At 45.8% G+C, this 288,358-nt stretch overlaps 1 protein-coding gene and 2 long non-coding RNA genes across 16 annotated transcripts; all 3 read right to left on the bottom strand.

Moving 5' to 3' along the window:
• Window positions 1–73,472: 73,472 nt before the first annotated feature.
• On the bottom strand, window positions 73,473–76,731 carry LOC125751165 (uncharacterized). 5 transcript variants are annotated; one of them, XR_007400534.1, is made up of 4 exons: window positions 76,619–76,731; window positions 74,410–75,958; window positions 74,111–74,217; window positions 73,473–73,805 (listed from the first exon to the last, which is right to left on the bottom strand). It is a non-coding gene; the product is annotated as an uncharacterized LOC125751165 (long non-coding RNA). The 5 variants fall into 5 exon arrangements; XR_007400532.1 differs by having other exon boundaries at window positions 74,111–75,958; XR_007400533.1 differs by having other exon boundaries at window positions 73,473–74,217.
• Window positions 76,732–86,703: 9,972 nt separating this feature from the next.
• pcdh1b (protocadherin 1b) lies at window positions 86,704–227,226 on the bottom strand. Of its 7 annotated transcripts, none has more exons than XM_049029704.1 (5): window positions 227,037–227,226; window positions 217,936–218,758; window positions 213,633–215,819; window positions 143,782–144,001; window positions 86,704–93,247 (listed from the first exon to the last, which is right to left on the bottom strand). In XM_049029704.1, exons 2-5 carry the CDS (start codon window positions 218,728–218,730, stop codon window positions 92,871–92,873), a joined length of 3,579 nt encoding a protein of 1,192 aa, XP_048885661.1. In that variant the 5' UTR covers window positions 218,731–218,758; window positions 227,037–227,226; the 3' UTR covers window positions 86,704–92,870. The 7 variants fall into 7 exon arrangements, with proteins under 7 accessions (XP_048885661.1, XP_048885662.1, XP_048885663.1 ...); XM_049029705.1 differs by lacking the exon at window positions 227,037–227,226 and adding an exon at window positions 226,528–226,633; XM_049029706.1 differs by lacking the exon at window positions 227,037–227,226 and adding an exon at window positions 224,326–226,494.
• Window positions 227,227–241,371: 14,145 nt separating this feature from the next.
• Window positions 241,372–243,955, bottom strand: LOC125751166 (uncharacterized). 4 transcript variants are annotated; one of them, XR_007400537.1, is made up of 4 exons: window positions 243,862–243,955; window positions 242,761–242,847; window positions 242,128–242,602; window positions 241,372–241,958 (listed from the first exon to the last, which is right to left on the bottom strand). It is a non-coding gene; the product is annotated as an uncharacterized LOC125751166 (long non-coding RNA). The 4 variants fall into 4 exon arrangements; XR_007400536.1 differs by having other exon boundaries at window positions 242,472–242,602; XR_007400538.1 differs by lacking the exon at window positions 241,372–241,958 and having other exon boundaries at window positions 241,975–242,602; window positions 242,750–242,847.
• Between the last annotated feature and the right edge of the window lie 44,403 nt (window positions 243,956–288,358).

Genomic DNA, 288,358 nt, shown 5'->3' with positions numbered 1-288,358 from the left:
GAAAAACTGGCAATATCGGAATGCCTCTACTGCTCCATCATATTCACACAAAACACAAAGTTTAAAGCATGATCAACAACTATTGCATGAATCTGTTAACATTTGCTAAAGTCTGTTCCTCATTTGCCCTGTGGCTCTGCACCATATTACCCATTGCTCTCCAAAACAAGAGTTCTGATATAAGGCACTTTTCCACTGCCACCAAGAACCAAGCTGTGCCCGAGCCGTATCACTAAGAGATGGTTTTCCATTTTAAATTGTGTGAGCTGTACCCGACCTGTATCCACACTGACTTGGCTTATTAAGCAAACTGGGCTGGTTGCATCATCAGCATTCGAATGGTCGAGAAAAGAAAGAATGGGTGATCTGCTTCGATATGCATGGATTATCTGAAGGAAAAAGGGAATATTCTGTATATCATTTATTATCAGTAGTATCACACATCATGATGTGTTGATGCATTCCCGAAAAGTCTGAACTTGAAAATTTTCCAACCTCCTACTTGAGATAGTACTATAGAATGGCTGAATGGAATGGATTCATAATGCAAATTTATGCAAGCTAATGCTAATTTCACTAGCGTTTGATGCTAACCATGACATGGAAATTCTCAGAGGGTGAATCCCAATATGTGTACTTGACCGTAATTATGTTCTCATGTACCTGTTTTACGTCATCTTCCATTGTCAAAGACCAGTTCCAATACTAAGAACACAAGTACACGAGGACAGTAAAAATCCTCCGATGTTGATCTTGCTCTACCCCAAATATCAAGGATACATCAGTTGCATCCTTGCTGAATGAGACCAAACCCATGATTCATTGCACCCTAAGTTCATTCTTGGAAGGCAAGTTAGCATGACTGGTCTTGCCAAGACCACAACTACGATATTTGCGTTTATGGTATTGAGATTCATCCAGAGACTTGCTAGTGGAAATTAGCACCAAGTAAATCATGATGTGGACAGTAAATAAGTGTCTCTTCAGTTTTACGTCACTGTTGCTCGCCAAACCTGACAACACCTTAACTGAGCCAAGCTTTCTGTAGTGGAAAATAAAAGTATGGTGGAACCGTGCTGTAACTAGTGTCTCTTTGCAGTAAAGCTCAGGTACAACCTGGCTCCTGTATGCCAGCAGAAAAGTGCCAATACTTACAGGAGAGTAAAGCCAATAGAAATTCCGTAAGTGAGGTTATTCTGAGTCTGTGGTTTGGTTTGAGTCAAATTATTACAGTATTTGGCCCAGTATATTCAATCTTTTATTATACACAAGATGAGTCTCAAAATAGTGGTGTAGTGTTTTGCATGATATGAAACTTGAGCATAAACAAAGCATTCTTACACTTTATCTGAAATAGTTTCAATCGGTTCATATGTAAGCTTCAGCTTCAGATCATCGTGTTCATAGAAAAAGCTCACACATGTAAACAATGAAGAAAAAATAAATAGACTAGGATGCAAACCACTCACTGAATTGTAATAACGTAAAACAACAATACTGAATCTTAGGCAATATGGTCAATCTACCCAGAATGCCTTGCACTGATTGCTTTGCCTCTGCCCACATTAAATTTTAATAGCTTGTTGCCTTGTAAACAGTGTACAATTCTGAATCCAATATTACAATAATAACCTGCTTTTGTAAACATCCAAAAAAGGTTGGATCTTGCTTTCCACACCAGGCCATGTAATTTCTTATTTATCAGTTTGAATAAGAATAAAACAATATGCCAAACTTGTAGGTGTGTTTTTTGTCAGAGTTTTAATCATTCATGATAGGAAAATTGCTCCTTTATGTGCAATAAATATTGATTTAGGGTTCATACATAAAGGAATGTGTTGAGAATCTCTGCGTGTTGCTCATATTTTACCTTACTGTTACCTCTGCTAGACACCCTGTGGCTATATTTGAAGAGTATCTCACTGCTTCTCATTCAGTGGAATCACCTAATCAAGTAATCTGTCGCCATGTTCTCTGTTTTATTATTTTAACTAATTACAGGGTTCGGGTGGTGGATGGGAACTGGGGGGTACAGTTTCTCTCCTTAACAACAGGGGGTTAAGTAAAATATGTGCTGCATGCCACATCGAGTTCTGTTGGTGTTAATTCATGAATGAATGCTTCATACCCTCAGTGGCCTTACAGAGTTTTTGGTGTACCGCTTTCGCCACAAGCTTCCTGCCATAATATGAGGTGATAAAATAATAAACAAAAGAGAAGAGCAGGACACTTGATTCAAGTTCAGATGTTTTATTGATCATAGGAAACATCCATCCATTGTATATAACTGCTTGTCTCATGCAGGGTTGGGGGGTCCAGAGCCTATCCCAGATACTACAGGCACAAGGCAGGAATTAACCCTGGATCGGGTGGCAACATGACAAGTATTTTATTTTACTGTATGGGGCAGAGATTGGAACCATGGCTCTAGAAGTGTGAGGCAACAGTGCTAACCACGGTGTTACCAAGTCACCCCACAAAACATTCACATTTTCTATCATGCTCACTGAAGTGAATGCTGTCTCTCTTACAGTAATCCTGAGTCTAGATAAGCACACTGGGACTAAGTGTGTACTGATGGCAAAGAGGACCAATAATGCATCTAATAAATAATGAGCCAACAGATGCTAGTTCAGCAGAATCGCAGGGTACATACATTTTCCTAAAACCTTGGATCATACTCTTAAAGGCATTATTTGAAAAAGTCACTTCACCAAGCAACAGTCATTCAGGGCCAATTTACCATGTATTTTAAAATCTGAGGGGCTGCGATATCCCACTCAGTGTCACTCAGATGGTCAGAGCTCATGACCGTGGTGCCAAGCAATGCTGTGGAGCTAGCATCCAACTGCTTATCCAGGACTAAGGGGAACTAGAGACTCTTAGATGACAAGGTACAAGGCAGGGGGACATCCGGGACCAGATCCAAGGCCATTGCAACACATGCGTGCATGCAATTTAGATATGCCATCTGCAGAGTGATAAGTCATCTACAGAGAGGTACCCAGAGAGATTCCCCCACCATACAAGAAGAACATGCAAACTTCTAAGAACAGCAGATTCAAAACCACTGTCAGAGATTAATTATGAATGCAAGGTGGGTTTTGTAAAACTATTGATGAAATGCTACAATCCACTTTCATTATTTTCATTTTAATGGCACGGCCCGATTTTACAGTTTACCGATTACAGATCTGGATGTTTTTCCTGAAGCAATGTGAGCTATGCACCTTGTTCAAACAGAAGTCCTTGTCTGGGATTTAAATATGCAAAATGACATGTCCAGTTCGCTTACTTGGATAGAGTTACACTTCTACTGTAATTCTATATAGCAGGGGGAACATTTTCATAAGTAAAACATTCCATATGACTTTAATCAAAGAATACCATTGACAAATGTAGCTGTAATTAAAGTCATTTTATTTATACTGATAATAAGGGTTAATCCAATCATTAGAACAGCCCTGTGTGGATTTGCATAAAATCAGAGGAGTTATCACAGCTGCAGGCATTTACATGTTTCCGTGGCGACTGCTGATGACCACCAATGCCCAGATGTCTCATGTTCCTCTGGACATGTGTGTGGACCACCACCAGATCAGTGAGCTTTGGTTGTGGTTCTACACTGCTTGTTTAGATAAGCGATCACAAGCATGGTACACAACAGATCGACTTAATGGTTTTTCTTGGCAATAATACACATTGACGCAGTTCGGCCAGACTTGTTTCACACCATGGCTGAGAGACGGGGAACAGCGTGTGATGCTCAGCGCAGCTAGAAGGCACATGGCAACACAGGCACATAAGAAAAAAAAATCAAATGAACAAACAAATGAATGCATAGAAAATACATTCCGGCTTCTCTCAAAAAGGTTCAGGTCATTGTGCGACTGTTTCTCCTGCTTGAGTAAAGTCACAGTAACTATAGCAGGACATTACTATACTAACACTATACTCGCACACCACACAGTAATTATACTGGGATATTCCAAAACGAGTACCCCAGGACATGTACCATAGCTACACTGGCTTACGGCATAAGAAATACTCTGGGATGACTACAGTTATATACTGCATAATATTTGTACTGGAATACTACTCCCCATCTCTGCTGGGATTCTCCACAGTAAGTACATTACACTAAGATACATAATAACCATAGTGCTTCATGGTAAATCCAAGCACACACTTTGACATCCAGCAGAAAAAATAGCATTTAAGTACATTCTCATTAAAAAGCCCTTGTATTGCAAATATATGTTCACACACTTCGGTGTAATGGCTAATCAAAACAATGGCAACATACCGTAAAATAAAAACCATAATTGGTATGAGCTACCCTACAGTAATTATGTTTTGTATAATTAGAATCAGAGATGCGACGATGTGATATTATACAGTGACACATATTCTTATCTGCAATGTGATGGTCCTCTGAGTTCAGTCAAGGCTGAACTTACCAGACCCTTAATGGAAAATGTTGGTTTTGGGGAAACTAAAAAAAATAAGTTTATTAACGTTTCACTGTCATCAATTAATGATGTGCCATTAGTGTAGGCCGGTGTTATTTTTTATTTTTTTGTTAGGGATGCAGTACTGGAGGCCTAGCAGGAAAAACAGGAAATGGTCCCCATTTCTGTTGCAAAGTGGGCATGTAAAGCCCATTTCCCTGTTTGCATGTGGAACGTGACACACTGTAATGTCATAAAGCATTATGTGAGACACACGCACACACGTGGATCATCGGAAAGAGTATAAATCATAGGGGAACAAGAGCGAGTAAATAAGGAAATAAAGCAGGCTTTCACTGGATCAGTGTCCCTCCCCCCCGGCTTTCTTGCAGAAGAACAATGCAGTGCTGTCTCCAACCACAGGCCTCCACGATCTTGGCTGCTCAAAGGCGAAACAAAGTGAAAGATCACGTCGGTCTCATCTGTTATTATCAAGGAATCTCCCCCGGTGCCGGGAGCCTCCTGAACTCTGTATAATTTCCACTTGCTCCCACCGTGCCACCAGGGAAAAGGAGCAATGGGGTACATCCCGAATGATGGATTCCTGCCCTAAGCTGGGCAGGGACGCTGCTAAAGACTCGCGCCCTTCCCCAACACTGAACCTTGGATGCTCGGAAATAGCTGCTTTCCCGACCGACTGGGGTGGGGCGAAGGGCAAGTCGACATTGCAGTGGGGGTACACTGACCCTACAAGGCACCTGGAAACATCGGGGTTAACACTCCCTAACAAGGTCGTATTTCTCATCCCGGCAACAGTATGCACATACTGAAGTGGAGTGTACAGCCGTGATGCAAAAATGCAAAATGGGAAGCTGCCCCCAGGGGGCAAGTCTGAAGAAGAGTGTTTTATGCTGCCCAACTCATAGAGCTGGCAACAATCTCAGTCAAAGAAAACACCTGCCCAGGATTAGAAAACAGGGCACAAGCAGACGGTAAACAAGGCAGGCGGAGCACTCTTCTGTTGCCGTAAGGCTTGGCTGATTCTCCTGGAAAACTTTCGTCTGTCTTGCCTCCCCTGGTGGCCAACCCCAGGGGGGGGCCCGCATTGTCCCGGTATAACTGTCCAGGTGCAGAATAGGCTGATTGGTCAACCGGAACTGAGATGGCAATCACCTGTGTTCCAGCCACCCAATTACCCAGCAGTCCTCAGGGCTACTGAATAGTCTCTTCCCAACTTTTAATAGGCTGGCGGAACGCTCTCTCCTCACGTATGCCACCCAAACAACAACAGCCCTTCATGAAGACAATTGCAACACTGACTACCGGAATAAGCAAAATGCATTTTCACAAACATTTCATTTTACTCTACAGGTAACATGGTTTATTAATATAATGCAAAGAAAAGTCTGCTCGAAATCCGAGAATCCAGGAAAATGTGGTGTTTAAGATAATGTGCCTATTTTGCAGTTTGAAATATATAATTAAATAAACAATCATGAGGATTAACTTAAATCTCAACTGACAGTGGAGTGACAATTTCATGGATTACTGAAGTCTTGTCTAATATTGTCCATGCTTAGCTCAAACCTGGGACACCAAACACCTGCGTTGGGCATACAAAACATGCTGAGGGACTCATTTAGCATAAACACTTCCAGACTAGAATCAAATATTCCACTACATATTATACTTTTACTTTTAGTGAAGCTATTACCATTTTATAATGCTTTAAGAGTTGTAAAACATTTTTACATTTACTATTTCCTTCTAGATAAATATGAATGGAAAGTATTTAATGTATGGATTTCTGTATTATTTATGGATTACATTTTATAAATATGTGTCATAATGTGTTTTTTTATAGATATAAATTTGTATTTAGAGGGAAGTCACTCATGTGGCTCATCCAGTCATACTTGAGATGAGTCAGTAGCCGCAGGAAGTCACCAGATGTGGAGAGAGAGGACCAGAACACTCACCAGGGAAGGGGAGACACAGGAACTGTCCCCACACTGTCCCCAGCACTACTCGGGGGAGTAGCTAGGAATAGTGGGCCCCCTTGGAACGTTTTTAAACAGAGCATTGGGCGGGTCTTCATTGCCAACTGGGCCCCCAACTCTAAATTCTGGGCTCCCTGTAAAGTGCTGAGTCCCCTAAATCTGCCAGGGTATCCATGCCCCTGTGACACCCCTGATGCTACTACACCATCCATGCATTATTCATGGTTACAACAACGTCAGCCTTTCATTGGAGATCCCCACCCCGCAGGGTCTGCTTCACCACAGACCATGACCAGCAAGACCCATCGTAACACACCGGCGTGACCACGGCCCGGTCATGGTCGCGGTCATGCCTGCCAAGCGGCCAAAATGTTTACCGCACCAAAGGGACCACGCGGATCAATCACAATTAAATTGCGGCGGTGTGACGGCTTCATTTATTACCGCACCGCAAACGAGTCTCAGTTATGGTCCTGGCGTTATTATGGATGACTGATGACAGATCTTGATGGTGCTGTCACAGCTACTCTGCTCATTATACTGGCAACATTCCACTCATGGATGCATCCTTATCCTTCTGCTAATATGTCTGAGGGTCAATTGTGTCTCATGTTCTAAACATGTTGCACCACAGCGATATCCTTCACATATGCCAACCATTTTTATAATGTTTATTCATTTATCCATCATTCACAGGCACTTGGGAGATAGCAGCATTTGCCCTAAGCCTAATCCTGGGCTTTATACTCAACAGAACACTGTGGGAAATCCTCAAGCAGCCGACTATATAGATTGTCAGTCAAAAGTTTGGACACGCCAAACCATCTACAAAGCCTGATCGTGTCGAATCACATGACCTCGACACCTGACCTAAACACAGCAGAGATGGTTCTGGAGGACTTTGACGAGAGAATGAATGAAAAGTGGCCAATGAGAGCTCAGCATATGTGGGACCTCCATCAGCACAGCTGGAAAGGCATCCCAGGAGGCCACCTCATGGAACTGGTATAGGAGAGAATGTAGGGTCAGCCAGTTCATGGAGCAATTGGGGTTAAGGGCCTTGCACAAGAGCCAAGTGGTGGGATCATGCTACCGACCACGGGATTTAAACCAGCAACCTGTCACGGGACATGAGCTGCCCGTGACCCCAACAAATTTTTTTGGTCAGTGCATAATGCCGTGTGCTATTTTATAGTGTTGATGACCTCTCTATGGGTAGATGTGTCCAAATTTTTGAGTGGTACTGTAAAACTACAGATACACTGGAAGAACATGCAAAGTCCGCACATACATAGTGCTGAGGTCAGGAACTGGAAGCCCAGCCCTGGTGCTATGAACTGTCATCCACTGTCTCACTCATATATTATTTGTTAGTGGGGGTGTGTGCATCTGGGGGTTAGGCCTCCATGCTTGTGATCAAGTCCCATGCTCAGCAGAATAGCCACAACTCCACTGGACCCTGGAGCAAGGTCCTTAACCCCCTGACAAAAGCTCCCGGGGTGGCTGATGGACAGCTGATCCCATACTTGTCTTATAAAAAGAGAGCAAGATGGTACATGTGGAAAAAAAACACATTCCAATGTACGTATGCTACAAATGGCATCTTCACCACATTTTATACAACTAAAATGTTTTCAATTTATCTTTAGTTTTGAACAATCTTTATTGTTTAATCTTGATCTAGATGCAAGTAGCATGCTGCAGTCGTAGCTCCGCAGTTTAAAGGTAAAAATCACGCTTCAATCCGGAATACTTACATCATCCAGACCCCTTCAAAACCAAGGATATCAAATACTGACGTGTAATTACAATAAGTTCCTGCGAAGCGTTTCCGCTCAACAGGGCTCTTTGTTAATAACTCATAATAATGAATGATTGACTGTTTTGTTTCAGCATGTAAGCGGGAGCTTGGGGGGGTGGGGGGAGGGGCGGAGATGAGCAATGGGAGCCAGTATGAAGAGCGCAGCAGAGAGGAAAAAAAAAGAAATACGGCTATTCAGAAAGGCGCTCCCTGGATATCCCGCATTATGACTGGGAGTGAAAAGTCCACATCTATTCCCTGTCTTTGCTGCCATAAAGCTGATTAGCACAAGGTAACCCATTGTGAAGAAAATCATTTCACGGCTGTAAAGCAAGTGATTTCATATCCTTTATTTAAGATTACACGGTAAGTGCCTAATCAGCTGATCGTTAATCACCGCTATTGTGCGTGTACATGCCTGTGCTCGCGCCCCTCGTTCCCGGCTGGCCAAGGTTAGCCGCACGCATTAAAGCCACATAATCACCTGGAAATGTTGCTCGATAGCTAAATCGACACATGTGACGTTGACGATTTGGGACGATTGTTATCTCTCGTTTTTTTTTTATGAAAAACAAAGAAAGAATGAACGAGTTCAACCCATTTTCATCTGAAAATATTTACGATGAATTGACTGGGGCAACACTTGGAGCTCCAGCGTTGCCAAGTAGGTTATGAATGCGAAATTAAATTCATGAACGTGACGTTTTCCTTCGGTTCATGGAGTTTCCACGTTAGCCTGAGAACTATTTACAGAATCTCACCATCCAACAAAAGTGATGATGTTCTGCAGTTCCACGTTAGCCACAGACCAAGTCATAGAAACGCAGGAACATGTGTGCATAACACAAACACATACACACACACTCAGGCCTATATTCATATATTTGTGGGAACCATCCATTCATTTCTATGAGTAAAACCCCCTCAATGACGACCTTAACCCCCACCCTGCCCTAACCATAACCATAAGTAACCAAACGAAATACAAGAGTTTTTGCATTTTTAATTTTTTCATAGCAGTCACTGATTTTTATAAAATCTTCCCTTATGGAGACCAGGAAACATTATGGGGACATTGTGTCCCCATAAGGATAGGTATACCTGCTCACACACAGACACACAAATAAAAAACCATAACACTTGGCGAATATCAGAAGGACGGGGTGAAGACTTTATCTGGCGGACTGAAACCACTTGCATAATTCCAGCCTATTTATTTGTTTATTTGTTTAATTCACTGGCCGGCCTGCTCTCAGTTTATTGTTCTCCCGGCCCTGCTACAGAGCTGCATCGCCGCTTAGGCCAGGCGGCAGATAATGGAGAATTTATGTTCTTCTTGGGGCGGCTGCTGCTTAGCGGGAGTTAATTCTCCTAATAGCCGCGGCCTCCGTGGGCAACACTCAACCTAGAACCTACTCGGGATATAAAAGCAAGTGAGGTAAGTGCACGGCACAACAGATGTATAATGGATGAACACTGGCTACATGTTACAGCCGGTCATAATCGCTCTTAGCGTGGTTAATGTTTTACGATTTATTGGCCATGTGCCCTCCCCCCCACATGCCTCTCTAAGATATAGCTGAATGCAGAGCCGCTACTATATAAAAAATGTGAAAAATATATTGCTTTTGTGGCCTAATGGGTATTAGGTTCCGGAATCAAGGGCAGAATGAAAGATCATGTGTTCTGAGAGTGGCACCAGGTTGCACCGGAAGGACCGGACCAAGCACCAGAACTCACGATCACCGTCGTCGTCGCCGATGCTAAAGATGCATGCTACACCGAGTCGTCGCTTTCGAAACGACAGGCCGGGGGACAGTGTCGCCACTTACCTTGCCACTAGGGGTCAGTGCTACACAGAGAGGTAAGTCAGTGGCAAACGTGATTCTTGCAGAAATCAGGTGCGTACACTTACCAGCGACCTGACACCTAACAGTATGCAAAAGTGGAACCAATGCATACATTACCTACCGAATAAAGGGATAAAAAGTTTTGTTTATTTATTAGAATTTTTTAATAACCAGATGGGTCATTAAAACGTGCTTGAATAAGGAATCAGTGGACCATGCAACCTGTATAATTATGGGCCAGTAGCTAAAGCATATTGATGAACAAACCAGACCGTTATTTTTTTCCCACAGTCATGTTGTCATGGCTTTGCTTCTTCACAAAGTAACAATCTAATTACACGTTAATTCCGCGCTGGTTCTCCATTGCCACTGGCGCTGTTGCCCGGTGAGGCCAACGGTTTATAAAGCGCACAGTGGGCTCAGGGGCGGTGGAACGGGGAGAAAGGACGATTTGGCTTTTGTTCAGTACTTAAAAGAGCAGGGCTACCTGTCGAGCCACAGTTTCCCGCTACGCGAAATTAAACAAGTTAAACAAACAAGACATTCAATTTAGCACTCTCAAAGTTGATTGGGCCAGGCAGATGTCAGTGTTGTGTCCGCATGGGAATGGCGGGACAAGGCAGTGGACACACCAAATGGTTTTGAAGGAGGGGTGTGCTTAGGGTTTAATTTCAAACAAAATATTTGTCAAGTCACGCCAATCCCTCGCTGGCTGTGGCTTCCGATGGAGTGTGTATGGAGATAATTATGTTATTACTTTGTCTTGATGAACATGATTGATTAAAAAAAAAATATATATATATATATATGTATATATATTCACGCAATAAAGATGATAAAAGAGCTTTGTCAAAATGTCACAGGAGTCCCATATGGCAAAGAGACTGAATTAAGCTCAGCCACAAATAAGATGATGTTGGGGGAGGGGGCTTTCTAGGAGGGCGGAGCTAAGATCATAGGAAGGCACGCCTGGAAAGTGGCATTCAGGAGGATGGGACTGCGATAATGGGGTACGGTGGGGCTTTACAGAAAATAAAGGGGGGGGGGGGGGGGGTTTCACATGAGGGCAAGATAATGAGAGCAAGCACTCGCACTGAAATGTTATTTCTATGCAAATGAAACGCTGGGTATTTAAAGTGTTCTGGGAGACAGGCTGTACATGCACGTTGCTATGGTGACAGAAATGGGAGAGCATCGGAGTCAAGCGACTGGGAAGAGACATTCGGGAGTCCAAAAGAGAGGAAGAAAAAGGGAAAAAAACTCAGAATAATTGGAAAACGACTCCTCAGAAAGGCTTGAGGGCTGTGGCAGTTTCTAAGTCCTCTGCTGTTTGTTTACATGCCGCGACACTGTCACAGAGCAATGTCACTGTCACAGAGTAATGTCACCAGCACTTCGCCGTTCACATTTAAAAAATAGTCATTGGCACAAAATGGCAGAGCACGATTGTAAGGGCTCTCGTAACATGTCAATTCCCATAGTGGTCACTTAGGAGAGTATACCAGTGCACGGTACTGGTATTTCATTATATTTTTCTACTGCTGTTATCATTTAAGCTGGGACTCATGAGCTTAGGTCAGAACTTGCATTATTGCCAAAGCAGTGGAACACAAGGGCTGTTTTGCTAGGCACAGAGAAATCCGTTCATTCATACTCCCAGAATCCAGTGTGAGGCTGGAGTCTGTCCCAGGAAGCAGAGGGCGCAGGCCAGGGAGCCGCCAAGGACGGGATGCCAGTCCATCTAATCGCAGGGCGCCGAGACACACATTGAGAAATCTGGAGACCAGGCTGTGAGAGGATTCTGCAGCATCCATACAAACTCCACAAGTGTGTAAACTCCACACACACACACACACACACACAGAGCCAGGGCAGCAACTACAGCCAGAACTCTGTCCACTGTAGCTGCCAAATGCTGAAAAGTATAAAAATGCAAAAAGCCTCAAACCATCTGATCTTACAGGAAGTCTGGCTTGTAAATGCCAAGCAGTGGAACGTTACATTAGTCTAAAAGCTTTTTTACATTTTAATGTGCTCCACTTCTCGTCTAAGGGCCACACCTATGTGTCAAAAGCTTTTGCACTAACAGGCCCATCACCTTTGCACCAACTCCCACTTACCGCTAAAGGAATTAAGGGTCACATACTTCTGGACTTCCTGCTACACATTTCTGGAGCATTATAGTAGAATGAAATCTCCACCAGTATTTTATAGAATGGATTATGCAAGAATAATTCAGCTGTTTATGGTGTCAAGATTGTAGTTATTAAATGTTGAGACAGACATTGAGAAGGGCATGCTGGGAAATTGTCAGAATTTTTGTGGCACTGTGCAGAGTTCACTGCTATGCTGTGTGCACAGGTGCCCAAGCAGAATCTTCTCCTCCATTTATATCCAGCTTCATGAACTCCCCTGTGCATCTCATTGTAAACTGCATCTGGATGGAAGTACCTCTCCATTACTCCAGCTTCTGTTCACTGAAACATCCATCCATCTGTCTTCCATAACCTCTTAGGGTTGTGGCAAGCCCAGAGCCTATTCCAAGAAACACTGTGGACAAGATAAGAGTCTAACTGCTTATCCTGGTCAGGTTCGCAGGGCTACAGCCTGGATGAGATGCCAGCCACATATGGCCAATGATGATGCATCTGAGCAAGGTTGTACAGTATCTTATTACTGTAACTGATCTCATCACAAAGGTGGGACGTTACGCAGACCGGGATCTTCATCCTGAAAAAGTCACATTCAAAGAGCAAATTTCCAAAACTCATATGATTTTGCAAAAATCTCTATGGACACGGTGAGCCTTGCAAAATTAATGAAGATTCTTTGTTAGATTACATGAGGACTGAGTGAGTTTTGGTTCCCAATGTTGCAACATCTGATGAAGAAAGCCTGACTTCATCTAAAAAATAACAGAAAAGGACGGTGTTTATTTTTTTTATTTGCTCTTCAATTTGGGGACTTTTTTTTCTCCTTTTAAATGAGAAATATAAATATATATAACATAAAAATAAATATAAATCTCCTTATAAGTGCCTTACAGCTCATATAAATGATGCTCAGTACAGAGTAAAGATTACGTTGCATGCCATTTCGGTTCGGCCTGAGTGGCAGTATTAACTGGGATCAACAGGGAGTCCCCAACCAATGATGTCCACAGACTGGTCTACACTGTACAAAAATTTACAGAACGAGGGTGGTTGCCAGGAGACCGATTGCTGATTTCATCAATCTAATGAATGGGGGGGGGGGGGGGGGGGGGTGTCGTAAAAAATGGAAAACATAGAATTTATTTTGGGAAATTAACCAAACCCTGGCAAACCCAACTCTAGAATGAGACATAACTTACAGGAGAAACTTTTGACAGTCCCTCCATTGAAATCAATCATGGATGGTTAAGTCCACCACATCGCTCCCACGTTCATCTATCTCGCACTCCATGATCCACCAGCCATGTGACCATCCCACGGAACTCCAAAGTCATGTGCAAAGGCCAAGGTGCTATGTTTAAAATCACCCATGCTCATTAATGAAGTCCAAAAAAAGCAGATCATTTATAGGGAGTTTAAGGCACCTGCAGACCGCTAATGCACATCCCCTGTAGCTGTGGGAGGAGCCTTCACCTTAGTTACCCCGTCCTCTGGATGCCCCCTTCCCTGGAGAGGGTGTTACCAGCCAGCCGGTGGAGGCACAGCATGGTGACCAAGGCTCATGGCTCTACACACACACACACACACACACATATATGTTGGGTATACCTATCCTTATGGGGACCGTTCATTCATTTCTATGGGAAAAATGCTAACGCTAACTATGACAACTTTTACCCCCACCCAGCCCTAATCATAACCATAAGTAATCAAACAAAATACAAGAGTTTTTTTTTGGTTTTAGTTTTTTCATTGCAATCACGGATTTTTATTAAATACAGTTTTCCCTTATATGGACCAGGAAATTGGTGCCCATAAGGGAAAAAAACGGATACTTATCACATTGTGGGGACATTGTGTCCCCATAAGGATAGGTATCTCTACACCCCCCACACACACGCACAGGTTTGTAATTATCGTTGTGGGGATCCTCCATTCCTCACATAACCATACTGTAAGTAACCATTTTTTTGTCTTTTGATTACATTCACAGATCAAAATCACAGGTTTTTATCACATTTTGAGGTACATTTGGTCCACCAGACATGCTGGGTGACACCATGAAATCGTTTTTTGGATATACAATTTTGTTCTTTTATAATTGTTCCACTTGGACAGTCCCGCATGCAAATAGCAGCTAAAACCTCAGGGAAGATGCCGTGCCCTGTGCCAGCTGGTGGAAACATCCGCCGCGTTCCCCTTTTTTTTTTACACGGGGTTTATTTATTTTCAGTGCCAGGTAGACAGCAGCGGCTCCACTTTCCCGGTGAATGTCAAGAAATTACAAATGTGAGCCGCTGAAAGAACAGTGCGGCACTTGGAGGCTTTTGAAGTGCGCGGAGGAGCAGGGAAACCTCGAGCGCCATTTCATTCCGAAACTCGTGTCAAGGTTAAAGTGATTTGTTTATGCGAGTCAGCCGCTGACAGCGCTGAAGGTGGCGCCGTCACACGCCGTCGCCCTCTTCCGCGGGCCGCTTTGATGTCGCGGTGACGGCGGCGGCAGGGAAGGGAGTTCCACCGGCTCACACACACTTCTCGTCTCCCATGGAATGGTCCCCCCCACCAAGTTAGCTCCTTAAAACAGGGGGATTTCACACACTCCGTGTGGGGGTAATATTGGGGCTCGCAAGCATGTTCACAGATTCATGGCCACCACAGGTGTGCTAATAGGAGGGGGGGTCAGGGAGTTATGATGTCATGACTTTGATCAGAAGTTTGCTGATCACAGAGGCAAGGCCCTTAAACCCTGATTGCTCCTGCCTGTCTGACCCTGCCTTCCCCAGAAAGAAAAAAAAAAAAATATATATATATATATATATATATATATATGGGCGGCATGGTGGTGCAGTGGTTAGCACTGTTGCCTCAGACCTCTGGGACCCAGGTTTGAGTCTCCGCCTGGGTCACATGTGTGTGGAGTTTGCATGTTCTCCCCATGTCGTCGTGGGGTTTCCTCCGGGTACTCCGGTTTCCCCCCACAGTCCAAAAACATGCTGAGGCTAATTGGACTTGCTAAATTGCCCGTAGGTGTGCATGTGTGAGTGGATGGTGTGTGAGTGTGCCCTGCGAGGGGCTGGCCCCCCATATATATATATATTAGTGTGTCACTTTGGGTAAAAGCATCTACTAAACAAATATAAATGTGGTTTAGATGATAGGACCTGCTAAAATTTAAACCAGCTGTAGAGGGATCGATAAAGTACATAACCTCTGAATCCACATATAAAACAAACAGGCTGCTTTCTGATTCAATTTCAGATTGCTGGAAATATGAAGAATATTACACCTGAGGCAAACAAACACGTCTCCAAGAAGATGGCTAGTCGGTCTCTTCTCTGAGAGGCTGAGTGATGGTTTAACTTCCCTCACCCCCCATACCATCAATTCCATGGCACCTTTTTGGGTGTTCATCTTCAAACCAGCCCAGGAATTCCTTGCTCCTCATGCTGCTGCCAGCACAGCCACAGACTTGTGCCCCCTATGTCCTGTGAAGCACATTACTTCACTACAATTCATTGACTCCTCCGGTTCCTCTTCCAGTTAATTATACAAATATTTAGCTTGAACACACAAGCCTACTATGCTTCATTTAAGTCCAAGGAGACCAGGGCCCCTGTGACCCTCCATGACAGAAGCAAATGAAGGCTGATGACAGGAGTAGCCATAGAAAAGCTGTTGCCCCAGTGAGGTCAGCGCCACCCAGTGTCCAGGGTGCATCTGTAAAGGGGACAGGCTGGTGCAGGCAGAGTGCATTGTCAACTCCAGTTACACGTCATGAAAAGCCGGTGGAGGCACAGCATGGTGGCTGATGGACCCATTCATTAGCCTCTCACGCCTGGTAAACGCTCCTTTCATCTTGGCTGTGACAAGGCTCTGGGCGGCTCCGCCTGCCTCTGTGCAACGCATGTGCATGCTGTTTCCAGTCACGTCTTCTCTGTGCCCGTGGAGCCGGCAGGATTATCAAAGGGCCAGAACCTGAACGAGGTGGAGCGGTGAGATCCTGTGCTCGGGCCGCTGCCATCCTTTAATGTCAATTAGGGGGCGTGTTTTCCACTTAACAAAGGACGGCGGCAGCCCCGTGCACGATGGAGTCTCTGCTTAACATCAATGCCTCCGTGCGCAATGGAAAACCCACGCAGATGCGGCCGATTTGGATCGATTTTATGCATCAGACATGTACAGCTTCAAGTGTCGTACTGAACTGGTGGAGGCAGAGTCCACCTGCATTGAAAAGTGGCATGAAATGAATGCCATTTCAGCAATAAATTTACGGATATGTGGTGCTGCTGACAGGACAGTGTGGAGCAACCGCCACTCCTGACCCAGCAGCTAAAGGTCCAGATCCTGGAAGGAAGCTGCTGTGGTACTAATGAGCACAGTGATTAAACCCTTAGAAGTGTGACAAATTGGCCAAGCCTTTTAGAGAGAATCCAGCACAATTTCTCTCGTTTCCGTTTGAGTTCTACTGCTCCACTTTCACATACACTATATGGACAAAGTATTGGGACACCTGGCCATTACTGCTACAGGGAATTTTATGACATCCCATTCTAAATCCATAGGCATCAACATGGAGTCGCTATAACAGCTATAAGAGCTACAACACCTCTGGGGATACTTTGGAGTGTGGGAATTTTTGCTCATCCATCCAGAAGAGCATTTGGGAGGTCAGTCGTTGATCTTGGCCGTGAAGGCCTGGCTTGCAATCACCATTCTAGTACATCCCAAAAATATTTGATGGGGTTGAGGTCAGTCCTCTGTGCAGGCCAGTCAAGTTCTTCCACACCAAACTCACCCAACCATGCCTTTATGGTCCATGCGTATTGGAGCACAGTCATGCTGGAACAGTCATGGGCCTTCCCCAAACTGTTCCCACAATGGTGGAAACAGAGAATTGTCCAAAATGTCTTGGTATCCTGAAACATTAAGTGTTCCCTTCACTGGAACAAAGGGGCCTAGCCCAAACCCAGAAAAAGAACCCCATACCATAATCCCCCCTCCACCAAGCTTTACATTTGGCACAATGCAATCAGGAAGGTAATGTTCTCCTGGTATCTATCAAACCCAGACATCAGACTGCCAGACATAGAAAAGTGATTCGTCACTCCACAGAACACGTTTCCCCTGCTCCAGAGTTCAGTGGGAATGTGCTTTACACCACTCCATCCGACGTAAAGCAATGCACTTGGTGATATAAGGCTTGCATGCAGCTGCTTGGCCATGGATGCCCATTCCATGAAGCTCCCACTGCAGTTTTTATGCTGGGGTTAATGCCAGAAGAACTTTGGTACTCCACAGTTATTGAGTCAACAGAACGTTGGCGACTTTTATGCACCTCAGTACTCAGTGACCCCAATCTGTAATTTTATGTGGTCTATGACTTTGTGGCTGAGTTTCTGTTGTTCCTAAACGCTTCCACTTTACAATGATATCACTTACAGCTAATCGTGGAAAACCTAGCAGGGAAAAAATTTCAAGGACTGACTTATTACAAAGGTACTGTCCTATGACAGTACAATGGTTGAATTCACTGAGCTCTTCAGAATGACCCATTCTTTCACAAATATTTGTAAACCTGCAAGGTGCTTGATTTTATACACCTGTGGCAATGAAACACCCGAAATCAATTATTAAGAAGAGTGACCCAATACTTTCTTTTCCATATAGAGTAGCTGGCAGCTTTCTTAGTGTCATGACTTTGCTGCCTCATAATGATTCAGTAAAGCACCCTCACACTCTCCTCACAGCAATCCGTGTGCCTCAGTATAGCACTGTGACAGTACCATCTTCCCCCTGCTTCAGTGCAGCTCCCTCACCTGTATCCTCCCCCATGCTTCAGGAGTGCCTCCTCATCTGTATCCTTTCCATTGCTTCAGTAGAGCTCCCTTACCTGTATCCTCCCCCATGCTTCAGAAATTCCCACACCTGTATCCTCAACCCAATTCAGTAGAACCCCCTCACCTGTAGCCTTCCCATGGCTTCAGTAGAGCTCCCTCACCTGTATCCTTCCCCCTGCTTCAGTAGAACCCCCCTCACCTGTAGCCTTCCCATGGCTTCAGTAGAGCTCCCTCACCTGTATCCTCCCCATGCTTCAGAAATTCCCTCACCTGTATCCTCCCCGATTCAGTAGAGCCCCCTCACCTGCATTCTTCCCCCTGCTTCAGAACCCCCTCACCTGTAGCCCTTCCATGGCTTCAGTAGAGCTCCCTCACCTGTATCCTTCCCCCTGCTTCAGTAGAACCCCCTCACCTGTAGCCTTCCCATGGCTTCAGTAGAGCTCCCTCACCTGTATCCTCCCAATGCTTCAGAAATTCCCTCACCTGTATCCTCCCTGATTCAGTAGAGCCCCCTCACCTGTATCCTTCCCCCTGCTTCAGTAGAACCCCCTCACCTGTAGCCTTCCCATGGCTTCAGTAGAGCTCCCTCACCTGTACCCTCCCAATGCTTCAGAAATTCCCTCACCTGTATCCTCCCCGATTCAGTAGAGCCCCCTCACCTGTATTCTTCCCCGCTTCAGTAGTTCCCTCACATGTATCCCCCCCCGCTTCAATAGAGCTCCCTCAACTGTATCCTCCCCCCGCTTCAATAGAGCAAACTCAACTGTATCCTCCCCCCACTTCAATAGAGCTCCCTCAACTGTATCCTCCCCCCTGCTTCAATAGAGCAAACTCAACTGTATCCTCCCCCCTGCTTCAAGAGCTCCCTTACCTGTATCCTCCCCCCTGCCGCAGTTGAGCCCCCACACCTGTATCCTCCCCCCTGCCGCAGTTGAGCCCCCTCACATGTATCCTCCCCCCTGCTGCAGTTGAGCCCCCTCACCTGTATCCTCCCCCTTGCTGCAGTTGAGCCCCCTCACCTGTATCCTCCCCCCTGCTGCAGTTGAGCCCCCTCACCTGTATCCTCCCCCTTGCTGCAGTTGAGCCCCCTCACATGTATCCTCCCCCCTGCTGCAGTTGAGCCCCCACACCTGTATCCTCCCCCCTGCCGCAGTTGAGCCCCCTCACATGTATTCTCCCCCGCTGCAGTAGAGTCCCCTCACCTGTATCCTTCCCATTGCTTTAGTAGAGCTCACTCACCTGTATTCTGTCCCCTGCTTCAGTAGATATCCCTCACTTGCATCCTCTACCCTGCTTCAATAAATCTCCCTCATCTGTACCCCCCTCCCAATTCTTAGTGCAGGCACATGACCGTCTCAGCCTTACTGCTTCTGACACCGTTTGATGGCACGCCACAAGACCAGCATAATCATCAGTGCTACTCTTGTCATGCAAATCCGCATCTTCAACATGGCATCAGTGAGGCAGACAGAATGCTCCATTTCTTGAACGTCCCCAAGAAGGCTCGTTAAGGGAAGTGCATCAAACATGTTTGGAGGCCTGGTCTGTACCTCTGGCAGCCCAATTACTTTCACAAACTGCTGACCAAAGCGGTTGGCGCTTCTCAGCTGCCATTTCAAACACTTAGCGCCTTTTACCGGCTTGGCTTGCTGAAATGCCACATCTGCAGAAACGGCATCGTGGGAAGGCAAGCCTCCACTCATTAAGCCGGGCACAACTCAGACCAGAGAGGAACTAAAGAGGTGGAAAGAGGCTGGGGGGGCACTTCTGGCATTAAAGTAATGAACCCTTCATTGTTTTGTTTTTTTTTCTTTTTGAATATGTGATGACAAATCATACGATAAAACCATTGCGGCAATTATGTGTAAACTAATCTAATCTTTACCCTTATTGAGCTCCTAATACTTAAATGTGGGACCTCTGATTCAGTTATACTGAAAAAAGTGATGTCAAAATACACCTGATTAATCGCCTGGGGGAAAGTCATTTTCACTCATTTAGTTACTTGTATCCATGTAGCCTTTGACAGAGGAAAATACAAAGGTCAAGCCCCTCCCCTTACTTTACCTGTACTGTAATACCAGTAATATAACAGCCTTTTTTTGCCCTGCCTCTAGAACATGTGCCCAAACCACTGCCTACTGTTCACCCCCCCCCCAAGACCCATCTCCCCCTTTCTAATGCCAAACTGGCTCTCTGTAAACCCATTTCCAGTCCTGTACCCAAATAAAGTCCCTATTCGTTCCTTCAATCCCCATCACATGGTTCTTTTCTGGAATAATATATGTTTTTTTTGTATATATAAAAGGTAATAGGTGAACCACCGTCCCACAGCAGACTGAGCCTGTCTGTTTTTCTCTCTTCTCCAGCGCTGCTTTTCTTAATTTCACAGCACAAACAAGTGGATAAAATACCAGCTGTCTGTATTGTCTTTATCACAGGGTGTCATTTAAAAAGACGCTGCTTTAGAGGCAACCCAACACTACATTATGGTGACTGCAAATGCGAATAAATCAAGACCAGCTGGAACGCAATGAGTAAATTGAAGTCAGACGGTCTAATTTAAAAAATACAGTTTGGAAAATTGCATTTTTTTATGTACCACATTATAGTGCATTTTACTGGAAAGTAAAACAAACCAGTGGCAAATTCATAATTTGATCCATCAAAATTACAATGTATCAAAGACCACAAAGGATAGCATAAATGCAACTAGGAAATGAAAGCACATAAATGTTGAATGCACCTTTCCATGTAGTAAATGTTTATCACTCCCATTTAGAATTCTACACTCATAGACGTAATAGTTAAGTTTCCTTTACCTACTTGCCATCTCATATTTCTAGCAACTAACCCAAAACTACAGAGGTTCAGGTCACTGGTTCCGATTCCTACAGTATGTAACTCTGAGGTAGTCACCATTCCTGGTTCTTAAGTAGCTGTCTGGCCTCTGGCCTGTAGAACGTGCACAAACCTTCCTCCCAGTTTATACTTCTATTCTACCTCCCAGTTGACCCAGTGTGGCTCCCTGCCTCTAAAGTAGGGAATCCCAACCATTTTGATGGCAAAGGATATTCATCACAATATATGCAAAGCTTGTGGCTGGTAAAATTTGCCAACTGGGGGGGAAGTGCTGGCGGTAAGACTTGTTGACTGGGGGTGGGGGGCATCAGACTGTGCAAAGGCTGGGGACAATACATAAATAAAAGGGCATGGCTCGAAAATATATCATTAATTTTTTGGAATTAAAAAATCCCTCCCGCAAACACTCAGCATTATACAGCCCAGCGGAACTAAGAAACCCAGCATCACTCGACTCCTTTTGGACCCAAACTCTTTCACGAAAAGGGGCTGGACATGTGTGCCATCCCATCAGGCTCAGGGCAGAGAGACCCCCTGGAGTATTAAACAAACATTAGCAGAGAATAGACTTGGTGTTGAGGGGTTGATGGAGAGGGCGATGGAGGGAAGCAGCCAGGGGTCACAACTCAGATGAAGGCAAAAGTAATTTGGTGTCAATTTTCCTGAAGAGACTTTTTCATTCTCTTCCTTTCGCCTTCAAAGCACTCACTGTGACGGACTCTGACAAAGAGCGGGGGCGGGATTCATTCCAATAGAAGAATCTAGAAAATATACTTGTGCACCTGTAGGTTGTATTGTACAGGTTTGAGAGCTGCTTATCAGCAAGGGACAGCAGAGGTATATAGATCTATGCTGCGGCTCATACCAATGATTTCCATATCGAAATCAAAAAGTGTTAAAATCGGAGAAAAGAAGACCAAAGCCAAGGCGTGTCTAAAATGTCTATGCTGAGAATTTCAGACTGAAACAAAAAAAGAAAACAAGCATAAAAAAAACAGAAAACAAAAAACAACATGAAATCAGGTGTCCAAGTTTATCGCAGATGCATATTTATGTTCACCTTGGTCAGGAGCCACAAACGAAGCTCCTGTTTGTGTCAGAGGTAGGACGGCAAACGCTTCTTAAAGGGACAGCCACTGGCATTTATGTCACATCTGCACAGCTCCAAGTGCGAGCTAACGTCAAGGTGTGTGGTGGTGCGCTCGCGCCATGTCAGGATCGTGGAAGTTCCTCGCAGCCATGCACCGCGAAACCAAGTTCTCCATGGATCGGTGGCGTCACCTCAGCGCTTGCCGATGAGTCAGTTCCTACTGCCAAGATGTGTCGCTGTGCAAGGAACTGGATGATGAAGGGAGAAGGTTGGGGGAGGGGCTGTCTGTCACCCCCCCCAGCTGCGGCGTGTGAGGACTCAGCGTGATTTGCATGTGCCTCGCGTTCCTTTTTTTAGATTTCTCAACCCCAGCCTGCCTTTAATGTTTCATGACTGAAATGCTTCGGTTCTGCTGGCACAGTCAAACGGAGAGCACTCTGGGAGACCTGCTGAGGAGCCGCCATTAATTTTGTCACAAAGAAGAGAAGCAAACTGAAAGTAATACAATAAAGGAAGACTTTATCACCAGTCTGCCCAAAAAAATGATACTCAAGGGAAAAAAGGATCATTTATATTCGTATTTGAAGTTAAAGAAAAACAAGGTAAATGGACAATACATGGTTTTAAATTGTGCTTGTTCATCCATATATCTTCCAAACTCTTACCCTGGTCAGGGGCACATGGGGCCTGAAGTCCATCCCAGGTGACAAAGGTGGTAAGGCCAGGGTATGCATAATCACACAGTACACTTTGGGTAATGTCTTTGGACAGAACACCATAGAGGTGACACTCAAACGCCCAACCGAAGAGCTGCAAGGCCTCAGTGTCACCCACTGAACCACCCTTGTTTGCAATCAGCTTACGCAAATGCCACGGTGAAATGCTATAGTGTTTGTAACTGATGCAGGGGTCACTGGGATTCGGAAAAGCTAGTCATCTTCAAGATGATAGACATGACAGTATGGAGGGTTGGGGGGAGGTGGGTACAGTAGACACGGGGGATGCAATTGCCCATTACCTCCATGATGGCTTATGAACCACGAATGGCAGCAGACTTTATAAACCTTCACCTGGGGGGTTAGGAGAACAGATGCATAAGTGTCTCAATCCAGTCACCGCAGGTCAGCGATTACAAGTGATTGTGTAAATGAGGCAACTATGCAGAGGCCTTTGCAAGACCTTTGGCCTGACTTTTAGATGTTCTTTAACTCTCAATTAATATTAATTAAAAAAAATAAAACATACAGTATGTCTGATGCTCATCTCAAAGTTCCCTGTATTGTTACCAGTGTTTTGTTATCTTCCTCACTCTCTTCAATACTGCTTCCCTAACAAATGAATATATATCCAAAATATTCATTGAACCCCTTCAAGTTGTCCTCATTTTATTTTGTCCAAGGCTCATCTTAAAATTGATTAAATTCCTATTTTTTTTTTTATAAATCGGTCTACACACAATATTCCACAATGACAAAGCAAAACCAGGCGTTGAGTGTTTTGTTAATTTATTCCGTTTTCAGATGAGTATTAGACATCATAAGATGAGGACAACTTGAAGGAGTCTGAAAACTTTCTGTATGCACTGTAAGCTATCAAATTCATTCAGGGACATCATCTATCAGGGTTACCAGTGCAGAAGCAGCCTTCTTGTCAAGTAATCATTATCCCACTACTCTTCTTTAGTTCTTTGTTCCTTGTTGGTTTGTGACCATGCTTCTCTCTCTCTTTGTAGTATAGCATATTCACTGCTAGTATTAATTCTTTAACTGTTAATCAATCCCCAATCAACACCACTGCCATTACACAATCACTAGAACCTGAAAGAAGAAAGATAATTCTCGAAGCAACCACACACAAGGTGAATGGTAATCGATTCTGAGCGGGATTAAGTTTGCCTTCTTTGTTGCTTCCAACGTGATTTTTAACACAGAAACAGTATTTCTAGCAGCCCAAGGAGAGGAATGGCAGAGAGATAATAGACAATGGGAAAAAATCCATGCAAAACATCCCAAGATTAATTGGAACTAATATAAAAGTCCAGATAATAATTAATGGAGCTTCAATAATCTGACTGTTGGAGCTCAAGGACTTAATGTGAATTATAAAGAAAGTGAAAGTAAAACATGCTACTTGGCTCACGAGATGCTTCTTTCCAAGGCGACTTATCCAACAGTCCATTTTTACCATATTCACCAGTTTGCATAGCAGCATGTGTTTTGCTAAGGTTTCTGGCTATTTCACTCTCCATTTCTCTTGATTCAAAATTTTTGCCACGCCAACACTGAGTTACACGGTTTCCAGGCCAGATTTTCCTGACAACAGAGAATCTGCAAATTGAGTGGAATTTCCCCTAAGCACCATCAAAGGATGTGCCTGGGTAGAAGTGCGCCTGGTTACAAGTTGCTGTGGGTTTCACATTAAAGCATTAATAATAATAGAATTAAACATTAATGATTTATTTAAGTGAATAATTTAGGGCTCTCATCACACCGTTCACACTGTAACAAACAGAAACCCATACTAACTACCCATCAGCATATTTACAACTATATTACTGACCCATTAACCCATAATGCTAAACTAACTACTCATTAACATTTATGCAATGCAGCACCTACCCAACCATGTCCACATCATTTACAGCCCAGCAGCATTTCAGGTACACATCTCCAAACCACAGCAAATATCATTCAGCACTGCAGCACTAAATTAATTATCAGTTCGCATTTGTAGTGTCGGCTCATTTCAGGATCATAATAATGTCCAAATCATTGCTCAAGAGCGTATAAATTATACAGTGATGCCCGATTGTTGTGTCCTGAGATTACGGGAAAATCGACTGGAACAAAACAGCAAAATTCTGTGAATCACAGAGAAAGTTAAAAGGTAAATCGCTGTTTGAAATCCATGGCGTGCACGATGCCCTCAGGGTAGACCATGAGAGATGCACGAAGTCTGACGGCTAGATCCCATCTTCATCTCTCTCCTCCTCCTTTAACCTTTCCTAATGGCAGGAAGACGACCACTGAACAAGTAATCAATGTGGAGAAGCCACTGCAAGGGCTCATCTCGCTGCTCCAGTAAATCTAATTAATCACGGCCCACAAGGCCCTTTCACTGCCTCCAATCGTAACCCGGCGCCAGCGTTAACCAGGAAGCTCTGGAGAAGTGGAGGTGAAGAGCGAAGAAACTTAGGGTTTCACAGTCTGCAGTGCGGAGGCTGTTTATTGTCCATTTATACTTCAGAGTAACATCGCAATGCTGAAAGGTGCATCTAAACCAGCATATAGTGCTCACAGAAAGTCGAGACGTTTGCTTAATTCCGAAAAAATATTGCACATTTCTTGGTTTTAGAAGAAAAATTACTGCTTTATTCATTTGTTTACAAGAATCATGTATATCATATCAGAAGTAGTAATAAATTGAAACCCAAATTATAATTCTAAAAGCTGTTCAGAGTTAAAAGATTCAAGCTGTATAATTGGATGTTTTTAAATTAGTAACACGTTTGCAATAACATAAAACACCAAACATTTGTGTTTAGTATCCTTACAACTGCAATTAATATCAAAATGGCAAGTACCGAACTGAATGAGTCAGTCAAAAAAATTATGACAATAAATTGTCTGCACGGAAGATATGTTAAACATTGCTTGTCAATGGACTTTTACGAAAGCAATAAATTTGCAACATTTCTACAGCGTCCCAAGACTTCCAGTGAGCACTGTAGCTCTAGAGCTCTAAAGATTCAGAGCTATCAACCACTGGCATACTGCATACCGACAAGGGCCATTGAAAGTAAGCTGATTGGAGGGCCAGTGTAGTCTCCATTGTGGCAAACTAGCCATGTATTAAATGTAGTGTACACTTATACTCCCTAATGGGAACATTAGACGAAGGCCTTGTTGAATGTATAGTACCGCTCAGTGCTAATGGGGGGGGGTTCACATGCCAGTCTTTGTAATGCAAGACTTTGCTCTGGTGTTTCCTGCTCATGCAAAACTAAGGTGTGTGACGTGGAGAGAAAACAGTACCCCTTGCTAGGCTGGATTCCCTGACATCTTGCTTAGGATGAGTAATTACATAAAGAAGAACCAAGGAGAGCAGCACAGGACATAGACAGCCAGAAAGTGGATGTGAGAGAGACTCAAAACTATTTTGTTATGCATATGCTGTGCAGAGAAACCTGACAGAGGGGTTTTCCTGCCCAGTCCTGCTGCCGGGCCCTAGACCCATGTGCTGCTCTATGAAATAATACTTTCCCAGACACTCAAAGTGACTCCCGCGGCTTACAGCTTTACAGGTCACCCACGTATGCAGCTGATTATTATTACTAGTAGAATTTATTTTAAGAATTTTCTGGTAAGCACTCGGATAAACGAGAATTTTGGAGCCATCACCTAACCACCATAATTTTCTTGACGGTAGGCATTTAAGTCCAAGTTGAACTTCTTGGAAGTGTTTGACCTTTGCGATATCAGTGGCACTGACAACACATATTACAGAACAGTGGAACATACATAACACTGTACTTGGTTCTTGTTCCACTGTTCTCTGATAAAAGTGGAACAGAAACCAAACTACAGTGTTCAGTAATCACATTGTTTAACCTAGCATGCAGCATGCAAACATGATTAAATTAAAATGTCAATGAAATAATGGCGATGCTGATCCAATGAGTCTGAGCTCCTTCAGACAGGTACCAGACTCCCTGTGACTCGATATCTGGCTAGAAAAAGGATTGATGAGTGGCTGATCATTGTGGAAATAAAAGTGTTGCTTTAATGATAATATAAAGAGAATGATAATAATGCTGATAATTAATGTATCCTCATGAGTAGAGGGGGTCAGACTGTTAACAGAATGCAATACTGAAATGTGCCACTCGGCAAGAGTGTGCTCCGCTGCAGTCTTCGAGCTTTAGGGCCTCGTGAAACCAAGTGGCCCGTGTCAGTCAAGCATCCACAGTGACTTCCTTTCATCTTTTATTTGCATGCACTCTTCATGTTCAGGTAAAATAACTATTTTGCATCTCACATTAATTGGAGCATACACTACATAGCTGTGTAAATTAATGTGCCAATTAGATTTCACAAGCAAAACATGACTTTGATCAACTTGGAATTGTAAAGTAAAATTTAGTGCAAATCATACATAAATTACACCATCTGTATCTTCTACTTGCATTTCATTTGAATACTGAATGTGCATTAAAGCAGCACACGAATGCCAAACAAAGATGACTCATGGCGGCCACGATCTTCTTTATTAGTCACTTCAGGGTGATTTCCAGTCTTTTCCTGCCCTACATTTCTATTCTGCTTTAAAATATTCAATGTAATAATTAAGAAACCTATGCCATGTATCATAATGTAAATAGGTAATATGAAGAGTAATAGGATCAGCGGCTTACTGTATATCTGCTGAATCCTTAACTCCACAAACGGTCACAGTTCCATTCTTTGACTAGCCATTTCTACGACTTCAATATCACAAAGAGTTTAGCCCTCACCTGCTCAATTCACTGTTACAGAAGCCAATCCCCAGAGTACCATTTTTGTCTGGAACAGATAGCCTTACGGCCAGAAGTTCACTTCAAACATTATCTGTTATCTAACCCGGAGCTGGGAAATCCCATCTACAACACTAAGGGCGCCCATGAACCACTATCAACAATGCTGTTGGCTTCCTGTTAGTAATGCGGCTCTTTGGCCCCACATCTGATGCTCACTTTGACACAATATCCCTCATCAATGGCAGGGATGTAAAGGCTCGACACTAACCATGCTGCAGTCAGTAAAGAGAATTGCAGGAGATGACTTCACGTAGATACATACAGACTACTCTGCTGCCTAGCATGCAAAACAGTCACGAAGACAGCATTTAATATATGCTAGATGGCTACATGGGAAATACAGATCATTGTAGCTGCAGTACGTATATGCATGGGTCCAGAAGTTCCGGACATCCTGGCAAAATGTTACCTTGCCCGCCATATCTCCCACCCCCAAATTTATGTCTGAGATATATTGCCTATTACACACACACACACACACAGACACACACACACACACACACACACACACAAATGACAGACTTAATGGAAAACATTAGCAATTATAAACACAGAATACAAATCTGAATTTCTTGCATCTGCCAGTCGATTCAAACACAATATACATGCATTTAAAGGTACTAAATTAAATCTGATGTAAAATCCATGTGCATGAGGATGTAAAGTTAATATGATGCAGTGTTTTCTCTCTCCCGCTCCCCACATGCTAATGATGTGCCCTCAGTCTCTGCATGTGGTCCACAGTCCTATGAAAAGCTGAGCAAAGCTGTGATGCCAGTGTTGGCTAAACGCAGATATTTGACAGCAGGGGGTATCGCATTTATATCTTGCCATGACTCTGCCCTGACCGCGAATGTGGGACTGCCCCCACCCCAGGCACAAAAACACAATGTCAGGATTGCAGGTGCGTGGGGGGTGGTGGTGGAGATCTAAGAATTCACCAGAAGTATCTGACACCTATGAGGAAGTTCAGCGCCACCATCTATGAACAGCTCCAGTATCAAAGAGATCATGCATAAACTTTGCCATTTTCTTGCTTACCTAAACAGTTTCATTGTCCGTTTCATGTGTAGCTACATCAGAATCAGAAATTATAATGATGTAAATCCTCAGCATTCCTGGCACTTCATAGCACCCACCAGGTAACCCTGATTTCAGTTTCTCACAGGATACATATCTGTCTGTTTTTGTACGTGTGCCTGACACAGTATGGATTTTATTTATGTCCCAACTTATGCGTTTAATTACTTTGTATGTGTCTATAAGAGCATGTTCTGTTTTTGTGTTTCGGTCTTTGCGTGTGTGGGTTCATGTGTGTGTAAAAAGACAATGCATGAGAGAATGACCTGACAGCACCGTTCTATCAATGGACAGGGTGGGCTAAGCTGTACCTGAACCTGTGTGTTCCTTAAAGCAGTCTAGAAGATCAGACTTTCCAACTTCCGATGTTTCATCGCAAACAACTAATTAGGAATGCTAGCCACTCCAACATCTTTACATATACTTGTCAGGGTTGGAATTTCATGTAGAAATTTTTGTTCCAGTAGTCAAATACAGAAAAACGTACACCCTCCTTCGTTACTATGATATTATCTATCAGAATATAAGAAGACAATTAATCACCATGTTCTAAAATTAGGTAACTTTGACTTCAAGGGAAAAACATCCTGTAAGATTTTATTATTATAATAAATGACATAAGTCAGAAGCAATTTGTGAAAAGTATACCTCATATTTGGCTGATGGAACTGCATTTAGCAGCAAACGAAATGTTCTGCATGAGTTCATCAATCTCACACACCAGTTTGGGGGGAATTTGGCTCATTCTTCCTTCAACATTGCTTCGGTTCTTTAATGCTTGAGGGCATGTATTTATGCACAGCGCTCATAATGTCCCAACACAACATCTCAGTGGGATTGAGGTCTAGACTGACTCCTAAAACCATGGTTATTTTTCAGTCATTCAATCGTCGATATGTTGGAGTGTTTGGGATCATTATCCTGTTGCATGACCTAGTTTCGACCAAACTTTCTTTTGGACAGATGGCCTTAAATTTGCCTCTAGAATACTCTAGTATAAAGAGGAATTCATGGTTGACTCAATGACTGGAAGGTGCCCAGGTATTTTGGCTGCAAAACAAGTTAAAATCATCACCCCCCACCACCATGCTTGATGGTTGGTATGAAACATGGCATTGTGAATTATGACCAAACACCTACACTTTTGTTTCACCTGTTCAAAAGACATTGTTCCAGAAATCTCATGGTTTGTTCCGATACAGCTTTGCAAACACAAGGCATACTGGCATGTTTCTTTAGGAAAGAAGGGGTTTTCCCCAGGTTATCCTTCCAAGAAAGCTAGTTTCTTTTTATGATTGTATTGTCATGAAGTTTAACATTTAATACAGTGTTTCCCAGGCCAGTCCTCAGGAACCCACAGCCGGTCCACAATTTTGCTCCCTCCAAGCTTCCTGCCAGACAGTCCACATGTTTGCTCTCTCCAAGCTCCTGGTAGAGAGCAAAAATATGGATTGCCTGTGGATCCTCAAGGACCAGATTGAGAAACACGGATTTAATATGTTAACCAAAACCTGTAAATCCTTCAAGTAGGACTTTTGTTTTTCTCCCACTTTCTCTGAGCATTATGCAGTGTGAATTTTGCCAGGATGCTCTCACCTGGGAAGACTGACAACTGCCTTGGAAGTTATCATTTAGTAAATAACCCTTGCAACTGCAGAATGACAGATATAAAATTGTTTGGAAAAGGCCTTATAACCTCTCCCAGGCTGATGAGCAGCAACAATCACTAACCTGACATCCATGTTGATATCTTTTCTTCTTGGGATTGCCAACACAAACTTACATGCTCCCGAGCACCAAACTGTCAAAGGTTCTGCTTTTATAAAACTGATCCCATTTCCTGATGATATCCTAATCAGGTGCATTTCAAAAGCTGCACCTGGCTGCTAATTATCTTAATTCATATGGTAGGAATAAGCATAAACTTTTGCATTTCAGCTTACTTTATGTTGAATAAATAATTCAAGAGAAATCAGTTATGTGTTGTCTATTACTTGAAGCTAGATTTGTATAATTTAAAAGTTTGGCAGGACCATACAGCTGTTATCTAGGGTCCAATATTTACATTTATTTATAAAGCAGATTCTTTTGTCCAAAGTGGTATAGGTAGCTATGCATTGGGGTGAGAAAGAAGAATCAGCTAGAATCCCACACGCAGGGAGTAGCTTATGGGCATAGGTTAAGAGCCAAATGGGGTTATAATTATTCTGCTGACCGTGGGATTCGAACCCACAACTTTCAGCACTTGGGCACAAACACCAAACGCAGTGAGGTACACATCATGCCTTAACATCGAAAGCCAAAAATGTGTACTTGTTTAACATCACTGTGTTTTGTTAACATTTCCGGTTTATTACTGGCATTATAATATGCTACAGTATATTCTTAATGATATAGCTCAGCGGTACGGCATTTGATTAAGTTCAGTGCCCACTAAGTACTGTATGGGGAACTTTGTTTTCCTGATTGAGTCCTACGAGGGGCCCTACAATAGTGCCCTTAAGAAAATTACTGAACCTAAATCACTTCCATAAATATCCAGCAGTATAACGTTGTTGAAGCTGTAAACCACATCAAAAAAGGGCATGTGAGTACAAAAATAAAGAGAGTTTTGAATTTTACCAGGGGAATTATTTAGCAGAAGGAGCTTCGGTAAGCCATCACGCCATCGACATGCTCAGCACCGCCTCCTACCAGCTGGGGGGGGGGCACTGTCACTCTAACTAGAATTAATGATGCCAGTCTGAAACACAAATTGCAAAGTAAACAGATTAGCAGACACCTACACCTCCCCGCTTGTTCCTCTTACTCTGAAAATATCCTGTCCCTCCCCAGCATCTCACGTCAGTCACCACCCCCCCACCTCTGCATAACCATCTCTCTCTAAGCGCCTGCCCCCCACAATCAATATGCAATCTCCCATCCGTATAAAGAATTGCCTTGCTTTGAACTTCGGAGCCGTCCGATTGATATGAGTGATGGAGCGTATACATGAAACGGCACTATAATGCCGATGAGTGCGGCAACAGATCCTAAATTGTGATAAAAGGTTTTCATTTCATGGGCAGGCGAGGGAGGGGCTCGCCCTGATTCATTTCCTTCCTTATTGTTTTATCTATCGCCGCACAGCCCTCGAAAGCATCTTCCGATAACAATAAAAGGGAGACGAGAGTCGTTGTGCTCCTTCTCGCCCCTAAAGCATAACGTTAAGGTAATTGGAAAGTGGTACATTTCTTCCTAATGAAAACTGAAGAGGAGGTTGGAAACTGCATGACTCGCAAAGACCAACGCTTTCATAGGGACGCACCTGAACGGCTTCCATCCCACCCCTACTACATTCATCATGCACATAAATGAGCGTCAGATTATCGGGGCAAATGCACGTTCGTCTTGTCGAGCCATTCTTTGGCAATTATTCAATTTAATTATTCCATTACTTAAGGTCCCACTCTGTTCAATTGTAAAATGTATTTTTCAAATAGTGAATAGACTTCTGAAAAAGCCAAGTCGCTGGATAATAAACGGGAAAGCATACTTTCAAAATACAAGTCACCAAGGTCCATATTTAACATGGAACGTACTTAACATTAAGCAGGACTCATCTAAACATTCACATAACTGTGTCACTTTAAAGCATTAATCGCAGGGCAGTTCTGCCCCAGACAGATTCATTTATGCTCATTTTGTCCCTATCTGAAGGATTTCCAGATGAATTATATTATATGCACTTTAAATACATAAATGTCCCTCTAGCTTTGAAAAGATAAAACCTGGACATCGTTTGCTACCGTTTCTGCCTGTGCAGTGTGGGGTTTATGCTCTGACAGCCTGATCCCAACCTGAATATTAAAACCCACCATGTTATCTTCTTGTGATGTCCATCTTTTTTTAACAGTATTTTGATACCATGGTATTTACATCATAAACATGCTTCCTACTTCTATCGGTCAGTTCTATGGTAATTTAAAGTACCATTAAAATTGTAAAATGTATCTATGTGATGACTTTTACTAATGGTAGTGATTCTCAGAGCAGGAGTCAAACACTGGAACACTGGCCATTAGGGCAACAAGACTCAATGCACATTACTGATGTCCTCTTGGAGGGCAATGATGTTATTTATAAAACACATTGTCTGGTGCACATGCGCTTGGGGAATATATGCATACAAAAATTTTGAAATTGTGGTGGAATTCCTTTACAGTACTAGGCAAACGCAGACGGGATTAAATCAAATCCCTGCTTTCCATTGCTCTCGTTTCGAATCACCCGAATCGGAGCCTCTCTGCCTTTGGCGCCCACATTTGCAGAGAAAGGAAGGCATCCGAAATGGAGAGGCTTGGGTCGGCGGTCATGATGAATTCTAAACCTTGAACGGGTAATTATGTTGGGGAGGAGGTGGTGCTCTTGGTGCTTGGCAGATGTAGGTGCATTAAGAGAGCCCTGTGTCTCCTAGCTGGTTGTTCCTCGCACTTCAAAGTACCCGTTTGCTCATCGAACTACATCCAGGGCCATACAAAAGCGCCACTGCTTTCATAAAGGGGCCTCAAGGAGTGGAAAATAGCTTGGACCTAGGAGTTTATTTTAATCCAAGGCTTTGCTGCATTAAATTCACCTTAGTCTAGTGCTCTGCCCAACAGCATAGGAGGGATCATTCCATACCAACACACAGCCCTGGGGTCCACAGGGCAATGTTATACCCATCGTCCTATACAGACCCACAGCACATAATTCTTACTACAGACTATTTGTGTAACAACTACAGCAGAAGTGATCTTCCAGCTCTACCTGGAACTGCTGTAGCTTATAGGTCATTAGGTACTTATATTTTCATTCCAACAATGCTATTTTCAGAGGTTTTCACCTACGTATTGTCCCAATGGTCTGCCAGCCATTATAATTACACTTATTCTGATGGAAGATGTTTCGACATTGCTCCTTCCTCCAAGAATCACGGAATAAGCAGAAAAAGCGTGACAGTATTGCAAAGCTGACAAAAATATCACACTGGAGGGAGACACAGGCCTGAGGTGAGCAGGTAAGCTGGCAGCTCTGTGGCCAGGAGGAAGACAGCAGTCCGGCAGAGCAAGGTCCAGCTCCCAGTAACCCGCTATGGCCAGGAGGAAATACAGCAAAGAGGCAGAGCGAGGTCCAGCTCCCAGTAACCCGCTACGGCCAGGAGGAAATACAGCAGAGAGGCAGAGCGAGGCCCGGCTCCCAGTAACCCGCTATGGCCAGGAGGAAATACAGCAAAGAGGCAGAGCGAGGTCCAGCTCCCAGTAACCCGCTACGGCCAGGAGGAAATACAGCAAAGAGGCAGAGCAAGGTCCAGCTCCCAGTAACCCGCTACGGCCAGGAGGAAATACAGCAGAGAGGCAGAGCGAGGCCCGGCTCCCAGTAACCCGCTATGGCCAGGAGGAAATACAGCAGAGAGGCAGAGCGAGGCCTGGCTCCCAATAACCCGCTATGGCCAGGAGGAAATACAGCAGAGAGGCAGAGCGAAGCCCGGCTCCCAGTAACCCGCTATGGCCAGGAGGAAATACAGCAGAGAGGCAGAGCGAGGCCCGGCTCCCAGTAACCCGCTACGGCCAGCAGGAAGACAGCGGAGGGGGAGAGTGAGGCCCGGCTCCCAGTAACCCGCTACAGCCAGGAGGAAGACAGGGCCACACATGCACATATTCATCATTTTGGCAAATGAACTAGCTGCTCCATAAAAGCATAAAAAAATACCATAATCTCACATTGCTTTGCATATATTTTACGCACAAGTTTAACTTCATCTATACTGATACATTGTATCCTGAAAGTACTTGGACAAAACATAACTTTGTACGTTCATATACAAGCCACACAGGCATATATACATTCTAGAACAAGCTATACACACGCACACACATATTATAGATATAAATATATATTATAGATCAAGCCACACACACACACACACACACACCCATCAATGCAATAGCACCGCAATCCTTGGCTGTGTGAGCCTATGAGTGTGATATTATGATGTCATATATGTGCTCTGGTTTCAGCCGCATGTGTGTGTGGCTGTCAGAACTCACTGTGTGTCAAGAATGCCGGGAGCATTTTACTCTTTGAAATGAATCTGCTGGTATTTGGAAGGATTTGTCTATCAGCCATTGTGAGTGATGGGTAAGGCCTTTAACAAGTTCATTTTCTAGTCCAGTTTCCCTATGATTGCTGGCAGACAGCACGATCTCCAAAGCATTAAAGCTTGCTATCTCAAACAGCGCATTGTATTGGAAATCCCACCAAAAAAGATTCAGATTTTGTGTGTCTCTCAGTGATGAAACACAGCACCCATACCGATTTCAGGGAGATAGATGCTTCTTTCATCGCTAGACTCCATCCCGTAAAACAAGACAACAGATTGCATACATGTATACTTCACTCATGTATTCTCTGCCACACATATGCTCACACATGCGTGCTGTCTAACATGCCCTGTCATACACATGGACGCTTTTCCACTACACACATTCTTCACATTCATTTTTAATTGCACACACATATGCATGCAAATAACCAAATGCACACCCAGTAGCTATTTCAGGCTGTCCATCCCAGTGCTTCCTTCAGGGGGAGCTGTTGAGCCTCCCAGACATCTCCCCCAGACTCCACGTGCCAGGTAACGTAGCTGTCGCCTTTGGCAGGCGGCCGGGGCAAAACTCACGGGGATACGCTTGTACCCGTTCCAGCGGCCCCAGAGGAGGCCCCGGCAGACCTGGCAGTGAGCCACGGGCTTCAAGCTCAGCCACGCCGCCGATCAATTTCAAATCTCCACATTTGGACCTGGATCGATCTGCTTCTTCGACCCCGATTATCGCTAATCGCGCAGAGGCTAGCGCAAGGATGCGCAAGCTAGCGCATGCAGCGAATCCTGATGGTAGAATCGGAGTGGGGTCTCGGGTGTGGGGAGGGGTGTGTTGTGTATGTGTGTGGGGTGGGGGGCCTCTCAATGGCATGGGGTTAGAGGTGATTTCCTCCTCCACTCAAACCAACTTTCCCAGCAGCAACCCAGGACAGAACTTCTTCAGGATTTACAGTTGAATTAATCCATGGCAGATGTGTTCTGCTTCTGCTTAGAAGAAAACGCTGAAAGAGTATAGGGACGGGCCAGCTAACTGTGCAATACATCTCCCTAATTCTCATTCTAATGCAGTCCTTATTATTATTCCAAAAATAATCATCTGAGGCCTATGCATTTCTGTCCGGTTAAATGAAGCTCTCAAAATTCCGCACGCTCAATGGATCCCCTTGTTAAATTAGACATGCGAGGCAAGGCGGGGGCTGTTATGATCTATGCACATACCTTTAAAAATTTTATCTGCTAAGCCCAGTGATCCTGAACAGACCGGGGGGGATGGGTGGCCAGAGCAGTGAGAGCTCTTGGGGGGGGCAGGGGCTGTCACCCTGCCAGGTGTCACGGCATCACGACTGCGGCTAACTCGAGCCCCTGTCACCACACTTCAGCGCCGTGACACCTGCTCACTCCGGCGTGGCGGAGCAGAGATTCAGGGGGAGGGGGGGTTTGTGACACCTGGTAGGGTTCCGTCACCTCCAGGGGACATGTCTCCTGTCGCTCCTGGTTGCCCCCGGTGTCACCTGGCAGGTGCCAGGGCGACGATGTCACATGACGTCTCCATCCTAATTGTCAGATCAAAATGGAATAGCAGACTAATTTCTACTGTACCATAGTCCTGCCTGCTGGGCAGATTTGGAATTTTATGGAAGAGGAGTTAAACATCTTACTCCGATGAGTTAAACATACCCACTTTAGTGACCAGCGATCCTACGGAAACCTCACATGCAGACAAAACAGAACAAAACAGAACGTTCAGGCTGATGAGACCCAGGCCATGAGTGCACAGACAAATGGAAGATGACTAACTTCTCCTGCTCCTTACCCCTAACAATCTACTTCATCTTTGTTAAATAAGACTTGAACCCAATTAGAAATCTGCCAAGCGGGACAGATTTATGTACATGAGACCCACACAATGCCACCAGCACCATCTCCACAAGGCTGGAGTGAACATCTTCAACACACATCTGAGAAATACCATATAAGAAATAATGAATATCTAAATAAATGGTACCTCTATTAAAATAGTGTGTAATTATTTCTTTTCCAGACACAATCACTTTTCTTTAAGCCTATTTCCATAATTTACAAGGTTGTGTCTAAATGTTCCCGGTTTGTTATGCTGACAGAGACCATCCATCCATCCATCCATCCATCCATCCATCCATCACTGTTAACCTCTTACAGGGTGATGGGGAGCCTGGAGTCTACCCCAGGACCCTGAAAGCATTATGCAGGGGACATCTTTGATGAGAGGGCACACAAATGCATAAACCCTTCATACTCTGGAGACACCAAACCACCTAAATGGCATATTTATGGACTGACCTACCGCACCAATACAAAACAATGTAATTACAGCAACACTGAAACTGAGAAAAAGGGCTTGAGTGTGTTTTGACCGTCCACCCACATGTAGTAGTAGGTAGATAAATGTGCGTTTCCTTCAAAAACGAGTGTAGCTGAACTAAGATTCTTTGTGACAAGATAAAACAGAGTCCAAGAGAGCCGATTTTTGTCATAGCTCTGTTTCGATAAAATACGCAGTTACGGTGTTTTTCCTTCAAAGCAGCTGTGATGAAGGAACATGATGGTACCCAAAGCTTGACATCATAGCTAAATACATCCGCCAGAACCGGGGAAGTGGGTAGGATCTACGGGGACTGCAACAAGCACGAGCAAGTCCCAGCAGAGGTCCCCAAAAGGCTTATTACACCAGCCCAGCTCCCAGAGTGCCGGCGAATCCCTCAGCGCAGAAACCAGACACTGCACGGAAAGCTCCAGCGGTCTTCCGCCTCAGCCGCCGAGCTCCGGGATCGTATATCGCACCATCTCGGGGATTGGAGGCGTTACTCTGCTGTGCAGTAAGGGAGTGCTAGCTGGCCACAAAAACCATTAAACACTCAGCTGGCTAAAACCAGACACGACGCGGCAGCAGCACTGTGCCCCTTCTGTGTGCGTATAAATCATGCAAAGGGCCCCCAGAAGTTCTCAAGGGAGACTGAGAGCGAAGCACTTAGCAGCAGGGAGAGCGGCAGTGCCGTGGCTGGGGATGGTGCAGGAGTCAGTCCCGGAGATGGAGAGCAGCCCAGGGCCAGGCTCACACAGGAGCCCAGATGAAGCACATGATCATACCCATGAAGAATTTAAAGGTCACCTTTGATACAGTACCAGCCTAATGTCTGGCCACACCTGCTTTTAACGTACTTCTCTCTATTTTAGCTGTTATTCACCTCATACTAAAAGGCCTCAAGGCAATGAAGTAATACATATCAAATACTGCAACCACCAAGAAAAAAAAAGTGTTCAGCATCTCCAAATTTTCATAAATTTTAGACTCTTCAATATAGCCCCCCTTTGGCTTTGAGGACAACGTTGCAGACTCTTGGCATTCTTTCAACCAGCTTCCAGATGTAGTCACCTGGAATGCTTCTCAAAAAGTCCTGAAGGAGTTTCCAAAAGTACTGGGTACAAGTTCTATAGGGTTTACATGGGGATTGTGGGGGCCAGGTCATCTGTCACAGCACTCCATCTCTTTCCTTATTCACAAGATAATACTTACTGCACGACCTGAAGGAGTGCTTAGGGCAGTTATCTTGTTGAAAAACAAACGTTTTTCAGTAGGCATATCTAGACTTTTGAATGGTACTGCAAAAGCATCTCTACTACAGCCATACGTTTCAGTTTCCTTTTCCGTACAGCATGAAGGGTTGGAGTGCAGCCACACATATTCTGAAGTCAATAACAGTCAGAACCATGTTGGACCAAGAAACATATGCAAATTCTGCCAGATTAATATATCCGAGTGCCAAATTTGGGACCTTGCTCTGCCCGTGTGGAGTTTGTATGTTCACCTCATGTTTGACCAAGGATTCCTCCCACAGTCCAAAAACATGAGCTTCAGATGTCGCCAAATTTCTCATAGCATGCAATCATGTGAGTCTGTGCCCCGCAATGGACTAGCATCTCATTTAGCATACAAAATTGATGGATCAATGATTATCACGGTGTTCCTGGAGCCTAACCAGAGGAAAAAGAACAAGGGAGATGCCCAGGTGGGGATGGTTTACACCTGCGCATTATTCTCATTACGTGACACGGCACTCTCATCCCCAGTGCCCCAAGCTAAAATGCATGTCAATCCACTGGCTTAGTCTTGCTAATTACCTTATCTCTGAAAGAGTGACTCAGGACAAAACAAAACCAGCGAATGGGTGCCGGCCAGGGGGTCCTGATACTAATCGCTTACAAGTATAGCAGGAAAATGTCAGCCATTATACAGGTGAGCAGGAAGACCACTCTGTGTGGGACAAGGCGGTATGTCCCTGTGCTTAGCTAGTAAGCTGCTGTTGGAAGATGCAGGTACCCAGCATATGGGAGAAGAGACGAAGTACCAGTCAAAAGTCTGGACACACCTGCTATTAATGCACTTGTGTCTTTTTTTAATTATCTTGTTCACAAAATAATACTTATTATATAACCTCAAGGTGTGCTTAGGGCCATTATGTTGAAAAACAAAATGTTCAGTAGGTGTGTCCATTGTTCGTAGAAGCTGCATGGGAGAGTGTGTGGCACACAAGGCGTGGGAAGTGTGTAGTGAAAGCTGATTTATAGGCATTATGTGAGTAGACGGTAACAGTGTGGCCTGGGAAGGCACAGCACAGGCAGACAGGTGCACAACAGGCAGACAGAAGCAACAGAGGCAGGCCTGTGCAGAGCAGCCAGATATATCTCAGCGGGACTGTGCCACGGACCCTAAACGGTAATTTGGTGTATTTAAGTCTGACTGGAGAACAATGTCGCTTAAAGTTCAGGATGTTATTTAGATCCACGCCCGCAATTTGCATCTGTAGCTGTGGGGGGACGTGTGTCCCAGCCCCCCCATCACCCTAATCCCCGCCATCTCCACTGACAAGCTGCAGGAGAATTAGCATTCTGCCTGCTTCTTTAAGCACACCCTTTTTTCCTGTGCGTGTGTGAGTGCACCAGGATCCTGCACTCATTAGTTGTGACATGGTGGGAGATAAAATTACTGGGGCAGAAGACAGTGGCGGGGGGCGCGGGTCTGCAGCAATGGGATTAAAAACAGGAGAAGAGGTTCACGAGAGCCATGGGCTCGTTCCCCCCGACAGCCTCCGAACTCGCATGGTTAGTGGAAGAAGGTGGGGCCGAAATGTAGCCATTAGACACCCAAAAACTGGGACGAGCATCGCTTGCAGGTTACACAAGAGACACGCAAAACTACCAGACAGTTCCTCGGGAATAAAATCCAGTAGGGGGCGGCGGAGGAGGGGGTGGGAACAACGGGGCTGCCACGGGATATAAAGTGTTTCACTGAAATGAGAGCCCCACCTTCACATTCAGGTGTCTGCCTGAATCGTCCCTCCATACCAGTGTTTCCCCTACCATTATATTAGGGGGGGCACATTGTCCTTTCATTAAACAAACTAAATAGCCTCATGTTATTTATCTTATTTACACAACAGCCTGTCATTTTTGTCTCTACACAGTCACGTGTTTACAATTCTCCTCTGCTCTCTGTATCATGCGTGGCAGAGTTCCGCCCCAATACGCATGCAGATTCACGTGCGCGCACACAGGTGAGCACACTCCCACCAGCGGGCAAAGAGCGTGTGTCGGAAAATATGTCGCATCAACCACCTGAAAAATGTTTCTTTAAAGCCCAGAAAGATACACTGCAGTAACAGAAGCTGTACACTTTGTGGATAACTGTCATAAAAAGAAATATTCTGTTTAGTTCAGTGGTTATATTGACTGCTGTCATTAAAAGAGACACAGGAACACCATGAATCCTGTCGGTGTCCTTCTGCCCCCCCCAAAAGCTGTAAATGTAGGGGAATTGCAGCGCACTACAATAAAACTCCGTATAAATAAATATTTTATATATTCAAAGCCGTGTGGCTGTTCTCCCCTTAATTCACTTCTGTGCCCATCCCAGTGTTGAAAAATAAGTGGTGTCATTAAGGGTGTGGCTGTGAGAGGCCAGAGTGAGCGAGACTGACACCCTCCTGATCAACAGTCGCCACAGTCCAGGCGCCCTGGACACACACGTCAGGCAGCCCACCTTCAGACAGACACCTGGCGTGCATCTCGTGGAGATGAGGGCTTTATAAGACCAGCAACACTGAAGGATGCGCTCATTGCATGGAAACGGAGATGTTAGCGTTGGCTAACAGTGTGCTCCATCCACTCATGCTCCGTAAGGTTCCACTCACCCAGCGCTGAGTCACAGTAACCCTATAGCCTAACCCAGGAAGCACAGAGCACAAGGCAGCAATGCGCGACATTTAGATTAATTTGGTACCCTTTTTATTTTTTTTTAACACAACTCAAGAGCAGAAGAGCGACAAGCTCAGAGGGGTGTCCTCAGTGGTGGCGAGAAGCCGGAGGCGTTAATGACACACCGCGTAGCTGTGAAGCGCTCCACGTCCCGGCAACGGCACAGGCAGGGGTGTAAATGACTGCAGCTTGGCTGCACAACCAGCAATTTGCACTGACCTTTCTCTGGAGGGCTGTGAGTTTGTGAATTCGGGGTACCGCCCCACCCCTGACCCCTGATCTGAATGCCTGGGGGGGAGCCAACCGCCCACACGCCATACACGTGCAGGAAGGAGGGGGCAGGGAATTGGCTCCAGAGGAAGTAGATAACCAGGCTGACGGGTGTAAAAGCGGAAGAGTTATGCCTCTCTCTGAGAATCTTATTTTAAGGGACCCACAGCTCTGTCTGCTGAAACTCTGCCCCCCCTTAGAATGCACACAGAACAGCTCATCTTCAAAGAGGATAAGTAGTGTAAAGAGACCATAAACACACAAACAAAAGTACCGGAACATTGGAATGCTTCTTTCCACATATCCCATCCTGGTCTCCTGTGAGACACACACACACACACACACACACACACACACACACACACACACACACACACACACACACACACACACACACACACACACACACAGCCAAGAGCAAAGGGTCCAAGCACAGGCTCAGGCCATTTGTCTGCCACCTCTAGAACATTTCAGGGGATACAATACAATCCAGTGATTAATTCAGCTCTGATTACTGTACAACTGCAATTATACCTACTACTCATTCTACTGTCATGGAAATAACAGCTACTACCTCCCTCCGAAGGGACATCATCAGACAAACCCCCAAGGCCAGACCCTTGCCAGTAGAAAGGCTCCTCCACCCCACATCATCAAGCACTGCCCCTCCTTCACAGCAGACGGCCCGTGAGCCTGACTGTACGCGCTGACGTCATTTCAGTATATAAACAGCAGCGCAGTCGCCATCATGTTAGAAAGCTGTGCACAGCAGGAGAGCGGGAGAGCGGGAGAGCAGGAGAGCGGCCAGCCAGCCATGGCTACGCTGGCATCATAGGGGCGCTCACACTGACACCCACCGTGCTGTCCCCCCGCGCCCCCCCGATCCACAGAGGCCCTGAGGTGCTCCGCTTACTGGAGTGGGGCTTGTTGCCTCAGTAGTGATGTGTAACCTTCAGATGCACTTCCTGTTATGTCAGGCATTAAAAGCGGAAATCCACCATCTCCTCTTCCACTCCGATGCAAAAAAGGCTCAACCTCTGAACACTTTTCCACCCTCCCTTTTCCATTTATCTGCCAGCACACACTACTGAGCTCAATGCTAGGTTGCCTACCTAAAAAGAAAGGGGGGGGGGGCATCTGCATCTGGAACATCTGCCTGCACCACATCTCGATTACTGTTTTCCTTGCTTTGCATTAGCCCCTCCTCATAGCCCCCCCCACCGTCTCGCCATCAGAGAATGTAAGCAGGCAATAGAAAGGAGCCCCCACCCCACCTGTGTCTGAATGGGCCCCCGGATCAAACAAAGGGGCCCCACTAGAGAACAAAGCACTCGCTGTTCCTGTCCATGGACCGCGGCCGCAGATAAGCGCGTGCTCTCTCCAGGATCACTTACTGCCTAAAGTGGGGGTCTTGTTCCCCCTGAATGTGCAAGATGTAATTAGGCCCATTGCACAAAGGCTACTTCTCCCCCCCAAGGGCCGATAGCAGGCTCATTAGGAGATTGCAGATTAGATGGGGCTGGTGTCCTGTGTCCCACGACCTGGTGGAGCACCTGGTGGTGACCGCGGTGACCATGGGATAGGTGAGCCATTTCTTGCCTCACCTGGCATAGCATGAGGAGGTCACCACCCAGGGAGAGATGGGGGGGCGACAGAAGGACAGCACTGGGACCACACTGCTGGACACACAGAGGAACATGAAGTTTCCCAGACTTTACATGCTAATAGTTACTTGAGTCCACCGTAGTGGAAGATATACAGAGGATTAAGATTACAAAGGATTGATCCAAGACCTCCTAAACCTATCCTCTTACGGCCACAAGCCTATCCATCTCCTGCGATCACGTATTCACGTCCGGTACGCCCAAACCCCCCCCCCCCCCCCCCCCACCCATGGTGCACCTGCCCGCAGCGGCCACAGACCAACTGTCACGTCCCGAAAAGCAGCAGCGAACATTCAAGCGTAGGTGAAACATGTCAGCAGAAATCACTGACGCTGCGAAATGTGTGGGACCGTGGAAAAAAAAAAAAAAAAAGCAGTGGCTTCCACCCCCGGAATGTTCCGTAGGACGTCGCAGGCCTCTCTCTCATACCCAGCCAACGTGCTCCTCACGGTCACACAGCCGCTGATCACCACGGCCATGTGGCCAGGCAGGAAACGGCGACACCAGAGTTACATAAACCCGAGAAGATCCTGGGCCTGCTGGAGGATGATCTCTATACAGCACAAGGTCCCAGCACCCATGGCAAATTTAAACAGTAGCGATAGCGTCACGAAATCAGACAGCGGGCTCCCGGTGACTGTCAGACACACAGAAACCAAACAACACAACCCCCTTCGGCATTGTAAATGCTGTAGTCCAGGTATGATGCTTTGAGCAGAAATTATCATTTGTGACACATGGAAGGTACCACAAGGGGTGGGTAGGAGGGTTAACTTTCAAAGCGCTGGACAGCTTTTCTCAAATGCCGACCAGTGTACCAGGACTGGACCGACGCTGGGCGCACTCCTCCCACGGGTGCGGCTGGTTTTGGCCAAACCCGGGCTGACAGCAGCAAATTTGAAATACACTAAACATAGTGAATGTCACAACAAGATCAGGTGTAACCGTCAGCTGAGAGAGAGAGACAGACAGAGAGAGACAGAGAGAGTGCCCCCAGGAAGGGCCGAGATGGATAGGAAGCCTAGCCAAGACACGGGTTGCCTGCTGTGGTTATTTACCCAAAGCCTATATGTGGCCTGCTTCCCACCAGCCTGCAAGGGACAAGTGTAACACACTGCATGTTGTTCTGACATGTCTGCTCCACATGCCTCAATCCGGAGGTTCTGTTTGGCCTTGTGCTCGGGAGGTCTGAAGGCGGGGGGAGCGACTCACAAGCCTGTAGCTTACAGGCGCCACATCATGGAGCTTCCAACCCTCCTCTCCTGCGTTTACGCGCAAGGCCAACCAGGGCGACGCACACCGGCATTGCCATCTCCACCTGGGACTCAATAAGCCACCGGACCGGTCGCCAGGTCAGTCGCACAGGGTGCACACTGCTCACAGCTGCAGTAAAGGGATTCGTGACTGACAATGGCCTGATTTGAGAAACGAATACAGTATGTAGGCAACCATTATGGCCCCGTACCGAAAAGCCAGTGCCAATGATGTCAGCGCCCCTCCACAGCAGGCGTCACCGTAATGCAGCCTTTCCGCACCACTCATGGCGATAAGACACGTCGCGAACGTGACTCGCAATCACCGCGGCTCCCTTTTTGAGTAATTAAGTCCGTCTTGCTGGTTTCGTTGGAAACAGAGAAAAAAAGCCTGGTGATCAATAACAGAGGAGAGTAAAGACAAGCTAATTTCTCAGTGTTTGGCTTGCAGAGACATGTCATTTTTAAGCCACTGTAGGGTTTTGCCTATAGGGCCTTTACATTATTAATACTCACAGACACACACACACACACACACAAAATCAGTCCTTCTGGCAGGTAAGAAAAATATGCCCATCTATAAATATAGCTAACTACCAGAAATGCCCGCAACATTTTCTTCTCTTTCAGGTGAAAATGTAAACATGTCATCGGAAGCATCATTGGGGATTTTACTACCTTTAATTACTTGTAAAACAGTTTTTCTGTTCCATCTCTTCCCATGAAAGGACAATAGCTGTATCAGGCTGAAACCTCAGGATGCCAGATTGGGAAAGATTTTCTGTCCTGCTTATTGCCCGCATCTGTCATTTCAAACTTAAGAATTGCTTTTCCACCTCTTTAAGAATCTCTGAATCATCTTCCTGCAAACATGTCACAACTGTGGATTTCGTCTGCCTTCTTAAAAATTTGGCACCATTATTTAACTGAGACAGAACTGCAGCCAAATGCTGGACTCCAGACACAGAAAGGGTCCACATGCTTCGAAACAGGCATGACCCATAAGAGAAAGAATTGTGAAAATTGTTAACAAGAAATAGTCCAGCAATAACAATAGCAACTATTTAGCACAATTTTATTAGATTTCAGTATAAAAAGATTAAGACTTAAATGATAAATAGTTTAGAGTTATACAGCTTTTACCTTTAATCATTCGAGACATTTGTCAATGACCATTTATAGCAAACATATTTTAGATTTTTTTATTTAAGAAAAATGGGAGATGGGTTTGTTAGAGAAACCCCTGTGACAGTTTAGTTTATATCTATTGTAAGAGGTTTTGAAGTTATCTTTCAGTTTAATTTCTGATCCTGCCAATATACATCATTTCAGATACTTAACAATGAGAGATTCCTCTGCCAGTAATACTAACAAAAGGGGAAAAATCCCAAGGTTATGATTTATGCTGGAAATTGCCAGCAATGAGCAGCTGATTGATGAGGACACAGAGTGTCCGGAGGGAAAATCCAGGCCAGTAAAAAAGGAAGGAATGGGACCAGGAGAAGAGACTGGGGAAAATAAACAATGCCTATGCTTCTTTAAATGAAAATCCATTTTCAAAAGGCTTTTGGGGTTTATGAGAAAAAAAGCAACAGAAAAAAATGGGGTGCAGAATTGGCTAGATAGCTGAAAAACATTGGCACAGATGAGCGCTCGTAAAGAAATTGCCAATCCTCAGGACTGGGGCAGAGACAATGATCTTCAATTACCAGCTGCTCCGCTCGCAATTTTAGACAAGAGTGAGATGGGGAGGGGGGCGGGGGGTGAGAGGGGACGCAGTGGATCCCACCTGCACCCGCCCTCCAGGAAGGGAGATGCCAGCGGGGGGCCAGGGCTAGACTGGCCACCGCTATCCCCTCCCATTGCGGAGCCCCCTGCTGCCAAACACGCAGGTGGCAGGCAGGACGACACTCCGGTGCCCTGATACACAAAATCCCAGAGTTACACCAAGGTGGGAGCCACGTGTGCACTCAGGTTATAAAGACGCCACTCTCTGCTCTGTTAATATCTGCATAAGATAATATTACGCTGTGCCTTTAACCGCATATTCACTGGTATAGCAGCATAAACGTATCATATGTGCCTCCAACTCATCAACCGCCTGTTAATAAAACACCGCATCAGAAACATTTTGTTAAAACCTCCAAGTATTAAATGCCAGGCTACAGTCAGGCAGTAACTCTGATTTACCTTTTCCATGTTATATATCAGCAATAGCATGTTGAGGGCACGACGGCTCGGTATATATCTCTGCATCCTCACACCTCCAGCATCACCCGTTTGAATCCTGGACCCAACTCTGGGTTGCTTCCACAGCTTTCTGCCGAAAGGCCAGAAACAAACGGCTAGGTGAACAGATGACCAGCCTACCTATAGTGTGCTCCCCCCACCCCGATGGACTGGCACGCCATCCCGCTTCATGCCCTGTGCTTCCTGGGATAAGCTCCAGACACACCATGACCCCACGCTGGACAAATGTTTATGCAAAAAAATCATACATCTAGATGAGGAACGCTGATCCCGATTAAGCCGGCAGGCAATCAGCTTCACTCCACCACACTGAAGATAAAATACAGGAAACATAGGCGGTAAGCAGAAGTTAAGGCTGGCGAAGGGCAGGCACAGCAGTCCAAATGGACAGGCAAACGGATCATGGCACACTGGATTATTAGCACATACTTTTTTAATACAGAATAGCACCGCGACGAATGAATTGTGTCTCCATCTCACAGGTCGGCCGTTCGCTTCCAGTAAGAAAGCCTAATTGTCAGCAGAAATAAACAGGGCAAGTTTTTGCTGCCAGGGAGGACAGGTGAGCAGGCAGGTGGATGGTGTTCCTGATGCGTTTTTAGGGGGGTAATGGCGCTGGGAGATCTACGTGGGTAGGCTGGAGTGCATAGCTGATAAAACCCGCAGAATGCATCTGAGCTTCAGAGTGCCCTGGTGCTTGTACTTCCTGTACTTGGTGTTGAGCAATTATTAATGATTTGAAAAGAGTGTTTCTGCAAAGGGGGAGAAAAAAAAAAGAGGGAAGGGAACTGGAAGCATCAGAGTGCCAGCCATGCCAGCACACAGTGACAGCAAAGCAAAATGAGCTGGAACAGACACACCGATGGATTTATAGTGAAGATTTATGGCGCGGCTTAAATTGCCGAAGCCGGGCTGATGCGCAACCGTGTCCCAACGAAAGGCTGCTCCTTTTGCCATCGCTCACATGAGGCTGAGCCTCTCTCTCTCTCTCACACACACACACACACACACACACACACACACACACATAGGGGGGACCCCTTTCATAAACATCCCCGGTGACATTCAAAATACCATGACATCATTCTAAAAGAACTCTGCTGTAATACCTTCCTTGGTAATATGCTTCAAAAATCACTATTTTATGATTTGTAAAATATGGGATTGACTAGACCCCCCCCCCCAAAAAAAAAAAAAAAAAAAAAAAAAAAAAAGTGGGTGGGACTTACATACCACAATTTAAGATGCCGGCTGTAGTTAATAAGAAGGGACTAGCCTCTGAACACCGAGGCAGGGTAAGAGCTGAATAAGTCACACACTTGATACACTTCGATTACACAGGACATTGATTTGCCCCCTGTGGCTGACAGAATGAATCCGAGGTGTCCTACACATAGCAGGACATTCTAGAAAGGTTTCTACCCCCGTGCAATGCAAGAGCACTTGACTCAAAACAAGGCCGGGCAGATATGCTGGGGAACAGCAGCAGAGACAGCAGGAGGGGCTAATCACAGCAGCAATAAGAGGAGTCGTAACAGCAGAGGCATTACCAGCAAATTAGTGGTAGTCACAGTAAAAGTGGGAGCAGATTAACTGTCCACAATAGCAGCAGTATAAAACAAAGACATCAGTGTTAGCAGCAGAGGCGGGAGAAAAGGCAGCAGCCAGAAGAGTACTAGCAGTTAGTAAGAGCAGTAGGAACTGGAGGTATAACTTTAACAGCAAATTAATAGTCACGGTAGTAGTAATGAAAGGATGAATTAGTAAGGTAGGCAGTAGTATTCACTGTAGGGGCCCGGACAAAAAAGACAGCTCGAAACACCTTGTTGACTGGGGGGTTTCCCCCTAGGTAGATTCTGCCCCCTGTAGTTGAGGGCTCAGGAAAACATACCCGTCTCCCCAGCAATGGCCCTGGATCACATCAATAGTAGCAGACGTAGCACTTGGACAGCCTAATTATTTTTGTTATATTTGTTTACAGTATTGGCAGCCCAGTGGGTAGCATGCTAGCCTCATATCTAGTGAGATTTAGATTTAGGGTCCAAGCACCAACACAAGTGAATACAATATGGCAGAAAAAATAATAAAAAAAAAAAAAAGATCTTTTCTTTGAAGAAATAAAACCAGGAGTGTCAATTGAGATTTATGCAGGGGGGAGTCTAAGCCTTTATTAGGGAGGTGTGATGGAAATGGGCCACATTATTTAAACAAATTACTGTACATTTACTTAGGGGGGCTAAATAACATTTTAGGGGGCAAAAGCCAAAATACCGCTGAATAAAACAATTTTCTTTTTATTCTGCAGTTGCAAAGGAAGGTAATTATTCTACCATGCAGGGGCAGAAGGATGGGAAACACGATTAAGTAGATTAGCAGACCTCCCAAAGACAGCACACACAGAGTACCAGCACATATCAAAATTTGGCCCAGATCTGGGTTGGGTTTAACCCCAAATGAGCCTGAGGTCATCACTGCTCTAATTAAAACTGAAATATTTTTAGACACGATCTCCCTTTCAGATATGAAGCTCTGTTTATTTCTTTGTTTCTTCCACAGGGGAGCAAAACAGTATTTAAGATTCCTTGCCAACTGTCATGTTCCTGCATCTCCTGATCGCCGTTTGAAAGAACAGCCCGGGGCTGCTTCAGCACTAAAGGCCCGTTAGTAAACCGCTTTAATTAGCCGCCGAGTGAGTCCCTTTCCGTGCACCAGCTCAAGCAGGTGGTCAGGGGAGCGCAGGTATTTGAGACGGACTGCAAATAAATCAAATGAGCTTCGTTTTTTATTTTATTTACAAGTACTAAACGTTTAAATCGTACCGGCAGAGCAGACGGGGTTCCCATTTGACAAGCCGACCTGTTTTGCTTGCGGATGGTGGTGTATAACTATCCCTCTACCCACCCCAACTCGTTAAACGGAGATTTTCAATCGATTTCGAATTAACGTAGAAAGAGCAGCTCTGCAGATGCCTGTTTTGCATTAAGCTTAAAGCTCCTCTACTTATGCATCAGACATGTTCGAGGATTGGACCAATCGCAAGTACTTTTAATTTACCAATAATTTTCCATTTCAATTATAGTAACTAGTTTTAAAGCGGCATTTGCATTTTAATTTTTGATGACACGGGCAAAAAAATGAAGGCAATAAAATCGCATTTTTGTCTACAAACTGGATTACAGTTAATTGGCGTGACGACGACCATACCTCGAACTGCGGAACCACGATTCCTGCCGTGTTATATAAAGTTCACTGCACTTGCATCGGCCAGCCTAAGCGCTCATCTCCGGGAGCGGCTGTAATTAAAACAGCTAGGAGTGGCCGCATAAGAGCTCATCTCACAACAACAATTAAAAACCACAGATAAAACAGATTTTTATAAATGCTCGACTGCGACAGGACGACTTACCCACGGGGGTCAGCTTGATGCGAAGGGCTCGGATCAAGAGCCACTTTAATGAGCTCAACTTTTACAGAGTGACGGAACTTTAGATTGGAGGACAGACTTAAGCAGCTCCGACACCGGATCGCCTATAATTACTCCGATATCACCTTTATGCTTTGACGCAAAACTTATATTTTCGTACTTTGTCAGACAGTTACTGACCCTGCGCCTCTTTGCCACAAAAACCCCACCGCTTTCTTTGAATAGTTCGTTAAGAACTTGTATTCTGAATAGGCGTGCCTGCCATTCAGAATACAAACAATCGAGCGAAACCGCTTTGACACTTCCCCAAAATATTTCCTTTTGTTGTAAACACCTAAACCAGCGTGCCCATTCACATGAATGAGTTAACTTTTTGCCCTTGTTTTTGTATTCTTGCCAGTGCCTCTAATGATTTTCCAATTTGCCTGAAGTTCTCAAATGGAGCTTAATATCATGTCTAACCATATAAATTCAAATCATTCTACCCCATACAGGATAATGCCTATACCAGGAAGCACAGAGCACAAGGCAAGGGGCACACGTGTCACCAAAAATCATTTTAAACAAAGCCATAAAACAAGAGGTGGACATTTCAGATCCAGACAGTAAAAATCCAGACCAAGACTTAAAGAGTCGTAGTCACAGAGTATGCAACTAGTTGGTTGAAGCAAAATCTTCTGGATTTTTACTTTTTTACCTGAAATGTCTATCTTTGCATAAAACTGGGGCAAATAACCACACAATAATTAAGACAGTAAGACCTTGCATGTTGAGATACCTTTGCATAGTTAATGCTAAAGTGGTAATGTCACCCTCTCCCCAAAGCACGATGTCATCTTTTATACCATTTTTCAATAAAGCTGACCGCGAGTGTGATGACTTGTTGTTGATAGCGAGACCCTTCGCGACAATCCTGTGCCTTGACATCCCACTTAATGAAATACCCAGAATCCATCAATCTGTACCCCTCCAGCCCTGCCTTTCTCCCTCCCCTGTGATGTTCTAAGCACAGTATCGCAGCTTGCAGGAGATTGGCCACAACATTTACTGGACCTTTAGCCACGAAGTGTCCTTTTGTCCCCTTGAAAGAGCTACCAAGTCCAGGAGCTCCAAACTGAGAGGGGTAACCCAAGTGAAATGAAGTGATTACATGCATGGGCACACAGAGGGGTCTGAGGCTGGCTTGCCGACCCACATCACTGCTGCACAAGGGGTGGAGGGGGCGGGGTTTGCACAAAGGAGCAAAGGGCAGATCAGCACATATGAATGATAATAATCATTCATATTTATTTCATTTCTTTTCACCCGTTGAGAGATTGTACAATGGCTGGGAAAGCAGTAGGACTCTATAAAAAGTGCAAGCAGATTTTCAAGAGTTGAAAAGTGCAGGATTTTTACCTGGAACTCTGGTCATGTTTCCCCGGCAGTACAGCCAACAGAGGAACCTCGCACAACATGCGCAGGGCACTAAACGCCACACATACACAGGGAGGCTGGGACTCAAGACCTCAGAGTTGTGGGAGTGACGCAACAACACCATCCACAGAGCCACCGTACCACCCATTGGTAATTAAATTACGATTTCAATTAAGCAATTAACAGATCAGCATGTCAGCAAAACCCGTCTCTTTCAAGGACTTGATTTCACCGGTTTAATCAAGCTTGGAGAACGGTGCAGTTGTGAGACAGCGAGTGAATGCTGCGACATTTATCTAATTTCAGCTGGAGCTCCTTCCACATGGAGCCTAATGCACTGCAATTCTGCATCTATTCAAACCCCTGATTGCGAAAAAAAGAGGAGATAATCTGATTTATAAAAACCAGCTTTGGCTACAATTTAGCAATAAAAGAAACCATCCATGCATCTTCTAAATGATTATTTGGCTCAGGGTCACCTGAGGCCTATCCCAGGCAGCACAACACACACACACACACACACACACACACACACACACGCACACATAGGATTCATACCAGTAACCCTGACGATAAGGGAATAGAGCTCCTCATAGAGCCATCATGCTGGTCCCAATTATTAATAATAATAATAATAACAACATGCATGTTCAGAATTTTAAGTGTACTAGCTTATTACATCTAGCATTGTATACATGTAATGACACTTTTTAATTTAAAGAAAAGCCTCATTGTAGGACACTTCGTGTATGAATGGCATTTTAATCAAAAATTCTTGTTTGGGCTCAAAAAAACATTTTCTCTGAAATTCCAAATAACAGTTTTTCAGTAACTTACACTACATAGTACATTTCTGGGGGGTAAAAAGACAACGAATCACTGTGAGGTACAGGAAACAATCTGTGTAGGTGCAAGGAAGTTCATGCTCCATTAGGAAACCTCATCAGACAAGCAAACTCTACTGAAGGCCGACTCCGCATGTACAGCAGGGGGAACTCATAAAGGATCACACTTTAAAAAGTCATTCTAGGTTTCAAGCCGCAAATTTGATGAGGTTACAAAAAAAGTAGAAAATCAAAAAAGTCGGGGCTGCATTTGAAAACTCGGAGCGAGAAACAGAGAGCAGGAGGTGCACACTGATCCGGAAGCGGAGTTCGAGTTTATACCAGTAATAATCAAAGTAACAAGGGACTCATCAAACATCAGCGACATCATTAGTTCCATCTCGTGCCAGGTCTCATCTTGTTGATGGTATTAGAGGATCCACAGGGAAATACTGAACTCGAGCGCGATACGATACTAAAAACGAAATAAATTTCCCCACAGACCTTATCATTGAAATAAATAGATATTACAGCATGACGGGGAAAAGCAGCACCCTCTTAAGTACCGTTAGGATATGCTTATATGAGTGAAGGTGCGGTTTCCAGCCCATCGCTCAGGAGAACAAACTCATTCATGTATGCAAACAAACAAAACTGAACAAACCGAACAGAAAACAGGTTATCTAACAAATTAAATCTGTATAAAATGTTATTAATAGCAGAAAAGTAGATCAAAGGCGAATTTGGAGGAAATACTGCTTGTTCTTTTAAACTTACAGAACTTGGTGTACCCCTGCCTGACTGGAAGTCTTAAGCGAAAGACAACCAATCCTGAAGCTAGATAATGTGTTAATAGACTCATCCCTCTTCTGTATATCCTCGGGTAGTTGAAGAAGAGTTGCGGGAGGGGGGTGGGGGTGGGAGGGGTTAGGGGCGGAGATGGATCAGCTGTCTACAACGTGGAACTCCTGACAACATCGTGCGCAATATATCACTCTCAAAGTCCCATACTAGAAACCCCAGCAATGCCTGGAGACTGGGATATACTGTACATTCATCAGACAACTTTATAGCTGTTACATTCATTTAATGTAAAGTTTTCTCCATTTTGACCCCCCCCCCTCCACCAACAAATGGAAAAACAATTTGAAGTTTAGTGTTATTTTCTTAATACTATTGCCATTGTCCGGAAATTGACAGAAGTCCAGACTGGGGTGTGAGCTGAGAGGGCAGTTTGGGATCTCTCTCCCAGCGTCAGCAAGATCCTACACAGCAGCCGTCATCGTGCCAAATTGATCTGTCAGTACAGTGGCTTTTTATGCATATGACGTATATACGAAAGCGGTTCAGGAACCTCATTGCCTTCACAGATTGTGTATAATTCCAGGGTGTTTCCTGTCCACACCACCCAAAGGCTTCACAACCATTCTAATCAACAGAACGCAGTTTGCTGCGAAGAGAGGCTACAGCCAAAGCTTAATCATGTCAACATGTATAAAGACAGAGGGACAAGATGTTTGAAGACAGATGGTGGGGCAACTGTGCCATCTTAAGGTTCTTTATAATGAGAAGCAGGCTTGTGACGGCAAAAACCCAGGTTCCAGTAACAAATTGCTGTTGGTATGTCACACATGGGAGGAGGACTTTGAGGGTGTATGCTCTGAGATTTGCTTTATGTGTACAAACACACAGCTGGGTCCAATGGCTGCAAAACTGCAACAAAAGTCATAATGGTGACAGGACACCTGCTCAAGGAAATGCGGACTATATAGCAACTGCAAACACGTGCAATAATAAGGCAGAAAAAGGGCAACATGGGGCAGTATGTTTATGGACAGCACAGGAGGAATGTGGCTAATCTGCTATGTATACCAGAGATAAGGGTACATGGGAAGGCTGCGACATATCGTTAATCAGTGTTACATTGCTTGCAAAGGGATTTTCTTAGTTTCATCACATACATGGCACACGATTTATGCGGTTTCTGTGGTGCAGAACAGCAGATTTATCTATTTAAAAGTACTAGAACCCAAATATCGAGTGCCTTAATTATAAAACTTCATAAATTGCAATCTTGATAATATGTACTTTATTGCAAGATCATTATTACAGATCTGTGTGTGTGTTACAATATGGGATTAATTATAACAACGCCAGAAGAAAATTCGAAAAAGCAGCAGTTAATTTTGTTAAGTAAATGCTCGTGAATGCTGCTGTTGGTGAGGTGCACGAACCATCACCACCTGACATTTTCTGTGCTGATGTCGCTGCGGGAACACTCGAGTCCTGTGTTACATATACACTCAAGCAGATAAGTGTGATAACAGATAAAATCAGAAAAATGTACTCAACTCGGCACACACACACACACACACACACACACACACCCTGTCCAGGTTGCCGTTTGCACGGCCGTCCTCTGCTTTGGAGGCGACTTCTGCTCAGAGTCGTCACGGGTTCCGCGGCCACAATGTATCAACCGTGAACGGATCGAAGTGCCAGGAATTGCTGACATTATGAAGCATAGTGTCCTGCTAGCGAGTAAATCTCGTACTGCACAGAAATAAATGACCAACTACGGACGGAGGTAAAAGGGAAAAAATAGTGGGAGGGAAAAAAGCTCCGGGGCTATTTCTGTCTGAAGCCATGCATGTACTTCACATCCATCCCATTTGGCCGCTTGGCTGAATTTTATGTAGCAGTGCAGGAGGGTCATTTACCATCCACTGTTTACATGCTCCGGAGGAAGCTTTCAGCCTAATGTAACCACGAGACCCGCTGTGTGTTAAAAATAATAAATTAATAAATACTGTCGTACACAGCATTACGATGATACATTACTGCGGACGACTCTCGCCGCTCCAGCTGACTCTAGAGCTTTTCTCCGCGTAGGAAAATGTCGTGTCAGTGCCAGCGCAGAGTCGCAGCGACAGCCCGGCTCATGCAGAAGACACCGACCCCCAAGCCGGTGCACGTCGCGCTACCTGGCGCACGCCAGCCGGAAGAGAGGGATAGTGCCGGCGAGCTACTTACAGCGCGCGAGCCGGAAGAGGGGGATAATGCCGGCGCGCAACGTGTAGCGCGCGAGACAGAAGAGGGGCATAGTGCCGGCGCCCTACCTACAGCGCGAGAACCAAAAGAAGCGATAAGGCTGCTTCAACAGGGGCGGTTCGGAGGGGTGTATTGTCCCCGTGATAACATGCCTATCCTCCGTGGACTTCCTAAATACGTATGCTACTTGGGTCTGAAATAAATATTTTATAATTAATGTTATTATTAATTACATTTATATATGTGGGCTAAAATGTTGTGGGCTGGGAACAGGGCAAACACAAACGTAAGCACATTTTCGTTACTCACTCTCAACGCCCATGCGCCGGGTGGTCGAGTCGCATCAGTTGACGAAAAGCGAAGTTAACAGAAAAAAACAATGAAGCTTGTGGAAGCAAGACAATCTAAAGAAGAAATCAGAGTTAGTTACATATTTGTAAAAACTGTAAAATGTGATTCAAAGCATTCCATAAATAACTCATCGGTTTTTTAAAATTGTCTCTAGCTTCTTAATACTGGCAACCTAGTGTAAGTAATACTTTGGAGGACGTGAAGGTCAAATACATCTGCCCCCCAAAGAAATCAACTGGCCTCATTTTGGCCCCTAATTGAAACGGCATAGGACCGCCATTGTGCTTTAATTTGATTAGCCACTATGCACACGCTTTTGGGTGCGATCTGGCTGCGTGGGCACGACCCCAGTTCGGACTGCCGCTCACCTGCGCCCTAATACAGGGAGGCAGTTCGATTCATCGCGCTCTATTACGGGATTGATTTGCTGTTAGGAGACACCGGCTTAGTTTCTCCTGCGCATTAGGGATGTCACGCACGTTTTTAAAAGACCGTATTACAATACGTCTTGGTAGTAATACTCAATTTACGCTCTCTTTTCTTCATAGGCATGTTATCATTTGTTATATATCAGCCGCTCGTTTACGTGTATTACATCTCAAAACAAGCTTTGGCGTTTTAAGCTATAAATGAACTAACTGTCCCCGTTAGGTTCTCATAGATCAACAAATGCCTTTAAGTACACGCGGTTTTTATTAGGATGTTATATATCAACGGACGCCCGAAGTGCTCCTGCGTCGTATTACCGTAGGTGGCTGTATATCAACAAAACCGTCAGTATTGAATTTGACATTTGATTTACACAAAGACAGCTTTCGGGTTTGGCATTTTACTACTAAAGGAATGAAAATTTTATTTTAAAATAAGTTTTGAAGTACATTTTTTGGAAAAGAAACTAGAAGTTTTTCTCACTGAGAGAAAAAAAACATGACGGTGTTTATGGTGTTACTTTGTTATGCCGCAGGTTTTGTAATACCTATTTATGTGCATGGTAGTTAACTACACTATAATGTCAGTCTCTACTGTACAAGAAAAGCATGTGCATGCTCCTGGAAACCTCTGAGGGAAATTATGTTTGACTACTTTTCAGGACAAGGGGTGCATCCTTGTTACAATCCAGCTGAGAAAGAGCGGCCACAGTTCTGCATGTCCACCTGCAATGTGTCCCACTGGCTCTCTGAGGAGGGAGCTCCAGTGCAAGGGAGCTAAATATCATTATAATAATTATTATCCCAAAGAGGTAGCTTAATAATATAAACTGCATAAAATGTGAACATAATAATAATAATAGAACACCTTGACAAAGGACAGCAACTGGGTGAAGTTCATTTCTTTAATCGCAGCTACTCCTTGCAGCCTATCACTGAGATCACCCCATGCAGGAAACACCTACTCTATCTGGGGTGCAGGTATTGCATATGAATGAAGCACAACTACCCACTGTTGGCCACTCAAAACAAGAACACCTGAGGAATAAATAACGATCCGGATTTCGGCCAAAGTGGCCACAGCTGGATCCTGGTGCGTTGGGATTGAGTCCTCTGGTTTTCCACTGTTTTAGCAGAGATTCGCCATCCTGCTAAAGGACCCGACTCCCTTGGTGGAAGCCAGAGGGATCTGAGACATCATGGACCTGTTTGGCATCGAGATTAGGGTTGCAAAATTCTGGGAATTTTCCCATTATTTCCCATGTATTCCCGCTAATTCCCATCCCTTGATATATTTCCAAAATTCCCTAGCTTAACTTCCATGGAATGGAAAGTTTCCAGAAATTTTCCATCCTTTTGCAACCCTAATCAGAATACAGACTGTTTCCATTTTCAATTTCAGTAAATGCCTCTTTGTCTTGAAAAGATAACCAGCATGTTTTTTCAGAGTTGGAATGCCATCAAAGTGGTACCTTTTGCTTATATAATGTACTTACATCTCACACTGCAGGTATACCCCTGAAATCAACACTTTGACAACAGATTCTAGGAAGCCTGGGTCTAGTCACACTGCAAATAACGAGTAAACAATATGTGGAATACAGATATAAGAATAAAAACAAGTATAGGGTTTTTACGCATAAATTAAGAGAGATATGTCCATGAAAACTGCCCATTTGATTAGTGATTTGGCCTAAAACTGATGTGAAAAAAAATTTACATATTTAAATACTAAACCCATATTTCAATATACATTAATGTGTGTTGTCAGTGGGGAATGCTTCAAACATCTGTGACAGTCTTCAACATACAATGAACATACTTTAAAATTGTCTACAATATTGTCAATTTGAGAAGCTTCTTAAGCTTCTTTAAATCAGATCACACTGTATTGTATCACACCAAACCTTGTTACATTTCAGGGTACATCCAGTGCATCAAATCATTGCCTTCCTATTGATCCTGTGGGGTGTTAATTTTTACAGTCTGCGCTCCAGCCCAAGAATTTTTTTCCCCAAAAGCCACAGTCGAGAGGTAAAAACCTCCGACTGCCACACAACAGTGCAGCGGTTCAGTGGGTCAGAATCAGAGGTGGATAGTTCAGGTCCAAAAAGTATAAATCCAGACCAGGATTTGGTTTCAACCAACCACTTGAGTACAAACCTGACTGTGTGTCTTTATGTTCAACTGGTTGGTTGAAACAAAATCTTGGTCTGCATTTTTACTTTCTGGACCTGAACTATCCACCTCTGATTCAGAATACCTCCATTCCAAACAGGCTTGTGTTCAAGGAATTGTCGGAAATCTGCATATATTTATCATAACGTTTCGTTAAACTAAAATGTTTTGTTGTATCATTACCTAGGAAAAGGTGGTAATGGGAAAGAATGAGAGAGCAGCAATACTGTCGGGTGTTCAAGCACGAGGTAGAAAAGTACATCATAAAGACAAGAATGCGGATGCGCATATCCATACCCTGCTGCTTACAGTAAGACTCCCTAAAAACATTGACAAATGAACATTATAGTTGGACAATCCGAATAAAAAACAAGAGGTTTCCTCTCTCTTCATTATAATAAGATACCGTTCTTCTGCATATGCTCACCATTAACACTCTGAACGTAAAAAAGAAATCCAGTCATAAGCGATGCACAAACACCTTTACTGGCAGGGTGTATTTTAGTACTTTCTTTGCCTCATAACTTTTCAGTTATTCCTCTGCATCTGAAATGACTGGGAGAAAATAAAAAAAAGAAAAACCCAATAAATTGGCTGAATCTCAGGCCAGTCCAGCAGGGTGCATTTTACCTTTTCAAGGACAAAAACGAACATTAAAAGAAAACTTTTTTTGTACGCTGAATCCAGTTGAAACATTTTTGAAAGTTATTCGGACAGACCACGGGCCGACCAGCCGACTCGGGCCAGCAGGCGCTCTGATCTTTATCGTTCTTTTATCTCATCATGAGTTTACATAGGACCTTTCCTGACACTTCAGACAGGTGCGAAACAAATTGAAATGATGGCGCTGCTCCCCCACTCCAGGTTTTTTTGCTCCCTTCTCTCATTCCTTGCCTTTTTTCCTCTTCTTCCCATCATTTTCCTTCCTGGCATTATGCTCCCTCACTGTCATACTCAGTTTTTTTTTTCTCCTACGCTCTCTCCTTTGCTTATTACTCTGTTTAAAAAGTGTTTACCAGAACGGAAGATATTACGCAAATATCATCAGATACGCTGCCTGTCAACAAATTATTATGAAAACTCATAGCTGAGGCACAGGGCAGTAGAGGAACAAATAACACACAGAACTTATGAAACAAGCACCCTGTCCATTTTCAATGGCATCTTGTTTGATTAGAGACACGGTGATCAGGAGCACGTCATGGCAAATGGTGCCAGCCCATTGCAGGCCACAGACAGTCATGGTTCCAAGGGCAATTGAGGGTCACCATTTAGCCTGAACTGTGAGAGGGAGGCAGAGCTCCTGGAATAAGCTCACACATAGGGACGAACATGCAAACAGTACACAAGTACGGCTAGAGCCAGAATCGAACACAATCCCGGAGCCATCAGGCAATGTCTGTGTATTTATTTATTCAGGGGAAACTAGCCTGGCTGTTTACTTGCTGACCCCATGGGTGTGACTGGCTCCCTCCCTCCATCTGTATCTTTCTCGTTCTCTGCCCCTCTCTCTTCCTAAGCCCGCAAAGTGCCGCCATCTCAATTGTACCAGCATCGGCACTCTAATGTTTGATTAAGTAAGACCCACTCGATGAGACCTGTGGCAGTCTCTCAGTTATTAACTTTGCTGCCAGACGATAGGCCTGCTTCAAGATAGGCCCAATGAGAGATTCACGTGGATTGGGGGGGGGGGGGATGGGTTTCAGATTCAAACCAACTACGAGGGTCAGACCATTCTGAGTCCCTGGCATCAACTTCAGTGTCCCTTCCATTCCCTACAAGTGTGTCTTGTTTTGTTTGTATAGGGGTCATGGATGCTGCTAGAGATTTGGGCTCCATGTAAGCATGTCAATCCAACCCAATCCAATCATGTTCAAAAGTTTTAGGGCCCTTGGAATTGTCCTAACCTTCCCCCTTTTCGTAGTGCCCAAGATAGGGATCTACACTGCCCCCCCCTACCCCCACCCCGCCAGTCAACAAAGAACACGAAGCTCAGTCAACCAGTCAACAATCCACAGAAGGGCTTTCTTTACAGATCTGTAGGAGAGACTTGAAGAAGGTCAGGGAGCAAAGCCGTATGTCTCTAATCCAGTGCTACCCTGCTCATAAAAGATCTTCACTTTACTTAAATATTATTTTTTAAATGACATCTCGACAAAAAAAAAAAGTAGTTCAGACTGCAATTCATTGCTTTTTAATTAGGCTATTAATATGCAGTCTGTCTTTAAAGGCAGAGGCGAAGGTGTATGTTAGATAATTGAAAGAATTGACTTCCATAATCAAACTCCCACACTTACCCGTTATGAGATTAATAAATGCCCACTGAAAACGAACGGAATTGAGAAAAAAGAGAAGCCGCTTGCCGTTATTTCTGGATGAACGGACCCATAGAACGATCTCGCTTTTCAAAAAGTGACAGAGGTCAGCCAGCTGATCCACAAAGATATTTGCTTTGTTTTAATTTGTCAGAAGGGCGGCGGCACCTTAAATCCCAAACAATAAAGCAGGTGTCACCACAACGGCCGCATTTTCAAGTGCTCCGAGGGCGATAGCAGGTGTATATCAACTCCATCTCAGATTTCAACAGGGGTAGATATGATCATTCTATCGATTGGCTTTATCTCCCTGTGTACAAAGGAATAAGCTTTTCAAAAAAAACCTATCCAGAGGTATTGTTGTAAACACAGCTGAACAACACAGTGCGAGTTGGAAATGCATGAAGCTCTTTTTTTCCTTCTATTTCAGGAGGTCAACAGAGTTTAAAAGTTATGAACTTTGGGTTGAGTTTTAGAAGAATCAGAAGACCTGAATAGGGTGCAGGTGAAACTTGGGTATGATGTCGGTGTGGTTTGTTTTGTGGGTGAAGCTGACACTACCCAGTGGGAATTCCATATATGGCTGTGTGGGCGTGACTCTTGGTACATTAGACTCAGGTGCACAGTGGGGGAGGAAGGATGCGTCTATGATCATCATCACACTCAGTGGAACAGCTAACTGGCTGTTAATCGGAGAGACCAGCATGGCTCTGCCACAGCTGCGGCTCAGATATGAGTGGTGCATCATGACCATTAAAACCATTAAGATAACACAGGCAACAGATGAGATATGATGTATATTAAAACCGCTGCATAAAACAACTCTTGGTGGCATTTTAGATTCTTCTATCCTAGCCTTGGGGCTATAACGAGTCTTTTTCTCCTGTCTCCAACAGCTTATGAGAGGCCGGAATAGGTGATGGACTTGCATGTTTATGCATATTGGGGGGCAGGGTTAGATATGGAGGTGGGGGGGGGGGGGCAGGTCTAACGAGAGACAGGTGCACATGGGGGAAATAACAAGGGCCCTGTTTGATGCTTAATGAGGTAAGGGAGAACCAGTGGGCTGTTCGGGAGCCAGCTGCCCCCCCCCCCCCCAAACCTGTGAGTTTCAGTGACTGTCATGCAGCCTCCCCCCAGGGCGTCCCAGGAACCCTGGCTTTGTTTCTCTCCAGCATCCCACCCCAGGGAGCCCGCAGGCAGGAGACTACACCCACAAGTCTGATGTCCATCTGGACAGTGTGGATAGAGCAGAAGGCCTCATCTGGCTCCAGCAGTGAGAGGGCAGGGGGGGGCTCGTCAGGTCCATCTCCACAGTTCGCCACAGGTGGGCAACAGCAGCTACACCATGACAGACAGGCAGACAACATCACTCCCAGAAGGAGCAGACATGTACCAATAAATCAGTGTCACGTTTTACCCCACAAACATCCTAGCAATCAGCAATCCATCCTTCAAATTCATCCTTGCCGATCCGTTCATCTAAAATATTAACGGAAATAAGATCAATAAATTAATATAACTGCATGATAAAGTAATAAAAAGGTGGAATTTGGTAGAAAAATAAAAAAAGAAAGCATAATCTCAGCACATAAAGTGTTTAAAACGTGCATAGCCTATACACCTGCAGGTTTACAGTCTTCTACTGTGCTGGAGATTGATAGACAAACAAATCTGTGTAACATGAAAAAAACAACCCAATCAGCCCTGAAATCTATAAATCTGTCAAGACACCAAATTCAATAACACATTCTTTTTTCTAAATATCTGTTAACCATGCATCTGCATATTTTTGTGTTTTATGCTGTACGATGATCTTCACCCGGCAAAAACTAAACGTACAGGCACACGCACACAGCATCATACAAGAATGTGCAAAAATTAAACTACTAAAAACATTATGGCATTCACACATTTCTTTGCCTCGTCCCTCCACAGCAGCAGGATAGTCTGCTATCTGCTATATTGCTTTTATCACTTTATTGCACCTCTTGCTATGTCTAACTGCTACCAGGAACCTTTAATCAGTTCAACCGCAAGTTCCCCAGTGCCCGTCCCTCCCCATCCTTTCAGGGACAGCTTTCGACACAAATGTTCTCCGTCCTCATGGGGGTCCCAGGTCACATCTTAGCACCCACTGATTTTGGGTGGCAACTCATATCAGCTATTGGTCAGAGAGTAACACGGATTATGGTAGGAATGCATCTACTTCCAGAGGCCAGACCATGGTGCTAATAACATACTAGCCAATATTGCTAACCACCACCCCCACCTCACACCCCCCCCCCCCCCACAAAATAACTAGCCTGCCACATCACATAAGGGCAAAGCAACAGGAACACGACAGACCTGATTACCCTGCATGCCTTGGGAACCAAGACAGTGTAGGCTGAGCTAACTAAAGCTGATGTTTCCAGCACATAGAGGACCTTTACTGGAAGAGATGAGATTTTCGGATGTTTACCAGTAAGATGTCACACAGAGCAGTGGCCCCGTTGCGTCTTCCACCAAAGAGGTGATGCCGTTTGCGTTTCGCCTCCCTGATAACAAGGCTTACAGTGGAAGCGCGGACATAATGATGTAAGGCGATCCGGCAGCACAGATCGGGTGGTTGGGTGGCAAAGGTGGCTAATTATTCTCGCAAGCCGAAATCCATTTCCAACATCTCTCGACCCTAATCACCATCACTGCAGAAAGAAAAGTGAAGAAAAAAAACACCTGCTTCCTGCTACAAAGTGGTTTGAAAAAAAATTGGGAGTGTGGGATCTTCTCTGCCAGTCTGGTGCACTTTGGTAATTCTCCGATGGTGCAAACGCAGGTGTGTGTGTAGATATACTGTATGCCAAGGGGGGGGGGGGGTAGGCCGGTGAGGTAATACCTCCCAGGCGGGGGGTGACGGTGCGGTAAATGATGTTAGTTTAAGCCACAGGCGCGGCAGAAGATCATCTTGAACGCTGTTGGGGACTTTCCACACAAACGCCTTTAATGATAATGCTGTTTAAATGGCTCTATTGATTTTAATGTAGCGCTCACACATATTTGATTAAATTCAATATGCAAGTCAGTCTCCTCCAACATAAATAGCTTGGTAGAAGTCTACCAGAATCATTATCTGTGCCATTTCAGTAATAACGTTCTGTGACAGACTGCCTCCCGTTTGCCGGAATATATTTCTGTCAGTATGGGCGGGGCATTAAATGAACTTTGGTTAATAACACAAGTAGGGCTGTTTACCCATCATGCATCACACGGAAAATACAGAGCAGTCTTCACAGGTGCCTGCTTCTGCTGTGCAGGAGGGTATGGTGGGCGCGTCCAGTTCCTGTAGAAGATCCTTCTGCCATGGCCCCTTTGACCCCCCCCCAGCTCCCCCCAGCCCATTTGCTCCACTCTTTACCTCACCACACACAGCTCAGCATTTTTTAACAACATGACTGTTTGACATGACTTAATTGGGGACTAGATTAAAACCTGGCCTTCTCTGAACTCCACACTTCGGGTCTAATTGCCAACAGCGGCACGCTTAATTGAAGCATGGGGGCTTGCGGATGAGAGAGCGTGAGTGGCTGTCTCCGGCGGCAACCGAGGTGTTTCCCTGGCAACTCGGCATGGACAGCCATCAGGGCCGTCTGCCGTGCCCTGGGAAAGGGCTATCGAGCCACGGCCAGCTGCTGAAACACGAACGGGCAACAGCATTTCAACAACACGATAACAGCGCTTCAACACGCCACGCCCCCCCTACATGATAAAGATACTCCTTCATTGCGACCCCCCTCACAACAGATTAACGAGTCCTCCCACAATGCATTACTGTCGCTTTATGGCAAGTGTTCCCGCTTCGAGGCTTACTGCATTATATAATGCTTTTTACAGATGCCCCGTGACCCACAGAAAACACCCCCCCTCCCCCCATCAAATCCGCTGTGGTGATGCCACTCGGCACATGTTGCACCCATCTGGAGGGGCCTGTCCTTTCTCGTGCTCGCTAACCTTCTCTTAGCACACAGGATGGAATGTTGGACTGTGCTCAACTGCTCCGCCTTTGGGGGACATGGCCAACTACGGCAACCCAATTGAGCTACAGTGGTGTAAGCCCCCCCCCCCCCCCCCCCCCCGTCCCCACCATGATGTGCAAGACCCTTCTGTAAGGAAATCTCTTAGCTTGGTTGCTAATTTTGTTTCCCAGCAAAAAATTCCCTCCCTGCTCCCTGCTTTTTCCTAAGGCCGTGCATATCTGTTTAATATAGCGCACTGACTTTGATGAAGCACTGTGGCGGAGCCCCGTGCCTCACAAAAGCTTCCCCAGTTAAATTCATGATATGCCTATTCAGCAAAAAAATTACATGGGGCCTTCTTCCAAAGGGGGCCGGCCTGGCTTTCACTGCATACCAGCTTAACAATACACTGGACGCCATGATTTAATACCCAGCATCCCCTGCTCTCTCTCTCTCGCCACAACCACGAAAAGGGCCAGGTAGTCCAGTAAAGGCCTGCTGACCATGGACTTGAGGAAGATAATCAGAAGTGCTTTTATTGATCAGGTACACCTACATGTACTAGGAATTTATGTACATACGTACATTCACAAACAACAAATTAGGAAAGATTAAAAAAAATATTTGAGGATGAGCAATATGAGAAATCAGTACAGACCAGTCAGTTAACTGGAATTTTCAAAAGGTCCAACTAGATGTGCAAGTTCCTCTTCAGGTCAGGTTCCTAAATAAATACAATGTTACACATTAAGTATATACGTACACATTTATGGCAAAAGGATGTTGCTATTTGTTCAGAATTCACTTATTGATTTGGACCACTAATGCCCGTCCTCCCCCCGCCGCCCCCCATCGCCATTCCTGCTTATTCTTCATGCCGAGCACATTTGTGCCGCTGGAGTCTAATTACGGCATCGCACTCTCGCGTCCGCAGCTTTGGGCGGCCTTCATAGACTCCATGGAGTTTCCACAATACAGTGTGGATATTGCTCTTTACACAGCTCTGATCTGCACATCCGCTCCGAGCGAGCACACGCACACTCCATTATCCCGGCAACAGCACGCCAAGGTGAAGGTCTTTAATTTGATTTTCCCGTCTCCTTGCGATACGGCTGTCGGCGAGGGTTCTCTCTCTCTCTTCATGCTGGCGTTCAATTAGAAGCGGCGAGATAAAGCTCTTTCCGAGAGGCTCTGCGTTCACGTGTCCCGGACAAAATCCGGGTGGGACGACTCACCGGCAGTGGGAAGCACGTGGGCAACGCTGCCGCATTTAAAGCACGAGCCGGTGGAAGCGGCCCAACCAGCGGGGTCAAAGGTCAAGGTAAAAGTGGAAAGAGAATAGATGCAGCAGACAGATGGAGGCACCCGGTGGCGGACAAACACGGATTAGTCGCTTCCCGCCAATGCTTGTCCCATACACACTGCTTCCGTCTCGCGCTTTATCTCAGCACTCTGCATGAGTCTGATATAGGCCAATAACCTAGCTTGGTTTGGACAACTTTCGACAAATGGCAGAGCAGCTGGGAGGATGAGGTAAACCCAGCAAGGTAAACCCCGCCCCCAGGATCCAAACACCACCTCCCAGGAAATGCGAACAGTCTTATCAGGATGCTGCTTGGGAAATTGGCAGAGTGGCGCTGAAGGAGCGCCACCATCTTGTAGGCAAATGTGCTTGGGGGGGTATCTATCTATTCAGTGGTGGTGCAGTGGTTAGCGCTGCTTCCTTCCACCTTGGGGACCCAGATTTGAACTGTTGCCAAATTCTGCAAATGTACCCTTTGATAGGTTGGTGCCCCATCCTGGGTTATTTTTCCTCTGCCTTGCTTCTAGGATAAACTCCACATCTCTGCATAGGACAAGCAGGTATAAAAAATGGATAGATAGAGACAACCAACCAAAAACTAAAATACCGCTAATAAAATCTGATGGCACTACTTTAAAAAGTTAAGTTTCCCACTAGTGTTTCCTAAACTCCTTTTTATCAAACCAGGAGGGGATGGGGGACCAGCAATACCAGGTGTGCCTTTGAGGCAAGCAGGCCGGACTCAATCGGTGCGTAAGGGGGCCCGTCTGCGGACGGCGGCCTCCGATGGAGCCCGGTCATGTTGAAAATATCATGCTGCTCAGTGAAATTGCTTCTGAGCGCGTGATTAAATGGTACGACACTGCAACCGAACCATGACCTAATTATCCCGTCTGCTGTAGCAACACCAGGCTAATACTCGCAGCTTTTCCTACTTTGAGTATGACATCAATCAGGTCATGGAGAAGATCAGGCATTACCTTCTGCTACATTTATATGCTGCAAAATATGTTTCGGAGTGGACATCAACGAAGAGGCTGAGTAAAAAATGTGAAAAAAATTGAAAATAGAGAGCGCTCCACATTAAAACTAAATTCCTCCCCTTAATTGTCTGTTAATTAATCTTCAGAATGGCTTTTGCTATACTGCAACTGACTGTAGTTCTTTTATTTTCCCTAGAAGCAAAATGCCAAAGTTTTATTTCCTGTTGTTTTAGCGGTGAGAACATTCATTGCAGAACGTCACAAAATGTCCCAGGAACACTGTTCCTCAGATATAAATGTCACAGGTAAAAGACGCCCATCTGTCTTGGTTATCGACTGATAAGTTCAGTGGACGAGACTCCTCAGAGTCCCAGGAAAAGAGCAGGATGTCCCAGCAGGTTTGAAGCCATAACAGAGCTGGCGGCAGGGGCAGCGGGACGGGGGAGGGGGGGGGGGGGGGGGGGGGTTTCCTTCATTTTGCAGCCGACGGTGCTCAACGCCTATTCAGTCACGACAGAGTTTTTTATCAGAATAATTACTGCCCCCCCTCCCTCTGTGTGTGTACTGAGGCCAGGGGAGGGGCTCCGGAACCTACAAAGGGTAAAGAGGGATAATTTGGCACACTGTTGTACAAAATTATCCACAAGGCAGAACTAATTCAATATGCCCACAATTATAGACATGGATGAAAAGACATTGTTAAAAAGGAAAATCTAAATAAAATTTCAGTGAACTACCGGGGGGGGGACACAGAGAGAATCATGTTAAACAGAATACAAAAGGTTCGGTAAACATGCCAGGGTTGGATAAACATACCAGAGTCCGAAAAGAAATTACGGCATGTGTCCAGCCCCAGATAAAGTAAAACAACCATCTGTTTCCATTGTAAGCCAGCATGAGCTATGAGAGACAGCTGAAAATCAGATCAGGTGTTGTTAGGGCGTTTTCTTGGGCGCTTTTAACAGAAAGATTAATGCTTTGCCTTGTTAGTCTTATGGTCTCGTACTTTTCTCGTACTTTATCCTCTGTCAGCATAGTTAGGCCCTCTGTCCACTGTGGTCAGTTCTCTGGTAAATGAGGTGTTCGACCTATGTTACTGACCCCTACTGGCCACCTCCAGTAAGTCAATTCAGAAGTTAATGGCTAATGGAGCATGAATACCAACAGCATGTTCAGACAATTAATAAGTAATTAATCTTAGAGAAAATAAATAAATAAATAAATAACAACAAATGTATTTTGCTGGCGCCATTCAATTTGTAAAACTGACACAATTTTAGGCTATAATCATTATTCAGTTGCAGAATGGCTTATTCTGTTTTCTTTTCCAGCAGGCAGAATGTTACATTGGATCTTCCACCACCCTGAATGCTTGCTCCTCATCCAACCAGTTTGACTAAGATATAAACTCATATCTAAGTCTTAATTTGCATCACTCCATAACCCAAGGCATTGGTAATGATTTTTTTTCATGCAACCTACATTAGAAAATTAAAGCCCTATAATTATCTTCAATTAATAGAAAAGGAACGTTCAGTGATTAAGGGAATTCAGTTGAGGGACCATTTTCATTATAATTTCCTTCTGCTTTTCTTAACTTTCACCTTTTAACTTGCATGGCGTCAATATGGTACACCAATTTTAATTAACCTTTTAAAATTGCTGCTCTATTCCATTTCCTCTGTTGGGTATAAGCTGTCAGTTAATGTCTGCGGTGTTTGCAGCAAAAGCGAGTGACAGCCGCAGCCGGAAAGGAGAACCGTGCCCTGGGACAGTAAACGGAGAGGTGAAGAGGCGCACACAGCCAGCGTGTCGGTCCGAGCAATGGGAGGGGGTGGGAAAAGACGTGCAAAGGTGTGCATTTCACTGGTTCCCTCCCACTTATGGCCGCAATCAGATACCCAGGCATCAAACTAACAGTGGCAGGAATTATTGGTCCAGACAGTTAGCGGGAATAACTCCCATACTGCCACAGATTCTGCGGAGAAGAGGCGTAAAGGCACTCACCAGTAATCAGCGGCAAAACTAAGCTGATTGGCAAGATTTAAGGTAAGCATTCCCAGTGAATAACATGGTGAAATGATGCTTTATTTGGTCAAGTACAGGTACACTAGAATGCTTCTTTTTGCATATCCCATCTTGCTCTCCTTTGAGACACACACACACACACACACTGAGAGTAAAGCTTAGGGTCCAAACACAGGGTCAGGCCATTTGTCTGGCATCCCAGGAGCATTTCAGGAGCTTAAGGGCCGCATTCGGGGGCCCAACAGAAATTTGACTATTCTATCGAGGACGAGACCCAAACTGGCAACCGTCCGATGACAAACACAGAAGTACAATCCACGATGCCACACACCACAACCAACTTAACCACGGGGCAAGGCTGCAACTCTGTGATGCGGGTCAGAAACACAAACATTCGTGTATGGGGGCATGTTACCTATTAATACACACCTTACCAAGTCACACCTTAGCCAAAGCCAGCTGGGCAAACAGGGAACAGGCTTTAACTGTAGAAACGACAAAGACTCCCCATTCCTATGGCCACCTGCGTCCCCTCCCCACGCTCACCATCCGGCTCTTTTACACAGATACGGTTCATTTAACCGAACTCTCCGAAGGGATGAAACAGGAGTCACGACGCCTTCTGGATTCTCCTTTCACTTCGTGGTACGACTAGTGTTACAGAAAACCCGTCAAAGACCACCGACTGAAATGACTGTAGCTTTTAAGCTTGGCAGCAGCGTGTCTGTGACATCACAGTAGGACAAAGGAATAAACAGCAATTTACATAACAAACAAGTGAAGGCAGAAAAGCAATATTCTGATGTATCGATGGATTCTGCTCAGGCACGTCCAAGGGTTGTGGGTTCACTTCCTTCTCTCTGCTTTGCGTCTGTGGATTTGTATGTTCTCTCCATATATAAGCACATTTCCTCCAGGTGCTTCAGTTTCCCCAAGAGTAAAAAAAAAAAAACAAGCGGTTAGGAGATTTGGTGTCTCTAATCAGCTAACAGCCCCTACAGTAGGTAGGTATGCCATCCCAGCTGTCCCCCTCTGCTGTGCCTTCTGCTTCCTGAGATAGAGTAGACGCTGATGGTGACCCTGTACAAGATAAGCAGCCATGGAGGTTGGATAAATGTAGTCATGCAGCTAACTAAGAGGAAGTCTTCATAATCTGCTTTCTTTATGTAGAAGCTGTCGTCCATTTTACAGAAAAGCTATGAGAAACTGAAGGGTATGAGTTCACCTCTTACTGAGGCCATCCCACAACAACATTGACTTTTACTTTTTTTTGTTCTTGCTGGGTTATTGTTCCGGGGGATTGTGGGAAGAGACAGACTGCAGGAGATGATTAGCATAGCCCATTCCCCACGTGCTCCTAGCCAAGGCTGGCATGCAGCTGCACCGCTGGGAGCACGGGGACGGACTCCAAGTGAGGCGGGGCTCCCGCGAATTGCCAGAGAGGAGAGAAGGAGAAGCATGGAGCCCCCCAGGGAGGCACCGTGAGACCGGGCCCTCCTACTCCCCCCGAGGAGACTGACCGGGAGGCCAGCTACCAGACATTCTCCATCCAAAGCGCCACGGCGGCAACCAAAGCACACCCAGCACAGGCAAAAATGTTACACACCGTAAAGGCCATGGGTGCGACTGCTGAAAATGCCAGTCGAGGTCGAACTGAACAAGAAAAAATAAGCGAATGCCTATTTGGTGTTGCTATTTCGTTTAGAGCCCTTTCCCTAGACAAAGGTCCTCACAGGCTCCAAGCGTTCTAACGGACCATTGAAAAATAAATAAAAATACTTGTTATTCATCACTGCATGAAGGCCAAGTGCGATTTCTATGTGAGGGCTGTGATGTCGCCAACCTCGTCCCGCAGCCAAAAACGTTTGATTCGCTGCCTGCAACCTCAATGTGCCGAACATTTTTCTCCCCTCATCAAAGAACAACAAAAAAAATAATCAAGAACAAAAATACTGGCCACAGACCAGGAAACGACTCACACACTAAATTATTTATCTGTAACATCTCTGTAAATATATGGGGGTGCCAAAAATATTCTTTTTTATCACTGCTTATGAAAGGTAACCAACTAAATCTCAAAATTCATTAAAAGTTATCTGGGAAAAAAGCCAGCATGTATGTGGAGAATTAAATCTAAAACTAAGGAAGTTGCTGAAATCGGCAAACGCATAAGGTGTTCGGCACGGACAGATAACATCCAGGCTGAAAGTGTTTCTGGCTGTACGCTGCAGCGGTTCCCTTACAGTGATAAAATAATGGAGGCGAGTCCTGTGATTTCTGTGCATGTTTTGATAAAAAAAAAAAAAAAAACACACACACACACACAAAACACAACTGGACTTAGGACTGTGATCAAGTGTAGATCAGTATCTGGCTTGATTAAAAAGGCTGCACATTTGAGTTGAAACTGACAGCTTGCTCTTGTACCTTTCAGCAAGGTGAATTGCTGCAATAAAATACCTTCAAAGAACATGCTGGATTTAAGGATCTCCTATACAGAGGTGATGTACATTAATGTACATTAATTCCATTGCTATATTATGCCATTTACCAGCAGTGGGACCTTTTTATAAAGACATATTCGAGCAAAAATAAACCCATGCAAAACGTGCCACCCCATGAATCAGGAACTGGAAATTGTAACAGGCTTTCCAAGTAAAGTTATGGAGACGTATAATGTGTGTGTCCCAGTCATCTCTGCCCTCCGCCACAAAGATCAAAATCAGACGGCGCTTCCAAAGGGAAACAGGCAGTGCAGAGTACACGTCTCTGCAATCACCGGCTCAAGACCGTCAAATAACACCATCTGAGGTACCACCTTCAATTCCGGTTGAGCTGGCACGTGGCATCCCTCACCAGTGTGGCCCGTGGGAGCTCGGCCTCGACAGTCACAGCGGGGCACAAGGAGAGAATGATGCCACCTGGGGTTCCGCGCTATAGCAGAAGAGCCGTGGAGAAAGAAGCCCAGCATTTAATGACCTCTCATTTGTCCGTCTGACTTCTCAGAAGGAAGGAAGGAAAATACTAAACAAACAGGCAGGAAATGCACTCTTGCTGGCTGAGAGCGAGGTGCCGTTGAAATGACCAGCACGGACAGAGCTGCGTGATTTGCCCTGTGTGCCCGCTGCTGGCAGAGCTCCGTTGGATGAGGCCAGGGAGATCAGGCACGCCCCACTGGAGTGCATTTATCCGGTGCAGATGCCGGGGTGGACCCTGGGCACAGAACACTCGTCACGCTGGGGGCCCAGCCAACCCCATTACTCGCTACTGACCGGCAACACATTTCCCTGCTCTGGGGACAGTGAAGCAGAGCTGGCCGGCACCAGCCCACATTGACCCTTTAAGCTCCGTTTCCCTCCAGTCCTCCCATTATGTTAAGTTACACTTATTTGGGGCGGAGGGTCCCTCTCGGTCGGTTTTACCAATCGTGGGGCGACGCAAATACTGACGAGGGTTCAAAATTGTGCTTATACTATCTGGTTACCGAGGGGCATTTGACAGTATGTGCCAAAGACGCCACCTTCGGCCATTTTACTTCCACTGGTGGGGGGTGGGGAGTGCCCTATTGCCGGGGTGGGAATAATGAAATGTTGTAATGTAAGGAGGCTCATATAAAGAACATACTTCCAGGCCAATTAGGAAGTCTAGTTATAAAATCACTCTCATTGATCTTGAACATTCATTAGTGGGAAGCAGTGTGGTCCGAGCACTAATTCACCCAGCAGACACATGAAAACACGCATTTACTCCCATCTAAAAACACACAAAGATTTATTTTTAGAGTTGATATGCATGTGATGTATGATCTGCTTTGCTTGTACGTTACTTTGGACAAAGCATCTGATGAATAAATGATGCAGAAGATCTGAACAGCAGACAAACGGGGACAAAGAACCCAAAGCAGCTCCATGCACATTAGCAGTCTAACGGTTCTCCAAATCCGCATTTCGGTCCAGATCTCGATATTGAGTCGTGGTTCGGTTCCTACCTCTTTTTATATCTTGTTCTTTTTTTGGTGGTGATGGGGAGTGTGGGGGGTGAATAAGAAAGAAATTTTCTTGAGCTAACAAAATTGGCCTTACTTTTACCGCGGGATGTCACGACTGGACTAAAAGAGTCATGTGACACACACGATTACAACACAATACAATAGGCATAATGGGTAATATTTACAAAATGTACAGTTTGCCATAACATAATAATAATTATTATAATAATTTTATAATTTACATGTGTTATAGTGTTAATTGAAAAATTAATTTTGTAACATCAGTAACGCAAGAGTCCAACAGGCTGCACCTGCAGCAGTGACAATGGTTTGGTGTTGGGGGGGTCGTCCAGAGTTAGAATGTTTGTTTCATGGTTTCAGTCTCAGAACCATTACACCATTAATATACATAAAAAAAATTATATTTTAATTACAAATGCAATTATTGACTAATAATCAGCTGACATAATTTCTTCAAAGTTTCTAACAAAATGGCAGTCTGTTGTGCGATCTTCTATTTGCTCAGGGTCATGGGGGGCCTGGAGCCTATCCCAGGCAGCAGAGAGGACAAGGCTGGGGTCACCCTGGACGGGATGCCAGGCCAATGATGTACTAGATATAAATCAATTGGAGGTCCAAATGCTTTTTTATTATTTATTAACCAAAACAGGGAAACAGAATCCATACTCGTAGCCAAAAAGACAGGTAATGAGTTACAGGCAGTAGGTCAGTGAATGGAGGATAAATTCTCCATAGTAACAATGAGAGCCACTCAATACAAAGTAGAACCCACAACACCTCATAATGAACAGATAAGCAACTGGTATTTCAAACAGGAAGGTGCTCAAACAGGAAGTGCAGCGCAGGTGGACTTAAACAAGTGAGGATGATTGGAGAAGGGTAAATGGTTCTGTAGAAGGCCCAAGCTGGATCCAGGATCCGGGCTTGGACTCGACTGGGACCCTGACACCAGCTGAAAAAAAAAGCTTATTACTGAATGAATAATGATTAACGTATAAAGGGACTAGTTAATTAATGAAGAATCAATTGTTAACAGTTTTACGTATTTTGAAAACACCGCACAGATAAAAATGTCAGATGATAGATTTCAAAAGTAAATTAGAGAGAAGTGAGCCCCTTTAATAGTCTGTCTTACAGTTAATGTGAAACAATGATATTATGGAGAGGTGGACATTTCAGGTCCAGAAAGTAAAAACTCAAACCAGGACTTCGTTTCAACCAACCAGTTCAGTACTTTGAGTGTCTCTTTATACTCACCTGGCTGTTTGAAACAAAATCTTGGTCTGGATATTTACTTTCTGGGCCTGGGATGTCTACCACTCCTTCTTCGTAAATGTATTGAGCAGCTGGGCACCATGCTCCAGCTGTAAAGAGGAACACAACTGTCCATCAGTGCCAGATGCAACGTGGCTGGTCACATGAGAGCAAATTGTGTCAGCCTCGGTTGCATCCCTCTCCGAGGCTTGTATCCACCACACTACATAACTATTTTTAACATTTCTAATTAGCAGGGCTTTCATTTCGGCTCGGAGAAGCAACCACCAGGGGTTACTCACTTGGAGAAAGACGATTTTCCAGCCTCTCCGCTTTTAACTATTTCTTTATAGTTCAAAAACGGAACCGACTGCAGGGTCACGTCTTTAGGGCACAGTTCTACAAACTCAGTAAAGAAGGATAGTATAAAAACACATAGAAAACCAATCTTCTATTTTCACAGAATAATAAAATTAAGCAATAATACGCATTTTTGTAATATTTTTTAATTCTCTTCTACTTATTTAACCAACAATTACTTCTTTTATGGAAATGCTCAACATGAACAATTAAATTCTGCATTACTTTAAGTATCACTGCATATACATCACACTACACTCAAATATTAATGCATTCAGTAAAGAAAGTAGTGTAGACTTTGACAATGAATATGTTTGTTTTGTATTTGCAAGTTCAAACAGATCAAAATGAAGAGACATCAATTCATAATTATACACCAATTTGTAGAAACAAAATTTCATTATACAAAAATAAAGTAACAGTGTTAGTGATCTAAAAACCAGCCATTATTATAGACACACACAGCTTTTTTTAATGATGACTGAATAAAAAGCAGCCCTGAAATTTTAAACTTAACACAGTCATTTTTATGGCGAACAATTGTTATACTTTTTATTAATATTATCAAATATAAGTAGAATACCGTAGAATCTGTTCTTCTAATGACTCAAAAGAATGTGAGTAAAATGAATAAGCGTGTCACAGGGAAGTTCCTCGTCATCTGCAGAACCATCGGATGTCACTGGGGCCTTTCTTTCTATAAGGACTCAGAAGGACCATCAATATCAAATAGGAGACGAGGGAGGAATACATGTATGTAAACTATGCCATGGAAAAAAATAATTGATATGATGAACGATTCATGAAAAACGCACCAGTGAATTATAGTGTACAGATTACTTCCCTAATTAGAAAATGTTGTGGTATTCATTTCTGTGAGCATCAGAAATGTTACATTTTACATTTAAAAAATTCCCCTTTTAGAGAAACACAAATCAATATTGACACAAGGCTACCAACATAAATTTACTATTAAGCTTTTTTTTAAAAAAAAAAAAATCTGAATGCTTTTGTACTTTTAACATTTTAACTTGCCAATTAAAAATGACAGAATAAGCACAATTTGTATTTATGTGATTCATCCAATTACGACTTCAGCTATGAATTTGAGTATCATATGTGGAGAATTTATTTCACTGGGATGGTTATAATCTAAAGTTTAGAGTGCAGATTTTGCTTGTTTAGCTTAAAGAAAACAAACATTTAAATGTTTGCATTTGTAATAAAGTTAACCATAAGTGCTGCAAATTAGAATGTCATTTTAAATTCAGCACAGACAGGTCGACCAACACAAGCAGCGTTACTTCTGTCGTCCTCAGGTCGGCCTTTGCGCTCGGATCTGGCACGTGAAAGCGTAACGTCACGGGACTGCTGTAGAGGCAGCTGTACGAGGTTCCTCCTGCCTTCCCGAAGGTGCGCGGTTGGTCGCCCATCACGTAGGCCGCCCACCTTCCTCCTGCTGATTCAGCCGTTTCTGGTTCGCCTCGTGCACTATTTAATACCGATAATTCTTTGTTAGAGTATAATTGAAGAAAGAGCACATTTCTATGGTGAAACTGCGTCATGGCCAAAAAGTTGAGCAGTGTTGCCAACGTCGGTCAGCTGGCTGATGTGAGAGTTTTAATTCCAGACAGTCTGCACGTAGGAGTTTAATTACCTTGTAAATAGTCAGTAGGATTTGCAAACCCCAACGATTTTTATGTTGATAATTTTAGGTTTATAATGGAATAATATAATAATATAGATTTTCTTTAAGATTTATTGCGTTAGAGTTCTGCAGCGAGTGTCACGCCAGACACGTGAGAGGTAACAACCCTGTTTTGATTTAAATTGCACTGTAACATTTAGCATTGTTCACTTTAATATATTTCTATTTAAACAGCATACATGATTTCAACTTCCATAGAAAGAGATGCGTAATAAAAGGTCACCAACAGGATCTTTTAAAATATCCCAGTCCCCGATTCTCGTTAGATCGCAAAGCTACGGACATACCCAGCACCCACAGAGATACCATTTGGATTTTAACACAACTGGAACGGTATCGTGACTGAAAGAGATCTGAAATATTAAACACATTAAACATTAACCGTAAAGACAAATGTAGGGATCCATATTTCTCCCACAAACTTTCTATTCAACAGCACTCACCTGGGGCTCTTTTATAATGACGGTCGAGCTATTCTAAGACACGGCTGAACGAGTGCCCCGGTGTCCCACCTACGAGCCCTAGCGAGCTCACGTGCACGTGCGCGGAGCAGGTCTGTAAGCGGGAAGCTGCAGTCGAGCTGCGCGCACACGATGCCGCGCAGTGCACCGACACATGCCCCCCCGGAAAGGAATAGCTGAGGATGCACGGTTTAATTTTAAGTTAAGCCATCTTGTTTTAGGTTTTGGGAAAGTTCATGATGTTTGCAAAACGCTGCTTGGTATGCAGCCAAACTCACGCTTCCTTTAAACAGGGACTAAGATGACCAAATGGGGACTCCTCCCTGCTGTTCCTCACATGGATCTTAGCATTGTGGTGAACATCCAGTACCATTTATATTAGCTGCTAACTTCAGCCCCTTCCCCCCAAAAGGAGTCACCTGTCGTTATGAAATTCCTTTGCACTCCAATAGGTGTCAGCAGCGGGAGAGAATTCCAAACCGAATGTACAGCGGTCCTCTAACGTCGACGGAAAGTAATGTTTGTATTAAATTATTTTAATAACGTCGGTCTCAGAACAACGCGCTCTCTCTGAGCAGAATTCTCCGCAGAGGTAATTTCGCAATGTAAAAAGCTTCATGGCTAATAGGAGTCTTTAACATTATCTGACTCTCCAATATTAAGCATTTATATCCCCGTGTAATATGTTGAATTATCTTTCAGCTGCATTTCAAGTATGTCAAAGTTTCCTTTATCAAAACAGTGCATGTACTTTTGGGTATTCAGTATAATATATATCTTTAATCAGACATTTAACATGATGCGAAAGGCCACACGATGCAAAATGAATTATGGGATTTTACGAAGATCAAAAAAATTATGGGATTTTACGTAGATCAAAGAAAAAGAATGTTATCACTACCTGGGGACTGATGATATAAAAGTGGTAAGAGGATTTCACATGTTAGGTTATATAGGTAGGATATATATATATATATATATATATATATATATATATATATATATATATATATACACACACACACACACATATATAATGCCAGGTTATATATATATAACAGTTTTGCAAGTTGGGTTCATTAATTGCAGGACTGGGGTGTTAACACTCACAAACCAGAAGATAACAATCAGGTTTGCTAAATTCATGACCTCCGAGACAGATTCAGGTTTTATCACATTCCCAAGGTGAGGAGAGGGTGGACAGCTCCCCCTCTGTCCACTGCCACGGGGGCAGTGCCCATCACTCAGGTCGGCACTGGCTGATCTCCCACATGCCCTTTCCATCACACATGGCCCACGTAGGGAAATTAAACTGGACAGATGTGAGATTTATCGACCATCTTTTTTGACACGCCGGGTATCATTTCATACCTGTAGCTAAATGAGAGCCAGACACTTTTCAAAATATGGACACTTTAAATGCCTTTACACATAAGACAACAGAAACTATACAATAATAAATAAATAAAACAGGCTGTACAAAATGACTAGGGCTATGCAGATTTGACTCCAGCCCATGTCGTAAAACCTGAACAGTCCGGAGTAACCTGATCACCGTCAGACTCACACAGATACACACGCTAATTATGTAGGTTCACCCCGCCCACTAGCTACAGACGCTTGACGTTGCCTTTGTTTGTGGCAGCGTGTTTGCACTGGTTGGCCATCTGCCAGCAGGGTCAGCAGGGACACATCACCTGTGAAGCAGGTGGCGTTAAGGCATCTTCAGTATGTTCCTCTTTTTTTTTTTGTGGGCAGGAGGAGCCCAGCAACGGCAAAACAATTTCAACAAGTTCTGGAGCGCCCGGGAGGACAAAGACTCCACTGGTATCCCGTCCACGGGGATGAGAAAAGCAGTGCCGCAGCCCAAACTGCACCTTGGTCGCGTTACCACAGAGGAGTTCATGCATCATGCGCTGCACCAAGTTAAGGTTATTATCTGGACTAGGCCTCGGAGAGTCAAGAATGTGAAAATGAGCCATTTGCACAGTGTTCTTAGTGGTTTTCAGGTGGATGGATTACAAATAAGAGAGTGAATTGATTTTACATTATTTCATGGTGGCGAAGCTAATGTAATATTCATTTGGCTAATAGCATCGGAGCTCATTAGTGCGCTACTATGCTGCAGTATGCTGGCACCTCCCAGCAAGGCAAAGCGGACAAAATACAGCGGCCAGTGATGATCTCCGGGCCGTGCAGCGAACCGTGGTGACGATAGCTCTGAGAAAACGCCACCGGAAGCCACACCTTCGGAGAACAGCAAGAAAGTGCCTCACATATGGAGAGGTGAGCTTCATGGGGGTCTGTGTTCCACTTACAGCAACCACTGCCTTCCTCCTGAAAAGCTCATTATTTATAGATTGATAGACAGACTAAGCAGACACACATTTCCTGTTGAATATGTGTGATATACACACCGGTAATGAACATCTTGTAATATGTATACAAACCCATATCATTCCGCCTGTGACCTGTTGACTGTGACAAAGAGTACTAAAATTAATACACACAAACACGTAATGGCTCAGCCCGGTTTAACTCAGCGGTCCAGACAGAGATTAACTGTCCCGCTATAGTCCGTTTCACAGGAGTGCAGGGGCAGTGACGCAAACCCAGGGCATATCAATAATAAATGCAGCGGGTGCCGGAAACGGAGAGGCGTTGTGTTTTTCTCTGGTTGCCGCTTTGGGGTTAACCAGCCACCCACACGGGAGGCAGAGAAACTCTGTCCCATTACAAAATGATGGCATTCGGCCCCAGTCGGACCGACCCCAATTCCAACGTAGCCCCCCGAACAACAGACAGATGAACAAGACAGGCTAGGGGGACGGAAGACAGTGCATGATTACAGAGGACCCACCCACAGTGCTGGAAATGCATAAAAGTGCAGTGCGTTTTGGGTATTGTCCTTCTCACATGCATGTTTTTTTTTTTTTTTTTTTTTTTTTTTTTTTTTTTTTTTAAAAAAAGGTCAGGGGCTGTAAACAGAGCAGGCTGCAAATATGTTTATGACGCCAAAAAAAGGACACAGAGCTTGCATATCCCGAATCCCTGCAGCAGTGCAATGCATCATATCCAAATATCACTCCGGACCACCATCAAATGCGCTCATTCTTCTTGGAGCGCCTTCTTGACTGATCTATGGCAATGACAAAAAAGGATAAACAATGAATTTTTCCTCCAGTATGAAATACACAGATGACCCCTACTTCCCACATGTTTTGTTTTTTTCCCCTTAGTCCGTAATGAATCCAGCCGCATGATCGGAGTCCATACAGCCCCGCCGGCACGTCTTCATTGTCCCGCTCCTGCAACAAAGGCATTTGCAGAGGCATTTCTGCCTCATTATTCCTCTTCGGTCGGATTCCCATTCTAGCTTACTACGAAGAGTTATATAGATGCTTTAATGAAACGTCAGCAGAAGATATTTATAAGATATCGAACTGGCGCGTCTCTAATGCAAGGGGACGCGATTAAAACTGACGCACACGTCTGCTGTAAATCTGCCCTCCTCCCCTGGCCTCACGTGTGCAATCGATCTCCGGTCCGACCACATCATCTAACATCTGAAGTCGGGTCCCTGGCCCAACGGTCGGCGTGTCGCCAGCAGCGTCTGCGAAGCAAAAAGGGTAACGGCACAACTGGTGATCTAGGACACTTATTAGAAATGGGGTCTATTCTCAACTAAAGAAATGGTTCGACTGGACAGTCGCTGTGGGTTGGCCCCCAGAGACTGGTCTACCATCGATTTTTTTTCTGGATCTTCATCTCTGCCTCGCATCAATAAGAAACGATGGAGTCACCCCCCCATCCTCGGATGCTAGCTGCCCACAGCACAACATGCTACAAATACCCATGGCAAAGCATCTGACGGTTTTCCCCGACAGCCCATGTCTATCAAGAAGGAGCCTCATGTATTATTACATTGTGGTTGAGCTAAGATGATGAAATCAAAGGCAACTGTGGATAACCGAACAAAGCATGCAGAGGTTGACTTGATTCCGTTCTCGCCTGATGAAGAAAATGAGTGGAATCGAACGGAGGAGGATTGGAAAGGACACCTAGAGACCAGAGTTCATCGACACCAGCCTTAGAAAGGGCCCTGATCTCTATAGGCCTTTTTTCCAGCCGAGCACAGAACCACCTGCATTGCAGTAATTGCGGTCTTGAGCCAGTTTACATCCCCCACCCAGCAGGGCTCGCACAGACTCCTTGGTCTACGAAAAGTGGGAAAACCAACTGGTTCTGGTTCTGTAGTAGAACATAAGTGGGCAAGTGATGGACAAATGGCAAGATGCCCCAAAGTAACTCACATCACATACTATAGGCAGATGTCACAATGGCACCCACCCCTGAAGAGGCTACAAGCATGGTCAACAAATGCATCGCCCTCTCTGGGGTGGAGGGGAAGTACGGTTTCCAGACAGAGAAGCAAAGATGACACACCCATGCGAGGCAGGGAGCAGATGGCATGGTGCAGCAGCTACCGCTCTCTTTCCCTTTTTCCACAGGTGCTCCTCATCCAGACCCATAGAACTTCAACCACTAACGAGGACAAAGCAGGGGGGCCTAAAGCAGTCCCCTCAGACGTCAATACCGTGGTCTTATTACAGATTTAGACCCTGGGTTGCCTGCCTCTACAGCATAGACAAATAGATACTAGGCTGTATGTAGAGCCCTTCTTTGTGGCAAAGGTGTCTGCTTGCTTCATGCCATAACCCAGCCTTGTACAACACCAGTGCTACAACACAGATGGGGCATTCACCACATCTTAGCAGTCTTTCCACGCTTCCTGGAGAAGCCAATAGTCAACAGTAACTTCAAACCACCTATCTCTTAAAGTCCAGTGTTTTCCAATGCAGTCCTCAGGGAGCCACAAACAATTCATGCTTCTGCTCTCTCCCAGCTCCCTTTATAGGCCTGTATCCATAGAAAAGATCATGTCTACTGATGAGTGATTATAATTTTTTTGCATTTTATGTAGGAGACACTTTTACCCAAAGCAACATGCATTTTTCATTTAGTTTTGAGAAAGCAGGGTGTCTGGCAGGGAGCTCGGAGGGAGCAAAAATGTGGACTGGCTGTGGGTCCCCGAGCACCATATTGGGAAACACTGGCTTAAACCGTTCAGAAGCGACACCACAACTGTCCATTGTCTCATCCACAAGCCCAGAAACAATAATTAAATTCTAAAATAAATAACACAGACATACGGCATCGTTTCTTGGCTAATATAGGCGCACACATTCAGCTGGCTTTGGCAGCTCCAAAGCCAAATCCATGGCGGACATCGATTTCCTGTACGCAGGCACACTGTCTCATGCTAATAGCATCCCTTCATTTCACATGCAAAACTCAAGCAACTAATTTCCAAGCGCTAATGAACGTGGCTCAGAAAAGCAAGCCTGCACATGTAGGAGGAGCCTCTAGGCACAAATGATCTCTGCACGCTGGCGTGTGTTTGTTTGGGGGGGGGTGGGATAGGCAGCAGGAAAGACCCGCAGGGGGGGATCAAACCCCCAACAATTTATCTTCTGAATGTGAAAGAAAAAAGGAGTTTCTGCCACAAGCTCTCTCCCTAGACGAAGTGCCCTTCTTGGAGCTGAATGCCACGTATTGGCCTTCATAAAGGATCACATGACTCTCAGGGAATGGGCCTCCTGAACAGGCCTTCCAATTTCACAAGATCTTTACATCCGTTTTCATATTTTATTCATTTACCTGGGGCTCATGTCATCTAGACTGATACTGCTGTTGCACCAAAACACAACAACTGGTATAAATCACAGCATACAGCAAAGTTACGTAACAGCACAGAAGAAAAAAACAGCAGCCTACAGATATTAACCACACATGTGCTTTGGCACATTATCATAACAGAAAGGTGCAGTGTTTGAATTATTGGAGTGTGGCTTACATGAAAGATATGAAACATGCCCTATTGTTCTGTGCGAAAAAAAAACGTCCCAGCAGGAGGATATAAATCAGACATGTGTCAAACACTCATTGCTCCTCCCTCACAGAGACTCAAAAAATAACTACTGGGTGCTTCGATGTATGATACATATTACTGTGTTATACATGTAAAATAAGACAAAAACCAAATGAAACAGCAGGTGGACTCTGGAATAGGTGTACAAGTCATAGCTGGCAAGAGCATATAGACCTTTATCTATAGGAAGCATCATGTCTGCTGAGAAGGGAGGCTTTTTTGCATTTTATTTAGCAGACACTTTTACCCAAAACAACATGCCTTATCTATCTATCTATCCATCCATCCATCCATCCATTTTCCAAACTGCTTATCCTACTGGGTTGCGGGGGGTCTGGAGCCTAGACCAGAAGCAATGGGCACGAGGCAGGGAACAACCCAGGATGGGGGTTCAGCCCATCGCAGGGCACACTCACACACCATTCACTCACACATGCACTCCTACTGGCAATTTAGCAAGTACAATTAGCCTCAGCATTTATTTGCTAAAGCAGAGTGAGACAGTCCCTGGAACAATTGAGGGTTAAGGGCCCTAGACAAGAGCCTAACAGTGAAATGTCTCTACCAACCCTTGATTTCTGAGCAGGCTTCTGATCACAACCACAGCGTCTAACTGCTGAGCCGCACAGCATGTGGGATAGGGCCCTACAGAGAGCACAAAGATCCCACAAGACAGGTGAGGCTGACCTCACAGCCAAACTCCCCACTGTATCCCATTTACCATCACACCCACTGCATTTCACTCTGAGTAAGATTGCTTCTGTATTGAATACATGACAGTTTAATTGCTGTTCTTTCTCTTCATTCTCTTCCTTGGCTGGTCAACAAGGCTTGATTTAGAGAAACACAAGGGAAGACGACGACACAAATCTAGAAATCCAAAGTGTCACGTCCAAGTACATATCGACTATAAATACGATAAGCAAATACAAGTAATCTCTGACTTAACAGAACAATCAGTGCGGATACAAGCCCGACCACAGCATGCAACCTTGGCTATCCGTGACGACGTGGTGGGAACAGGCGCCGATGCACAAACACAATGGCACAGACACAGAGAATATGCTCACAAATGGAGGGCTCTGCTAATGCTAAATGTGTCATATAGAAGTATCCCTGAGGAAATGTCATGGCGCGGCATAAATACCCATCCATCCCTTTTCCATGCACTTTCCACATGTGCAGTATCACGAAGGTCATAAAACCTATTCCAGGAAGCGCAGACCACAATGAAGGGTAACACCATGAATGGGATGCCACTCCATTATAGGGTAAACTCACTAAAAGGCATTAGACAGCAAATCACCTAAATCGCAATCTTTGGGACTGCAGAAGGCAACCAGTATAAGCATGTGGAGAAAACACGGACCCAGAGCCATTGTGAACCGACAATCCTGAAGGAATGAGCTCATATTGCAACGACAATATATTGCGCAAAATCTATTCAATACATAAAACGATCAAAATGGAACAAAAACTCCCCTGCATCATTCCTAAAAATGGAAGGCACCCCACAGAATGAGCTGAAACTGATTTATTTTTTTGCTCCGCATTCACTTCCTCAGACAGGAGAGTGGCGCCAAAGTTATACACACTCCTTTTAAAAGAGCCAAGGCTGCATTTAGACTTTCTCACGGAACTCAGACGGGGGGCGTTTGTATCCTGCCCTCCCACGCGGTCGACAGCCGCCCCCATAAGAGCCATCAGCGGTTTTAAGACATTTTATTTCCCATTGCTTCATCACAAATCCGCCCGTTGTCATCAGAATCTCGCCAGCCGTCGCGACGCATTTTCTTTATTTATTTCATGACTGCCATTAGACGGGTTATTTATTCATATCCAATACTGACTATTGAAACAGCCGCAACTTGCCGTTTCCATGCGGCCTCAGCAGTGACGCCACGCCTACCTTTCAGTGTCGGGGACCACAATCATTCCATGGGCTGAGGAACTGCTGGGATGCATCCATCAACTGAGTAGTCTCCTTAACCGGGTAATCATCAGAAAGATCTTAAAGGCCGCCGATCCCAGAGGAATAAATTAATGAAGATACACAGACACTCACAAAACAGGGGAGCTGTTATCAAGCATAGCTGGCATTTTTAACAAGATTGGCTGCATTTATCCTAAGTGCCAGTAGACCTTTTAGCATAGCTTAAATGGCATTAATAAAAACTAAAAAGATTTGTTTTCACAGACTCAGCTTACCTAGTCATTCATTGATTAGGAAAACTGGACCGTCAGAATGTGACAAAACGCGAGGGATTCAGTGAAAGAGACTGATTTCAATTTATCTAGCGATTTCTGGGTTAGATACAGCTATGATAGTCTGATGTACCTATATTCAAAGTAGTTTAATCACATATACATATGTGCAGGCTTCAAACATAAAACATGCGAAATCATACATAAAATTTGTGAGGTGCTGGGCCTATGGAAATACTGAATAATGTAGTTAAATATCCTGGCTTAGGTTACGTGTGATTTAGCACAAGCAGATCCTGGATAAGGTCTTAGAGACGATAAGCAACCGAAACTGTACCCCGGCTCATATTTCGTTCTTAGGGGGTAAATGTTAGTAGGAAAGAGAGTCCGCTTCCCCATCTGCGTTCCGCATCAAGCGCTTGTCCATAATTGTTTTATAGGAGCAATTATTATGGTGTTCATTAGGCTCAGCCGGTGTTATGGGCGTAAATGGAGATGAGGAGTCATTGCTGTCATGTATTCGGTCACCCCAGAGTCTCGATCTTCCTCCTTATAGTCCAAAGGCAGGGTTGTCAACTCTCACGCATCTGGCGTGACGATTTCTAGCTTCTCATCTCAAGCAAGTAATCTTACGGCAAATCTCTATCATTCCATTTTAAATCTAAAATTAGCAACATCAAAAGTCGGGGTAGTTTGCAAACTTTACAGATTATTTAAAAGGTAATAAAACTGTTACATAAACGTAAATGCATGTGCATGTGTGTGCAGACTTGTCTCGAAATGAAAATCTCACTCCAGCCAGCTGACCAAAGTTGGCAGACCTGCAAAGATAAGGTTTCAATTATTATTATTATTATTGTTGTTATTATTATTATTATGAAACAATACCAAACATATCTCGCCTTCAAATGGTGTTTCCGATCACCGAAAGTATGCATCCCCATTTCTTAGTTTTCCGACCGCATGTTACGCAGGTATTTAAAAACATAAAAAGTAGCACGAAAGTTTTTATTTTTTTTTACCGAAATTCACACTTTCCATTTTTGATGCATTGACTTAAAAGAAATAAGACAAACTCAATTGGATCAATTCAACCAATGAGAAATAGGCGTCTTACGCAGTTGAGCAAACAAGGCCGAGTTGACCCAATTCTCATTTTATTCTGGCAGCAATCCTCCGCGCTTTAACAATGTTTAGAAAACATGAAACGAGAGCCTGTTATTGCCGGAATATCCTCCATATTCAGATATAAACGGTAGAATGCTGTGTCCTTATTTTCTCTTATCGCTTTTTATTCTGGAGCTGGAAATTACTCCGTTCAGCCACCAATAATAATGAAAATGGGAAATGAATCTTGTTGTTTGATTTATCATTTACAGAAGCATATACTTATTCCATGAGATTAATTCTCCCTGTCAAACACAGCAGCAATCAACACAGCTCATCCCGGCCCGGTGGAGCACAGTCCCGACCGTCCAAACAAGTGAACATCGATATATAGTTTGTTAGATGTGTTCCCTTTGGTTGTGTACTTACGGCATATTAAGATTTTTGCCCCTTCTTCTTACACAACAGATGTACATTCTGTGTATTAACAGCTATTAGGGAAAGGCATGCCTAGAGGTGAACAGAGCCCAGAATACATGTCAGACTCCATCGGCTTAAAATGAATTTGCGATATTCTTGTCATTTTAAATAAAATGCGTTTATTTCAAATTGGTGAAACCCCATAAGCATAACAGAAATAGGTCAGGATCCTATCCAGGGTGCCTTTGACGAATTTTTACGGTTCTTTTTCATTTAGGCCCATTTAAAATACGTACAAAGAACTGTGTGTGTGTGCACTGAGACATGTAATAAACACGAAAGGTTTTAATTATTATTTTTTTTTATTGTAAAGCTATAAGGAGGGAATAATTACAAGGTGTTTTCACTTTGATTTGCTCAGCAAAAATAAAAGACCACAATTAGTTTCCAACATGCGAATACTGATCAGAATAAAACAGAATGGAAATTAAAACAAATTAACAAACAACCCATTTCCCTCGAAGCGCACGGTCTGCAAAAAATAAGGTCTCGATAAAAGATGATATAATCTCAAAATAGACGAGAAGCCAGTGAATAACTACAGTAATGCCTTAGACTGCTGCATCCACACTGACGTTGCAAGAACCCACCCAGTCACACCCTAACGACCCCTATCTTAAAATATTTTACAATTTTAATTTGCCGTTGGATTCTGATTTAAAAAGCTACACTTGCATGTACATAAAACTGTACAAAAAACAAGGCATCACAAGCATGTTTCCTATATAAATATAACCAACAATTAGGCTACAAACTTGTACTTCCTGCAAAGAGACTTTCGTTGGCTGCTGTTGTCTTTATTACTCATTTCATTTTTTCATAGATAAACAATGGAACACTTGACTCAACCCCCACTAGCCCCACTGTGTCTGCCGTTAGGATCAGATGTGGATTGATGTGGATTAAAACGGTCTGCACGTACCACCCCTGACTAGCGTCACTTACGATTTAATATAGCTCGAAGCCAATTACGTATGTGTGTATGTGTGTTATACGTATATAATCTTTGTTATATTTTTAACCTAAATGCGAAAATTAACTGTAGGTACCCACCAAATGGGTGCATTTCATAAGAAAATTCCGCAAGAAAAAATGAAAGGATCGTAAAGAAACAGGCTGCCGCATTTGGACATATTGTATTACTTTACAAACCCAATCCAAAATCTCTGGTAAAAAAAAGCAATGACCATTTACATTTATATGTTTATAACACTGTTGGTTTTTTACTATTAATAAAACAACAACAACACCCAACAAAAATAATGTATATATTTATAAAACTGGCTTATTCATGCTGTACTAGGACAAGTATTTAATCTGGATTAGCCTGTTAAGGCCTTGTTATAGCCTACTATTGTCTTTCTTTTTATGCTTGGCTTATTATTTCATTTGTATGCCTCGGCAAACTCAGCCTGGTCCGTACTTCAGTTCTTCTAACTTCACTTCATATATTGCGTCCCAACAGAGAAGGGTAGATATGAGTTTGCTAGTGCAAAATTTATGCCATGACTTTAGGGCGGACGCTGACCACACTGGGCTCAATGCAGATATTTAACACAAAAGTGCGTGGGGGAGGGGGGGTTCGCCAAAGCTTTTTGTATGCGCCGCAAGGCCAGATCCCACTAAATTCTATATGTGCTGCAATATTCCCTTCATAAACATGTATATACATACACTGCAGTTCTTTGTATTCTCTGGTGCATAAACTACTTTTTTTTTTTTTTTTGGGGGGGGGGGGGAGGGGATTCTTATGCATATCTAATTGTTGCACTGAAGAAAATGGTAATAATTGGGAAATGTGGGAGGCTATTCACACTACATTCAACACTAAATTTAAATATACGTTTTTTTCAGGGGATGGAGGTAAAAAGTAAACAGTCAGGATGCAGGCATCTTCCCTGATTGGCTGATTAACATTTTCTCCAGCAAAGACTATCAGGTTGGGTCACAGTCAACTCGATCATTGCTGATTTCTCAACTGAATAACTGCACATCTGTAGAACCAAAAACAGGTAATATCAACATATTTAGGGTGACAACTAAAATACCAAACCTTCAGTATCTATTTTACTACCCCATTAAGGAAATATAGTATTTCTGAAATGCTCAAAAAAAACGTGTGTGTGTGTGTGTGTGTGGGTGTGTCATACTGAAAATATATATTTTTTTTGAGGAGAAGAATAACGGTTACGGTTATGAACATTGTTTTGCTTACAAGTAATCAAGTCCTTTAATCAAGTTAAAGACTTTTTGGAGGGTTTACGTGACATTTCACTGCCAATGGAATATGTAGCAATGGACTAGTGCAGATTTATCACTATCCCTGCCATGCCAAATGAATATTGTTTTTGAGTAATATGCACATGGGCAGAGATTATTGAGGGCTGTGTTATGAGCAGTTTCACATCACTGTCTGGACAGAAACTGCTCCTGAACACCTATGTCCTCGCTGGGTCTGTCTTTGCTGAATACCTCATAGTACTTTCAGATATGAGAAGTTTTGATTTAGACTCACAACCACAACTAAGGTCTTTGTCTTCTTTTTATATTTAGCAGAAGCACCTCCTTTCTGTTACAGTGAGGGCTGTTTCACTCTGACCTAATATGCAACCAGTAGGGCGCATAAGGGGAAAGAGGGGTTAATGGCGGCCAAACACACTTAGAATAGATCCTGCTTGGTAATTCCTTACAGAGTTTGCAGTTGGAAGTACTTTCCTCGGCTTTTGTGCATATTGATCAGCTGTTTCAACTTTGAGAATGCTGCTGTGGGCATACTTCCCCAGGTTTAGGGGCCAGATAAGCAGGATAGAGCGAGTTTTTTTCAAAGCCATAGTACAGGAGCCAAGAGCAGAGACCTTGTCAGTATGAAAAATGACTTGTAGGTTTTACTGGAGCACCGGAGAGGCCAAATGGTATACAAGCAGCCTTGTATTACCACACCCCCCTCCCTCCCATTCTCAAACAAGGATCAGAGCGTCCACAAAAACGTAAACAAAAGTATGTGTTAAAAGGAAGGTAGCACGAAGAGACTCCATCAGTTTTAAAGCTTCCAAATTCTCATAAACATTTCATAGATAATCAGATTGAAATTTACAATGAAACAATGTGCAACAGGAACACAATTCCCTCCCCTTTACACAGCGCCCTCGTCCACACACCTCATCCCGTATGCCGCCTGTCGATTAATGGGAAGGTAATGGCATGCCCCCAGTCCCCGCCCACCTTTGGAAAAAAAAAAATCAATTCTGACAGCGGCATCGGCAGCCAAACTGCAGCATAAATGCAAAAATGAGAGGGAGTCACGGAGTTCACACTTTTAAATAAAAGCTGAGCTCGGAACATGTCACTGGGCTTCTGATTACTGTCACCAGAGTCATACTGGCTATGTTCCACCGGTGAGATTGTGAAACCTCAAGCACTCTGCTCCATCTGTCTGTATGTTGCAAGCGATGAGCTCCTGACAGCACGCAACACTGAACTCGCCTCACCCCCACCCTCTCATTCTGAAGGTACGCACAGCTCCTCCACACCACTCCCTTGGTTGCCACACGCTAACGGTCACATGGCTTTTACAGCCGCTGCATGGTGACATGGCTGGCCCCAGTGGCTCCTGTCCAGGATAAGGGATGACCGGGGTTCGGCACAGGAACCCCGCGGAGAGACCGAGGTCCAAGTCAGCAGACCGGGCTGGACCGGGCTGAAATGCAATTACAGCAGATCACGCTGTTTGAACCACATTTTACCACAGTTAGGAAATGGCTTTTTTACCTTTCTCATCTCCATACATTTAATTAGTTCATTTTAACTGATTGTCGTTCTTGTGAAAATACACCTTTGAACTGCAGTCAAATTATAATTCTAATTTTACCTCCAAAAAGTGAATTTGGAACATTTGTTATGAATTATGTAGTATACTTCATTTTTTGGAGGGGGGGGAGGGTGGTCTGATACCTTTTCTCCCTGTTTTGTATGAGGCTTGCCTTGTCTTTGTCCTTCTCATGTGGGGGGGGGGGTATATGATGTTCTGTTTGTGGTCCCCTCTGAACAGTGCTCTGAGACTCATTCCTGGATGTCACATACTGCGTCCGAGCTCCATTACCATGTGCTACACCCCAGCCTCCAAGTGGAGGATCAGAATCTGCCCCAGGATATTCGCCCAGAGCTGGACAGCTTTGGGATACACTGTCAAAGTGTCATCCCTCCCCGATTGTGACAGAGCTCCCGAGTGAAAGGCTCACCGCTCACGGGCAGGTCCCAGCACTGTTTATTGTACACCCAGCCTGGGATGAGGTGTGACCACGTCCGCCTGTCGGCATTCACAGCTGCCACAGAGATGGCGTAGTCGGACACGGACAAGCCGAGTGTCGCACTGTGTAACGGGGCGCTGCTATTGCACAAAACGTCCAACAGGGCCATTATTTCCTACTGACGAGTCCCATTTGAGGCACCAGGAAAAAAAAAAACATATTAAATAAACACATCAGAGGCAGCCTGCTCACCAGCTCATGTGATCGAAACAGTTAGTGAAAACACAGTGCAAATAAGGAACAGAAAATGATGGGAGCAGACATGATGACAGGCTTAGACTAGGACTGACTTGCTGCTCCATGCAGCAGGCATGCTGTGGAGAGGGAAGGAGAGCGTACATGGCGTGCCGGAGTGGCGAAGAGGCAGACGGGGCTATTTTCTTTAGCTTCTATTAACCCCATTGCGGCTGACACATTTTGCCACAAGTGAAACTCCATTACTGCCACCGGCTAATAATAAAACACTCAAAAATTACCTTTAGATCACAAACCCTTCCCCATTTCAGATATGAAATTATCACCATTAATGAAGAGACCCCAGAGGTGTAATTAGTGCCATATCGCCGCACCAGTCCTGCATGAAACAGGGAAGCATGTGCTCTCCTTAACGAGGAGGATCCCGCCCTGCTGCCTACACCTTGCCAATGCCACGTGGGTCTGGTGACAGCAGACCACAGGAGGAAGAGCTTGAGAGTCGGACACCTGACCCCAGCTATCGGGCACCTTCACATTTCTTACCTAGTGCGCCCCTGCTGTGATCTATGCCTTTGGAGACCCGGAGATCCTTACAGTGAAACCTACCCCACTGGGGCCATCAGAAATAAAAAATAATAAAAAAAAAACAACAGGAATGAGTTTTGGTCCACAATTAACTTTGAGACCGGTCACTACAGCTCAGACCTGACTTTCAGGGTGTGTTGTTAACCCAGGCTGTACGTCTGAACTGAGGAAACAACGGTGGACACATAGGCACACTAGAAAGGATGAGTGAACTGTGAGCCATGGTCTTTCCCTGTGTCGTCACCCCCCCACAACTGACCAAGTCGCCGCCCTAGGAGGCCAGCACTCAGACTCGCAGTGACTTTCGTGAGTCACTTTCACTGTCCCTCCCAAGGACCCGATGAAAGTTAATACCAGCCGCAGAGGCACATCTCATCTGTGCCTGGCAGTGAGGTCTCTATGACAATGCGGCCCCTTTGAGGAGGCAATGACGCGTGAACGGAGATGCCAGTCTGCGTCGATGCGGGTGGAGCAAAGAATCCCTCCGAATGCAGACACTTCACTCTGCTTGCAATGAGTTTTTTTTTCTTTGTTTGTTTATATTGTTCAGGTCCTTTTCGTCTGAGGCTGAGCATAAGAAGAAATGTGGCAGATATTCCACTCAGTTCTGTACATGATGCCACGGGATAAGTGTTGTCCGTTCACTTCTGTGACTCCCTGTCCTCCCCTCAGTGGGAAACAACAAGGGTTCCATGTTCTCATGTATCAATAATGTCTATAAAAAAGAGGTTCAGATGCTTTTTTTTTGTAATTATTGTTATTTTTTACAGCTAAAATAAAATATTAAGGTCCTATAGTCAAAAGCCCACCACCCAATTATTTATAGTACTGTGAGAGGCTTCTAGGTGAATCAGCGAAGAGGTCGCTTCTGAGTGAACATGGTACAGGGAAGGAACAGGTTCAGTCACATGATATTGGTTGCAGCACTACACCTTAAAATGTACCTTTTAAGTTCCTGTTTCTGGCAGAACGTGCTTCTAAAATAACAGCAACCGAAAAAAAATTCATGAAATACACTTGCCTTATGTATTGTTTGCCTTAAAACGTTCTTCAGATTGAACTCTACAACATTGTCTGTAGGTTAAAACATAAAAGTAAATGAAAATCAAAAAGAACTGTAATTTACATTCCTTCAGTAGCCGTTTCTCTGATGATGTCTTTCTTCATTAATCACACACAAAACTGTGCATATTATACATATATATGTATATGATTATGTTGGAATTCTAAAGGCGTTTCTGTCCTGGTTAGAAAACAGAGGTGCTGTGGCGTTCCTTGTGCGGCACAGCAATCAGGCACAGGGGGTGGGGGGAGGAGCCGTTTAGGGGGCGGGGCAGCCAGGGAGAGTGGGGGCGGGGCCTCCTCACAGGTAGACCTCTTTCCTGGAGCCCTGGCTGGAAGGCGTGGTTGCAGCCTGGCTCAGAGGAATCTCCTCCCGGGGGCAGTCCGAGCCGCCTTCGTGGCCACCACTGCTGCTGGAGTAGGCACTGTAGGAGGGCATGAAGCGGATGCTGGACATCTTGGCGGCGCGCTCCTCCGCCGTCTTGGGGCTACCGTTACCCATGCGCTCTGAGGCCTCGCGGTCCTGGTAAGACACGAAGGTGGAGAGTTTGGGTGCTCCCCGAGCCTTGCGGTTGGGCGATGGTTGCCCGGGCATCCAGCAGGTGTCAGAGTGGCCGTACTCGGTGCACTCATGCGTGCAATTCCCTGTCATGGCCACATCCGGGAGGGGTCTGAGATCTGCAGGAGGGAAGGGTAACAGCACAAAAAAATCAACAAGGTAGGGAAAAGCTCTGAAAAAATGTAAGATTGACGTGTATGGTAAGGGACCTTGGCCAAGCACCTTTAATTTTGGAAGTGGAGATTGGCATATTGAGATGAAAAGAAGCAATGAGGCCTGCCTGGAAGGGAACAGCAAACGAACACTGTTGTGTCAATCCTGCTCATCTATCATGAGTTATTTACAGTTTTACAATCTGTGGGCCAGTGGCGACGGATGGGACCTGCACTGATATCAACGTTAGCTTCGTTTGCCAGCATCCTAGTTACTCTTTGGTCATAATTAAGACCCGGACAAACAATCCAGATCGCATCCTGACTAGTTATGCAATTTTATCCCCTTCTGAACTGAAGGAGGCACTTGACAGGATTGTGTGGGAATGAATTACAACATCATTATTACAAAGGAGTATGAAAAAAAATGGAAGAAAGAAAGAAATAAAGAGAAAGAAAGAAGACAATGGAGGATAGAAACCAAAAAACAAACAAAAAAACAAAAGAAATCTTCTGGGGGGTCCAAATTTGACTAGCTGCCCACCCCCCACCAAGCTAACATCATAGAAAACATCACAGTGTGAGGCACCAAAGAAGCAGCATTGCTGTACCATGCAGACACATTGAAAGGTCTGTCTGAAAATGCAGGCCAGAGGAAATGTGAGTGAGATTATTAAAATGCCATTTCATTAGCTAATGAACTGTTAACCAATTAAAGGAACACGAACGTTTACTTTACAAAGAGGGTATAACACTAGATTTACCGAGTTTTTATTCTCTGCTGAGAGTCCCAAGGTGTTTGTCACCCCTGCTGTGATTTTCGCAGGTCTTCAGCCCCATCCTCCTCCTGCTTTTGTTGTGCAAACACACCCATTACCTGTGAGGCCTGGCGCATTTGCATTTTTTACTCAGAGTAGCTCAAATCCAAGGCAGGCTAAACCTCTGTGTGTGACATGGAAACCTTCACAAAAGTCTGCCATATCTATACCAAATATCCCACACGCTGACTGACCTGCAAATATGAAAGACGCACATTCACAAAATATATGGAAACACAAGTCTGTGTTATTTATAAAACAAATTGAGTGAAAATAGAATGAAAAGTTGCTAATAGAATGAAATGAATAAAATGAAAACATGCTAACACTTCAGTCTCCAATGCATGTTTGTATATAAATGTCATAAGCTGAGTGAAGTCATGGTCCATGGTTTTTGACATGCTCATACACATACAGAATAAAATGTCATTTCATTTTCATTGGCCATCACTGAATTATAACACCAAAAGTGAATTTTGTTTTTGTGTGATCTCTCCAGCTTTGCATGTTTGGCTGTTCATGTAAAAATTGATGTATCCGTGCCTCAGTTCCAGGTTCATCTCTTCGTCATCTTTCTGCCTTTTGTCTCAGTGGTTACTGTCCCACACAGTCTGTCTATCTTTCAAAGTCTGTGTTTGCAGCGTTTGAAAACCCAGTGACCATCATCCCTGTATTTGGCAATGGAGTTCCTTGGCTAGAAGAATCGGAAACAATCTTCTTTTTCCTTTCCACCCTGTAGATGCTTTGTACAGAACGTAGGCATTCACCGCCACCAAGTCCAGCATGTTGTAAAACACAGCTACTGGCCACTTGCTTGTTGCTGCTCGTACTGAATACATGCGCGCCATTCTAAACACTGACGTGGAGAATTCCTCTCCCTGTGCAGTGTCCTTTGCCAATGGAGGAAGTTCACGGCAAACGTTATTCACCATGCCCAGTAAAGTGAAGCAGTCTGTGTGACAGTGACAGTGAGGTGAAGAAATTGTCCATTGTGACATTTCTCCCGTCATCCAGAAATGACTCCATCAGACTCATGACCACGTTCTCTGCCAGCCTTCACCAAGAAATGTGCTGAAAGTTTCACTCCAGGAGAACACATGAACATAGATGTACAGCTGTTCTCGACCAAGGTTCATTGTCCATGCAGTATATTTACATTTACATTTACAGGATTTGGCAGACGCCCTTAGCCAGAGCGACTTACATAAGTGCTTTGAGACTCTGCAATGAATTTCCGATGCTAGCTCAATAAGGACCCCAGCTACGAATACTATCTCTGAGAACGCCATTGAGTAGTGCAGAATTTTTATTTTATAAAATTTTTTTAAAACACACACCAGAAAAAGAGTCGAGTAAGAATATAGAAGTTCTACGTCAGGTATTTCTGAAAAAGAAAAGTTTTGAGTCGTCGCTTGAAGACATTCAAGGATTCAGCTGTTCGGACATCTAGGGGGAGTTCATTCCATCAATTAGGTGCCAGGACAGAGAAGAGCCGAGATGCGTGTCTTCCTTGTGCCTTGAGGGGAGGTGGGACCAGTCGAGCAGTGCTGGAGGATTGGAGAGATCGTGGTGCAGAGCGGGGTGTGATGAGGTCCTTTAGGTAGGATGGTGCCAGAGAATTTTTGGCTTTGTATGCGAGCATCAGTGTTTTGAATCTGATGCGTGCAGCTACAGGAAGCCAGTGGAGGGAGCGCAGCAAAGGAGTGGTGTGGGAGAACTTGGGAAGGTTGAAAACAAGACGAGCAGCTGCATTCTGAATCAGTTGGAGGGGACGGATGGCGCTCAGTGGTAAACCCGCTAGAAGCGAGTTGCAGTAGTCAAGGCGTGAGATGACGAGGGACTGGACGAGTATCTGGGTAGCCTGGGTGGAAAGAAATGGACGTATCCTCCTGATGTTAAAGAGGAGAAACCGACAAGAGCGAGAAAGACTGGCGATATGTGAGGAAAATGACAACCGATCATCTATGGTAACTCCAAGGTTTCTAGCAGAAACCGAAGGACGGATCAGGGAATTGTCAAAGGAGATCGCAAGGTCCTGGAGGGGGGATGAGTCAGCCGGGATGTAAAGCAACTCAGTTTTACTAGTGTTGAGTTTTAGCTGGTGAGTGGTCATCCAAGATGAGATGTCTGCCAAGCATGTAGAGATCTTAGTGGAGACATGAGTGTCTGAGGGAGGGAAGGAGAGGATGAGTTGAGTGTCATCGGCATAGCAGTGGTAGGAGAAGCCATGTGAGGATATAACTTCGCCAAGAGATTTAGTGTAGAGGGAGAATAGGAGAGGGCCAAGAACCGAGCCCTGAGGGACACCGGTGGAAAGACAACGTAGAGTAGATATGGATCCATTCCATGTCACTTGGTATATCGCATCCAAGCCGGACAAATTTGGGATCAAGTTCTGGATGGCCACGGATTTGGAGACCAAATACGTCTGCAACGTGTCCCCTAACTTGGGAAAGGACCCCAGTCACCAGAAAAGGGAGAGGCTGGCAGAGAACATGGTCATGAGTCTGATGGAGCCATTTCTGGATGACGGGAGAAATGTCACAACGGACAATTTCTTCACCTCACTGGCACTGTCACACAGACTGCTTCAGCGCAAAACAACACTACTGAGCACAGGGAATAAAGTTTGGTATGAACTTCCTCCAATTTCAAAGGACACTGCACAGCAAGAGGAATTTTCCGCGTCAGTGCTTAGAAGTGGCAGTGTCTCCTTGACAATTTATGCACCTAAAAAAACAAGATTGTGTGTGTTCTGAGTTCTTTGGACCAAGATGTGGCGATCTGTGAAGGCAGAAAGAGGAAACCCAACACGATAACAGACTATAACCACATGAAGGTATGTGAATGTGTGTATAATTTTACATCAGTGCTACAATGTTTTCTGATATGTACTATACAGGCCTATATAGAAAGAAGGTAGAAAAAAAGCAAATACACTCATGACTCTCTCTCTCTCTGCTGTTATCGTGTGGTGTAAATGTGTTGGACCAAATGGCGCGCATGTATTCCGTAAGAGCAGCAACATGCAGGTGGCCAGTAGCTGTATTTTACAACATGCTGGACCTGGTGGTGGCAAATTCCTACGTTCTGTACAAGGCATGTACAGGGTGGGAAGGCAAAAGAAGATTATTTTTGAGTCATCTAGCCAAGGAACTCCATTGCCAATTTATGCCACAAAAGGCTATGGGGACAGAGGAAGGCTGCTGCTGTGCCAGGACTTGTATGGACAACTCAGTGTCAGGTACAGGAGAACTGCAACAGAAACCGCAGCAGGTTTACCAGTGCAAAGTGTTACAAATTCACTTGCGCCAAATGCAGGGATGATGGTCACTGGGTCTGCAAACACTGCAAAGTTTGAAACACTCAATTTTTTTTATAAATAAAACAGACTTGTGCTTCCATATATTTTGTGAATGTGTGTCTTTCATATTTGTAGGTCAGTCAGCGTGTGGGATATTTGGTATAGATATGGCAGACTTTTGTGAAGGTTTCCATGTCACACACAGAGGTTTAGCCTGCCTTGGATTTTAGCTGCTCTGAGTAAAAAAATGCAAATGTGCCAGGCCTCACAGGTAATGGGTGTGTTTGCACAACAAAAGCAGGAGGACAATGGCCCAAGAAACTCTCAGCAGGGATGCTAGTAGGTGTTAGGCCCAGGGAATTTACGCAAATTTGCGTAGATTTGGCAGTTCTAGTGATAATTAATGCTAATCTAACAGAAAGGCTAGAGCCAGGCCCTGACACCGAGAAGAACAGCTTCATCCACAAAGGTCAAAGCGTAACCTTTCTTCTCTGCGTGACATTAGATTATTCTTTCATACTGGGGGGACAGCAGACCTTTTGGGAGGCATTTATTTCCCCCGTATGCCTTGGCTTCAGGCAAAGCTGAAATTCATTATCTGCTATCAGAGAAGCAAGTAAAACTTTAAAGAACGTGTGTGACCTTTGACCCCCGTGAGTGCCGGCTACACTTAAAGAGCAAGTGTGCTGTCTGCGGGGGGAGCTGGTTATGCTCTTAGATCAGTCACAGCGCGAAATGTGAGTGGGATATGGGGCCCCTCTGTAAGCCCGCAACACCTTTAAAATAAAACACCCTTTTTGTTTCATTTTCTGCCCGTCGCTCTAAACGATTGACATTAATGTTGTATTTTGTAAATTTTACATGTATCGAAATTTGAAGTGAAATGAAAACAAAATTAAATGATGCTTTATTTATCAGTTGCAGAAGAACACTGGAATGCTTCTTTTCACCCGGTCCTGATCTCCTTCAGGACATACACTCACATAGACAACTGAGACTGAAGCTTGCGCTTCACAGGGCACAGGGTCAGACCATTAGTCCGGCTGGGTTTAAAGCCTCGCTCAAGACCCCAACAGACATGTGACTATTCTGCTGAGGCCAGGGCTCAACCAACAACCTTCCTATGACAGAAACTTAGCCTGCAGATCCATACACTACCCACCAATGCTATGATTTAATAACATTCATTTCAAATAAAAACCTGGCACATAATTTTTCCCATAATTCATAACATATACAAACAGATGACATTTAAGTAGATCTGTAGTGACCAGTGGCCAAGCCCTGTCTTTACAGACTAAATGGCAGAGGAGAGGGTTACAGTTAAGGTTAGTTAAGGACCATAGTTACACATTGATCTGCAACACCGGAGCATTCTGCTTGTGGCTGGGATGCATTCATTCTCATGGAGCTAACTGGGCACTTTGGCAGTGCTGTGGTTTGTATTTGTCAGACCTCTGGCGAACACTTTGGAAATGAAACACAGCGATATTGGTTTAATGGTGAAAGTATGACGCCACGGGTGTCTGTTAACATTTTAATGTGTACTAGAGTTTGCTGAGTGGATCGAAGGGTTTATCAGTGGCTGTTTCATTTGGATGCTGAGATGCAGGAACGAGCACAAGCCATTGTGCAAATGAGCCCACACACACACAGGCACACACACACTCACGTCGGATAAATATATCTTTATGGGGTCCGCTAATTCATATTTATGGGAATAACGCTAACTATGACAACCTTAACCTCTACCCAGCCCAAACCACGAGTAACCAAGCCAAATACAAGAGTTTTTGCATTTTTAGTTTTTCCATTGCAGTCACAGATTTTTATTAAATTGAGTTTTCCCTTCAGGGACATTGTGTCCCCATAAGGTAAGGAATACCTGCTCACAGACACACACACACACACACACACACACACAGTCACACGAGTAAAATTATTTGATTGAGACGGTCAGCCTTTTTAAAACATATTTCTTCATCAATGGTGTCCAGGAACAATAGACTATTATGAGGTCACATAATCACAGAGAGAATGAGTTATAATGGCTGCTTTTACCTAGGGAGTTCATAATACCTGTCTTCTACATTGATGGCCTGTACCTGATTGCTATGACGATAAAATTATTTGAGACTCATAAAAATAATTAAAAAATGCTTGTCTGTGTGTGGCTGCCCCGCGTGAGCGTGAGTACCTGTGTCTGAAGGAAAGACCGTGCACATATATTACACAGAGGCTGGTAAGCAGGGGGAGGGAGGGGGCACTGGGTCTCCTGGGGTGGGGGAGACAGGTAAAAAGCTTTTATTCTTTGGGGCCCATTTTATTGATGATATAAAACAGCCTTCTGTTTTCCCTCTCGGTCCAGGCAAGCCACACCATTCCCAGGCCTTGATTCCCAGCACATGTATATTTTTTTCTTGCCTAATAAGACAGAAAAGGCTCCCACACACTTATTAATGCCCCCACACCCTCCTCCTGTCCCCATGTATATAGAGTCACTCCGATATTATTTATATACTCCCACTTTGTATATATGTATCCACACAGACACTCATGTTCTTACTGTGCATGTATCGTTATATTATTATTGAATCTGTTGAATCTGTTTCAGGGGACACACCTAATTCGGTTGTACATTCGTGCAATGACAATAAATGGCATTCTATTCTATATCATCTTCGTCTTTCCATCTCATTATTATATGTAAGGCATGAGTAAGTACTGTTTCATAGGTACATCCATCCTTTCATTTATCTTCTAACCGGTTGTCCTGGTCAGAATCACAATATATTCTGTAATCTGGCTTTTATTGCAGTACTTTAATGGGTAAACAGCTGCTTAAAACATGTAACACAGCAGCCTGAACATTCTGTGGGGGAAAAATGCACTCAGTTGCTCTTGTCCAGGGATGCTGTGCTTCCTGACGGAAGATTTGTTTTTCAAGTCGTGAGTAAAATCCTTCCTATTTTCTCCTTGAATGCTCCCACTGTAAAGCAGCTGAAGTGGAAGGAACTTCTCCAGGAGATATGATTAAGGGAGTCTTCCTAGTCATGTGATCACAGGCCTAGCCTAATACTTACTCTCCTTAGTCATGTGACTATGAGCCCTGCTTACTGTTGGCTCACCAATGATATTTCCGCATCAAAGACATTTAGAGAGAATCCACAGTCACGTGTGTCATCAAACTGCCTTCAACCATTCCCTCCCTCCCCAAAATAATTTCCTTAACTGCGTGAGCTTAAGGCCAACCTACTGCTCTTCGTAATTTGTTACCAACGGAAGAATTTAAAGTTCACAAAGCTGAAGGGCCGTTTCTTTGTGTACCAACAGTCTACCAGGAAAAGCACATTTGATGTACAGCTTGATGTACCATATATCCTCTGTTCACATGTGCTTCTACCAGGTACCCCGGTGTGATCCCACATTTCCAAACCATCTCACACCAGATGTGTGAGCGAGTGCCCAGTGAAGGATTAGCAGTGTCACCAGCTTCCCTGGATGCTCGCTGGACATGCTGCGATTCTAGGCGGACAAGCCATTGATGCAGAGTTGCCAACTTCGGTCAGCTGGCTGTAGTGAGATTTTCAATTCCAGACAAGTCCAAACACGCATTTACATGTATGTATCACCTTGTAAATAATCTGTACGGTTTGCAAACACTTTTGACACAGCTAATTTTAGATTCATAATGGAATAATATAGTTTTAATGCATGAGTGTGAGTGTTGCGCCAGATCTGTGAGAGCTGGCAACCTAGTAGATGGTAACGGATGAACAGTAAACTGCATTTCTGTGAGCAGGATCTCCCCACATTATATCATGCAAAGATTTTAAAGGACCATAAATGAGGTCTGACCGTTATTTCAAATAACTTCTGTCTTGTGGGTGTACAGCTGGGGCTGACGCTGCTCTCTATCATGTGTTTGCCGCAGAGAGGGGTGCCTGCACGGTCTGGGAAAAGTGCAGCGTGTCACAGGTGAGACCATTACCCTGAAGAGGCCCTTGACTCCACACTCTATTCTCTGTGCTTAGGTTCCAGTTAACCTGGGGGCCACACTTTAGACGGGAAGTAATGTAGCAAGAGTACATAACCCCCTCCCCACACACACCGAGCCAGACACCAATCCTCCCCATGTCCTCTTTTTATTCAAAGTTAATTAACTTTTTTGCAGTTTCTGGCTTACGTAGATGACAGAGGAGCGAAAGAGAAATTATGTGTAGATGAGTATCGACACAGACCTGCTAACAGGAAAAAGGTATTAACCCCTAATTCCTCTGCCCCTTGTCCTTGTGCTGCTGTTATTCATTAATTCTTCCTCCTCCAGGCAGCAAAGGGCGAACCAAATGTATGTAAGATGTTCATTCCCTACATGAGTGTTTCCCAACCTGGTCTTTGGGGACTCCAAGACAGTCCACGTTTTTGCTCCCTCCCAAAGAAACAGGGCTGCCTGGCAGGAAGCTGCGAGGGAGAAAACTTGGGCTGTCTGGGGGTCCCCGAGGACCAGACTGGGAAACACTCCCTACATGACAATCAGCTGCTGACTTAGTCATTTTATACAGCTTTAATATTAACCGTTTATATCTCTTTGCTCCCCATTTGTCTGCCGGAAGGTCCCAGAACAGTGGAGCCAGTTTGCCTGACTCCATAACAGCTTCTTCCCCACCCAGACTCTGAACTTAGTGCTGACCCCTTACCCATGGATTCCATCACTCTACTTTTACATTGTATGTAACAGAAATTTCCTTCCAGGAAACGTTACTTTGAGTCACCTTGTGCTGTGTTACTGGTACATGGTTGCCGTGACGATAAAGCTCCACTTCACTTGACTTCACTTGGTTACAGCCATCTGTAAGAGATGCACACCTGGAGTCTGTTAACTACTATAACCACCTGGCTAGCGCATCCTTGCACTATTTACTATTATGGTGTGAGTGGTGAGAGAAGGCGGTCTTGCCCACCGTGCTTGTCCAAGTCTCTGACTATGAGAACTTCGCGGAAGCTTCCGGAGAGGGAGGAGGAGCTCACAGCAGGCAAACGTGCATCAACACAGAGCCCCTGTGTGGAGTCAGACAGTCGCCACATTTGGCCCCAGTGCAGAGACGATACCGATTTCCTACCACCGTGCGGGAAGCTTGTCACCAGCAGTCATTTCTACCCCCCCACCACGCTGCCTGAACAATGAGTCATGGCAAACGGCTGTACAGCCCCCCCCCCCCCCCACAGCCTCACACTGACCCAGTCTGCTTCTGTGAAAACCTTGCCGAGTCTAATTAAACTTTGGGCAGATTAGAACTTTGCCTTGTCAGTCTTTATTCATGCTTAAACAAGTTATTACTTTTTTTGAAATTAAATTAGCCGGCTATTAATTAATCGACATGGTGCTTCGAAAGCCAGGAAGGAGGACTGAAGGAAGTAGGGGGTGGCGAGTCGCACGGGGACTATGGCGGACATTGTCTCCACAACACATCCCTGTCTGCCCATGGATGCAAGTGATCCCAGTTCACTTCTAGGTACATTGCCACCCATCGCATTTGAACAACATTCAGAATATTATCCTTACCATGGCTTCCAGCTTCTGATCAGCAGAATGCATGGCCGCTTCCCAGATTACAAATGCCCCATATTGCGCACACCGCTAATCACATTTGCTGTTTTATTGCACTACTGCAGAGGTAGATATTGTCACCCACTCTCTCACACTCCTTCTCCCAGATGACATGCGCATGCACACCAGCGTGGCAACGGACGCCACTCTCGCTGATCAACCTCTGCCCCACTCAGCCTTTTGCAGGTGGTCACACACTGCCCCCCCCCAGCCAACCCTGCCCTCACTGGAAGCTGCACTCAATCAGTCAGAGCCGGCACTCTGACAGAGGGTAATGAATCAAGCAATGGGCCAGGGAGGGTATTTGGTTCCTGCGGGGCAGGGAAGGTGACAGGAGACACGGTACTCTGATCCACAGGCTTCCTCCTTCCCAATCCTGCCGAGTCACCATGTCACGCAGCGGCGCTTGCCATCACCAGTGCTGGACCGCTTACTGGCATCTTTAATTTCAGCCCTCATGCCTGATTCACATCCGGTTTTCAATTAGAGCCCTGTTCCTCGTTAATGAACATGAGAGTGAGTAACAGACTGTGACTGCGGGTGGATGCAAGTTCCTGGGCCAAGTTGCTACTTTCCAGGGAGACACTGACTCTTTCTGCAGGAGTTTCAACTGTTCAGGATTTATACCCACAACCTAAAGTTCGCAGATTAGTCTTCTGCCCTGGGTACACTAACCCAAAGCCCGCAGGTCTAGAATCTAGAGCTGTACCCCCTGCTGTACACTAACCCAAAGCCCGCAGGTCTAGAATCTAGAGCTGTACCCCCTACTGTACACTAACCCAAAGCCCGCAGGTCTAGAATCTAGAGCTGTACCCCCTACTGTACACTAACCCAAAGCCCGCAGGTCTAGAATCTAGAGCTGTACCCCCTACTGTACACTAACCCAAAGCCCGCAGGTCTAGAATCTAGAGCTGTACCCCCTACTGTACACTAACCCAAAGCCCGCAGGTCTAGAATCTAGAGCTGTACCCCCTACTGTACACTAACCCAAAGCCCGCAGGTCTAGAAACTAGAGCTGTACCCCCTACTGTACACTAACCCAAAGCCCGCAGGTCTAGAATCTAGAGCTGTACCCCCTACTGTACACTAACCCAAAGCCCGCAGGTCTAGAATCTAGAGCTGTACCCCCTACTGTACACTAACCCAAAGTCCGCAGGTCTAGAATCTAGAGCTGTACCCCCTACGGTACACTAACCCAAAGCCCGCAGGTCTAGAATCTAGAGCTGTACCCCCTACTGTACACTAACCCAAAGCCCGCAGGTCTAGAATCTAGAGCTGTACCCCCCTACTGTACACTAACCCAAAGCCCGCAGGTCTAGAATCTAGAGCTGTACCCCCTACTGTACATTAACCCAAAGCCCGCAGGTCTAGAAACTAGAGCTGTACCCCCTACTGTACACTAACCCAAAGCCCGCAGGTCTAGAATCTAGAGCTGTACCCCCTACTGTACACTAACCCAAAGCCCGCAGGTCTAGAATCTAGAACTGTACCCCCTACTGTACACTAACCCAAAGTCTGCAAATTCAATGTTTTAGCTACTAATAAAAACCACTGCCTCTGTGTAAATATAATGCTGCCCTACCCTTATAAGTCAATACCTCAATAACTTCTGTTTTCTCACATGGACAAGTATTAATGATTCATGACATCTAAGAACAAAGGAAATCTTGGAAAATCCATTAGACAGAAAATGAGCCTGTGTGTCTGAGAACAGCCTCATGGGATAGCCAGGAATAAGGCTGTAAGCAGCTGTCAGAGAGGGATATGTTTTCCGGAAGGGTCCCGGCTTTGTTTGTGATAAGCCTTTAATTATGTCCTAACAATTGAGCCCTTTGAACGGTTGAGTAGTGACCCAGTGACCCAGTTTTGTAACATGTTATCCAAGTTACATTTCATAATCAGTACTTTGTAGTATTCCACAGTCATTGGAGTGGCCACACACACAAGCACACACACACAGATACACACGTAGGGTATACCTATCCTTTTGGGGTCCGCTCATTCACTTCTCTGGGAAAAATGCTAATGCTAACTATGACAACCTTAACCCCCACCCTGCCCTAACCATAACCATAAGTAACCAAACAAAATACAAGAGTTTTTGCATTTTTAGTTTTTTCATAGCAGTCACTGATTTTTATAAAATAGAGTTTTCCCTTATGGGGAAAAAATGGATAAATGGATATTTATCACGTTATGGGGACATTGTGTCCTCATAAGGATAGGTATACCCGCTCGCATGTACACACACAAACGCATACACACACACGAGATGATATATGCATCCTGGGCCTGAGAAGAGTGGGTGAAATGCTGGAAATCATACGTCAATCGATGATTAAATACAATAGTTTCAAAATATGAGATTGCATGAAACTGCATGCTAATGGTTGTGTAGGAATAGTACTTCCACTCTATAACACGCCCAGCGTGAGTGAGATGTTGGATAGGACAGGACCAGCAGGAGAATGGTCCACGTCAAGCCAGATGAGTCAAGGGCCCCGTCTCCCCCACCCCAGAGACCCACTCCACCTTGACTTTTTAGCCTCTTTCCTAGAAGGGCTTACACCCCACTACTTGGTACCAGAGCATTAAGTTGGACCATGAGACAAGCCTCGAATACTTGCGTTAGAATCGCTGGATTTGTACGTAGCTGAAAGACGCTTTAATGCCAGATCCAGTTACACACAGATCCCACCTCAGACAGGATATGAAGGCCTGCTGGGTTCGCTTACAGCCCTAAGCTCCCAAATCACAGCCAGAGAAAATTCTCGTCAGGTTTGTAAAAAGGCACGGAATGTGGTAAACTCAAGTGGGATGACACAAGGTCTTCTGACTGGGAGGCTATAGCCCCCAGCCAACAGATCCCAGCCTACAGGCCCTTGCCGTCAGCCCCCAGCTGACAGTCAACTGCTGACAGTCCCCAGCCTACAGCTCCATGCTTACAGCCCCTAGCCTACCATTCCCAGCAAACAGCTCCCAGTCTACAGCCCCATGCCTACAGTTCCCAGCCTATAGTCCCCCGTCTACAGTCCCCAACCTACAGCCAACAGCCCACAGCCTACAGCCCCATGCCTACAGTCTCCAGCCTACAGCTCCCTGCCTACAGTACCACCTAGCCTATAACCCCAGGCTTTCAGCTGTAGTCAAACAGGCTTTAATATGGTTCGCTAAAACTGCAGTGGGTCAGAAGCACATTGCTGTGTGTGTGTGTGTGTGTGTGTGTGTGGCATTATCAGCTAAGAAAGGCAAATCACACACATTCAAACACAAACACACATCTAGGCTCAGTTTAATGGCTCATTACTTTCAGGTTGGCACAAAGGAAAAGGCAGCCTGCATTCGCATTCTCACTCAATTAACGTAACTGGCGCGACCCGTCCCGCCACGGAGCCGAAATGTATTACCAACGAACGGCCAGAGAAGATAACAAAGCTGGCAACGCCGGGGAAGACACTCAGATGAGAATCTATATGCCATAAATAATCATTTCAATTATTTACGCCGTGAAGAAGAAAGGAGGAAACTCTCCAAGACCAAAGTGAGAATCTAGTTGGCTTCCAATTTATCATTTTCCCAATGGGGTACAGTGGAGAAAAAAAAAAATCAATTATGCTACAAAAGTGAATAAATTTTGAAGCTGTGCTCAGGCCTCCGTCTGCGTTCATACTGCGTCCCAAACCTGCTTTGGGGGCGCCAGGGAAATGGAAGCTTATTAGGGGGGCCTTCCCAATATTTTAAACATGTATCCAGCCGCTGCAGTATCATTAGAAATCGCGGTCCATGGGGGGAGGCCCTCTCTAATTCCATGAATACATTCACTTGGCATAGCAAGCTCATCACACGGCGAGGAAATCAATATTTGCTTTTGAAACAGTTGATAATGGAGTCGGTGACACGGTGTTCCGTTCTCACCGATAAGACATACCATTTCCCTGCCTAAAAAGAGAGAGAGAGAGAGAGGTGGGGGGGAAGCGGAGAAATAAAATCAATAGCGATAAAGGGACAAAGGAGGAGAAAGGGGAGTGAGAGAGAGGAAAAATAAGGCGACGTCGGGAGCGGAGGACGGGACGGAGGGTGTCAGGTGCCAAGCGGAGCACTGTGGAGTATATGAAAGCGTGCTTTGTCTTCCCAGGGACGGCCGGGTGCCTAAATGAGACAGATAGGCACAGTCAGAGAGGAAATGAAGTTGCTGTAATAACTGCAGTTGGATCCCTGACTGGGGGGGGCAGGGGGTACCCACGGGCATGTCTTAGCAGGCATGTGGTGTCTGCTGACTAAATCCACCGCGACCACTCCGACACGGCTGATTTACGCCACTGGTCAGGCTGCCCGCAGACTTACAGCCGCATACCCTGCCCCCCAGACCCCACAAACAGCCATCCCAACACCTCGTAAACCTGTCCTTTACAGGGGAGCGCTGGGGGCCATTGTGACATTGTACCCGCCGCGGGGGCTGCAGCTAGTCAGGGCCTGGTCCCAGCACATACAGGATTTACGTCTTGCTATAACTTACTACGAGGCAGCATACATCCCTCCCTCATACCAATATTCCAGGACATGGGCAGAATTACACCTGAATTCCAAAGGAGGGGGCTTGATCTTCACAATATGTGCCTCTTAATGGCGTAAAACGACACTCAGATAACAACACGCACACTAAACATGCGTTCAACACGCAGAACCTATGTAAGGAAAACGCACAGGAAAACGCAAGCCGGCACGAGTAAAGGAAATAACATTTCGATTATCACACACGTGCATGCACACAATCAAAATGAAAGACTTTCGGCATTTTTAGTTTTTTGATGGCAGTCACAGATTTTTATAATACTGAGTTTCCACAATGTCAAACTGACAGGTTTTTATCACATTGTGGGAACATTTGGTCCCCATAATATACTGTATACCTGGGCCACATGCATGTGTATGCACACACACACACATACACACACACACACACACCGTGGGGCAGGCTGAGGACAAGCATATGTTCTACTGCCCGGCTGCTGCTGCAAGCTGCCAGAAACAGACCTGGAAGAAGGAACTGGACGAGCTCCGGTGTCCAGGAAGGTTATTAATGTAGCAGTTTAGGAGCTCATTCCCCTCCATGTATCTCTCTTTGGCAGCAGCCGCTGAACAGGGGCGAGATCCCTGAGCCTCACAGTCTCGCACTACCATACCACACACACACGTGCAATGTACACACACAGAGTCCCACGTCTGTATGTATACACAGGGGATTGCTTAAGTGCACGTATGAAAGTATGTGTATGTTTGTGCATCCACCAGCGAACGCCTGGGCGTTGGTCAGTGGGCTGCCTGCTGGCGACGGCGATGTCACTTCCTGCCGTGCCGAGCTTGACGCTGCTCGCTCATTTGTAATGTGCAGCACAGGAGTGGGGGAGCATCTTGCTTGGAGAATGACCATATGCTGCATCCTGGATGCTGTGAGCTGCTGCTTTGTGAGGACAATCTGTATGGGCGCGCTGAGCGGTGCGTGCGGGTACACCGTGTCACACACACACACACACACACACACACACACACACACACACACACACGCAAACACAGAGGACCTCACAGAGCTCCCAGCATTCAAAAACACACACATTAAACACTACGTATTTGGAAAGAGGCTTCGATCAGAGGATGCGAGGGCATCCAGTGGGAACTACCAGGAGGATTCCTGAGCAAGGCAGTGCCCTTTCCAGGGCTATGGGGGTGTGCCAGCCATGACCTACCCTGCCACTCACTGGGGACACCGGACTACCAATCTGGCAGGAGTCAGACAGGTTTTGCTAGTAGACGAACACAGAAGATGGAGGGAGGAAGGGCTAGAGAGAGAGAAATAATGGGGGGGTGAGAAGAGGGGGGATGTACATGGAGATAGAAATCTGGGAAAACAGAAGGGAGGAAGAATGAGGGAAGAAGGAACTGGGCGCATTCATTCAACGAGGGATGCAGATTTGAATAATTCCTTTGCGAACGAGAAGATCATCAGAGCTGGGCCACATTTATCAGGGGTGATTCTGATGGTTCTTCAACCCAAAACAAGGCCAGTTCCACAATAAGACCCAAAACAATCCACAGTAAGTCACAATATAAGACTGACCCAAACCACAGGCAGCCCTTACATTAGATGGACCCAACACAGTCGCAACATAAATGTGACCCATCCCAGAGACAGCCTTAACATTAGACAGGACCGACCCGCAGACAGCCCCAAGACAAAGGCAGCCCAACACAAGACCAGCCAAAACACAGTGCTCACCCAACGCAAGCATAGCCCCAAGAGAAGGGTAGCCTAGCATAGAGAAAAATCAGCGCATTACCACAATTCACATTCTGACATTCTTTATCTCAATGCAGTATCCTTAATCTGACACCATGTTACACCATGGACAAGGCCCATTCCAGAACTTTCATTGTGGATTCTCTCACTGCCTAATCTACGGACTTGGGGACCCATTGCAAGCACAGTGCAGATGAGCAAAGAAACAGGGAAACTATGGAAGAAATGTAGCTGCAATCTGTCGCAGCTTTATTTCCCTCCAATAAGATATAACAGGGAAAAATAAGCTTTCTGACAAGCCTTAACTGACTAGGAAGTGAAAAGGTGCTGGCCAACGGTGAAAATAAAGAGGGATGAGAGATTTCTTTTCTGTCTCTGTCTGAGACAGGTAGACCAAAGAGATTAAACCTCAAATAATCCGCATGCTTTCTGAGGCTTGGACGCCTTGGAGGAGCTCAGGCCATTCTTGCCGAGGTCACCAGGAGGTCACGAGGACGCAGCTAACCTGGCACCGGCCTTCTGCCACCTCTCTGATCCACACTTAACTCAGTATTCGGCTTTATACCTTGTTTAAATTGAATTTGTCTGCCCAATATATATATAATCAGGCATATTTGGGAACACCTAAAACGTGGGCCTCACCTTCCCTTTGTCATCTGCCAGGTCTTTACACAGAGAAATACACACAAACAATTAAGCATATGATTATGTTAAAATTTTTGCATGAGTGTTTGATTGTGTCTGTGCGTGTGCCAGGATAATTCTTCCTGTGTGCAGAGAGTGTGTGTTCAGAAGCCAGCATACATCCATGTGAATTTCTGCGTCTGTACGTGTGTGTGTGTTTGTGAGTTTGTGTGTGTGTGTGTGTGTGTGTGTGTGTGTGTGTGTGTGTGTGTGTGTGTGTGCACAAGCACTGGTTCTCAAGTCCCAGCGTCCTTCAGCCTCTCCATCCTCACGGCAAAACCCCCAATTTGGCAAAACGCTGTCGATTTCTCTCCGGATTCGGTCCTCATCGCCTGAGGTGCTATCTCTTTGATGGGGTGCATTAACAATAAGGTAAATAATGCATGTGCTCCCAGTCATAACGCGATGTGGACAGGTCTTCTTAGATGCCGTTAGACGCCGCGATTGGTTGGTGTGCCGATCCAGCAGAGGATCCACAGCCAAATGCCGCTGGAAAGCAATTATACACCAAGGAGACACTCCAGCTGCACAAGGATCGAATTAGGATGCTGGTTTAGACCTCGCTCCCCTGCAGCTCGTCCTTAGCCTTCAGTAGCGTGTTAGTCTCATTAGCAAATGCTTTGTTTATCCCGGCAACGGGAGAAAACGCTAACATTTTGTTCATTAGGAGACAAGGGAATACCTCAAGTTGAGGGTATCTCTCTCTCTCTATCTCTCTCTCACTCTCTCTGCTCTCTATTTCCATCCATGTGTAGGCGCTTCATTAGTGTGCATAGCTGTGCATCTGGCCCAGGGGACTCTGGGTAATAGATTAGGCACTCCATTACAACTGCGGCAGAAGGGAACAAACAGAGTGCCTTGCACCCCCTCCACATACACACGTTCCCACTGATATTAGTCCAGGTCAAATCCCATTCATTGGGACTAATGCTAACACAACGTCCCGGATTATTCCGTAATTAGGGTCACTTTCATCCTTCGTGTTCTCCTTATTAAACGCCCTTCTTAACCCTCCGGCCCTGCACAGCCGGCCCCTGGAGACACATACCCACATAGGAAAGTGGAAATCTTACTGATACAGTGGAACGAATGTTTATCGCTAACATTTGTTTTCATTATCATTTCTATTATTATTATCAACTTTAGAAGATGCTGTTATCCCAAACACACGCAGCTCGTAGGCATCCATCTTCCATAACTGCTTATCCGGTATAGTAGAGGTTCCCAACCTTTTGGTGTCTGCCGACCGATTTGCATTCTGCACAGCGGTTTACAGTGTACGAAAATTTCACGGACTGGTGAAACATGCTGGGATGGATGGATGGAAATTTCACAAGTTTTATTGTTCATTCATTTGTTTCAGATGCACATAGATCATAAAAAAAGTTCAAATTTATCATTCATTTTTGTAACCATCACCTCTGCAATACCCCTACTGGACCGGGGGTTGGAAACCGCTGTGGTGCAGGGTTGATGTGAGCTTGGACCCTGAGTAGGTCAACAGACAGCTCCTTTGAAGAGCTTCCACTAACCCACACAAATGGCAATTTAGGGACACCAATTACCTCAACCAACAGCAGGGGACTGCAGGCCAAAATCGGAAAAAATATGGGCAGAGCCTAACCCATGATCCTGGAGGGATGGCCCAGTAGTGCCACCCACCGAGCCATGGTGACACAGTGCACAGTTTTTCACTAATTTCCCCAGATGGGCATTTATTCTCATTCAGCTTTCACTGTCGCTCAATGCTAGAGCACCAACTGCTATTAATGGCATCTGTGGTCCGTAGAATCACACAGCACTGCGTGTCACAGCCCAGCCCATGTGTTAGAATGTAATGTACTGCAGTCTGAGCGGAAATTAGCCGCAGTTCAGGCTCTTCCTTACATCACACTGTGGAGATATTTAAGCTGCGAAATATAAACCTCATTGTTGTCTTGCTGCTCTCGCTCACACACAAATATATATCATGTATGTACTTATAAATATGTGTACATAAGCAGACAGTCTCCTTCTCCCATCCTCACCAGCCTGCATCTCCTTCACAGCTGCCATCACCAAAGGGGAGCAGAGCTCCTCCCGAAGACAGGGAAGAGGAGCTAGTCAGAGGAAGGTGCCAGCCAGCAGGGGGGAAGGGGCGTCAGGCAGGAAGGCGCTCTTCTACCCCAGAAAGTGCCGACGTGGCCCACTGTGCCACTGCGTGTGCTGCGTGCATAGTCACTGCGTCATGTAGTGAGGGAGAGCTGTGGGTGTATGCGCGCTCATGCACACGCACACAGGCAGTTCAACTTGGATCACCTTCAAATGCCTGAAATATTTAAAACAAATAAATAAATATATTTAATGTTTATTTATGTTTTGACCCCTCCTTTCTACCCAAAAATCTTTAAAAAAATCGTTAAACATGCAAATGAGATTCCCTTCTCCCATTAAAGAAGCCACCCCCCCCCAATCACCCCCCCCCCCAGCCAAGTGCCTTGGCTCAGACTCATGCAAGAAATGGGCCAAGCTGAGAAAGCGTGGGTACAAAGGCTGCTCTATGCTAGCATGGGGGGAGGGGCGGGCAGGGGGCATGCGACGCGACACAGCGCCACCATGCTCTTAACCCCCTGGTTCACTGCGTATGACTGTTTGAGGTCGGGCCTAACGTAGTGAGAACCGGCCCGTTTTGGGCTGCGTAACTCCACCCCCTGCCTTAACTGGCTTCCCCTGCTGGCTGCGCAGGCCTTCGCAGGCATCGGAGGGGCCTGGCAGACTGTGCGAGATTCCGTGGTAAACATGCTCGCTTAGGAGAATCCCACCCCTGGGCCCAAGATTAGCCAGCACTGGGGACACAGCGGCTCCTCTCCCCCCCCCCCCCCCACCTGCCTCTGTGCTACCTCCCCCCAAGCATGCACTTCCATGTTGGCAGACCATGGTCCGAGGATTCACCAGGATTGCCTCGGAAACCCTTGACCTGTTCTCCATGGGGGGGGTACGTGTCTGTTCATGCTCCCATATGATAACAAAAATTTTGAAAGGTCAATCAAGCGGCAACGAGCCCCCCCACCATGAAGCTCCCATTTCAATCTAAATCTGATCCCATCTCAGCAGTTAGTGCAACGCCACCAAGGCGTGAATCACCGCACCCTGAGCCGCCACTGGCTCACAGGCCATCGTTCTTACGTTATTTATTTCTCTGGTCCTGCTCCACGGTACAACAGAATAGCGGGGGAGGCTAAGAGTATGCTAATCCCAGGCGGGTGTGACACATGCACGATGGGCTCCAGCAGATTAGCAGACGTGTAATGCCGGGCACTGCCTCCGGAGGGACACCCCTTTGTTTACATCCACTCACACCATCCTTATCCCACTCGTCGTTAATCATGGAGCAGTGAGTATGGCAGAGCCAGAGGGGGTGGTTTTTCCAGCCGTTGAGTGACCTGGGGTGATTCCAGGTGCCAGGTTTATGTAATAAGAGTCCTCTGTTTTTCTGGGCTCAGAAGCAGCATGATAAACGCCTCGCTAATGTGATTTTTTTATGGAGGGGTGGCAGCTTCAGCTCCGGTCAGGTATATCCGCAGCCACCCACTGGGAAACCGTGGACCAGGCTGAAACATGCAATGGGCCAAGGCGGAGACAGCAGAAAGTCGAGAGCATGCCGGCTGGCTTGCAGAAATGCCCCTTGGAGGGTAAGGATGCAGAAATGGGTTTGCTGTGGTTCACTTTTGGGGGGATACATGTGTTTTGTGCATCTGTAATCAGCTCCAGTAACAAGTAGGTGCCCCATTAAAACCTCTCAAAAATGTGTGAATCTACCGGACGACTATGCGAATCAGAACACGCTCAGGCACACGCATGGGCACACGTGCAAAGCCCCGGCTCAGAGGGCCAGCTCTCCACCCAGTGAAGCAGGCCTTCAGGGAGCCCAGCTTCCCCCCCCACCCCACCACTCTGAGCTGACTTCATTACCAGGGCTCCTCTTTCCCAGTTAGGGCACGTCGCAGTCTGCTTTGTGTCCCGCTTGCCAGAGAGGCAGGCTGAATGGTAACGAGGGCGCTCCCGCGGAGAGCAGGGAGAGGGCGGCGGCCGCAGCAGCACGCGGGGCCAAGCTGCTAATTAGACAGCCAGAGTTAATTGTCTCTAATTACAGCACGATGACTCACGGCCACTCGGCCGGTGCGCCTGCGCTGAATCCACCGTTCCGGCACACACCGACCACCCTCAGGCCCTCTTGTGGGGGGAGGGGGTCCTTCAGCAGTGACTGCCGTGTCCAATGGATTTCCGGCACTTAAGGGAGCTTTTTATTTGGTGGTACACAGACAAGGTAGCCTGGTCGCTGCACCAAGAGGGCGGGCAGACCTTCCAGGGCGGGGGGTTGAGCTTAGAAGGCGAGCGGGCCGGGAGAGGCAGGGAACAGGGGGGATGCAGACCCCATGGGGGGGCTGGGACCTCTTGTTGCGATACATGTGCATCGAAAAGGAGTGACAATGCTGATGGGACTGTAAAGGCAACCAGCTGCACACCACACACACACACACACACACATACAGATATGTGTGCACATAGAGCGCTGCCACATAGAGCGCGAGGAGAATCCAGCAGGCCCTCCCAGCCAGGCGAGCAGGAAGTGATTAGCGCTGGGCTTAGGGGATGAGGCCGGCCCGGGCATTTATTAACACTCACAAATCCATTCCTGTACCAGACACTGCGGTCAGCGGGGCCCTAACTAACGACGGGAGTGTGTCGCCACGGTGATAATAAAGCCCACAGCCCCCGTGTCACTTACAGCCCCAGATGCTGTGACAAGGAGTCAGACGCAAAGAAGACACCCCCCCCCCCCCCAATTATTACACCTGCCTGGGGAGCTCAGATCTACAGGATGGAGCTAAAATTATAACACTGCTGCATAGGCTGGGAAACCCATGGGAATAAGGGGCAGACCCTAGCGTTGTGAAGGGCGGGGCTTGTTTTTCCCAGCACAGAGGCCTTGAGGAACATCTCCCGATGACTGGCGATACACTATGCCCAGATTCTAACACTGTACCCATACTCTCTTCACACATAGACAGAGACAGGTGGTATCAGTGCCTCTGGTTTACTCTGGGCACCCTGACAAAATGGCACTTTGGAGAAGTTTTGCCGACCAGGGGATTGAGGGGTAGGTGCCCCCCCGGTAGATTTTGCAGGTGATAGATTTCACCTAATTATATAGAAACATTAACACAGAAAATGTAACAGTCTCCATCCATCCATTTTCCAAACTGCTTATCCTACTGGGTCGCGGGGGGTTTGGAGCCTATCCCAGAGCAATGGGCACGAGGCAGGGAACAACCCAGGATGGGGGGCCAGCCCATCACAGGGCACACTCACACACCATTCACTCACACATGCACACCTACGGGCAACTTAGCAAGTCCAATTAGCCTCTGCATGTTTTTGGACTGTGGGGGGAAACCGGAGTACCTAGAGGAAACCCCACGACGACATGGGGAGAACATGCAAACTCCACACACATGTGACCCAGGCGGAGACTCGAACCCGGGTCCCAGAGGTGTGAGGCAACAGTGCTAACCACTGCACCACCATGCCGCCCCATGTAACAGTTTGTCTTTTGTAATGTAAGACATAATTTTACATCTGGACCCCTTCCAGTCCAGGGCCCGAGGAAACACAGCCCCCTCCACCTAAGCAACAAGACAGACATTCCTCCATTTGTCCTCTCTTTCTCACCCACGCCATCTCACCCTCCATCAGCCCGACGAACGCATGCACACACATCCTGCTAAGGGGCTTTTATAAAGCGTGATAAATAGAGCCAGCTGTGCTGCTTTAGCTCATGATAACTAAATCACTGCGTCGTGCTCCTCCAGACCATGATAACTAAATCACTGCGTCGTGCTCCTCCAGACCATGATAACTAAATCACTGTGTGTCTGCAGTGATAACCAAACCACGCTGCTGCGCCGAGGCCTAAGAAGCAGGCTCTTTCTCAAGCTGTAACCGTGACAACTTTACAGTAAACCCATCAGGTCACTACGGTTACGTCTAATGAGAGAACACATGCTGCGTGCTCTTTATGGTCTCCCATTAAAAGCAAAGAAGTCCTGGTACACGCCTCTCCCACATCCACCATGCCAGGCCCTCCACCTCTCTCAATCACCTCTATTAACTGTGCCAAGTTCAGTCTTCCAGTCCGTCAAGAATCAATTGAGCCAAGACTACACTACCTCATTTATGCCAAGTCTATAGCTGACCTCTCCATCATGTACCAACTTTGTGAAGTCTACAGTGGACCTCTCCATCACGCACCATCTGTGCCAATTTTACAGTGAACCTCTCCATCATGTACCAACTGTGCCGAGTCTACAGTGAATCTGTCTATCATGCATCAACTGTGCCAAGGCTACATTTAACCTCTTTTACATACTGACTTTGCCAAGCCTCAAATCCTCTTTAAACTCAAATCTGAATCAGCCCATTGTCTGAGCTGAGTGTGCTATTCCACACTAATATCATCTGACATAGGTGTAAATATGGAGGGTGTTTCGTGATCCTCTTGGTCATATTCCCACCCTTCTGACCTCTGACCCCAGGGATGTTGCTCATGTGTCTGAAAGTGCCCACAATACCCCTATTGCCAGATTCCACTCCTCCCCACCCCACACCAGCCTATCCCCTGACATTCTCCTGAACAGCCTGCTGTCATAGTGTCACCAAGGATCCTCAGGGACAGCCTTCATGCAATAATGCGTGCAGGATGGGACCAGGCTCCTCAAAAAATAAAATAAGGCAAGTACACATACTTCCTCACCTGACGCATAATTCGGCTCTGAGAGGCAGAAAGTGTGATGTGCAAAAAGTTAACTTTGTGAAACTCAGAACAGAACAAGATTTTGCAACAAAAAAAATAACTGAAAAAACAAAATGTACCAGTTGTTAAAAACAAACACCTAAAGCAGAGTAATGCTCCATTACACTTTATCACAGCTGCTGTTTAATCCCCTCTTCACTGCTCTATGGGACCACCTGAACAATGAGGTGCACTCACATGCTCTCTACAGCAAACCAGGCCAAACAAACAAGCAAGTAGCAGTTTCCGCTTCCCTGACCAGTAACAACGGCCATTTCACAACAAGAATGCAACACGCCTTCAAACCCCCACTTATGATGATGTCGCTCGGTGCTCTCCATCGATCATGAGCTCTAAACGCTCAGTGACACAGAGGGGCAGCAACCGCACATGGAGCACAATGTCCATGCTGAAACTACAAGGATAATACACCTCACCCATCCAGACAATCTGCCCGTGGTGGTGAAAGGAAGCCACTCGCCTAAACACCAGCATCATTGTCCAGTGCAAACGAAAAACATTCCACCTCCCCCCAGTGTCCCATAACTCCCAGTGGGAGTCAACAGAACGTCCATCCTCCACCTCTGAGAACTCTTTTTACTCGCTCGTCAAAAGATGTGCATGCGTGTCCGTACCATGCCCCAAGAGACTCCAGACGTGAAAGCAAAAGGAAAACACGAATGAAAAATCCATTTTCCAGCTTTATTATAGTAAAAAGTAATGAGTACAAATTACATTCACGGGTACTTCCTTTGGACTTCCACAAAGCCAAACGTACTTCCTAACGCTATGTGTGTGGTGTACGGACACTGAGGAAATGCATTAGCAGCCTGGGTTGAAAGATAAAATTATCTCACTCAAATTCACAGTAACAAAAATCATTTCGACGGCACTTTCATTTCAAATAGAAACAAAGGATCTGCTGACCTAAAATCCATCGTCCATGAAAATACCATATATTATCTAAATATAATTTAAATAAAACCCAACGATAACAATATCTCTTGAAGCATGTGAAATGCTGATATCTAGAGGCTAATCTTTTGCACGCTGCATCGAGTTATTTTATTTTTTTGTATGGTTCTCATAATGACTCAATGTCACTTTCAGGAAGGGGCGGGACATAGGCGGATGGGGGATGGGTCCATTTCTGCAGAACAACACTCCAGCGATTAAGCGACAGATTGCCGCTCTGCTGTAAGCTTTCTGACAGAGTCTCCTTGTCCCCGTCTTGTCCCCAAGCTGCTCTGGTTTCGGCAAACCAGTGTCCCGCGTGGCGCCCTCAAGTGACAGGGTTCGAATCAGCGGCCCTCACCAGCAGCCGGATGCTTTCGGCAGAAAACAAGCGGACGCAAGAGGAGCACCAGGCCTTTATGCCGAGTTCTATACGGCTGCTGGCCATTTGCCGGTCGATTCCAGTCCAGACGCAATACCTACCTCCGAAACCCCCGCCGAGCACTCAGACTGCCCCCCAGTGGAGTCCGTGCCACAGTACGGCTCGTAACAGGTGATACAACCAACGCGAGGCCCCCAGACTGAGATCTGCTTCGCCCCACCAGTCCACTGCAGGTGGGAAGCTTCGGCAAGGAGGGGTGGGGGGAAGCGGGTCAGCAAATGACATTTCGGCACAAGAAGGTGAAAAAAAAACACTCAAAAAGCCAGAGAAGACAATCCAGTCAATGCTTTGGATCCATTTAGTGACTGATTTTATATCCGCATGGAGAAGGTCGCAACACAGACAGAGGACAAAGGTTCCCTCTGAAAAAAAAGGCTCTGAAAAAACAGGCGAGAAAAACTTATGGCGTAACTGTGTCGTCTTTCCTCACAAAATACACTGTGGCCGTTTTATTTTTGTTTTTTTTTCCTTTTTAAATATTGTCCGCACAAGCAAATTCTTTTTTTTTTTTCTTTTTTAATTTTGAACTCCACAACAAAATGATATGCCGCTTATAATCGATAAACACTGAGCGATAACGTTGATCACGAGCACAGGCGGAAGGAGAGTTGGGTAGGAATAGTCCTTGAAGTGCAGAAACGAAGAAGGCCAGTGCACCAAAATCGGACTTATGGGCATTTCAGGGAAAAAAAGGCGTGCCGTTTATAAGTTTTTAAGGCAGTCTGTTTTGGCCGGCCCCCATCTTTCGGTCAGCGCCCGAGACTGCACCTACAGAAGGACAGATACCACTTACCACTCACACAATGGAACGCAATGACATTCCATGCAAAGATATAAAGGTAGAAGGGGGTAGAAAAAATTAAACGACACAGGATAAAAATTTATAACAAGGCAATGCCCTAGACTGTTAACCTGATGCTACAGGCAAAGCCAATGCTATCCTGTGGTAATTTTAGTTAATGGTATCTTCTGGACATTCTGCTAAGCTAATGCTATCTTCTGGACATTCTGCTAAGCTAATGCTATCTTCTGGACATTCTGCTAAGCTAATGCTATCTTCCGACCATTTTGCTAAGCTAATGACATCTTCTGGACATTCTGCTAAGATAATGTTATTTTCTGGTTACTTTGCTAAGCTAATGCTATTTTCTGGTTACTTTGCTAAGCTAATGCTATTTTTTGGTTACTTTGCTAAGCTAATGCTACCTGCTGGTTACTTTGCTAAGCTAATGTCTTCTGGTCTTTCTGCTAGCTGTCATCATTGATACTGCTAAGCTAATACTGCTCTACAGTAATGCTGTGTATCACTAACTGGTGCTCCTATCCTTTAGTTGGCGGCACTTTCCAACACTGATAATACCTTGTTATTAAACTACTGCAGCAAAGGAATACTACAGCGATAGCCAGATTTAGCAGGAAATCGTAGCAACAGGAAGTGAATTTTGAGAGTCGCGACTGTGGCCTAGAAACTAGTCTGTGGTGCGTTCAATGAAGTTCTGATGAGATGTCTATCGGATCAAGAAGATTGGCACTAATATCGCGATCGATCCAGCCCAGTATGGCACACAGATGCAGTCTCATATTGACCCTGCATAGAGAGAGCAGTGTTTCCCCTACCATTATATTAAGGGGGCGCCCCATCCCCTAATGGCACCCCCGGCCCCCCCTTGAAGGTCAAGCTAATTTTATTTTATTTTATTTTCTATATAGAGCCAGGTCACAACAGAAGTCCTTTAATTTTACCTTTCCTGTAGTACAGGTCTATACATTGTCCTTTCATTAAACAAACTAAATAGCCTCATGTTATTTATCTTATTTACACAACAGCCTGTCATTTTTGTCTCTACATGGTCACGCGTTTACAATTCTCCTCTGCTCTCTGTATCGCGCGTGGCAGAGTTCCGCCCCGATGCGTATGCACAGACACGTGCGCGCACACACAGGTGAACACACTCGCACCAGCGGACAGAGAGTCCACTATCGTTAAAAGAAACACATGAACACCATGAATCCTGTCGGTGTCCATCTGTGCCCTCCCCCCCAACCCCTACTCCCAAAGCTGTAAACCCAGGGGAAACACTGGAGAGGGTTCGAGCACAGACTGCTTCCAGCAGCACGCCTGAACTAATAGCCTGCCGCCCGAATTATAAGTCACACCAAGCGGCATGCAACAAACCCTGCTATGCGCAGTGGAATACCAGCGACCGCGTACAGAAGAGAACGTACCGCACTGTGTCCGGAACCCGCATGGTCCTCCAGAGGCATGGTGCATGACAAACCCATATGACTGAAGGGGGTGGGCTGGCAGAAAAGATGCTTTTTATGATCACACACAAATTAGAAATCCTTAGTAAGAATCACGCCTCCTGTATCCCACCCCCCCCCCCCCCAAACTCCACCTCCATCCACCACATCTGAGCTAAGGAGACTCACAACCTGTCAAACAGTTTGTACAACACCCTCCCCACCCCTCCATGCCTCAGAGGTCACCTTTTGACAAAATCGTTTACACTCTGGCAGCCAATTTGACCCTCCCCCACCCCTATGCCAGGTCCAGACTGTGACAGCACAGCAACTTAACAGAGGTCCCTCTCCATGTGAATAAAGCAGTCTTAAGTCAGAACACTGTCACTTTAAAGGGCCCATTATGCAAAGAGACTGGATATTAAGATACATCCTGCAAGACTGACAGGAAATCAAAGCAGAAAATGGTGCAGCGGTAGAAGAACAGGACTAATGTCCAGCTGACAGCACTTATCTGTCTAGGAGGGCAGACGCTGTCGCCCCCTTGGGGTCCTATAGTATGAAATATGGTCACATAAATGATTCACGTCGAAAGCAATGCATGGTTCTTTACATACTGGTACCCACTAAGCCAACAAATAATGTAGCAACAGCGTAATGAAGTTAAATCATCATTCATATCAAGAGTCTTATTAGGAAATCAAAAGTATAATAAAACTTAATCACTGGTCATGGAACGAGTGAATATTATTATCTGATATTAGAAGAGCCTTGTACCGCACAAAAAAACACACACAAATGGTTATTTACGCACAGAGGAAATCAAGCAAATCTCTATCTGTGTCTTGCGAGCTTCACAAGCAGGAAGGAGCTGATTCAAACCTCCAGGCTCGCAGAGCGAGAAAAGCGGAATAATTAGAGCCGGCTTTGCACGCTGCTACTTGGCCCCAACATCACCGTCTCCTGCTTTTTGTTTTTTTACCTCGATGTATGTTGTCAACATTGGGGGGTTGGAGGGTGCAGCTTGACTTCACTGATATGAACAAAATAGCAGTAATTTAAGACTTGTGCTAAAAAAAGCCCTGCAGTGATGGATTCAGACTATTTCCCAAACAGCCAGAGGAGGCAGGACAGGGGGCCTGAGAGATACACCCAGATCAGACCGCGGCTAGGCCATTGATTACAGCTTTCAGCGGCGGCAGGTCACCGACTGCAGCCTGGGGACATCCCTGTCATAGCCACTACCTTTGTTTAAAGGTAATCTGATTTTCACAAATTACAGGGAATGTGTGTACGTGTGTGTATTAGTGAGTGTGCAAGGAGGGTTTTGACCGGTGGGTGCAGTCTGTGAGCACCGCCCACATATATAGTCAGTGAGGCCTAAAAACATAAAATTCTCATGTGACAATATGTTTGGAGACGTCGAGAGGGAATGGAAGCAAGTGGGCGGGGCCAAATAAGCCTCAGGCCGTAATAGGTATCGGAAAACATTAGCTAGCGTCAGAGCAGAGCCACAGGCCAGAGTAATCACACCGCCACCCGAACATTATTAAAGCCCCTGCTGTCCCAGGGTGCTTGACAGGCTTTCGTGACAGGATCCAGTTTGGGGCGGAGCCTGAAGGTTCTCTGAGCCAATCAGCTGTGTGTTTGTGTGTGTGTGTGTGGGGGGGGGGCATGGCCGTAAACCATGGCGAGCCACACCAACGCATTATCCTACATGCCCACTAAGGACCAAGATGATGAATTACTCCTCATAAATTTCCATCTCTGCTTGCTGTTTAGCTAGGAAAATGACACAAATAAAGATTCATGCTTGCAATAAACAATTCCGCTGTCTGTCTGTATCACGGTAATAAGAGGCTCGCGTGTGACATTTCTGCTCTTCTCGCCATTCGGTGGATGAGGATGAAGGTGCCACATGTGCTTGTCCCTGACACTAACAAAATGAAAGGCGACGGCTCAGATTTTTTTTAATATCGCTGGCCACCATGTCCTTTGCCTAGCTCGAGATTCGAGGTATCTTTCTTGGCTGCCTTCCACTTTAGTTCTCTGTAATTAATCGGAAGGGGATCAGGCCCTTCACCTGGCTCAGCTGAATCCCGTCTGCCCTGTCCTATGCCTGGGATTAATGGCACTGGAACCCCAGTTCCTTTAGGAACAATGGGGATTTTGGCTCCAAGAATTCCATTTCAAGCCATTTAGGGTAGAGAATAAAAAATCCTGGCTTTCCAAGCCCCTCCTCCTGCTCACCGCCTGTTAATTTATACTGAGGATCTGCCATTTTGGCTCCTAAGTCCCTCACCGCCTGTTAGCTCACGCTGAGGATCAGCCATTTTGGCTCGCAGCTCCCACACTGCGTAGTAGCTTGAAATCAGGGTAAGCCATTTTGACCCCCTGAGCGCAGATTCACTTGTGCTTCAGCCGCAGAGCGATTCCCAAGAAAGGGCCGTCGTCTCTGCCCGGTCCTCAGACCCCGTTTAGAAAATAAAACTGCACTCGGATGCAATGTGGGATTTTTGTCGCCCTTTCTTTTTCACAGTCCGCTTTGTTTGTGGTTCTCTCCTCTATGTCCTTTGTTCCTTATCTTTGCTTGGCTTCCCTCTCCTCACTCTCTCTCCCTCTCTCTGTGAGCGAAACATATTGCGGACACGGTGGGACGCGAGGCAGCCTCAAACCCGCTGGCGGCAGCGGAGGCCACACTGCGGGAGTTCTTTTGTTGTGATCAGCGTGGCATGGGGAGGAGGCGGGGCTACCCACTCAGATCCATTGCGCCCCTGGAGCCCAGGGCACGGCGGCCCTGCAAAGAAGAGCCAGCTCCCAGCACGGCCTCGTCACCCGCGCCCACTCATGCGTCCCTCTGGCAGAGGGTAGGAACACCACGCCCAGGTCTAGGGTTGGGGGAAAAAGTCGGCCGCAGATGGGGGTGGGGGGTTGACATCTGAACAGGACACAGCATGGGGGCGCTGCTGGACTTCAAAATTTTGCTTATGATGGTCCTGCGCCCTTGCCTATAAGCACAGAGCTGGGGATGCAGGCTGCTTTGTCCAATCAGTTTGCTCGTGAGGCCCGTCCCGGCACCCTGGGAATGAGGTGTGGGGGCCCAGGCACAATGCAGACGGACAGCAGCCGAGTCCAGCCCCATGCGGCTTCCTCCTTATAGAACAAAGAGAAACCAGAGCAGCTGTGGCCCCCTTAAAACAATACAGATCAGGACTTCCGCTGCATTGGTGGACACAGCTGCGCAAACACGACCCGCCATGTCGACTCCTTTGGCGGGACAAGGAACGAGTCCCAATCTCAGGGGGGCGCAGTCCCTCAGGTGGACCTGTGACATCATAGTGCCCATTATACCCCACAGACACAAATGTATCCTGTCCCCTCAACTGTAAATCTCTACCAGGACCAAGTCTTGGCAGGATCCACACACACACAGACACACACACACACACACACACACACAGACACACACACACGAAAGCCTAGAGTCAGAGAAAAATCAGCAGAGGAAAAGACACGTCCCATTAAACACTTGGCATGTGAACCGTCGCTATATAAAAGTGAACAGAATCCATGGAGAAACCTAAGGGTCAGAAACACTCCTCTTATCTCTCCTGCATCTAGCCAGCATAACGAGAAGCGGAGAGATAGCAGGCGGGAAACTCCACGGTCAGTGCGTAATGATGTCTGAGGAGCAGCCGCGGGAGGGGGGTGCCGTTCCGTCCATGCTGGAGCTGGACCCAGACCCCGTGTCATCCCGCACACACCAACACTTCGGAAAGTGAGATTTATCGAACAAAACAGAGAGGCTCATCTGCCCGCGGGCCAAGTCTCCATGCCAACCACTCGCGATTAATCCTCTTAAGGAGAATCTTCTTCCCTGGCCCTCGAGAGCACGCTTGTTGACATTACTAATGCCCCCCCCCCCCCCCCCAAAAAAAAATTCCTTGTCACACGGCATTATACCAGCATCTTGATCCTGGTATTACATACCCTGTGAAACACTCTCAGTCAATACCAGTATCGTTTCCTCGCCAAAACACTCTCTACACAGCCAAAGGTACCTCACATGCTATTTTTTTAAATTACACACATGTGCATGTCCATTTCTGTGTCTCTGTGTACATGGGTAATGGCAGGACAGTACAGTGGCCTTGTTTCACTGAGATTTTAGTAAAACTCCGAACAGAAACACTGGAAGTACAAATATTTTATATGGACATGAATATGTCTGGCTTAGCTAAGCTAAATTTTGAAATAAAAAAAAACATTATGTTTATGTTACTGTTTCTTGCAAAATGATACACCATTCACATTTGTGCTGGTATCCAAGGAGTTCTGCCGTTCAAAGTTTTATTGGGCCTGGTGTCACCAACCTGTACAATTAGCCGTTAAACAGAAGCACTTATTTCAGCCGGGGATTGATGTGGGTTTTCACAGCAAATTGGAACCAACTGCTAACACGGGTGCTGTTTGCATAAATCAGAAGGGTGCTAATTACAACGATCAACAAGTTTATGACAGGGTCGAACGACAGCAAAACATTCAGGCTGTAAACATCTCTCCCCTCACGCTGCTCAGTACGATGAGTTCTGCATCCTTTGGCAGTGCATGTTGGGAAGGTTTGTGTGACATACATATGGCTGTACACATCAGGACAGCATACATCAGTACACATCAGCATTGAACACATCAATGCAGTTTTTCTGTGGTCCAAATAATTCATTGAGAATACATGCTTGAATTTCTTAAATTGTGTCAATTTAACCGTTTCTTAAAACTGTTCAAAAAATTTGATTACAAAACATTCAAAAATGAAACTATGAAATAAAATAGCTGGGAAATAGGGAATAGGGAAATAAAAGAGCTGCCCTGGAGAGTAGCAAATTTAGCAGGCCACCTCGCCCGCCCCCAAGACACCCCAGTCTTTCCTGTTCAGCCAATGGCCCATGTTCTGGCACCATTATGTGACCCGTAATGTGCCTTTCATACCCTAGAGTACTGAGGAATTCTCCTGCTGTCCTGCCCAGTGGTGAGAAGCACCCCGTCCTGATACACAGACTCACACCAAGCACTCCAGCAGCCTCCAGGAACAGGCCTACTGGCCGACCTTTCCAGCCAATGCGAAGGCTCCTCCACACCCCAAGCAAGAGAAGACCTTTACTAGGCGAATGAAAAAACAGTGAAGTGATGCATCACATGAAGCCAGTTACTGTTTCACGTGATAAACCTGCAGTATATGTTCCTGCAGTCAGTCCCTTAGGCTGCGTTCACACTGCAGGCCTTAATGCTCAATTCTGACTTTCTTTGCTCAGATCGGATTTTTTGTTTGCCTGTTCACATTTCTTTGTTTAATGTGGGCGATATCAGATTTCAATGTGAACGATTCACTATACTGAACTGGCCCGTGTGCACACAAAACCACAGAGATGCAATGACGTGCCTGCCTAAAAACAAAGACGTCACTTTACCGATTCGAAAACTGCCTGGTTATGATATGAGCCTTCCAATTTTGCCTGAACAGATTTATCTCCCCAAATACTTATTAAATCCAGCACCTCACTGTCCCTCCACTGGCCAACTTCTGTGCTCTCCAGGTTTGGAATTCTGATGGAGACATATGGTGACTTCCGCCAATGTAAAAGTTGCATGAATTCCGATTTCGCTGTTCAGACTGAGGTCGCATTGCAAAAAATCAGACCTGTATCCGATTTGTGACCACATACTGAAGTGGCCCAAATCGGAATTGAAAAAATCGGATTCCGTGTGACTGTTCACATTGTCATGAAAAAATGCAATCTGAGTTACATATCAGCAAAAAAATTAGATTTGGGCCACATCTGTCCTATAGTGTGAATGTAGCCTAAGTAAACCTGTGAACCGTATTCCTGTGGTCACTCCCTTTATAAACCCTTGAACCGTATTCCTGCAGTCAGTCCCTCAGTAAACATGTGAGCCATGTTCCTGTGGTCACTCCCTCAGTAAAGCACTGAACCGAATTCCTGTGGTCATACCCTCAGTAAACTTGTGAACCATGTTCCTGCGGTCACTCCCTCAGTGAACCCGTGAGTCGTGTTCCTGCAGTCATACCCTCAGTAAACCCATGAACCGTATTCCTGTGGTCACTCCCTCTGTAAATCTGTGAACCATACTCATGCGGTCACTCCCACTGTAAATCTGTGAACCATACTCATGCGGTCACGCCCTCTATAAATCTGTGAACCATGCGGTCACTCCCTCTGTAAATCTGTGAACCACACTCATGTGGTCACTCCCTCTGTAAATCTGTGAACTATACTCATGCGGTCACTCCCTCTGTAAATCTGTGAACCATACTCATGCGGTCACTCCCTCTGTAAATCTTTTAACCATACTCATGTGGTCACTCCCTCTGTAAATCTGTGAACCATACTCATGCGGTCACTCCCTCTGTAAATCTGTGAACCATACTCATGTGGTCACTCCCTCTGTAAATCTGTGAACCATACTCATGCGGTCACTCCCTCTGTAAATCTGTGAACCATACTCGTGTGGTCACTCCCTCTGTAAATCTGTGAACCATACTCATGTGGTCAGTCCCTTGGTAAACCTGTGATCCACTATCCTGCAGTCAGTCCCACGGTAAACCAGAGATCCACCTGCCTGTGGTCACTCCGTCAGTTAACCTGTGATCTTTGGCCATGTGCTGCTTCCAGCAGTAACCAGACAGAGGCTGGCTGAGGAGCCAGAGCAAACAAATCTGTCCCATTTGTACACGCTGGCGTGTTCTTAACCTTTGGTCAGCCATTTCAGCCAAAGCAGGCCCTTTGCCAGCAGAGGGCTCCCAGGTGATTGAATATTGAATATTGAACATTTCCCCCTTTTGGCAGGAAAAAGGTATATTTTGGCAGTCTAAAAAGGTTTTGACCCGGCACTGGGAGGAATAGGGAAGGAGCTGGCATGTATCCATTCATCTGACATCATTCCATGGTTGTGCTGGAAAAAAATGTATTTAAAAACACACACACAATATATATATATATATATATATATATATATATATATATATATATATATATATATATATATATATATATATATAAGCAAATCTCAGATGACCTCCAAAAACAATCAGTCAACAAATGTCCAGCTATGCAGAAAATGTTTAATGTGCCAAATGCGGGATAAGTTATCCCAAAATGACCCCCAAATGACCCAAAGTTAATGTCCTTCACAAGCCACAGCAGCATCAGCAACAGTAGAAGCAGAGGCAGCAGCAAGCTGTGTGATTCAGCACCTTTCCACAAGCCAGACAGAGATGGGCTGAATTCTACAGGGCATTTTTATTTTAAAAACAAACCATTTGATTTGCGTGACTAATGCCTGCCTGTTGCTGCAGTATGACACTAGTAACATTCGATTATGTGGATCTGAGCTTCTGGCTATAATATTTCCATTTTAATTTTGCTAACTAATTTACTATAATTTTTGCATATATTCAAATTTCAGAAATGTGTAGGCTGACTATTACTGATGAATTTTAAAAACTGCTTCCTACATTCCTCAACCCCCAATAGCTGTGTGGCTCCCTATTTGAATAATCCAGTCCTTTCGGTCCTAATCACTCACATCAGTATTATATTCAAGTCAAGCCATCGGTAAGAGCAGCATGCACTGTAATATGTCCATGGGTAACAGTGTGCCACATAACGAATGACTCTGTAGTTTTAACAAGTCTATTTAGAAACGCAATCTATCTGATCAATCTCTCTCTCTCTCTCTCTCTCTCTCCCCCTCCCTCCCTCCCTCCCTGGACACGCATTATCTCCGATATCCTTCTGTCCACAACCATAGACAGACTTGTAATTTCTGTTTTAAACTCACTATGAATATCCATGGTTATAAATAGCATCCTTTTATTTTCAATCATTATATGTCATCTTGAAAATGTTTCATCTGGCATGCTTAAATCATTTCCAGGTTTTTTTGCATATTATGGTAGTTATTATCATCCGTGTTTAATTGGATTTAATTCAGGGACAATTAACCTATTGTCCCTGAAGTTTGCCATTAAGTGCACGCAGTTCTGCAGTGAGTTTTCCTTTTATAGCTTTCACAGGACACGGGATAGGATAGGTCATGCTAACCTACTGCTCATTATAGCATCTTAGCCGAAACGCTGAAAGGTCACGCAAAAGAACCTTCGCATAAAAGACGGCAGGACGGATTTTAAAAAGCGAAAACCTGCTTAAAATGACACAAGACCAATGCTAAGCCAAAAAATCAAGCCTCTGTGGGCAGACTCCGGGCGTATTTTAACAAACGGGGACAAGGCCTCGGTTTCTGCGTCCTCAGGATGTGGAAAGGCAGCAACAATAGCCTGCATTCACGCAAATGTGAATGGAATCCCGCTAGCGTGGAAACGTCCACCAGCTTAACTGGCTGAGCCAAGGGTTTAGAAAACATTATTAAACTGCTAAAGAAGCAGTGCAGGTGAAGTAATCAGGCAAAATCAGAGTGGACCACTTCACTCAGAAACAAAGCCAAATATTCTCAACTAAATACTCACTTCACAATAAACATTCTAACCGATCATGTGATGTGTGTATACGTCCTTCGGACATAGGACTCCGATTAAAAATACAGCTCAGAATAATTACCGAAACAGAGAAATACATTACTTAGAGACACACAATGGCAGTTTTGTAATGAGAATCACACAGCAAGCAAATCGGACACTGACCACCTCAGTCCAGGGAGCCTCCAGGTTACAAACAAGTTCGGTTCCCAAAGTAGTTAAGTCAAATTTGTAACTATGTCGGAAAAATAGTAATACAATACGCAATAATGATAACACTTATACAGTAATAATAAAAGTAACTACATACTGTACTATACCTCAAGACAACGAACCGCTGAAGCCACGCGATGTTTTCACGAATGTTACGAAGTAGCGTGTTCGTTCGTTATTACGCACCATTGTACTTAACCCTAATTTTTTATATGATAGGAACATACAGCCACAAAGTCTAAGTACAAGATGTCCGTAAGTCGGAAGTTTTTCACCTGAGGTCTGTCTCTATACAGACCTCTCTATGGTCTGGTATATGAATCTATTTTGTGTCATAAATGCTATTTTAATGAGAGGATATACATTATTATTATTATTATTATTATTATTATTATTAAGGAATCATAACTGTTAATCAAGGCTTGTTTTGACTTCACAGCCCGGTGCCATCAGCTTCCAAGCAGCTGTTTTCTTTGACGCGTTCTGCTATGCAGCCCTTGGCAGGACTTTCCAGTCCTGTGGGTTCTGAATTCGAAAGGAGAAGCCGGGACAGGGAGGGAGGTCTTTGGTATGTTTGTGTTTGGGAAGCCGTGTGCTGGGTGTTGGTGTGGGTGCACACTGCATGGCGACAGACAGTAACAACACTGGAACCTTTGTGTTGGTCTATCGCTCCATCTATTCTATCCCTCTTGACCGTAGTTATCGCATTGATCTTACTGGTTGTAATTCCTGCAAATCCTGTGTATACTGTGGAGTCTTTATACCACATATACATTCTAGTTCTTATCTATTTTGTTTTTATGTTGTCTATGGATCTTGTTTATTCTGTTTATCTTTTCATGCATACTACCCTTGTTACTGTACTCTTTACTGTTGGACTAATGTCGTTTCCTCCCAGGGGATCAATAAAGTATATTGTCAATGAATCAATCACAGCAAAATAAGCCAATCGTGTGTTTTTGTGTCATGGGAGCTGGGGAGGACGTAGAAACGGCGGAGTAGGTGTGTATATGTTGATGTGACATGTGACAGCTGACTGGCTGTGTTCCTATATCAGATTGATGCGGTTCATTATATGTGTATGTATTGCATTTTTAACAGTGTGTGTGCTGCTTGCGTGAGGCAAGTGTATAGTGCTTTTGTGAATGACATGTGTGTGCTTGTTGTGCTGCTCTTACTCTGTTAGGTTAAGACACCCAGAGGGGAGCCACGTCTGACCACCCCTGCCGTATCCGTCATGTCACTGTCCTCGTCACATGACCAGCTATGACAAAGTGTTCTTCCCCTCAGTTTATGAATCTCACTCCCCCAAACTCAATTAAATTACATTTGGTTCAATTCTCCCACAAACAGCTTTACCCAAAGTGACAAATATTTCGTACTTGTCGTATCCAAACCGCATGCAACCACCTTTACGGTGTTCATGTGGCATCCCAGGACATGAACCTAGAACCATTTTACCACAAGCTGTTTCCTTAATGCCCCTATGTCACCTGCTACCACACCCAGAGCACCTTCTACAGAAGCGGCTCTCTCTTCCTGGTACCAGACAACTCGTCATCAGCCACCTCTGGTGAAACAGCATGTGTCATCCACACCAGAATGGTTACACATCTTCCCACACCATGTCAAGGTTTGATTCTTATCTACGTTCCTGAGCTAACTGACTATGCCTCTTGCAAAACTGAAAGGTGCAGTTATAATGCATGACTTACTTGTATGTTTGCTTAACCTCTGACCGCCATCGCCTGTTCATTTCATCCCTGTTACATCTACGGTGAGTTCTTCAGAAACCTTGGTGAAAAAACAAACCAAAGCCCCATAATGCCATGTGCATCAGGAGGTGGTGGTGGTGGGGGGGCAGTAAACAGTCCTCTCTTCCCACCAGACTTATCTCCAACCATTGTTTTCCATCCTGGGGGGGGGCATTCGGAGGACGAAGACTAAGCCCCTTTCCAGCCACAAAACGTGGCCTGGGCATCTGCTCCCCGAGTCAGTGGCCAGCGGGGCACCGGACCTCCATCTCGCTGACAACACGGCAGAATGAGCTCCATCACTTTAAGACCCTGTTACATCATCGCTTGCCCGGCCTCAGACGTCGCGTCCCGCTGCAGTAGATACTTGAGTCGATCCTTATCTTATCCCAGCCATACAATATGCAGCAGCTACTAAGAGATATAGATTAATGGAGTTCTCATTAATTAGTTTTTTTCCTAACCACCACCCCCCCCTTTCCAACTGCCACCCCCAGCCCGTTGATTGGATTACATCTTCCTTGCCAGAAAAGGCACACACGCCAACGATCCGTGTAATTCCAGTGTTCCTGATCTCTAAGTGGATTTGCTCCGTGCTCCATATGCCATCAACGAACACCGCGGCTGGCTCCCATACCGGCAGACCGTGCTGCATCCAGTGGTAACAATTTCAACACCTGCCTAGTTCCCCCCGACCTGGTCATCTTCCTTCCGGAACATTCTGGAGACTTCCGAAGGAAATAACAAAACATAGCCAGCTATTTTGTGGGCATAAGTGCATCTGTGTATATGCGTGTGCATTGGTGGAATAAGGGCCTCTCTGTGACTTAAGGACATCCACCGATATAAAGCAGGTAAATCGTATGGCTGTCGGATCTCGATTAACGAGTCTGCTGGGCGGATTAATTAATTAATTATGTTAACACAGACGGGGTTGTCACACCAGGGAGCATCAGTGAGCTTCATTAGAAATGATCCCGTAACAGTAATTTCGTAGTAATAATTAATTACGGCCCTCATTGTATTTCCTCGCACCTGACCTAAAAGGAGGCTGTCAAGACTCGGAGAGTCTGAAAATGCACAAATATGACAAGGCAGAGCGTCTGTCTGTAATTAAACAGACCCTCGTTTCATGGCGGGTTGTTTGCATCTGGCTGGCAGGCCGACGGCGAGGCGGAGAGTCATTAACAGTCGCCGGGGTGAATGGAGCAGCTCTCCTAAGGTCTCCAAACTCAACGCACATTCAGAGGAATAAAATATTAAGGCTTTTAGTTCCTTCTCCAGAGCCGATATTTCTGAGCTTCCCAGCCGAAGTTTTAAAACACAAAAAAGGATGAGAATCCCTCGTAGCATCTCTGCCCCTGTGCCTCGCATAGGTGAGGCTGCCCCGTTAGCGCTGGCTTGGCCTCGTTTGCATACTTCCCATTGTGCCCTGCAGCCCTGTTCCCTATAAAAAAATAATAACAGGTTGAGGAAGAGCAGCCTCAGAGTGAGAGTGAGGGTGGGGGGGGGGGGGTGCATGCTCTGCTGGATGCCCAAGGTAAAAAAAGGCAAACTGATGGGCATCCTAATCTTACAAAAATAAAGAGAAGCAGAAAACAATAGTCATGGACCACATGCGACTCATTTCCCAGAGACAGGAGAGCCTAGAGCCATGGAACGTGCTGGGTGTCAGAGCGGGGGCAGCCCATACAAGAGTAGCAGAGGGGGGCGTCTCTGAGCTTTGCTGCTAGTGAGGGTGATCCTCTCCTGGACCGGCACTGAGCACGACCGGGGAGGACCGCTCCATGAACCATGAGCAAGAGGCCTGAATGTAGCAGGAGGGGTACCAGCCACCCAGCTCCATGCACGCACTAGCATGTGGCATCGCTCCCCATCAACCACGAGTGGTACATCCCATATACCCGGGATTATGGTAGCAGCACAAATCTGTCAGACAGAAACCTGACCAGGAATTAAGAAAACTAAGTACAGAAGAGCAAGAGAATACTTTATTGCATTTTCCATGAGACACACAGACAGATCAGAGCAAGCTTGGGGGTCAGCCAGCAGGTAGTGCCCCTGAAACTGGGGGTTGGGGGCCTTGCACAGGAGACCATCGGTGACATCAGTTTGCTGGCCCTGGGATTTGAACCGGTGACCTTCTGATCACAGTCAGGCACCCGCCCTCAATTTTCATGCCTCAATCACAATCACCACAATCGCAACATGGAACCCTCATACTGTGTACATCACCGACTGAGCTCCTAGGTCAAAAGTTGACCACGTACGTGTGCCAGGGGGGTACTCTGGAAGGGGGGTAGCACCAAGCCAGAAAATCAGTCAGGGATGCTTCTGGCACTCCTGGGGGGTCACCCAAGGCCCGAGCATTTCATATAGGACCCAAAATACATCTGGCGTCCACAAAACGGCAAGGACTAAATAGGCTCCAGCTCCACCCACTTTGCCAACTGTCACTCATCTTCTCCCTACTGGGGGGAGCTGTTGATGGCAGGGGAGGGGAGTTGGGGCAGGTAGGCTGGTCGCCGAAGCCGAGGAAGAAAGAGAAGCTTATTTTTCTCCATTTTTTCCAGCTCCCTTAAAGCACAGGCTTTCTCCGTAAGCTCATTGTAGTGCAAATCGCATTTTAATTAGGTCTATCCCCTGCTAACAATCTGCCTCCTCCCCCGGGCCTGACCGGATTACCTGGCAAGGTCCCGTCCACCTAAGCTGCTCAGTTCCAGCTCTTTAACCGTGTACCCGCTGGTCTGCCATGCCTGATCAGCCCTGTCTGCCTCTGCACTGCCGGATGGGCCCCCGTAATGGGCTTTTCAGCTTCTGTGGATAATGAGCGGCCCGTAACTGGGCTTACCTGACCGGCCGACAGCCCACGGAGGCAGCACCCGTGGACCGTGTGCCCAAACGCCCCTTTTCAAATACAAGTTTTGTTGTCATTGCTGGTGCAGGGAAAAGGGACATACATTATAGATTTGAAGCGTGTAGTCGAGGGGTGTGGAACGGGATCCGGCAGGAGCGAGGCGGATTCGGATCAAACGCGTGCCAACGGGAGCTCCTGCCCGCTCCATCGGGCCTCATCGGCGCGGAGCTGAGAGCATGCCGACGCGGATGTGACATTTTAATATCAAATGCTAGCGTGCGCCGTGTCTGATTAACATATGCGTAGATGAAAGGCTTCTCCCACAGGGCCTGAGGCTGTGGAGGCGGGGGAGAGATGAGTCGCCTTTCTGTGTGCAGAGATTGGCAGGTGGGTGCAGCAATCCAGCGAATCAGATGCGAGTTTAGTCCGCCCACCTGCTACTTTAGCCCCACCCACCAGTGAGAGGGGAAAATGAAAACTTCCTCCAAAAAGGGCCGTGTGTGCATAACCAGAAGCAAATTAGCTCGTGATTTGCGTCTGTTTATTCAGCGCATGTGGGCATATGTGCATCTGTGTATATGCGCAGGCATCGGTGGAGACACAAGGGGCATGGTTCTTGGCACAGAAACTCCGCCCTCTGCCTCTGTGGACCGGCTCTGGGGATGAAGATTTCGGCTGCGGTGTGGAATCGCTTCCTAAGTTACAGCAACACATGCAAGATCAGCAAACTCTCAGCAGCGTCACATGCCCATCAAAGCTGAACCTGTGACTGGGATAGTAATGGTTCAGCCTGGAAATAGCACGTTTTCTCATTCGGTTGTTGTGGGGATTTTTTTTCCACTCCATACAGCCAGATAAGAAATCAATGATCAACATGTGAAACGGAGGAAGAGAAGGTCATCTCAGTCACATTCCTTGGAGTTCTGCTGGACCCTGTCCACCTCACTCACAGCAGATTCACAATCTGGAGCGTCAGGGGCAGAGGAAATGTCACTTTGGAGAGGGGATTATTTTAGGTCAGGTTGGATAAGCTCCCAGCTTTTGTTCAGCACTGCCCCCCATACCCTAAATCCCACTAAAGTCCCAGAATTGAAGATTAGGTCCAGGTTAAGGCATGCTTTAAACAGAGTAGGTCAGTATCCAGCACAGGCAGACTGAGGTTTTGATGTGCCAGGGGAGGGCTGATAGATAACTCATGTACTGTACCTTGTCCTCAGATACCTACCAGGCCCAGCAAAACAACCCTGCTTTTTTAGTGTGATCTGTGTTTTGACGAAGGAATGAACTGCAGCAAGATGCCAGAACTTCAATCTGAGACTGACGCCAGCCTCCCAATGGCCAAATCGTAACACCTAAGATCCTGGCCAGCTTTGGGCACCCAGTCAGCGATTTTACCATGTACATATGGCCAGCGATTCTGTGTGGAGCCTCCTTAAGTGACAGAGTAGATATGTTTGATGCAACATTAATTATTCAGTTCACAATATTTTCTTGTCCCAAGTCCCAGAGTAATGCCGCCTCCCCTTGAGATTTAAACCCATAACCCTATGGGTTGTGTAAGTGGCCCTTTAATTGCTGCATCACCTGCCGCTATAAACCCCAGGGATGCAGGGTGCAGAGATGCAATGCTGTTGTTGTTGTTTTTGTGTGTGTGTGCTTTTGCAAAACCGTAACCTAACGCGGGGTGGGGAGGCCAGGGGTGACCCATGTGACCATGCAGGGAATGCTGGGATACATTTAAAGCCTGTGATTAGCCTGGATAAAAGCCCTTGGGTACCAAAGGGCAGAAATGTGCTATTTTGGGTTCCTGACAAAGAAAATGAAAAAAAAAGTTGGCCGTTCTTATCTCCAATAGACTTTCATTTCTGAGACGTCCTCTTCGGCTCCGGCGGCCCCGGGACACAGGTCTGACCCTGCTTTGCGGACTCACTCAGCACCGCTCCCATTGTACTGTTCCGAGGAAAGATGAACTCGTCCCAACACAGCGGGTTGGCAGCCATAAACAGATTGTTTTAACGTTGATGCAGAACCGCATATATTGATTTTAGTGGCTGAAACACACGGTCTGTGGATTCATAACAGGAAAAAGATGGCTAGTACCCCAGTGGCTAATTGTGCTCCCTTTTGTTTATTATTATTATTATTATTATTATTAATATTATTATCAGCTTAATTTATCATATTAGGCTATTTGGAATGCTAGATCTTCTTATAGTTGTTGAGAGACGTCGAGATACGACCTCTTGCAGCATTAATGTTCAGACATATCAAATGACCTGTGTTCCCCTGGCGATTGTGTTGTTGTTGATTTGATGGATGCTGCTGTCCTTGAGGGACCCCTGACCATAACTTTTGTTTTAACGAGTCCCCCCACCCCCCCCACCCCGCCACACACATGCACAGCCCCAGACACCATGGTCCCCAAACGGACCCGCGACACCCCACCTAACGTGGCCTTACTGCAGAGTCCGCTTACTCACCGCTGCCCCCCCCTCCCCCGGCTCCCTTCCCCACTGTCCACCCTGGGACCTAAACACCACAAACAACAGCACCTGTGGTCCACTTGGGAAGCAAGATTACCAGGCAACCCCACCCCCCCCCCCCCCCCCCCCCCCGGATCTAAGCCACCTGCCCGGAGATAGTTAACCACCTGCCTGGGCACAGCTGGCCACACTCCTGGAGACTGATAGCGATCTGCTCAGAGATCACTACCCACAATCCCTGAGAGAAACAGTCACCTGTCCAGTGGAGAGCTTCATGCAGTCGCAAACAGAAGACAGAATCACACGCGGCCCGGCCAAAGCTCACACCCTCGTATGCTCCACAGACTGCCGATCTCCTCCTCTGCCTCCTTCCTCTCTGATTTACACCCTCCGCGGACCAGGGTAGGGTTTTAGAGCACCAGGGTTCTGCAGATAAGCTTACGGAAACAGTGACTGGGGCTGTATAAATCCAGCGTGCCCGGACGCACAAGACTGGAGGGGGCAGCAGGGGGAGATACATCACGCCGCCCCACCTCCTAAACCACTGCTGTATTCCCATAGCCTGACCGAACCAGGTCCGAAATCCAACACGGCAACGTCGCATTTATTTCGCAGAGCATAGCCAATAATATGAAAATCATCAAGCAACGTTAAGAGAGCTTGTCGTGTAATACCGCCATTGTACAAAGTAGCATGATGCGGATATTTAATATTCCACAATTCCTCCCCGGGGATCAATAAAGCTCATCTTAATCTTAAACCTGCCACTGATGTAATGAGGCGGTCAGTGGTTCAGGAGACAGGGACTTGGGTACATCTGTGGGTCTGATATATACATCTGTAGAGTTATGCTAAGAACAGAGCTAGTGTATCACAGGAAAATTATTGGTCTATGACCTCTGACCTATGACATGTCACTAAGGCATGCGCATTAAAGGTCACGTCCACTGATAGAGATGCGCGAGGTGACAATGGCAGATAAAGTGGCAGAGAAGGTGAGCTGCTCTAATTCGGGCCAGTGTCCCCTATCATTGACCCTTATCTCGACCACCAACAACAACCCCCCTGACCATCCCCATCAGCTCCATTGCCTGACACTAGACCTCTCTGTCACCTTCTCCCACTGCCGCCTGTGTCTTCGTCATCCGCACCAGAGCTCTGTCACCAACTGTTGCCATTAGCACCTGAGGACCAGCTTCAGCAAAAGCATCTCCTCCCTCTCCAGTGGCACCACCCACATAAACACACCATGTTTCTTTCATCCTCTGGCAAGACATTCTCATAATTAATTAGGTATAAAGAAGGATTCCCCCGACCCCGAAACAACCCAGCACTTATTATCTATTTCACAGATCTGCATCCCCAGCTTAGAGTGAATTTCGCCCGGGTTTAGCTGCTTTCCACGCTGTCTACATGTAGCTTATATATAATCTACAGTGGCATTTCCATTGCCCTAGATTTTGCTAATTTGGAAGATTAAACTGAAGGGCTGTTACTGGAAACACTCAAGTTTCGAGAAGAAAAAGTAAAATAAAAAAATACTCATATATCACTAAATTAGTTTTACTCTGGTTTAAGGTAATACCTAGAACTGCAATGGAAACATTTTGCGATTTAGCATCAGCAGCGGATTAATGATCAGGCTTTCCTAGGGTGCAGCCTGGCCCAGAGTGATCGGGGGCCCCTATTGCCAGTCTAGTTTTTCATTTTTTAATTATATATTTTTTTAATGATCCTTTTTGGTCATTTACTTCTTTGCAGGTTGGTGTTTGGTTAAAACTGAATGGTGTTTGGTTACACATATCTCTTTTTTGGCGCTCATTTTGTACCTTTATGTATTTTATAGTACGTGCATGCATAGTCCGTTTCCTACGTTAAATGGATTTTTCAATGAGTTTTCAGCCAGGAAAGCAGAGAGGAAAACATTCTTATAGTAAGAATTTGTCTCATATTCTTTTGGAATTTATCAATGAGGTCTATGTTGCGCTCTTTCTGGTTGAAGCATGACTGATGTGAAAATGTAAGCTTACCGGTTTGTTGTTATACTATTTATACTGTTTGTTGTTATAAGTTCTGCAAAGTTAAACAGAATGTGATTTTGTATCAAACGTGAGCGGTCACCGCTCATGTTTGATACAAAATCACATTCTGTTTAACTTTGCAGAACTTATTTTACAGCTACTGATATTTAATGGTTTTATAGATAACTGTATCGTTTTGGAGAGTGGGAGCAGATGAGGGGCCTCTGAACTTGTTACTCTGCGACTGATTAGTGGACACAGTTATATATGGTTATTCTGTATGAATGGCATTATTTAACCGAGCTGAATTTGCAATACTGATCGGACAGGATTTATTAGTATAGAAAAAACTCATGTAGCAATTGCACAGGGCTTGTGCACAGGCACACAATAGCATCGCACCTCTCGCATCTCACCTATCCTTGCATCAAATTTTATCATTGCTGTTATCAACACAAGCACGACATGAAGAGGATAATTGCAGGCGAATGTAATTTTTTTGTAACATAAGTCTGCTCCAGATTGAATTACGATATGTGGATCTTACTTTCACCGGATGGTAAGTGGTAAATACTATTATAAAATTTTTGAAAATTTTTCTTAAATAATTTGCGCAAAAACTTTAATGGAAACAGCTGTTCTGAGGTCACTGGTGTCCAGATGGGAAAATATGTGATTTATACATGCCATTGATGGCTCGCGGACACAGACAGCATAGTGTTTAAGAGAGTTTTCCGGGTTTGTATTTGCTTCATATAAACCTCAGTTTCATAAAAATCTGTGGATTCAATCAAAAATCTAAAATGTCTTGTATTTTGTTAAATGCTAATTGTTACGTTTAGGGCTGGGTTAGGGTTATTATAGTTAGCATTATATATGAAGTGTGTGTATACTGTGTGTGTATACATACCACATGTATATCTGACAAGGCCTATTCTCTTACACCAGCTCTTACACGGGGGGGGGTTGTGACTGCAGCTGCAGGTCCTGGGGTGAGTGGCAGGGTGGTGTATGGCGAGGTGGCACAGCCAGCACTGCCAGCCTCCATCAGGGATGCTCTTTTTAGGGAGGAGGGGGCACATTTAGCTGGGAGGCATGCGGTCTCTCGTCTTCACCGCACTGGCAGAGAGAATCAGACACAGGAGCTGCTCTGATTTATTTCTTGACTGCGGAACGCGAAAAAGGATAAACAAAAAACGGAAGCCGCGCGGTTTGCGGAACAGTTCCATGAGAATAAACATGCGGACCTCGCTTAGCGGTTCTAGGAAAACAAACATACGTGGTTCGCACCGGCGGTTCCACAAGAACAAACACGCACAGTTTGCCTGGCGCTTTGCGAAAACGAAACGCGCACAGTCTGCTGTGCAGTTCTGCGACAACAATCGCACAGTTCTGGGGGAACAGGGGGGACCCTGTCAGGACGGTGAGATGGGGGGCGTCTGTGTGACCAGACATACTCTGCACAGCCGGGCTTTAATTAATCGTCGTGGCCCCTACTTCCTCTCCCATTGAGCGGTCTTCCTCCCCAGTCCTATTGTTCGGCTCCACATCTCTTATTAGCCACATCCTCTCTCTTTAGCAGGGCGTGACAGGACAGGGGAGGGGGACTCCGACGAGCACGTCCTCTTCGGTGACCACCACCGTACCACCACAGTGTATCACACTCACACATTCTCCTAATCTAACAGCCTCCTTTTATACTCTACAAGTTCCTGTAGTTTTTGTATTCCTCACCCAGCAAACACTTTCCCATAACGGTCAGTCGCCAGTGAGCCAACTTCTGTTGCCATTATTTGACAATAACAACATGTATGACTGCAAAAAAAAAAAGAAAACTATGAAAACAATAATTATTTTTATTATCAGTTGGATGTGAAGTACAGATTTTATTGGTTTAATTTCACCTTCCCGGTGATATTCCTGCTCCCGGTAGAAGCTGAGAGACTTAACAAACAGGAAACAGTATTCAAACTGACCTACAGCTGTTTCCCTAACTGTCAGAACAAATCCCATCCTGCTGGAAACCTTAATAGAGTACAAGGATGGTGTAGAGCACTGGGCAAACAGGGGTTGAAAGGTGGTGTTTATCCATGTGAGAAATTCTAGAATCCGTTCATATTTTCTGTATCCATAGCGAATGAGCCACTCGCTTCTTTCCTAGACGGCTCTCTTTGTGGGACAGCAGGGGGGAGCAGCAGCAGATCTCATGGATACACATACGGATAACCGGGCAGACAGGCCCCGCCAACGGCAGAGACACTCCGACTCTTAATCATTTTTCCGTTTTCTGCGATCACCGGCACATTCCTGTACCTCGGCCATTAGCGGGCGGCTCACCCACGCAGCAGGAATCCTCGCTAAGTGGCATAAGAGGAGCTCCACTAGGACTGTCTGCCCTGCTGGAATGGGAACGGCAACATCAGTGTCCATAGCGGAAGGCCGACCCTCTGCCAGAAGCGCGAAGCGCCTGGATTTCTACGGGTCAGACAGCTTGCCGAACAGATGCAGGAAGTTCACCAGCCTCCACGTTTCGTCCAAGTGATGGAGAAAAAACACAGGCTGCTTCCAGTGGCTTAATGAGCTGGACCATTCGGAGGCCAGAAAGAGCACTAAGCCCCCCCTTGACGTCTTGGCATGCCAAAATCACGGGATCGGTTATGTGAAGATGCACCCCCACACCGCGTGACTACGGCCTAATCTCTGGCAATGACAGGCAGCGCCGAGCTCAACCACACTGCGCTCGATACTTGAGTGCCTCTTGCGGAAAACACACACACTCGATCACAGCCTGGTGCTACATCTATGCACCTGTTTTTGCATGAACTCTTGGGCTAAATTCCAAGAGGATAGTGTAGAGGGACGAACCCAGGAGTGAGTCAGTTTTCACAAGCAGGACATCATAAGGATGTTCCTGTATACGTATGATGCAAAACAGTACTTTTTCTATACACCCATTAAAAAAAACCTAACCACAATTCACACAACACATAAGACCCACCCCCAATCTTCCATATGGATTATAGTCCCATTTATGCCCCTGCACCTTAAAAAAATCCTAGAATGTTCCCTCTCCAATCCTTCTGAAGTTCTCTCTCCCTGGATTAAAATTTCTCCACACGCCATACTCTCTCCTCCACCTGTTCTTGTACCTGCTCTCCACCATGTTGATGTTACGCACCATGTCTCCACCTTCTCTGCAGCACCATCGCCCTCTTCGCTCCTCTTCACCATCTCGCACCCCTCCATCTCATCCTCTACCTCCCCCACCCCCCTTGTTCTGCCCCCCCTAGCTGTCTCTGCCCTCCCCACAGACACATCCACGTCTATTAAGACAGGAAATGAGCGCATTAGAGGCTGTGGGGGGCTCTGCTTAGGCTCCCACCCGAGGGATGGCGTGTGGGGCTAATATAATTTTGCTCCATTATCTGGGCGAGGCAATTCCACAGCCATGGTGGGGGGGGGGGGGTCAAGAACACAAGAATGCAATGAAACTGCCTCAGACAAAGATCAGGCTTGTTCCTAGAAACCCCTAAGTCATCGGCCATCTCGCATTTGGTAAAAATCTCCTCACTGTAATGGAACAAGAGTAATCTCATAACTACCTCACTGACTTCCTGTCTGATCCAATTAAGGGGAACCGGTTACAGTCTTCCATCTCTCTGCCGCTTCCTGCTAAAAATGCGCGTGCACACTGGAGGAGAAAATCGGGTCTTTCACTTCAAGGCACTGGGCAGGGCAGGGGTGGGGGAGAGGGGTACAACCAGGTGGCTTCGAAAAAACTGTGGAGGAGCCGGGGCTGAGATGGAGGTTGGGCCCGGAGGTCAGGGGTCACACTCAGCAAAGGCCGTTCAGTGACTGTTCAATGCTGTATGCACATAGACTAGACAGTCACCCTTGTTTCAAACAGCCCACCCCCCTCCCGCCAGCCCTGCACATCCAGCCTCCAAATGTATGACGCCGGAGGTACGTGCACTCAGAGGTGCGACACGGGGCCCTTATTTATATCCCGGTGTTATATCTGAGGGGGTGGCCCAGTCACCCGAGGCTGCATCGTGGATGGGTTCCATTTTGAGGTCTCGTCTCTTTAAATAGCCTCATTGTCTGAGCGCATGGTATACATGCAACACAGCACAATGCAGCACCCCCTCTCCCCCAAAAGGGGGGGGTCAGCCAGGGCCATCTGGAAATGCTTCATAAAAGCAGGCCGCAAAATCACTGTAAAAAACGTGGTTTTTGTACTCCTGGGGCACAGCTGGCCAGTGCATGGCCACCCGCGTGTGCATTGTGGCTCGTACATTCGCATGTAAGCACATGATCATGCCAGCAACACACGGGGCTACACGCTACAACAGTAAACACTGTGCGCCGATGGAGTGCTCTGCTTGAGGAAGACCTCCTTCCTTCCTGTCAACTGTGACCTCATTCTTCATCCTAGCATGTTTAATGTGCGCTTGCCCGTGTGGTAGGGGTTAGGAGAATAGCGATTTTCCTACATTTGACAGCGTGTGTGGGACAGGGAGGGGGTGGAGTCTCTTTTAGGTGATAGTCCGCTCCGGTGAGGACCTGTTTAGATGATGATTCTGCTCCTCCCCAGAGGAATGACAGAAGTAACAGCTGGACCTGCAGGTTCTACCCTTCCAGCCTCCCTACTTAATTCTTCTCCCCTCTATCTTCCCTCCTCCTCCTGGGAGCATGACACAGAAGGCATAAAGAAAATCGTCCATCTTTCTCTTAACAGGGGGAGGAGGTTTGGATCAGGGAGTCGATTGCACTGAGCTGTTCCCTATTTCCCAACAGAGTCTGAGAGGGGAAGTTCACAAGCATTCCCAGTGACCACCTGACGTGTAGAGTAAGCTCAGCGACCACAAGATTACCTTAGGGGTCGCAGAGAGGCGGTCTTGCATATACCTAGTGCACACACACACACACATACACACACACCGCCAGGCACAGACACACTCATGCGCGCGGGTGTGCATGCGGCGCTAAGAGAAAAACTGCTGACAGCCGAGCTCACTCGATCTGGGTGTCAAATTCAATCTCCATCATCAAGGTAATCAAGCTCTCCATCCTCTGCTTCCTGTTTGACCCTGCCACGAGTTAACTGTCTGTCCCTGTCCAATGAGACAGCTCTTCCTACCCTTCCTGTGCCCTTCACCACTCCCTCCCCCCAGCCCAACCCCAGGCAGGCAGAAGGGAAACCATAAGAGGTCTGAAAACAGACAAATGTCCATCTTCCTCCCGGCTGGTAGCTGCTGTTGTCTGTTAACATGGATAACAAGTCCCGCGCCCCCCCCCAGTGGACCGCAGCCGATTAGCTGCCAAGGGATTGAAGCATCTGACATAAACACAGGCAAACGAGAGGGTCCCGACAGAAGGGGGGGGGGGGGGGTGTAAGCAGGGAGGGGCAGTTTGGGGGGGGTAGATTATACCCTTACCATTCTCGGGGTGCTCCATCTCTCCAATGCTGCCATCTGGGGTCGTCCGCTCATAGTGGTCCTCGGGCAGTGCCAGGGGCCCGATGCGGGGCCCTGACGATGACTTGCTGCTGGGGGTCTCAGACTCCTCTAGGCCGCTGTCATAGTAGCTGTGCTGGGAAGGGTCCTGCAGGTCCTGCGACTGATTTGTCGTGGAAAACGTCACTCTGCGGTGTGGCAGCTGGGAAGAAGAGAGAGGGGGTTTAATCCCGAGTGGTCAAATACCTCTCTGACTGCACCAGATGCGTCACGGTGAGTAGGCAGGTGCTATAGTGTCTTGAAGGATAATTAATTAAAAAACAATTAGTTTTTACACCTCCTTTGTGGATGCAAATGTAATTCACTGTCAATATTACTCAAGACAATTACTCGGACTGCTGCAATATACACTGATTCATAACCCTCTTTGGGACTGACACACACACACACATACAAGCTAATACAATCCTTTGTTGTTACATTCTAGTATCAAAAAGCTGTAGTGGGTTCTAGAATGAAATTACTTGGGACTGATATTTTAGTAAAACCTTAATCTCACAGGAATCAACGCACATGTCTGCGGCTCACACCCACACAGACAAACATGATCACACCGACGGGCACAAATTCACACTCAGGTGTGACAGGCAACTCCCGGTGCATCACTAATTCCCGCCGACTGTGACAGCCAGTCCTGATAAAGTCGGACAGGGCGGCTGAGCCCACACCCAAAACCGCCCACCCTTCCCAGAGGACTCCGGCTCGGACTGTGGATGACATCCCGTCGCTATCGAAAGAGACAGCGAGCAAATTGGGAAGCGGGCGGCTAGAAGCCTCTGTCAGCCACGAATGCTTCGCAGCCACTCCCCTTCATCTTTAAACCTGCCAGGGAGCTCGCAGCTGTCCCCCCCATCCCTGCCCCAAACACGCAGGGGAACAGTGAAATAAATAAATAAGAGCCCACACCAGCAGTCGCCTGACACCCGATGTGGTTTCGGTTGGGCGATTCATTCAGTTATGATTCACTCTCATACGTGAATCAGAGTAATCGACATAAAGCTGTTACCCCCATTTAACAACAGGTGCCCCTAAACTTTTCACCAATTCAGTGCTACATTAAAAAATCTGAGGGTGCAGGCTTGCTTTTTTAAGGTAAATTGAGTCAAACATTTTCATCCCATTACAAATGCAGCTACGTATAGTCGGCTTTGTGGGAGAGCATGAGCCGTCAACTGGGAAGGGTAAGCAAGGAGGAGGAAGATGGAGAAGGAGTCCAACTGCAACACGATCACACCGCTGAGCTGTGAGGAGTCTAAGCGGGACTGAGCTCGGTGGGCGTCGAGAGGGTGACGCATTCCGGTAAAGCAGTGTACTCCGGTGTAAAGGCCGCCACCGGCAGGCATGGCTGTTGTCAGCCTGTAAAGTGAGCACGGATCCCTTCCCCTGCTTCATGATAAGCTGCAGAACATGTGCGAGGCCAGCAGGTGGCCTAGAGGTTAAGGACCTTCAAGCAAACTGTCTTAACCCCATGCTGCTAGAGGGAATAAGCAGCAGCACAGCATTATTAATCGGTGAAAAGCGCAGATGAAGCGGTAGGCTTGGCCCGTGCTCTCCCGGCAGTCATGGACAGACGCTCTACACTCGGCACGCAACTGGAGTACGCTGACAGCAGCGGCCGTGCACCGAGACCTGATACCAGCAGCAAATGAAACTGGGGGGGGGGGGGTTTGTCCTATCACGCTGCTCATTATTGGAGATAAGGGGGCTGTGGCAGGCGTGAGGGGATTATTAATGCCCCATGTTAGAAGTAGAGTGGAGGGGTTCTATTTCCCCCAGCCAGGACAGACAACCCCTCTCCCCTACACCTGCAGCAATGAGTAAGGCACTCCTCTCGGCCCGTTACAGCACACACCCCACACTCAGCCCAGCCGAGGAGTGAGTTCGATCGCTGCCGCCTGCATGATTGTCCAAACCTGCAGCTGCTCCCCATTAACGGGGAGAGGTGGTGGGGGGGGGGGGGGGTTCTAGGGGGAGCCGTGGCCATGTTGTTTTCAGGCTGCAGCTCTGGGGACAGATCTGAGTGAAATCTGTGTCTGGGTTGAGGGGGGTGGGCATGTGGGGGGGGGGCGGGGCTAAGGATGATTTTACTTGGTTCACCTCAAATGCTCATGCGCTGATAAGCCGATGGCAGCCACATGAAGATCAAAAGGACCACTGGCAAATCTCATCCTACCGCAGCTTCTTATATCATTCTTCACATCTTTACGCCACCTTCCACTTTCAAAGCCTGATTATCTGGTCATCTGGACCTGACCTATAAAATCTAAGTCAGGTGTTTGTCACGTACCTCTGACACACAAAAAAAGTTACCTGATAGACAACTTTCTGTACACTGCTGCATGGCGTGTAAACTGCAGTAAATATGTTCTTTATTATGGTTAAAGACCTTCAGAAAACATTCATCCACCCTGCTTTCCATCTTCTGTCAATGCCGATTCAGTGCAGCTTTGTGGTGGTCCCAAAAGGCACAAGACACATGCTCATACAGAATCTCCAGTTTCTATGCTTATATCTTTGACTGTTGAAAAGTCACAAAGCTGGGATAAACGGTGAGTGATTCTCATTAACGGAGGGGTATTTTATCCCTGTTTGGTCGGAGTGTAGGAGTTGTAGAGAGAGAAGGTGAATCGAAGCGGCAGCTGCTATGCGGAGGATGTGAGAATCGGTGCTTCGAAACAGACAACAATGAGGGTGGGGTACCCTCACTACTCCTGCCCTAAGGCACAGATATTTCAACATGGAGATCTTTAGAATCGCACTTTGCTGGATTTCCAGTGATCTGACGGGAGGCCGGCCGGCCGCCCCCACGTGGCGGGAGAACAGACTGGGAGCATGTAGCACGTGTAATGCGTGTGTGTCCACAATATGCTTTGGGAAAAAAAGAAATCAGAGGCTTCATTCAAAGTGAGACTTTTTGAATATGGCCAGGAAACACGGATATTCCAAAGGTACTCAAATGTGCGGTTTGTCTCTGGCTCTGTCGGGGTCATGGCTCAGCCGACTTCACGAACACTCCCTACGCACCTTCTCCACTGAAACCTAAACATGCAGAGGAGGGGCATCTCTTGAGCTTGCGGGGAGGCAGTGAGCCTTGACAAAAGCATGCTGCTCATATTAGGCACGCAATAACTGGAGCCTAACCCCCACCCCAAACACAGACATACGCACTAGATCTGGAGTCAAAAACGACAAGCTTCAACAAGCCTGTGGACAAGGCTATGGACTTACAGGCCAAGAAAATAGTAGACCTTCAGAAGGTCCGACGACAGACAGCCGTCGAGTTTGACACAGTCAAACACGCAGCGTGAGAACCACACCCAAGAGGTGGGACCCTCCTTCGCATTGCCCAATGTGGGTGTCCTTGCTTCCCCAATGCAATAGGGACCAGCACACGCCATCGTCAAACACGCACACACAAAGTGCACAGCTGTCCCCAACGCCTTGTTTTTTGTGCAATCAGTCCGAGTGCGCTGCAGTGCTCCGGCATATACTTCCAATTTTCTGCTTGGGTGCCCCCCCCCTCCGCATATCACTTATCAAAAGGCCCGGAAATATGCAGCTACGCCAACCGCACACCACCACTTGCTTTATCTGCGGGAAGCACATGGAGCACATATGCCAGAAACACGCACACAGACACACACAAGGGGAGAGTCCCTTAATGGGGAGAACATGCCTGGACACTCCTATAGAAATACACTGAAACACCTCTTTGGAGTTCAGTGACTCGTCCCCGCTCATTAATCCTAACATTAAGTAAAAAGTTCCCTCAGAATAATGGGGGCATGGAAGAGGTGGCAAGACTGATCAGCATCACCTCTGCAGGCCTCCGAAAAACCTGGCAAGTGGGCAGAGCTTATACGTGTAGCAGCCTTTCTGATGAAAATTTTCTGGCCCCACCCCACGCAGGCATCTTGCTGTTTCTACCACACCATCCAGGTCAAATCTGCACCACTACCGGATGCAGCACCTCAGTGGGTGGGGCTTGTATTGACAGGATGAGGCAGAGGCTGTGAGAAAGCCTTGATGAAGCGTCCTTCATTAGCACTACCACAGGAAACAGCAGCACCGCCTGCGTCGGACCCACATGCGGATCAGCAGGAGGGAACCTGAGGTTGAAAGTTCATGCCTGGGGCAACACTGCAGTTCAGGTCTATTTATGTGTGCCCTTGCATGAATGTGCTACCCATGCCTGTATATTCGTTATACTTAGAATTATTTTACATTCACATATTTTATTTAGCAGTCAATTTTGTCCAAAGCAATAAGTGAGGCTCAGACAGCAGGGTCAGCTAGCATTCCTAGGGCAATCGGGGATTATGGGACTTGCTCAAGGATACAATGCTAAAATCACTTGGCCAGTCATGGGATTTGAACCAGTGACCTTCCAATAAGGTCAGAACCTCAAACCCCACCTCAAACTCTATGCATATTTATGCACAGTAAGTGCCTGTATGTGAGTGTGTGACCGTGTGTGCGTGTGATTTATTACACCACAGTTTGAATATGTGTAAGACCATGTGTGTGTCTGTCTGTGAAGGCGAGGGCACCAGTCCACCCAACGGAAGATACACCCGACCTTCTCGGCTCTTCACTTTGAGATCAAAGCGGTTCTCACATCTTGGCGCAACACCTTTTTTGGGGGGTTATTTATTATCTGTCTCTGAAAGGTGTGTCTGATGTGTTGTCCAGGGAGAGTTTGTAGCATGACCTGCCAGGCATCCTGTGGACCACACGGAGAAGACGTTGAGGAACGAGCAGAGCCTAGAGAGGGATAATTGGATCCAGGAGACTCATCAGAGACAAGAAACAGAAGCCTTCTCCACAACCGTAGCGTTACTCACCCCGTGAAAGCAATTGTTTTAAGACTTACTTGTAGCCTGCTTCTCAAAGAATGCAGAGAGAGAATATAATTCAACAAATTAAAGTGAATTATTCTAACAAGGCAAATTATTATTTAAATGCGAGAGAACATTAAGTTGTTTAAATGTGTGTGTTTGTTTTTTTTTCTTAAATGCTTCCTCTGGGTACAGTGACACAGATCGGTGCTTGAAAACCCGAAAGGCAGCCTAGAAAAGACCATACGCAGCCTGCCTGCCCCTGATCTGAAATGTGACAGAGTCACACTGCCACTGCTAGCCATCAGCACTGACTCTTCCAGTTCACCAGAGTCATCAGGCACGTGGTATTTTAAACTGAGTAAACACAAGCTCTCACTGTTATAACATAAAATAATCATAGTCTTTCACTCGCTCGGAAGTACCATAAACCTTAGCAGTTGTTGCTCCTTACAACCAGCCTGCAGCATCCATATGAAAGCACAAACATAACCAATAATTTGTACCAGAGCATAAATGTAACAAACACTCGTGTAAAGATGTAATACAGTAATGATGCTGTAATCATCTTCTGCCATCTTCATAATGTTTTTATGAGGAAACTCTCAACACAATGGGAAGTTTAGTGAGAGGCTCCCCATTTTGTCTTAGAGAGCATGAGAAGTCAAGGACAGACTGCTTCCTGTCCATAGAGGAGAGTCTGTCACGACTGCTGCATTGTTCCATGGCTTGCTGAGGAATCCTTTGAACCTCTTCCTTCCCAAACCTGTATAAGCCACAAACAATGAACGACATTCCACTCTGCACATTACGTCCATCCATTCTTCTCCCTACCAACTGTATATCCAGTACTGGGCCATTGTGCACCCTATCCCAGGAATGGCAGGGAACATGGCAGGGAGACAGCCTGGATGGGATGCCAGTCCATCTCAGGGCACGCACTTGGGGGGGGGGGGGGGGGCGTTATTGGTAACCGAGTGGAGCCAATTCTCAGAACCACATGTTCTGGAACCGCGGAATGAAACCTGTGCAATATTGTGATGGCGCGCCAACTCGCACACGTAGCATGGGGGCGGGATTCAAGCCCCCACCTCTGCAGGTGAGAAGTGACAAAACTACCCATTGAGTCACCGTGCTGCCAGCATCACTGCAAATACAATTATCCCCCCTGGAGAGAGCCCCCCCCATTCCTTAGCGTCAGTTGTAACGTAAGCCACTGGCTTCCTGCGCCTGCTTGTTTCCTGCACCATCAAAAGTGACATTTTGCATATGGGAGATCTGCGCTGTGACTCTATTGTGACATTGTGTCGTAGATCCAGGGCCACATGGCTCCTGGATTTGGAGGATCACAGCATCTTACAGGACAGGGAAAGGAGGTGGGGTGGGAATGTGGGGAGGGCACGCCACCACAGACACTAATTCCCATTCCAATTGATGAAAACATCTTCACTTAACCAGATTCCAGTTACTAGAACAGAGTCAGCATAGCATACGAATAAAAAAAATCCTCAGTTTTTCACAAAAATGGCCACATTATAGCCATTATCACAAGCAGACTCTCACTGTGAAGAGACTTCTGCATTCTCAATAAGCGATTCACAAAGATGGATATACGACTTCATTACATTTACTTTATTTAATATAGAAGTCCATAATTGGACAATTTCCTTCCTACATGTGCCTTTTATTACAATTGTTATGAAAAATGTCTTAGAGAAAGTAAGTACCAGAGCATGCTGCTGCAAGAATTACATGTGCACAGGCGTGACAGCGCAGTGACCACTTCAAGGGGGCGCTGAGAAACAGATGCACTGGATGCTTATATGGTTTAAGCAGGGGGTACGCATGGGCGGGGCTACAGGGCCACTGATTCCAGCTAAAACCTGACTGGCCCCCGGAGCACCCCCTTCCCTGTCACTCACCGATTCAAAACTTATCATTGGCTAATGATAAGATGACCCCTCTGCATGGATTACATGCTTGCAGCTGTCTGCAGTATAATTTCCCTCTGGGATCAATAAAGTTCATTCTAATTCTAATTACAGCCCTTCTAATGTCCCTTAAAAATTCCCAGAGTTACGGCCCTGAGTTTAAGAAACATGACTCAGCACCCGTTATTACACCACTGGAGTTTTTCATAGCTGTGACTATGCTGTTACGAATACGGCCTATCTAATCACCACAGGAGCTGCACAGACGACCCGCGGTGACAGTGCTGCCCTGTGGCTCTTCCTGAGAAGCCTGTTGTTTCCATCTGTCTCCGCTGGACTCTGCTCTCATCGCCCTGCTCTCAGCGCTTATTCACACACCATCGACCGCATGCAGAACATTCAATAGCAAACTTCCACACAATTATCACCACTTTCTCAGGACCACAGCCCAAACTTGTAGTCTCTGCTCCGGGAATAAAACCAGAATAGGGAAAAAATGTTTGTTTTCTACGCTCTGCGATCTTGGAACAAAATGTGAATATTACAGTAAAACTGCAAAAGCTTGCATCTGTGTCTGTGTTTTAGGGCACAGAGCTGTGGCTGTTTAAAATGGCTTTTTTCTATGTATATTTCACACATATGGGTGTATCTTAAGCATGTCCACCAGGCTGTTATATTGCTGTATATCTGTGTTTAGTCAGGTTTCCTTTGAAAAGGATCTATGGAATCTTAATGTGGTACTAATAGAGTACAAATAGAGAGGAAAAAGGAGGATAATCCATCCATCCATCTTCCAACTGTTAAAAAATACATTAATTAAAAAATAATTTATATCAAAATCAAAACTGACTGAATTCTTGACTTGGTTTGACCAGAAATGCTTCTAGACATCGACGTATGTGATGAAACCTCCCAATGAATTTCAAACAAAGGGAAGAACACACAAAGGGAAGAACACACAAAGAGATAAAAATGCAACGTGTCCTTCCGCAGCTCTCGTGAACACGCCAATGACGTGTCGGGTCACTCTGCGTTAAAGGAGGGTTCGCTCAACCCCTAATCAATCCGCAGATGTGTGACAATTACCCGATTAATGAAGCAGATGTTAGCGCCTGACGATTAGCCGTTATTCAGCATGGCAAAGTAATTACAAAGTGGTTAAATATGAAAACAGCGGAAATAACGCAGAGGTAACAATAAAACGGAACTGTCGCATGCTTTAAAACGTAATGGGGCGCAATTTCCCCTCATCCCATGATAGATAGCGATTCAGATGAGCTACAATACTTACAGAATCTTCACAGTAAAAATCAGTGGGCTTTACATACGTCATGTGTGAACGTCAGTGTGGACATGTTCCAAGGAGAATGCCTGCATCTGCACACGCTATGAACACACCACATGCATCAGGGCCAGGGGTAGGGTCACAGCTGTCACACACCCCCCCCACCACCTTGCCATCCCCCTTTCCGGTGTTTCCTTTACGTGAGTTCTACAGAAGGTTCTGAATGTGCCGGCAGATTCCCAGTGTGAGGCTGGGGGCCGGTGGACCAGGCTTTGAACTGGTTTATGAGTGCCGGTTGTACTGGGGCGCAGGATAGGCTGAGCAGCTGAAAATGGGCCCTGTATGGATTAAGGGTTATGCTGTAAACACGTGTAGCAAACCTCCCTCCAAGCATGAGTAAATAATGTATTCTTTTCTTCATCGCCCTCCTTAGCCTTGATCTCTCCACTCAACATTTGAGTCTTCTGTCTCTCCCTCCTCTATGCCTCTCTCTCTTTTTACCCTTTTCTTATTCATACGTTTCCTTCCACCCTCTCTCTCTATCCCTCCATCCTCTTCTCTCCTTCCCCTTCTCTTGCTTGCCACACTCCTGTGCCCTCTCCCCTCCCTCTATCCCTCTATCTCTAACCCTCCCTCTATCTCTCTCCCTCTCCCTCCACCCTCCTCTCTCCCTATCTCCCCGTTCTTCCATCGCTCTTGCCCCCCCTCACCATTTTCCTTGACCCCCGTGACTGAATGCAGACTCTCCCTCGAATACCCCACTGCCTCTAATACCATGTGCACCTCTCAGCACCTAAAGTATAATTTCAGGAAGAGCGAGAGAGGGGAGCGAGAGGCTGGCAGCCCTTGGCATGGATTTCCCCTCCAGTTCTCTTCTCTTTATCTTACATTTACCATGTCTCCTTCTCTGTCATTTACTGCATCCTCCCCATCCTCTCTGATAGGTTTCTGCCGGACGAATAGACACTGGAATTATGCCTCACCAAAGGCCTGTGGATATTTATAGTGAGTGCAAAGCAGGCTTTAGCTTTGAGAAGGGGCATATAAAGGGGCAGGGTCACAGGAGTAGCAGCTCCAGCTGAAAGCTGATTGGCCTCCGATATAACTCCGCCCTGTTACTCATTTTATCATATCATCGGTGATCAGGTTGGCCCTTGTGCATGAATTAGGGCTCCTGTTATGCCCCCCTCCTTAAAAACAAGCAAACAGGGTCAGCTTGTCTGTTATTACCAGTGGACAGACATGAAGAGTTGGTCCAACCCCCCCCCCCCAAATCCAAACGCCTGCAGAGAGTACATCAACCACGCACCTCCGAGCTCCTTCACAAATATTTGCACGCCTGGGATCATCCTGCATGCCGCAGATAATGCGTCAAAGCTAGCCAGCCTGCAGATTCAGGTGGCCTTGTCAGTGGGCAGGTGCAGCGGCCTATGCAAACAGCAGCTGTTTAGCAGATAAGGCAGCATGGGCCAGGATGCTATCTCGCTCTCCGGGCATGGGATATTATCACTCTAGGCTCGCGGGTCAATGAGCCCAGGCCTTCCTGCGAAATGGTGGCCAGTTCCTTCCTGGGGAGTGCCCCAAACATGGGCTTCCTCTGGTGGGCATTCCCGTGCCCTCTCAGGGATTTGGGGCTGGCCTTCTCTCCCCGCCAAGTGAAACAAAATTCTCTATACACAGCCGTAGACTGCTAAAACAAATAAATGAGCTTTTGTAGCAAATGCCCAACTCTTCCAGAGGTCAGCCACGCTGCAGAAGACCAGCAGCTCCGATTATCCTGTCCCCAAAACATCTACTGCAACGTTACCACCTCGTTCACCAAGCCGTCAGCCTTGCCTGAGCCTGACAAATCGCCCACCGTATTTGCACATCAGCACTAAAATCATCAGTGCATACAGAAAGGAGCTGGCGGGTTCTTACAGAGAATGAAATGGCTCACTCTTGACTCCTGCCTCTATTTACAACGTGCAGAGTCACAACAAGGCTGGTAATGGCCACAACAGAAAAATTCGCAAACTCAGCCATATTTGTGGGCACACGTGCAATCAGAGCCTCATTCTTGCAGGGTCCCGATTTTCTGACGTATCCTGAGGGCCAAGATCGTGAGGTTAGAGTTTGCAGATAACTGGAGGAGATGGTAGGTGCATCTAAAACTACGGTGCTATTAGAGATCCCTTCCACCCTTGCTACCTCCTGACCCTCCCCTCGCATGACATCACCACATGTACATCACTTCCTGTCTAAGCGGACCACTGGAATCACATAATCTTTGCAGGCAAAAACAAACAAGAAAAAGTACCATAAAACAAGGTTACACAGATGAAAAAGGGAGAAAAATACATCAGCATTTTGTTAAAGGATGAACAAATATATCAAGTTGAAAGAATGTGTTTTTTTTGCACCTGGCGGAGGTTTATCACAGAGATGCTGAGGTCAGGCTGGAGAAATATCAGAGTAGGGGAAGGTAATGTTATTCCAGAAAGTTTCCAGTCAGCTAGCAGGCAGGTGGCTAGCAGGCAGAGGAACACCCCTGGTTCCTAGCTCTGGCCCAGCCGGAACACGGCACGCACCACGCGGAGTCCACCTGGACAGGAAAGCGCGCCTCAGAGGAGTCCAGGGGAGCGTGGAATGGGAACGGTGCCGGATTCTATCTCTCGGGATGTTTGGCCAGGAGGGTTCCAGGGAAATCTAAGGGGGCGACACCGATCCACTCAACCGCCTTCCACTACCACTCTACTCAGTCAGCCAGAATCTTCACTCAGAACCGAAAACGTCTGATGGCCAGTCACGTTTGGTGCAGATTGTTGTCATGGAAACATGCCTCGGGGCTAATGAGTAACTGAAATGGACTCCACAGAGAGTGGGGTGAGCTTAAGTCCCCCCTCCCCAGACTACCCCTCGCACTCACACTCTATTCTGCCACCAGCTGGCGCAGTGAAAAACTGCCATCTCAAACGCTGTCGGCACTTCCCAATCTGGCCTGCAGGGGGCTCTCCACCCTGAGCTCCGATAGCTGCTCCCCGTCTCCTCGCCCATCAGATTCTGCTCCAGCCTCTTCTCCACGGCACCAATAAATAAGAGATAAAGCTGTGACAGGCTGCAATAACAGGGCTGCAGCAGCCGGTCCGACGCGAGAGCAATAAAGGATGTGCTTCATAAAGGAGTTTTCAAGGATGACATCATCTCTAGACTTTTCTTTTTACACTTTGTGGAGGTTTTGTGATTGAAACAATACACCAGAAGAGGAGCGCGTCTGGCCCAGCATGTGAACACAAGCTTGCGAAGTTGCATGCTGGTACACTTCATCTGGGGCACGCCTAGTCCACCGGCCCCAGAATCCTGGCCGAGGAGCGAGGAGCGGGGAGCAAGGAGCGGGGAGTGAGGAGCGGGGAGTGGAGAGCGAGCAGCGAGAAGCGGGGAGCGAGGAGTGAGGAGCGAGGAGTGGGGAGCGATGAGCAGGGAGCGAGGAGTGAGGAGCGGGGAGCGAGGAGTGAGGAGCGGGGAGCAGGGAGTGAGGAGTGAGGAGCGAGGAGTGAGGAGTGAGGAGCGGGGAGCAGGGAGTGAGGAGTGAGGAGCGAGGAGCGCGGAGCGAGGAGCGAGGAGTGAGGAGTGAGGAGCGGGGAGCAGGGAGTGAGGAGTGAGGAGCGAGGAGTGAGGAGCGGTCTGTAGCACTCAGGGATCTCCCTTCGTCTCTGTCAGTCACTGTGCTCGTCCCGCCCACCTCTCTCCTGTCACAGAGGCTGCCTCTGGCTTTTAAAGACATGGAACTGACTTCAGGAGCAGCCTGAACCCCCCCCCCCCCCAATATATAGCCATGGCCATATTCTCATCTCTTTTCGGAGCCGTACAGGGATCCCTAAGCCTGAGGCGCATGCCTCTATCGGTTTTTAAATGAAGGCTTTCATTTCAGAGCCCCGCGCCCGACTCCCCAACAGGTACTTTGCTTATTCTGTCTAGAGGCCCCCCTCAGAAACGGCACTCCCAGCAGCGCGCGCCCCATTGCGTTCTCCGCATTTAAAGATGAATAAAATACGTACGAGTTCTGCTCAAGAAAGAGCAGCTCGGTACACCGCATGAGGGCTGCCCTCCATGCCCTGTTTAGAGTTTTACGGTGCCGCGCTAAAGAACATAAGGTTGTTGTTTTTACACCCCCCCACCCTGAATAAAACTCGCACTGACAAAAAGTAGGCCTGGCTCCCTGTCTGTGAATCCCCCCCCCCACCCCCACCACCGAGAGACGTGCTTATCCTAAGCAGAAGCCACTTTAGTCTCTAACTACAAGCCTGTTAGACACTGAGGCAGGGGACAGAAAGTGTGAATGGTACAGGGCCCAGGGAGAATAGGGGCAACAGTCACTCCCCATGAGTGAGACTGTCCACCTGATGCAGGGTGAAGTTGATGTCAGCTGGATGGGAGCAAGGCCAGAGCGGATCCAGAAAGCTTAGAAGGCCAAACTAGACTCAGTGCATAGATAAGTGGAGCTACAGATGTTGGGTCAATAGGCCGAGGTTACATCTATGACTGAACGTTCTATAGGTTCATCAGTGGAGGTCAAATGTCAAATGCAGTTACAGATTCAGCTCGAGAAGCTAATTTACTCCCTTTTAACAAATCACACACATCAAATACACAGGTACTTTACGTGCGGACACTTCTCTAATGTGAAATGTAAAAACACAACTCCCACCAAAATGAACCATGAAGTAAGGGGCACTGGCCCCAGCTGAAAGCTGATTGGTCCCCGAAGTGTCCCCTTCCCTGTCACTCACTGGTTCAAACAAAATCATTGGCTTATTCTAAGATTGGTTTCTCTGAAAAAAATTACACCACCACTTTTGCCACTTAACCTAGCAAATCCTACAATTGCCCCTCTGCTCTCTGTCAGCTCCTAGTGGATGTATGGTACCCACATCAGTGTCGACCTCATGATGCCGGTTTGGCGAATTTCTCAGAAAGAGGCCCTACTGCCAGGCGATTCTGGGTCAGGGATGCTAAATTTGCTCATGCTGCCTCAGTCCAATGACACAGAAAAAGCGGCATATAAACAAAGCACTTGGAGCTCAGCCAGAAACGATTTCAGATTGAAATGGTTGAAACGATTGAAGTAACGCAGGCTGAAGGCTGCCAGGCCAGGGGCCGCCCCTGATGTGAGCCCCCTGGCCCTGCCGAGGATTAACCCAAGTCGGGGTGGGGGGGCAGCGGAGGGGAAGAGAAATGAGGGCAACAGAAACAGGGAAATCAGCAAGTTTGAGAAACGGATTCATTAAAAACTCTGCCCACGATTGACTGGATGAGGTTTAGGATGGGGTGGATGGGAAGAGGGTGTGGGGGAGCAGAGGGCGAGGGGAAGGATCACGGACAGGGCCATTGTGTCGGAGAAAAAACCGGGAATAAAGCAAAATGCGCCACCATCAGCGAGAAGCCCCATCTCCCGGCACCTCGTAATCAGAAAGCATCGATCCATTCATTCTAATTAAGCAGCCGCGTAAGGCCCGACTCCTGCTTGTGTGTTTAAGCGACTCTCCTCTGACACAAGCTTCGGAAAAAAGGCAAATATGCATGCGGCTCTCTGAAAGGCCCCTTCCGCCGTGAGAGACCACATAAGGGAACAATGCAGGGGTTTGTCAGGTCCAGTGATACTGTGTAGCTGTCCTGCTGTCAGATCTCCATCTCTTAATTACTCACACATCAAACTGCACACTGCCAAGTGATAAAACCACAAAATGTTCAGCCGAAAAGAGCATTAAGGCTACTCTGCCTCGGAAATACCCCTAATGGGCATATGAATGGGCCAGGGACTTCACTGTATCCTGCAAAGCAGCCTGGATGTCATCTCCCTCTGCTCCTTGCTCTGCTTTCATGCAGATGTCTAAGAAAATAGCCTGCCGGTCTGGCAGCCATGGCCTGCTCACGCAGGAGCGACATGCAAGCCAATTTAAAGCTGGGGTTAATTAATCCAAAAATGCCACGTTTGGACATCGTTTATCGTTTGATCACAGACTCGTAAAAGCAGGCAGTAAGTCACAGGAATCCTGGGCATATGGTGCTCAGGTGCCAATCAATACTCTAAAACAATGAGGTTCACCCCCCCCCCCCCCCAGGCCAAACCTAGCAAAGGAAACCTGTAAACTGATAATTAGATCCTTGCATCTGATCCAAAGACGTAGTGCTTAAGTATGCCAGGTAAGTGTGTCAGGTATGGGGTTAATCTGTAGGGGATTGTATCAAGTTCCCTCCAATCAGCACCTGGCCGTTATTTTAGGAAACACCCGACTTAATCAGAAAAACCAGCACAGTCAGCCTATTTGCCTCGCTGAGCATTCTGGGTAAAATGAACAGTGAAATTAGTTTGAAATGAGAAGGGGCTATCTAGGTTAGGTGTTCACTTCTAGAAGCGTTTTTGGGGCATTAGGTAAATGAGACAGCAGTATTGAGTAAAGGACTGAATATCCCGATTACAGTCCCATAGGTGGGCGTGTCCAGCCTCAGTCCATCGACTGAGGAATGCATCACCTCACCTGCAGAACTCCAGTTTCCGAACATGTTCCTGAGCAGAGTGCAGGACTGCAAACTAAACTTCCTGAAAAGCAAATGTCTATTCAGATAGTAAGTAGTCTCATTGTAGAGGTGGTATTTCTAAAAGTTATAGTTAAGCTCATGAGACTAAGGGTAGACAAGTTTAACGCCTACAGCATGGACAGCTTCTCTGAACCTCACATGCCATCTTAGATATTTTTTCTTCCATCCATTTCTTACCTTGTTTGATTGGGGTGTTTGATGTAATCATTATGGCCTGGAGCTCTGCATGATGAATATATAAGTTCAAAAGCCACTCCCAATCTCGGTTTTCATCTTGTGATATTGTATGTGCCAGTCCGGTCCATCCTGGTTCAGTCCGAGCACACTCACACGCTACTCACAGAAGAGAATCCATGCTTCTTAGCAGAATCGATACACAGTCAGCCCTTCTCCTGCCAGCTGTAATGTACATTCGCCGGTGCATGTGTGGGATTAAGCCTACGGTGATGGTAACGAGGTTTGCTCAGGGGCCGGGAGTTTAATTATGGATAAGTCTGCAGATGAACGAGCTCGGCGCAAAAGAAGAGCTCTCTGGCACGCCTGCAAAGAGGGTCACGCCCCATGCATTAGCTCTGCTCCTGTGCAGCCCCATCGCTGTTCCATGGAAGGATTCTGCGGGTCGGGTCGGAGCTTTTCTCTTACACACACGTACACACACATACATGCGGTAAAACCAACATGTGCGTAGACACACTCCAGGACGAGACAGGGTGCCCCCTGCTGTTTGGTGTGGAGTATGAGCCAGGATGGCTTGGTAAATATCCCATGAAAAGAGCACTAAGTGTTTACACAAAGGGGGCCCAAACGAGACAGTGATGGAGGAGGGATGCGGAGCCCAAGTCGGTGTGCAGCCTTTCAATTACGGCGCCCTATGATTAATACATCAAGCGGCATTAGCTTCCCGCTCGCCAGGCCGGCGCCGAAGTGAACCCGTCTGCAGGCCTGATGATAGATCACCTCTGAGTCCTGCTCGCCCTCCTCATTCTGGAGAGGGGGACACACATGGGCTAACGCACCCTGAGGTTCCGTCTGCAACTCCAAGAGAGATCAGGGCACTGGGTGTGGTGGGGGGCTCCAACAACACTCCTTAATTAAGGAGCAAGTGGGGCGAGGGGGGGTGCAGTTTGGCAGCAATGTGGCGTCACATTCAGCATGCGATTAATGGCCCCTGCGTCATTTGAGCCGAATAAATATTTAACTCCCCCCCCCGCCCCCCGCCCCCCGGCTCCCTGGCTGTGTCACATGCTTAGTGCTGACACGGTCACCGGAAGCACTGCAGGGCGAGACGTGCGGCTGGTCACGACGCCGGCCCTCTGCTGGGGTCCAATTGTTTCCGCGAAAGTGGAACTACCTGCGACCACGAGACCGCGGCCAAGAATTTACAGCCATTCCGTTGGCCAAAATGATTCAGAACACAGCCGCCTCTCTTCTGGGGTGTGTGTGTATGGGGGGGGGGGCATATTCCAGATTTTATCTGCTTCTCTTTTTCTATTACTTTTTTGTTGTTTATGATATTTATATTTCATCTTATTCCAACTAATTTTTATTGTTATATTTTTTCCCTGCTATCACTACTGACATTTTATTTTTTCTTTTCACAAGTCATGTGTCTCATGGGAGTCAAAAGTAAGAGTCGTGATGAGACAGAAAAAGGTATTTTCCACACCCATGCACTGCGAGGAAATCTACGTGCCTGCCGCCTCATCCTGGGTGTCCTGCTTCTCGCTTCGGAGGCGTATTCCACGCCAAAGTGTTCAGGAGTGGCAGCGTCTCTGGGTGTTTCACGTGCCGGTATAGTAAATGCGTGTCAGAGAGCTCTTGTTCACAATCACTCAACACTGCACACAGCCAGTGATACAGCTGGAGAGTTTGCTAGCAGTTTTGCTGGATAATAGCACATCAATGATTCATAATACAGCCTAGCGATTAATAGCATAACACACTTGCTCCTTAAGTACAAGAAAAGTGCTTAAGTGTACCCGGTACTGCCAGCCTCTTGCAACCAATCCGGTCTCATATTTCCCCATACCTGCTGAGATGTGACCGCCAACATGATCAGACTGAAGTCAGACCCACCTGAATTCTATGCCACAAAAAAAGGCTGTTAAACCCAATATCTCTCCAAAATGCGGCACATCAGTTTTGTCTCACAGATTTTTTTTGGCAAAGACAGGCGAGGGCGCGGGATCTGTCTCCCCGCTGCGTGGCCTTGTTCAAAGGTTCCGCTCAGGTAGCGTGAGGCAGCAGACAGCTGTGCCCGGCTGTGCCGCTTTCTCTGTTTAATTAAGCGCGCGTCTCCTGCTGGCAGCCCACGCCACTCCCAGCGAGACATGGGATACAAGGCGGATTATTAGCCCGGCCGTTGGTACAAGGCCATTCTCCCTGGCGCGTAGTCGGGTCTCAGGAGGCCCGATGAAATGATGTACCCATGTGTCCCTCTCCACAGGGTCCCTGTGCCTGACTGGCCCTGAGAAAAGGATGGAATCAGTGACAGCGCCCCCCATGTTCACCCTCCCCCCACCCTGCCCAATTTCCTCCGCGCACAGCGGAGCCTTTCAGGCCCAAAGAGGCTGGAGCATTAGGATTCTGCTGCTGTCGCCAAGCTGCGGACAAACCGAATGCCCTGTCGCCTGCACCGTATCATCAGAGCGCCGGTCTGCCCGGGCTTCTGCTGATACCTGCCAGCACAGGTCCGTCTGCAGGTACATGTGACTCTCTGTCAGGGTGTTTGTTCCCCCCCCTGCATCCATGCAGTTGTTTGTTGCTGTCTCTCTCTCTGTCACTGCTTTCTCCTGTCTGTCTGTCTATCTTCCTGCTTGTCTCTCTATCTGCCTATGTATCTCTTTCTCTACCTGCCTGTCTGCCTACCTTTCTGCCTGTCTCTCTGTCTTCCTGTCTGTCATTCTGCCCACCTGTCTCTCATTCTTCCTGCCTGTCTATCTCGCTTTCTGCCTGCCAGTCTGTTTGCCTGCATGTGACTCTGTCTCGCTGCCTGTTTTTTTTCCAGTGTCTCAGGTCTCTCCACATGTTTGTCTCTCTATCTGTCTTCCTTTCTGTCCATCTGTCTCCAGTTTATTACCTGTATTCAGCCTGCATTCCACATTCACAATAGAGATTGTCTTGTGACGTATGAAGATGAGTTCATTTCCACACAGAACAAGGAGTGGATTTCCTGTCCCTACAGCCTTTTCCTCCTGGATGGCAGACAGCGTAATCCGCCTTGCTGTCCACCTGCACAGCATCCGTGGGTCACATCCTGGATAATACCCCCTCCCCCATTGTATCTTCATTCAAATTCATGCAAAGCAGAGGCACAGGCGAATCAGCCGCAACTCTGCCCCACATCAGCAAACTGCCCTGCCAAGCCTGCGAACTCAGTGCCATGGGGTCAGGGGGTCACTGGGGACAAACCTCTGGCACAGAACAGGAAGATCCAGCCCAGAGGAGAATGGGCGGCTGGGGGATAAGACACAAACAATAAATGAGGACAACAGCTACAGACCCGCAGGTATAAAAACAGGTTTTTCTGCTGGATTCCATGCTGAAGATAAAGGAAATGTGTGGTGGAGGAGTGGTGGTGTACCAGCTGCAGATGTCAGGCTCTGTAGGCCACAAGCAGCCATGTGGACATTGGGGGGCGGAGGGGGGGGGCGTGGACTGTGCCAGCGGCTGGACATGCCACGTCCTGTGCCGTGACCGCCAGCCAGATTGAGCTGCAAGGCGATAACCGAGTGCTGCCCGCAAGCAGTCTTACGGAGACGGGGTGGGGGGCGGGGGGGGTACTTCTTATACAGAGACATGACTGACAACCACATGAAGGCTGTCTTGTGATAGGACGGTCAGTATAATTAGGTGCTTGAAACAAAAACAATAAAAAATCAACGAATAACCGAAAGTGATCTGCAAGTAGCTATGTGGCCGGTGGGGGGGGGGGGGGGGTCACTTCCTGTGCCCTGACTGACAGCCACATCAAGGCTGTGTTCTGACAGGATGGGAGCTGTCTGACAATGACAGCTGAAATAAAGAAATGAAAAAAAATAAACTAAGGAAGGATACACTGAAAAACACGTAGTGGTAGCTTGTCCCGCGTTTAGAGGCTGTGTCACACCCCCATCACCCCCCCGCAGAAGGGAGGTGCAGGGAGGCGCGGGGAGGTGCGGGGAGGCGCGCAAATGATTTTTGATTGTGTGATCAATTCCCAAGGCAAGGTGCTAAACTGCAGTGAAGAAAACCAGGCCTGTGAATCAGGGGTTCCCCGTTTGCAGGATCCGGCCAGGGCAGCTTCTAACTGGTCCTGCTTGCCACGACAGGGGTGGCTCAGATCTTCCCCCCACAGTGAGATGAAATCTCTCTGTCCCAGTGGCCAAAGGGAGGGGCAGCCTATACCCCCCACCATCGACACGCATTTCACTCTGCTATATGTCGCAGGCTTTATTGAGGACCCCCTGGGCTCGCCCACCACCTGATCATGGCTGTCTTTCCTGTACATGCAACAGTACAGCCCATTTAGCCCTTAAAAAAATGCTTTTATGGATAAAAGGTTTTGTACATGCAGCACTGCTTCCACTGATGGAATAAGTTCTGACTGTCCAATCAGAAAAGCTGAAGGTGTGCTGCATTATGGGTACCTCTAGATCCACAGTAAAATACATGCAGATGGGGGACATATGGAAGTCATAACAAATGTTAAAATAATAATAAGGGGGAAGATGCACCTCGTTTAATGTAGCACTACATCCCTATCATGTTGGGGTCTGTGTGCAGTCAGCATTCTCTGGTCGCTTCAAAGAGAAAATTAAACCATAAAATGAAAAAATGCTGTAATATACAAGCTAGGAAAACATTAGGAACAGGGAGAAAAAAACTTGCGGGTTCATTATTCTGACAGAAATATAGCATTAGGCTTGCTGGTACGAGGCACCCGCGGAATCGAGGTAATGCTATTCTTCTCCCGTTTATCGTGTGACCGTAAATCCGTAGCCCTGGCACAATGGCTGATGGGAAAAGACGCAGTGCCATGGCAGCGCTATTCCTGAGCCTGAGTTGTATGTTGGGCGCAAGACGCAACAAGTAGCTAGTAAGCAACTCCATGTGTCCAGTCCATGTAGGGAGTGTCACTTTGAGGCTACGGGTGTGTGTTTGTGATTCCATGTGTGAAACGTGCTAAGCCTGAGAAGAGCGACACGTATGATCGTGTGTTTGTGTATTTTGATGCCACATACGTGTGTGTGTGTGTGTGTGTGTGTGTGTGTGAACCATGCACAGCTGACAGTAGTTCAAAGCTGACACTTATGTGTGATATGGCTCATGTCAAACCAGGATCCTTCACACAGACCTGCCTGACTATGCCATTAGGTCGGGGGTCAACGGTGCCTCGGAAAAGGCCGCACATACCGCCCCAAGGAACGCAGCAAGAGGCCAGGAATGTGGGGCCCCGAGAAGGCAGCTCGGATCCTTGGTTAGGTGTGAGGAGCAGGATGACGAGGGCGAGTCCTGCCTTTGCTCACCTCCATGACGACCAAACGGCTGTGGAGACGCACATCCCCACTGGATGGGCACCCGTGGGAGCCTTTACAGCCCGAGCAACAGCCCTGTCAGCTGCTCCCGGGGGGCTAACGATATTACATGCTGGCCTCCGGCAAATTCAAGGAGCAGATTTGGCTGGAGCTCATCTTCCATAATAGCAGAGCACCAATGATAGATAGATAAAGCTTGTCGAAAGGCACCTTAACAGGATTATTTTAAGGCCATAATTCATAAGGTGGGGCCAACCAATGATATGTTCCGAATCATTGAGTGAAAGGGGAAGGAGAACTCCAAGAGCCAATCAGCTCTCAGGTGAGGCCAGAGCCCCTGTGGCCCCTCCCTTATATACACCCCAGCACCTCACCCACAGACTTTCTATGTCTCTGCATGGTAAACCCTTGGTAGAAAGTTACCCGCGAAAGTGGCAGATGGCTTCCACTGAGCTGGCCCGTCACTCCAGGTCACTGAGAAGGAGCTGATGCCACACTGAACACTGTGAGGCCACACGGAAAGGCCAGAAAGGAGGGCCAAACCGCAGGGAAAGGAGGACACATCGGTGTAGATTAACCACGGGCCGCCGGCGCTGGTGATACAGTCAGAGACATACCTAGATTCTAATTCTGGGCCGGCTGACAAAACGTCACCAATTTTACATATAATTTTATGTATTCGATGGCCCCTCTCAAGCGCTGGGCCCCCAAGCGATGCCTCTCTGACACCCCTAGATACAGAGCACTCCCCCGCCTATGAACTCCTGGACGTGCCTCGACAATTTAGGCCCAATTATATCGATAATATATTATTAATGTTGACACAATAATATCAGGATACTAAAGCGCCGTTATCTTCAATTACCTTCATTCATTTTCAAAGTGAGCAGGTAATCTGCGAAATAGACTCCAAGATGGCATGGGGCAAAATGTAAATACATTCAATCAATTTAATGCTGGGTGGATTCCATTAGCGCACTAGCCATTGCCTTTGACAATAGCGCAACGAGAACCTTCTGGTAGCAGGAAGTAAAGACTTGATGGAGGAAGGCATCTGGATCACAGCGTGGATATTTGAGGATGTTTGAGCAGTCCACAGCCCGTAATACTCAACACCTCTTCACTATGTAATTTGAATTAAGCTAAATTAATTTCAAAATTCAGTATTCTTAAATTAGCGTAAGCCCAGGACTCATTTAATTTATCAGATACTTCTAAACCTAACTGGTATTTGTCCATTTTCCAAACTGAAGAGCAAATTAGCGAAACTCAATTCATTTTGTGTTTTTTTTTAAATGAGACTGTCAGTGACCTAAAGTCAGGTTCCCTCATCAAATGTTAAAGTATTAGGAACCAAAACTCAGGCCTCTTGTAAACCGACTTTTCTAAAAAGAACTTTTGTTACATTTTCTCAAAAATGTCTATTGTGGAAATCTGCTCTAAAATTTAAAGTTCGATTATTGTTTTTCATTTTTAATTTATCTGATGATAATTGTACAGTGAAGGTATCCCCAGTGGACTCATAATAGCTAATGATTTCACCCTACTCCAGCTGTATGTTTTTTTTAAATAATGTCCTTGCCTCACTATGAGTGGCTGACGCTCCTGATCATAATGGAAAAACACACGGTACTCTGCATGCAGTACCCAACTCCAGGGTCTTGCCTTCCCACTGCTTTGTGCTCCTAGCGAGCAGGTGAGCACTCTCGCTGCTATGTGACTCCCATGCCTATCTTAGCCGGGAATTTCACCGTGACGTGCAATGTCGGTCTGGTTTCGTCACCTGACACTCTCCTCTAATGAGGCAGGATGGCTGTGGCATCCTACTACGGTATTTGACTGCAGTATGTGAACTCGGACCCTGACTCTGTTCTGTGGGTAATGCCTGACACTCTCCCACGACACCGCCAAGCCCCGAGTCTAGGCCAGGGCTAATTTCTCTCTCCTGACGACGAACCACAGTTCATTAAATTGGAGCAGCGGACTGTGAAACAGCAACAGGCCCATATTTAAACGAAGCTGGCCTGCAGTTGATGAAAGGTCACCAAATGAGTCTGGACCCCCCCAGCGGTACGTTTTGACTGTCAATTACTTGTGCCCCAGTGCATCCTGGGAAGGGACAAGTAATCGTGGTTTTCACCACCTCGATAATAAAACCGACCACCGGCGTCCATTTAGCATGTCCATGAAGACCGGCGTGGAATGGTCCGTCATGAGTCTGTGTCGCCCGTTAATATTATGGAGTACTTCACAGCACCAGTCACAGGCAGCCATAGCTCCTCCCCAAAGCGCATCACATGACTTATGAGGTGTGTTCTGAAATGGAGCTACAGATGCTCCTCTCCTTACGAACGAGATACTTTCCAAACAGCCGTTAGTAATTTGAAATGTCCGTAAGTCGTTATTCAACATCATTTTAAGGTTATACGCAAGTACCAAGAACTAGGATGCTTGGTGTGTGCACGCTATGCTGCTGCGTACCGGGAGTAGCGGCCAGAAGTCGTACTAGGCAGAACTGGCGTGCAGAAAAAAAACTTGATGTTGCGGACAGGAAACGGGACCCCAATGAACACAATTTGGACTTACAGTCCTCTTCGTTCATATGTCCGAAAATTCATAAGTTGAGGAGGGTCTGTATTTAGTACTGTGGGTGCATCCTAAATCAAACTGTATACACTATGTACTGAAATTCATTATGATCCTACTACTCAACCATTAATGCAGTATGTACTCTATGTATGCACGATAACAGTATGCATGCACTTGGACACACTGCGGTCACAATCTTGCCAATCAAATGTCCTGTGATGCTTACCAATGATGTAGCTTGACTCCAGAAAAAGTTAAATACTTTTTGAATTTGTAACTGGGTACTGATTTCTACTTAAATTTTCAGAGAGTTGGCATTTAACTCAAATCTTTGAGCAATCGATGTTTCCTTGCTGTTTGCAGCTCCATATTGTGTTTCACCTACTACACAGCAAACAAGTATTCCATTTCAGATGCATTCTGTGTGTTCTGTACCTGAAAGAAACAGTAAGACCCTAACTAAGTCAGTTCTGGTGGGACAAGAAGTGTAATCAACAAACCTGTTTGCCTCAGTCTCTGAGGAGCTAATGTTGTCCCCATTTACCAATTGGTTGTAGCGTATATTCATCTGGATGGACGGTTTCAATGACTAAATACCCCATCCATAAAAGGAGAACTATTGGTGCTTTTCCACTGACAAACAGGAACCGACCCGCATCCAGCCCATACCACAAAGAGGCACTAGTTACAGCAGAGTTCCAGCTCGTTTCGGCTTTTTACTGCATAAGGGTTGGTTCAGCAAAGGCATTGCTGGGTTTAGAGAGCGACAGTGACATAAAACCGAAGAGGCGCTTATTTACTGCTTACACAGTGTACATCGTGATTTACCATGTGCTAATTTCCTCATTTTCTAGCACATCTGTGTGAATCACCGTCTTATTTTAGGATCAAATGCTAGTGGAATTAACATTTTCTTGCATAAATTTTCATTACAAATCCATTCCGTTCAGCAGTTCTACAATACTTTTTAAGTAGCAAGTTGGGAACTTTCAAGTTCCGAGATATTAGGAATGCATCAACACATCACAATGTGCAATACTACTAATAATGAAGAATTTAGAGAATATGCCATTTTTTCCTTCAGATAATCCGTGCACAGAATTCTGGTATCTCCGTGCATTCTGATCAATCAGATGGAGGTGATGCACTTCTCTCGATGTGGTCACGCTTTCGGCCCTGCTAGTAAGCAGGGTCGTTTCAGCTCGGGTACAGCCTGCATACTTTACAGTGGAAAACCGGCAGTTCACGTTACGGCTCAGTTCTTGGTGTCAGTGGAAAAGCACCATACGTGTGAGCATTTAGGACGGAGGGCAGCATCTGCATTCTGTGGGAGGTGTGGGGCTGGGGTCAGAGAATAAATGTCCTGGAGTTCCATGCACCCTGTGTGGCCCCTTTGCGCCCCCCCCCCCCCCACTTCCTGTGTCCCTTCAGAAACCCCGGCCCACTATTCCAAACACCGACCACCGGCCAGGCTCAGGCCTCCCACGCGGACCCCTGAGCAACATTCAGATGAGCCGGGTAATTAGCGGCGGGGTAATTAGTGCCCGCGGCAGAAGGAGAGGAAGTGATGTCGCTGTGCTGCGGCGGCTGCCATCCCCTTGGCCGTGTCCTCCCCACCTATTAGCTGGGGCTAATGACTGCATGAAGACAGGGGTGGGGGTGGACGCCGTGTTTAACATCCATCATGGGCCCCAGGCTCCCAGAGCCAAAGTGGGGGGCCAGAGTCCACTGAAGTGTCATCCAGCTGGGAAAGGCTGAGCCTCTGTGACATTGAGGAAAGAGTCATGTCACATTATTTTGTAGCATGACAGGAGCTCTCACCCAGAGCGACTCATAAAGCTTATGATTTTACACATCAGTCCTTTTGACAGCTGGGCACCTGGCTGAACGATCCCCTCTGGTCTGCAGGTTTCTACTCCGTCCCCTCCACCACTTCTCCTCCTGCGTGGGCAGAAATCTTACTTGCCAGCCTCCCAGGTGGAAGGTACCTGGCCAAGACAGTCCTTCCTAGGGTTGACACTGGAGGGGGGAAATCTCGTTCCATTCATCAGTCCGCTTTTAATTATGCGATATTGCCTCTTAGATTAATTCTATTTACTCTGAAGATTCTGGGGTCGGCCTGGAATGGTATGGAATTTCAAGCAGATCCGTGTTAGCTAATCCCCCCTGAGTGGACTGAGAGTGACATGTTCCTGCCCGCTCCTTGACGTTCGCTAACAGCCGCAGCCAGAGCCACTGAGGCCACCAAATCATTATTCACCGCATAAATCCAGCATGGCCTTCGCTCTTGACTCGCAGCCGACGACAGCGGAATTGAAACAAGGAGATAAAATAGGTTAATGAAACTGTAACGTTACATATACATGATGTGAGGCGGCCACTCCTTCATCATCGGGTTTGAAATAAGGAAGTGTGCTTTTTCTGTGATGTATCGCCTGGTGTATATGATTCGGGAGATAAGCGTGCGGCACAGGCGCTGGGTGACTAATCTCTGTTGTATTTTCGGCTGACTTTCGTTTCTGAGAGCTGGTGTTGTTTTTTTCGTTGAGTCACAGAGCAGACTCACGCAGCAGGTATGTCAGCTACTACTGTGTGGCCGTGCCGAGCGGTCCTGCCGACGACAATGCTCAGCCGGGAAGAGAAACCGGCAGAGGGGGTGGAGGGAGGCACCTTTATATTTTATTTTATTATTTTTTTATCCAGGTCTGCTGGTAGAGACAGGCTTAGTGAACAGATTAGCATTCACTGCCCACCGGGGACCCGGCACCTGATCAGACAGTATGGGGGGGGGGGGGGGGGGGTCTTGCCATTTGCCCCTGCATAGGGTGCCAGACAGAGTGGGGGGGGGGCTTGGGTGTCTTTTCAGTTCGCAAGCCTCTAGCACCTTGTTAAGTGTAGCCGGATTTGGCCAGACTGAGGCAGAATCTGGCAGCAAGCCTCCCGCTGGGAGAAAATCAGCAAGGCGGAGACACACTATTGGTCCACATGTGTGCGGGTGCGTAATATAGTATCCTGTGTGAGATCCAAGTAGCTAATTGCAGACTATATGTATTTCTGCAGAAAAAGGTCAATATCTCTCATATTAGTGGTATTTATGAGAGTTTTTATGGGGCATCATCAGTCGTGGAAGTTCCATTTCAGCCCGTTATTTGTCTACAGCCAACAACCCCTGACCCACCGGCACAGAACAGCGCTGGCCCAGACCGGGGATGTTTCCAGAATCAATATTTTAAAGCAGGCAAAAACCTGGCTGACAGGTTTTGCACAAACATGGCTGCATAAACATTTCGGACCCATGGCGAGGTCACTGTCCAGTGAGCCCGCAGTGCCTGCAGTGCTGGGAATGGTCCACCATGGGACGCCAAAGCGGATGAGACCCAGCGAAGGGCGTGGGAGGATGTGGGGGGTGGGCAGTGACAGGGAGCAGCTGGATGTGATTAACCCCCCAAGTAATAGAAGCCCTGAGGGCAGCGTGGATATTGGTGCGGGCGTGGAGACCCCCGCTGTCAAGTGAGGAGGGGCGGAGCAGGAAAACGAACACAGTGAACACAGTGAAACCTAGAATAGGAAGCTGACTCAAAAAAAAAAACTTGTGTTATTCTTTGTGAAAACGGGCTACATGTCTCTTTAATTCCTAGGGTCCAAAGTCAATCACAATAGAGACCCATAAGGTTTATAGCCAGTGAGTCGATTCCAGTCAGCGCAATCTCCCACTCACTCACATGGAAGAGACGCATCTTTCTGTTTGCTCCTGGAAACGGACCAGGTGTGCCGTCCCCTTGCAACAGGGGTAGGGTGGGGGGGGTGGGGGGTTCAAAGGTAGAGGATGTGTACATATTGGCCAGATAATCTGTCTACAGAGCCAGACTAAGGCGAAACTGCACGTATTCATCTAGTGAGAGGGAGGAGGGATCAACGGTCACTATGCGAGGAACAGGACCGCCGTAGTGTCAAAAATGTGGATGGCCCGCCCATTGTGATGTCATAATGTCCCAATAAGCTGGAGGGTAAGTTGCTCAGGGCAATGTGCAAAATCTGTTTGACATTTGTTTGAGAGAGTAAACACTGGGCTGCCCACAGTAGACTTATGAGCAGCCTTCAGGTCTGGACCGATCCAGCTACTTTGCTTTCCTTAACCCTCTGGAGTCTAGGGGTAGGGAACACACTTTCACTGACCAGGGCATGGTCACACATTTCATTCAATATCATAAACTTAATTCATGGCAAATAAATGATTTCTTATATATTTGTTTTGGCATTACACTCATAATAATTTTAATATACTTTGTAAATATGTCAGATTTATGTAAAGTTATGTAATTTATGTTTTGTTATGTAAGTTATGTAATTTGACATCAAAGTATAGACATTGCAAAATGCAGTTTGGAACACTTGCAGAAACATTATAAAAGTACATAGTAAGCAATGGTGGAAGTTTGTTTTGATTCCACATATCTGATCACTAAAGTCTTGGCTACATGAAGACGACTAAATTATGTAGTTGCAACACTTAGTTGGATAAGTAAATAAGAAAAATCTAGCTCACGTCACGATTTCTCATCTCCTTTCCTTGAATATGTAGCAACTTCCATGTGTGTGCATGAGCCAATCACACCAGGCCACACCCCCCCCCCCCTTTTATGGCACTGATGGGGATGTATCTGAATTGCGTTTCACCGTTGCGTTGTTCATCAAATTAAAAATGCGAATACGATTTGAATATACGCTAATGCAGCTATTTATAATGCGAATACCGATCTTCAGGTGAGGCACTACACGCCCCCGATGCAGGTAAAACAAAGTAAGGTGACATCCTAATTTTAAAAACTTTAATACTTCCGACAAGGGACGTTTTGATTTAGTCAGCACTTATTTCAATGTTTCTACAATACGATTTCAGCGAGTTATGATTTACACGAGAAAGATACGCGGCATTGCCGATGATGCCGTTGACTCCTGCTTGAATCAGCCAATCCCGACACTCTATAAGCCATACCACGTTAACGGTAGCATAGGCATGCACCCATCCGTAACCTTTCATGTAATATAAGGTCATGGCTATTCACAGGTTATACTTTTGAATAAAACAGATATAGCCACCTGAAATGACTTTACCCAGCATTCCAAGGGACTCAGCAGAAAACAGCAGCTCTCATTCCAGGGTCAGAGGTCACCCCCAGCCGGCCCGCTAACATGCTACTGTGCAGACACCAGCGACATTAGGTGGTGGGATCTTATAAATTATGTATGCCAAGCATAAACCTTTCATGAGCTTGCAGGCTGGCAGGAGCAGTTACCACTGCCATAAACACACTTCCATATAAGCTAAATGTGCCGGAAGTTGCTTCTAACTCCATACAAGGTCATTAACGGTCGATGTACGAGGAGAGTACAGTGAGGTGCTGCTCGTTTGCGTGGCTTCTCCCCGATATAGAACGTGAGCCGGAGCCTGTACCCCTGCCAGGGAGGAGTGCAGGGCAGACCCCTAGCTGTACTGGCAAATTCAGACCCCCGCACATGACCATTCCAGACCCCATGCTTCACCATACCACCATCCACAAATACTTCCACAACGTACAACTGAGAAGGCAGTGTCAGAGCAATGAGGGATAACCAGCCTCGCTCAGGGGCCCTGGGACTCAAACCAGCAAAGATCTGATCACAGACACACCCTCCTGCCATCCTGCTAAACCTCACTGACACTTATTCTTCCAACACAGAAAGCAGCAGCTGTATCTGTGCTGCAGATTCTCTGTCTTTCCCTCACACACACACACACACACACACATACACACATACACACACATATATATATATAGCCAATGGCGGCACAACTGGACCACAGATAGAGTGAACTGAACAAGACAGAAGTGCTGTGAGACAGGCCTTTCATCTCAGTGCTTCAAACGAGTCAGCGCTGTATCGGATCGACGCTCCCTGCATGTATGGTGCGCTGCACTCACGGCCATGTCAAAGTGTGTAACAAAATGAATGTAAGACAGATGTGCAGAGCTTCTAAAGTGGGTACTAGTGCACTATAGTATAGAACAGAATAGGGATAATTTATTAATCCCCATGAGAGATGGGGGGAGGGGTCACAGCACAGGGTCATCCAGTGTGCAGCGCCCCTGGAGCTGAGGGCTAAGGGCCTTGTTCATGAACGCATGTGGCATCAGCTTGCCGGCCCAGGGGTTCGAACCAAAAACCTCCTGCTCACAGGCACAGAGTCCAAACTCACTGAGCCACACACCACTCACCCAGGATATACAGTTGACTGAGTTGGACTTTGAATTATATACTTAAATACAGATGGAAATATACAGTAATAATGTGTGTACTGCGCTTTGCTCCTGGCAGAATTCCTTACGTAAGCGCGCTGATCCGCATGATGAAAGCTTGCGCCGGGCTGGGGAGACGCATACGGCTCTCTCCTGGGGGGATCTCCGAGAGAAGAAGGCAGAGGTGGAAGGCCTCTGCAAACGACCGCAGGGTCAGCTGACTTACGCAGGGGCTCTGCTCGAGGGCATGGAGAGAGGTACAGGCCGAGAAGAGGAGGAGAAAGGGGAGGACAAACCCCAAGGAAATGGTGGGGGGAGGGGGGGTCTCTGAACCGGCAGGGGGAAATTCAGAAGCGCAGAATGTACATCTGAGGAAAAAGCACGGTGCCGCATTTTATTTTGAATATAATCATGCAGCGGTAGCAAAGAACGCCTGAGTCAGCATATTTAAAGGTGGAAAGAAATAATTTTTTATACATACATAACACTTAGAGCGGCGAAGAGCCCAAAGTCTCCCCTGGTCATTTCAGAATATATAACATAAATGTATATATATACGTATAAAATGGGTGCCTAATTTACCTGTATTCATATTCATATTTATGTAGAAAAAGAGAGGAGACGTGCCGGAAAAGTGAAAGTATATGAACTGTGGTCGCAATCGCAAACAGCACTGCGTAAATGAAAACGAAAAAACGAAGCCAGATCAGAGTCCGTACCCAAGTTCCATGCCCAAGAGGTTTCCATCGGTATCCAGGTGACAATGGAACCCCCCAGGAGCCCTTATACAATAAGCTGGGTCCCCGGTTTCATCTCAGTGCCTGTCGGGCACAAGGGCGGCGATCTCAAGCACAGAGGCCGGCATCTGTGGGACGCCTGCAGGCAGCACAAACCTGCCTGGGATGCTGCCACGGTGAGGAGGGACGTTCTGGCTCTTGGCCCGCACCGCCAATGGCGGTACTTGAGTCCCGGACGAGCAACTCGACCTTCAAAAAACGATCACACAGTGCCGGTTCCATGACGGGAACAACGGCGCAGAACCACATATCCCAAATGCTGCAAATCCTGGGTAGAATCAGCGCTTCACCGTGTGCCGAGCAGCCGTCGCCTCCCGGCCGGCCTGGCTGTGCTGTTTGCGCTGGTATACGGGTAAAACCGCAATGAGCCTTGCAGGTTCACCGGTGACATCGTTGCTTATTCACGAGTGCTGCCGCTCATCTTTCCAGGCTGAGTGACTTCTCAGTGAGTCTCAGAGAGTCACAGTGGGAGGGTGGGGGGCTGAGTAATGGAAGTCTGATATCAAGACTTTCTGTAGGATCTCCGACCAGACTTGCTGCATCTCATCATCTTACTCCGAGTCTCGTTCACACACAGCTCAGTTTCCAGAACAGTTGGGGGGGGGGGGGGGGGGGCAGGAGCTAAACAGCAAACAATCACTCCCAAAAAATAGCCGCTCTCATTTATCTTTGCTGCTGTTTTCCATTTTCCCAACGCCATCCCTGATGTCACCGTCTGACTTTAGCACCCAGAGATGCTGTAGCACTCTCTCTGAGAGCGGAGAGAGGGAGAGAGAGAGAGAGAGAGAGAAAGAGAGAGAGAGTGAGGGAAGAAAGATAAACACGGCGAAGGAGAGAGGGAATGGGAGAGGAAGGAGTAAATATGATGCAGTGGTACTTTCGCGGCACAACTTATTTCTGTTGCGGCACTAAAGTATTCTGAGTCAGATGGAAATGAAAGAAAGAGGAAGCATGGAGAGAGACGGTGAAATAAGGCCGCCCGGAAGAGGGTGCGAGGGGGGCTTAACTGAAGATTGACAAGGATACGAAGAGACTAGTGTGACTGAAAGTGTGACGTTTACATTCGGGAGAGGGCATGCTCTGCTTGCCTTTCCTGCCATCATGTAAATGACATAATGTTTGTCATACCAAGTGTGGCACTGAAAAACAAGATTTTCACAGCACCGATGTTGGTTTTAGCAAATGATTAGTGGCGATAGCTTCGCAGTTATACAAAAGGTTACACAGCCGGCTAAATTAGCTCCCTGTTTAAACATGTCCGAACTAGCCAGTCCACAACGCAGCATCGCTTTCTGATTACACACCAAGGCTACACACACACAGGGCTGCCAACTTTGGTCAGCTGGCAGAAGTGAGATCTTCAATTCGGGACAAATCTGCACACACATGCACATGTATGTAGCAGTTTTATTACCCTGTAAATAGTCTGTAAGGTTTGCAAACTGCCCAGTGATTTTGATGTAGCTGATTTTAAGTTTAAAATTAAGCCTGCTCTCAGCGCTAGAATAATATAGATTTCTTGTGTGAGTGTGAGAATCTGAAAGCGTGAATGTCACACCAGATGCATGACAGTTGGAAAGCCTGCACACAATAAAGCTTTGGGGCGAACTTAAACACGCCCAAAGCAGCCATTTTCTGATAACATAACTTCCGGGGTGAGGTGATGTCACTTCCTGTTCGAAGAGAGCTGAATGTCCAGCTATGCAATTATTCCAAAAGTATAAAATTATCACAAGTGGAAAAAAAATCTTAGCTTGTTTTTGTCCATCGATGTTTGTAAAGAGCATGTGTGTTTCTACGCAGAACCTTCAGGACTGAGCAGTGTTCTATGTTAGCAATACACGCTCTAAAAGGTCGTACTGATATTTTGTTGACAACAGTGTGGGAGCCCAACTTAATATAATGACTGAAACATCATTTTAACTTCAGAACAGCCCGGGCGTGGGTCGAAGCTATCTGTCTTATAAGCGGCTACAGCTGCCTCTTGACACGCAGGAGAGATTTCAGCAACTGGTATCATGAGCAGAGACGTTGCCAAGCAAATGCTGAAAATAAATACACAGGAGGAGATGAGCCATACTCTGTCCATGATGGTATACCTGTATGAGTCTCCCGCACGACATGGTGTAGATGTGAAAGGTATGTGAGCCTGCCGTATTACATGGTGTAGATGTGATAGGTGTGCGAAGTCCTGTATTACACGGTAGAGATGTAGCCACACATCACTACACCTCACGTGTCATACCTAGACTCCATTAAGGCACAGGCCATCGGGAGTGTGCTGAAGGATTCCCTGAATCTTTAATGGCTCTGAACTGGGCGGATGGAAGGGGGCTTTCGGAATACAGATGCACTGAGAGTTACACCACCCTGGGTTCCCCCACCGGCCAGACAAATGAGCCACTGGCATAGGAGCTGAGCTTATACTATGACACGTTGTGATGTCCCAGTGTGTAGATGAGCAGGAACAAAGAGAGAACACGTCAGTGGTAAACGGGTCTTTCCGGCCTGCGGTACCGGCACGAGCCTCCGAGATACAGCCACGTCTCCTTTTACATATCAAAGGTATCGCCGTGGTGATGTGCACGCAGAGCCATGCTGCTTTGAAGGCAGCCTGACATATGCAGAGCCAAGAATGCAGGGACATCAGCCCAGCAGCGTTCAGGGGGGCAGGACAAAAAGGCTTTATATACCAGCCAGCAGAGCTAATTAAAAACCGCAAATAGGTGGACCAGTTTTAACGGTCTAATTAGCCTCCACGTTGATGTTTTATTGACAATGTAAGTAACCGTGAGGACAGCTCGCCGAGATTTCCTAGGCGTGTGGTTCCATCCGATGAAATAGCCTGGAATGGAGCGATTCACCAATTCACGGGAACCAGCATGGCAGCATGATTACTGTTTGGTCTGAAAAAGCGCAACGTTTGGGTCGGTCTTCCAAAAGACGGATCTTAGAGGCCACCCAATGCAGAAAAACAGGAAAAAGGGGAAATCATTCACAAACATTGGGTACTGAAGAGCAGCTACCTTCACTGTGGCTTTGTGACGGTCAGACTGTGCGATCCTTCAAGACGTATGTTATCTCTGAGTGGCCAGTCTGTCTGTCTGTCTGTCTACCTATCTATCTCTGATTGGCCTTGTCAGACTCACAGGAGGCCACATCCTGAGCTACTCCCCAGACAGGAAGTTGCCATTTCAGTATCACTGTATACTTCATTTGCTCTTCAAACACACTCATCATGTTAACTGGTTGGAGAGGTCAAAGGTAATTACTGAAAAAAAAAAAAACTCCGGAACTTCTGCTGGCTAGGAAATGGATCCATTCCCACACGTTCCATTTCATTAACTGTGCACCAAGACCAGTCAGCATGGTGGGGGCAGTAAGAGACTGACCATGAGCAGTGCTCCCTGTAGGACGGATATGTGCCCCCCCCAAAAAAAAAAAAAACATGGGCAGGCTGCCGCTCTCCAAAGCTTTCGACTGTGGCCCATTAAAATGTTCCCTCTATCATAGGGGGAGGGAAGGCCATTGAGATTCTGCTTGTGGTGGTGATGAATATCACGCCGGCAGGCCTAGTGGGGAGAGACGGCAGGGACAAGACAACCAAGGATTAAATACATTTGTTTTCCTCCAAACAAAATTAGTATTGATGCAGGCACTGTAGCCTCTTCCCTAACTGAGAGAGCAAAGCCAGCCATGTTGAAAATTAATTACTCAGAGGCAGTGAGCGAGCACAGTGGAAGTCGCCATCGCTTGCAGGGGCTCCTGGGTCCCGCTGGGCACCATCTTTCACTGCGGAGGGAGAGCGCGGGCCATGCTCAGGCAGGCCACCCTGCTCACCTGCCTTACCCAACACCATTTCCGTGGCCGAGGGGCAGTGGCATTATGGGTTGTTAAGGCCTTCCGGCAGCAGTCGATGTTTGGCTTCCTGGTTTCAAGGAAGCGGAGAGCTTGGTGTGAAAATCCCCAGAGAGTGAAGGGAAAGGAGGCCCAGATGGAAGGCTTGTGCCCCCCCCAGGGTGCTGCTAGAGAGCGTAGTACCATGACCAGGCCAAAGCCCCCTTTTTTGTCTGTGAAATTTCCAACCCCCCCCCTCATGTCCTACTCTCCCACTTGCCTGCCCCCTCTTCCCTCATTTCCATCTCCCTCTCCCGTTGCCCCCTCCCGTCCCGATCTCCCTCCCTCACCAAGCAGCTGTCACGAACCGCCAGCTCTCAGAAGCATGTGTCCAACACACATCCATTAGAGCAGCAACTGTTCAATTATCTCTGCCGAGGATGTTTATGTCCTCCCAATTACAGTTACATCCTCATGCTAAATTATGCATACATATGGCTGCCTGGCTTTTATGTAATGAATTTTTTTCTGCCCTTTTGTTGCGATGGTACATGGCATAGAAACAGTTTTAGGTTATGTCCGCAGAGCCATCAGTTTAGATTGATAACATCAGTTGAAGGCCTCTTGGCTGGAGTCAATCCACGCTCTTTCACCGGGTGGTTGCTAAAGGCCCCGGGACACATTGTTAGCCTCGACACCTCTGGGAAACTCCTGGCAGTGTCTCGGCAGCCTTAACTGTAGCCTCTGGGAGTTTCCCAGCATGCCTGGAGGCATTACCCATAATCCCATGGGGCATTTCTCCCATTTCAGGCTACGTCCAGTTCAGTGCTCAGCGTTAGAAAGGCAGGTTCCGCAGGCAGAAGTGGACATGCCTCTGAACCTTGCCCCCCCACCATGCCCCTGAAGCCTACCCCCCTCCCCGTGCACCAGCACTGCTGCTGTACGCTTCCATTATCTTTCACTTATTTATTTCTCTTATCTGCTGGGAAGTCTACACAGTAATTTGATTAGGCTTGTTTCACTGAGCCCCTAACAGGCTAAGCCCACTTAGGCCAGTCCAGAGTGGAGGGACAAAGGATCTGAGCCACACCGTTTCTTTATTTATTCCCTCTGGCTCCATTCACTTGGGACATGGGTCTTGTGTTTCCAAGGAGAGCCGAAATCCTTCCTATACAGCTCTGACATCGTAGATATATTCAAGTTCCTTCTCAGACTTTTGCCAAAAGCTTCTGTATCATGTGAACTAGAGGCCTCACAAGTTACTATGTTAGGATTTTAGCTGGTTCCATTTGACTTGTGGTCATGGGCAATAATCAGCAGGTTAAGACCTGTGATCGGATGGTCGCCGGTTCAAATCCCAGGGTCGGCAGAGTGATGTCACTGTTGGGCCCTTAAGCGAGGCCCTTAACCCCAGTTGCTCCAGGGACTGACTGACCCTGCTTTCAGTTTTATATTCCTTCGGATAAAAGTGTTTGCTAAATGAAGAAATTGTACTTGTTCATCAGCAAAAACGAGCAGGAAAAGATATTTCATCCAGGACTATGCAATTAGCCAAAAAAAACAACTTTGAAAGACCATTGCACTGTGGCCAGTGTAGCACGTGAAAAGACAGAAAACTCTGAAACCTGAAAGTGTCCATATTCCCAAGAAGCTGTTATACCTTTGACCAGGGTGCTAAACCTCAATAGTTCTGTTACATATTCAGGAGTGTAAAGAGGTACAGATTGTAAGTTACTTTGCATAAAACCAGTTAAAAAATCAGTAAAAGGTATAAATTCAAGTGTTTGGTTGGAGGTCTACTGAAACCTGTGCCCCTTGTGGACTCTAGGAACCATTACAGCTGGGACTAATCAACGAGTCTGTCCCAAAATGAAAAAAATATATGAGAGTCCAATCCCACTATCGCAGTTATGAGCCAGCAGGGGGTGTGGTAGTTAACCTGGGCCTGACTTCGCAGGAGGAATCCCGCTTTTGCCAGATTGAACAAGGTGCTTGAACGACCGCGCCACCTGTGACAGAGGCACACACCCGGAGCCAGTGAAAGAGTGGGCAAGGCAAGCATCTTTCGACGTACCTGCTAAGCAAATGAACGATAATATTGTGGCCCCCCCAGGCAATCCATCGAGCAAACATACTGACACCAAAGCAGACTCTCGACCAAAAAATGCAAATGAGCCGGTCACCACCCGCCAGTCCCACCTGCCAGGCCCGCCCGCCACAGTAGTGGGCCAGTGTCGGCCTCAGCAAGCGCAACGCAGAAGGTTGTGCCTGTCGGGGGAAACACGGGGCTGTATCGATGGGCCAGCAGAGCGATCTTCACTAGAGGCAATCAATCGGCAGTGAGCCTAAATATAGATGCAGAGAGGATGGATGGTGTGGGGGCCATGAGCGCAGCAAGCGTACCGGCTGTGGCGCGATTCTGGAATCATTCCGAAATGCTGCTGGAATGTAACAAGCAGTTAAGGTTTCGATAGCAGCTCCATCGGCATGCCACCAGCGATACGTCTTGGGGCCGAGGGGAACAGGAAGGAAGCCTGTGTGATCTGTTTCGCCATTACAAACACACACAAGTTCGTAATTATATCTTCGTATGTACTCTCCATTCATTTATAAGCGCAAAACGTTAATTCCAGCAATAACGACCTTAACCCCAACCTAGCCCCAAACTTAATCATAAGTAACAAAACAAAACAACTTTTGACTTTCGTCATTTTTAGTTTTTTGATTGCAGTCACACATTTTTATAAAATTGAATTTCCCTTTTAGAAGAAATGGTCCCTACAAGATAAAATAACAGGTTTTTATTACACTTGGTCCCCACAATGCAATGGATACCTGGACCACACACACACACAGATACACACACAGATACACACAAACAGGCACAGAAATGAGCCCTGCTGGTTGTCACTGCTCAGCATCAGTTTCCACATTCCTTTTCTGATGGCCAGGAAGCCATGTTAGGTGACATGGGAAGGCAGGGAGTGATTGCCACAGGGTAAGTGCAGGATAGCAAGGATTTTCTACACAAAACAAACATGATTTAAGAAAGAGGAAGCATCCCCTTTAAGAATTACAATATATTAAAAAAACACACACACAGTGACACAGCTGGTCAATGCATGGACCTTCTTATCCAGGTCTGCACCAACTCTCCCTACTTTCTCCTCAACACATCCCATCCTCGCCCCACCCTCCAAATAACAGGGCATTAACTAGGGTCAGCTGGGTTTCATTAACAGGATGTATTAAGATAAGCAGCCAGCATTAACCAGGGCCAGTGATTGCTACCGAAAAGCCCAACGTGGGGGCTATGCGCTGCATGCAAGGGCCGCGTGTCCCCCAGCACCAGCACCATGACGGCCAGGATAACTGCAATCATATGCGGCCTGCAGTCCGAAACGTGGGGCATCTCCCAGCCAGGGAGGGCTAGGATGGACTTCCCTGGCTCTTAGGAGCCTGGGAGGCCTGCCTGCCAAATTAGCGAGGTGCGAATGGAGAACACTCGCGGAATCGGGTAACAGGGAGGGAGGAGGTTCAGGAAGGTGGAGGGGGAACGCTGGCCGGGGCCCCCACCCCTCTAATCTGTGTGCTGCTGCTCCACTTTATCACGGGCGAATGGAGCACTTCACAGAACAATGGGCACTGGCAGGGAGAGTGTGAGTGAGTGTGTCATTGGGTGTGTGACTGAGTGTGTGCGTGAAAGAATGTGAGTGCATGATTGAGTATGTGATTGAGTGTGTTTGTGTGTATCTGAGTGAGTGTGTGTGGATTATGATTATATTACATTGTGGGGACCCAATGTTCCCCACGATGTGATAAAAACATCTTATTTTGACATCGTGGGGACCATTTCACAGGTCCCCACAAAAATCCAGGAAGGCAATCAAAAATTAAAAAATTCCAAAAATCTCGTATTTTGTTTGGTTACTTATGGTTAAGGTTATGGCTGGGTAGGGGTTATGGTTGTCATGTTGGGATTAGAGTTTTCCCCATAGAAATGAATGGAGAGTCCCCACAAAGATATAATTACAAACCTGTATGAGTGTGTGTGTGAAAAAGTGTTCGAGTGAGTGTGTGGGAGGAGATGGAAAGCTAAAAAACATATCAAATGGGAAAGAACACACAAGTGATTCTGAAAAATGATGCACATGAAGCTTTATGTATATATGTTTATATACACACACATTTATACACACAGACAGTGGAATATGGCTGCAGATATCTGCATGATTGTCTTCCTGAGTGTGTTTGTGAGGAGCTGAAACTGATGGGGGTATGAAAACGGAATTAACTCCATTTCACCGCACATTTCTCATGTCTCCTCCATCCTGCTTCCCCCCCCCTCTCCATCCCCCTGACATCTCTGCCGTCAGGCCCTTGCCAGAGAAAGAGCAAGACAGAACCCACAAGCGAGGATGGAGAGAGGGGAAAAAAAAGAAAAGAAAAAAAGCAATTAATTGCCCCACATCTCATGTGAACATTGTAAGGAGCTTCATCCAGAAGCAGAATCATGGGAATAATTAAATGGCGAAACGCCGCTCTGATAAGCATCTCCCCATCCCCTTTCCTCTCCTGCTCAACTCTTAAACGCCACCGGCCTATGACAAGAAATGTGTGTGTGTGGGGGAGAGGTGGAATAGGATTAAACATGCCGCATGCGATCTCCCACAGAAACAGGCAAGGTAAGCTCAGGACCATGCCTATTGACGGAGCTTCTCGCTCTCCGGTCAAACGCGAGGCCTGCTGGCCTCCTAATTAAAACCTGTCAGACTCAGCGACCCCAAACAGCCTAAATCCCCCACCTCATATCACAGGAGTAGACCTGAGGGGGGTGGAGAGGGAGACAGGGCGAAGCAAAGCAATAGAGGAGGGGGAGAAAGGTGATGTTGGGGCAGGGATGTGGCTAGAGATTTTGGGCCCTATGACAGCATATCAGATTGGCCCCCCAACCCAGACCAACCCAATTATGCTCCAAGTTTTTTAGGGCCTTGTCACTCAGGGGGGCCTGGGGTCATGCTATCTTTGCCCCCCTTTATGTTGCCTAAAGGTTGGGTGTAGGGCTAACAGTGTGGAGCTGCTCTGCAATCAGAGTGTGTCTCTACACCAGCATCCCCCCAGAGAGCAGCGTGTGCCGGCAGGGCGCTGAGGATGAACGGAGAAGCCGGAGCCATGAAGGCCTAAGCAAACATTCATCCATCCATCCATTTTCCAAACCGCTTATCCTACTGGGTTGCGGGGGCTCCGGAGCCTATCCTGGAAGCAATGGGCACGAGGCAGGGAACAACCCAGGATGGGGGGCCAGCCCATCGCAGGGCACACTCACACACCAGTCACTCACACACCATTCACACCTATGGGCAATTTAGCAACTCCAATTAGCCTCAGCATGTTTTTGGACTGTGACGGGAAACCGGAGTACCTGGAGGAAACCCCACGACGACATGGGGAGAACATGCAAACTCCACAGACATGTGACTCAGGCGGAGACTCGAACCCGGGTCCCAGAGGTGTGAGGCAATAGTGCTAACTACTGCACCACCATGCCGCCCCGCAAACATTCATATTTCATTAATTTTTCTGACACACAGCAAGTTACGCTAAAGGAAACGGTTACAATTTCTGTATACTTCCTGGGCTTCGAACCCACAGCCTTTGTGCTGTGGCACAACGGTCTACTTGTTGAGTCATAGGAGACCCTTTCACCACAGGCTGAGAGAATTCAGCCTTAGCCCCAAGGCTCCCAGTCTCTCTGATCAAGCCTCGTTCTTCAGGGTCGAGAGTCTGCCTCTGCCGGTTGACACGGGTGGACCAGAGGCGGACAGCAAATCGGAGCACGCTGGTATCTAATAAGCGACCAATAAGCGCCACCGCACTGGCCCGGAAGCACAGGGCCAAGGGATCGCTCTGTGGTGCGGGAGGCTCGAACAAAGGCAGATCCTCACTCAGTGCCACCCGCTGAATGAGAGCAGATTAAGCGACTAATTAATGTGAGGTTCAGGTTTCAATTTAATCTGGATAAATTGGATAATTAAGATAAATGTTACTGGGGGATCGCAGCTCATCTCTCAGTACATCTTTCTTTCCCCTCTCTCTAATTTAGGTAATTAACGGTAGACGATAGGGACTGCGCTCCCCCATCCCCCCCAACACACACACACCCCCACCCCCTAACTGCTTTTTCAAGAATGGGAACAGTCGTTGCTCGCAGCGACCAGGCTGCCCATAGAGGGTAAAACTGGGGAAGAGGACTTTTTTCCTAAACTTGCACAGGGGAGTTGGGGAAAATTCAGGCCAGGAGAGACAGGACCCCCACACGAGTCCAGGCAGGGACACTGTACTGAGGGGCAGCCATCTTTGTTCATCCCTCCCTAACCCCCCCTCCTGGGGATGAAGAGAGTGGATGCAGATCTAGCCAGAGTAGACAGGGTCTTCGATAGCCTGCTATGGGCCTCACAGATGACCTGGACAGTGAGAGCTGAGACATGCTGACACCCGGATCTGACTATGGAAAGCCCCTGTGATGAATGAATGCGACTTTCAAAGACAGAGCCTCTCTTGGAACATGCAGAGTCAACAACTGGGGGGGGGGGGGGGGGAGCGTCCTTTCTATCTAGGTTTGACTGGAACACTGGCTGTGCTATTTCCGTAGAGCTGAAAATGGAGACTCATACATCCCATTCCACGGAAGGTCCGGAAGATTCCCAGGTAGGGATCCTATGATTCATTTCCAGGTAGGGATCCAAGTCTCATGACTTTTAAAAGCTCCGACTAAACATTAAGCAGGATACAAAAGGGTAAAATGGCAGGACAAAATGGTACGCCTGCCTCGATGAGTTTCCGAGTAACTTAGGAACTTTCATTGCGGTGAACTTTCAACAAGCTTCGCCCATCTGGTGAACACAGGACAGGAAAAGGCCCAGCTGGAGGCCGCAGCCACGTCTCAGCTGTTTAACAACTGTTCGGAGTCAGAGAGGTTACAGGGAGTCAGGGGGTCATGCCTTTATGGGGTCACATCCTGCCAATGTGGAGCTGGAGCGACCTCATCAATCTTTCCTAGCTTCCTTGCATCCACCTCCGGGGCGTAAGAATAATCCTAATGAAACCAAACATCGACGCCCCCATAAATACAACATGCGAGCCATAGATTTAAACCATCAATAATTCCTCAGCTCTATGCACCGACCTTCCAGGCGTAATTGCCGCTGTGGAGCAATCTCACTGAAATCAAAGACCTACGCAAGAACGGATAACAGGCAAGGCAAAAAGTTTCAGTCCGATAGAGCTGCAACATACATAGCATAAACACAGCCATATTATAAGCAACATAAATATGCACATGGCGTTTATAGATGACTGAAATATGCATAATATAGCTCTCATTTACGAAACACACCAGATATGCACACAGCTCTACATTCAACATAAAATTAGCATGCATACCACAGCAGAAGCATATAAATACTGTATATATACAGCATGAAACTGCTTAATTAATCCCACCCGAGACATTATGGGTCTGCTGAAATCGGGTCATAAACCCAGAGAGAGGGGCACTGATGCCCGATTCCTCAAAAGCCTCCTTCAGAATGAGGGGAAGCAGAGCTCCGTGTTCAGGTGGGGAGTCGGGAGGGCCTCCTTACGGAGTCCAGCTGCATCAATCAGGCCCACTTCTGGGTATAAATCACAGGTCTGTAAAGCAACACCCAGGCAGCCGATTACTGAGCGCAGCCTGCTATTACGCAGGGTGCTGACGATGGAATGCAGCCCTGGTGGGCATCAGGTTCGAGCGCTGCGTAGACAGAATGGTGCTGGAAAACCCCTGAGCACTGAGACGCCGATCAGGTTGGCACCCGGACACCTCTGAGCACCCTGTAAATGTCACGGGATGGCTTGCCGATTTTATTGTGGACCTGGGGAGTGCAGGTTAATAAAGAGTCATGGTCAGAGCGCTGGACTCTGGACCCAGGGGCTGTAAGTTAATAAAGAGTCATGGTCAGAGCGCTGGACTCTGGACCCGGGGGCTGTAAGTTAATAAAGAGTCATGGTCAGAGCGCTGGACTCTGGACCTGGGGACTGCAGGTTAATAAAGAGTCAGTCAGAGCGCTGGACTCTGGACCTGGGGACTGCAGGTTAATAAAGAGTCATGGTCAGAGCGCTGGACTCTGGACCTGGGGACTGCAGGTTAATAAAGAGTCATGGTCAGAGCGCTGGACTCTGGACCCGGGGGCTGTAAGTTAATAAAGAGTCATGGTCAGAGCGCTGGACTCTGGACCCGGGGGCTGTAGGTTAATAAAGAGTCATGGTCAGAGCGCTGGACTCTGGACCTGGGGACTGCAGGTTAATAAAGAGTCATTGTCAGAGCGCTGGACTCTGGACCCGGGAATTGAAGGTTAAGTGAAAAACAGTGGACTTTAGATTAAAGAGTCCCTACTGAAGTGAGAGTGCTGTACTGGATTGTGAGGGTTAGTAGGGAATTATGGGTCTAGACTTAAAGGTCTGTGTTGTTAAAGACTGTCCAGGTGAAACAAACCGCAGGAGAAATCAAAAAGACCCAAAAAGTGCTTCTGAGACGGCAGAGCCATAATGACTTTAGATGAGGGAGGGGACTCTGGCCAAATGCACATCGTCCGTGCCTCTCTCTGAAGCTGCAAGCGAAGATAGGAGGTAAGGCGCTGCTGCGTGTGTGTGGCAGCAGAGCCGCTCGAGCTGGTAGCTTCACCTGGATCGCACCAGGCACGCAATCGGGCTGCAGGCAGTGCTGCAGGCTCTTCACTAGGTGGCCTGGCTTAGGGTGCCAACTGAGGGTGGGGGGAATCAGATTCCTGGCTGGGGTGAGCAGGCGGTCCATTTGTCACTGTCAGTTTGCCTCCGACCCCAAGACAGAGAACTGCCCCGCTAGGCCGCCCTCACGAAGCACTCACCTCCTCCCCTCTAGCCTGTCAATCAGCCTATCACTGATATCCTGTCCAGACCCCCAGACCATCAACTGGCCTACAGTTAATATCCGACCCCCTAACCTGAATTGTTCATCAGTCTGCAGCCTGTAGCATGTCCCTCTGAGCCCCCATCTGTCACTGGGATAAAGCCCCCCTTTAGTCAGTCAATTTGTACAACGGCAACAGCACTTCATCTATTGCAGTTAATCTGAATACTTTAAACATCACAACAAAAGCCCCTCCCCCTCCCCCCAACGCGGTCGACTGTTTATCTTAGGCAGGCAAAGTAGATTTCATACCTCTGCATGGCAGATGTTGAACTCAAAACACACAGATTGCAAAAATAACATGCATTTTTTTGATAGATAAGACAAACATCTGCCGCTCTTTATTCTCACGAACAAATGACTCCATATATCTGGTTCCAGGACCTATGTTCCTTCTCTGAAGTTGACCAGGAACCTCCAATGATAGGCACCAAGGTTCCCCACATCTCTTCCTTCATCTCTCTCCATGATTCTCTCCCAATCACTCAATCCTCAATTCCTATTCTCCTTGCCCTACTCACCTCTACCCAGTCCTTCGTCATCTCTCTCTACTGCTCTCTCTAACCCTTCACTTCCCCTCTTTCTTTCTCCCCCTACTGCATGGTTTTTCTCTGAATTAATCTCTCAGCTCATTGCTCTCCTGTTCCTTTTTTCCTATCTATTTGACTCTTTTACCACTCAGGACCCTTATACCACCCCCCCCCCCCCCTCACCCCAGTATGTGGACCAGTAGCAGTATGGCACAGTGTCCCCTGGATCCGGTACCCGAAGCTCGGAAAATCAATCGCTTGGCAGCGCGATCAAAATCCGATCCACCGGGTAATCCCCATAGGGAAACCCAGTCCACTTTAATCTGTTTCGCATGACGGCCTGCAGAGAGATGGGCCAGTTCTCCACACGATCCAGTCCCGGAGACGGCCTCACAAGTGCCACATTTTCACCATGGACCCTTGTTCTGGGCCCTGTACTCCACATGCGGACTCGTTTATGAACCATCTCCCTAAAGCATTCTGTCTCTGCAGCATTCCTACCACTCTTTTGCTAATTCGTCCTGCCACATTAAAGCACTTAAACTGGATTTCATCATGAGGACGAGCCAGTGCTTTCGGACAGATAATTATGGTAAAGGCTCCCAATGTCCTGATCCCTCGATCCCCATTTCTTAGCAGGCTTTCAGTAATTAGGAAAGACCATGGGATCGGAATGGAAATTACGCTCTCCAGGAGCTGGAGAGACAGGGACCTCACCAGCCTTAGCGTTTCATTTTTTGTCTTTTCTTCCTTCCTCCGCTCCCTTCCATCTGCGAGATGTTTAATACTTTTGACACAGTAATACCCAGGACAATTACCTCTTGATGTTTGCTTCAGAGCTCATTTCACAGATATTAGGCCGATGTTTACCAAAACAAACTGGGCGAAGTGTGCGGCCAGTCGCGGTTTACATAATGCAAACGGACTCCCGGCTGATGAGCCAATAAGGGCCGGGCGGGCAGGGCGGAAAGGTGGGGCAGACGGGCAGCTAATGTGGCTGACAGCATGACCACGTGACCTCACGTCAAAGCCAAGTGCCATGGGAAGGAAATTATAATAAAAAAAAACATCAGAGACCTTCAATGTAACATTACAGTTTTTATTCCGAGGGAGAGATGCAACAATAATGAGAAGAATAACGGCACCATCTCCCTCACTCTGTGCCGACGCAGACAACCGGGGGAGGGGTGGGGAATTTGGCGGGGGTGCGGGGGGGCCTTGGCCCAGAGCCACGACTGCTCAATAAAGTGAGTCTGCAGAGAGGCGTGCGGGAGTGAGAGCGCTCTGTTCCACTTTGCTTTTTAACCACTGTACAAAATCAGAATTAAATATGACTGTCACAAATGGAGAGACACCGGCACAGATCCAGCACATATTATGGGATGCGGACGGCTCCACGCTACTTCCTTGCCTTGCGATCCTTGCATGGGGGTGTGAATGGTGGATTTGTGGAACTCCAGTTTGAGTCGAGCACAAAGGACATTCCAGAGGTTTTCCTTTGATGTACCCAGGGTATTTGACACATCCTATACCAAACTCTCTGAGTCAGTGTTTCCCACCTCGGTCCTCAGTGACCATCAGACAGTCCATGTTTTTTTCCCAGCTCTCTACCAGAGTGTCCATATTTTGTGTTCCATTCCAGGAGCTGAGAGCTTCCCGTTGTGCATTGCGAATGCAGCGTATGATGCAAGCACAGGTGCCCTCGCTGAACCTGTTCGCTCTGCATCGCCTCCGTAAGCTCTTCAGAAATGCACCAGACACATGAGCCAAGGTGCATAATTCCTGGAGCCAGAAGCAAAGAGTTTGTGTAACCTGTAATGGTGGTGAGGACCTGGCAAAGCTCTCATGCTTCATGAGGATTGCAGGTGTCCAGATGACTGTCGGAGCTGGAGGGTGAAGCCCCTCACCATGAAAAATACCTACCTGAACATAAATAACCCCGAACACCCCGTGGCCACAATTAATCGCCCGCGATGCGCTCACCCCACCCCCAAATCCAGTGGAACAGAAGCCGAATGCGACTTGTTTTGTTCCACGGTGAGGCGGAATGTCTCTCTTCGGAGATGCAGAGTTATTGGGTTGTGAAATTACAAAATAATGAGGTGAAATGTAAGGCGTGCCCCCCCCCCCCCTTTGCTCCCAGCAAACAACTGATAACAGGACGCTGCACGAGCGAGCAGGAACAGTGCATTTTTTTGGGAGGAATGTGAGATTAAGGTCCGTATTATTCCCACGAGTTGCTATGGGTAGGGTGGGGTTGACGGGAGTCGTTATCAGCGCATAATCAAAAGGCTCTTTCCTCCATGCAAACATGTCTTTCACACTTGGCGATGGACGAGCCATCGCGAAATGTCAGGTAAACACAAGCCGGTCTGTCTCATCACCAGCGGCCTATTGTCCTGCGGCACACGCTTCCCTAGAAACCATAATCTCTCTTTCAATGGTCGCTCGATCTTCATTTTCGAAATGTCTGTGTGTGTGTGTCAGGTGCGCCCCCCCCCCCCCCCCACCCGCATGCACAATGGAAAAATAAAAGCTAAAAGAAACAGTCACTTCCCGTGTATCAGAGATACCGACATACTTCCTCATTCTTGTTTCTGCTTAGAAACATGTCATGAACTTGTTTCCCCAGTATTTCCCGATAGGGTAGGTGCAGCCTTTATCACTACTAACTACCAGGCAAAAATGAAAGATCTAAACTCCTAGATAACTTCAAGAGATCTAGTTACCTGGAATCACTCCAAAATCATGGCCACAAACCACAATTTTGTTAGCACCTCACGTTTGTCGCCGCCAGGGGGGCTGATTCTGTGATCACAGCTCAGCGCTTTGTTTTTGCCCAAAGCTGCGTTGGGGCTATAAGTCGATGCTAACAAAATTACACTGCTAATGAGATGTTCATTCATTTTTAGCTTTGGTTCCAATTGATCCAATATGACAACAATCAGCTCGCTGTCCAGCACATTCGTCTACAAAAACACAAACCGCTTACTCGTGCCCGAGAAGTCATTAGAAAGTCAGGAGCGGGAATCGATATTAATACACATGCTGCTGCAGGAAATGATGGGGAAATTCAGCGTAGTGGAGCTGGATAAAGCGGGGGCGATACATTAACACGTCTGGGGGAATGGCTATCCATTGTTGCGGGGATGTAGCGGAGGAGCTGGCTGAGTGGGAGAGAAGTGTGTGAACGGACCAGTGAACGGGGGAGCATGAAGGAGAAGATATTCACCTCTCACCCCCCCCCCCCCCACCACCTTGCAGCTTCATCATCAGCCTAGCAATCAGGCCACTATCCAGCAAGCCTGAAGCCCACCCCAGGAAGTCCTCAAAGGAAGCCTGAGCGATCTTCTGCAGACAGGGCTGATTGTGGGTTTTTTTTAATGTGGTCAGCATAATTCATACAGTGAGTTCAGCCAATGATATGTTTAGAATCGATGAGTGAGAGGAGAGCTCCGAGGGCCAATCAGCTTTCAGCACCATTGTGGTCCCACCCCTGTATAGGCCCATCTGAAGATAAACCATAAACACCAGAATTCCCACATACAAATGCATGAGCATACCTGTAACAACGATCATTACAGGCGATGCGTTTCCTGCGCCACTGCCCAAGTATTTATTCAGAAAACAGCTACAAACCAAAAACTGCATAATGCACACAGTTGTGAGAGAGTCAATCTCTGTCCTGCAGAAGGATCAGGTGGATATATGTGTGTGCACACACACACACACACACACACACACACACACACACACACACACACACACACACAGACAGACACCCAGCAGCATGGAGCACACAAACCCCCGATGGTAGAGAAGGGAATACCCGAGATTCAGCGACCATGTGGGATGGCCTAACTCCCCATAAAATCTCTCATAATCAGAGCTCACATCCATGCTACACAGGCAGCCAATCACCTTTAAGAACACCCTCTGCTGACTCAAGACCCAAATACAACTGCACGAATGACCCCTGATCTCACACAAAGGACATGTGTCATGTAATGTTTGGAAGCCCACAGAGGGATCGGCTCATTTCCTTGTCTTTTCAGGTGTTTTTCAGAGGGTAAAAAAAAGGTTAATGTTGAACCAGCCTAACTGGATTTATGTGGGAGGTAGTAAAAGATGGACTGTGTGTGGGAAGGTAGAGCAGGGGAGGATCAGGCTTAAACAGCGACAATGACACTATTAATATGGCAGGCAGCTTCCATTGGCTGCAACCTGCAAACAGTGGGGTTCTGGAATCTTTGACCATTGTGCTGCCCGCTAGTGCGTTTCAGCTAGCATGCTGTAGCTTCTGCGGCTTCACCATCCCGCAGAGACAGATCGGGAATATGCTGCTTTTCCCCTCCTTGTCAGGCAGCCAGGACTTGATGGGGACACCAAAGGTCTGAGGGGCGCTGGACGATCAAGCCGAGATGGAACGGCTTAACTCCAAACGTCTGCATCTGTCACCCAGCGGATGCTAGCTTTCCACGGACAGCGGATGAGTCACTCCTCTCGCTTGGCCCGCCTCCACGGCGAGAGCATTGGACCATGACGGACTCCCAGTGGGGCGCAAGCGGAGGACCTGCTGCCTGGCCGGGCGACGAGTTCTCCGAACCCACACTGTCACTACCGCTCCCCCCCCACCCCCGACAACAAAAGTAAATACGCACGTGCCCATGTCACATCCCCTACTGAGAGGGATTAACCATTGATATGCTTTCAATCAGTAAGTGACAAGGGAGGGAACACTCTGCCCAATCAGCTTTCAGTACTGCTGTGGCCCCGCCCCTGTATAAGCTCTCCATGCCCCTCCCCATGGGCAAATTGACCTGTGCCCCGCCCTCTACTTGAGCAGAAACCAGTTCCTCGGCGACACAGGTCAACCAGCTCCCTCCACCCTCACCCTACCCCCAACCCCGGTCATTTGCGTGCCAACAAAACCTCATGCCATAACCTTGTGGCAAGAGGCCATCGGCAAGGGAAATGCCACGGTCTGGCCAAGAGCGAACAGTTGGCCGCAGATTTTAATATGCATGGTTCTCCACTCATTTCACCGGAGCCTGCTTGCCTCCACAGTCCAGTCCTGCGGTACTGACCCCCATCCCCGCATAGGGCCGACAGAACATTCACAAATCGGGCCGCTCTTCTGGGGCTTCGGAAGCCTCCGTAACGAGGGAGGGTGCATGATTATCCCGCTCGTCAGCTGATGGCGCGTGGCGAGAGAGATGGAATTATGCAACGGCGGATTTTCAGGGTTATACAACCGTGGTCTTATGAAACGGGTCTTATTACCCGAGTGTGGCACTCGGAGAGAAGGAGAAAGAACGAGAAAAAAAAACAAACATTTCTGCCTAGTCAGGGATTCACCTCTGAAGAGGGCTGGATATCGACTTCTTCCGCCGTGTGCGAAGAGGTTGACGGGCTCTAGCTGAGCGAGTCGGAATCGTCAGAGGAAGACCGGCGGCGTCATCCTGTCACATTGCCAGCGTGATGTGTGGCCCCGCCGGAGAAGAGATGGGTCTTGAGGACACTCGAGGACGGCTGCATGCTGAAGGGGACACACGCAGCACAGACGCTGTCCCCATTTCATGATCGATACATACTAAGGGGAGCAGTGCATCCATAGCCGTAAGCCTGGCAGATGCTTGGATCGATGGATGAATAACTTATCTATCGGTGATTCACTGCTATTTTTATTCAAATGTCTATGAGCAGCTCTGTGTATATTTGGGAGTATCTCTGAATGGTTATTGTCTTATTGGTGGTTCCTTCCGGTCTTTTCTGCCACAGTAATCCTGCCCTATCCTCAGACCTTTCAGACGCCATACTCAGATCAATGTAGTTTCACGGACAGAAGGACAAAAAAATCAAGCTGAAAGAAAATGATGCTTTATTTGCCATTCGCATATGTACAAGTGCATCAGAATGCCGCTTGGAATATCGCACATACCATCATGCTCTGAGAGGCTCTGAGAGACGCACCCACACAGGCCTGTACTCATATCTTTGTGGGGACTCTCCATTCATTTCAATGGGGAAAACTCTAATGCCAAAATGACGACCTTAACCCCTACCCAGCCCTAACCATAAGTAACCCAAAAAAATAAAAGCCTTTTGGTATTTTTTAGTTTTTTGATTGCAGTCACAGATTTTTAGAAAAAAAATCTGCCCGCCCCACCCCAGCAAAGCTTGGGCCCTTAGCACAGGGTCAGGGTATTTATCCAGCACCCCTGGAGTGTTTTTTTTTTCTTTTGAGGGGGGGGGGGGGGTTCCAGGCCTTGCTGAAGGGCCCAACAGAGATGTGACCAGTCACCTTCCGTTCACAGGCACAGAGGCCTGATTCGCTAATCCACATACCGCCTCTTTCCCGTGAGACTTTAGAAGTGTCAATCACCTACGACGGACACAAGCATCAACCCTGATCAGAATAAGCACACAGCTGACCGGGCACTTAGGGACAGCTGGCCTGATATCCATGACGTGCACAACACTGTCCCCAGCACAGCATCACCAAAAAGCACCAGGGTCTCTGTGCAGCATCGATAGTAAGCCCTTTATTTCTCGATTTTTCAACTTGTCTACAGACACTTTTTCATGTACCGTAACACACAAATTTTAGTTCCTCGCTTTTGGGTTTAGTGTTACAAATCAGGATTTTAAATGGGTTTAAGTGGGTTGTGTGGAGGATGAGTGTATAGATTGTATGAAGAAGCCAGGCCACCTTAACCAGCACGCCATCTGGTGGAAGTGCAGGCATATGCACTGGGAAAAAGTAGTGTGTGTGGTTGTTAAAGATGCAGCTGTTTGCCCAGAGGTATCCTGTGGGTGGTGCAGGGGCGGGGGGGCAGGGGACTCCTTCAGATGCATCTGGCTGCCGGTCCTTCGCTTCTCAGCTTGTCAGCCTGTAATCTAGGCTGATTGAAGCTGATTCACCATGGCTGGACTAAACCCCCACAGCGAACCCCCCCCCCATACACACCACCCAGACTCCACATCCCCACTTCAAAATGCAGAGATACAAATGCTCAGTCTCTCATGTGCGCGCTCACACACACACACACACACACACACACACACACACACACACACACACACAAACACACACACACACACGCATGTTTACAAAAACGCTTACTAGGAAAAGTCGCCACCTGGCACGTTGGCATGCAGCAGATACATCAGTGCCCCAAAGCACCAGCACACACCTCCTCCGATGGAATCGAAAGGTGATTGGACACGCTGGCCTGGAGCCAGAGACCTTCCGGCAGCACCTATAGCCTGGATGGCGAGGGTGGAGTGCGTTATTGACACAGAGCTCCGTGACAGCTGACAATGCCTCCGGGTCCTCTCAGGGAAAGAGATACCCCACCCCTCACTCTATTACAACACAGCAACACCCTGTTTGGGTGCGTCTGCACAGGGGCGTGTCAACTCCTCAGTAACGTGTTCACCCTGAGGCCTTCGTTACCCGCACACTGAAGCAGCAGAAGGTCATTACACCTCCTCTTCTCCGTTGCCTGTAGGCTGACCACGCGCAGCCCCCACGGTGGCCCCCATGTGCCAGGCATCCCGATGCAAATCGTAGGCAAAAACAAAAATGCAGCATATCTGGTTTTCAGCTTGCTGAGGACAGCAGGTGGCTCCGATCGCATTCCTGTACTCCTGCTGATCTAGAATCAGTGCAGCCCTCTGTCCACTTACACCGAAAGTGCTTAGGTCAGTCACTGTAATGGAAGGTCAGTCTCGAAAAGTACACATGACGCTTAGGGACCAAGGGTGGGGGTGATCATTTGCATAGCATTTACACTTATTTCTAAAAAGATGCCCCCTCCCCACGCCCCCACTGAGGTATGTTGTGGGTGTAGCTTGGGTTGTAATCACACACCCCCCCCCCCCGACTCAGATCCCCCTCATCCATCTCAGCCTCAGGCAGTCCGCCTGACAGACGGCCTGGCAGCAATAAATCACCTTGCCTCATCCAGACGGCTGCTTAGCCTGACCTCCCCGTTTATCGACTCACGAGCGGCCGATTCCCCCCCAACCTCTCCGCATGAGACCGTCACCCGTATCCGCGGGGTATTTTTCTGTGCCAGGCCCGGGGCAGTAATTGTACCTTAACACCAGGGTTTAAGTGTACGGATGCGACAGTGAGAAGGGCCCCTGGGACCCTGGACCCAGTCCCTGGCTGTGGGGGCATCTCCGGGGCAATTTGACAGCTTCGCTAACGGCTACTCCCCTGTCACTCGCCAGAGCAGCGGAGGCGTGGTACGGAATGTTCCGGCATAGGCAAACAGAGTGGCTGGAGCAGATACTGTCACAGAACAGGCGGATCGCAGGGACAGGCTGAACTGGGGGCTTCTGGTACACTGCTTGCCCCCCCCAACACTGAACACGGCTGGGACTCGCACCCCTTGAACTGCCCCTACGCTTGATTCGCATGATTCGCTCATCTGGTCTGTTGTTTTCATTACCAACCCATTTCCGTTTAGGACAGAACATTGTTATACTAATATATTATTTTTGGCACATTTTGCTGCCATTTTCAACAGTATATATATCATTCTGTCTCTGGCTTCTTTAATCAACTTGAAAATATTTATTTTGACGCATAATGCAAACGTCCCTCCATTTTCCATAACCGTTTATGCAGCACCAGCGATGCGAAGCCTAAAGTCTGTACCAGGAGGTACAAGGCAGAGACACCCTGGATGGGATGCCAGTAAATAAAGTGTACATTTTTATTACAATACAACTTTCATTCACTGTTATGATTATTTGGGGAACATTTATACTTCTTCAGTAATATCCGCTCACTCGACTTGGCATGATGCGGAGCACCTCGAAAATGTCTCCAAGCCTCGGCACGATGGATCGAGCGGATTTTATTGACTCGTTTACAGGTCGGATGGTTACCAGGGCTGCCACTGGGACAGGGAAGAACGACGGCATTTACCTCGAATCCGTCACCGTTCGATGACGCAAATGAGGCCCCGATCTTTTCGACGGAATTCACGGAACGAATCACTTAAATATGCGGCAACGGCAAAACGCAGACGAGAAAATGAAAGCCATTCTGAAGGTGGAAAAAAAGGCAAGGAGGAGGGCTCTCTAATTCCAGGCTAATCGCCTGAATTTCCCCGCTAGATTAACAAGTGTGTCCATATCGCAGAATCAAAGGAGGAGAGGAACGTGTGGAATAGGAATGGGATTCCGTGCTCGTCGGTGAAGAGGAGCTGCTCGTAGAGGCAGCACCGAGTCCTACACCAGTGCTCTGTAATGAACACTGTCGGATTTGCATCTCATGGCTGGCCTCCTGCCCTGGCGTATCGGACATGCTAACTCACCACGACCCCACCGGTTCTGCCACTTTACGCGTCATGGTGCACATCGCCTGCTCTGGCTTGGTGGTTTCAGTGCTCCGGTGACCTTTTCACTAACCCGCTTCAAAAAGGCTGTTTATTTAGCTCACCTAAGCAGCACGTGGTTGTATTGATTCAAGAGGAGGTGCTAGTGAGGGATTAGTCCTTAGGTAATCTGGAGATGGCTGCTAAGACAGCAGACTCTTTCCGGCATGAGTACCTTGATGTATAGGGAGGGGGGGCAGCACCCTGTCCCACCCCATCTTTCACCCAACCATTTCATTCCCATTCACACCCCAGAGGGCTCTTCGCTGAGACTCCACTGCTCCCCGCAAAAAGGAAGAAATTCGAATTGGTACTCCTTTAAGCCACTGCACTCTGACTTTTCTGGTGAGTTTCATGCTCTTTCAGTTTCCTAGTCTGTCGGCAGGGAGACCGGCGGGGGGGCTGGGGGGCACAGGAATGCCGAGCCACGCGATTCATCTCTCCAAGAGAAGAGGTGACGGTATGCAGCGAAAAAAGCAATAACAGCAATAAAGCCTCTCTCCTCTGCTTTCCCCATTCAACATTCCCATCCGCTTCTCACCTATTTCCCTTCTCCCCTCACTCTATCCCTCCCTGTCACTGCCTCAAACGTCTCAAATGAAGAATGCTTAATATCTAAACATCTAATACTTCTGTTGCTAAAGCAATTACCACATTGAGCACAGCTGGCAATCAGCAAAGATATTTCTGGGGAAAATGGCTACCGGTACGAGGACGGCATCATTCCCAGTCTCTCTCACTATTAATTAGAAACACTATCGATTTTCGCCACGCCATCGCAGACTGGCGTTCCATAAGAACCCGGAATAAAGGTGCCCGGTGTATACAGAGTGTCTTTGCGCGGGCAACCAAATGGAAGAAGCGGACCCATGTTCCGTTCCCTCCAGTCATTTTTCCTGCTCGGGCGTGAACGTTATCTGTCTAAATCAGGCTGACAGCAGAAGCAGCTTCTCCATCCCGTTGCTCTCAGAAAACCACGCCGGCAATGAATGGCAGCCCATCCAGGGAAAGTATGGAAATAAATCACCTGGGGAAATGCAGTGATCCATCGCAGAGGAGGTGGGGTTACCTGGCGTCCATTACATCACAGAGGAGGCGGGGTTATCTGACATCCGTTACATGACAGAGGACGTGGGATTACCCGACATCCGTTACATCACAGAGAAAGGGGAGTTACCTGGTGTCCGTCACATCGCAGAGGAGGCGGGGTTACCTGGCATCTATGATGTGTTATGGACCAGGCTTAGGTGGTATTATGCCAATATGGCATACCAAGGCATTTTGTGTATTTTTGTGGTGTAACTTATTGTATGGACCCCCCACTCTGTGAATTTTATCATAAAGAATTAATATTAGCAGACAGCCTTTTTTTTAAGTACCATCAAAATACTATACACCAGAATATAATATCTTGACAGTATGACAGCCAGAGAAATGAAATACCGTCCAAACCCATTATGCACCGCTATCTACTACTGGTTTTCGATAATCCGACTGCAGGAGGAGGATACCTGCACAGAAGTGCGCATGCCTCTGCCACACAGCTACCCGTCCCACTGAATTCCACCTCATGTAGAATATTCTCTCCTCCTCAGACCCAGAAGATGTTTACAAGTCAGTAACAGATCTGTTTTTAACAGGACTATCATTAATGTGCCTCGCGCTCAGGCAGCGATGCAATGGCCACATCCTCCCATAACACTGCATTTGCTTCCTCATGCATTTACAAAAGGTCACTGATTCGGAGGGGGTCAGATACATATTGCTGGTGATGCCTCTGTTTCAGTGTCCTACCTCTTACTCTATCTTTTTACCGTCTGACTCTTCCTCTTCTGCTCTCCATAATTCTCCCCAGGCCTGCTCCTTTTTCCATCTCCCTCACCTTCATCCTTTCTCTCTCCTTCTTTTTCCCCTGCTAGCCTCTCTCCCCCGCACCTTACACCCCCCGACGTACGAGTGACCTCCGAAACATACGTGCCTCAAATGAGGGGGATTAAGTGGCTGACACTTCATGTCCGTAGCTAATGGCAGCAGTTGGCCTTTTCGGAGGGGGGTAACAAGTACCATCGACACCAACAAAGGGAGTCCTCTAAGATGTTATTTAGGCTGCATGATAATATAATAACCCAGTACTAATCCCACTAGTAAGGAAATCTGATGAGGAAGAGGGAGTTTCTCTCCATTTCTGAGAGATTCGGCCACGCTCTGAAAAGCAGATGTGCACACACACACACACACACACACACACACACACACACACACAGGGAACACGTCAAACGTCAAACACACAGAGCTATAACAGACACACACAGACAGGCTTTTCTCCCCGGAGGTACAAGGTGAAGGTCTAACCAGACATCCAGATTTGTAGAAAAAACTTGTAAAAAATGAATTATTTATTATGATAAATGATTATGCAATTGATATGAATAACATTAGCCATATTTTCAAATACATCTTTACAATATAATATATATATTTTTTTTTACTTAATATGTTTAAGTAGCATTTTCATCTGCCCAGTCTAGGGTGCAACGGCACCCCGGTAAAATCGCCTAGCACATAACCACAGATGCACACTTGGGGTCACACTACCTCGGTCTATAAGACACACCGCGTGACACAAACGCCACAAACACCCCGGCTTGGCACGGTGGGATGCAGATAGTAGGTTGCTGGGCGGCGGGATTCCGCCGGAAGTGGACCCAGCGGGCGCTCTGCATTGGCGCCCGACACACTGAAGTCTTTTTCCCGTTCACGGAGCGTGGCGGATTTAAGGGAGCACAAGGGTGGCAGGAGAGCGGCGCGGAGGAGTGGCGTGGGGAAATGGGGATCAGAGGAGGTCAAGCAGAGGATTGGGAAATGGACGGGGTCGGGGGGAGGCCTGGGGAGGGGTACGCCCACGGGGCCACGTCTGATTGAGAGTGCAGCTCCTGCCCTTATCTCTGCGAAATGGAATTCGCTCAGTAACCTGGAAATCATCATTTGAAAAAGTGATAGGGGGAGCCGCTCGTGTCCCAGGCAATGCCCCACCCCACACCCCTGCAGGGCTCTCCACACACATACACACACACATGTGCAAGAGGCCTCAATCAGAAAATGGGCCTGCTGCTCACGAACGCGGATTCTAGTGCAGTACTAAAAAATCCAGTGAGGGATAGGGTGGAACGGCAGGTTGTTGGATCGAGACCCATTGGGGGGGGTGTGGAGAGGAAGAGGAGAGTAGTGGCAGCAAATCGCTCCCTCACAGGTACAGCATCGAAGCTTCAAAATGAGATTGTGACTGAGATGAACGGCTCGCAAAGCTTGCAATGCAAAGGAGGAGAGCGCCGCGTGGCTGGGACAGAACCCCTGTGGCGGTGGGGGGGGGGGGACGCGGGATGAATGGGGCCCCCTTCTGGCTATTTTAACATTCAGCCTTAGTTGATAGGCTGTCACTGCCGCCCAGCTAACAGAAGCAGGTTCAGCGGCAGGCGAGGTGCGGGAGAGCGTGGAGCCTTGATTCTCGCCAGTTTGCCCGGCGTCTGCCCAGCAGCCAGGGTGGGAAGGAGCAGGTTTTTCAACTGAAAAAAAGTTTTGTATCCTTTCCTTGATAACAAGCAGTGAGTTCTGCTGGGGAAAAACGAAAAAAAAAAACTCCCCCCCTCCACCATGTCCAACAACTCAGCAGACTTTTCCCACATGGAAAGAAGCCACCCCTCACCCACGATTGCCTGCCCCAAGGCCATCTTTCTAGATTCTGCCAAAGGAGATTTTGAGAGTCCACATTGTTTACTGCCCGTATTGACACTTTATCTCTGACAGGGAGCTCCTGATGAACACCGGCTTCAATTAATTAGCGTTTAAAACCAGCGGATGCCACAGGAGAGGGAAAAATAAGGCGTGCAAGCAAGTAGTCCGAGGAGATTTAAATCAGTCGTGACAGTGGAGGCGGGCCGCTATCATCCCCTGTTTATGGCAATCATCAATACTGAGTGTCGCCCCCCACTGGCTGCGCTCTGCATTTAAGAGCCAAATCTTACAAGCACGGTGATGTCCCTTTAGAGCCCCTCCAACCCCCTCCAGCATGCCTCCCACGCCTGTCCGTCGAATCCTTGACACACCTCCTACAGTCCACACTGTTTTTTAATTTTTCCTTCTGGGTTTGATTCCCTTTGGCCTGGGTTTACATTTACTTCTTATTGCATGGCCTTTAGAAAATATTTGCTGGCATTTGGGAGGGTTACACTGATGAGAAGGAATAAGACTCCAATCATAAAGGGACTGAATGAAGAGAGCCGGAATTATATGAGCTTATCCATAAAGAAACTCATCTGTCAGGAGCGGCAGCAGCGGGGGGGAGGGAGTGGGGGGGGGCGCAGCATGGGGACAACCATGCTAGAGCCCCCATGCTCTAATTAAACTTTTCTCCAGAAACATTTCCACTCTGTAGGATATAATGGCGGCCGACTCCCCCTTCTGACTAATCTCTTGGGTACTACATTAAAGACAGTGGTAATTAAGCCCCTTAAGACACAAAGGCCTCCCTCAGAGAATCGGCTGCTAGAACCGCCCCCCATTCCCCCCAGAGCCGGCCCTTCCCCAAATGACGCTGCTCATGTCTAGGACTTCCTCTCAGGCTGGAACTTCAGCAACAAACAGTCTCTTCTGCCCCCTTGTAATGCAAAAGATTAGATCAGCTAAATATCAGAAAGAGGATCTGGGATCGTGTAATCTCCACTAATCTCCATTTGAGAGATGGGTGCACTCCACCGCTAAGACGATCACAGAGTAAATAACGGCTTTAGTACCTGGTTTGTCTCCCATATCCGCACGTAAGCCCGGCCACAGCAGCTGCATCACATTCCTAGCACCTCTCTGCCACCCCCCAGACATGCGTGTGGCCTGCCTCCTGACGGTCTGGCTATCGGCTCACCTTTCGTGCGGTTAGCGCGTGGGTTAAAGCCTCACCGCCCCATCGAGTTAGACTCTGCATCCCCATCTCTGCCAGGCTTTTAGAAGTCATCCGGAAGCCTGCCAACCCTTCAGGTGAGGCAGACTTTAAGGCACCGCCCTGTGATCTGTGTGCGACTTGCTGGCCTGCCTGTCAGGTCCTTATAATTGACCACAGAGGTACTGGATGGAGATGGAATGAGCAGGACTGCCACTGTATTTCCCTTCCCTCTCCTTCTCATTGGGTTTTTTTCAGCGCTTTGCATCATGCTAAGATAAGGCATTAATCCCCCAGATTGGGGATAGCAAAGCACAGCCCAAGACGTCCAAGTGGAAGTGGCCAGCTGCTTCAGCCAGGAGATCTGCTAAGCAGCTCCGGAGAAACGAGGGAGGGGCCGAATGTGTCCAGTGTGGTAACTGCTAACATCAGCGTTCATGCCACATCCCTCCACCGTGTGGCCAGTGTGCGGCACAGCAGGTGAGGACACCGTACCTGTGATCAGTAGGTCGTCGGCTCAAATCCCAGCTTTGGCAGAGTGATTTCACAATGGGGCCCCTGAGCGAGGCCCTTAAACCCCAATCACTCTAGGGTGACCCCGTTGTCTCAAAAAAGACTTTGGACAAAAGCGCCTGCTAAATAAACAAAAAGCAAAGAAGAATTTACTAGCAGACAGAGACGCAAATGGGGTCTAAGGAGGACTACCAGCTGGTCCACAGCGGTCATGTAGAAGAAGCAGATCAATCACTGACAAATTAAAAGAAAACATAACTGCAATAAGAAAGCGCTCTCTCTCTCTCTCTCTCTCTCTCACTCCATCCCATCCTCTGCCACCCTGGCACAGCCATAGCGGCCTGTTTCCTGCTCCCCCCGCTCCTCTCTGCCGCATACAGCGCCTGCCTTCGCTTGCATTGGTATGCACCTGACAGCAGCGCCCTGCTCCCGCCAGGGAGAGCTGAATGCCTGGGTCACCCGTCATCAGTATATTCACAATAAACACAGGCACGTACCCCCCCCCCCCCTTTTCCTCAAACCCAGCCTTCCCTGGTCTTAATGATTCTTGATAATAAGCACAGTGAAACACTGACGGGCCTCGTAAATAATACATTTTTCCCCCATGAAAGATTGCGTTATCTTTCTGAAACAGTTCGCTAAGGAGTTGGGGTGGGGCTGTTTTGAAGGTGAGCACCGCGCCGGTAATATTAAGCGCGGCAGTTAGGGGCGGGAGAGCTTATGTACGGGCCAGGAGGAAAGTGACTGGGATGCAGGGGCGGTGCCGCCGTCGATCTCTGTCGTCAGGGCGCCCGCTTCCTGTCAGCGCTACGGTCAGGCTGACAGCTGCACCGCACCTGCCGCCACTGGGAACCAAGCTAAGAATAAAAACCGATAAGCCGATAGCTCTTTCTGAAAATATTTAATCGTTTGATGGCGGCCGGCGATTCGTGACAGTTATGAATTATGCCTCGCATTCCAGCCTCCGACATCAGAGACGTGGATAAAACTTTAAAAAGTACTTCGTCTGTGTAAATATCCGAGGGGAAATAACACACGGTTCTGTATATGCACCAAGGAGGAAGCAGGTAAGGTGCAGGGGCATTATCTTACACAGAGAACTTATAGCGGAATAAGCAAACCATAGAAATCGATAACCGCTAAATGAAGACAACGATTACCCATAATCCTCACTTATTGAACCTGTGAAACAGAAGGCTGAGCACCAGAAGAGCAGTGTGCTGATAAAAGATTACAAAGCATATGGACTTTGTGTTCCACGTATTCTTAACACACTGCTGGTCGAATTAGCACATTACATTACATATTACGGCCACCTTAACAAAACAGGATACCCCGATAAATGCTTTAGTACAACTGGCTAAGTTAGCATGGTGCTACATGCTACAGTGCATTAGCATCTGCTAGAGTGTGCCGAAGAATTTAGAATGTAAAGCTAGGGGCTGCATTAGCATGCCATGTGTTCAAGTGTACTACAGCACACCGCTGGCCAAATTATCACATTATGATGTACTTACACCGTCCCAACTACATTAGCGCACTACAATATGTTATACTGACCCTTCTAGAGAAATGAATTACAGTACACTACTCTGTCCTTGGTAGAACAACACAGCACAGCACTAAGGCCTGGTAAGAAAAGCCACTCTCTACAGTCCGACTCTCCAAAAGCTTCCAGAAAAGCAAGAGCCCACCATCGAACATGTCATGTTAAAGTGTAAAAACAAACCAAGCCCCTAAGACAATCTCATGCTCAGCTCGCCTGTCAATGTATCCATTTTCTGCTTCAGTGACCCGCCCTACCCTCTCCCCCAAGCCCCAGACCCCACTAACAACCCCCAAAAGTCAGCTCTGGCAGTCAGTGCTGCCTGAGGACGAGGGGGATTTGAGAGTAGGGGTTTTGGAGCAGGAAACAACAGTGCCCAGTGGTGTGGAGGGCCTACGATTCACGCTCAGTAGGCAGCAACTGAATGCACCTTGGGGCTCTGTCAGAGCAAGCAACGCTCTGCGCCACTGTAACCTTATCTGACCACGACGGCCTGAGCAATAGGCCCCCGGACAAGGTAAACAGTGCTCTCTGCAGGAACACCCCCCCCAAAAAAAAAGAAAAAAAATGAGCCCCCTCGCCTGACCTGGCACTTCGACTAGCGATGGCCATGGGGCAGCTTTTTCCAGGTCTGACATTAAAATTCATCCACTACACAGATTCACATCTCCTTCATGTTTTGGTGCTATGGGAGGATAAGGAAAAGAATGTGAGAAAATCAAGAGTGACAATGGGGGAGGGGGGAATGGGGGCAAGTCAGGGAAGAGGCACAGTTTAAGGGACAGGGCTTGTAAATGATCATGAAGTGGGAACAAACACATTTCTCATAAGATGCGCAAAGAATTAAGGCAAACGGGATCAAACTCTATCATGCTCAAGTACATTCAGTGAAAATGAAAGTAGCAGGTTAAAAACTGCTGCCCTTCATCTGTTCATCATAAAAAACGGAGCTGGATTTGCCCTTTCTACAGCTGTCTCTGTGGCTGTCAGGTACACCTTAAATCAGTCGAGCAGAAGCTTTAGCCACAGTGTCATTTAGGGTTGATGAATGGCAAATTAATGAGCATTTTGCTGGTTAAGCACTGTAGCTGCACACCTGCAGAACTGGGGATTCAAACCACTCGTGGGAGTTTCACTTTCACCAAAATGTTATAAGGGCAGAATGAAAAATGTTTGATTTGGAGAGACAACCAATCAGATTGTACAGTGGGTGTGTCCAAGACCACTAGAGGAGACACGTGATTGGTTTATCCTGCCATCTCTAGTTGCTTAGACCCACCTCTTCTACAATCTGACTGGTTATCTTGTGAACCAATCATTTTCTCTTCTGCCCAGCTCCGTTTGTGTGCATTTACCATGTCTGTATGCGTTTCCTTCCCTGGTCCAAAAACATGTGACCCGATGAGCCAGCATCTCGAAATCGCCCTTGTGTGAGTATGACCAGGGCCTTAGCGACCTCCTGCCCCATTATTCCTGGGACAGACTCCAGGTGAGGGAATATGGACGGATTTCAGCAAACGTAGGCGCAGAGTGAAACACTGCAGTGGGAGATGGCGCCGCGTTTATAAATTAGATTTAAATCAGTCTGAATCTGAGGAAATGCATTAAATAAGCAAGAGGTCAGGGCTCCACAGGCAAGATTAACGATGTTACCGTCTTTGCGTTCTTGCTCATTAAATGGAAAAAAAAATCAATGTTTAACACAAATCTATGGTGAAACAGTTATTTTATTTTATCGGTCAGTAAATGTACAAGCAGATTTTCATGCTGCATTTCCTGGTGTGTGAATCACGTCTGGGACTTTCCTGTCTCAAAGTCCTGAGGCTTCACAGACTAATCTTAAATGTTGTTAAGAGTCCAGACTGGAACGGGGTCCCCTTCCTCCCAACACAATCGTCAAAATAATGCAAAATGCAGCTTCTAAAAACCAGGCTGACATCAAATGGGGAAGCAGGGGGGCAGTGAGGAACATGTGGGCACTAGTGACTTCAGCAGCTGAAAAATTCTGGCATTTTGTGGAGATCATAAAATGTTCTCTACAGACAATCCATTCCAAATTTAAAAAAATCCAGTGATAATGCAGGCAGGTTGTTTTTGGAAAACAAAGGGCTTATTCTTTGAGGAAGAGGTAACATTTCTCTTTGCAAACTGTATATAGAACTGCTTCTGCTAAACACAAAAGTACAACCTAAGAATGATCAAATTAAACGAGGCTAGACGCCATAATGGGAGCTTAATTCCACTTTGTCTTTCGATGGTATGCCACCATAAGAATCTGACCTTCTATTATGACGACATAAAGCAAGGTATCTTGTGGTTTTGTAAGCTAATTAAGTGAAAAATGAAACCCTATGACAGGATATATTTTTCGCCTAAGGAATCTCATCATCTCCTGTTGGCAGTGACACAAAGTACATGTTGCAAGTCTCAACAACTGAAAGGAGAAATATTAATCCGTTTTTTAGGTTGTGCCCATGTTGTGGGCGGCAATGGGAAGGGTAAGAAAAAGAAGTATACGGTTTAAAAAAAAAAAAAAAGTACGTTTTTTCAACTGTTTTGGATTTAGAGCAGCAGGTGCCTGGACGTCAAGGAATTACAATCACGAGATGAATGTTTCTAATTTGTAGCTCTGCAGTAGAAGCTATAATCGGACCATTTATGAGTCGCTTAACATCAATACATCCAGTGAAAGATCTCCAAACAAATATGAATGAGCATGACTCTCAGCCCGGTAAGTTCATTTGGACAGGGACACCTGTGAGTAACAAACGTGTGGGTGTAAATAACAGTACAGTTCAGGCTTGGCAGTGGAGGATGGGTGGTGAGATTGATGGCTGATGACGATCTGTCTGCTTTAAACTCTTGCGTTAGCCTGTTTGTATGATCATACGGGAAAATAACTGGCCCATCAGGGGCCACCAAATGCTGATGGATAAGGAGCCTTCTGGCCACTACCCCATTTCCCGCCTCTCTGCTCCACCATCACCCTGGATATGGTACCTAGTGCCTGCAGCTTGGTCCCCACTAACCCCTCCTGCTTTCTGACTGACTGCTGCTTAATCCCTCCATCCCTGGGTTTATAAATCTGCTGGCCGCTAATGCAGGGAAGGCTTGCTATCGGGCTTATGCACGTATATGTGCGATTTGGAGGTTGTTTACCCAGCCCTCTCACTCTTGGTCAGTACTGCTGGGAAACCCCACTTGTCCCTTCATCTAAATCCCACCCGTGTGCCCTCGTCCTCTCCACAGCTCCTCTCCCAAACGCAATCATATACACTTCCTTGTAGCCGTCATTTATGACTGTTCATATCACACTTCCAGGACAGCCCCCAACAGATGACATGCCAGCCTGCCAACAGAAGAGCCGTAACTCGCACACTGAGCATCCGCACCACAGGGACCCGCGTTGGCCAATCACAGTCCAAACCCCCCCCTCCCCCCAAGAGGCTCAGTGTCCCTGTGCTATAGCACAATGCTTGGCACCGCACTGCAGAAGGCTGATTTGTCCCCGAAAGCCCATCTTACCGGGGTCAGCGCTGCCAGACGCGATAGCCCCTGCCCAATATGGCTGATGGGGGGGGGGACAAAAAGCATTGTACTCTTCCAGTGTGACAGGTGCTATCAGTCAGTCCCCTCACCCCACCTGCTACACACTGACTCTGACACTGGGGGGGGTCTCACCATTGGTTAAGTGCCGGAAGCATTGAACAGCAACAGCGAAGCAAGGGGAACCCACTGATCGTTCCCCCACCACCCCCATCTCCTTCACTCCTATTGCTCCCACTCACCCGCATAAGCCCCCCCGTCCGTCCAACAACAACAAGGCCTGCATTAAATCCCGCTTAGAGAACAATTCCGCCCCGGCCCTCCATATGGCTATCAGTGGCGTTATTTATTTATTTTGGGTCAATCTGTTCTCTCTTGACAGGATGGAAGTAAGCGGTGGAGCGAGCTAACATCTGTCGGCATCGGTTCCCTCACTGGCTATTACATCGCACATTCTCGTGTATTCCCTGGATGCCACCATTGTCCGTCTGTCCACACCCTTGCGCCAGACCAAAACAGTTTGGTGGGAAAAGTGGTAACTTGGTAACTTGTTTTGCTAAGTATAGTACTTACACTGGGGACCCAGTGTGGAGAGGGCCTCTTGTTCACGCCCTTGCATGTGTGTATCTCGGTGCACATGTTCCAGAAAGCGAGAGCATCCATGTATGTGTGCTCCAAATGGCCCAATCAAGGCTTTATAAACCCACAGAGGGCGTCATCATCATCCGATGTCAAATGTTTAACCCAACAACCAGCAAACCAATTGACATGAAGACTGCAAAACCAGCAAGCGATTACGTCCCATACTAATCCGACACGCCCCGCATGTTGGCGATTTGCTCCTCCCATGGCTAATGGAAGGGGTGTGTACAGGTATACGTGTGTCTCACTCTGCCACCGATCCTACTGCCTGCTCTGAGGAAGAGAGAGGACCATGTAAAGCAGGGATATAACCATGACCGCGTCACGTGTTAGCAGACTGACTTCACTAATTCCCAAGCCTCCCTGTGGCCAGTTAAGATTAATCATGCTCGCGGTTCTCCTTCCGGAAGGCTGGAGAAGCTTGTAGAGGCTGACCCGTGTGCTGGCCGTGTACTCCTGCTGAACTCAAAGGCTCGTCTTCAGCATTCCTGCCTGGTACAGAACATCAATCAGAGCTCTACGCCTGGATTTACATGCCTTCGATGTTACTTTGACATCACTCTGCATATAACTGTGGCTGGATACCTGGCAGAGGAGGGAGTGTGCTCAGCTCAGCGCCTGCTTTAAATGGACCTCCTTTATTTATTTTTCTTTACGATTACCCTGATTATATTTTCACGCCACTCTAGGCCCCCTGTGCCGAATATGCAAGCGTTCTGCTGTCAGGATACATATATGCAGGAGTGTGTTGGGGGGGGGGGGTGGGGGGGGGGCATCTCAGCAGATGGCGGGTGACAATCTGCTTTTTGTAGCAAGTCAGGGTTGGGGGATCATGAAGGGCCCCACACCCCATGGGGTTAGAGGGTGCAGCTAACAAGGAGAGAGGTGTCATGCCAGCTGGGGTCCCAGGCAGCCCCCAGCACCCTTTGCTCGGGCCTCACTGAGGCTGACAGCTCACCTAGGACTAATCCTCACTCAGACCAGTCAGCACTGATATCCCCTTAGCCCTTGAGATTTCTGAGATATAGGTGATAAACACTACAGCATTCAAGACTAATGGAATCAGACATCATACACGATAGTTACTAATTCATGACGACCTGATTCTGGCTCACAGAACAGCGATACCCAGTTATGTGGGATGTTCATGGGAGTTTTACTTTCACAAAAATGTCGGGGGGTTCTGTAGGGCAGAAGAAAAAAAATGATTGGTTATCTCTCTGAACCAATCAAATTATAGAGGAGGCTGGACCAACCAATCAGATGTCTTGGTCCCACCTCCTCTACAATCTGACTGATTATCTCAGATTTTTTTCCTTCTGCCTTCAAAACATTTTTGTGTTCTTAAACTCCCACAAATATGTGGCATCAGTACGGACTTAAAAAGGATTGGTACTGGACTGGTAAGGGGAAGAATCCAACCCGCATATCCAGAAGCAGGATGCTAGGCATTTTACACTGACACGAAAACTGACACAGAATCATGTTGGGGAAACAAATGAGATACACATTCCCACAAAACCTGGTTATCAATTCACACACGGTGCTCACTGTTTCCCGGAACAGCGGGATACAAGCCAGTTACACGGGGATGATCGCTAAACGAGGGCCTTGAAGCTTCATTCCAGCTCTACGATTTCGACATGAAGAAGAATGAGGCCTCTGTGTACTGGGGCTTTTCATCTCTCTGTTCACCTGTACACTCGCCTCCTTGGCGGGCGGGTAGGGGGAAGGGAAGGGACACGTGCCTTTGCGCGAGATGCCGGCCCATGCTAATTTTCTGCTGATGAGTGATCTCCACCCCCAGCCTTAAGCCTTAGGGCCCCTATTCTGAGACTAGGCTCCTGCGCATCCTATCCACACTGAAATAAAACATTGTCATTACCCACACCTACCATACAGGATGCCTAGCAGCTGAAACACAGGCAGTTAAAATTACTCCCCATCAGAAATACAACCTGAGATTTTTTTTTTTTTGAGCCGAAACACACCAGGCAGCGGTGGCGGCATTACGGAAATAGCCGACCCTAACGTCGCCGAAATGCATATGAGAATGGCGGAACATACAAAGCCGAGAAACACCCCCCCCCAACTCCCACACTCACAGCTTTGAAATTGGTGCAATTTTCTCCCATGAAAAACGTACAAAAGATGCCATCAATCCAAGAGCCGTAACAGGTGCGTGGCTTCGAGGGTAACGATCCCCATTTTATCACCACGACACTGCAGAAAGAGGTGGGGGGTGCAGCTCCTACTGCATCCCGGCTCTTTAAAATTAGCAGCTTTTTATTTTAATCATCTCACCATTGTATACTGGAAGGCATGAATTATTCATGGGCCGGTTTTTTCCCCTTTCTTCTTCAGCTCTGTTTCCCTTCCCCGAAAAACCAGGAGCAGAAAAGCCTCAGAGCCCCCCCAACCCCCCCATCCTCCCACCTTCCTGCAGTTGACCGAGCGTTAACCACATTTCTCATTGACGTGTAATGCCGTGGCAGATGCTCTCTGGCGCCACACGCTGGAGACTGCAGCAAGGGGCTGGGGCACAACCATGAGATTAATGTGGAGAAAAAGAAAACGAAAAAAACAAGGCAGACATTGTCAGGCTTCCTGTCGCCCTCGCCGCTTAATTAGCTGGGAGGAATGGAGGAATACATTTACCGATATCGGTTATGCAAGGCCGTGTGAGAGACTGAGAAGGGAGAAGGCAGGGCGTCCTATCGCGAGCTGGTTCTGCGGCCCGGTTATCGCAGCACAGGAAGCAGAGAGTAACAGGTGATCGTTCCCAAGGTCAGGAATCCCTCCCCAGCGAGCACACAGCGGCTAATAATGAACCGACACAGAGCAGAGACAAACACCTTCAGCAAAAGCAGGACAGCACTGCAGAGACACAAGCGCCCAGCCAAGGCAGGCGCACACAACTCCCCTCAACAAGGCAGTGGAACCGCACACTGCGTCGCAGAGCAGAGTCGAGTTTAAGGTACAGTATTCTCTTCCGGGGAGGGGGGGGGGAGGGGGGGGGGGGGGGGGGGGGCAGCGACGTGGTCCTGTATTTGACATCATTTGAATTAAAGATGTGATAATTCCCCAAATTGGGTTTTTTTGCTGCAGCCTTCAGAAAGCTATAATTAAAAAGGCAGAATAACCAACTGGATGGAGGTTCAGCTTTATTTGTGGTGGTTGGGACTTGTGGCATGAATCAAGGGCCTGAGAACTGGTATACAGTGAGATTGGAATTCCCAGCAATGCTTTTCCGCGCCCCCCTACACGCATACGCACACGTGCACCCCTCCTCTCCCATCTTTCAAACCCACCCCCCTTCCCTGCAGTGAGTCAGCAGAGAACACACTGGTCACTTAGTTTCCATGGCAACGGCACAAGCAGAGCGGCGAAGTGTCGGCGATCTCCAGAGCCATGTGAGCTTGGGATCAACATCTGACTAATCCCTCGTACCCCCCCCCCCCCCCCAAACCCCCACTGTCGCTGCACCTGTCAGAACCGGACAGTGACCCCGGTGACGTCAGCCCCTGTCCATTTATCGAGGGGGACGTGCATCAGTTAGTCGTTTTACGCATGGATTGGACAAGCAGGGGGCCACCAGCCTGTTAGCACTGTGAACAAATGGCAGCATAACTGTCTCTAATGTTGATCTCTATCTGAAAGCGAGGGGCCAAATCACGCATAAAGAGTAAAGCTGAAGATGTGCCAAAATGGTGGCAGGAACAGGGTACATTTAGGACTATTGGACCAGATACATCATCAGAGTGTATGGAAACTGAAAACTCAGGCATTCTCTGATATAGGATTCTTCACCCGGTCGGCGAGGAGGCCGTGTGAATTCAGAGGCTGGCAGGCAGGGAGGCCAAACCGCACAACGGAAAAAAACAAAACAAGAATTAGCATAGGGATGCAAGTATGTTTTACAGGCTGACAGCTTCCCAAAGATCCAACATCTGTTTCCCTTCAGTAAAGATCTTCTAGGGAAAAAAAAGATGGATGGTTTAGTTCATGTTGCAAATTGACAGAATGTCGCTCATTCAAATATCATCTACGAGATGCAGTTGGCGTCTTGCAGAATGTCAATATCACACGTGTAGTTTAATTAGTATAGTTCAGGTTAAGGTTAGTACACTGACTTCCAGGTCACTTAGGACACGGCGAGTTTATGTTAGAGTTTATGAATCATTAATGGTCTCGTCAATAGAGGGTCGATGTTTGACAGATGCAGGAAGCCTCTGGTTAAGTGAGCCTGCTTGGAAACATGCTGGGGGTGGGGGGGGGGGGGTGGATAGAATACTGTACCTTCAGCTTTTCTGCCTCTGCTCGTGGGACGACCATGAACGGACAACCACAGTGCAGTTGAACTTTTTCCACAATGTTTATTGAAATAAAATTTACTTTGCTCATAGAAACGTATACAAAAAAAATGTACATAATACATTGCAGAGACTTGACATAAAATGACAAGAGGCAAGTGAAATTTCATTGGATGGGATCAAGCTGCAGCTTTAAATGCAGTCAAGCTGACAGGTAACACAGACAAAAAAAAAAAAAAAAACATAAAAGTGACTTGTTCACACTTCAATGGATAAAGAGTTTAAAACACCCCGAAGAGCCCAGCTTAGTAATCGCTCTCAATTGCCATTGCACATTAAAACCACAGCCTGCTCCTATTCAAATCGTTGCATAACCCCATTAAATATTAAAGCATACAACATTTAGGTGAAAATTCCTCCCCTAACATGGCATTAGCATGTGTGCCACCCCTCAAACTTCGATAGGCTTTACGTCATTTCCAGATGTGATCCCAGTAAACCTCAGCAAACAGGCTGCATTTTTATGAGTGCAAGCTGTCGTAACTGGTGCCAAACCAGCGGACTATTGGCCCCATGCGACAGGACATCCTCCGACACTTCAGGCGCCCCTCGGGCGTGACCCTCGTTCTAGATAACACCCGACAAACATGCCGCAACAGACTGACCTTCAGTAGAAATATAACACATTCACAACTCTGATTGTCTCTGCAATTAAAGAGAGAAACAAAAGAAAACAAACAAAAAAAAAAAAAAGACAGACAACTTTGGTTCCTGCTCTCTTCAAAGAGTGTAACCCAACTTGTCGGGGTCCACCCTCTACATTCACAACCAAAGACACATTACAAGCGGTCGGATGACACCCCGACCCCCGTCTCTGTAGCTGTGCACCTCGGAAGCTCGTTACACGCAGGTGTTTGATAACCCCCAACCCCCCCGGCATGTACATCAAATTTGGCAAGGCACATTAGGTGGGTAGGCAAGGGGATGGAATTACCTGCGATTAGTCTGTGCAAACAATTCACTTAAGCACCATGGAAAAGAAGGAATAAAGGCACCATTATTAAAGTCATTTTCAGGGGCTCAATGGGATGCTGGGTGGATAAAAAAATTAAAGACCTGTCCCTTCCCATCACAATGCCGAGGGACCTTCTTTTTAACCCACCCCCCCGGTTCCGAGTTGTGCATAGTGGACACAGTTCAATCACTCTAAGCGAAATGAAAGCCACGTGAAACAAAATACTGCCGGCATCACAGATTGAATTTTTCCCATCGGTAGAACAGTTATGCATTTCAAATGTCCATCCCTGACACAGACAGCACAGGCAGGTATACTGTGGCTGTTTTTTTTCCTGGTCATTGCGAGGAATTTCAAATAGTTTCAATGGACAGACGGCAGCCCAAAGACAGAATTCTCATTTAAAGTAGATCCATAAAAATATAAACAATTCCTAAAAATAAATCTTCAAAAAAGAACTTGGAAATTCCTTCATTCAGAATTTACATTACAATTAAAGTATTTTCCACTTACAACCTAATAAAATAAAATAAAACAAAATAAAATAGACTGAAAAGCACACTCTTAACTAAGTCTGGCTCAGTATGCCTGCAGTGTGTGCAAGAGTGACAGTGCAGTGAAATTCTTTGGTTGAAGGTCTACCATACGCCATCAGTCCATGTGATATTCCTGTCCAGCCCTGCTGTGTTTAGGAAGTAGTCTCCTACCTGTTTGCTGCTGTATTTCGGAGGGTTAGCCTTGTAGCTGTAATCCGAATACTGGTCGGAGCCTGTGGAGTTGTTGTCCCCCGTCCCCACGAAGGTGTTGGTGGCGGGCAGGTCCTGAACGGCCTGGTGCTTCTTGGAAGCCGAGGGGGACTGAGGCTGAAGCTGAATAGAGGGCAGTGGTGAGTTGGAGCGGTAGTGGCGGCCCAGATCCGGGCTCGCTGGTGGGTAGTTTAGGGGCAGATGAATTCGAGGACTGTCACCGACATTGTCATTAATAAGGTTGAACTTCAAGGTATTCTGGCGGCTTGCCTCCTCATTCTCCTCCAGGGGTTTGGCTGGCTTGGGGGCTTTGCCCTTTTTCCCCTTCTTACCCTTACTGCTTTTGGGTCCCTGTTTAGAGGCGTACAGGTCCTTCGTCTCCTTCTTTCCTGCCTGATATCCACTCTTGGCCTCCTTCTGCAGACGGTGCCGGATGACTACCACCACCACTATGACCAGGATCACACCAGCAATCCCTGCCAAGCTACCATACAGTATGTTGCTGCGTTGGGCAGCACGGCTGTATTCAGGGTCACCGGCGATGTCAGTGTCCAGGGGAGTGTACAGGCTGTGGCCTACCAGTGACTCCACCAGGGTGACGTTGTTGATGGTCTCATTGACGTAGAAATGCACGAGGGCAGTGGTGTGCCGAGGTGGCTTTCCTTTGTCGCTGACCTTCACTACCAGCCTGTGGAGGCCGTTGTGCTTACGGGTGAACTCCTTAGCTAGAGTAATCTCTCCACTCATGGGGGAGATGCGGAATAGTCCATGGGGGTTTCCACCTGTGATGCTGTAGACCAGCTCAGCATTGGGGCCCGTGTCAATGTCCTCCGCCTCTACCATCTCTACCTGAGTCTCGGGATTGGTAACAGGAGGAAGGAACTTGTATGTGGAGTTTGATGGCTTGGTGACATAAGGTGCATTGTCATTCTCATCCAGGACGTTGATAGTCACGCCAACATAGGAAGATCTTGGTGGGTTGCCTCCATCCACAGCCTTCAGCCGAAAAGTATAGGTGCTCTCTTTCTCACGGTCAAACGAGATACTGGAGAGAATAGTGCATGTGCCGTTCTGGATTACGAATTTACCGTTGTCTGGCTCTACAGATAAATGCACTCGGGCATTCTCGCCTTTGTCCGTGTCGATGACTGTCACCATTCCGACAGGGCTAAGGGGAGGCATGTTCTCCAGGACAGAGAAGCTATAGCCATTAAGCATGAATTTGGGGTCATTGTCATTGCGGTCCAGCACTCTGACCACTACTGCAGCTGTCCCTCGCAGGCTGGGAACACCCTTGTCAGATGCGGCGACATGGAACTCATACCGTTCTCGTTGTTCTCGATCTAACTGACTCAATACCTGAACCTCCCCTGTGTTCGGATTGATGTCGAAGACTCCTTTCATAGATGAGTCCATAATGCTGTATATGAGCTCAGCATTAGTGCCGCTGTCTGCATCTGAGGCCACCACATCCAAAACTTTGTCTCCAGGCTGATTCTCCTCTGGGAAATCCACCTCAAAAAGAGATGGTGAAAAGATGGGGGAGTTGTCGTTTACATCTGTGACTTGGACTTTGAGCGAGTTGGTGCTGGACAGAGCTGGGTTGCCCGAGTCCACGGCCACAATCTCAATTCGATAGCCGTTGATGCGCTCGTAGTCCAGAAGTGTGGTCGTTTGCAGGAAGTACTTCCTTTTGCGGTCATTGGGAGCCTCGCTGGCTGGCCGCAGCTGGAACGGTACATCTCCTGCAACCACACATGTCACGACTGCATTCTCACCCTCATCACGGTCCGAGACCTGGACCAGAGCCACAGGAGTTCCAATGGGCATGTCCTCAGATATGTTAGCCACCCCATCCTGGTGGGTTACCAGCCCAATACCACGAATCTCAATCGTGGGGGCATTGTCATTCTGGTCCTTGACATTTATTACAACGAAGACCTTGGAGCTTCTGGAGTTTGGCCCCTTGTCCCGTGCGATGACGTAGAACTTCAAGATGCTAATCTCTTCTCGGTCCACGGGGCTCTTGACAGAGATGATGCCGGTTGTCCGATCAATCCTTAGGAGCCTCTGGACAGCGTCGTTAGCCTGGTGCAGACTGTAGTCAATTTCTCCATTAGGCCCCATATCAGAATCATTGGCCTTAACCTGCAGACAGACAAGAGAAAGACCTTTACTATGGAAAGCACTCATACAATGACTCTTTGACAGGAGGGCAGTTTCCAGGTGCCTTTATTACCCAGTATAAATTACTGCCAGCCACTGCCCCTGCTGACAGCACAGCTCCCTTTATGATGGCCCTGTCATGATAAGATTTCTATTATTCTCATCCAAATTTAGTGTACATCAGGCGCACGATGAAAAAACAATCCCGTTAAGTGATCGTCACACGGTTCATTTGCATTGAATTGGGCGAATGAGACTTTGCATGTTAATCAGTTCCTCTCGTTAATAACGGCTCTTAGACAGTGCCATTATGAGGAGATTGAGAAGAGTGACAGAGAGCTTATGGACCAAAATCAGATCAGCCCATAACGTGTTAAGCCTTGCCAAAAATAAGCCCCATCCAGCAAGGCAGGAATCTGAGAATTCACCCCGATTGCATTAGGGTAATAAATATGCAGCACCCTTCCAGCAAACTGCCCTTTAACAAGATTTACAGCATCCTCTTTGGTTTCCACCACATGAATATAAGCTTGGCTTCCTAGGAGAGTAAATCTGGGATGCTTTCGCAAATCCTTCTATGGCAAGAACTGTATTCCATTTGTTTAATGCAAAGGAATTTCATTCTTTTTGCACCAGGCAGTAACGTTAATGCAGGAAAAAGCCTTACTTCTGTCATGGGCCCAAATAAAGCGACAGCTGCAGGCTACACAAACGATACTTCTAGATGGAATGGGATTTAATGGTAACACCCATGTGGTGACTTCATGAGGACTGGGGCTTGCTTTACTATACCCTCAGCAGGCCTAAAATGTGAGTGAAATGTCCTCTGACCTCCCGCTAAGGCTATCTCCAGTCAGGGACTCAACGCTTACATTAGCATCACCTAGAATACTATCAGGTCTTCGGCACTACACCAATGATTCTTCATAATAATGATAATTCAATCCCATTCCACCCTTCCCCCCCCCCCCACACCCCTTACATAATTTCCTTTCAAAACAAATACATTTCACAGTATTAAATTCTCAATTTTTTCATTGCTATTAGCAATGTTGTTTACTACTGAGATTCCGTTAACCAAAGGAGTTCAGTACCAATGCTATTAAAGATAATAAAATAGAAAAACAATTCTCATAGCATATCCATAAAACTACTCCAAAAAGCCTTTCAAATCTTCTCACCAGTAAAGTCAGAAATTTTACATCAATTACCTAATAAATTCCCTGAGTATTTCAATAAATGAAAGTAACTATTTTTAAGTCAGTGACAAATTCTATCCCAAAGATCTTTCGGAAACCTGCAATTGTTTACAGAAGAATCAACCACGTCTGTCAGGAGAAACTATTTCTGGATCTGTTCCACATTCGTGGCTTACCTAATCATTACTAAGCAATTCAATACGTGATTCTCGATTGTCAATACTTCACTATCATTTTGTATCGCTTAGGCCACCAAGGTGATGCAAGAGGAGGGGAGCAGGGGAAAAAAATCAATAGCTGCAAAAATATGATTTGGTTTCCTCGTTTGCTTAACCCTGGCCCTGACAGGCTGGAAGCTGGCCCACTCCCTACTGAGATAGGCAAAGCTCCCCTGTACAAGAGCACTTGTCAGTCTGCTTTTGGGGATTCAAGTGCCCTTGTGGATGGAAGAGGAATCTCACCATAGTTTGCCACTTCTGGTTTCAATCAGTACGCTACAGATTGCATTCGCTAATTGTGTTCATTCTGGGAATTTACACAAGACACCTGAACCTATCAGCCAGGGATGTGGGGAGGGGTGGCTGGCAGGGCGATGAGGAGAGCATGCAGAGAGGGTCTGGGAAAGGGACTTTATTTTGAGCAAAACAAAATATTACTGTAGAAACCTGGGATATTCACACACACACTGTTTAACCTCCCAAAACACATAGGTGGATCTCAGTAGTGTAACTACATCCAAATGCCGATAACATGTATTTGACAGGATGACTGAAAGGCGGGACATGAGGGCTCTATATGATAGATTAAATATCATGCTAAATGATGGATCGGCTGCCGATGTTGTTGACTATACAATGAATTCGTAGCATGCTTATATATACATGTAATGGATATCTGACCTGAAGGACCGAGTGTCCTACGGGGCTGTTCTCTGGAAGCTCTGCCTCATACTGGGACTTCTCGAACTTAGGGGAGTTGTCGTTGGAGTCGGTGATGATGATCCGGAGCAGGGCGGTGCTGTATCGCAGAGGATTGCCGCCATCTACGACCTTGATGCTAAGGTCATACGAGTCCTTCTGCTCGCGGTCCAGGTTTCCCAGCACGATCAACTGTGGGAGCTTCTCACCCTGGTCCTCAGCCACCTGCAGGCCGAAGAGGGCCGAGGTATCGGGCCCCGGGGTCAGGGAGTAATCGGCCACACCGTTGTGCCCCGAGTCCTTGTCACTGGCCACAGGGATTGAAAAGAGCGCCCCCAAGTGGGTGTTTTCAGGAATAGAAAGGGAGAGGATGGGGGAGGGGAACTGTGGGGTGTTATCATTCATGTCTAGAACTTCGATGCGACCTTCGATCAGCCGTGGACCCTGGTTTTGGTTCAGGTCTGTGATGGAGACCTCGAACTCCAGGATGCAGGGATCTCCCTCGAACAAATTACGGCAGTCCTTCAGGCTTTCCCTGTCGATCGGAACCTCCGTGGTGAAGATGTCCCCGGTCTTACCATCCACACGCAGATAGGGGGCGCCCACTTCCAGCTTGTACAGGTGCCCCGTGTCTGGAAGCCCCTCATCGGCTGCAAGGCTTGCGATCAGGGTGTTAGGGGGTTGCTCCTCAGCCACCTTGTAGCTGATGGTCCCCACAGCCCCACACAAGCTCAGCAGCAAGGCCAACAGTAGCAGCACTCCAAGGTGCAGATCCATGTCTCCGGTCCAATGGCACTACTTCCGCCTGGGGAGACACAGACAAGCCGTCGGCATGAGAAACCCGCTAAGCTCCCACTACTAATCCACTAATAATTAAAAATCTGCGTTGGATATTGTATTGTACTTTTCCTCCACTAAATTTGTGCACTAATCACTTTTAAACCCCCAAGCTGCACCATGTGCTCAACTTAAATGTAAAAAAATAAATAAATGCCAATATCCGTTAAGGATGAAGCCTTGAATGAACGCCCTTACCACAAAATGAAAGTTTGCATGCCCCCGATAGTATTCGCAGCCAAGCGCCATTTTGAAGCGCTCGTTTATGCGACTTGTTTCTGATGCGATGCTCCTTTTTTGATTTCTAACCTGTTCTTTCTCATATTAATTACCACTCTCTATTTTAGGTCTGGCTTTGATCCGTATTCCCAGAGCAGGCCACTTCTTTTCCTTTCTTGCTTAGCTGCAATTCATTTTAGCTTTTAATTATATCCTGAGCGAGTAAGAAATGGAGGCTGGTCACCATGTTTAATTCGGCACTCCCCCCCACCCACCGCTTCCTGGGGCCCACCCGAGGGCCCACCCAGATATGTCAAGGCAGGGCCCCGGGTGCTGGGAGGGCGCCACAGTGGCCATCAAAAACTATCGGCGTTGCAGGAGCCACCCGGCCGGAAAAAGCAGGAGTAGAGGCAGAAAGAAAGAAAAGTCATTAAGACAGACTCTGGGAGGAGGGGGAGAGAAAGGCCCTCCCCAGGGAAGCTTTCTTTCCCGGTTGCGGTAGAGATCTCTAATGAGGCAAACGTTGGGACAAGGGGATTTTTTTTTTTTTTTTTTTATCTTCAACTGGTCACTTTGAGGTTTTTCCTTTTTATTTTATTTTTTTAATGTACAGAGGAAGTAGCCTCACCTTTAATTAAACTCACCTGCCACAAAGCAAAGCGGCCCTCTTTGCTGCCAAAACCAAAGTCCCCACACCTTAAATCCCCGCGTATCCGCAGCTTAACGGGCGTCGTGTGTTAATGAAATAAGTAAGCTGGACTCCCTTTTTCTTCGGTCCTGCGAGGTTAGGGTCACCCCGGCTTTGATGTTTCTGGCTCTGCTAATTGCGGAGGTTCTCCTCAGTAGGAGTAGCTACTTCCATTAAAGGGATCCCTAATAAGACACCATACAAGATCAGCGGCAAGCGGTAGAGGTACGGTCAAGAATGCGGCGCCGACCTCCGGTTGAACCACAGCGGCGAGGACATCTTACAACAGACCCTGCGTGGTCCCTTTTGAATATGCAAAAAACGTTCTGAGAATGGTGACGAACATCAGACCCCCTGAGGAATCCCCACCCTACGGACCCCTCATCATTCCCAGGACTTTGCCAAATTTCCCACCACGAGCCCCGCCGGCTGTCACGTGTCGGGCATTCCGCAGAGCAGCAGCAGAGGTCCTGGGAAAGGGCCGGGAAGCCCGGCACGGTGAGGACCAGCAGTGGGAAGAAACAACTCGGGCAGTATGGGGGTGGGGAGGAAGCCTGTCCGAGTGCCGCGGTGACAGGAAGTGTGAACGGAGCGGGAAAGGAGTCCGGACCGGGCCGCTGGGAGAAGCTGTGCATTTGTTTTCTGTCGACCGGGACCTGAGACCAGAGAGACTCCACAGCTGAAACTTCCTGCCAAACAATTAAAAAATCCTGATATTAGGGGTCTGTGTGTCTGTTTGTGTGTGTGTGTGTGTGTGGGGGGGGGTGTTACTGTAGCGTTGCAGTGGGAGAATTTTTTTTTTTAGTCTGACAGCTTTAGGCAGTGAGGCCCAGCATCACCACAACGCTGTTCCCACGCTCCAGTCTCAGACATCGGGGGGGGGGGGGGTTTACACTGTACAAAAAATAGAAAAAGAACTTCTCCATCACTAATTTCATGCTCATTTCAAAAGAATACAGAAAATATATATGCTGAGCTCTTTGTTTTAAGCTATATCAATAAAAAGTGACAATCCTGGCAGGAAAAAAAAAACTCTCAAAACATGAAAAATGCAGCAATCTAACCTTAGGTTGAGGACTAACATTAACCTTAACAGTCCTGACAACAGTTTGCTTTGTAATGGAAATTACCTGCTTCATTGCTTCCCCGTGACCCGACCAGTCGGAACAGACTCAAAGCGGGAGGTGTAACCCCAATCTAAACCACACCTGTGCATCAAGTTCAGGTTCTCGCCCAATATGTGCCTCTCAGAACACACCCCCAGTGGGGGGGCGACGCAGGCAAAAGCATGGGTCGTTTCGACAACAACGGCCTGCCAACGACCCTGCCACCGTATGTTTAGCATATTAACCTATTCGGCTCATTCTGAAACGACGGCGAGACATTTCACTGCATTAGCATCAGAGCTGCAGGCTTTATCCAGAGGAAGGAAATGGCTTTGGGGTCAAAACAAGCTGTATTTTTAAGCTAAGCATCAAGGCTGAAGTTCCAAGTCAGCTCTCTCATGGGGTCTGAACGGGTCAGCTCTGTACTAACCTTAATTGACATTATTTGCTTCAATTCCAAAAGCAGGACAGAAAAAATAAATTAAGCCCGGCAACGTAAGAAACTAGGTACAACATCGATAAAGTAAATTCTAGCCACTCCCACAAATACTGGCTATCACTGGTTCCTAAAGTAAAAAAATTTAATAAAAAAAAATCTGATAATCCACAGCTTCCATGTGCCATCGACGTGCCCCCCCGTGCAGCCAGCCGTCACCCTCGCACCCTGGCAACCGGCGGCGGACAGCACACAACTCCCTAGCGTGCCAACTGAGGCATTCCATCCGCAGTGGAAAGCTGATGGATACAACGGGCGGCTTGGGATCCAGAAAATGTCCCCCTCTGAAAGTCTCATAATAAGGAGAGGAGAAGACTGAATAAAGCATAGAGTAAAGCAGAGTTATTCAGCCGTTCTTCCTCCAGAAATAGTGGGTAAGATAGGGGTATAACACTGGGTCCAGGCTTTTAGGGAGCTGCTAACAATAACTCACACAAGGAGCACGCTTTCTTATTTGTGTATAACCTGAGACGAGTGCAAGACTGTTAAAAACCCAAACCTCTTCACTTTGGTGGCAATAGGCCTGTGACACGAAGAATGGGGAAGGTAGGGGTACATTCTCTCTGCGCATAGCTTTCAGAAACACCATGAGATAACAGATCGAGCGCCTGCAGAATTATTTACAGGCCGAAATGGCAGAGAGGAGCTCCAGAAGCACAGATACCCAACATTGGACTAAAACTGGCAAACGGCCACAAGATTTCACCACGTCCATTCCCAGGTGTGTGTGATTTTACCAAAGCCTTCCTCCGCATCTACTCGGTTAATCGCCGGTTTCTTGGTTAAGTCATCTTTGGTCGCCTATTCCCATGAACCCAAGGAAAGAGTCATCGCAGTGCATGCCAAATCGGTCGCATTTCCCAATACAGGGAAAATGTCAGGGTTAATGTTTAACGCCAACCCTGGCTGAGCGTGCATAATGTGTCCTTTTACCGCCCTGTGAGACCAACAGCTCTTGCCCCAGCGCACACACCTATTTACACACAGGAATTCGTATAAGCAAACACACACACACCCCAAACAGAGATGATGGTGTGTTCGGGACAAAGTACATTGCCTCCAGCCTGCATGGAGGGCTACTCTCTACAGCCACAGCTCCACAAGTATCTTACATAATCCTCAGTGGCAATTACATAGCACAGAAACCCCTTCAGATCTCAACCACTCCTTCCATCTCTATTTGAATAGCCCCATCGTGAAAGAATTTTAAGGGGGGGATCTTTAAACAACAAAAGACTATGGCCAGTGCCAGATATTGCTGCCTGAAGTCGGCCGCTGTTATAACGCACAGCTTCACAAAGGAGCGTTAAGGGAGGCCCGTGCTCTAATGTGGGTGGTCCTCCGCTACCGAACACACGCAATTCAAACAGGGGGATTACTTTAATCGTTTCGCTTTTTCATTCGTTGTTTGGTCAGATTAGCACTAATTCAGATACGACAAAACTGTTTACCGCTATCAACTGCGACGCGGATCCGTGCGATCGGACTGGAAGGGAAAAGTTGAGTCTGCAGCCAGGCGCTGCACTGCTGCCTTTAGAAGCTGAGGCAGTGCAGGGTTGTGTGATAGAGAGGGAAAGGCTGCGGAGATCGTTCCGGCGAAACGGCGGTGCCCGTATCAGCGGCCATTTCTTTAACAAATCGCCCCGACCGAAACTGCAACGTCGACAATATTTTCTCACGAATAAGCGGTATTCAAAGGCCTATGTCATTATTAAAAGAAAGATGCGAATGGTGCGCACGCCGTACCGTTTATCAGCAAAACTGCAATTGAAGCCGGGTAACAGTTTACCTACGTTCTATATAGCTTTTCTTTGCCCTCATTTCCTAAACTATGGCCAATGCAAGTTTTTTGGGAGTTACATACTCTGGGATCGATACTTCATATAATTACGTTTTGGGGATGCAGGACGCCATGGCCGGTATCAGTCGTCCACGTGTGTGACGCATGGTCACACCTTTAATGGGTTAGGTTACTAATAAAGGACTACTTTGGCAGTGAGGAGTGTTTGTATAAACACCGAGGTATTGAATTCTGTAAACTCACGGAACAGAAATACACGTGCAAATGCAGCATGGTTAAAACAAAGTACTAAACCCCATAAAATAAGAACCTAAACCCTATTTTGCGTAATTTTTATGCATTTAAAATACAGCCTTAAGTAGGTTCAGAACATTATGCTTCCTATGAGTGGCCTGACCACAATTACTGGCGAGCGGAATCAGCACTGACGAGTATTCAGAAAACGCCTAATTTAAACTATGCAAGGTGACCGTGAAACAACTTGAATTTGTCTGCGAAAGGAATGCCCAGGGGCAGGAGTTGACAATTCTACTCACAAAGTCATCTGAAGATTTCTAAAATTTTAATGAAAAGGAATTGTGGTCTCAGATCCTTAATTATACGCGTGAACATTAGAAAAACACATTATAGAATGCAATTATTTCAGTCAGTTATCTATGAATTTGCAGTTAATTCAATGCATCGCTTGAAGCTGATCATAGCGTGGTATTTCAGATTTATATTACCCGGGAAATTTGGATTGATATGCCGTTTAATAAAAAGCTATTGAAATGAAACAGGAGAAAACAATGAAACACAAACTCGTATTATATAGCACAATAGAAACAAATAACTGCGACTGGGTATTGATCTTAATAAAGAAAAAGAAAGTAGAATTATCGCTCATGGAGTACCTGCTGAGCAACAGATTGAACATAATTGTTTGCATTCTTTGGATTTAAAAGTAAAGAGAAAAGACGTGTGTGCGAGGCCCAGTGATATGGCGTTGTGGTCTACTTGATCATCTTTTCAGTATATATACGATTAAGTGCTTTTTTCTTCGTTACATCACAGATAATCAAAGAAAGAAACTTGTTTCCTTGCTGTCTTTCAGTAAAATTTGTATCTTATTATAGTTACAAAGCATTTCAACGTTATCTACATGCAGTTGGTGACGGATATGAGATTAATCACATTGGAAAAAAATCCGATTAATTACCGCAAAAATCCAACTCAAAAGCCATACCTGCGTACCGCGGATCCCTTTTTGCCAGGTCGGTTTGAGCTGTGATCAGCTTCAATTGAACATTTTTAATAATTCCTTATCCATCCAGGCAAGGCAGTTGAAATATGCCAAATGTAAAATAGAGAGATACTGAATAATAACATTTTTTTGTGTAGGCTACTACAATGAGATGCGTTTAATATCGATTGACTAATATACGCATCGTATTCAAAGCAAATTGCCCTGCATTTTAACTGCGCCCAAGAATTGTCCTATCAAGTGTGCAGACGCCCGGAGAAGACGAAAAACACTACAAGGGCTTTAATCCAAGTCAACATATATCCGAAACATAATATTTAAATAATTAAATGTCGTTATTTGCGTTTCTTCACGTTCCTTGCACATGTAAAGCTAGTATTTGTGGATGACGTGGAACCACCGCACAGTTTTTACCCCGTTAACCATGTCGTGTAAATTAAGGGGGAAGGGACTTTATCGTTTGTCATGTGCACTTTCACACCCCTGAATTTCATTTGCCAGCTTTTTCTGGTGGCGCCGAGTTCACTAAGATCCCAACTTTTCGCTGAACGCGTTCAATTGTCTGCCCCAAAGTCATAATAAATCATATTAAAATCACAATCGCATGACCGATACCTTTAAGAATGGGTGATGGGTATATGTTTAAGTGTCCCCGAAAACATCGCCTTGTCAAATGCATATGATTTTATTAAGAAACATTTTTCCTCATACCGCTACAACTGCTGCATAAGTCAAGGCGTGAGGTAAATGTTGGTTTCTCCGCACACATAACGATTCATACGTTTAATGCAGAATTATAATGAATATTAGCTGACATATAAAACAGAAGCTCGGTTAAGTGAAAGGACATTTTTACGAAGGGAAATACACGGAACTGTTTAGAAAAGAAAAAGTAGCAGATGCTTAACAGTCAAAGGCAGTGGACAAATACAGCGAATGAACCACGATCATATGGTTTACCATTGAATTAATATTTATTGGCCCGAAGTAAAGTTACTGTTGAGTGAATCATTTTACTTTCCCCACGTAACTAAATGCTTTAAGACCAAGAAATTCCTGACTAACAAGTTTCACTCATCATCTGAGAAGTGTAGAAACCAGGACTGAGGTAGTGGATAAACCGGATTTTCTCGATCTCGCAAATGACTGCACACTGCTCGCTTTCATTGAACCTTACATAAAAATGCAGAAGCTTATTACTGCTATGCGCCTTATATAACATTTAGTAACATTTATGCGTAATACTAAACGTAATGTGGGCCTACTTATTTACAGTTTTATTGAGGGAGAAAAAGCTACAGGTGTCTTTACGCGATGCTTTGACACCTGGGTGAAAGTAAAAGCAGAGCGCATCAGAAGCGCACGAGCTCGCAATTCCAGATCCAAGCATGGGCGTACTTCCACGCAAATTACATAAAACAGCCTGTTAAAATTGTAAAGTAAACGGCTATTGTCAGTCCGTCTGTACGACGAACTTACCACTGTCACGGGGAAATTAAGAAATAATGCATCCAGGCTGTTTGGTCGTAATCTTTAAAGGTATTGTTAAAACGTGACTGCTACATCCGATCAGCTTTTGGATTCAGATGGCTAGAATGAAGGTAATTCTGAATGACCAAAACCCGGATCTCCCCCAAACAACTGCGTAACCGGGGAGTCCCCTGTGATATGTACTGTGAAGAAAAACGCGAACTTATATTGCAAGTGGGGACGTTACTGTAATGGTATATGGGATGCGCGATCAAAGTGCCTCGATAAACAGATCAATACTAGTAGTGCCGGAGAAAAAAAGCGTCTTACATCTATACTAATCGGTGCGAAAATCATGCAGTGAATACAAACGAGAAAAAGCCAGCGAAGCAAACAACAAGTGTCCCCTTCATGCACGTATCAGAGGGGGCCAGAAATTCCTTACACCTGCTACACAAACGCTATTTATAGAGTAAAACGCAAAAATCAACCCGGCTGGTTTATTACATAACTTTCCTTTTTTCATTGGTCAGTTAAACATAACTAATAATAAAATATAATAATACATAAAATCAGTGAAATTTGTGTATCGTTTTTCTTATAAGAGAGTCTTAATTTCGCGATTTAAAAATATTCAATGTGGAGTTTTCCAGCTGATGAATACGTAGTTTCGCGTCGTTTGGCTTCATCAGAGAAGTCTATGAACTTGGTTACCTTTGCGGACGGTCACTCCTCCGCAAGCCGGCTCCCTGCGTTTCTGCCGGCGAAGGAGCTACGTTCCTTTCCGCTAAGGGACGTTTCCACTTCAACCCTCAATGCCCCCCCCCCCCCCGCCCCCCACAATCAAATATCCAGAAATCAAGACAACGCAATCCCGGGGGTGAAAAGAAATCCACTTGAGCTATCGGTGCGTGCTCTTCTTCCCAAATCCACGAATCCTTCAGGGTCCACAATATTCTGCTACTGTAAATGTTAACGATGTGCGGAATGCAGTTCAGTGTCAGACATTAAGCAGGAACCCCGCGTCTAATTTGTTGTGCCTTCTATATCGCTCAGAGGTGGGAAAAGCCCCCAACGAATGAACTCTGGAACGGCTTCACTGCATTCCGTCGCTTAGACTAATATCCCTTCTCTTTCTCTGGCACTAAGGTAATATGCCACTATCCTCAATGAATCCTCGCTACCCGGGTTCCCCAGTGGGTGCGGAGGGAGAGCAAACTCACAAGAGGGATCTGTCCATCGGTAACCAGGTTATCCGATCCTATTCATTCGTCCGCTGACAAATGCTGGAGTTCGCTCGCCGGACGGCGCACCTTTGCGAGGATGTGCGATGTATAAGTGCGAGTGAAGCGATTTCCAGGCGATTGCCTCTCTCTCTCTCTCTCTCTCTCTCTCTCACACACACACACACACACACACACTCACACACCCTCCCCTCTCTCTGTCGCTCTCTGTCTCTCTCTCTCATGCTCACACACAGTCACACTCACATAACAGCAGGAACAGTTAGGAGGCGTGGCTACGCTGAACCCAGGCGCTTTACCACACTCTCCGGTTTATCATAACATTTTAATGATGTTTTATAATATTACATTATGTGCACGAATGGAGTATTCCTGTAAGCCCTACTGCATCACGCAAGCCATAGTTTTTAATACTTGCATTTTTAAGCGGGCATATGCAGATTTATTTCTTCACTCATGAAAATATCTACATTTCTATCTCCGCGAAAGTTCAGGAAATGTTTAATTAATTTAACATTACTAATACATGTCGCCTTACTTTATGAATCGATTATCTAGCAGTCATTATTCCCTACAACTTTCGTTCTATTATAAGAGCAGAAAATATAAAACACTCTGAAGTTTCAAATTTTATTTGACACATGTATAATCACACACTGTAGGCCTTTTGTGTAGGTATATAGCCTAGTACTAGAATAATCGGTTTCTCCTCATTTTACCATTTAAATTGATTTCTTATTAACATCGACATTTTGTTAATCAAGTGAGTTTTTTGTTTTTGTTTATTCTGTTGTAATATATCAATGTCATTGTAATAGAGTTGAAATCTTACCTTGGGCCCCGTCGGAATGTTTTAAAAACTCGGAAGGCATTGTTCGTTGTTCTTTTAGCGCCACCTTCAGGGCGTTATGCGAACAATTAACTGAAAATCAGAACTTCGCTGACTGCGCAGTGGCAGCCGATATGGGACACAAACCGGCAGAGGAGTAAAATATTATAATGAAATGAATCGTTGGAATTACTGTTTACAGCTATATCTCTAATGGAAAGCATTAAACGTGAATTCACTGACTGAAGTTTCGAACAAAATATTGAAGTTAAATAATAAGGAGTTCTACCAAAAACTAAGTCGTCCAAGACAAGAAACCGTATTAAATGACGACAAACACGAAAATGTAATATGCCTATAATAACCAGAGTCGTACCAATGTGCGGGGGGGGGGGGGGGGGAGACGAACCCTTTTAGTTATTTAAAACGCGGGACAGCAATAAAAAGAAAAAACGGGGTTATTTTCGGAGTGTTGTGCGTTCCCTTGAACACGAATTTTCTACGTTTAGGATAAAAATGGCTGAGTAGTAACCTCAACTGACATGATTTTAGCTGACGCTTTCCGTCTTTTCTCTCGGGATCCTGCAACTCCAAGCCCAAGGTGACTCTGTGCGATATTCCCCTTGCGTCTGTGAAATGTCTTCCTGCCCTGTAAAGCACGGACTCAGTACAACTCCTGGTCTCAGTATTTCTGCTCACTTATTTTCAAGAGTTTTTTTTTCTCCGCTCCGTAAGCGTTTGGATTTTAAGTGACCCCGTGGGCCGTCTAACTGCCTGGTTTGATGCATGCTATGTACAAAGTGAAAAATATGGATCAGACCTAAAGGCACCGCAGTAAGCTACATCAGCAGGTTTTGCAGTTACGCTCGCTACTCTCTTCTCGCCCGACACTGAAATACAGACCACACAACCCGTAAATGGTACTACCGAGTGCAGGAGAAGGCGAGTAAAGTGTCTTATTTATTTGCCGTTTCTTTTTAAGGCGTCACCACCGCAACTAACAGACAAGGAAGATCATTTACACCTGACAAGTCACCTTTTTTAATTCATATGACAGCTGGATATCTTTGCACAAAGCCTGATTTCCTGTTAACTTAATGTCACTGCCATGCCCAACTGACTCATGACGTTTCTGGGATTACGGAAGTTATGCAGTAAATTTTCACCCACCGATTTCATTGGCGTTCATTTTATGAGACGATAATGGTTTTAACACAATTGGATTTCAATATTAGTTTTAAAACTTATCAATGGATGTTTTTTAGGGAATCACCCGGGTTATGCCGTTCTACCATAAGTCATGTGACAATTGTTAGAAAATACGCACAGCTATGGGGGTGGCACGGTGGTTAGGTAGCACTGTTGCCTCACACCTCTGGGACCTTGGCCTGGGTTCTCTGTGTAGAATGTGCATGTTCTCCCTGTGTGATCACGGGGTTCCCTCCAGGTTGTGCAGAAGTGTGTGGCTGTATTATGGTTTGGCTCCCCATCCTGACTTGTTCCCTGCCTTGTGCCTGTAGCCTCCAGGATAAGCTTGAGGCTGGCTGTGACCCCGAATTGGACAAGTGGCTACAAATTATGAAAATATTTTGGTTGGTCATAAATAAGACTGGTATTATAGTGGGAAATGTTAACTTGATTGAACATTAGATTAAAAAAATAAACATACCTTAGAATCAGCTAAATCTGATTAATGTATTAAATAAAGACAGAAACACCACACAACATTATTAAAAGAATCCATGCAAAATCTTCCGCAATGCATAGAAATATCCCAACATTATGTTAATCCATATCTATGAGTGTTGCGGGACTTTTGGTAGGAGAGTGTATGTGGATATTGATGATGTCCAGAAGATCATTTCCATAAATTGTATTGCAAAAAAAATCACAATTGGCTTCCATAATATGATTATGAAAAGCCAAGCTTTGGAAACATTTTTTTAAAATAGAGGTTTAATGGTGGTGCAGTGGTTCGCACTGTTGCCTCACACCTCTGGGACCCGGGTTTGAGTGTCCCCCTGGGTTACATGTGTGTGGAGTTTCCATGTTCTCCCCATGTCGTCGCGGGGTTTCCTCCGGGTACTCCGGTTTCCCCCCACAGTCCAAAAACATGCTGAAGCTAATTGAAGTTACTAAATTGCCCGTAGGTGTGCATGTGTGAGTGAATGGTGTGTGAGTGTGCCCTGTGATGGGCTGGCCCCCCATACTGGGTTGTTCACTGCCTTGTGCCCATTGTTTCCGGGATAGGCTCTGGACCCCCTGTGACCCAGTAGGATAAGCGGGTTGGAAAATGGATGGATGGATGGAGGTTTAATGTTTGTTATAGTGGTTAACATTATTTATGTTGCTGTTGGCATTGTTGGTGAGGCTGTCAACATTATTAGTGTCGTGGATTTCCTGATTTGTATGTTCATATGAAATTCAGCACACATTTCATCCTAACTAAAAGTGTCTAAGTATCTGTGAGGGTGGTAATTACATTGAATTACTTATTGAACAAAATCTATGGTGTACTTATTAAAAATTCCTATGTGGCTTTTGTTACACTAGAGAGTCATCAAGAGGACGTAAGACTCAAATTAAAGAATAAAAGTTGCCACTTGTGGTTAAGATCAAATCAAGCGTTTTAGGTATTATACATGTGAATGTGAATAACTGAGAGTGTAGTGCTGTAGCCTCACATCACAGGGGCCCCACTAGGGATTGTGGGGCCCATAATAGCATATCACATTCGGCCCCAAACTCAGACCAATCCAGTTCTGTTCTAACTCTTTTAGGGCTCCTGTCACTCAGGGGTCCTCGGAATCATCCTAAATTCCTAATCCCCCTTAGGGCGTCACTGCTCATACCACATGATAGTAGCTTCTATTGAAGTTCCCTGCTGTTGGTGAGGGGATTGCATTGTTCTTCCATTGTTTTGCATGAAAACACTTAGGTGAATTTGAATTTTTGTCTCTATATTAGCCTAACCCTGTGGGCTGACATCCCATCCATGGCGTCTTATGCCCTGAACTTCCTAGATAAGTGATTATGGATGATGGAGAAATTATTCTAACTTTTCCCCCCATATTTTGGTGAATGCTTGAAAAACGAGAACTTAAGGATTTACAGATTCAATTCTCAATGCATTCTAACTAGAAGGAAGACGATAGCATTCCATCCAGGACTTTTCCTGCCCTGTGCTCTCTAACTCCTGGGACAGGCTACAGGCTCAGGGAGATCATATACTGGATGAGTAGTTATGGAAGATGGATGGATGGATGGATGGAAGGGCATGACATTGAGTTGAGCATTGTGGGTGCTGGGGTCTCCACCCATTTAAGGGGTTTCAAGGAGTTGCATTGGCTTGTTTTTATTATTGGGGGGTTACAATCCTTCCCACCCCCTAATAATTTACTCACGTGGATGAATAGATGGAAAGGTTGTTACTGTTTCTTTATCGCATGCATTGCAAGGCCCAAACTGCAGTGTATATTTTCTTTCTTTTACCTTCCCTGCTATTTTAAAGGTGTAGGGTTTTAGTTTTATATTATGTATAAGCTTGTGGATTTCAGATTCTACAGTCTTTATCACAATGAATGAGGTGCTACCAGGAAAATGAGAGGACGGTGCTGGAGAGTGAAGGCGTCGCCTGGGCTGACGTGTGCTTCTTTCTCTCAGCGGGATAATTGGAAACCAACCCAATGGTATCAACCAATTAAGTTTTTTCCCCCCAGCTGAAGAAGAGGGTCTGATGCAAAGCACTTGTGATGTCATTCTAGGTGAAATGTGTATGTGTATGTGTGTGTTTAGATTAAGAGAACACCTTTGCGATGTTTAATGGTTCAATTGTCAACCTTGACAAACAGATTATTTGTATTTTGGTTATTAAAAGTATTCAAGAGATGTTACTGATGGAGGGAGTGGATAGAGAAAATAATGTGTAGACGCACTGAAGAAAAAATTTTGTAATATTTCTCGTATTGCCTAGAGACCTTTGGCATGTAACCAGTAATATGGGCTGGGTGGGGGGGGCAATGGGGGGAGGGGGTTTGGATATTAAAGTAAACAGGTGGAGATACTGAAAGTTGTAGGGATATACGACAGGGCTCAGGAAAAGTTAATATGTTTCAGCACTCCAGCACGCAAAGCAGAGCAGTGTGACCAGGTGTTACTTTTAACATTTTTTTAATATGGTGGCGGGAAGTTGGGTTTATTTCTTTGATTTGCGCGACATACCTCACCTGAACAGCTTGCGTTCTCCTTATGTTTCTCTGATTTTCAAGTCACCTCGTCAATCTGCTTGGTGCAGTGCGGTTCCACAGGCTGTAATGAGCAGAAAATTTTAAAGGTCGAAGTGTGAGACATTCACGCAAACTTTGCCGTTTTCTAACAAGTGCATGGTTTCGTAGGTGCGGGTCTTGGTGGCTCTGCTGTCTCGTTATGGAAATAAAAACTTTGCCGCAAGTAATTGGAAAACTTTGGATGCATTGATATATTTTGTGTGTGTTTGTATGCTTGTGTGTGTGTGTATGTGTGTGTGCATAGACAGAGAGAGAGCACAGCTTTGACATCCCATGCTTACTTCCGTTTGTGATTCTAATGACGAAAACCAAAGATATTTTCAGTAAAAACCTCTTAAAAGAGTACAGTTAATTTACAATAACAGTTCTGTAACTAAACCCTTAACACGTAATACTTCATGTTTTGTTTCCCATACATATCAGCACTAAAACACATCTCCAACGATTCAAAGACGTAATGAGCAACACGGAGCAACATCTTTTCAAAGGGAAACTTAAATTGCCGATTTCAGACCCATGCCTCGTTTAAAACACAGCCCCCCTCCTCCCACAATTTGCCGTGATGCCGAATGCAAAATGACGCACGGGGTCAAAAATATCAGACGCGATGCCGCCTGATGAGATAGTGACCCCAGCCGCTTATCACGAAGCAAACAAGCATCTGAGCAGATCCCCAGGTAGTGCTGAGATATTGACTCCCAGCGAGAATGAATTATTCATCCTTCTAATGACTGTGGCAGCGTGGGGCTTCTCCGGAGGCCGATGCTTGTGTTTGCCGCTCAGACCAGAGAGTAGGTTTGTGTGCATGCGTCTGTGTGTGTGTTTGGCGTATGGATTTATGAAATGAATCACTCAGTCAAAGCTTGTATCCAATGTGAATTTTGCTTTTTAAAATGTATTTACATAGCCGGACCTTTTACAGGAGCGATTTGATGTCACTCAAAGGTACAACAGAAAGACCTCTCCAGGGATCTCAGTTTTCTTTAGGCGGCCCGACCATGTCCTTATCTGGTAAGGGTCTTGCTGCTCTGTCAGGTCAGTGGTAAAGGTGACACACATGTCCCCTCTAGCTAAGTTCTCTTGACTCAAAGCAATGCTTAAAAACAGCTGCTTTTCTCAGGTAAATGCTGAATGGTCTGGCCCCTCCCAATCTAAGACTAAATGTTCTAGCCCCCCCCCCCACCTACAAACACAGACACACACACACACAGAGGAATTGTAACTGTAACAAAACTGTAACCGTAATAAAAATCCATACTGCACATTCAATACTGTAACCTATTCTATCACATTCCAGCTCATGCAACTCATGCCCATTTGCACAAGTGCGTGTATGTCTGTGTGCGTGTGTCTATATATATATAGTATATCTATATATTTTATTTGTCTGTCTTTTGTCCATGTCTCAGTTTGTCATGTTTAAATTGTCAGATTGTTAATGTTTCAACTGTCTTTCATATTCATATTTGGATTTTATTTATCATTGTTTTTCTTGCACAAAGACCAATGAGATCGTAATTTCCATGACCCATGGATCATATAGCTGAATATGACAATAAAGATACTTTGACTTTAACTATAGGGCATCAGAACCCTACCAGACCTGTGGGAGTCATATAAAAGAGGTGGTATTTGCAGTGTTAATGCCGTCAGCAGGGGGCCTAGTCTGAGGCCCCATGCATATTTTACACACCTCCATCGGCAGTCACAGTTTGTCATTCTCACAGCTAGAACTTTCCTAGTGTAAAAAAAGAAACAATGATACAACATATAGGCCCATGTTGTGCTTGAGATTCACATCCAGTGTTACAGACGGTCCTTCAGTAGAGGGTATGATGCCAATTTCCCGACGGAAGACGCCCCCTCAGTTGCTCTGAATGGCAAGACATGCTACAACATCACTGACTTGAGTCAGGAAAACAGGGATCTGTCTAACTTAGCAAAGGACCAGTGGACCATGGACATTTATGTGTGGTGAGGAATCGAGACTCCAAATAATATATTTTGTAGAAACTTAAAGTTATCTAGCTAATTTTCTAAACTGGTTGTGTGAAGTAGCTCAGTATAAGGAAAGCTGGGTTTGTCTTGGCTAACTAATGCTATGTTCCATTTTCCTAAAATGTTAGAAGTCGCGGCTGGGAATGACGTCACACCCAGGTTAACCATGTTGCAGTACAAGATGTCAGAAGCTGTTTAGCAATACCAGTTTCAGCCAGGCTCATTGTTAGGCATTGTTAGCAATACCAGTTGCTAACAACACATTATGCAACATTTTGCACATATAAACGCTGTAGCAGTATGTCCATAGATAGAGGTTGGACAGTACTGTGTGTTCGACCGATTTAATGGGACACAAACAATGCATATGTGCTAAAAAGCAATATATACTACAACTTTAACTTTTTTTAATCTTGAATTCTGAGATCAATTGCAGAGGCTTTTTGACTTGGAACTCTGACTTCAGGGGGTATGCCAGTTGAAATTTCCAACTTGGAACTCGGAAATTCCAACTTTTGAGTTCAAATGGTGCGTACACTGTCTTACCACCTCCCACTCACAAGGATCCTCATCATGGATTTTTTAATCGATGCTGAGAAAAACTTGTCAGTTACACAGAATATAAATGAATGATGCTAAGTATTTTATTTATGAGTAATCAATACAGTATGTAACTTAAGATATGATTTTACTCAAAGATCCCGCATAACTGATTCAAAATGAAAGCTCCACCTTTCGGAGCCGGGTTTCCAGTTATTTCTGTGGTTTGCAGCAATATATTTGTTTCTCTTTTCTTCAGTTTTTGGCAGTCTGTAAGAAGATGGCTCAGATTTCTTACTAGATTCATTTGTACAATCATTTGGGTAACAGCAGTTTTCCATCTTAAGTGGAAGCTGAAGGCTACCACTGCCACTCAGTGGGTGTAACCGCAATGACTCCACCTACTGTGATGTCATGTGCATACCCTATTTAGTGAGTGCAGATCTTTTTTCTTTTTTTTACTGATTGCTTCTCAATACCTCAAATGCAAAGATCATACTTGTGGTCTTGGCAAGACCGAACGAACTTGGGGAGCAATGAATCATGGAACTGGTCTTGTTTGGCAAGGATGCAACTGACGTATCCTTGATTTTTGGAAGTGGTCCTCGGCAAAGTACCACGACATAAAACAGGTACATGAGAATACAAGTACGGTCAAGTATGCATATTGAGAAACACCCGTTGTCTGCTGGCAATCAATGTATTACCTACTTTACCAAGTAAAACCTCCTTTACCAAAAAAACATCCATCTTCCAACTACTAATACCAGTTTCAGGAAGCCTGGAGTCTATCCCTGGTAGCACAGAACTCAAGGCTGTGGTACATCCCAGATGGGATGCCAGTCCCAAGAAATTACTATTTAGAGATTATTATTTAGGGATTTTTGAGGCACTGATTATTTAGGCTGCTTTCCCACATTGGATAAGCGGTTTTCTAAAAAAGATGGATGGAATGGATAATTATTTAGCATTTATTTGTCTGCCTATTCTGATAATCAGTTCAGGAGTTTGGTTCATTTGGTCTCATCTAGACTTATTGTTTAGTTAATATTGCTCTGTATCTGAACACTTGCTGATAAACTCCCTGCTGTTTTTACTCTTTTCCTGTCTAAATGTATATAATTTTTTTTTTTTTTTTCTGTAAATACAAGCAAAGCTGGATATTTTCTGAAGTAGTTTACATTAAGTGACTTGCTCAAGGGCAACACAAGATTTTGGTTCCAAAGTCTCTTGCCTTATCTCATACAAAGTACTTGCATGCCAGTTATCTGGAAATGTGTGTCCAGGTTAGTCAAATTCGCTTGTAATCTTGATTAGCTGAGGTAAGTTCCTGTAGTAGTAAATAACATTTTCCTGTAGCCTCATGATGTTTCCAGGCAACAATATTAGATTCCCTGTTTCCAATCTTTATTTTGGTCAGTTTCCTTTGATAAACTTGTAAATGTAATTAAATATTAAGTGTTTCATATTTAATTGAAGTCTTTCGGTGGGCCAATACATCTGTCCCTTATCCTCAATTCTAGGCCATGCTCATTCTCTCTCAGATCTGGCTGCAAGAGTCATGTGGACTAGATTAGCTTTGCTGCTTCTGTTGTATCCGTGGTCTGTACCTCAGGGACTAATGTCCTTTCTGCAATGTTCCTTTTCTTTCATATTTATGAATTGAGAAAATGATAGTAGGTCAGAATTTTAAAAAATTCCATGGGACAGCCTTGATGTCTGCTAAAAATAAATGACTTTTTTATTATTTTTTATTTTGTTTGCTCCTGCAATTATTTTAAATATTGTTTTAAAGGTTGGTCCTGTTCACATATGCGGTGTTCCTTTGTGTTAATATTATGAAACACTTTAAGATTAAAATGTAAGAAGCAAGTTTTTAGATAGCTAGACTGTTCAGTTGCAACAGGTTGCATACAGATACAGGGAATGTATGTCTAACCCAGAAGTGGCATGAGATTGGCAGCTGAGGTAACCTTGACAGAAATTGTTCATTTTTAGCTAACTAACTGATTGTACAAAACAGGATGCATTCATCCATTTATCTTCCAACTAACCCCTTATCATGCTTAGGGTTGTGGGTGGTTCCATCCAGAAAGTTTCAGTCTCCTCCAATCCATTTTGATGTCAGGTCACCATTCATAGCATCCCACTTCCATCTGATCTCCACCTCTGATCCTGTCATGGTGTGTGTAGTTCAAAACAATGTGACAGTAGGTTTGGACCCCCACCATCCCAAGCAGACTCCAAGCCTAAAATAATGTTCATGCTCAGCTTCCTTGGACATGGCTATCACAGTTTTTTAATTTTATTTAAAAGACCTCTGGCTACTGAGTCATAAGCCATGGGTTTCTAGCAAGATCTGCACCCCATCATTGCTAGAAAAAGACCCACCCTTACTGCCTACAGGATAATCTTCTGGCCCCTACTTTACCCACTACTTATAATCAAATTCGAGCTCCTGAAACAACCTTTTGGAGGATGAATCACTGCAGTGAAAGGGAGCGATGCAAACATTATTAAAAAGCATAAAGGAGCCTTTCTTTGTCACCCACACATATTTACTTGATTCCAGCTCGAGATGAAAAGAAAACAGTGTCTGATGCGTGTTGTATGAAGAATGTTCTGGATGGGACTGCCTCTGGTTAGCAGGTTCTGGAGCAGAGCCTGCCTTTTTCCTGAAGAATGCCTGAATACCTCAAGTCACTGAACCAGAAGACCTCAGCTCTGGTCCTTGTACATTTCTCTAATAATGTTAACACCAGACAAATTGCTGGCCTGCTATCTGCGTGTATTCCTTGCTGTGGATTTAAAAATGCAACTTCAAGTCTTTGTCAGCTACTAGAAATCTTGCAAAGTGTAAAATAATGTGGCAAACGGAGCACAAATGTTCTTCCCTTCCCCGTAGCTGTTGTGTGAACAGTGAGAAGTCAGAAAAAAATTAATAAAAAAATTATATATATATATATATATATATATATATATATATATATATATATATATATATTTTTTTTTTTTTTTTATTATTATTTTTTTTTTATAACATTTGCCCAGTCCTCTGAAACAGCTCTGCCCCCATCAAAACTCAAGAATTTAAGTTCAAAGCATTCCGTGCAATTTGGGGGCTGGGTGTGGTTGCTTATTACGCATTTGGTATGCGCAGATAATATGGCCACAATAACCACGTCTCTCATCTATGGAGATCTGTACCCTAAACCTACCCTGTCTTTAAGGAAGCCTGAGCTGTAATGAATCCTGACTGACATTTAAATAAAGGTGAAGGGTCAAAGTTCAGAAGACTCTTCCCTCACTTGAGTAAACTCAGAGCGCCCTTTCTCAAATCAGAAGTCAAATTGCTGCTCTGAGTCTGACATTTCCTCTGTATTGGCAGAGTGCAGGCAGAGAGCCTTTTCAATCCCTAATTGGCCCATTAGGTTCTCTAGTGATCTTCCTGCTAGGAGATCAGGATCAGACTAATAAAACACAGAGGCAGCTAGCAGTAGGACACTGTTCAGCCATGATGCAAGACTCCTGGTGTGGACACCAAGGGATCCTAGATTTCCTGCACAGAGGATGTCATGGCGCATTCTGTGCAGCTATTTACAAAGAACCGAGAAATTTTCTTTTGGTAATCCATTCTAATGTGAGCACTGTGTTCCAGTCTTTGCATGTGAAACTATAATTTACAGTACTTTCTCAGTTCTATGCGCTCTTACACAAGTCTCCTGCCAATCAGAAGTTGTCTCATTTAGCTCCCTGTCTGCAAGGTCTTCCCAGGGGGTTTCATAGATGTTCAGAACTTGAAGTAGCTGCAGGCATGAACAGATATGGGGCAAGATCTTTGCAGAGGCAGGACAGCATTAGGATTTTGGACCTCCTGGGGGTTTGGGTCAACATCAGAAAGCCTGATGACCCTGACCGTAGCAATCGTACCACATCACCCAACTGCACCATCGATGGATTTTTCTAAATCAGAACCTGCACCAGCCTCCCCCCCCCCCCCCCCCATGCTCTGTCCCGATGTGCCCAGTGCATGTAAGTAAGTTACCTGTTAGGTCCAGTGGGGGACTTCCCATGCCTCCAATTGGTGTGTAACCCAAAAGGTGTGAAGTGTCAAAGGTGGCAGGGGTGTAAATGGAAGGACTGCACACCCGTAGAGTTCAGCACAGTTAATGGGAACAGTGGGGGTGCCATATGTCTTCTGGTCCTGTCAGTCATTCCATATCTGGAGCCAATCAGCAAATCAGACACCTGAGCTTATTTACTTTGTTTACGTTTTTACAGATCAAAAGCTACACTCTTCCAAGTCCTTCACCTTAGGTTTTTTAACCACAACACATAAACATATGTATTCAGATAAGAGTTTTCCTCCTAAATTCTAGGCACATGGTCACATTTTTAATCCAAAATTAAAGAAACGAGTAACAATAAAACAAATAGGTGCTACGGATATTTAGAGACACTGTGTTACCATGGCGATGTCGCTGATGCTTGAACCACTTTCCACATATATGCAAATAAGTGCGGAGAGGTGCCATTGCATTTGCCAGTGAACATTAATTTTAGAATGTCTTAAAAAGGTCTTAATTGTCCATGATCTGGGTTAACATAGTAATTAGAATAATAAATGCTCAACAACTTGAACATGAATAGACTGTATATCTGAAGAAGGACTCATGTAAAGTGGTGTAATAATTGATTGTATGAATAGTAATGTATGAAGGAGAGCCTATTAATCAATGCCTACTGAGACACTCATCTGCTGTTAGGAAGATTGCCATGTAATATATTCAATGCCTTTAAATTGGTGGGGTAGAGAGGTGCCCCAGGCCATACCTTGGTCCATTCACGAGACAGTTGTCTCATACCATAGCGAGCAGATCTGAACAAAGCAGTCCTTCCCATGCTCTTTCCAGCTTAGGGAGCAGATCCATAAAACATCTCAACGGTGCCACCTAGGTAGTTCGAGTCTTATTTAAAGGAAATAATTTTGTTTAGTACATACTGATATATATCCATTCATCTGTATATTTTCCTTGCTGTTAGCATTTAGATGAGTGGATGAAGACTTATCTGAAGACAATGGTTTTTGGTCTCCTGTATGACCTGCTAGGTGTAGCCTCATCGCATCTGCTATCATTAATGGTTGGGTATTAGTTTCTCTTTACCAAAGCTTTGTTTGAATTTGTTCTGTGCTCCCATGTGAGTTTCTGCGATGGCCACATGCTGGGTTAAATTGTCAGCAGTGATATCCAGGATATTGGAGTCAAAGCAAAGTGTTTTTGTGTCTCGCTGACTCTTAGTGCTCAGCCCTGTTTGTACTGGCCCAGCACTGAGACTTACTTAACCTCAGATAAACCAGATCCTGAAACTCATCCCAGATTAGAGTCTAATGGAATTAAATGGCATTAACCTTTGTTTGTTCCACTGTCTGTAAAACCCATTAGCCTTTTGGGGGCTCTGTGGATTGTGCTATCTTCTGCATAATCATATAAAAAGCAGGCATAAGTGACAGTTTATAAAGGAAGGTTAGACCAAGAGTGAGTTCATGTGTTTTTTTTCCTTTCGTTTTGGGTCTTTTATTTTTTTTTAACTGCCTAAAACATTTATAAGGAGACACAGCAGAACCAGAGCAAGGGCCACTGCTCAAAAAACGCACATACACACTCTAACAAGGGGCACCCACACACAGCTCCTCTGATCTGTTCTGTGTCGCGCTTGCCCCGGGGTCAGCGAGGAGGAAGCGGTGACCTGGCCATTTGCCCTGTAGCCCATGACGCTTACTGTATATATTCATAGCCCAAGGGTTGGGCCCCTCAGCCCCTCGTTCTCCCCAGATCCCCAGTTAGAGGGAGGTGTCCAAAGCATCGGAGATGCCAGCAAGACCTGTAATGAGGAGCAGTCAGTGCTTGCCGGGCTCAACCAGCTGATCAAACCGCAGCACGGATCCCCTGAAGATCATTGGTGTAGAGGGTGTGCTAGTTAACGCGAGCGTGCTTGTTTGTGTGCGCCTCAGAGCGTACACCTGAGCCCCCAAGTGTCCGTGAGGACCTGCATTTTCAGCTGTGATGGCGTGTGTCTGTTAGTGTCTAGGCGAGGGGGCATCTGTGTGGGTGTGCATCTTCATGTGCGGCAGTGTGAGTTTGCTTTTATGTGTTTGCGTGTGTGAGGGATCATTGCTGAGTTCTGCTTCTGTGACCTTCTCCTGTCATCGCCAGTCCATCTCCACACCCTTATAGGGGAAGAACTCTTTTATTTACTGCCCTCCTGAGCCAATTTTTGCCCTCTCGACGGGGAAAACAATGCCCGAGTCAACACCCCTTACCACCACCCCCCCCCCCCAGCTTCCCTGGGACTCTCTCCACTTCTGAGAGCTACTGACTTGGGGAGGTGGTCTCCATGACAACCAGGAGGTCAACAGCTTGATGAAAGCTATCTGTCCAGTCATTCAGATAAGAGTGGATAATGGTGCATTTGGTTTGAATGTTTTCTTTTTTTATTATTAGCCCTGGTGATTGGACGTAAGCTGACAGCACGGTGCCTTAGCTTGTCTCCAAACGCAGGTTAGCCGGCAATAACACAGGTCAAAGACATCTTCCTGTATCGACTACAGAGTAATGAAGTTGCCATAGAAACAAGGGTAGGTCCCAGGAAATAGTCTCCTTCTTTGCCACATAATATTTGTTTATTCAGTTATTCTCTGTTGTCAGAGAGAGAACAGAATGTTAATGTTGAACCCTATAAAGTCTGCATGAAGTAACAAAAGATTTTAAGATGAACATAATGGTCAGTACAAGAGGTGATATTAGCAAAAGACTATTGTAAGAGTTCACTAATATCCAAATCCATATCGGAGTACAGTATTAACATTTACATGATAGTGGGTAAAATGTACAATAAAATTACAGATTATCAAGTAACATCATCATTACATGAAAATCATGGAAATCATGCTCAAAATTACAGAGCTTTACATGTACGCATTTGAGACGGGCAATTTCTGAATCTTATGGAAGAGGATTAGGGCCACCATGAAAATATTATTTGAGTGACTCAGAATTCAGAATTTTTTCTCAGAATTCTTTTTTTTTTTCTAAAGTCGGAATTCTGAGATCAAAGTCAGATTAATGTCAGAATTCAAATAATGTTTTTATGGTGGCCCTAATCCTCTTCTGTAGAATCTTGAGCCAGCACTGAAAAAGTACCACAGCCAGGTGTGTCCCCTTGGTCAACAATTTAAAAAATAATGTGCTGCAAGGGAAAAAAGAATAAGCGCTTAGACAGTATGCACTTGCCACGCAAAGCACTTTACAGAATTACAAATGCACTTTCATGAATGGCCTCTGTGCACTCAATCTGTGAGGATGGGCAACAAACCTCAGGACAATTTGCAGTAGCATTATAAGGATGGGCAACAGACCTTAGGATAATTTGCAGTAGCATTATAAGGATGGGCAACAGACCTTAGGATAATTTGCAGTAGCATTATAAGGATGGGCAACATATCTTAGGATAATTTGCAGCAGCATTATAAGGATGGGCAACATATCTTAGGATAATTTGCAGCAGCATTATAAGGATGGGCAACAGACCTTAGGATAATTTGCAGTAGCATTATAAGGATGGGCAACATATCTTAGGATAATTTGCAGCAGCATTATAAGGATGGGCAACAGACCTTAGGATAATTTGCAGTAGCATTATAAGGATGGGCAACATATCTTAGGATAATTTGCAGCAGCATTATAAGGATGGGCAACAGACCTTAGGATAATTTGCAGTAGCATTATAAGGATGGGCATCTGGGGTTGTTGCATGGGCACCAGTAATCAAATTGTGTCAAAGGTGTTTGTGGAGGAGTGGTGGTGGGGGGGGGGGGGCATAGGCAGGCTATTCTGTAAGACCAAAAAGAGCAAAAAATTGACTGTCCAGAAGACTCAATAGTAGTCAAAGAGACATAAATGAATGCTTTAAGTATCTTGAGTATAACAGAGGGCAGAGCCCACCAGTAGCCACGCCCCTGATAATTAGAGCGCCCTCACATGGCACTGACAGGCTTCTCACGATGGACAGCCGAGGGCTTTCTGTGCATCATGTTGCTCAGAGTGTCTCCGCTCGTTGGTCTGATCGCACGGATGGGCTAGGAAAGCAGGCGAGTGATTTAGCTATAGGTGAAGCTGGGAAGCGCATAAACACAGCCGTGTTTCTCTGGTTTGGTTAAACAGAGGGATATCAGGGAAAAAACAAAATGAAACAAAACATGATCCCATGTACCACGAGCTGACTATCTGATCCTCTGGGTCTCGCCCAGACCTCTTGGTAAACAAGTCCCAACGCAAATATGCTCCCCACTCAGTATCAGTATCACTGCCTCCCCCCATCTTTATACCTTCCATTTTTGTTTCTCTCATTCTTTTTTACTGCTGCTTTTGCCGTCTTTTCACAGTTTTTTTTCCAGGCAAAACCGAAGGCTGATCTGCCTGGAATCCATTACAATCAGAATCCTAAATACTGACATATTTCAAAACAATAGCAGTTTAGTTACAATGATCTCGCTCCTACTAATCAAAATGGCATAAAACAATACAAATACAAAGGAAGTAGTTGTTGAAGAATCAGATAAGTTGAATTTAGCCTAGGCTTACCTCGGAATTGGTTTTTGTTTTACAAATTATACATCTAGTTATAGAGGCGGGGCCTTAAGCGCAGAAGACTGCAAGGACGTTTTTTTTTTGTATAAAACTCTAGGCCTCTAGACAAATGATAATTGAATGACAAATAAATGAGTGGACCTCTGCAGTATCTATTGTTTTTCTTTTATTATATTTACATACAAGTTCACTGTGCTGAAGAGGAACATTAATTTATTGTGTGGTGCAAAACTGCATCTAACCAATCATGAAATGAAACATTAAAATGATCATTCTGAAGATGTTTCAGAACCTGGAGCAGAACTGAAACCAAGGGCAACCAAATCAGCCCCAAACCCCTGCCCCACACAAAGTACTCCCAAATTATTGGTAGGGTCACGTCCCTACCTTCGTTACCCAAATCTACGCTCTTGGCTGAAACCTTCACATATTTATATGAATTTTCGTAGTGTATCAAGACCAACATAATATTTAAAAACATAAACCTTAAATTTGGTACATACACGTCTTGTTCCATTCCTCAGTCTCTCTCTCTCTGTCTGCCTCTCTCTCTCCCTCTTTAACATCCTTTCTCTTCCTTTAACTCTTCTCTTTCTCCGCCTTCCATTTACTTTTTTACCCTCTTTCTATTTCCATCATCCCCTCCTTTTACTCCATCTCTCTCGCTCTCTCTCTCTCTCTCTTTTCCCCTCTGCCTTCGTTCCCTCTCTCCACTGCTTCCTGGCACACGGCATATGGTGCAAAGCCGAACGCCTGTCCAGCTGTCAAACAACAGCTTCCTGTGACATGAGCGGCTAAAGACAGAAAGAACATCCATCCCCCCTGGGACCCAAATATGCTGAGGTGAACATATCGCCCCCCCCCTTCATGCCAGCTTTGTTTCCTCACCAACAGAAGTGGTAACTTTGGAGGAGAAATCTCTGTCACCATGTGGCACTTCCAGACAGGTCTCTCCAGTTGTCATGTGGAGTCATCTGATCAGAGTAGTTGTACGTATCTCTACGACACAGAGTGGGTAAATCTCTGAGAAAAACACCAATGCTATTTGTAAACAGGACTGGATGAGGGAGCTTCTCTGTTTTTTTCCCGCGGCTTCTGCCATGATCCTGAAGACCTCAAGCAGGCTTCCCAGGATGGGTTTGGGGAAATAGCAGAACCCCTCGTGCTTTTCACTGGCCTTAAATGAGGAATGTCTGCAGGATCAGATGATGCTGGAGCAACCGCTGTATGAACCACTTTCAACAAAAGCCTTTGGTAAGCAAATAAATAATAAATGTAATAAATGCTGCACTGGAAGAAAGTTCTACAGTTCCTCAGAAGTTCACGTGACAAGTGTAATCATGGTAAAGATTAACACCATGATAAAACACATGTACATGTGGACTTAACATCAACTGTCCTATGCCATAAATAACAGGTCTAAGAAACATCTATCACATTACATAAAACCTGCCTGAATTAGGTATAAATATACCGCAGCAACAATAGGAGCAGCATGCACTGCAAAAAGGCAGGTCAAAGGTCATGACCATAGCGCTGGGGAGGATGGAGGACTTGCGCCACTTTTCTTATTAGCGGTGGAATTAATCCACATTTCCATACCAGACATACAGCGCTGGAAGCCATCGACAATGGAAGCCATTGTTGCTAAATCTCCCAGTTTGTGCTCCTTCGTTCTCTACACACAAATGCCTGCCTGAGCCCACTTCCAGGGTTCTTGTTAATGCCTGTCACTCAGACCCTCACCTACTGGCAGCCTATCTGCAATGGTGCCTCTGCCATGCCCACTTCCACTCACTTACGGCTCTGTTGGCCAAGGGGAGGTGGGTCTTGGAAGGAGTTCACAACATCAAGGCTACGTAGTATAATCCTTAATACCCTCTAGGCGTTCTCCATCTCTGGCCACTTCCCGAACATTTCCAAAGGCCTAGTGACCTGGTGGGATAGCTAAGTCACCTCTAATATAAAATATTAATCCCAAAAAATGACACAGACAAAAACCATAACAAATAATCTTCTCATTCAGCTACAAAAATGGCTACGTGCCAAATCCTTAAATCGGCATGCCAAATTTATACCACCTGTGGAAAATGAACGCTGACGGAATAGTCTAACATCTCAAGGAAGTTCACTCTGCGTGCAGGCCACTTTTGCGTTTCAGCGGTTCCTGTGTCAGTACCTGAAAAAGAAGTAAATGGCACAGGGCACTTTATCTTAGCAAATTTTCAGAAACAGACTGGAAAAATAACCCTGGAGCTGCAGTAGAACTTGAAGTTCTGTTTCCCGGAAGACTTGCTTAACAAACCAGTGTGGGCTGCAGTTTTATCTCTGAGAGAACAGGAGGGAGATGGGTGCAGTTAGGTCAAGAATGAACAGTTGATTTAAATTCTAGAAAGCTCCAAAATAGAAAGATTTGCCTGCTAGCCACAAATGTTGTATATGCTTACCAGAACAAATCTCAGCTGTCATTGGGGGGGGGGGGGGGTAGTAGAGATGCCAAGTAAGTGGTGTCATATTTTCAGTTAAGAAAAGTGACATCCTAATTGTTCTAATCAAGATACTTAAAGGATTCTTTTGGGTCTCATTGATTACTATTGTGGCACAATTCCCTGAGGGTGATTTAACTTTTAGGATCCTCATTGCTGAGGACCTGAGCGGCTGACGAGACCAAGGGGACACCCACGTAGCACCTGGCTGTGGTAGATAGACGGTGGAACTGCACCATGTGCTTGCCTGGGGGGGTCGCCACTGGGATCCCGAGGTGTGGCAGCTGTGGCAAGCTCTCTACCATTGCATGCTCCCCAACCTGACCTAACTTGATTACTATTGAGTCTTATGACTAATCAATTCAACTAGGATTCTTTCCCATTAGGACGATTTTTGCCCATTGTGGCTCATGCAGAAAACTCAGAATGCAATACAGCTCTCTTGCCACGCTTCATGACAGGTACATGACAAAAGACCAACAAGTTGAGCTTTGATCTCGGACAGTTGACCCAAGGAGGACGTGGAATGTGGAGATCATTTATTGTAAACCTCTGAGCAGCACACATCTAGGTTCCCTCAACTGGGATGATGCCAATATACAAAAGATCACCTGGGTGACGATTCGAGTTACTCTTGACATGAATTCCTGCTTGTATTATTGGCTCCAATCAAAGGCATGCCTCCCTCTATCTCCTTCTCTCTCTCTCTTTTAATCAAAGCAGTGCTCGTCCCCTTGATTGGGAAGCAGAGGCACATTGGTGACTAATTCAGAGATTTAACTCCCCTCTGTCAATCACCTATAATGAAACATGTAGTACTGAAATGAGTCGGATGACAAGCCTTTCACATGAAGCTGGAGATGTGCAGAAAAATCAAAACAAGGGGGGGAGGAAGAATAACAAGGTATGTGCAAATCAGACAAAGGAGCCTCTTTCTTCAGCAGCCTCATTTTTTTTCAGGAAAGCAATCATTTTCAGGCATTAGCCCCGTAACTTTTTCTCAATCATCTGAAGATGGTCGCGATATTTTTCTGCCACAATGCCGTGAGACAGCCCATCTGTTTTGGGGGTCTTTTTCCTTTAACTATGCACAGCCTCAAGTCAGGAGATGTAAAGGGCTTCTTTGGGCTCTAACTGAGATAACAACTCCTCCATTTTCTGTAACCACTTACCCTATTCAGGGTCACAGGGGGTTCGGAGCCTATGGCCACAAAGCAGGGAACAACCCAGGATGGGGTGCCAATTCATCACAGGGCACACTCACACATGCACAATTTGGTTACTCCAATTAACATCAGCATTTGGACTGTGGGGGGAAATCCAGAGGAAATTCCACAATGACACACGGAGAACATGCAAACTCCACACACAGACCCTGAAAAACCTCAAGAAACTCAAAACCTGGTCCCAGAGGTGGGAAGCAACAGTATTAAGCACTGCAGCACCATGCCACCTCGTCCAGTCTGAAAGCTGGTAAATATGGACTCAGTATTAACCTGGGCTCAGCCCAGTGCAACCTAACTGTCAATCGTCCATCTCTTTTCAATCGTCCTTCTCCGTTCAATTTGCCCCATGCATGTGCTTATTTCTGTAGATCATCTTGGGAAAGGCTTTGATAGTTTCTGCCCCGTCGTTAAAACGTTCATTAATTTTTTAATTTTGATTCCGGGCCAGTTACGTGAAGCAGCTGAGTGGTGTAGTGATAAAGGAGGTGAGAGCGAGCGAAGCGGGCAGCGGGTGCGAGACGCAGCTTTCATCCAGGTAAACCTGGAAAGACGGGAAGTGTTCTGAAACGCGGAGCCAGCTAGCCTGCCCTTTTCATCTCTTCATCAGCCAGTTCAAAGACACATAGCACCCTTTGATTTCGGCGACGCGATGGCTCTCTTGATGTGGAAATCTGAATTTAAGAGCGACTGGGGTGGGGGGCGGGAGGGGGGGGGAGAAGAAAGGGTGACACATTACACCATATGAAGTAATAAATGTGCCTTTCATGGCCCCAGAGTCCATGGCGCTAGCACTGGAGAGAGAAGCGCTAATTCCATAAATGATCGCACCCCAAGCAGATGGCCACATGTCATTCGAGGGGGCGTGGTTAGCACACGGGCAGTTAGCGCTCATGCAGCTACAGAGACCAATCAAATCGTAAAGCTTAGGTCACATGGTTACCAAGCACAATTAATAAAACACGTGTAAAGCAAACCTGGGTGTTCTAAGGATACATAGTACCCTCAAATTAATAATATGCTCCCTCAGGTGGAAGTTAGTCACTCCATGACTGTGGCATAGTTATATATGGTTATATAAATGCTGTAAATGTAAATATGGATAGTGCCCCCTTACTAATTATACAGATGCACCCTTAATGATTTTGTTCCAGATCCAGCACTGTTTCAAAGGAAATTAATACTATAAAAGTCACTTTTTGGACAATATAAATAAAATAATGAGGGGGGAATGGATGAGATGGCTGAAAAAAGCAGAGTCAGACAATCCCTGAAGCAATTGGGGGTGAAGGGACTGACACAGGGGACGACGGACAGATCAGTCTACTGAGCGTGGGATTTGAACCATCAACCTTCCGACCACAGTGTCCTAACCTGCAGGATCTCACACTGCTCCCCAGTTTCAGGTTCAGCGGGGAGAGCCAGGGCTGAGGGCCTCGGCTTGTTCCAGCTGAAGAACAAGCCGTCGGGTGCATGTCATTTAAAACCATCTTCTCTTTTGACAACTTTGTTACGGGAAGAACAGGCAGCAAAATGAAATGAACAATGGAACAAGAAAACAAAACACCCCTGCCAGTCTTCCTCAAGGCCATACGAGTGACGGGGAGAAGCTCAGAACCGTTTGTTTGTCAGCTAATTACTTCTAAATATTCCACCCACCCCGAAGTTGTGCGCGAGCGGGTGTCAGCGGCTCTCCTCTGCCACTCATCCTCATTTGTTGCAAGGAGCCAGCAAGGGATGTCAGCCCCCCCACCAATAAAAGGGGGAATTGAAAGCTGACTCTCGATTTTGCCGAACAGAGAGGGGATGACAGGATGTTGCTCATGGCACACATCTGGCAGGCGGGTTTCCAACGACCGATAACAGCTGATCAAAGTTCAGGAAGCTTTTGCACGGAGGGGAAAAAAAAAAAAAATATATATATATATATATATATATATATATATAAAAACAGACTTGGTGTTTGTCAGTCCACAGTAAAGGACCCGAATTAGTGCCCACCGCAGCAAAGTGCCGGAACAAACGAAACACAACACGGCGGCAGGACTGAAACATGAGAGCTGTAGCCACTCTGCAGGCCGCTCATAATGCAATCTAACCAAAATGTGAATCCTGGAGAGACATCCGAGATGGGTCTAAATGACCTTCCGATGAGGAGACCTTCAGGTGTGGTAACCTCGGGACAGCGTGAGGCCAGAGGTCTTTGAGTATAAACCACATTTTGAACTAAAATGACAAAGACCTTAGGTATTTTCTTCATATCTACTCATCCTTCTCTCTAGGAGGGAATCCCCAAGACCTGAATGTGAAACAGTAGCTAGTTGATGGCCAGAAGGGAATATGGTTGGTCTCACAGTCCTTGTTCCTGATATCCAACACAGGAAGTATATGAAGCATCCTGAAAAAGACAGCTAGAAGACATGATATGAATGTATGCATGTATGCGTTTCTGTATGTATGTATGTATGCATATATGTATGTACAGACGTATCTATCTATCTATCTATCTATCTATCTATCTATCTATCTATCTATCTATCTATCTATCTATCTATCTATCTAATGTCTGTCTGTCTGTCTGTTCCATAAGATATTTAGTTTTACTTGTGTAGGACACATTTTAATCAAACGCAATCTTCTTCCATAAACAACAAGTAGCCTTTTGGGACCTGAATCGGGAAACATTTGGAGTGGCCAAGCATTACATTAGCTATGCTATAGAGAGCATCCGATTATCCCTAAGATCTCCATTTTTTTCATATTTCCTTCTTGGCACTACAGTCCTCATCCAGAACACGCCCACTTGTGCTCCCCAAGAGGAAAGGCCTCTTTATCTGCTTAATCTTACACATTTTTGCCTTCAATGAAAGTGCTGCTAATACTAAAATTTAAATTAATGCAAACTGACTGGTAATTGTTGGCTTCAGTTCTGAAAAACAGTGCACTGCATTGAATGTGCATCTACAATTGTGTATAAATTATAGATCTGAAAAGCAGCAGGTTTCTTCATATAATTGAAAACTACAGGTGCTGGGGGAATTTTTTACATAACGTATATGCATATCCGCATCTTTCAAAGTGTCAAACACAGCCGCGAGACTAATAAAACGATGAATTAGAACCAATGCGTGGGGAAGTGGGGGGGTTCTGTAGGACTCCCTGCCTGAGCTCTGTAAATTAATGAATGTTGGAGGTGTTTAAGATGCTTGGGAGGGGGGTGGAATGGGAGACTTAAATCACCCTCTTGACTGATAGTGACAGCCAGGCAATAGAATGTGATAGCGGAGTAAATGCAATGGCTTTGCATTCAAATGGCCGTACTCAGGTAATGTTCATGCTCATCAGAAGCACATTAAAAATATAAAACAGGTAATGAATGAGGTCTGTCGCTAAGCGAAGATCTCTGGCCTACTAATCGGGAGAGTCCTTAAGCGGGAGAACATCCAGCTCGTGTGTGAGATGCCACTGTCACAAGTAAGCCGCTACAGGGAACTCAGCACTGCTCCAAAGATGGGCTCCGTTGTTAAAAATGAAACGTGGGCGTGCCGCCCCTCTGATGGAAAGGGCTTGGCCGTCAGCCCCCGAGGGCGCAGGGGCTGCGGAGGGAGTGTCAGCCGGCATAACAGGACGTGGACTCCGTGGTCTGCTCCCCATTACCGAGTCCACTCTCCTCCCCGACGTGTCAGGTGCCATCAGACCTGCATCAGAACATACCCAGGCACAATCCTCGGGCGACTCACAGGCTAATTTGATGGGAAAGTGCATTTTCTTCTCTTAGGCTGCACTCCGTTAACCATTTCATAGTTTATTCATATTACAAGCTGCTGTCAATGAGGCCTTGCAACAAGAACAGGCTCCTGGGCAGTCGGGATCACAATGTTTTTGCCCTGTTGTGTCAGAAAGAAAGAAATCAATCGGCATGCTTTTATTTATTCATTTTTAATATATACATACAGGTATATATATACAGGTCTACATATATATATATATATATATATATATATATATATATATATATAAAATAAAACTATGCTTCGAGTTTTAAGAAAACCTCATTCCATCTCACAAGTCCTGGGAGCCCACTGAGAATCTCTTAATTTATTAGACATTATTGGCGTTTATTGAATTTTGACTTGATATTGCTTTAGAAACTTTTTTTTTTTCCTTAAATTCTGTTCTGAAGAAGAAAATTTGACAAAATTATAATTGCTATGTTTTAAAATATGATAAGAAAGATTTAAAGGTCTCTGCAGAGGTGGCCCCCCTGCTGAGTGTCTGCAGTCCAGCTTCATGCTGGGGGGCTTGGGTTCATCCATTTCCGTGGCTTCACAGGAAGCAGTTTGGCACTTTAAATAAAAGATCAAATGTAGACTGGACTCTGCATCACTGTGAAGGGCAGGACAAGCTCTATTTGTATCACAGAAGCCCCGCCCCCCTTACTGCTGTCAGTAGGTCGTGGGATCAATGTGGGCTTGGTGCAGGTTGCATGAGATTCAAACCTGGACTCTGCTTCTACACTATGACAGTACAAATACTCTCATTGGTCAGTTTATTATGTTCACCAGGGTCACCACCTACAAACAGTGAATAATGCTGCTGCTACTGAACGTATACAACAAACAGACACGGTCAAGAGGATCACATACTGTGCGGCTAAGCATTAGAATGGCTAGGATGTGTGATGTAATCCTTTTGAATGTGGCGTAATTGTCGGTGCCAGACGTGGTGGTTCCATCATCTTAGACACAGCCAACTTCCTTGGTTTTCACACAATGCAGTGTCTAGAGTTTATAGAGAGAAAACAAAAAACACCCAGTCAGCAGCAATTCTATGGACAAAAACACCCTGTTAATATAAGAGGTCAGAAGAGATTGGGCAGACTAGTTAAAGCTAACAGTGGTATGCAGAAAGGCTTCTCTGAATGCCGAATCTCTCAAAAATCACCTAGCCTTGAAGTGGTTCTAAGGGCAAATGTGGGTCCTGCCTGCTACTACCTAGAGTTACCAAATAAAGTTGTCAGTTTGTGCATGCTAACAGTTTTTACAGCTAAATGATCAATTCATTTCTCTGCTTACTTTATTTTCTTCCTGCAGTCGAAAGACATGCGGTTAGTCTAATAGGTTTCTCAAATTTTTCTGTAGTTGATGACTTTGTGTGTGTGCATGTATGTGCCTTGCGGTGGACCGGTATCCTGTCCAGGGTGTACCCCGGCTTTACGTCATGACTCCAGGTGGACCGCCATCCTGTCCAGGGTGTACCCCGGCTTTACGTCATGACTCCAGGTGGACCGCCATCCTGTCCAGGGTGTACCCCGGCTTTACGTCATGACTCCAGGTGGACCGCCATCCTGTCCAGGGTGTACCCCGGCTTTACGTCATGACTCCAGGTGGACCGCCATCCTGTCCTGGGTGTACCCCGGCTTTACGTCATGACTCCAGGTGGACCGCCATCCTGTCCAGGGTGTACCCCGGCTTTACGTCATGACTCCAGGTAGACCGGTATCCTGTCCAGGGTGTACCCCGGCTTTACGTCATGACTCCAGGTGCACCGGTATCCTGTCCAGGGTGTACCCCGGCTTTACGTCATGACTCCAGGTGGACCGCCATCCTGTCCAGGGTGTACCCCGGCTTTACGTCATGACTCCAGGTGCACCGGTATCCTGTCCAGGGTGTACCCTGGCTTTACGTCATGACTCCAGGTGGACCGGTATCCTGTCCAGGGTGTACCCCGGCTTTACGTCATGACTCCAGGTGGACCGGTATCCTGTCCAGGGTGTACCCCGGCTTTACGTCATGACTCCAGGTGGACCGGTATCCTGTCCAGGGTGTACCCCGGCTTTACGTCATGACTCCAGGAGTGCTGTGACAGATGACCTGACTCCCTAATCTAAACCCTACAGAGCTGGATTGGAATGAGTTGGAATGAAGAGTAAGAGCAAGGCAACTTGTGCCCAGAACTTGTGGAAATTCCTTCAGGACTACTGGAGAAGCATTCCAGGTGGCTACATCTGGAAGCTGGTTAATGGAATGCCAAAAATTTTAAATGCTGCTATCAAAGCCAAAGGGGGGTTATTTGAAAAGTGTAAAATATGAGAAAATTTGGATGTTGAACACTTCTCTTGTTTGTTGCAGTATTTGATATGCGTTCATTTCCACTAGGCCTTTTACTATAAGTGGAATAGCATAGCTATAAAAGAGAGAAATGCATTAAAAGCAGCTATGTCCAGAATTTTGCCTGGTGGTGTATATTAGTTGTGGTATCATTGGTATTGTTATTTTGTACAAGCCCAATCAAGCTTTTTTGAATGAGAGGTTGATTGGAACAAGAATTAACATACACAATGGTTCCTCAGGGATGAGTTTAAGAATTGAATACCAATACTTTATTAGACCCTGAGGGCAAATTCTCTTTGCCTTTCGCTTTTGCTTTCATACCATACAGGTGAGAGTAAGCTTGGGGGTGACAGTGAAGTGGCAGCCACCTTGCAGCTTCCAGGGAGCTGGGGGTTAAGGGCTTTGCTCAAGGGTCCGCGGACAAGTGACTATTCCGCCAGGGGGTCACCGGCTTAGAGGCTTAGCCAGCTGAGCCCCACATCACCAAAAACAATGCATGCCTATGTTTCTAATATTCCATTAATATTGCTGTTAATTATTTCATTAAAATATCCCTCCTTATGAGCTTAAACATAATAATCCATCCATCCAACTTCTAACCATTTAACGTGGTTTTACCACTGGCATAGTAATAATAATAATAATACCAATAATAATAATAATAATAATAATAATAATAAGATTATGAAGAATAAGACGAAGAAGGGAAAATGATCAGCAGGCAGGATCTCAGTGGATGACAGTCATGTGGGTGGGTGTGGAATCTTTGTGTGAACAGATGGTAGCAGTCGGATCTATTGTGGAAAAAAAATCCTGTCCAGGGTTTTGCAAGAGCACAAAGGTGAGCTAAAACCACTAATGCACAGTATCTCACAGCACACAAGTTGTGAGTTCAGTGTGATAACCACTATTGTGAATCCACCCCCAGCTCCTGATTTAATGCAGGCAATTCACTCTCTGCTACTCAGTTGAAATCCTTTGGTTGCACTTTAAAGCAGGTGATTTCGAAGGACAATTAACATGAGCTGCAGGTACAGCAGATTGAAGCCCTTCTTCTGACTGCCAATTCATTACAGAAGTCAAAGGTTGTCAAGGACCCTGATCCCAAACCTGTTCAGAAGCACTTAATCCCAGTGGGAAAGAAAATACACATGAATAAATAAAATTGTGTCAGTATGTAGTTATTCCGGCGTCCATTGAAGTCCACATGGCATTGATGAATGGAAGCCCACTGACCTTTGACCTCAGCACTTTAATGGACTCCAGAAGCATAAGAGTGCAGAGAGCCAAGCAAAAGCCCTCAGAGGTGGATGATTATAACAGCATGTGCAGAGACACATCAAGGTGCTGTCTGCTTCATCAAGACCTCACCAGCTGCTTTGCTTCCAGATCTACAAGGGCAGCTCCATCCAGGGATGATGATCACTTATCGTGTCAGTCGTAGCTCAGCAGCCATCACATCCAGCTCTCCAAAAATGCAAAATTAGGTGGGACACTACAGAAAGACCATCTAAGTATCACATTTGCAGAATTGTGCTTTTCTGGAAACATTATGATGGTTTGATGGGTAAACAATTGAAACCATTTAAATGTGGATCTTAAGCAAGGTTTGAGTAACTTCCCATTTGCTACCTGGGGTCAGTTTGGCCAACCAGATCCGCCGATACTCTTTCTTTAGTCTTTCCAGCTAGATCTTGTATAACTTGGATTGTCACAATCAATACTTTTAACATGCCAGTAAAGCATTGTGTTGTCTGTCGATATTTAATCTGTGAGGCCTGTATTAGGCGTGACTTTTAAAAAGTTGACATTTAATAAAACACTTTAATGTTGATTTAGAGCGCCTATCAGTTTTCACAGAGCAATGAGTGAAAATCAAGGTAAGTAATGGGGTTTCATTACGAAACTCAATGGGGCAGATTCACGCACGGGTGATAAATTTATAAAAGGATAAATGATCTGGGATTCTGTAAATGCTAGAAATGGCGCTGTGAGGGGCAGAGGTCTTTGGCATCATGAAACAAGGGCTGGCATTTTGACCTTTTACTGTTTTTTGACCTGTATCTAAACATAGAAGACTTTTGTGTATGTATGCCTGTGCATGTAAGTCTATACACTAACAATAACATATCCTTGTCTTTGTCCAATGACTTAATGTGCAAGATTAGACTACTTTAAGATTAGCGATTTGCAACAAGCCGCACCTTATAATCAGACATGCCGCCCCTTGCGAGGGATTTGGAAACTCCCTAGTGATGTCTTGAGTGTGTGATCACAAAGCACATCTCAGAGGAAGTGTCTCATATGGTGAAGTTAGTTAATGATGACAGGATGTCAAAAACGATTAATTTCGATCTCCAGACATCAAGCACCTAATTCAGTTAATAATTGATCTGTTTAAAAACAGAGCACAAGACGAGTTTATTGACACACAATTCAGAGGCAGCGTTAAGAAAAGAGTGAAGGCAATGTCATGGATTGTATCGCATGGTTCTGTTATCTCCCTATAGTTAATTACCATTTAATGCTAATGAAAATGCTTGTCAAGGGAAAGCTTTTTCCGCCAGTCGCAGTTTTCTAGCTCGTCTTCTGATATTTTTTCCATTTTTAAGCCAGCAGAAGCAGATGAAATTGCACACCATTACCGGTACAGGCATGGAAGTGAACCAGCTTGAAGATACCCTGGGTGATGCACCGGCATGGAAAGATTTGCATTTAAAGAGCCATGTCCCAATCTGGAGATTCCATGGTTTAGTTCAGAGGAGGAAAGCTGGCCAGACATTTTGAACAGCAGCATAGGATAGATGAACTGTGGACTATCAATGGCCAGCGAGATTAGGTGTGGACAAGCTGTGCATCTGTGTCCACAAGAGTACAATCAATAACGCTGAAATGAAATATGATTTGAGCAGTGCAAGCATCAGTATAAGCTGCTTGTGTTTAACCAAGTCCAAGTTTGAGCTCTCTTGTATATGCAGTATGCTGCTGGAGCCACCCACGATGCAACTGAATGTAGCATGCTGTTGTGAAAGTGAGTGGTGCGGGGAAGGCCTGCCTTTAGTACTGTCGCCTTCCATGCAGAACCACTCTCAATCGCTCAGACTCAATCACCAAAATAGGCTCTGCTCCACTGGGGCACAAACCATGAAGAACCTGTAAAACACCACAGATTACGTACTGTAACTACTGTCTTGCTTAGTTGAAACCAATTGCTCTTTTTTTGCTATCAACACAGTGAGTGGGCAATGAGGGGTGGGCTCAGTGGGCTAAGTCTCTGTGCCTGTGATCAGACCAGGCCTTGGTAGAACGGTCACATAATGTTTGTTGGCTCCAGGTCAAGGTCCTTAAGCCTCAGTTCCAGAGGTGCTGCACACTTGCTGACCCTGTGCTGTGACTCCTAAGCTATGGAGAGTGAGATAGGGTAGGCAAAGAGAGGAATCCTGATGTTCCTATATTCGTATGGGCAATAAAAGGATTTATTATTAAAAGAACATTCAGCTGCGACATTCAAACCCATATACAATGAGGTCATTGACACCGATACTCAAATAACACAGACCCACGAAACACCAGGACTTGGACGCTTGCAAATTATTAATAGCCAGGCACCCCATGTCCCAGGCTCCTGCAAATATATATGCTGGTGGAGTCATTAGCACCAGCATCGGCACATCGCAGGGCCAAACACACTGAACCACAAAAAAGTCAAAGGTCCAGCTTTTCTGATCCATGTGTAACTAAATGGGGAAACTATACAGGCCAGATCTTCAGACACGTGTGTTACACTTAACTGTGATGCTTACAAGAACAGCAGCTGGCACAGAATTGTTAATTCCAGAAAATTCACATCTTTCAGCTGCTTATCTGGTGCAGTGGGACCTGGAGTCTATCATAGGAAGCACGGGGCACAAGGATGAGGTGCACCCTGGGTGGGATGCAGGGTACGACCTAAAAGCAACTTAGAGAGTTTGCAAGAGGAGGCGTGCAAGTCCTACAAATACAAGCAAGGGGGCAGGAATCAAAATGGCAAGTCTGTAGGTGTGAGGCAGTGTTGCAACCTCCTGTGCCACCATACCAGCCCAGTATCAAGGCTTCTGCCCTCTGAATATCACATAACAGTGTCCCTACCAAACCAAAAAAAAATGCTGCATTCTAGAATGCATTTCCTACAGTCTATATTTCTATGTCATGCATCATACGTGAGCTTCTGGACGGCACTGTGTTGGACAACGACTACTTCTTGAGTCCAACACACACACACAAAAACATGCTGAGTTACAACAAGAGACTGACAGTGCAAATGATGGAGAACAGCCCTAGTCTGTCTGCTCGGCATAAAGTGTTTATTATTTATACATAACATTCTATGGCACATTGATTTTCCTATAGGCATCTTTTCCCTTCCGTCAGGGCTGCAGTGAATGGGAGGCACTGGCACTGATTTCCTAGACATTGTATTGTGATTAATTACCCACTGGGGGCCATAGTAGTAGACACGCTGCATTGCTAATGCCATCCGTAACTGAGAGCATCTCCCTACTTCCTCTCCCTCAGCAGCAAAAAAAAGGGGGGGGTTGATAGATTGGAGGGGATGTATGGAGACAGGGGGAGGGGTGAAAAAGAGGGAGTGTAGAAGAGGAGGAGAGATGATTCTGTTTATAGGCATATACTGTATGCTTATTGATGCATTATTAAAGTTATTTGTGCAATCCAGTGGTTACATTTGTATTTGGGAGGTAGGTGGATTTGGGAGGTCAGCCTCACATTTTGTTGTGTAATTTTATGCAACATGTATCATGGCGCTCTTGGGCGACTCTAGCCGTGGCTTCAATGACAGAGAGGAGCAGAACAAGCTGAAGGCGTCCGTACCCTGTTCACCGACTCGCTGGCAACATGGTAAACACCAAGATCTTTCTCCTAGGACATGCGGTGTGAACAACAGCGGCCCGTCGCGGCTTGAGGAGAATGGTGACCTCTGAGATGGAATTTATTTGCAAAGAACAAGACCTAGAGGAGAGAAGAGCTGGTCTTCTACCAAGCATCAAGAGACCATTCTCTTCAGCTATAGGTTGTATGTTGTTATATGCATAATTAATCAGTCTCATGCCTGATGTTGTCATCTTTAGCTCCTTCTGTTGGTTCCTTGTTTTCTCAACCGGTTATTGCCGCTGCCGGGCCGCATACGGAGCTGCAAATCACACTAATCTTCGAAAAGCACCCCAGGAAAGGGGGAAGAAAAAGGAAGAAAAAAGCCAGGTGATTAAGCAAGATGTGGGAGAGCGATAGAAAGACAGAGGGGGAGAGAGTGAAGGATGAATCAGGAGAGGTGGATAGAAGGAGGGGAAGAGCGAGTGATGGAGTGACAGAGATGGTCGGAGAGAGAGAGAAGCCGGGAGTGAGAGAATGATGGAATGAGAGGGAATGAGAGATGAGGGGAGGAAGAGAGATATGAGGAGAGAATGAGAATGATACGGAGGGAGGCGGGGTCTTTCCCGCAGGCATGTTAAACATGCACGTCGGAGGACGATAACCACGATGAACCATTCCCTCATAATATTTGCATTTATGTTGATTTCTCGCCAAAGGCAGAAGTAATGCTGGAAGGTCTACAAGGACGAAACTTTCAAGGCTCAGCTAACGTCGCGGTTCATGGATCTCTCTCACATTTTGCAGATAGGGGTTTCACCATTGAAGCTCATTTTTGTCGTACTGTGACACAGTTTTAATACCCCGTAGTGATTAATCACCCCACACTAACCAACTTTTGTGCTAATTAAACATTGGCAAATGTCCATAAGGTAGCTATTTCTGATCCATGTCCTGTATGAGTACTTAAACAGGGGCCTAATTCACCAAATACTAACACAACGTATTAATTGCCACTACGCCATCCATTAAGTATTCATGCCCGATTCAAAATGAAATAACAGAATTACTCTCATTTAATTAGGAATGTTTCCTCATTACTGCATTATGAATATTTAACAGCCGACATCTTAACAGAGCTGGCTGAAATGTGGCCTCGAGGTAATTGATTACAATGGAGTGGAATATGTGTTTTGCCGCATGTGTGATTCACGGATTGTGGCGTCTTCGCTTTGGCAAGAGTCTTTGCTTTGATTGGCAAGGGTGAGCCGTAATGGACGGGGTGGGCGGGGAAATATGTAGAATAAGAGTTGAGAGCATGGTCATGGTGTGGGGGGGACGATATGTACATCTGTAAGGATGCTACAGCCGTCTACCACAACCTTGCTAGTGCCATCCTTCCTCGTGTGCATTGATTTACAAGGTCTTTAATGCATTAAAGGACGCCCTCCCCCACAGCAACAGTTGGTCACAAAGGCTGAAGGAAACTGGTAGATGGGAGGAGAGGCTGGAAGGAAAGAGTATCTTGGAGCGGCTGGGAGCAGAGCTGGGGAAGGTGCTGAGCTGGGGGTGGGGCATGACTGGGGGTGGGGCTGGCTGTCTAACAGAGCCAGCCATGCCAGTTCAGAGCCTTTGGAGCACACAGAACCTTCAATATGCAGTATTTTGCATGTGGGGGGTGGGGGCTTTTCTCTCCATCCCTTTATGTGACAGCAGGTATCTGTCTACATGACGGCCTGTCCTTCATAGCAGCCTGTCCTGCCATCTCCCCCCTTCCTTAACTTGGCAGGTCGTCACCCTTCCGTAAACACACACTTCACCCGTGGGCACCTGGCCGACGCAGTGCTGGACAGCAACATGCTTCTTTTATTTCATGGTGTCCGTCTGGGTCACCATGCGAGCAACCTTTCCGCTCATTTTCTCATAGGTGTGGCTCTTGTGCTCAGTGGCGGCACAAACGATTAGCTTGCAGCATAACATCACAGCCTGGCTTGTTTACCTAAATGTAACGATCTGTTCGGAAAGCAAGTGAATCACTGCTGTATTACCGTAGTCATTTCTGCATGCTTGTTCTTGCTGAATGAGGCTCTGTTATTCACTTTCTCTGTTCCATTGTATCCTTGATGTACTGTTGGATTAAAGGCATCTGTGTCATTCTGCTAGTGTGTATTAAAGCGTTTTTACCGGCCAGTTGTATTTTCACAGAATCATGTTTTTTTTTTTTTTTATTAAAATACCATCATTCTTTGAAGCTGGACTGGCCTCATAACACCTCAAACTGGACAGTGAAAATAAAATTTATTTCATCTATTTGTTGCACATTTCTTATCTATGTTCTCAACCCTATTTTATGTCATATTTATATCTTATTCATATATTATATATGTGTTACATACTGTGTATGTACACAGGCAGTCCCCAGGTTACAAATGAGATCTCTTTAAGTCAAATTCATAGGTCAGACAGAACGATAATAATACTCTATGTATGCATGTATTATTATTATCAATAATAACAACTATAATAATAATAACAATAATAATAATTATAATAATAATAATAATATAGTACTAATAAAAACTACATATGGTTTTGTACTGTACCTCAAGCTGACGAACTGCAGAAGCCACGTTTTCACAAAGTAACGCGTGTGTTATTACGCACTACTGCATTTATCTAATTGGCGTTATTTAATTCATACATTTCTAATTTTGGTAGTCCATTTGTATGTACGAGATGTCTGGCCGTAATCCGTGGACTGCCTGTGTGTGTGTGTGTGTGTATACGTATATATATTCTATGGCCAGGAAGAATGCAATTTCATCTCACTATATGAGTCATACATCATATAGCTGAGATGACAGCAAAAGATACCTTGCTAATCCGGCCCCCACCCTCCCCCCAACATTTTTGTCATAGTCCAGCACCTGCATTCCTGAACCAGGTAATCAAGGGCTTTACAAACAGATGACAGGGAAAACCAGGCGTGGAGGTGGAGGGACAGGAGAAAATGACATCCTGGAGTCTGAGGTCTGGGCTGAGAACCTCTGACATGCAGGATACAGATAGAAAGAAGCAAAGGCTGACAATTTAGCTGGAATATGGACAATGGGGGAGGGGAAAGCCTTGGCGCCAGGACGACGGAGCTCCTTCCATGAAACAGACGCGGACTGGTCGACTACTGGCACCAGTGTCTCGACAATGGATCAGATCTCGGCCGAAATCCTAAAACTACAATCTGAGACTAATGTCAGAGTCCTGGTGCACCCAGCTGGCCGAATGATTGTGTCAGCTTGCTGCGGGCAGTAAATTGGACATTTTGGAGTCAGGAAGGCCAGATGCTCTGTGAAGAAGAATGTCTGTGTCATGGGAGATGGGAGACTTTACATAATGTAGCATTGTTGATTCACATAGCGGCTATTTAAATTAAACGCAAATGATAAAGACTAGGAGTTTAACAATGCTTCAAACAACTGAAAACATGGTTAAAGTGTTTCCAGTTACCACTACGCTGCAACTTATGGGACCCCCAACAGTGACCTTAAAAGTTCAGTGAAAAGTTCGACTCCTTTTCTGTAAAAAAATAAATAAAAACAAAGGGATGTGAGACAAGGTTGCCAGATCTCCATTTATTCCCCTAGGCCTAGTAAAAGCTTGTCCGCCAGCTACAGAAGCAGACTGAGTCTTCCTAGTGCAGAAACACCTTAGAAACACTCTCCTTCTGACCTTCCTGAGCTGAGTGAATCCTATAGTAGCTATCAGTTTGAGACCAGCTTCCTCTGATGCACTAGTGAGAGTTTAGGCAGAGTAACCCTTCGGGGTGTATTGGCCTTCATAAAAAAATGCCCTGTTGCTCCTCTCAGCTATGATGAAATACCAACACTATCTCAACGTCCACAGCAAGCAGGAAAGGTCTCACCCTTTCAAATTCCAGCCTGACAGGGACATTCAGTGTCGTGCTGCTATTACAGATACCTGCTGTAGAAAAAAATGTATGTGTCTCCATCACTTTGTTTTGTCTCTTATTTCTCAAACACCGCCCCCTCCCGCCACCCCTGCCAGCACCTGTCCGCTCGCAGTCTGGCCTCTCACCCTGGGTCCTTCCTTTTATGTGCATGTGAATCTATGTCTGCATTTCCAGACTGGGATCCTGATTTCACATCCGACACAGATGCTGGAGCCGTGAGGATGAGAGTGCGGGAGATCAAATAGAAGGTGGGGGAGCATCTGGCCCATCAGGACTCAGACATGCACCCATAGCTACCCGGAAGGGACAAACAGGCACACAAGCAGGTACACGCACACACACACACACACACACACACACAGGTTTGTAATTATATCTTTGTGGGGACTCTCCATTCATTTATATGAGGAAAATTCTAATACCAACATGATAACCTTAACCCTACCCAGCCCTAACCATAGGTAATAAAACAAAGTACAAGACTTTTGGCATTTTTACTTTTTTTGAATGCAGTCCCAGGTTTTTATCAAATTGAGCTTCCTGTTGTGGGGGGAACCAAGACAATGGTCCCCACCACATCAAACTAACAGGTTTTTATCACATTGTGGGGGCATTGTGTGGTCCTCACAATATAATATATACATAACTCCCACACGCACAGGCACACAGACACACAGACACACGCGGACTCATATTACTGTCACACATCATGGGAGAAAAGACCGGATTCTTTAGTATAAAAGTGAAGAACTTTCCTATCAGGTCACATTGTGGGTCTAAAACTTTTCTTAAGTCAAACTTAACTCAAGATCTGCTGACATTATAGACATCTACTGTCACCCCAGCCCGTGTCAGGCGTCGTGTAAGGTGGGGCCTTATAGGTACCTATCCAGATGGTAAAATCATATGGTTGCATTACAATAATCCTGATATACAACAAAAGCAGCAAAAAAGTGAAACATTGTTTCCTCTTTAAAGCAGAAAGGTAGACGTGGGAAGGGTCATGTGATATGCAAAAATGAAGAAGACCAGCATTAACAAACACAGGTTAATGTGCATCAGTCCGCTTTTGCTTCTCTCGCTCTCTCTCTCTCTCCCCCCCCCCCCCCCCCCCCCCACCTCATCACTGTTGCCAAGGGACAGCTTCAGTTAGCATGTCCACCCCCTTTTGTCATTTTACAGCCAAGGATGGTTTGTGTAATTGGGTGCTGGGAGGGCCGCGGGGGGAGATCTCTGCCACGCTTTAGGCCGAGTGCTCAGTGCGAATGAGAATGAACGGCTGTGTGGTGCCGCCTCGCCGGCCAGAGAGGCACAGCCCAGGTGGAGCTGTGCACGGGATCGATAATGGGGCTCGATGCCAAAAATCAGGGGCTGGGGGGCTCCGGGAGCACAGCGCTAAACTACATGAGTGTAATATCCCTTAGATTCCCCTGATCACGCTTAACTATGAAAACACCCATTGGGACAGGGGAGGGGGGGGGGTCCTCCTGTACAGTAGAGATTGTCACGAGGATCTACATTATTCCATGAGCCGGGGTGGGAGAGTGGTCATAGTAAGAGCTGTTAATGGGGGGAGGCGAGTGGTGATGGAGAAAGCTGTCGATCGGTAGTGGGTGGAGGGGGGAGGGTGTGAATGTTAAAAGTTGTCGATAGAGGGGATGACAGTGAAAGCTGTCGATGGGGGTTTTGAAGACGGTAAAATATGTCGACAGGTGATGGGGGCGCTGATGGTAAACTTTGTCAAGGGGGAGTGGGTGGTGGTAACTGTAAAAGCTTTCGACAGGGGGATGGAGGCGGGGCAACTGGGAAATTTGTTGGAAGTTGGGAACAAGTTGTTAAAAGTTGTCGCTTTATAACATCAGACTGCCTAATAAAGATGTGGGACTCCAAGACGACGGATAGGAGGAGAATGGCTCCTCTGCTATCTCATGACATATTTCCTGATGAATAATGCTTATCACCATCATTCACATTTCATAACAAAGTGCTTTTGTGATGTGGCTTTTCAGACGGGATAAGCAGGGTGCAGAAATAAAATTACAAAAAGCATATTTCTTTTTTCATTTATTTATTTGCATGCAGTTTTTGATGTTGAAAAAGTAGCTAAAGTGACAGACACCTGCAGGAAAACGAATAGCCTCGCTTTCATTTGCACTCCTACAGAAAGTCATATCACTAGTGATGATCCGTGCAGCGACGATAGCAGCTAAGAGTTTAGAGCGAACCATTGCACACGTCACCTTCCTTAGACGCACTTCCATGCTCGAAAAATCACTCCAATTTGATTGTTTGCAGCACAGGAACACAAGTGACCCGAGAGCTCAAGATTACAGGCAGAGAATGACGTATTGATGCTGTAGGTACAGCTTAGCATTTGAAGCCATCTAACTCATCAAACTGTCACTTGGGCAACTCTTGTGTAAGGCTGTGCCCCCTCTCCCCAACCCCCAACCTACTCCCTGGCAGCTCATTGAACGCGTGCTTTAAAAAAAAAATACTTACTGCCACCGTCACATCTTTTCAACAGCACATTACATTATCATCTTTAACAGAGAGGGACAAACTCTAAATATGTTGAATTAAATTCTTTTTACATGGCACCTTTCACAACAGAGCCCCAAGGGGCTTTAACTAATTCTACTTTTATTTTGTTTAACCATGTGCCTGTCCCATTTCACAAATCCTTGTTTTTATTATGTTTTAGACACTAGTGTAGTTTACATTAAAATGTAATGTATGAGGGGTCTGTCACAATTAAAGCAGTTTTTCTTTTGTATGAGCTAAAGAAGTTAATTAGTGTATTTCCAGTGCACATAAAATGCATGTAACTACTTACTTTGCTTATTGGAATTTCTTGATTTGCTTCTTAAATAATTGACTGGTGTTGAAAAACAGCTCATCTCTTCTCGGGATTCCCCATCTCCATACCTAAAGTCAAAGGAGTGCTTCGAAGTCCTGGAAGATCCCCATAATTCCCACTGGGTTTTCTGGGAATGAGTGATGCCAAGTGAAATCAGACGAACCCACAGCTGTCAGTCAAAGAATTTAATCAGTGCTGGAGGTGCCAGACTCTCATGCCAGCTTCAGGCATCTTCCGAAAATCAACAAGTTACAAAGGCTTATGTGGCTTAAAATTATTAAAATGCTGATTTGACTCGACTACAGGGTGTGCTCTATTTTAGCACAGCACTGTGGCTAATCATAGCTACTCATGCATATTTACTAAGACATCAGGTAAATCACCATAAGAAATTATTCCTCCGCAAAGCAGGAGATGTACGAGGAAACGCACAAAGCTGGTTTGTCCTCTCATCCCTGTAGGGCTTCAGAATGCAAAGGCGACTGGCCAAGGTCACAGACTCAGGATGAGAAAGAAACCATTGTTGCTGCCCCCCTTGCAGATTTCTAGGCTTCTTGGTCTCTAGACATTATTGATAAGCTGGTGGGGAAGGCATGTATTTCCAAGACCTCTCATACTTATGTTTAACGCATTCAATAGCTGTGAAATCTTCCATTTTTGCTTATCAAACATAGGACACCACATTAGCTTTTTGGGAAGGTTTCTTGTTGTTAATGTTATGAATCACCCCAAATAAACAAAGAAAATGTAGCTTTTTACTGCAATTTGTTCAATGTCTAATCATACTTCTTCTTATTATTGTGTTACATTGTTGCCAATATTTAGCATATTGTTCCCAGTTCCCTATTATCCACACAATGGAACATTTCGTCCTTTAAACGTTTTAAACAGCGGATTTTCCTGATGCGATTGTGTTCTGAATATTCATAAAGACAACGTTCTTTCACTCTGCTTCAAACACTCCATTTGCATGAAATAAACCATTTTTGCAGAAAAAAATACTGTAGGAAAAAAATAAGTTTGCGCGTTATCCTTGTGTTTGCATGAATTTCTTCAGGTTCTTCCTACAATCCTTGACTGTTTGGCAAAGTGGTGTGTTAGAGTCTACGTGAGTGTGTGCCCTGTGATGGACTGGTTTGCTATATTAGATAAGCAAATGGAAGATGGATGGATGGATAATACATTTTAATAAGATTCAAGGTTTTTATTGTCATTTAACACAATTAAATTCTTACTTGGGTGCCTCCTGCAGACAAAAATAACCGAATAAAAACAAGACCAAAAAGGTAATGAGTGCAAAATAGCAAGTACAAGTGCTTAGGTTTTATTGGTTTTGTTAAATTTTTAATTAATATGTTTCGCAATTTATGTTTTATTTATATTTTGATGGATTTACTCTTGTGTGCCAATGAAGAAAACTCCCTTTCACGGTGTAATGAAGCCAGCAGAAAGCGTGATGTATGTCAATAGCCACATAAACCCCCCCCCCACGTCCCATAATGCTGTCAGATGGTATGTAAATGAGCTCACTGTGTGTTTCCTCATTTACCCTCTCCAGTTTAGTGAATCCCTGACATGTGACAGCTGCTATTAAGTTAGCTTTTACATTCGGTTTGTCTGACCTCATGTGCCGGCATTCCACCACGGTCCGATGCTGTATTCTGGCATAGCCTTACCCGGCACTGGTCTAATCTCCTGCTACTAATTGGATGAGATAATTAAATGGACCTTTCGGCCAGGATGTGCCTTGGCGAGTGGTAAGCACAAGCACAGCTGAAATTGATGCATCCAGAGGGTGCACTGTCTAGGAATGGATGCCGTAATCACCAAGGAGCGATGGAAACCTCACTGATGTCTGTACATCCATCTATCCATTTGCTGCAGACTTATCCTAGTTAGAATCATAAGCGTTGTGGGGGGCGGGACCCTATATTACCAGTGACTGGCAATTCTCATTTACAAACACATGTACTTTAATTTTAGTGTATGCAGACATCCCAGCTTAGGCAACTGCAGGGTTCGGGTGTTGGCCAGGCTTGGCTGGTATCATCTCCCATCCTGGCACTCAGCAAATTTTATTTGAAAACTCCAGAATAGTGTTGCTTTTAAAATACCACATGCCACAGTGTAATGACAGGACTGTATGCTGGTATTAAAAATTAGATACCGCCCCAACATAGTGTTGGCTGGCTGGGGGGTGGTTGGGGTGTTGGTGTTTAAATTTGCCCAACGTGTGGGGCTTGGTTGCAGTGGTAATTATTTTTGCTGGGAAATTTTACCCCTGCTGAAAAGCAGAATGCCTGCTTTCCGGGACAGATCATTCGCGAGTGTCAGGCAGCTATCATCAACTTCAGGGAGGCTACCAGAGCTTCTGGGAGAGGCGGGAAGGCTGGGTATAGCTAGGCTGCTCCAGACTTTCCCCACATTGGTCAGCATGTCACCTTGAATCTGTTCCTAGATTAGTGGATTCTCCGACTGACCAATATATTAGTTCTGACTGCTTGTCGTACACAACTCTCCAGCCAAACAGCTCCATCTCACCCCTATCTGATATTTCGAAATTGGTTTTTAAATATGAAATTATACTTGATAGAATCGATTGTGAACAACCTAGGTCCGGGGGCACTGCTCACACTAGTCATGCTGGAGGGAAGGCAGGCGATCATCCATTCTGCAATGGTAACAGAGCAAGATGCTCACCGGATCCACCATGTGAAAAAGAAGCGCAGGCGAGGGGCATCCCCCAAAAACAGGGCTGCGAGTCGATGTTCTACTTCAGACGCCTTCTTCTCAAACACCATCTGTTCTTTCGCTCCCACCAATTCCCTCCTTCATTTCTCAGTGCTGACTCGTTAGAAATCAATAGAGGATGTTAGTAGCCGCGGTATCTAAGCGATCGTTGTCGATGCCGTCAATAACTGCGCCTAAACCTCTGAATGCATTTTTCATGTTGTTAGTGATACTTAATGGCAATGTAATTGGCATCTGATTTACAGCAGAACAAACCACACCGAGAGGGAGGAGATTTAAAAAAAAAAAAAACCCTGCGTTGTACTTTTACAGGATTCTGGAAACAAAGGAGAGGGAAGACATGGAAAGGGGAACTTTGAAGAACAGAAAATTATTTAAGCTGATATATTATAGCCAAATGGATATAGGCATATAATTAAAACAATGGCAGTGTTTGTTTCTACTTTATATGACAGACAGCTTTGCAATCTGCGAATTTTAGGATGGGGACAGCATTAATGGCTATTTTAGTCACTCGGAGAAGCACGGGGGTCAACTCCTTCGAGCTGGGCTTTGTTTAATATGCAAAAACATTATGGCTTAATTGCACATAGTCTTTTTCTCGCCTGTCTAATTACACTATAATAATTGCACATTAAACAGGCCTGTTGCTGCGACCCCTGCACCTGAGCCATCTATCCAAATGCCTGCTCACACACACACACACACATAAACAGGCACAAAGAGGCACCCACACGCACACGTCTCCACTACACTGCAGAGAAATGGATACGGACCCAAATGCGCAAACATGCATACATCTGTGATTTCATTTACATCACACATATCTTTGGTGCACCATAACATTTATCCCTCTTGCTCTACCTAATCACACATTGTAGGCACTGAACTGCACAGGTACGCTGGGGCACACACACACACACATCATCATCATCATCACACACACACTCACACACACAGAGCTAAGGGACTCAAGACAATGAGTGGAAATAGAAGCGCAAAAAATACAAAGGAAAGAAGAAAAGCGTTTTCCATGGAGTGTAGTTGGACAGAGAGCGAGATGGATTGGCCTGGGCTTCAGCTGGGTTGTGTAATACCTTTAAAGTGGCAGACACCAGCCATTATCCATTAGTTTTCCTGAGAAATGCCTTGTCAAGACCGCTGAAGGAATTTTAAATTAATGTCACTTCCTCTCCATTTTAAAAAGCCAGTGTTATGACATCTTGCAAAGGTTTACTTTATGATTATTATTTGGGTTTTATATAGCTTTAATTTATCGGAGAGTGCACGTGGCACAGGCCACAGTGAGTGGCCGAGGAGGTAGGCAAAAAGCACTTTAGGGGAGACGGGGATTGTTATTGCGCCATTCTCTCTGCTGTTTGTAATTGAAGTGGATTTTCTGTCTTTCAGGCTGTGGAATATTCTCTGCATTTTGTTCTGGAGAGGGGAAAAAAGCAAAAAAGCTGCCTACATACAGATGTGGAGGGAAAGATGAAGGAAAGCCAGTGTAACTGGTTTGTCTCTATCTTCTGTCTCATATGAGCAGATTGATAATGGGTGTGTGTTAAATCTGCATGTGCCCGATATGTGCCAGTACTGAACAGGGTTTGCTTCAGAATGATCCCATCATCCATTCATCCATTTTCCAAACTACTTATCCTACTGGGTCGGAAGCAACGGGCACGAGGCAGGGAACAACCCAGGATGGGGGGCCAGCCCATTGCAGGGCACACTCACACACCATTCACTCACACATGCACACCTATGGGCAATTTAGTAACTCCAATTAGCCTCAGCATGTTTTTGGACTGTGGGGTGAAACCGGAGTACGCGGAGGAAACCCCATGATGACATGGGGAGAACATGCAAACTCCACACACATGTAACCCAGGCGGAGACTCGAACCTGGGTCCCAGAGGTGTGACGCAACAGTGCTAACCACTGCACCACCATGCCGCCCCTGATCCGACCATTATATTATAAATTATACACAAAGCTTTGAGCTTGAAAATAAATGTATTGCTTATTTCTTTCATTACAATACAGAAGCACACACACACACACACACACACACACACACACATACGGAGGCTTGCACAAACAGCTCTGCAGTTTAACTGGCAGGATGTACAAGCTGCTCCACTATGACGCCACGCACAGAATCCTTCCCCGTTTTGCAGTTTCCCTCCAAAGTTTGCACACAGTAATTGTCACAAGGATCAAATGATGCAGCCCCTGCTTCAGAGCCGTGCTGAGGGATGAACTATTCTGTTTGCTTGCACTCAAATTGCATTTGAGGTACAGAAAACTTTTTCTCCACATGCTGTTGTGCTTTCAGGACAATTTCCAAAGCGTCTGCTCCTGTGTCAGTTCCGGTGTCGATACTCTAAACATACAAGTCGAAATGGCAGTCCCTAATTGCCAATTAACCACATAAACTTCACTTCAGTAATAATAATAATAATTTTAAAAATGCTTGATTGTTCCTTCCCTTCTCTGGGCTTCAGTGAGCATGGAATGGGTCATAGAAACGCCCAGTGCTGTAGGAGAACAAGCATGAAGCAGATGATAAGAAAACAGAAGGAAAGCTTGGGTGACAGGATATTTTGGGAAATAGGAGCAGTGCTTTGGAGATTCTGGTAATTATCCACTGGTTGAGCATGAGGAAAGCTAGGTAGCAGGTACAGGCCAATTTGTAATGAGATTGTAAATGTTTTTCTGCGGCTTCAATCATTTGGACATTCTGAAATATTCCTTGTTATTGCTTTTTTGCGCTGAAATTGTATCGTTGTATAATGGTTTAATTGTAAACCTTCATAAAACATTGTCAGGTATAGTCAATGAGTAATGGGACATATATAATATACATATAATTATGAATTCTATTTGGTTACCTCAGCATTTGATGTAGTGAAGAGGTTTTCCAATGATTTTGCTTGTGCTCCTCCTCCAAGTGTTTATCCATTCGCAAGAACTTTTTTTTTTCTTTTAATTCTGAGTAGCCATATTGGTCACATAAAGCACTATACAATATATAAAACTATAACAGTGATTTTCGTATGGAATCATTATTATAAAAAACAAAATGTCCAACCAAAATCTCTTACACCCCCCCTCCCCACCCCACTCGCCATGCCAGCCTGGTACCAGGCCCAGAAGGTGCATTATTGGCCAAAAATCAGTGCATGACATCACCCACCATGCAGTAATACAGTATAAAACAATCCTACATCAAAAGGTAATGTGTCACCATTCTAAACATAGGCCACACAAAGCTGTTTGTTTCCCTGAATACTTCATACCCATGTCCTGCAAAGCAAAAGACAACCGACAGAGCCCGGGCAGCCTAGCTGTTGTCAATTGGGCAATACGAGTTTTCACCTTGCTGCCGTCATCCAAAATTAGTTCAATCCTCTTCACATACCCAATTCTCCTTTCTTCAATCCAATCTAAAGATGTCCTTATCAGTTTGCCATTGCCTTATGGCCTCAATCTCACCTCACCAGTTAGTTCTAGCTCTTCAGTCAGTGGATGAGCTCTGAGTTTATATGAGGGCTAATGTCTGACACTGATTGACAGCTGATTTTTGGTATTCATTTCGTGGTTGTGTACATTCAGAAGAGTACAGCATTACATGAAAATTCCGATAGCATCTTCTCCTTATCCCAGCCGTGTGTGATATAGGTTTTGGTTTGAGCATCCGACTAGAGACGTGTGCATTATACTGATACATGCATCTGATTCTGTAGGCCATGGACACGGTTTAAAAGCTAATGTTTCATTGTGCACCAGAGCATGGTGTACCTGTTTTGAATTCTGAGAACATGATGTACTCTTTTGAGAAATGTGTGTAAACATTTGAGGAAAAACTGCAGTAATGAAAACATTAGGACGGTCCACACAGACTCATGCAAAACATCCTCTTTGCAAGAATACTTAATGAATTAATCAACAATGACCTCCATGCTGCATGCATATGTCAAAGGACAAAAGAGACCTTGCATTTCAAATTTGGCTGGTAAAAGCAGATCTGAAACAGTAGCAGAACTTAGAATGGGGGGTAATGAAAAATCCTATTATAGTCAACAATTCTTTCTGCATTCACTGCTCCTACACTAACGTGCTTCTTTTCCAATGGAAAGCTAAAGGAGCCTTCTATTTCCAGTGTCCCCACCTCTGTCCCTTTGTCTCCCCCTTACCTGAGTCCTTGCTGTTTCCTGCAGGTCCCGATCTTCTCGGATTTTGGCTTCTTCCAGTCGCCCATGTTCGCCTCAGGCAAACCTGTGTACCCACTTCCCCATGGGCGTCAGTCATGCCTGCGGTCACAGAGCCTCTCGGAGAAATGTTTCTTCTTTTGTAGAGCACCCACAGATTTATTTACTCCAAAAAAAACAAATCTGATTGAATCACAGATCACTTGTGGCATTTGGAATGGCCTCTTGATGCTGCTCTTTGGCGCCCGTTGTGTGGCCTCACTACTTTGATTGTCAATAACTTGGTACAGTAGTTGGACCATAACACCAATGGATCCAAGACTGGACTTTAATGGGATCATCTAATAGTTACCAGGAACAAGGTTAAGCCTAAACGAGTAGCTAATTGCTGGGGACAGGGCTGTGACAGAAGTGAAATCATCCACAGATAGTTGTGAGATTATGGTTGAAGCCACTATTTTATTTTTTCCCCCAGATGAAGAAAATCTCTGTGTTTAAGAACCTCTAACCTTGGCCACATATCTGTACAGATCCATTTGTGGCCGCACGGATTTTATGTGCAGATCAATCATCTCTTTTACAGCAGCAGGTGATCGACTTGACAGAGACACGGAAATGCTGGGCTGTTCTGTGGCTCCGCTCAAGACAAACTCATCTTGTGGGGTTATAACGCAGAAAAAAAATACACCAAGATGTTCGTTTGATGGGCACTTTTACCATTGGTGCTCTGCCTGTTGTAGCGTTAAATTACTTCCACTCTCCTGTGGTCCTGCCACTCTAATTGGGTGACATACAGCAGAAAACAATACCCACCTTTAATATGGATGTGAATTATAAAGTCCCCCTGACATCCTAAGACACACACTGATGCTTACAACAAAAACAAAAAATCCTTCGAAACCTGTAGACATATGTATCTTTAACATATCATGTCTTACACATTTAGATCCACAAAGCCTTTAGCATGTTAATTCCTTGTTTTACATTATATTAACTATTCTTTAGATATAAGGTGAAAATGCTCTTAAGAAGGTCTCCTCACTGTAATGCATATTACTAGAAAATGTCACACTGAGATACCACACTCAGTGTCAAGGCAGTATTAATCAAGAATCTTTTATTCTTTTTTTTTCCAAGTGACTTCCACAGACCACCTCTACCACAGTTCTGCGGGACTGCAGATAGTCAGTTGGAGGTTAATGGCATTCTTTAGTTACTCAGGGACGTAGTTTGCTGATCTTAATACAGACACTCTGAGCTCCATTATCGCTAACAATCCAGAAGAATATTCTCCTGACCTCAGTGTAGCGGAATCTCTACAAGTACCCCAGCTGACGTTTCTGCACTTCAGAATGCGCACATTTATTTGTAGGGTACTATATGACAATATGTACGCCAAATTATTTTTCTTATTCTTTTAATGGAATCTTTGAGTTGCGCTGAATGCTGTTCGGGCTGACTCAGCAACGCCGACACGCAGATCCACTAATGTGCTAGTCAAGAGGCGTGGCCTTTACGGAGCTTGCAGCCATGAAGGGGGATCAGGAAGACCTTATGGTGCTTAGCTATGGGCTGCGGAGCAGAGATAAGATGCAGTTACTGATGCAGAGCCACTCTGGCTGGATGGTGAGGTAATCTGCAATCAAGGCAACCCTGATGTCCCTAACCTGAATTACCTTGAGGTTCTTCTGCGAAAAGGGAACAACAGGAAGATGTTAAACACATTGAAGGGGTCATGATGTCGGGCAACCTATTCAGGTGCAAGCAGGTTTTGTGAAACAGATACAGGACAGCACCTTCCACGTCTATGTGTGTCTGGTATGAACGCTATAGTGGGTCTAGGAAGCCCTTCACAAGTGATAATAGATTCTGCAGAAGCAGGCTGTAAAAATATGTTGATTATATGGAATGACATTGCTACCATTTTTAGTCATTAAGGGCATAGGTGCATCTCTTCTGAGGAACAGACAATGCATGATGTTTTCTAGAAGAGGAAGCCCTTTTGTAGTTATAGGGACAGGTTAAACATGGATTATAGAACATTGTCTGAAACTTGGCTTTAAGCAGTCAGATCCATCAGGGTCTCCTCTCTTGTCCATGTGTAGCCATCGTAAATCACTTCTAACAAGAGCAGAAGAGATGGATGGACACATTGGAGAGCGGCTGAAAAGGACGGGTCAAACTGGTTTCTGTTTTTCTCAAACCCTTGGCATAGAGTGTTGACCACTGTGAAGAATGTGTGGACGTACGTGTGTTTCTGTCTTTCTGTATGTCGGTTTAGTTTGTGTATGATGCTGAAGTGAATAAATTGCTATGTGTGTCAGTATCTGCCGTGTGCATATTGTGCAGCTCAACTTGAGTGTTTTCAGGAGTTTGACTCCAATTACTGGATTTTTCTGTTTCTGTATTTCGCAATAAAAAAATACCATTTTCTCTGCCACTGAAAAGGAACAAACAATCTGCACGGGTGACACATCTTTAACTTGCATCAACATGCATAGTAAGCATTATGCAAATCACAAACACAGAAACATAAAATTAACAAGTTGCAATGCATAAAGTCCGGGTCAGCTCTTTGGAAGAGTTTTCCAGCACATTCTGTAATCGATAGCAGGGATTTAAACAGGGTCCTTAATCTTTTCTGGACCAGTCCTAGTAGCATTAGTCCAACAAAGCCTGAAATTAAACTGGATTAATTTCTGTCTGTTTGGTATGCAGTTAGAGAAATACAAAATGTATTAGTCATATGAAATGCTAATTACATGTTAATTAATAATTAGAAAAATGACTAATTCTTTGAAACAGATCATTTCCATTTAGGCATCACTATTAAATACTGTGTGTCAACAAGCTGAGGACAGATCTTGAAATAGTGCTTCTGGTTTGAGATATAGCAGATTTAGAATGTTCTAAAAGATTCTGATGGTTTAAAACCACCTAGATGTTGCCGGCTCTGCCACTGTTCATGAATATTTTATGCTTTTTAATTTGTTATTGCACGACTTGCTGAATGAATCACAAGGTGTGCTTTTCCACAGCAGGGCTGACAGTCCGTAAATGCTTACTCATCCTACTGCTAAGGCCAAGCATTCTGACTGAGGGCAATCTATCATTAGCAAACATTTTTTCCATGCCCAACGGTGTGCTTTGATTGAAAACGGCGGTAGAATGGTCAAAGATTTTTTTTGGAATAGAATACGCCTAGAATTTTGACCAACTGCACATTCCAACCAAGCATTTGCGTCCACAAGTTTGATCTAGGAGTGTGGAGACGTGAGCATCATCTCAGGTGTCCTTCACACTTGACTCAGTAGAAGCTGTAATGTAACCTGACAGGTTTTGGACTCTGTGTCAAATGTATCAAGTGATGATGGATGCAGCCGTTTGAAGCTGTATCCCCCGCCATATCTAAACAAACATTAATGAGGATAATTCCGGTTCCATGTAGTCATTCACTTTCACAGCTATGAAGAATTGAGTTATGTGATCTGCTGTAACTTTGACCTCTCTCGGAGGTGGCAATCCAACCCAGCAGCGCGGTGTCAGAGAAGCCCGGCCAGCTTGTGAGATCATGCTCTGAAGGTGAATGTTGCTGCATGCAGGTGAAAAAATACCCGTGGAAAATGTGCTTACAAATGACATATTTTCTTGCTGAACTCCTGGCAATGAAAATGACAAAATATGCTATTATAGATTAAGCACGTGCTATTGAACAACTTTTGGAAATATATATGGAAAGAAAAGTGCCATTGTTTGGCAGGATGGCATCAGGGTGTTCGTTATCAACCTCTGAAATTCACCAGAAACTGAGGCAGCGAACGGAAAGCTTGGCGTGGATTACCCGGCTTTGATGTTATGTTGTTCTGAGTTTATACCACATGCTTCACTTTGATCATACTGTGCCCTCTCACACGTGTCGTAGCATTGCCTGTGTGCTATGAAGGTACAGGTAGGCCTGGTTCCCTTGAATCAGATGAAGAGTTATAGTAATAAGGAATAGAATGAGCAATTAATTTGCTTTGTCTGATATGATCCATCAGTGAGAAATAAAGACAATCTGCTCAATACAGGTACTGTCTGGTTCCTTTCTGTCCTTTGAAGACTGTCCTAATGTGACGTGACAAGCACAGAGTAACATCAGAAAAGAATTGCAGTGGGCTCACCTTAAATGCTCTGCACGGGTCAGTTTGTCTATGAACAATAGGTCTTTTGTTACTTGTGACAGGATTTATTGTCACCCTTTTAGGGGCATCATTATAGGTAGTTAGCAGAGTAACCTCACACCTCCAGAGTGTTAACAGAGTCGTTAAAATCTTATCTAGCTCTGATTTAAAGGAACCCAAGGATTCAGCTTGCACTACATTATCAGGAAGGCTATTCCATACTCTGACTACACGCTGTGTAAAGAAGTGCTTCCTTAAATCCAGCTTGAAATGTTCTCCTGCTAATTTCCACCTATGGCCACGAGTTCGTGTATTTAAACTAATGCTGAAGTAACTATTTGGTTGAACAGCATCCAAACCTGTTAGAATCTTATATACCTGGATCATGTCCCCCCTCAGTCTCCTTTGCTTGAGACTGAACAGATTTAGCTCAAGTAACCGTTCCTCGTATGACATTCCTCTAAGTTGTACGTTTGGTTCCTGCCGCAGCTCTGTGTAGTATGCATGTTCTCCCTGAGATCTTCTGGATGATTTTACACTCATAGTCGAGTATCACTAAACTGTGCATGGTCTGCAGTTGTGTGTTTGAGTATGTACCCTGCTTTGTGCCCCTGGCTTCCCTGGATAGGGTCCAAACTAACCCTGCAACCCTGTCTTGGAAAAGAAGTTCTACTACTATAATAATATAACACTCCCCACTTAAAGACCTACCTATGTAGTGACTGCTCGGACTTACGGTCAGCTCTCCGACCAGCCGGTCTTGTGCGCTACACCAGCAGTTTGGTCGAGGAAACGGCGTCTCAGCGTCGAGAATCTCATCCCGCATCACCCTTCCTCAGTCTCGTTCCCGAGGTCAGTCAGTATTCACTACACTCCAAAACTCCAAAACATATTTTGCCTATAAATTTGTATGTCAGAGATTTAACCTGCATAATGAGAGTACAGGCACGGACACAAAAGCAGTGGTAAATTTTGTTGACCAATTTAATGAAATCATCAAGATATGAAAATTAAAATGAAATAATCAGGTTGGAATTTCCTTTAGTCTTTTATTCAGAATAAATAAAAACAATTACCTGTATTTACAGTATGCAAATCTGAGTAAGGGGGCGGCATGGTGGTGCAGTGGTTAGCACTGTTGCCTCACACCTCTGGGACCCTGGTTCAAGTCTCCGCCTGGGTCAAATGCGTGTGGAGTTTGCATGTTCTCCACATGTTGTCGTGGGGTTTCCTCCAGGTACTCCGGTTTCCCCCCACAGTCCAAAGACATGCTAAGTCTAATTGGAGTTGCTAAATTGCCTGTAGGAGTGCATGTGAGAGTGAATGGTGTGTGAGTGTGCCCTGCGATGGGCTGGCCCCCCATCCTGGGTTGTTTCCTGCCTCATGTCCATTGCTTCCGGGATAGGCTCCGGACCCCCCGCGACCCAGTATGATAAGCGGTTTGGAAGATGGATGTATATTATATAATGTATATTATGTATATCATTGTAATGTATATTACAGCTGAATTCCTCTATTCTGTTTATTACAGTATACAGTACACTATTGTATAAACATTTCTAAATATAACAAACATTTTATAAATGGTGCAAAGGTGACATTAAAACAATATGAAAAGATGGCTGACAAAAACCCATTACCAGTACAGTATGGATGAAATATCAGTAAGGAGCAGCTCACCATTTATAGACCAAGTCATTGGAACGGAACTCATTGGTTAAGTGAGGAATGCCTGTAATAATAATAATAATAATAATAATAATAATAATAATAATAACTGAAGGGTTTAGATCTACCCACTGCACCGTTCTCACATCTCACAGTCCTCAGGTTTAGATTCTACAGTCTACTTAATGCATGTTTTAAAATAAGTTCTGATGATTGGGGCAGCTTTAGGGCTGCATTTCCACACATGGAGATTAAAGACTGATGTGGTAATAGATCCACTCGTCAGACCACGTCTCACACCTCAGAATTCTCCCCTCTATTTGTTGTGCTGCGCAGATCCTGTGATGTTGTAATCCTGTTTAGCCTCGGGCTAAATGCCAGTTCCTCGTAGTTTTGGAGTAAAAACTTTGTTCTTTGGCGAATGTTCCTGTGAAATATCACTGTGGTCTCCTTTGGCTGCCATTTTTGAAGAAACATGTTGTTCGCACTCCAACAAATTGTTAGAATACTCTAAATGAAACACAGCACGAACACACACACACACACGCACACACACTCGTATATATAACTGCCAAAATATAGAAAGCCCTAAAGCAAACAAAGTTCCTTAATAATACCTCCAGTGTTATCTGGCATAGATTCTACTTCAGTTCCTGTGCGAGAAATGACATAACTTGGTGTTTTCTTTGTCGGTGGTATAAAAAATTAAGATAAAACTTTGTCTCTGCTGCCACTGTAGAATCGCCTTCAAGAGTTGCACTTCTTGAAATGGGACATTCGCATCCAAAGTGATCACAGGCGCTGCCTCTTAACCCAATAAGCCAAAAATGAAACAAAGCGTCACAAGCGGTTTTCATACTCATCAAGCCCTTACAGTGACTGTTTGTGCTATGTGGAAGGGGGGCATTCAGGAAGATTCCACTGCCATCGGGGTAGAGATGATTATTCATAGAATGAATGAATCATTCGCTGATGGCTTCACATTTATCGGTATTTACCTGCACTCTGAGGAGCTGAGTGGGACCAGACAGTGCCAGGCCTCTTCATCGCGGCCAGCAAGCTCGCGGCCCTGTAGGTTATTTTTTTGCTATGCTGCACACATGCACTTTTTAAGAATAGGGATGAACAGAGATGACTCACCTGACTATATGACCTCTTATCACTGCCACTTTACCACTGTGTTCCTTACTGCAGTTACCTCATGAAAATGCATTTATTTATGCAGTTAGAGATTTATGCACTGCAACTTGACTATAGTACCTATCGTCATTACCTATCGTCGTTATACTCAGTGGGTTCAATAATATAATGCTGCCTGTATGTGCATTCAGTAATATTTTCATTTAACTGATTTGGCATTGTTTAGTATCCTGCCCAGAGTGTTCCCCAGCCTTGTGCCTTATGCTCCCTGAGATAGGCTCCAGGCCCTGAGTGATTCTGCCCAAGATGGATGGATCGATGGACAGGTGATTTTGTAAACGAATGAGCAGATTTCCCGGCTGTGGAGTATGTGTTTTCGTCTAGTCGATGATGTCTTTCCCCCAGGCTTCCATTTTAAAGTCACCTTAGCCACTGCTCCTCTTGAAATATCTGCAAATTCAGCAGTTTTCAACAATGAAGAGCCATCCAAGCATACACCCCCTCCCCCCAAAGTCCCAGAAATCGCCCTTTCCTGCAGGGGTGTGGGAAACAAACCATCTTTTTACACATGATCTTATGTTTAAGCCAGTCAAATCACTAAATAATACACGAATTAAAGGACCATGCCATACTAGCAGAAAGTCGCTCTGTGGGCAGCATGATTGCCTCACACCTCCAGCATTGGGGGATAGAATCCTCTTTTTGATTTGTGTGTGAGGAGTTTGCATGCTTTCACTGTGTCAAACGGGTTTCCTCTGGGTATTCCAGTGTCTTCCTGACGTTCAGTTAGGCTAATTGGTGTCTCTTACTTCCCCCTAGTGTGTGGAATTGTATGTGCCCCCTGCTCTGTACTGCCTGCTTCAAAAAGTATATGTGCATGTTATACTTAACTGGGCAAAAGTCTTAGGCTGTCAAAGAAAATGATCTTTAAATCATCTTCATGTTGGTGCAAAACTAAGTCAAAGTACGTCAGCTTAACCATTTCAAAACCTCCCCTAAAATCACCCCAGTATTTGCAGCAACCATCCAATATATCTAAGTATTTTTTTTTACTCAACTACCACACCTTGTTTGGCTGAAAAATACCTCATTAAGTTAGTTAATTAACTGATGTGATGGTTAAATTTAACAAATACATGGAATGCTTGAGGTGCCACTGAGATGACTTTTTGGATAACAAAGGAGATTCTTTTGTTTTTCATTATTTTTGTTGTGTTACTGTTAATTTGCATTTCTTAATTTTGAATTGTGTGAATTTTTTTCCCAAATATACACTTACTATCCAGATAAATAGCCTTAAACATTTTATTTGACTACCCAAGACTTTCACACAGTGCTGTATGTAAGACAATGCAGAAGCAGCATAAGTAACTGTATAATGTATAGGACCAATAAAAAATAAATATCAATGAAAATGTGCACAATGCCCAATTTTTCAATTCATATACAAAGCTAGAAACCTGCAGCAGCGAGCTAAATAAATAATGCAGAACTAGCTAAATGATTTTAATATAGTCAGTCTATGGCAATCCAGCTGCAGGGTATAGTATTAATGGCCATAACTTCATCTATCCATTTTCTTCAGCCATTTATCAAACAGAGCACTGGGAGGAAGCCTGCCATTTATCCTTGGCAGGAGAACCCCCTGGATGCAGTGCCCATCCATCGCAGGGCACACACACATCTGTTGCACTATGGGTAGTATAGAGATGTCAGTTAGGCTGTCGGGGATCCTGAAACAGTTCCTACCCAGAGCTGGAAGAAACGTGGATGATCTGAGGGTCCCTGAAAGCCAGGTTAGAAACACTGAATTAGCCCATATGTATGGCTATGGACTATAAGAGGAATCATATGCAACATGGGAAGAACATGCAAAATTCACACGCAGTGGGGGGTGGGTTTGAGCCTACAATGATTGAGCCATTTGGCATCAGTGTAACCCACATACCCACCATACCACCTGACACATTCCTAAGATTCAGTTAAATCACACAATGTTGGTTAAAAAGGTGAGAATTAAGGAAGCAGTTATTGATTTCATGTGCAACACACTTCCGTATATTGCCACTTCCATCAGTACGCCAGATGATAACACAGTACAAGCATGTCAGTACATAATGATAATAAAAATGGAAATATTATAAGCACTTCTGCCAGTGCTGCTATCAGTGTACAGACATGTTCAGACAACAAACTGTGAGCAAATCTTCACTCACAGACCGAAATGCATACACACAGACCACAGACAGCTATCACATCCCCACTCTTCAGAGGACAACTTTATTTTACATTAAATTAAAGGTACAGGGTAAAGAGTGTGGCCGCTCCAAACTCACCTGTCCTAGTACCGTGATTTAAAAAAATAAAAATATATATACACACACACACACACACATATATATATATATATATATATATATATATATAAACAATAATAATAAGAATAATAATAATGGTGGGGTGGGGAAAACAAAGCATAAAACAACCATAAGAAACATAACACTCATTACAAGGACATCAAACAACAGAAATGATATTAGCAACAATATCAACAACAATACTAATAATAATAATGTTACAAATAGGTATTATATATATGCAGAAGAAACACCCGTGATCCAACACATCTACATTTGTATTTCAATACCTATTGGAATAATAATAAAGAAATAATAATGATGACACTGATCGCTCAACTTCTTATGCGGCCATTCTTGTATGTGCAAGTATAGGTGTGAACTGATTTGTCATTGGATTGATGCCGTCAGGGGATGTGACAGCACCCGCCAAGCCCAAGGCGAAGGCAGGGGGAACCAGGCAACCAAGGCCACCCCACCGCCCCCAAGGCACAAGGGCCCACAGCCATACGTCCCTGAGACAACCACCCGCCCAACCTGATAGGGAGCCCGCGAGGGACTAGGGGGGTGCCAACCCCTGTAGGAGGTCCGGAGAGGGAGGGTAGGTGGCGAGCCCCCAGTCCTGCCCGCAACCCCCACACCGAGGAAAGCAGGTCCAGAGGGCCCCCCACATGCTGGAGGGGCCCCGGTCCCCCCCCAGCCCGCCCCCTGGCATGACGGATTTCCGCCCACCGCAGCAACCCGGCACGTCCCCCCGGCAGGAAGACCTAAGGGAGGCCCATACAAACAAAGTGCCCCCCCCACCCCTCCACCCAGGAGCAGACCCGTGGCGACCGGGGAGCAGCAGACCCCCCACCCAGCCCAAACCAAACCCCCCAATTCGCCTAAAAGGGCCCAGAGCGTCCCACGATACCCCAGACCGCCGCCGCATGCATTTTCAATAGCATTCATCTAGTACAGCTTGGCATCTATTGCAGTGCGTAAGGCAGGAGGGCCCTGGATAGAGCGCTCGTCAGTCGATCAAACAGGCACATATACACACCTCATAAATGATATAGATATCTGAGTCATATGAAACATACAGTTTCAGGTTACGGATCATTAAACCCCCCTTTAAAGCCAATTTAATGGGGGTGACACTATTATCTAGGAAGAGCTTCCATGTACTTTATGTGATGTTTTCATTTCAGCCTACGATAGCCAAATAAAGTTTTACTCAAGCTCTACTCAGTATTTATTGTTATATATAGTTATCTTTGTACAGGTTCGTTTTTATGGTGTTCTTTTTGAGTGATGCCAAATCTATATGTAACATCAGAGAGGTGGGCGGTTCAAAGATTCCGGAACTGTTTATTATTGCTTTTCTAGTCACATTGTGGGATGGTACCCGTGTAGGCGTCTGCTTCTCTGAGCTGAAAAATAGCTATGCTCTTAACACGTAGCGGAACATGTCTGCTCCTCCTCTTTCGTCCGCTCACTGAAAAAAAAAAATAAAAAAAATCTGCCCTTCGAGGACGATCTGTAAGCTGTGACCTTTTTTTCATGGAACAGGGATGGGGAATGTTGAGTGAATTTTTGGGGCCCAGTTTCTTGTAAGTCTCCTACAATAGTCAATCACTCCTCCAGCAGGCTTTCCACAAAATCTGGTCCCACAGAGTCTCTCATTTAACTGAATTTTTTTTCATAAATACCACGCTATTAAAAACGACTGATTTTCTGCTGTTAATGCTTAGAGATGTAGGATTTAATTTTCTTCTTCCACTGCTGTATTTTCCGGCCACCATTGGTAATCCTAAATACCTTATTATTCAAAATGGGTGAATGCCAGCACAGCACAAGTGCAATTCAAAATGGTGCGCAACGTAAAGAGTTTGACCAGATTAACTTTCATCACCAGATGTTTCCATTAATCCCTCCAGTCTTTTGGGTCAAGGAAGGACTTAGAGGTCTAACCCTGAGAACATCGCTCGCGTCAGCAACTATGCTCCATGCTTACGTGACACTGGAAGTTATTTATTTTAATTTTTTTTAGCCAACGATTTACTCGGTCTTGGTGTCTTATTTTATTTTATTCAATAGGCCAAGCTTTAATTAATTTTGATCTCAGAGTTTTGTAATAATCATAATTATCATTATACTTATAATGAAAAATAGTGCATGTTTCAGTATGGCTCAATGTATAGAAAAATAAGAGTCGTACGTGTGGTGTGGGATATGATCACCTCTGGAATTACCTGAAGATTATACTGTGATGCAGGTTTGTGGTTTGCACAGCTAGACTTAAATATAACCTTATTAAGAACCTTTAATATCAATAGTAAACAGCTATGATACATATCTGCTGAGTTATCTTACCTAATCAGGTACCTGAACATTAATAAGTTTTATATGTGACTATGGGTTTATTGTTTAGTGTTTTGGAGGAGACATAAACCAAAGTAATTATATCTTCATTATTATTCAATTATGCATCTTGCTACAGGTGACAAGAACTATTGCTCAAAGAGCATACAATTTACAGCCAGCTGCTTAACTACTAACCATAAAAACTATTTTACTAAGCTGAACTGTGTCTTATCACATTAAATAATGACATACCATTTAGTTAGCCAAAAATCCCTAATGAAATAAATCCCAGAGATTATTCTGAGAAGCTTTGCTTTAAAAAAACTAAGCATATTTTAAGAGATTTTGCCTCTAAAGCAAATGAACTCCTGCTACAAAAGACTTAATCTAACAGGACAATGTAATAATGGAACATGAATAAAATTGATCAATTTAATTTCTGTCTTTGCTATTATTTTTCCAAAAACACCGAGTAATGAAATATTTATTGGATAATCACTGTAGATACAATTAATGACACAATTAGTGACAGTTAGCAGCGACTCACAAACTGATCTTTACCAAATATTAAAGGTATTGTGTGGATAACCATTAAATGGACTGACCAATACAGGATAATTAATTTTAATCATGAAAATCCATGCGTTTATTTTTCGGGCTATTATTCAGGATGTAATGTGAACATAGTCATGTATATTGTTTTTCTCTACCTGGAGATGGACTGGAGAGTAATTCAGAGAAGATCAGCTAATCTCTGTCTGATAAGGTCTTGTCTTCCCAGTTCCAGTTTTAAATAAATAATATGCTAAATTTGTGGGCTCTGGAACTGGGTGGAGGGTGTGTTGCTCACTGGGTTAACACTGTGCCAGTGGTCGGAAAGGCACCTGCCCAAATCCTATGGACAGCAGTGTGGTCTCGCAGTTGTGCCCTTGAGCTGGTCCCTAACCCTCACTGCTTCAGGGACTGGGTGCCCCGGCTTTCTCAGTCGTGCATTTCTTTGTGTGGAAGTATCCGCTAAATGCATATGTGAATGTTAATTATCCGCAAGGATACTATATGTTGTCATAGTACTGACAATAGTCATTGTTGGTAAAAATGTCATCTTGTTTTGGTGAAAGCAATCTGAAATGCGATGGAAACCCCCGTGTGACAGTGGCGGGTGTGGCTGTGGCTAGCCCGGAGCTGGAGGGACTCGGGTGACAAACCGCCACATTCCGTTCTGAACCGTAATTAGTCGCACCTGTCCGTTGCTTCCGCTGGGTTTCTTCATGCTGGTACATTTCTGTTCTGTGAGATGCAAACCTGGGAAAACAAGCCAGAAACCAAGTAATCCCCAGCCCAAAATCCCTCGTGAAAATCGACCGTTCTCCTTTTTTTTTTCTTATATATGCTGAAACATCATTTTTGTTTCTTTCTGCCTCTTCCCCCGGGTTCCTCAGGAATTTTGCTTCTCCTTCTCCATCCTTGTGTTGTTCCCAAGGCCTCAGGAGGCCAATTTAAATAAAATGCACTGGTCCGCTACACACTGCCTTTCGTCAGGCATCTCCGTCTGCCAAGCTCAGAAGGGAAATCTTACACACACAATATACATCCCAAGTCGTTTTCTCACCAAACTATTCTACACACAATCCGCTACTGAGTTGAAAATCTGCAGTGAAAATAAAACGACACAGAATGAACCCTTTTTAGGACATCAGTCAAAGAGGCACTTCATCTCGCGTTTTGTCTGTTGGCAATTTATTACTTATAATTTATATGGTCCACTGTTACATCCTCTATTATAAAACTTACCGCAAGATAGAACTTACTTATAAATGAAATCACTACGAGCATTGTTAATAATCTGAGGACTGGAAATTTATCGAAATGAGTTAACCTTTGGCTCCCAAATCACATGAAGTTGATACGAGATGCTGTTTGAAAGGAGTAAAAAGATCAGACAGGAAGAAATAAATCAAGGAACAGCTAAATAGCGTCTCCCTTTAATTTTCAAGCTTAGCTTGTTCTTATCAGTGCACCTATGACATTGCTTGTCTCTCTGAAAATGACCAAACCCTCTTCCATGCGACAGAAAGTGGCATTTACCTGAAAAAGGTCTTTAACATCCTCACCTGCTGTCATAACTCAAGGCCAAACAACGCCTGGAAGTGATGATCAAAACAAGTTCTGTACATCTGGGTTACGACCCCGAGCTGCACTGGGTCACGTCGGTCACAGTGGTGTGGGTGCCCTTTAAAATGACCCCCCAGCTTCTGAGGTTCAGGCTCAGCCACAGCCTACAGGGAGGCTCCAAGGCCCACGCAAAGCTTGCCAGAGGCACTCACGGCCTGCTCTTTATTACGCAAGGGAGAGAGGCCACGCTAACCTGTTTGTAACTCAATTACAGCGTCTGCCTCTCAGCACAGAGAAAGGGCTCTTTGTTACATCTCATTTATCATACCTCATCTCCAGACTACACGACCTGACGCACTAGGAAATCTGCTCGGGTGCACATACACAAAGATAAATGCATACAGCCATTTATGCATGCGCATACACAACCACACACACATACACACACAACACAGACATAAAATACATGTATATGTTCATTTGTGCATACGCAGACGAAGATAAATATATAACAAAATTTCTGCGCATGCACACAAGCACAAATGCACACACATGCATAGATACTGAAATTCTCAAATCACAAGCACATAGTCATCTCCAGTGTTCGTTCATGCTTTATACATTAAATTAAACATAGGTGGATCATTTTCTTCCAGTCCCTTAAATGCACCAGCATGGATTGTACAGATATATTGAATATAATTTGAGGTTTCTTGGTCGACACAGTTCAAAATTCAAACACAGCTGCAAGCTCCCTAGACTTATCTACCTTCCCCATCTGACATCATAGCATCATTGTCACAAAATGGTCTCTCTCAGCGCCAAATACTGACTGAGCTACAAATTAATTCAAGAGTTTGAGGGAAGGAGACCTGCGCAATAAGGACCACTGTGTCAAATGAATGAACGAATAAATACATAGCCTGAGAGGATGCATGATTGAGTCAGCATGGACCCCAGCGGACAAAATCCGAAAGCTGCCTGGACGCTGACAAATGGGATTTCCATTATATATATATAAAAAAATCTTCCATTCCCTAGGGTGGTCGACTGATATTCTGGGGCAATTTACACATCATTAAAAAAACAGAATTGTTAAAATTACTTTCCAGTAGTGTTTATGAACTTCTTTTATGATTAATTTTCTTATTAGTTGATGTTCCTTACAGGAATGGTGTAAAAGCTTGAAGATTTCTTTGCGGTAGGCAAAACAAGAATACCAACTTTAACCCTAACCCTGCAGTTAGAAAAATAAAATAATAATGTAATACTTACTCGAATTGACTATGATTTGCTTTTAATCAAGGAAAAGAAAAACTTCATGTGTACGCTGGTGCACACCTGCGTAAATTATGTGGGGGAGTAACCCCGCCCCGAAATAACGTATGTTTCGCCATGGACCCCTTAAATGGGTGGATACCCCAACCCCCTAATTGCGTCAAACCAAAGTCTGTCCTTGCGCGAACACGTGTGCATGACGAAGAATTTGCTGCATCTGTATATATTAGGTGCCGTAGATTTGTGTGCCGTAAGTGTACAGCGGTTTGCACACCCCCATGAGACAGGGTTATCTATTCTGAAAAACCCTCTCAATAAAAATGCACGGACTGTGCGCCGTTATCCCTTTGCCAATTGCAATACGCAACTCCTGAATTCAGGGGATTAAAATAGCTAATAAAATCATTTCAAGTTATCCCCACAAACATGAAAACATTAGCTTTGGACAATGAAAACGTTTCCGGGTAAATTGCCTTTTGACTGGACACTTTAACTAGTCAAAGACTTGGCATCCCGTATTTAACTGTTTATATCCTAAATCGAAAATCATTCACAATTAACATTAGCGTTTCAATGCGCTGTTAAAACGATTTACAGCATAACCACATTTTTTCTCGCAGCCATGTTACACATTCAAAAGTAAACAGGGCACCCACGTCTATCTAATAAGAAAGATAATGGATGATAATTACGTTCATTATATTCATTTTCACAATAAAGCGAGCCATTCTGTTGCTTCTGTAGGCTAATGCCAGGTGCCCGTTCTGTCATACCCTGCAGACGTCCCTTCAAATCGTCCATTGTTCTTAAGGCTCCAGATCGTGATTTTTTTCTTTGATAATTGAAAACAAGAACCAGCGAATACATACGCTGCTCGTCTGGCCCTAATCAATTACAGCATTTTCAGCTTCTTTTCATATTTCAGGAGTTACGTGGCACATAATAATAATAATAATTATTATAATTATTATTATTGTAATTATTATTATTATAAAACCTGTACAACTGAAGCAAGATAAAGCTTTCTGGGTGAAAACCAATATTATGTTATTAAGTTAAGCTTTGATAGGAATGTAACATGAATAAGAAACATAACTGTATTTTGGTAACAGTTTGCTTGAACTTTCATCTTCATAACACCACTTCTGACACTTATGACAGCATGTCATCCTGAGGACAAAGGAAAGCTGTATGGCTGAGAGGAAGGGGGAAAGGGTGCACACAGAAACTCAACGGTAACCTGGGTGTGGAAGGGCCGACGAGTTTTGGGAATTAGGCCGTGGTGAACTGAATGTGTTTTGGCCCAGCTGTGAAACACCCACAAAACTGCATGTCTTAGTAAAAGTGTTTATTACAGGACAGTTCATATTACAACAAAAAAAGCCCTGTGAGAAATTTTGTCAGGTTGGAGTGCCAGATGGGAAGCCGGTCTAGGCAGGAGAAAGTATCTTTATTT

The sequence above is a fragment of the Brienomyrus brachyistius genome, chromosome 10 (genome assembly GCF_023856365.1).
Source record: "Brienomyrus brachyistius isolate T26 chromosome 10, BBRACH_0.4, whole genome shotgun sequence".
NCBI lineage: Eukaryota > Metazoa > Chordata > Actinopteri > Osteoglossiformes > Mormyridae > Brienomyrus > Brienomyrus brachyistius.
This window is presented reverse-complemented; position numbering and strand designations above follow the sequence as displayed.

Excerpts from the sequence above, each read along its gene's own strand:
- pcdh1b (XM_049029704.1), bottom strand. The coding sequence starts at position 218,730 with ATGGATCTGCACCTTGGAGTGCTGCTACTGTTGGCCTTGCTGCTGAGC. Across the intron at positions 215,820-217,935 it reads TAGGACACTCGGTCCTTCAG|GTTAAGGCCAATGATTCTGA; the intron begins GTCAGATATCCA and ends GTCTGTCTGCAG. Across the intron at positions 93,248-143,781 it reads GATGGAGCACCCCGAGAATG|ATCTCAGACCCCTCCCGGAT; the intron begins GTAAGGGTATAA and ends TCCCTCCTGCAG.